Source organism: Apium graveolens, chromosome 11, assembly GCF_009905375.1.
Source record: "Apium graveolens cultivar Ventura chromosome 11, ASM990537v1, whole genome shotgun sequence".
In the NCBI taxonomy this organism is placed as follows: domain Eukaryota; kingdom Viridiplantae; phylum Streptophyta; class Magnoliopsida; order Apiales; family Apiaceae; genus Apium; species Apium graveolens.
The window spans coordinates 206,013,688-206,302,045 of NC_133657.1; the positions used below are offsets into that span (position 1 = coordinate 206,013,688).

A 288,358-nucleotide genomic window follows, 5' to 3' on the forward strand; every position below is an offset into this window, starting at 1 on the left:
CCTAGGACTCTAAAGTCCATTCTAATTATGAGACTTGTCCACCAAGTCTCCTATACCAAGTCCAATTCAAGGACTCCCAACATCTATATAAGGGGTCTCACCCCCACCAATCAGAACTACGTTTTTTGGCTTGATTCTCTAATTCACAAAGATACGTAGGCATCTCGTAAAGGCAGATTGAGTCACGAAACACGAGAGCAGCCATTAAAGGCCTTGAGCTCCCGAATCTTAGTATTAAATACAGCAAGTAATAACCTTAGTTTTTTATCCATAACACATATATACCTAAGGAAACTCCGATTCGATCTGTTTGGCTGCCGGGAATAAGTTATTTATTCGCTTATAAGCCCGTAAGTACTTATTGACGAGTGTTTGTCGACCCAACTTATAAGTCGAATTTACAACTTATAAGCTGATAAGTTGAATGTTAGCAACGACGTACTTTTTCTTAACTTATTTTTGATTTTTCGCTTTTTTATTATTTTTTGTTTTAAAATTTATGTTTTTATATGTCTTTCTAATGTAAAATTTACGAATTAAGATTATATTTAAAATTTATTTATTTTAGCTCAGTTAAGTAAAATTTTGACATTTAACCAAACACTTATTTAACTTATAAGTATTCATATACTTATCACTTATAAGTCCCTTATTCATTTTAAATCATAAATTATTTATTTTAAGATTTCCTAAACGTCACTTAACATAACTTTAAAAAGTAAAGATCTACTTATTCATGCAATAAACAAAACAAACATATGTAGTTCAGTCCATCATACCGGTGACCATATACTCAGGAGCTGCATAACCATAAGTACCCATGATCCTCGTAGATACATGACTTTTACCATCCATCGGCCCGTCTTTCGCCAACCCAAAATCAGATAGTTTTGCATTGTATTTCTGTCGATTAATAGCAATAACAAATTGATAAATTATCAAACAGCTATAATAATAAAAACACTCAGGAAAAATAATCAAACTGTTCAGCATACAGAATCTATAAGGATATTGGAGCATTTAAAATCACGATATATCACTTTTGCTTCTGGACTATGAAGATATGCAAGCCCCTTTGCTGCACCAAGAGCAACCCTCATACGTAGGTTCCAAGATAGAGGCTGAAAGTATGTACTTCCTGACACACAATTTTAAATCAGAATCCCTTCCTGATAAGTAATAGCATTTCTAAATATTTAGGTTCATCAGTTTCTAATATATATAGCAGTGAGAAACAATATTATTGTTATGCATGGGCAATATTAATACAGAGAACTCACTTCTGAATAGATGATTATCCAAGCTGCCTCTAGGCATGAACTCATATATAAGAAGCCTGTGTTCATCCTCCAAGCAGTACCCAATCAATTTTACAAGATTAGGATGACACAGCTGCCCCAAGTAATTAATTTCTGCCTAGAAGAATAGAAAAGATTGAAGAATATGAATCTATAAAAAGAACATGCTAGTGATTTCTGACATTATAAGTATCCTCTAGCTTCATACTCACCAACCACTCCTTGTGACCTTGGAAGCTTTCTTGTCCGAGTCTCTTTACTGCAATAACCAGGCCTGTACCAGCCTTAGCAGCTGCGAAAGTGTCTTCATTGATCCAACCCTTGAAAACACAACCAAAACCACCTTCTCCCAACACACTGTCCGGACGGAAATTCCTTGTGGCTAATTTAATATCATTAAATGAAAAACTCTTCAAATTTGGCGATTCCAAGATTTCTTCCTGGCTACGTGCTGTTGGTGGCACTAATACAAATTTTGATGTCGCGCCTGTACACAATATTTCAACATTTCTTTTTATCTTTCATGAATAGCAATTACAGGAAGATTAATAAAGAGTTGTCAGTTTTAACTTGCTATATATAGCAAATATATACAGTATACAAGAAGATGAACATATAAGTAAAGTTAAAAAACAGCAACAGGAAGATTAATAAAGAGTTTTCAATTTTACCAGGGGTTTCAGCTTTGATCTTGACACTTAAACAAGAACCCATTTAAATGGAAATTGAATATCTACTTGGGTATGTAATTTAGATTTTCAACAGAAAGGAAGAGAAGACAGGTGAAATCACGAGAAAACAGCCACACAAGATTAAAGCAGAGAGTTGGGTTTGGCTAATGAACAATATAGTATATAGCAAATTTCTTCGAAATCATTAGCCGACAGCCATATATATACTATGGTTTCGTTGACCTGAAGCTAATTCACGAGCAAAGGTATGTCTCTACTTTTTGTGTCACTTTTCCAACTTGTCTTGTGTACATACATATGTAGTTGTAGGATACATGAACATTGTTTCATATGTGCACCAAAATTAATTCACGGACTGGGCAACCACGCTTGTTCGTCAAAGTTTGTTCTACGTTTGGTCCATATTTTCTGAAACTGTTTGAGTTTTTAATTAAAACGTTTAAAATATGTTATACATATCATTAGAAATTAGATTTTACTCCACTATAAGAAATTATTATATTTATATATTATAAAACATGGAACTTATTTTTATTATATACTAGTTTATTGATAATTTTATAAATACAAAGTGTATATTAAAATAACTCTATAAGCATTTAATATATTTGGTTAACAATAAAAAAATTTATATTTTTTTGATAAAATAACTTTACACTTAACATTACTAAAATTAAATTAATTTATAATCATATATATTAAATATGATAAACACTTTTATAGAATAAATAATATAGAAGAAGAGTTTGGAAATGAAGTGGACTAAATATAGATTATGATCTTACTAAATATAGATTATGGTTTTTCAATCAATAAATATAGCATTTGTAGATGCTCTTACAAGTATGTATTTGCCTCAATAAAAATTAAGAGCATGTATTAAGTTTTTCTTTTAGGGGGTAGGAAAAAGTTGTTATTAATCTTATTTTACCATTATATGAAAAGACAGAATACTGAATTATATATAGTAATACTAATATTACTACCAACAAAACTTTCATCCGAACTTTAAAAAAACATATATTGCTTTAAAATAAAAAATTAAAAACAAATTAAAAATAATTAGTTATATTAAAAACTCATTAATAGATAAATTTGTAAAATAATATATTCAAAAAAAATATAATAAATACAAATAGAAGTAAATATGAATAATGGTCTCGATCTAAAACAAAATCATATATATTATTCAAAAAATTATATTATTGAAATGTCTGAAATAAAATTCAAATCAAAAAATAATACATAAATAATATAATGGCCCGGGTTAAAAAAATAATATACATTATTCATCCGGACTTAAACAAATACTACTATTGATTCAAGTTAAAATTAAAAAAAAATATAGTTAATTGGCGTTGCATCCGGCTAAAACACAATTATAAATACTAATAACGTAGTTAAAAGAATTATAGTAGTAAACCTGGCTAAAACAAAACTACTAATCCAGGCTAAAAAAAAGTAAATATAATTAATTGAATTTGCTATATGGAGATAAAACAAAATAATAAATATTAGTAACGTTAATATAACTCATTGGTCGATGTAATGTCAGCCTAAAAAAAATATACTACTTATAAATTCGGATTTAATCAAACATGGGTTAATAGAGTGATGATTTGTGTGAAAACTTTTACATACAGCTTCTTATAGAATGTCTAGTAACTAATGAGGATGTTCGGTAAAATTTATCTACTATTTATTTTTAATTTTGTAGTCTTTTGCTTTATTTAAATAAAAATAATTAGTAGATAAATTTTTAAAAATCTCAAAAAATCATCTAAAATACTATGAATTCATAATTTTTCATTTGGTTGTAATAAGATTTAAAAAAAATGTTTAGAACTCCATAAAATAAATCTATCTATTTGATATTTATTATTACTTTAGTGATCAAAATGATACCCGTTAAATTTGATGATTAAACTGATATATGACATTTTGAGTGATCACTTTGATATTTAACCTATTAATATAACATGCATCTGTTGTCGAGTAACTAATGAGGACGTGTACATGTGTTATTTCTATGCTCGTTTGCAAAGTCTATATGGGATGACATTGGACTTATAGAAATAATCCAGGTATTTCCAAATGATACAGTCTTTGATGGGTTAAAATGGTATTTGATACTTGCACGAAAGAACATATTATATTAATAGGATGGTTCTATTGAAGTATCTGGAATCGAAGGAATAAATGGGTATGTGATGGAGTCAATATGTCTTTGTTTGGTGTTAAGGTAACAGCTTTGAATTTGTTAAGTGCCGGTTTGGGAAATCTTAAAATAAGTAATTTATGACTTAAAATGATTAAGTGCGAAATAAGTGATAAATAAGTTCTAAAAGTATTTGAATAAATTTACTTATAAGTCAGAATTTTTTTTACTTAAATGAATTAAAATAAATAATTATTAAATATAATTATCTTAGTTCATGAATCTTAAATTAGAAAATATTTAAAAATTTATATTTTAAAATCAAAACTTTAGAAAAAAGTGAAAAAATAAAAATAAGTTGGAAAAAAGTACGTCACTGTCAGCTTTCAACTTATCGGCTTATAAATTGTAAATTCAGCTTATAAGTTGGGTCGACAAACACTCGTCGATAAGTTGTTAAGGGCTTATAAGCCATAAGTGGCTTATAAGTAGCGTGCCAAACAGGTCCTAAAAGTAACTTGATGAAAGCTCATCAAGAAGATCATAAGCTTAATTTAGCACTTAATCCATTGTCAAGTCGTTGGAATCGACTACCACTAGGATGGCTAAAGGTTAATGTTGATGCAGTCATGTTCTTAAATTAAATTGCATTGGTGGGTGCATAATTTGAGACGACAATGACACTTTTGTAAGACCTGGAAGCAGGAAAATGGAAGTTGTGCTACATCCAAGGGAAACCGATGCACTAAGCCTGAAGGAAGCTCTCTTATGGGCAAAAAATTTAGGGTTTAAGAAATATATTTTTGAAATATATGCAAAATTGTTGGCATTTGCATCTAATGGAGGACTAAGAAGATCATATATTTTTCACACCATTATTATGGATTTTATTGATTTTTTAAGCACTTTGATAATGTACTAGTTAAGTTTGTGAATATGTTTACAAATGGTATAGCTCATGTGTTAGCTGGAGCAATTCATTTTATGTCAGGTATACATGAGTTGGTACTACTCCAACTCCACAGCCACTTTTTATGTAGAACTCTAAAAAAATTTAAAGTTTAAAAGAAAAAGTAGTATATCACATTTATGGTAGAGATATTTCATTCATTACAATGGTCACTTTACAATGCTACAACACCATCACATATATGTAAAACTTAAAACCGATAAGTATGTACTCACCTAACTTGGATGAGATACAAACACTATAAAAAACAGAACAATAGATATCACCCTTTTAACATCGGTTGGAAAAGTCACCGATGTTAAAATATGTTTAAACATTGCATGATTTTTAAGCGATGTTAAAGATTTTGTAGACGTCGGTTCAAAATGTTATTGTTGTCTAATCTCAGTTTTTAAAAATAAAAAATATAGCTACATGGTAACTACATCGGTTTAACATGTCATTGTCTATTCCTAGTTTTTTTTAAAAAAAACTGCTACAGTAACTATCTTAAACACTTCCTCGTTTAATATAACAAAAAACTCCCTTACCAAAATTCTAATTTCCCCCGGCCAAAATTTTGTTCCCCCTTTTCCTCTTCTCCCTACCCTGCTCTCTCTCTCTCTTCACACTACAAGAAAACAGTCAAATATACATCGCCATTTTAACATCGGTTGTACTTACAACTGATGTTATAGAAATTTTTAACATCACTATTTTTAGAAGCGATGTTAAAGTAGTTTTTAGACATTGGTGGTAATCAAAACCAATGTCTAAACTACTTTTTAAAAAATTAAAAAAACGGGGGTTATACTTTTCCCACACTTTACCTCTTACTTAAAATATTTCACTTACCTTGTTAGCACAATTTTATTCCCCCGCCTCTCCATCTCTACACAAGCTCTCAGTCCATTTTTTCTTTTCCTCACAATCTTACTCTAATCATCACGATCTCACCTCTCAAGAACCCTAATTCGACCGAAATCGAAACCCCTAATCCAAACCCATGTTTCAAACCCCTATTTCAAATCCTAGATTTTAAACCCCAAACAAAATCTAGTTAGCTCAAACCCTATATTTTTTCAATCAAAACACTCGATTTTTGCAGAGGAAGTTTTACAAAATCTAATTAGCTCAAACCCTATATTTTTTCAATCAAAACACTCGATTTTTGCAGAGGAAGTTTTACAGAGATCGATATATTTCTCGAATCCTCTCAAATTACTAAGTATTTATAATTTTCGTTTTAAAATTTAAACTTTGGTCTTTGATTGAAATTTTTTTAACAAATTGGTTGATTCTTCAGTTTGGGCCATCCACGAAGTAAGTGATTCTTCAGTTTCAATGTTAAATTTGTATTCTTGTCTCTTTTCTTGTAATTTTTATTTGTAAATGTTATGTTTTGTTATATATATATATATATATATATATATGTATGCTCGTTTCTTTTTCTTATTTGTGTCCTGTTACTTTTCCATTTCAATGATATGTTATTGGTTTTAGGGCTTGTTTGTGATTTCTTGCTTAGTGTGCTTGCTTTCAGTCCCTTTGGTTGGTTATCTTCTCATTGCTTAGCCTAGTTTTTGTTCTTATAAGTCTCAAAGTTTATTAGTGTTATTGTGAATGTCACTGAATTTACATACTTTTTTATTTGATAAATGATAACTGATTAATGTGAATGTTTGTAAATTTGCATACTTGTTTAATATCTCATAATTTAGATGCAATTCAGATGGAGTTTGTTTTAAGTGACATTGTTCTATTAGTCTCTTTTTTTCTTATTTTAATGATATGTTGTTCTAATCTTATGTACACTTGATATATTCTTGAAATTAAATACTATACACAAATAAAATTTAGTATTGGTCAAAGACTACATCTTTGATGAAATTCAGTATTGATTCTTAATATGTTAATTTTAAATTTTCAAAGTGTCGTAAAAAACAAGGAGTTTTTCTGCGTCTCATCTTACTTAACAAGTATCTGGGGTAATCTCTAGTTTCCAATAAGTTACATTTATTAAAAGAAAAGGGAAAGCGCAAACGTTTCTATGTAATTTATGTTCTCATGAACTAATCTCTATGGGTTGCACAGCAATTTATGGCAAAATATTCCTAGTGATGATAAGAAATATTAATCTGCTTATATTGATTATTTGCGGTATATAATGTATCATAAACAATCCCAGAGAGAGAAGGTGTTGCGATGGATTGTGAGGGATAAAATAATTTCAAATAAATATGTTTTTTCCCATTTGTTAGTGTAAGTACTACATTGTGGTTGATTGTGTTACGTCAAAATTATGTTATTCTTAGAGACTTTTGATCATGTGTCACCTAGGTGAAGATTTATATTCAAAAATCACAACTCCTTGCATACTATTGGATTCATCGCATGGTGCAAGTCCCACGCACCTGGAACCTAATATCAGAAATTATAATATTTGATTTATCATCTCGTATCATTAATATATACTAGTTAGATATTGGTGCTTATATCTCAAATTTTAAATATTTCAGGTTTTTGTTCGACATCTATAAAGCTAAAAAGAAACCAAAATTACATTCAACCCCCCCCCCTCCTTCTGTAATTCTTTGTTAAATTGTTTGGGAATAATAATTGGTATCATAACAAGCTCTTGAAGAACAAAGAGTTTAAAAATCACAACAACTAACAAGATGAGCAGAAAAGATGTTGGAGTAAAAATTCCATTTATGGACAAAGACAATTATCACCAGTGGAAGGTGAAAATGCACATGCATCTCCTCTCTCAAGATGAAGAATATGTGGACTGTATTGAGAAAGGTCCTCATGTCCCTATGAGAGCTGCTACAGGAAATGAGCCATCTATCCCAAAGCCTAGAGTAGAATGGTTTGATCTAGATATTGAGCAAGTTCATAAGGATAAGAAGGCTATGAACATTTTGTTTAATGGTGTTGATGGTGACATGTTTGACAACATCATCTATTACAAAACTGCTAAGGATGTCTGAGATACAATTCAAGTTATATGTGATGGAACTGAGCAAGTAAGGGATAATAAAATACAACTCTTGATTCAGCAATATGAGCATTTTCATAGTGAAGAAAATGAGTCACTCACTGACATTTTTAGTAGGTTTCAAAAACTGCTAAATGTTCTAAAGCTGCATGGAAGAGTCTATCAGACAAAGGACTCAAACCTCAAGTTCCTTAGATGTTTACCAAAGGAATGGAAGCCTATGACAGTCTCACTAAGAAACTCTCAAGATTACAAGGAATTTACCTTGGACAGACTGTATGGGATTCTAAAGACCTGAGCTTGAAATAGAGTAAAATGAGAAGCTGGAGAATGGAAGGAAGAAAGGAGGATCCATTGTGTTGGTTGCTGAGCAAGAGAGAGAGAAAGAGATAAAGGTAGAAGTTGTGGAATCCGCACCAAGCCCAAGATTTTGTGAAGGCAAAGGAAAAGGGCTAGTAGCTGAACATGAAGACCATCTCAGTCAAGATAATATGGATGACATAGATGAGCATCTGGCTTTTCTATCCAGAAGGTTTGCCAAGCTCAAATTCAAGAAGAAATTTGGAGCATCCAAGTCAAACAGAAATATGGTTGACAAGTCAAAATTTAAATGTTTCAAGTGTGGCTTGAGTGGTCATTTCGCAAGTGAGTGCAGAAAGCCTGATTCTGATAAAAAAAGGTTGAGCTTGTTGATTATAAAAAGAAGTATTTTGAACTGCTCAAACAGAAGGAAAGGGCTTTTCTAACTCAAGAAAATGACTGGGCTGCTGATGGATTGGATGAAGATGGGGATATAAGCTATGTCAATCTAGCCTCGATAGCCAAATCAGATGAAGCAGAAGTTAGTTTTTCAAGTAATCAGTTAATCACCACTAATCTTAGCATATTTATCTAAAACTGAGTGTAATGATGCTATAAACGACATGTCAACTGAGTTATATCATCTGCGTGTTACCCTCAAATCACTCAATAAAGAAAACACTAAAATTAAAGTGAACAATTTATTTTTAAGTAAAAGAAACAATGTGTTAGAAACTCAATTTATTGAGTTTGAGAAACTGAAGATGGAGTGCAATATTGCTAAAGATGAACTAACTGAATCTTTAAAAAAAGAGGAGATTTTAAGAAAGCAACTTGAACGAGAACAAGAAGTAATTAAGGCATGGAAATCATCTAGAGATATCCATGCTCAAATTACTAAAGTTCAAGGTATAGAATCCTTCTGTGATGAAGCCTGGAAAAAGAGCAAGGAGAAACTAAATTCTAACTTGGAGGAAGGACTCTCAACGGATGTGGACTCAACGGATAATGAAGGCTATCCGTCGAATAATCAAATGAATTATTCGTCGAAAGACAAGGAACCACATCCATCGAGTGAAAGAAATCCAGTTAGCAAATTCCAGCTAGCTAAGTTAAATGAGAAATATGGATCAGTTTTCAAGAACTTTGTTCCAGGAGAAACAAGTTAAGTGAAAAAGTTCAAGAGAGTCAATGTAGGGCATCTGTCAATCAAGCAATTGAATGACAGATTGGAGAAAATTAAAGTTAAAGCATAGTCTAAAAGGAAAAACAATAGAAATGGAAAATTAGGAATTAACAAACATAACAACTACACACCTGATAAATATGCACCTAGAAAAACCTGTGTAAAAGTGGTAGTGTTAATCATTTGTCTGTTAATCGCAAACTTGTTATGTATACACCCATGTTTATACCTTCCTTATTTCCTAACATGCCTACAATGCATGTGAATGTTATGCCTGCACATAATTTGAATGCACAATTTGATAATATATCATTTGCACAAAATCCTTACTATGCTGTATTTAGTATGCCACAAATGCCACTTAGCATGCCTACTGGAATAACATGTTTGCACAGAATATGCCCTTCCATGTTAACCAGCATGTGCATGATAATTATGTAATGATGAATGGTTTTAAAGGTTCTACTCAAATGACTAAGGATGAATCTCAAATACCTAAGTCAAATGAGGAAAAACCTAAGAAACCTAAGAAAAAGGCTAACAAAACAGGACCCAAGGAAACTTGGGTACCAAAATCAACTTGATTTGATTTTATTGTATGCAGGGAAACAGAAAGAATCTTTGGTATTTGGATAGTGGGTGCTCAAGGCACATGACTGGAGATTCTACCCTGCTCACTAAGTTCAAGGAGAGAGTTGGCCCAAGTATCACTTTTGGAGATGAAAGCGAGGGCTATAATGTGGGATATGGCTTGATTTCTAAAGACAATGTCATCATTGAGGACGTTGCCCTAGTGGATGGACTCAAGCATAATCTATTGAGTATCAGCCAGCTTTGTGACAAGGGCAACTCAGTAACATTTAATTCTGAAGCCTGTGTTGTGAGCAACAAGAAAAATAACAAAGTGGTTCTCACTGGAGTGAGAAAATAAAATGTGTATCTAGCTGACTTCAACTCATCAAATACAGAATCTGTCACGTGTCTCTTCAGCAAAGCAAGTCAAGATGAAAGTTGGCTATGGCACAAGAAGTTGTCCCATCTTAACTTCAAGACTATGAATGAACTAGTCAGGAAAGATCTGGTAAGAGGCATTCCTCAAGTGGAATTCTCAAAGGATGGATTGTGTGATGCTTGTCAGAAAGGAAAGCAGATCAAGGCATCATTCAAAAGAATCTTGATTCAATAATTGAAGGAGCTTTACAACTACTGCACATGGATTTATTTGGACCAGTCAATGTGTTGTCTGTCTCAAAGAAAATATAATGCCTAGTAATTGTGGATAATTTCTCAAAGTTCTCTTGGACATATTTTCTCAAATCCAAAGATGAAGCTAGTGAAATCATCATCAATCATATAAGGCAAGTCAACAATCATCCTGATTTCAAAGTTAGAAGAATCAGGAGTGACAATGGAACTGAGTTCAAGAATTCTATGATGAGACTGTTTTGTGAAGAGAATGGGATCATGCATGAGTTTTCAGCAGCAAGAACCCCACAACAAAATGGAGTGGTGGAAAGGAAGAACATATCTTTATTGAAGCTGCAAGAACAATGCTAGAAGAATCAAAGTTACCAACATACTTTTGGGCAGAAGCTGTAAATCCTGCATGTTATACTCGGAATATCTCTTTGTTTAATCAAGCAAAATGCATGATACCCTACCAATTGTTCAAGAATAGGAAGCCAACATTAAATTTTCTTCATGTCTTTGGCTGTAAATGTTATATCTTAAGGAATCAAAATGATCAGAATGGAAAGTTTGATGCCAAAGCGGATGAAGGCATTTTTGTTGGATATGTAGTTGGAAAAGCATACAGATTCTACAATCTCATAACCAACATTGTTATGAAATTTGTACATGTTGTGTTTGATAATAAGAAGATTGAAGGAGTGCAAGATAGAGATTTTCATGAAAGCCTCAAATTTGACAATGTTGAGATGATTTATGATGATAGGTATTGATGAAAGTGATCAAGAAACAATATTTAAGGATAATACAGAAAAATCTACAACAAATAAGGCACGTAATTTAATATCCGTCGAAAGACCAAGTACATCATCCGTTGAGAGACAATCTTCATCAACCATCGAGAGGCAAAGATCAACATCTGTTGAACCATCAATAGGAGTTGAAAGCCAATACAGATAATAATCAGAAAGAACCCCAACTCCAAGTCAAAGATCCACAATCTCGGGGGGATTTTCTTCTAATCAAAACTCAGTCACACATCAAGACAACAATGAGGCTTCTTCATCTAGAGCTAATCTACCACAACAGAGAAAATGAACTAGAGATCACCCATTTGAATTGATTATTGGTGATGCATCTTCAAGAGTGCAAACAAGGAAAGTAACTCAATAAGAATGTCTATATAGCAGCTTCCTGTCTCAAAAAGAGCCTAAAAAGGTAGAAGAAGCTCTGTTGGATCCTGATTGGGTCTTAGCTATGCAGGAGGAGCTAAACCAATTTGAAAGGAATAAAGTTTGGAAGCTGGTACCCAAGCATAAAGGAAAGAATCCTATTGATACCGAGTGGGTATTCAGAAACAAGAAAGATGAAAATGGCATGGTAGTCAGGAACAAAGCTAGATTAGTTGTTAAAGGCTACTGTCAATAAGAAGGAATAGATTTTGATGAGACTTTTGCTCCTATTGCAAGACTTGAAACCATCAGAATCTTTCTAGCCTATGTAGCTCATGCCAATTTCAAGGTCTATCAAATGGATGTTAAAAGTGCATTTCTGAATGGAGATTTGGAGGAGGAGGTTTATATCAATCAGCCTCCTGGTTTTGAAGACCCCAACTTTCTGGAATATGTTTACTATCTTTTGAAAGCACTTTATGGACTGAAGCAAGCACATAGGGCCTGTTATGACACTTTGTCAAAGTTTCTCTTAGAAAATCATTTCACAAGAGGTACCGTTGATAAAACTTTATTCTTTAGAAATGTTAATGGTTCCAGTATACTTGTTCAAATTTATGTAGATGATATTATATTTGGCTCTACAGATGAGAAACTTTGCAAAAAGTTTGCCAAATTAATGCAAAGTAAATATGAAATGAGCATGATGGGAGAACTAACTTACTTTCTTGGTTTACAAGTTAAGCAAGTTAGTGATGGAATATTCATTAGTCAAACCAAATATATTTATGATCTTTTAAAGAAGTTTGACTTACTGGATTGCACATCTGCAAAAACTCCCATGGCCACTGCCACTAAACTTGAATTAAACACTATTGAAAAGTATGTGGATATTTCAAGCTATAGAGGCATGGTTGGCTCACTTTTATATTTAACAGCCAGTAGACCAGATATAATGTTTGCTACTTTCTTTATGCTAGATTTCAGGCTGATCCTAGAGAATCTCATTTAGTAGCTATTAAGAGAATTTTCAAATATCTCAAAGGATCACCAAAACTTGGCATTTGGTATCCTAGAGATTCTGGTTTTGATCTAACTGGTTATTCAGATGCAGATTATGCAGGTTGTAAAATTGATAGAAAAAGTACCACATGAACCTGTCAATTTCTTGGAAATAAGCTAGTATCCTGGTTCAGTAAAAAGCAAAATTCAGTCTCTACTTCTATAGTTGAGGCTGAATATATTGTTGCTGGTAGTTGTTGTGCACAGATTTTATGGATGAAAAATCAACTGTTAGACTATGGTCTACAGGTGAATAAGATTCCTATTTTTTGTGATAACACAAGTGCCATTGAAAATACTGAAAATCCAGTACATCATTCAAGGACCAAGCACATTGACATCAAGTATCATTTCATTAGAGAACATGTCATGAACGGTACTATGGAACTTCATTTTGTTCTAAGTGAGAAGCAACTTGTAGACATCTTCACCAAGACACTTGATGAATCCACCTTTACTAGGTTGGTAAGTGAGTTAGGTATGCTTAATTACTCTAAATATGTTTTGATGTCTAAGCAATTTGAAATGCAGCTAGAATAAAATTTGATGTTTCTTGTCAAAGATGAAATTTTGGCTAAGTCGGAATTTGCATCTCGATGGATGTTTATTATCCGTTGAAAATGAATATTCGTTGAATGTTATCATCCGTCGAAATATAAAAGATTATTCTGGGTACTTTTGTCTCGATGGATAATTGTTTAATCCTTATCTGTTGAATTGTTCTCAATCTTAGCCGTTAATTCTAGGCATTATCCATCGAAATTACTTACAGCCTATAAGTATATTTCGATGGATAATCATTAGAATTTCAACAGTTTATTTTATTTTAAACGGCTATTTTGGGCTAATTTCATTGGTTACTTTATTTTTTTCTTTTAAATTTTAACCGTTTATTTCTGAGAAAGTATAAAAGCCTATTTTACTTTCATTTTTACTTTTATCTTTCTCAAAAAATTTCTCTAACTCTCTTCCTCTCCAAAACGAAAAACCCCTTTCTGCAACTACTTTCAATCACGGCAATGGCACCCGTAGTCAAAATCATGTCTCAAACTGGGTATGTTTATGAAAAGAACAACTTTGTGGCTTTGGTGAACAAGGAGATTCCTGCATCTGAAGACTATCACAAAATGATGGACTTCATTCGAAGCTGCAAACTGAGTTATGCTATGCTTGAGACTCCAATCATCTATTGTGAAGTTGTTAAGGAGGTTTGGACTACTGATGTGTTCAACTCCAAGGATAAGACCATTACCTTCTCTCTCAATGGTAAGAAACACTATATTAACTGTGATACTCTTGAAGCATGCTTTAAATTGCCTAAAAATAACACTCCTCCTCCACACACAGACACTGGTGTGAGTAACATGCTTATTTGTATGGGCTATGCTCTTATTGCCACCAAGTTAGGTAAAGTTAGGAGACTAGGCTTTAGGAAAGAATGGAGCTTTCTCTGTGATGCCTTTGTTAAGGCTTTTTCTGGCAAGGTTAGTAATTTTGATGTTGTTAGCTATTATATTGTTAATATGCTCTATATGCTTCTGAGTCATAAGTATTTTAATTTCAGTACTTTTGTAATGTATGAATTAGGGAGTAAATTAGGAGACATTAAGAAGAGGTCTAAGAACATCTATTATGTTAGATTCTTTATGATGATAGCTAACTTTGTTTCTAAGGATCTCTCAATTATGAACCCAACAAACAAGTTAGATTGTTGGGTCCAAGAGAGAAGAGTTATTGTTGATCTTAACAGAGCTAATCACCATAAGGAGGTTCCCCTCATCTACATGCCAATTATGGAGCAGCCTCAGGTAACAGAGAAGGGCTGTTGTCCCAAGGGCTGATCCAAGCAATCTTCTTCCCCTTGGAGATCCTGATGATCCTACTCTGTCATTCACTGAAGAGATAATGAATGCCCATATCTCAAGGAAGTTCAAGATGCCCACTGACAAAGCTTATGATGGCACGGGAGATCCCGCTAATCATGTCAGGACATTCTCTAATGCACTGTTGCTGCAGCCCGTGAATCCACTATTAAGTGTCGGGCCTTTCCTCAAACCCTGTCGGGTATGGCTCAAAAATGGTATAGTCGTTTGCCCACGAACTCTATTGGGTCCTTCATAGAATTAAGTCAGGCTTATATTAAGAAATTCATCAGTGGGAGAATGCATGAGAAAAGTTCGGCATCCCTCATGAACATTGTGCAGGGGGAGAAGGAATCCTTAAGAGACTACCTGAATCGTTTCACGAAGGAAGCTTTAAAAGTCCCAGACCTTGGTGACAAGGTAGCCATGATAGCACTGTAACAGGGAACTAGGGATGAGTTTTTCAAGATGTCCTTGGCCAAACGCCCCCCTAAAAGCATGTTGCAGCTCCAGGATAGGGCAGGGACGTATATCAAGGTGGAAGAGAGTATGAGGAAGACAGTCGTGAGCAACGAGCCCGTAGGAGGCAAGAAGCGGAAAACTGATCTGGAATATATTGCTAAGGACAAGTATTCTAGAACTGAGGAAAATCCTGACTCAACTCCCAAGAGAGGAGGACCTGGACAAAAATTTACTGAGTATGCTAAGCTGAATGCTCCAAGGAGCCAAATTTTAATGGAAATCGAGATAGATCGAGATATTCACTGGCCTAAGCCCTTGAAGGCCGACCCTGCCAAGTTAGATAAGAGCAAGTATTGTAGATTTCACAAGGATGTTGGTCATGACACCGATGACTGTAGGCAACTGAAAGATGAAATTGAGTTCCTTATTAGAAAAGAGAGGTTGAACAAGTACACTGGAGATGGAGGGGATAGGAATAACAATGGAAGAAAGAACTTTGAAGATCGTAGGATGGACCAAGACGATCAGGGGCGGAATCCCCAGCCTAGGGGACCGGTGATAAATACAATCTTCGGAGGACCACGACCCCGAGGGCCTGTGATAAACACAATTTTTGGTGGACCAACTGCTGCTGGGTTATTCAAGAACTCCAGGAAAGCATATACTAGAGAGGTTATGTATATTATTGGAGAAGCCCCGAAGAGGGCCCAGACAGGAGTAACAATGACTTTTAATGATTCTGATCTAGAGGGTGTGAAATTTCCTCATGACGACCCGCGGGTCATAACACCAATAATAGGAAACAGCCCGGTAAAGAGGGTCCTCGTAGATAATGGTGCTTCACTGGATGTCTTGCTCCATGACCCTTTTTAAGGATGGGTTATAATGATTCACAATTAACCCCGACCGATATGTCGATATATGGATTTACTGGAGTAGAGTGCCCCGTGGAAGGGATAATTAAGTTGCCAACAACCATAGGTCAGGAACCAAGGCAAGCAACACAAATATTGGACTTTGTGGTAGTGAAGGCTAGTTCGACTTATAACGTTATCATGGGAAGAACAGGGATACATGCCTTCAAGGCAGTCCCTTATTCCTACCATTTGGTTATGAAGTTTCCCACCCAGGATGGGATTGGAGAAGAGAGAGGGGATCAAAAAATGGCTAGAAGTTGCTATGTGGCCTCACTGAGGACAGATGGAGTTGGGGGGCAGGTTCTGCCTATTGAAGATCTGGATATTCGAGAGAATGATGAGAAAAGAGGGAAGCCAGCAGAAGACTTGGTTTCGATTCCTTTAGCTCCCGAGGATCCTGAGAAGGTGACTTTCTTTGGAGCCACACTAAAGGAGCCCCTTAGAGGGAAGTTGATGAAATTTTTGCAAGAAAATAGTGATGTGTTTGCTTGGACAACAGCTGATATGCCAGGCATAGACCCGGAACTGATTACTCACAAGCTGAATGTGGATCCAAATCAGAAGACAGTGAAGCAAAAGAAAAAAAGTTTTGCTCCAGAGAGGCAAGAAGCTATAAAAGAGGAAGTAGAGAAGCTCTTAGAGGCTGGTTTTATCGAGGAGATACAATTTCCCGAATGGTTAGCAAACCCTGTAATGGTGAAGAAGGACAATGGAAAATGGGGGATGTGTGTGGACTTCACTGATCTGAACGACGCATGCCCTAAGGACTGTTTCCCGTTGCCAAGGATAGATACTTTGATAGATGCCACTGCTGGGCATGAGATTCTGAGCTTCATGGATGGATTTAGTGGATACAATCAGATCAAGATGCACAAGGATGACATCCCAAAGGTATCATTCATCACTGACTTTGGTGTTTATTGTTATCTTGTTATGGCATTTGGTCTCAAAAATGCAGGAGCCACCTATCAAAGGTTGGTAAATAAAAATTTTAAGGATCTTATTGGCAAGACCATGGAAGTTTATGTTGATGACATGTTAGTCAAGAGTCTAGTGAAGACTGACTATATAACCCATTTAAGGGAAGCTTTTGAGGTCCTGAGATATCATAAGATGATGTTAAATCCTACGAAGTGTGCTTTCGGAGTAGGGTCTGGAAAGTTTTTGGGATTGATGGTCTCCAAGAGAGGAATCGAGGCCAATCCCGATAAAATAAAGGCAATCATGGACATGGAGCCACCAAAAACTATCAAAGATATTGAAAAGCTCACTGGAAGGGTTGTTGCGTTGGGACGATTCATCTCCAAGTCTGGAGACAAGTGTTTGTCGTTCTTCAAGTCCTTAAAGAAGGTTAAGGATTTTGTATGGAGTGAGGAAAGACAGAAGGCATTCGAGGAATTAAAGAAATATATGGCCCAGGCCTCATTGTTGGCCAAGCCAGCTTTGAATGAAGTCTTGTACTTGTACTTGGCCATTTCAGAGAGTGCCTTGAGCGCTGTATTGGTTAAGGAGGAACTGAAAATCCAGAAACCCGTATACTATGTTAGCAAAATTCTGCATGGAGCAGAGTTGAATTATTCAACTATTGAGAAGTTTGCTTTAGCCTTGGTTATGGCTTCAAGAAAGTTGCGTCCTTACTTCCAGGTTCATAAGATTGAGGTGCTAACAAACCAACCCCTGAGAAGTATCATTTACAGTCCCAAGGCTAGTGGGAGGTTGATCAAGTGGGAAATAGAGCTGGGAGAATTCGACATCAAGTATAAGCCACGAACGACAATAAAAGCCCAGATATTGGCTGACTTCGTGGTGGAATATACCATACCCAACCAAGAAGTCGGGGGGCAGGAAGATAATATACCTCAAGACAAGGAGGTTGATAAGGGGGACAAAGAAAAGGATAATAATGAGAAGGAATATTGGGTCCTCTATTTTGATGTAGATAAGGGGGACAAAGAAAAGGATGATAAGGAGAAGGAATATTGGGTCCTCTATTTTGATGGAGCATCAAAAATAAATTCAAGTGGAGCAGGTTTGGTTTTACAAAGCCCTGACGGGTTCTTAATTGAGTATGCAATGAAGTTAGATTTCCTGGCCACAAACAACGAGGCAAAATATGAAGCTCTGATAGCTGGCCTCGGCCTAGCAGGGATAATGAGAGTCAAGAACTTGAAGGTCTGTGGAGACTCGAAGTTGTTCATATCCCAAGTAAAGGGAGAGTTTGAGGCAAGGGATGATACGATGGCTAAGTATGTCCGCCTAGTATGGGTTGTGATGACCCAATTCGATGAATGTCATGTTGAGCACATTCCAAGGGAGGAAAATGATAAGGCAGATGCATTATCAAAGTTTGCTTCATCTGAGATAGAGGAAAGTTCAGGAAGTGTATACTTCCGCGTTCTGAAGACACGGAACATTGATGTTAAGCTTGTAGCTCCTATAGGTCTGGGGACGTCACGGATAGATCCCATTAAGACCCATATTCAAACCGATTGGTTGCCAAATAATGCTACTAAAGCACGGAAGTTGACTGTTCGAGCACTAAGATACTCATTGATAGATGGGATTTTGTATAAAAGATCTTATGTAGTTCCTTACTTAAGATGTCTCAGGCCCGATGAGGCACGCTTGGCTCTTAAAGAAGTGCATGAAGGTATATGCGGGCAATAGTTGGGGGGCAGAGCACTAGCTCACAAGATAACCCGTTTAGGCTTCTATTGGCTAGAAATAATGGTTGATGCCAAAGAGTATGTGAAGAAGTGTGACCACTGTCAGAAGCATGCACCTGTCGTTAGACAACCCCCCGAGATGCTAACCTCCATCAACTCACCCATCCCCTTTGCTATGTGGGGAATGGATATACTTGGGTCTTTCCCCATGGTCATGGCACAAAGGAAGTTCCTGATTGTAGCCATTGATCATTTTACTAAGTGGATTGAAGCCAAGCCTTTGGCCAAAATCACAACTGAACAGGTTGCGCAATTTTTGTGGAAAAATATCATGTGCCGATATGGAATCCCACGCATCCTTGTCACGGATAATGGGAAATAATTTGATAATGCAGAGCATCAACGAAGAGCCTCCCTCTATTTTAATAAAAGGGTTAAAGAAAGGTTCTTTTACCAAGGAGGCTTGATCTTAAGAAAGATTGAGGCTTCAGGAGTTGAAGAGAAAGAAATGCTAAACTGGGAAAGACCGTATAAGGTCAAGAAAACATGAGGACGAGGATCCTACAAGTCGGAAACCCTGAGCAGTGACAAAGTGCCTCATACCTGGCGCGTTTCGAAGCTGAAGGTTTAATATGTTCAGGACATGAAAAACATGTTCCTGGTACTTAGTAGTAAATGGAGGAATAAGGTCGGCCAGTGTACGAGCATCCAATGAATAAAATTCCCGAAGGACCAAAGTACCGAAAATAAAAGACGAATATGAAATCAAACTACAAATGCAGGAGATCCTGAAGGATCAGAAATCAAGTCATGATGAACAATTAGGTTACATACTGAAGATGTTCAAGTCCATGAAGGACCGTAAATAGATAAAATCCACACACGGCAAACAAAGTAATGCAAGGCCTAAACACTGAAGGACAATCTATAGTCCAAAATCAGATGATTGGCCAATAATGACAACCTCAGAAACAACCCAAAGGCTAGAAAAGCCCCGCAAATTTACCATATCCGGGTAAGAGCTATGAACAGAGCCAATGGACATATTAACGCATCATCATGGGTATCCATCATCTTGAATAAGTCTTCCGACCGTCGATAAATGCTAAGAGAGCTCTAGAATCCCAGTCCTGAAACTTTCTCTCAAGTTTCTTCATCAATGCCTCCAAGGCCATGTGCTCACTCCTTCAATTTGCACTCCTAGTGAAAGAAGCTGCGAAGTAGGCGTTGGCCTAATAAGAAAAAGATATTAGAAAGTTAACTTCACGAAATGTATATGGTCAATTGGAGTCCACATTACAAACTCCAGCCTACCAAAGAAGGCTGATCAGCCTCAAGAGAAAGCCTTTGACCAACTGGAGATCCCTTAGAAAGGGCTCCGCCAGACTGGCCTCCAAGGGATGCCTTAAGCCAGCCAGGCTCCTCCTTTAATTTGTGAAGTACTGAAAGTTCTAAAAAGAATAGATGTACCAAATACAAGGCATGAGCCCCGCACATCCCCGCCTCAGGAAACTGTTCGCCTAATTGGAACAAACCTAACCAATGGAAAGATAAGAGGGGTTAGGCCAACTTTAACAAGGTTCCTTTGAATTATGAGGACCCATCAAGAACACGAACGTGATAGTTTATGTTCGAGGTCCATCAAGACATGTTGTCCAAGAAAGCAAAAATGTTTCCCTTTGACCAACCAGAGGAGGCCGAGTAGCCATCCACGAAGATCTTTGACCGTCTAAAGGGTCCTTGGATGAGGTCCCCACCCGGCAAGGCACTCCCTCGAATAAAAAAGAGAGAAGTCAAATCCACGAATTGATATTGAGAATATTGAAGTTCAAGAACTTCCATGAAATAGGATCCCGAAGGGCCAAGAAGCTCTAGACATTAAGGTTACGGCCGACCAGGGCCTCAAGGGCTTGGTCTCTATGGCCGACCAAGAGTTCTTGAAGCTGACTCCTCCACATGGAGGGTTAGGCCGACTAGGATGTCCTCAAAGGAACATTTACAGATGTCCGGAACTAATAGGGATGGCCCCTAAGAGAAGGTTCCAAGAAAACCATGAACTAGAGCCAAGGGATGCTCCTAATGAAGACAAGAACTTCCACGGAAACAAGTTTCATAAAGACTAGAACCCTTACGGAGGGAAATAAGTTTCACGAAGAGTAAGACGCTCACGGCTACCAAGAGTCAGTGACGCCTAGCCCTCCACAAGGAAGGATTAGGCCGACTAGAACCTTCACAGAGGAAAATAAGTTTCGTGAAAAGTAGAACGTTCACGAGAACAAGTACATAACGCTCACTAGAAAAAGGGCCAAACGTCCAAAAAGAGCAGAATTGGCCGACCAGGCCACATGAAGGCCTCATAGCCAACGGGAACCCATGTAGGGTTGATCCAGACCCTTCTAAAGGTTTTCTAGTGGAACTCCTATGAAATTCCTTGAGAATTCTTGAAAAATTAGGCGCCCGATGAAAACAAGTTTCGTAAAGACTAAAGAGTCCATGAGAACAAGTTCCGCGAAGGCTAAAGAGTCCATGAGAACAAATTTCGTGAAGACTAGGACATCCACGAAAACAAGTTTCATGAAGAATAGAACGTTTACTAGAAAACGATCGGAAAAGCCTGGCTGAGGCTAAACACAAATCGATAGTCTTAAGGGACAAAAAGCACAGTAAGTTTAAAAGCCCAAAGAAGAAAGCCCCGAAGTGGAACGTTCCAGAATACTCCAAGAAATTCTAAAGGAAATAAATGAACAGGGAAGAAAAATTCAAGAATATTCCCAAGAATTCTAGAGAATTCTAAAGGAGGTATTTAAATATATTAAAGTCCAATTATAATTAGGAAGAGGCCGGATAAAAGGCCCAAATCCAATTAGGATTTGGAAAAATAGATGCCCAAGTCCAATTAAGATTTGAAAGGATACAAGCCCAAATCAAAGCCCAAATCCAATTAGGATTTGGAAAAAGAGAAGGCCTAAATAAGGCCCATTCCAAGTTGAATAAAGAAGAAGCCCAATAAAGACTAGGATTGAGGTCGAATTTGAGGTCGTGAATTCTATTCGAATTCTTTCGAACAGACACCCGAAAATTACGGGTAAAAAAGACAAGGATTGAGGTCGAAATCCAGGCAAATAAGACCAGGATTGAGGTCGAATTCCCAAATCAAGCACGATATTTTTCGAGGAAAATGACAGAATTTTCAACCTAGATCCAGGTCGAAGGTTCGACTAGGATCCTGGTCGAAATCCAGGTCGTGAATCTTAGTCGAAACCTTACGACCAGGAATCAAAACAAGGACAAATTTTCGACTTAGATCCAGGTCAAAGGTTCGACTAGGATCCTGGTCAAAAACCAGGTCGTGAATCCTAGTCGAAACCTTACGACCAGGAATCAAAACAAGGACAAATTTTCGACCTAGATCCAGGTCGAAGGTTCGACTAGGATCCTGGTCGAAATCCAGGTCGTGGATCCTAGTCGAAATTCTTCGACCAGGATTGAGTGGTTGGCCCAAAATTCGAGTAGGATCCAGGTCAAATTTTCGACTAGGATCCTGGTCGAAAAAGGGCTGACAATTAAAAAAAAGTTTGTGAAAAATTGCAGAAAATTAAGGAAAAATCCCGGAATTAAGGGAAAATTCCTGAAAATTAAGGAAAAATTCCTGAAAATTAAGGGAAAATTCCTGAAAATTAACGAAAAATCTCAGAATTCAGGGAAAATTCCAGAAAATTAAGGGAAAATTCCTGAAAATTAAGGAAAATCCCAGAATTAAGGAAAAAATCCAGAAAATCAGGAAAAAATCCAGAAAATCAAGGAAAAATCCCAGAATTAAGGGAAAATTTCTGAAATTTAAGGAAAAATCTCTGAATTCAGGGAAAATTCCAGAAATTAAGGGAAAATTCCTGAAAAATACCAGAAAATTCCTAAAGAAAGGGAAAAAGGTAAGAAAATGATAGGGAAGTTCTAAAAAACAACTCTGAAGCCATGTACAAGGCAAATCATTGTAAATGTGTAGGTCGCTCCACACTTTACGCCAAAACGATACCCTGTAAGGGAACGAATGAACTTAACTTCTGCGAAATCTTTTACGATTTTCCAGGAGTTGGGGGGCAAATGATAGGGAATAAAATAAACCCTGATTGCGTAATTAATATCGCATTAATTGTATTGACATTGGGCTGACAATGAAGCCCAGTTAGAAAGGGCCCAAAACCCTGATTATTAATTAATTTCGTAATTAACTAATAAGGGAAAAATCAGCCAATAAGAAGAGTCCCAATAAGGACATAAATTCTAATAGATTAGCCTACAAGGGACCTAAAAGGATAAGGAATCAGTTTCCTACCACTTAGTACTCCAAAGTCCATTCTAATTCTGAGACTTGCCCACCAAGTCTCCTAACCCAAGTCCAATTCAAGGACTCCCAACATCTATATAAGGGGCCTCACCCCACCAATCAGAAGGACGTTTCAGACTTAGTCCTTGGAGGACATGAAAGTCACTACGTCCTTGGTGAGCCCTTGCCGCCATAGCCCCGAGGGCAAGTATCACCAAGAACTACGTTTTTTGACTTGATCCTTGGCAATCAGCAAGGTACGTAGACATCTTGTTAAGGCAGATTGAGTCACGAAATACAAGAGCAGTCAAATCGAGTCTCGAAACTCACGTTCCTTAGTAATAAATACAGCAATCATATACCCTAGTTTTTGATCCATAACAGATAGGATGAGATTAAAATGAATGAAAATTGATTATACAGTATCAAACTCAATTTGATACATTTAACAAGACAGCATGTATTTGATATATTTAAAATTTAAGATGTAATTTCAGATTACTGCACATAGTAATTTTTTACTGCATTTAGCACCACGTGAAACCTAACATCAGGTGAAGAAAGATAGAAAAATATGATTTTGACCTCAGTAAAAAGGGGGAGCTAAAGATAGTAAAAGAGAAGAATTCAAAGGAAACTTAACATAAAAACTCTGCTGCTGAAATTTGGAAAGGTGGTACTAGCCTAGTTTATATATATTCATTCGCACCCTTTGTCTCATGTCGCTGTTCTAGCCTTCTAGGGTTCGTGTTTAATCTCTCTCCCTGAGGTATATATTGTTTTCACCTTTTCTTTTGCTGTATGTATGATTGTATATATGTTTCACTATTTTGTTAGTTTGGACGTTACATATTAGAGAAGAATATTGTATGTATATGTGTGTGATTCTTTAAGTTATTGATTTTTATTAAACTACACCTTTGTATTTGGATTGTTATATTATGCCTTCATTTGCACATAGATATTCGAATTATTCATCTTTTGTGGATGAAATAATATTTGATGTTTTGTCGTGGGTATGCTAGCAAATTATTTATCGATTTCTCGTTTATATTAACACTCTACAAATTTACAAATTAAGTGTGCATTAAGTGTTCGATGGAAGGTCTTTCAAACTTTTTATATGTAACACCATATTTAAATTTTGTTTTTGTATGATAACTTAGTATTTTAATGCCCTCTTTAAGTTGATAGTAATTGAACCCGTTTTTATATGACAATTTAGTATTTTAATGCCCTCTTTAAGTTGATAGTAATTGAACCCCCGCTTTGTTGTTGATAGTTATTCGAATTAGTTGATAGTACATCTTGCAAGTAATTTATGATATTCAGGTCATCCACCATGTATTAGGCGGTATAACCCATGAATGTCAGGGGAACCCTTTCCTGCCTAGACATGGTAGTATATCAGTAGGACGTGAAAAATAGTCGGCATTCAGTCATTACTGTTTCTATCTGTTCTTTATGTAATGTATTTGCGCTACCCTTAAAAAATCTGATGACTGTCACATCTTATAGTTTGATTTTATGCCTAATATGATTATGAATTGTTTATAAGTGGATATGATAATAAATGCACCAATGGGGCAATGTTTATGATTCCATTGTCATTAGCTACACGGATGCATATTTATTGCAATTTCATAGCTATCGGCAACTTTTAGCTAATTGTTTTTATAGATTTCGGGCCCATACTAAGATCAAATATAAAATTGGTTCCTCTGAATTTGTAGGACTTGTTTACCTTTATTTGGAAGGATTCTGCTAGTTTAAGGATCAAGGTTCATTTTTATGGCGTGGCTTAGAGCTGGATCTAGTGTAGCAAAGCTTGCGATTAGAAGAACTCTTGTCCAGCGTGGTTCGTATGCAATAAGAACACGTGTCATTCCCACAGAAAATCGGTGTTTCCATACCTCAGTTGCTAAATCAAAGGCGCAAGATGCACCTATCCCTCGTTCTGTTCCACTCTCCCGGTTGACTGATAGCTTCTTAGACGGGACAAGCAGTGTCTATCTGGAAGAGCTCCAAAGAGCTTGGGAGGCCGACCCAAATAGTGTTGATGAGTCATGGGACAATTTCTTCAGAAATTTTGTTGGTCAGGCAGCCACGTCGCCTGGGGTTTCTGGCCAAACAATTCAAGAAAGCATGAGATTGTTGTTGCTTGTCAGAGCTTACCAAGTTAATGGCCACAGAAAAGCTAAATTGGATCCCTTGGCTTTGGAGAATAGAGTGATTCCTGCTGATTTAGACCCAGGTCTTTATGGATTCAGTAAAGCTGATTTCGACAGAGAATTTTTCCTTGGTGTATGGAAGATGTCTGGATTTTTATCGGAGAATCGTCCTGTGCAAACACTTAGATCTATACTGTCGCGGCTTGAGCAGGCATATTGTGGAAGCATTGGTTATGAGTACATGCACATTGCTGATCGTGAAAAATGTAATTGGTTGAGAGACAAGATTGAGACTCCCGCCTCAACGCAATACAACAGGCAGCGGCGTGAGGTTATTCTCGATAGGCTTATATGGAGTACTCAGTTTGAAAACTTCTTGGCGACTAAGTGGACGGCAGCCAAACGTTTTGGGCTCGAAGGGGGTGAGACCTTGATTCCTGGCATGAAGGAGATGTTTGATCGCGCTGCAGATCTTGGGGTGGAGAGCATCGTCATTGGAATGTCTCACAGGGGAAGATTGAATGTTTTGGGTAATGTTGTGCGGAAGCCACTTCGCCAAATCTTCAGTGAGTTTAGTGGTGGCACAAAGCCAGTTGATGAAGTTGGGCTGTACACTGGCACTGGTGATGTCAAGTATCACCTAGGAACCTCTTATGATCGGCCAACAAGGGGTGGTAAAAATTTACATTTATCACTGGTTGCAAATCCAAGTCATTTGGAAGCTGTGGACCCTGTCGTAGTTGGGAAAACTAGAGGGAAGCAATATTATTCCAACGATGTTGATAGGACGAAAAACATGGGTATCTTGATTCACGGAGATGGTAGCTTCGCAGGTCAGGGTGTAGTTTATGAGACCCTTCATCTGAGTGCTCTTCCAAATTACACTACCGGCGGGACTATACATATTGTGGTAAATAATCAAGTTGCTTTTACTACTGATCCAAAGTCCGGAAGATCTTCACAGTATTGTACGGATGTTGCCAAAGCCTTGGATGCCCCAATTTTTCATGTCAATGGTGATGATATAGAGGCAGTTGTGCACGTGTGTGAGCTTGCAGCAGAATGGCGGCAGACATTTCATTCAGATGTCGTAGTTGATATAGTGTGTTACCGACGATTTGGGCACAATGAGATTGATGAACCATCTTTTACCCAGCCAAAAATGTATAAGGTCTGTTTCAACTTCTGTTTAGCTTGTACTGATTGTTAGATGTACACAAGATCACTTAGGTTTTTTCGGTACAATTTTAAAATATAAATATTATGACTACCGACTATCATACTCCACTCTGATTTACTGTTCATTTAACTGCTAGTACTTGTCCTAAAACCTACTTTTTGGAGTGGATTAAACAGGTCATTCGCAGTCACCCCTCACAGCTTGAGATTTATCAAAATAAACTTTTAGAATCTGGGCATGTCACAAAAGAAGACATTGAAAGGATTCAAAACAAGGTTTACAACATTCTTAATGAAGAATTTATAGCAAGCAAAGATTATGTTCCAAAGCGAAGGGACTGGCTATCAGCTTATTGGGCTGGGTTTAAGTCTCCAGAACAAGTTTCACGCATACGAAACACTGGGTATGCCGTTTACCTGACCATTTTGACTTTATCAACAAGCTAGATGTATTGTTTATATGTTTCCTTAATCAGGGTAAATCCAGAGATATTAAAGAATATTGGCAAAGCGATAACGACTCTTCCGGAGAATTTTAAGCCTCACAGAGCAGTGAAGAAGATTTTTGCAGATCGTGCGAAGATGATAGAGACAGGGGAAGGCATTGACTGGGCAGTTGGGGAAGCACTTGCTTTTGCAACATTGCTTGTTGAGGGAAATCATGTTAGACTTAGTGGTCAAGATGTTGAGAGAGGAACCTTTAGCCATCGCCATTCTGTTCTTCATGATCAAGAAACAGGAAATAAATATTGTCCATTGGACCATGTTGTAACCAATCAGATTGAAGAGATGTTTACTGTGAGCAACAGGTATGTTGAGAAAAGTGTTGGCTTGAAGTAATTAAATTTGATTAATAACTTTTGTCCTGTTCCTGTGAGCAACAGAGTTTTCATTTGGACATTACTGCCATTTAAAATGAGTAGTCTCATGGTGAAACCATACCGTCGAAATCCGAATTGGGTGGTTCATCACTGATACTGAAGTATATTCATGTTAGAGTTTTATTTTAGTTATAGAGACTACATTTTCTTATAAATTTTTACTTCAAACCAATTCAGTCTTTTTGGAGTAATGGAAAATGATGCCTAACTGAAAGCATATTAAAACCAAATTTATGTGGGCTGTGGCTGGTGCTTTACTGGGGTCTAAAGGGGTTTAATTTTGTGGATTAAGGTGATCCAACATTAAAAAGAGTTTTGAAAATGACATGTTCAGTTATAAATTTAATGATGTCTACATTTCTTTTATGTTTCATTTGTGATAATTTAAGATTCTATAGTTCAGTGTTTCATAGAACTAGTTTTTTTCTCCAACTTAATACAAGTCTTATGGCATGAAATTTAGCTGCAGTTCGTTTTACTTTTGTCCTAAAAGTATTAAAATCCATGTCCGGCAATATGTTCTTTTCTATTTCATATCAGTTCCTATTAATTTAGTAAGTTGTATATAATAAAATTTAGGTAATCTATTGTTTCATTTATAACTTGGGAGTTGATTATTGACTTTCAAGCCCTATAAATTTACCATGTTTTTTTTTCTTTTATCTAGCTCTCTTTCTGAGTTTGGTGTACTGGGATTCGAATTGGGATACTCTATGGAAAATCCAAATTCTTTGGTATTATGGGAAGCTCAGTTTGGTGATTTTTCCAACGGTGCACAGGTGATGTTTGATCAGTTTCTGAGCAGTGGGGAAGCTAAGTGGTTGCGTCAGACTGGCTTGGTTGTCCTGCTACCTCATGGTTATGATGGTCAGGGTCCTGAACATTCTAGTGCACGCCTGGAGCGGTTCCTTCAGGTTCTTCTTGCTACATTTTATGAATTAAATAGTTATTTACACAACTGGATATAGTCGTTATGAACTTGTCTTCTCTGAGTGTGTATTGCAATTGCACTCTCTACAATGCAGACAAAATACACGCAAACATGCTTTTGAAACTGATTTTTTAGTCTATGTGTTTGGTGTATGCCAAATGCCAAGTTAAATAAAACTACGTTAGTGGAAGCCTGGAAGGGATGTCTAATGTTGGTCTTCAAAAGCTTAGACACATTTAAGAAGTCAAAATAATTATGTCATATTTCTTTACTAAAGGCCTGGTCATTGTTTCTACAGAGATATTTAGGATACTTAAATCTTCTTGCAATTCATATACATTTTACACATGATAAATATAACGCACATGTTGAATTATAAGATTTTTACAGTTTCTGGTAACACCCTCTGTTCCACTTCAATTCCTGGTTTATGCATTATTTATATTTTCACTGATGTCATTCTCACTTTTCATGATCAAATGATGACATGGTCTAGCATGAGCATCTATAGGCGTACATGCCTTTTTTTTCCAAAAGCCATCCTTCGTACCCTGTTATTAAAATTAATAGCTATTAAAATAATTCTTCGTCTCTATTATGACGTCTATGCAACAAAGAACAAAACGAAACTTAACTTGTACACGGCGTCGTTTAAAGACATAGGAAGGGCAAAGGAGTAATTACAACCTGACGGGTAGTATGGTAACTGCAGGAGGGAAAGAACAGCTTAGATTTAAGAGGGTAAAAAGTGTGGAAGGTTAGAGTTTTATTTTGTAAACCCTAGTGGTTGTGGGAGTTACCAGGCGGCTTGAAGAGCCTGGGAAAGTGTCTACTGTTACTGTTTCCTTGTAATTCAGAGTCTAATTTTGTACTGGTCCAGCTGAGATTGTACTGTTTTGTTATTGGGTGTTCTTAGCTCTAGTATTCAGCTCACAGACGAATTATTTTCTCCCAGTCTACTTGTCAACTTACTGTCAGAGTATCTTTTTTTAAAGGAGTAACACATTACTGCATTACTGTACATTTATTTTTATGTGGAATTGTGGTCATGCTTTATTGTCTTTGTGTCGAAGTCTGGGTTAACTAGATATCTATCTTTATCTGTTGAATTACTTCATATATGCATCTTGTATTCGCTGCTATTGCTCTCTGCCATTGACACACTTTTGCAGATGCAAACACATGTAGTTATATGAATTTAAAATAATTTGTTGTGTATACTAAAAGGATATTCATGTGTGAGTCAAAGATCCATTTGGTGATGAAGTATATACTTTCTGCTTATTGGTATTAATGCATCTAAATGTGTACATCTTGACTGGCATATCCTGAATGCCTTTTACTATCCCTCAGAACATATAAATCACCTGGATCTATATATATCCCGCTTGGGGTTCTTTTGTAATTTTACTGGTGGAATGTTGTTTGCAACTCCCACCAGGCTCCTTAGTGTACAAGCACTTTGAAAAGACAAAAAGTTCATCTCTAGCTTCGATTGGCTTTTGGGTCTGAGAAATTTGAAATTAACTTCATATAACTAAAACTCACTTGTTAACTCATTGTCTGTGTACTATATTGATGACAGATGAGTGATGATAACCCTTTTGCAATACCAGAGATGGATCCCACACTTCGGAAGCAAATCCAAGAATGTAATTGGCAGGTCGTGAATGTCACTACTCCTGCAAATTATTTCCACGTCTTGAGGCGTCAAGTAAGTGAAGATAAACTGTCTATAGATTTGTAAACAATAATCACATTATACAGTTTCTCACTTATGTAATGCGTCACAGATACATAGGGAATTCCGTAAGCCTCTAATTGTGATGGCTCCAAAGAACTTGCTTCGTCATAAAGAGTGCAAGTCAAATCTATCAGAGTTTGATGACGTCCAGGGTCACCCAGGTTTTGACAAACAAGGTACCCGTTTCAAGCGCCTCATAAAAGACCAAAATGACCACTCGGATCTTGAGGAGGGTATCAGACGTTTGGTTCTTTGTTCTGGAAAGGTTCGTTTTTCTCATATCCATGGTTGGCGAAATCCTTGTATTTTCTCGAGTAGATTATTTAGAGGGATATTACTTTTCCTAGTATAAAAATAGCACTTCACCACAAGTCTACTATAGATTATTTAGAGGGATATTACTTTTCCATTTGCAGGTCTACTATGAACTTGATGAAGAGAGGAAGAAATCTGATGGTAAAGACATTGCTATATGTCGAGTGGAACAGCTCTGTCCATTCCCATACGACCTTATCCAGCGTGAACTGAAACGTTATCCCAGTATGTAGTTTTAAATTGAGTTTCACCATTTAGACTTGCTTACTGAATCCAAGAATCATAATTTTATAAAAAATTTAAACCATTTAACAGACAAAATACCATTTAAAATATGTAATTGTGGTATCCAATTGTATCATCATTCATGACGAGATAGCTGGGATCTCGTTGGCATTATCATCCCATTCAATTAACACTTGTCTTGATTCTTTCAGATGCTGAAATTGTCTGGTGCCAGGAAGAGCCAATGAACATGGGTGCATACAATTACATTGTACCACGCCTTTCTACCGCCATGAAAGCACTCAGTCGAGGTACCATGGATGACATCAAATATGTTGGCCGTGCTCCATCTGCTGCCACAGCAACTGGTTTCTATTCTGTTCATGGGAAAGAGCAGACAGAACTTGTTCACAAAGCCCTGCAATCTGAAAGAATTGAAACCCACATCCACACTTAACAAACTTTAAAATAATGCTCCTCGGAAGAAATAGTAGACAGCCTAAGAAAGCTCTTGAGGTAAACTAACTGGGTTATAAATTAGTGTTCTTGTTTTTACATGAAGAGAAGAATACATCCCCTGGTACATGAAATTTTCTCTGGTACTTGTAAGAATAAAGTGACTTCACCTTACATGCTTCATACCCGCAGTGTCAGAGATGATCACTTGAGTAAACAATTTTCGTTAACCTTGGAACTCAAAGTTAAGGATATATTACTTTTCAAGCTGAGAATTATTTGTACCATGTTCTGTACATGTGAATATATATATGCTTAACAATGCATTGTATTATATCATTTAAAAAGAAGCATAAAACATAGAATAGCCATCTCTCTAGGCAAATTACGGCTTTGGTAGAAAAACACTTTTATTGTATTTACAACCCAACTTGATAAGTTATTCATGCGACGATTGACACCCCAAAGTACTGACAATGAGTTACCTAAAATCTCAACCACAAAAATTAACAAATAATACGAAATCCATTGTCATCAGGAAGCCCGCCCTGTTAGGAAATGCGTTATTTGCACTGTTTACGACTTGCGAGTAATACTCCCATCCGTCCATATGAGACGGCGAATTGGGACGTATTTTAAAACTCTCGTAAATTAAATATAGTTCTTTTAAAAAAAATCTTCTTCTAAATAAAATTATAATATTTAAATATTTATATAAAAAAAATAAAATGAAATAAGAAATTATATTTTATAATAATCTTAAATACACAAAGTATGGGGAAAAAATGAGGTAGTGTTTACTATCCTAGTGCCAAATCTGCAGTGAACAGGTGTGATTCCACAGTCCACACCTTCCGCTAGAATCCAGATCCGCACCGAGAGACATTGATTGATAATTTATCCTAGCCTACAAACCAAACTGTTGCTGAGAGACTCGGAATGATATTCGTCGGTCCATCAGACCGATCGAGTGCTCGGTCGTAATTAGAGATATCCGGATCGAATCTACTTTCGAATTATGATATATTTCGAGTTCATTATAATCGATTTGTTCGGTTTGGATTAGTCCATTAAAATCGGATAAAATTCGTATTTATTTTTTTCAATTTTTAAGACTTTAAAAATATATTTTTATTAATTCAGTATTTTTTTAAAATAATATAATATAATATAATTTTTAAAAAATATATGTTACTACCATAAACAAAAAATATTATTTTTGGTCTAGAATAACTTTTTTTTATCATAAATTGCCCGAATTAGAATATCCTGATAAGAGACTTTTTTCATTCAAGAAAGTTTATCATCAAATCGAAATGCACCCAAATTTATCATCTTGACTCCGATGACTTAGATCTAAAAAATAAATCAAAATAAACTAAATGGATAAAAATCCTTCCCCTAAGAGAAAGACCAGTAAAGGAAACAAAAACGAACAAACAAAAATAAAGGATTTGAGACCCTTCACCGAGAAAACGGTGAAAGCCCCGTTGGCTATCTTGATTATGTTGAGAGAGCTCAATACACATACTTGGATAGTGAATGTGTGTACCTGCGCAGCTGATATAATAATATAGCAAAAAAACAACTGATTCAATATTAACAATAAAAATAGAGGCAAGAATAAAATCAACACACAATTTACCCAAAAAAAAAAATCCACACATACTTGCTAGCATTACCCCAGTTCAGGCAATCAACAACATCAAATTCGAATACTTATTCAAATAAGGCAAAATCCCAGTTTAAATAATGGAAATAGAAACAGCATGTCCTAATACACAGAGGGTTTAAATGCTGATATACTTTGCAGTCTCATGATAAGCATGACTCATTATAACTTGGAACAAGCTCTTGCATTAGCCTTAGGTGCCCATCTGGCTAATATATTCTGCATGTCTGACTATAACTTGGAACAAGTTCATGCATTAACCTTAGGTGCCCATCCGGCGATGATATGTTCCTTTGTAGCCTTGGTCTTCTCAAAAGACTTTCTAGAGAAGAGCAACTGCAAAATGAAATGTACCAAGACGTTAGTAGAGGCAGCTAAGAGAAGTCTACTTTTTTGCATCTAAGGAATCAATATAATATCAACCCGGAACTAGGATAGAAGATATGCAGGCTGGCCATTTCTCTCTATAGAAAAGTCAAGATTAATACTCTCTTCTGTCTGCCTTAGTTTCATCGGTCTAATGATGTATAGTACCAAATGACATAACTGACAGCCCAGCAGGCCGGCCATACCTTTGCATGCTACAGCCTAAGGGGCAATGGTACATCTACTGTTATATGGCTTTATAGCAGGGGGCAACAAGTCATACCCTTTTCACGATTAGCTACATTTTATAAATGTTTTAAAAAAAATCCTCCGTCTTTGGCATATTCAGCCTTATTCCTCCTTCCCATAACCACATACTTCTCTATCACCAGCAACGATAATTCACCAACTTGAACTTTCATAATACAGATAATACTGCACAACGAGCAGTGTTAACAACTTCAGTTCCTACTAAAATAAACAACTTGAAACCTTGGAAAATAACTAAAATCCTCAAACCCTTGAAACCCAAAATCTATACCTACAACCAACAAATTAAATATGTATCTTTGATGATGTTAACTCTAAGAATATGTGAGGGGCCTTGATATCAGTCACGGGTGTATGTGAAAAATAAAGGGACCGAAATCAGTCAAGCATGTACAGACAAAGAAAAAGGAGTATAAAATGAATTTAATGATTATAGTGGAATTGAGCTGCCTGTTTGGGTCGGTAAATAGTAGGGATGAGAGTTCGAAACAGAGAGTGTTAAGAATATTCAGGACTTGCTCTATGGAGGTTAGTTTGAACTTTGAAAGTTTTTCTCTTCTGTTCCTTTCACATCGTGTAACATTAATATATGGAAAGCATTCTTTCAGACAAGACAGTGTGATGCAACCAAGGCAACAAGTCTGGCTATTTGCAAACATGTTTTCGCGGAAAAGAATTCTATCACATAGAACATTTCCTTCTAATATACGAATCCACCGGTGATTTTCTAGAGTTTGAAATTAAAACAAACTTGAGATATAAACATAATTATTAGATTATAGCTTTAACTCTGTACCTTCATGTAGTTGAGCAAATTAGTGAAGGTTTCAGGAGTAGTCCAGCTCTTAAAATGACCAAGAGCCACCTCCATGTGGTAAAGCTTCGGTGCCAAACTCAGATCAACAGCACAGATGTTTTCCCCGTTAACATATGGTCCCTATTTATATTTACAGATTAGTACATTTGAATTCAGAATACTTCATAGTACATACAGCTAGATTACAAACTAAAGTAGGGCAAGTCGGGATCAATAGTGTGTTCAAGATGTAAAATCACTCACATGTGCCTTAAGGTGTTCATCAAACACCTTCAATTCATCAACCAAAGCCTGCTCTGACCCATCACTGGCATCTTTACTCTTTAAGAACTTAACGAATGTAGAGAATATGTTTGACCCCCTACAATCACAAAGTAAAAAGAAGCCAAACAAACTCGGCATTATCATATTAATGCAAATAAGTCACTGTCTCATGAAGTTTGTTCAAAGGAAAAGAAAAAAGTTAAAATATTTTGCTCCAGCTAATGCCAACTGTATATACTATATGACTATACCAGTAGTTATAATACATATTTACATGTGATTAGACTTGACAAAAGAAAGAGACATTCAGATTGCAAACTACTACTAAATAATATGGAAAGAATTTATCACCACCTACCAAAGAAGACCTGGAGAGAGGGAGAGAATAAGCTATGGGGAGAGAGGGAAAGGGAGAGGGGGAGAGAGAGAGAGAGGGAGAGAGAGAGAGAGAGAGGGAGAGAGGGAGGGAGGGGGGAGAGAGAGAGAGCGAGAGAGAGAGAGAGAGTTGATGAGGTCTACATACACTTTACCCTCCCAGCTCATCAAGCCAAAGGAGGGAGGGGAGAGCAAGAGAGAGGGAGGGAGAGAGTGAGAGAGAGGGCGGGGGGAACACATTTCTAATGCTAGAACAAACACTTATTATACTGATAGACAATTCAACCAAGATCATATTCAGTTTACATTAAGAAAACTGTAAATCAAGTTTTAACAACACAACTGACCAACTGGGACTGCAATATCATATACTAGAATGCTATAACAACTTCTATCTCGAATGCTATAACTAAAACTTATTATACTGAAAGAAAATCCTTCCCAGTCTATAGTCAGTTAATCTGAAGTAAAAAAAAAACTTTGAATCCAGTTCATCTACTAGAAAGACAATACTAAACTACTCTCTACATAATATCATAAAAAAATGCACACAACACATTTACTCGAATGCTGCAACGAAAACTCATTGTACTGATACTAGTAAAATAAACTTCCAGTCCAGTTCAATAACTGAGAGGGAGAGAGGGAGAGGGAGAGGGAGAGAGAGAGAGGGAGAGGGAGAGGGAGAGAGAGAGCGAGAGAGAGAGCGAGAGAGAGAGAGAGAGGGAGAGAGAGGGAGAGAGAGGGAGAGAGAGAGAGCGAGAGCGAGAGCGAGAGAGAGAGCGAGAGCGGGAGAGAGAGAGAGAGGGAGAGCGCGAGAGAGCGCGCGAGAGAGAGAGAGAGAGAGAGCATACACGGAAGAAAACTGAGGAGGAACAGCAAGGGAAGGGACACGGTATCTTTCTTCAAGAAGGCCAACAATAACATCAGAGTCAGCTATCCATTTCCCATCTTCACCAAATTTAATCACAGGCACTTTCCCTTCTGGGTTAGCATCCAATAGCCTGAACAATTTCTCAATACTTGCATCAATATACCACTCCACCCACAAAAATAAAAGAACAATTTCAAGAAAAAGGGAAGAAAGTACTTTTACCATTGGGGTTTGTTACTAAGATCAATAAGATGCATCGTGTAAGAAACATCTTTCTCTTCCAAAGTAAGAAGTGCTCTTTGGCTAAATGGACCTAATGAATGTGGGTTACCATAAATTATTAAACCTTATCAGTCTCAAATCAAGATTCATACAATTATACAAACAAGAATTGAGTACATACAGTCTCCAAGAACATGAGGAGCACCCACGGCAGCTTTAACACAAATCTCTACAGCCATACCAACAAGATTTTAGGATTGGACAAGAGTGTTTGTAATAGTATTGATTTGTGTCAGTCACTCTGTTGTAATAATAACCTTAGTCTGTTTAATACTAATACAAAATATCAGCGCGTAAAGGCGGCGTCGTTTCAACGCTGGGACCACTGTTTTACTTCGTGTCTTTATTCATCTTGTTCTAAAAATTTTAATTTATTACAACATACTATTTCGATTACTTCTAAATATTTATTTTATTGATCTAACAAAAATAAATAATAAATTGTTAATTAAAAATGTTAATCAGTTTTTTTTTTTTTTAAAAAAAACAAGAATATAAATAATAATACATGCACAAATTTAAAGTGGTCAGGTGTTTTGAAAAGAGAAAATAGATTTATTATAAAACTGACATATTAAATTCCTTACTATTAGCCATCTTACCCGATTGATTCTTTGAAAAATTATTGACTTAAATATCAAGCCATAACTTTAAACTTTAAATTTATGAATAGGAAATGTTTATTAATCTACGATCTGCAGTTGAACACGAAATAAGCAAGCAGCCGGGATAGAGTAGTTCATGTTTCAAGCCTTCTCAGCTCGGGCCAAGGCCTTATAATCAATGTGTAATCATCATACGCGTAACGAACATACCCTTAGTTGTCCAACAAGGAACCTAATACTACTTCTGGATGTTATCTGCAGGGATTAAAAAGGCCTAAGCCATGCTTTCGGTGACCATAGGCCTAACCCTCTGTTACTTGTAGACCTCTTTATGATCGTATCGATTACCCCCACTTTAAATGTATCTTTCATCCAAGCACCCTCTCATTTTTTTCACTCTTTCTTTGCCTCCAACGTATTCCCCTAACCCTCAACAGTCAATAAATTACTGGCATTGAAGACACATGCCTACTAGTAGGAGGATAAAAGGAGAGTCAGAAAAGAATACACGGACATAATCACAAAACTAAAAAACTAGACCAATCACTATGGACCCAAAACCAAAAATCAGGATTACAGCTATCAATCATCATCATCCATCTTGTAGTTTGTTTTTTGTTGCTAAATGAAGCAGCCAATGCAGGTCCAGTTATCACATCTGCTGCCCCTTTGTCCACTACTGATTCCCACCATACTTTATCATTTTTCATGCAAGAAATTCTAGGAGGAACTTAATCCCTCAGCTCGTGCCATAACCGTTGTAATCACAAATCCAGCTATCAACGGCCAAATCCCATTTGCCAAGCCAAATGGTGCTAACTTCCCACTTAATAATGGAGTATCTGAAAACAGTCCCAACAATGGTATAATAAATAATAATAACATTCCATTCATCACTGGCCTTTCCGGAAGCAAATCAAATGTGCTCACAAACTCCCAGTTGGCTCCGCTCTTCAAAAGCTCATGTTTGGCACCATGACAGTGATTGATGATGAACTGACGGAAGGCCATGAGCTCGGGTCCAGATTGCTTGGAAAGGCACAAGGATTCTACGTATTTAGCTCTGGAGATGGTAATTGTCAAACAATGGCAATTACTACTATGTTTAAGGATGGAGGTTATTCGGACAGCCTCAGCTTTTTTGGGGTTCACAGGACTGTTGTCTCGGAATCTCAGCTAGCTATTATGGGTGGAACTGGAAAGTATGTCAATGCAAAAGGATTTGCAGCCATTCTTTGAATCTGTAAAAGACTCTGCATAGTTGTTCATATCAGAGTACAAAAATATCTTTTTCTTGTATTTCTGTAACCCCTGTACTTGATTCTACATTAACCCTGAATATAAATTAACAACCTGCTTATTATCAGTTGTAAATACACTAAAAGGATCAGTTGCACATGTTAAGCTAAGAAAGGTTAAGAACTTATCAAATAAAACGATTTTATGTTTCTTCTAAGCCTGTTCTACTTTTCATATTGAATATAGAAGAAAATTAGGAAATTTAAATCTCAAGTGCACTCAAATATTATTGCAGAGTCAGTATCAGTTGCTAGTTATTTTGTATGAAAATAATGAGCTAGCAAAATCAGATATTGAAATTATCATGGAGTCGTGCCAAAGTTGAAGACCGTGTAGCTCATTTTGAGTGCACAAGGTCATACTCTGATTATGCTTGGTCACAGTATGAACTAAAACAAGTCTCCAACGCATTTCTTGTATAGTTTCCTAGTCAGTTTTTTTCTCTAGATTTAGGGTTGAAAAAATAGTTTAGTAAAAAGAGAATGAGTGGTCAACGAAATTGGAATAACAGTATTTCTCCACAAGACATGTTAAAGAACTTGACAATAAAAGCTACAATCTCCTAAATATATTTTAAATGCAGAGATAACAGGCTGATTGACACCAAACTACAACCTTTTTATCTATGCTAAAGAAAGAGACACACTTCAGCTAATTGTGGACAAGATTTTGCAACCTTATTCTACTTTTCTTGAGCTATGTCCCAACACATGATGCTAGTGAACTCAGTTGTCGATGTGCAAGTGGATTCTTGATTTGCCAAATAATATTTTAAAAGTATATATACCTTTAACTGTCTCAGGTAACAATGTCTGCACTACCCGCAGCGGCTCTTACTGTTGGCTAGGTTTTAACAGAAAATACCTCCAGAAACTTGGGTCGAACTCGGACATCATCCACAAAATTCATAATAGAAAGGTATGTGGCAGGGAATTGGGATGCACCTTTTCGATGTACTGGTCAATTTTACACTTACAGTTGGCTATGGAGACTTGGATTCTATCACAGAAAGAACCTTCAAATAGGTGTTCTACTGCTGTTAGAACATCTGTGGTACATGGTAACTGTTAGTCTGCTCTTTCCAGGTTCAAGCATGTTTTTTATTTTTCATACAAGAGGGAAAGAGATGTAATGTTTGATGGAAGCTTTTTTAATTTTATTCAATCATAATACTCTTCTTTATATAGAGTTTATACTAGACAAACTTGCATGATTAGTGCCCCACGAATAGCCTAATCAATTACAAACATCCCTACAATCAATCAACATTGAAACATAAGGGCAGTGCTACGTACCCAAAAATGGTTCCAAAACGACACATGACGTGATTTTATTCGTAATCCAACAAAGCATCTATAAATTTGGATAGAATCTCATAATGATACATTGAGCCATAAAATTTACATGCTATACAGAAATTCATTATAATCAGTAGTACAATGTTGAAAGTGGGAGATGAAGCACACAAAAAAAGTGCAAAAGACTGATCAGTACAACCCCTGCTAAATGATCCATAAACCGTTCTGCTAATTCATCCTAGTCAGGAAGTTTTGTATGGACATGAGGAGAAAGAAATGCATTAATCCAATTATCAGCTGACTTGCAGAATTGAAATGAATTGGATCAGTGAATGCTGCCAGGCTGATCATTTCTAGGCATTTCACATGAATGTGTAGCCTTTTACATGGTTTTTACAGACCCCCTGCGTTTCCATAGCCTGACATTATAGTGTTTTGTTTCATTTTAAGAATTCACAATCATTAGATTTTGAAATCTCTGATAATCTTTTGAAATCTTTATAAAATCCACGAGATTCTGAAATATTTCTGAAAAATAAAATCCACAAACAATTAAAATCAGCAAAAATATTTTAAAATTCATGAATTATTATCGGTTCTTTAAAATCTAAATTGTATACACCCTCCTATGTCACAATCATGAAACTTATTTTAAAAAAATTATATCATTCTGCTTTATCCAAGAATGGTTGTAAGACTGTGTTGCATAAGAAAGTCAAGTCAGTTGTCCTGTTTAGGAAGAAAAGAAAATAAATTAACGAAGTAGACAGTTTAGCCTACTTTTACTGAGGTTACTGAACTGCCATCAATTATTTTTTATTCTCTAAATAATTTATTCTTTGGTTTTATGTTCTTTTCCGTCCATAATTCCGACCTCAGGAAGTGCTTCTTCATAATGAAAAAATTATGGGAAATGTAAGAGAAAAGCATTCCTTTTTATAATTGATATAATTAATAGAAAACAACGGTAACTACAGATGCTAGATCCACATACGCAACAGACAATAAATTTGAGTTTGAGAGCTCACTGGTAGATACTCCCTCCGTCCCGATATACGTTTCCTCTTTTGACTTTCGGTACTGTTCACGGTAAGCGATTGACTACTAATTTACGTCTAATCTATAATATCAAACATAGTCATGATTGATCTCGTTGGATTCGTATTTATCAGTACTTTAATACAGTGAAATTTTTATATTTAATACTAATACGAATTTAAAGATATTAACGATCAAAATTGTGCATTGACAAACGTGTCCAACACAAAGAGGGAACGTTTTTAGGGACGGAGGGAGTAATTAGAAGTAGAAACAGACATTTGATCCGGATATTGTACTCCTTATGTAATACCCAACTTTTCAGAAAATAGTTATACTTAAATATTCAGCTAAACTCCAAATTCAATCCATAATAAGAATAAGTTTCTAGTTTTTCATAAAATTCTAAAATCCGAGACAGAAATAAAATCATCTAAGCTGAAAATAAAGCAAATCATGGGAGACGCAGCTTCAATACAAACATAATCACTAAAATATTATTCCAAAGTAAGCTCAAATCAAGTCCACCTTTAAGATGTCTAAAAAGTTATGCACCTAAAAATTTGTAAGTAATGAGCTAAGGGCCCAGCAAGAAAACAATTCTACACTAGTAAATCAAGTATCATAATTTTATAAAACAAAAATCATTTTCCAAAATCCATATGTCATAAGATATAAAATTTCACAGTTCGCTAAAGCCACAAATACCTGGTGACACAGTATCAAATGTTCATAATTTCTGTCAATAATGCGCCCCTTACTAGAGTATCATAGAGTGTGCGCTCCCGAAGGCATCATAAGTAGCACTCCTTAGTAAGATATCAAAGGCTATATACGCAATTACTAACTGGTTCAAAAGTCAGAGATCACTGGAAATTCTTATTTCTAAAACAATAAATAAAATAAAGTGTGAAAAGTTAACTTACCTTAATAGCAATATCTCCCAAATTATGTTGTCAAAATGAACCTAGACATACACACATACCTACTTAATAAAATAATCATAATGTTAACTTGTGTATGCCACTAAGCTAACAAAACTTTAACTTTATAAAACTTAACCCACAATAACAATTAAATGTCACTACAAGTAATAAAATAAATTCATATTGACATATAAATACGACCATTCTCATATAATAGTTCAAAATAGTGTATCGACCAATAAAAAAAAACTCAACACTTAAATACATTATATATAATAATAATAATAAATCAAGTCTATGTAAACTATTTAAATTCAGAATAAAATAGATGTAAGTTCAATATTTACTATCTATATAATCCTTAAAATAAAATAACAAAAATAAATAAAATAGGTAACATATCATTAGGATTATGCAAGTGGACAAAACATAAATATTGGTGTATAAAATTTTCATTACCTTACGTGTGAAAATATCATTATACAAAATAAGTATAATCAATTTAATAAATGAGCATATATTCAATTGGTGCACTAATCCAAATGCATATCTAAATCAAACATATATTTAACATATAACATATGAATTATTATGCATGCACAAAACACATAATTATAAACATAAATTCATGCATTAAATATTTATAAAAAAATGGTGATTGTTAACTAAATCATTTAATAATCAACATCAAACTAAATGATTAAATTAAGTAAATTATAGTGTTATACACATAACCATGAAACTAAATAATAAAATAAACTAATAAAAAGTGAATTAGAGTAGTCATACATAAGTTCACAAAAATGTAATTTAATTATATATATATAGAAGTATGCAGTAAACATGTAAAACATATAAGTAAAAACATGGGAAATAGAACGTACCTGAAAAGAGAAGATGTTATACAGAGATAAATGATATGCTAATAGACTATTTATACACAAGTTGGTTCAACTAATACTCCTATTCAATGGGTTAGTGGGTACTCACAAATTTAAACAAACATTATCTCTTTGATAACATGTAGTGTTTGACTGAGTTTTTCAAATACACATAACACGTACTAATAAATGTACACAACATAACTACACCTATTTTAATATCTAGTCATAAAATAAATATATATTAAATTAAAATTATGCACATATAAATTAAAACAGTTTTTTTAACCTTACTTAAATATTTTAGATAACTAGAAATATTTATTTTTAATATAAAAATACGCGTCTTAATATTTTATAACTAATCTATATAATAAAATATTATTTTCTTATATAACCAAATAATTAAAAATGCGAAAAATGTATATATATTTATAATTACAAAAATCATGGTTATTACATTCTACCCTCCTTAAAAAAATTTGGTCACCAAATTTAAACATACCAAAAATATTTAATGATACCAAAAATATTTCTGCATCGAGAAAGTCAGAAAATATTTAACCAAAAAAATTAAGTAGTTTTTTTTTTTTGAAACACAAATAACTAAACTCATACCTCAACTAAAAGGGCAGTCTACAGGAAACTAACATAGGCTCTGAATACCAACTGTAATACCCCAACTTTTCAGAAAATAGTTATACTTAAATATTCAGCTAAAACTCCAAATTAAATCCATAATAAGAATAAGTTTCTAGTTTTTCATAAAATTCTAAAATCCCAGATAGAAATAAAATCATCTAAGCTGAAAATAAAGCAAATCTTGGGAGACGCAGCTCCAATACAAACATAATCACTAAAATATTGTTCGAAAGCATCCACCTAGGTGTCACAAAAGCTAAGCACCTGAAAATTTGTGAGTAATGAGCCAAGAGCCAGCAAGAAAAACAATTCAAGTATCATAATTTTATAAAACAAAAATCATTTTCCAAAATCCATTTGATAAAAGATATAAAATTCTACAGCTCGCTAAGGCCACAAATACCTGGTGACACAGTATCAAAAGTTCATAATTTTTGTCAATAATGCGCCCCTTACTAAGGTATAAAATAATTATAAAATATTATTTTCTTATATAACCAAATAATTAAAAATTCGAAAAATGTATATATATTTATAATTACAAAAATCATGATTATTACACCTTAGACCTCGAATGTGAGGTATACAGTGAAGTGTGTCACCGTTTCAACACCATCAGAAGTATGTTGATCGACCTGATGAAGAGTTTCAATAGTTGCATATCCTTTCGCATGCTGATACTTTCCTGTCCCTCCAATGACTGCAATCTCGGAAATTGGTGAACCTGTCCGATGAATCCCAAAGAAGCTAATTAATTTAGCGACGTGATCGTGATGATGATCATGATCGCCACCATGGAACATTGTTGTTAGTGCTAGTGTATGGCTGGTACCGTCCAAAGAGCTTGACAGGTAAAATCCTTGACCTTTGCCTAACACAGATGAGAGGCGAAATAGCTTTAAGAAGACAATTTCAACTGGACTCCAGGATTTCCATTTGGTTATATTCTTCCTTTCTCTGTTTGATTTCGTTTACTCACGCACACACTTATTTGATTTATATGGATTAATCGCAGATTGTATTCACAGTTGTTACCGGTGTTGTGTAAATTTGTGGAGGTTGGAGAACCATTTAGACCTGCTAGGAAGGGTACATTGTTGTTGTTGACAAGGTTATTTATGTTGTTCAATGGGACTCCGCCATTAATTGGAAACACTTGACTATTAGCTTTCGAGAATGGGAGACCGTTGTCATCTGAGTTGGCTATGATCCCCGTGACCACTCGTCCAGAAGGGTGAGTTCCACCAAGAATATCATGCATGAAGAAGGCCATTAGGCCTCAGGATGTCCTGCAGCAGTAGCTTCTGTGGCAGTCGTTGCCGCAGGCCCACTTGGTAATGTGGTGGTAGGGGTTGCTACTGGGGCAGGTGTGGCAAGTGGCGGGATGACAGGTCCAGGTATACTAGGTAACGGATTGGCAGGACCAGCTATAGGTGCCACATAAGCCACAGGTGAGATGGCAGCAGTGACTGGTATTGCCCACTTGGCAATGTCGTAGATGATCCTACCACACGTGCCACTTCAGGGTCGTCAATTTCAGGTGGATCAGATGCCCCTGCCTGATTGACCGGGACGGGAAATTGAGGATCTACTTCCTGGAGAATCCGAGCTGAGTTGGCACAACCAAGCATGAAGGCCAGCAACAAGACGTAAACAGTGGTTCTCAATATGTTTAAGCTAGGTAGCAGAAGTTTGACCTTTTTTTTTCGAATTTTGGAGAAACTGAGGATGTGTAGATGCAGCTGATAATTGAAGATCAGGAGACTTGTGTCGATGATTTTGAGAGTGTTACTTTAAGAATTTATAGCTAGAGGCACCAATTTGGAATTAGAAGTGGAGCTGATGTGATGAAGTTGTTGCATCATCTACCCACTTTTGTAATGTGTGATCTGTTGGTAAATACCTAATTCCTTCTGCTGTTTAGCTCAATCCTTTTTAATAATTACTTTCTAAATCGTTGCTTCTTAGTAGCTAAACTCGTGCTAAGCACAAGGCTTAAGTAACTATTTTTGAGGTTTGAAATCACTCTCAGTGTATTACTATTATCTGCTGACACTTGATAATAGCGCCAAGCAACTATCCAATGGGACATTTGGATGGGGTGGCAGGAATGAGAATGAGAGGTATAATAAAAGGGGGTAAATGAGAATGCGAGTGATATGAAGTCTGAGGGGATAATTGATAATTAAGAAAGTATAATTTACTCGGCTAGAGGGAATGAGGTTTTTACAACCAATTTACTAATCACGTGAAATTGAGGTTTCGATTGCCTTTAAACCGGGATCATCAATCATGAACCGAACACATCCAGTGATTCTGCAGTATGCTCATTATACGTCGTGAATTTTAGTTCTAGTACTATTTAAGGACACTTCATATTTACAATATAAGAGACGTTGTGGTTATATATATATTATTGAAATTCGTTTCTTCCGTGATTACCAAGGTTTCTAAGAGAAAACAAATTAGAATAACTTGAAACTTTCGACTACTTGCATCACTCATTACCATAAGATGTTATTTAACAACTTAAAAGCCATAAACATAATATTAGATCAATAGCTAGCCAAGGTAAACAGTAAACAAAAGGAAGTTATTTACAGCTTCAGTTTCAGTCCTCATCCCATAAGATGAGCCGCTCACATTCACTGTTATTAATGTTGCATAACCATTTGCATCCTCATACTTTCCGGTGCCACCGATCACTGCAATATGAGAGTCCAACAAGTCTCTACTATACTCTCCGAAAAATGACAGCTCATCCTCTCTATTACCAAAAGAAGCTGTCAATGCCATCATATGACCAGTTGGATTTTCCTGGCTAACTACATACATCCCTTTAACTCTTCCTATTAATTGCGTTTTAAAGTATGCAATACTTCCAAAAGTGTTTTCATCAATTGCCATGACTGTCGCAACCTCGAGTTCCTCCAGGGTAGCTCTTGCAGGAAAAGAAACGTGGAGTCCTGGGAAATCTATCGTGTTTGATGATAATGTGGGCATTGGAATAAGTATTCCTCCGTTCGGTGGTAGAAACTTTAATGGTTTTGAGAACGGAAGGTGCTGGTTTAGTTTTGGTGGTGCTGAGGGGTGTGCATCAGTTATTATGTCTGGCATGTAGAAAGAGATTGAAGGACGATGACTTTGTGGTAGTGTATGACTAAGAATTCGAGCGGAAATCAAGCCATCAATCACAGCTACGAGCAAGATGAAGTAAACTATCAAGAAATTGCCCATTGGATTGCGAAGCAAATGCACATTATCTGTTTTTGGACTAGCAACTTTTTTGATGCATAAATGGTTGAAAATAAAATGGTGAGAGTGGTTGATTTACCAAATCCATGCATTTCCATTTCAGCTGCCAATCAAGGAAATTGCTAGTAGTTGTTGTAAAACGCTTCCGCGTAATAATTTTTTTTTTAATTTATGTAATGTCACCAATTTTAGACTTAGACATCATTTTGTTAAAATTGACACTTTAATCACCCGTATAAAATTTACTTTTGATTTTTCACACTTAACGGTAATAGACGGACGTCATTGTTTTAAATAGACCCGTCAATTTTGGTACACGACATATAAATACAAATAAAATAACACGAATAATTAGTTTTGGTTGCGAAAATCTGATACACGAAAATGAAAGTACACGAACACAAAAAAATACGAATATAATTAGTGACAGATTTTGTTTTTCGAAATAAGTACACAATACAGAACGAAAGTAAACAAAATAAATAAATAATCTTCAAAAATATTTAATATATAATTTATATATATATCATCTTCAATACTACATAATAAATATGAAAATTCTATTTCTATATAACTCGTATAACAAAAATGAAGCAAGTAAGATCAAGTCATTGACGCTTGAAATTTATGTCTTTAATTTCATTTTGATATTTAAGTTGAACACTTTTTATTTGTTGGACTAAAAAAAAATTCCACTTGTTTCAAGTAATTTGCATTCGGAATTTTGTTGTATTTTGTATTCGGAATTTAGTTATATATTATCTCATTTTAAATATATAATTCGTGTATCTTTGTGTATTACATACGTAAATATAAATATATTAGTTTTGGGTTAGTATTAATATACCGATATAAATCAGGATGGGGTTCATATTTTAAAGTTTTAATATAGAACATGAAAGTACACAAAATGAACCGTCGGGTCTGGTTTTAAGAGATGGAAGTTAAGTGCAATCATTTGCTAAAATTGACAAACTTAACCGCGCCACGTTTAACTGTTTTTATAACGTTATACTACCATGCAGTCGGGTGCAAAATAAAACGTAAGTATGCGGTCTGCCTCAGCACTAGAAACAATATCTCAACAATCATTCTTCAATCAAATTCTTAAATGCACACGAACCAAAAACATCACTTCAGGCAAAATCTTGCACGCCAGAATTATAAAAACAGGTAAACTAACATGCACTTTCATTGCCAATAGCCTACTCAACTTTTACTCCAAATGCCACCACTTGTCTGAAGCTAATATAGCTTTCCAAGATATTCAAGAAAAAGACATTGTCTCTTGGAACTCTATTATCAATGGCTATTCTCAACTGGGTGGCTCTCAAAATTCAATCTTTGCTCTCAAACTGTTCAAGCAGTTGACAAGACAAGCTGGGTTGTTTCCTAATGGTCATACTTTTTCTGGTTTTTTCACTGCTGCGTCCATTTTGGTTGATGGGTTTGCTGGAAAACAAGGCCATTCCATTGTCATTAAGATTTCGGGTTGTGATGATGTGTTTGTGGGTAGTTCTTTGGTCAATATGTATTGTAAGTCTGGGTTAGTTGATGATGCTAGGAAGGTGTTTGATGAAATGCCCCACAGAAATTCTACTACGTGGGCTACCATGATTTCTGGGTATGCTATGTGTAGACTTACTGATTATGCTTTGGAACTTTTTAAAATGATGATGTGGGAAATGGAGGAAGGTGTTAATGAGTTTGTGCTTACTAGTGTTATCAGTGCTTTTACATTAAAAGAATTTATTCATATTGGTAAACAACTTCATGGACTTGCGATTAAGTTCGGGTTGTTGTCGTTTGTAACTGTTGGGAATTCTATTGTTACAATGTATTCAAAGTGTGGGGATTTGGATTATGCAGTTCAGTCTTTTGAATTGGCAGATGATAAGAATTCAATCACATGGACGGCGATGATTACTGGCTTTGCACAATCTGGGGATTGTTTGAAGGCATTGGCTCTGTTCTCAAAAATGCATTATGCTGGCATGAAGTCTAGTGAGTTTACTCTTGTCGGAGTGCTCAATGCTTGTACTGATAGTAAAGGTGTTGAAAAAGGAAAGCAAGTTCATGGATGTCTTGTAAAGTCGGGATATGAGTCACAGATTTTCATAATGACAGCTTTGGTGGACATGTATGCCAAATGTGGTTTTGTAGATGATGCTAGAAAAGGGTTTTATTGCTTACAGGAGCCCGATATTGTCTTGTGGACTTCCATGATTGGGGGTTATGTTCAAAATGGGGATAATGAGAGTGCTATCGACTTGTATTGTAAAATGCAAGAAGAGGGAATTATGCCTAACGAATTAACTATGGCCAGCGTTCTAAAAGCCTGTTCTAGTCTTGCTGCTTTTGAGCAAGGAAAACAAATACATGCTCATACCGTAAAGTTTGGGTTTGGACTTGAAGCTCCAATTGGAAGTGCTCTTTCGACTATGTATGCAAAGTGTGGAAGCCTAGAAGATGGGAACCTAGTTTTCAGAAGGATGCCTGCAAGAGATGTCATATCATGGAACTCAGTAATTTCTGGTCTGTCTCAAAACGGACATGGCGAAGAAGCACTTGAGCTTTTTGAGGAGATGCGACTAGAAGGCACAAAACCAGACCATGTCACTTTTGTCAATGTTCTTACTTCTTGTAGTCATACGGGATTTGTAGAAAGAGGTTGGGTTTATTTTAGAATGATGTCCAGTGAGTATGATATTTCTCCGAGGGTGGAGCACTTTGCATGCATGGTTGATATTCTCAGCCGAGCTGGAAAGTTGTATGAAGCAAAAGAGTTGATTGAAGCTGCAAAATGTGATCATGGTTCAAGTTTGTGGCGCATTTTGTTAAGTGCATGTCGGAATTACAATAATTATGAACTTGGGGCTTATGCAGGAGAAAAATTGATGAAATTGGGCACAGAAGAATCATCTGCTTACGTGTTGTTGTCAAGTATCTATAAAGCAATGGGCATGTGGGAAGATGTGGAACGGGTAAGAAGGTTGATGAGCATTCGAGGTGTGGGGAAGGAGCCTGGCTGTAGCTGGATTGATCTGAAGAATCATATGCATGTATTTGTAGTTGGAGATCATTCACATCCACAAATTAAAGAAATACGGGCTGATGTACTAAGCTTGAGCAAATTAATGAAGAACAAAAGTCATGAACCTGCTTGTGATTTAAGCCTAACAATTTGTGAAGCCTGAAATGGCAATGATATTACATAATTCTTCTCATAACTTGGATTTAGCTTAGTACATACATGTAGATTCATGATATCATGAAACCATTTTGCAATATAATATCAACAATATTAGTTCTACGTAAATAGCTACACTGTTGTTCTGGTCTAAAGGTAAAGTTAGTGATGTGATTCATTATGGCAAGTTCAAAGGTTCAAGTGATGGCAATCCAGGAATAAAAAGTTTAGGACTGAGCACAGGAACACTCAATATCCCCTTGAACAGATAGTAGAATATATTATCCACAGTACATGATTGTGGGGAAAAAACAGCTCCAAGCAATTCAAATGTTTTCTCAACCCAAGGCAACAAAGAATCATAAACTATACAATTAACATGGAGATCACGGAAGTTTACAAAATTTTCAACAAGTTTGGCTAGTGTTTGTGGACCAACCTGATGAAATTTAGCAAGATAGGCTTCTGGGTCTCGGCTTCAGCTCTACCTCCTTTATCGGAAATAGTTTCTAAAGAGATTGAGCTTGTGGTGGTGGGGGAGAGTTTATGAATAGTTTTGAAAATGAAGTTAATGGTTATGAGAGTTATATTTAAATGCCATTTTCCTGTAATTTGGAGATTTGGAGCATAGGATTTATGTGGCTTTGTGTTGGATATGGCAAGATCAGGCAATGAGGAGCTCTTGTACTTGGCTTATTCATGTGTTGATGATTTATCCAAAACTTCTTCAATATGAGAGATTGGGAGGGTTCTTAGAGATGATTTTCTTGGCTTTGTGAACTGCAAAATTCTAATCAAACCTAACTAAAAAAATCATGTTCTTCAATATGTTAATGCAGGAATTGTACCTAATTACTTTTAAAATTCTAATAATGTAATACAAAAATCATGAAAAGCAAACAAAGAGGCACCCATAAAGGGCATTGTCAATGCCGCTCCGAAAAAGTTAGATAACATCACCGATGATAAAAAGGACCTCAATTCTAACAAGGAACAACTATATATTTGAATTACACATGTCTGCATCATGATTTATGTCTTATAGCAAATCACTAACATTGTCTGATTAGAAACTAGTTGGATTTTCAATAATCTTCTGACAGCTAGTTAAATGAGCTAGTACTGAGAGGATCAAGACTCAGAATAACTAGATAGAGAGTTCGGAAATGCGTTTTGGATGGAACGGGAAAAAAAAAATCAAAATTCACAAATCTCACTGAGTGCGCTCAACCAACATTGTGACAAACTCGTACTAAATGTTTGTATCAGCACTTCCACCATTAACAGCTTTTCTTGCCATCTCCTTCCACTTGCATTCTTTTTTATCTTCTTCCCGCTCTCTCCATCCATAACTTCATTTGTAACCCCTAGCATTGCAGCCCTGTAGAAATAACCAGTTTAGCTTAGTAACAAAAATTTGGAGGTTCGAGCCTCGCTGTCGCTGGAGGCATAAATAAATATTTGTGTTCATGTATTGAGTAGTGACACAATCCCTAAAGCATTTGACAAGTTGCATATCCCTAAAGCATTTTGCCAAGTTTTCAAGATTGCTCAAAATCAGACATGGAAAACCATACAATGGGACAGCCATTTATGAAGCCTCATGCTGAGACAATTATATGTTCTTGAAAAAAGAAGAGCACATTGCTGAAAGTTATTTATTACTCGGAATGCATATTAGCAATAATGCATTCTATCTCAGAAGTTTTTACTTGGATACTTCTCTTTTTAGTTTTCAGCTAAACTTTATTTATTTATAAATTATATTAAAAATTTATTAAGTTACGTTAAATTAAATAAAATAACATATATTTACTTTTATTTTGAAAAACTACTAACTACAAAGTAAACTATTAACACGAATTGACTTCTATTCTCTGTAAACTTTATTTTCTATAGTATTATTTTAAAAATAATTAAGTAATAGCAAATGACTTTAGTAACATTTATTAACTTTTAAACTGAAAATTATTGATTTAACGATTGTATTTGTTATTGTCCATCACAAAGTTTATTTACTTTAAATTAAAAAACATATTTTAACAGTAACAAATTTATGGGTTGTATTTAGATTATATTAAGTAATAGTAAATTAAGTTTAATAACATGTATTTACTTTTAATTTGTAAATTAAGTTTTATCGATAATTAAGTAATATTAAATAAACTATATTGAAAAGGCTAATTATAAGATAATTATCAAATTATATTAATTAATATTAAATTATCTAAAGAACATATATTTGGTTCATTTTTATGCAAATAATAATATAATGCTATTATTTTTAATTTCGGGTCCGTGCTTCGCACGGGTTACCAACTAGTATTCTTAATGTGGAGCGATGGACCTTGATGGAGTTCCAACAGAACTTCAACACTAACACCCATTTCAACTTACAGAGAAATTCGTTGGCAGGGAAAGCTTCTCAAAAACACTCGTTTTCCAGATTTATTTAAGGTGCTAAGGCATGCTGATAACCCTGTGTCTTGGGCGGAGAGTGTTTGGAATTATATGCATTCCCGATTTTCCACTCTTGCTCAATTGAAGGTCTATGGGGTAGTTAATAATGATACTTGTTACTTCTGCATAAATAGTATCGAAACTTTACACCATCTGTTCCTGGAATGTCTATATATGCAGCATCTGGTTAGAATGGCCATCAATGGGAGGGGCTCACCCATTGCAGTCAGTTGGGCTACTGGGATGAGAGAATTGGATGGCTTTGACAAGAATGAAATTCTAGCTACCATAAGTTTACTCACTTTTCAAGTTTGTTGCTATTCTTTATGGACAGAGTGAAACAATAGATTTCACTATGGGGAGGTGTCGAGCTTACAGAGTCTGGTCTTTAATTGTAGGCATATTATTATAATTGGTTTGAGTCTTTGAGACATAAAGTGGGATTAATCCTCTACTTCTGTTTCGGTTAGGAGATACAAGGGAGATTCTGGTTTTATTTTGTCTACTGCTTTCTTTTGTAATTTGTTCAAGATAGAGGCATAATTCTTCTCGTTTGAGGTTCATCCTCCCCCTTTGTACATATAACCCTCTCACTTTAATGCACCGAAAGTTCCCAGCAACAAAAAACTTGCACAAAAAAGAAGGCAAATAGCAAGAAAATTTAAAGAACAATGCATGTACAGTGAAGCTCTGCTAAGTAGTATGAAACTATTGTAGCATTTGGTGAAACGAAAAAGGAAATGTTGAGGGATATATACTCTAAATACGAAAAGGTTGGAATTCTCAGATCACACATATACAGCAGTCAATAAGGATGAAGGGGAAAGACTAAGTGTTAGGGCAGAAGTCAAACCTATGATTGAACTGTCAATTTCAAGGCCATTAAGGATCAATATCTACCTTCTCTACATAAAATTAGACCCTATTATGAAACATGTAATACAATAGTCCGGAGTTTTATCAATTTATTTACAAATTGTCCTATTAGTTCCATCTCGGAGTGCAAGTGCAGAAGGAAAAAACAGAGCCTTAAACTAATGAAATGTATTACTTCGTTTCTCTGAAATTTTAACAACTCAAAAGGCAAACTTGGGGTAGCAAGCTATCTTTGATGCCCATCGCATATCACTTGTCAAAAGCTTTTTCCGACCATCATCTTAGCTAAACGTCTACTACAGTTTCATAGAAGTTTTAGTTGAGAGTATGTACCTGTACACGACATGGAGCAGCATGTTTAATATTCTAGTTGCCCAACAGTTTCCTGGGAGCATTTTTACCACTACAGGAACTTGAAGAAACTGCTGAGATTTCCAGACTTCCTCTCCACTCCTCACCCGGACTCAGGGTAATGGGTTTTTCCACTGCAGCAGCCTCAACGCAAACCATGTGCTTATATTCATCGACTCCGAGATCTAAAATAGCCTTCGCCCAAGGATTCCATGTAACTAAAATGTAGAGTTGAAAAAGTTGTAATAGTTTTGTCCTTCGTGTATGTAATATGAAAAGCAACTAGAGAACATGCTTTAGGAAAACTACAGAAGTCTAAGAAATCACATCTACCAAAAGATAAAATAAAGCAATTAAGAAAGATACACTAATAGAATCTGCTATATAAAGTTATATTAAAACTAGTGCAAGTGTGTAACATACTTTTATGATAACAGGAAAGAACCTGATGTATTGAAAAACATAAAGCTCTAGAAGCTAGATTCTTAATAAAAAAAAATTAGATGTTGAATGCCTTGGATGAACAAGTTAACACAAAATGTAAATCGGACACTTTCAGATCTGACTTTAATATCGCTATTCTTAGTTCTTATGCTATCAATGTTGTCCGATGAGAAGCACCTAAGGTACTAATACAATTTAGTTACTAGAAAGGGGTAGTTAACACGGAACCGCAGAAATTGCAGCTTACAACTTCACTACTTAAGACAGCATATAGTTAAGTCAAGTATGAAAAAACTTTCTAACCAGCATCAGGAAGTCCATCTTTGTGAATAACATATGTCCGCTTCTTCCCATTATCCAGAATTGAAATGTTCGATGGCGTGCTAAGATATATTCTGTCCACCTAATAAAATAGTTTCAATCAGGCCAGCATTTCAAATTCGTGCAGAAAAAGGACATTATAAAGGTCAGAGTAAAATAGGAAATGAACTATGAATCCTACTTCTGATTGAAAAGTTAATGCGTCCCCTTGTTCAGTAGTTCTCGTTTCATTCTGCATATTGTCAAGATAGTCCAGTGCCTTCAATCCTTCAACCCGAACATCACTGTATACATATTACTAGAAAATTCATATGGTGCAAGCTCTAAACTCTTTCCAACTGGGAAACTTACTAAAATAATAATAAAAACTCCTTACAACCAATTTAATACCTCCAAATCACATTTATACAGGAATTACCAAGGTTAATATGTTGTAGGGTTCAATCAAAATTAGACTACACAGGCTATAATGTCAATAGTCTTTCGTGCATTCCTAATCCACTTATAGTACCTGATATTCAAAACAGAGTAATAGGTATGATATGCAAATGTAAATGTAAATGGCCTTCCATCACTGTTGGTATTTCTGATTCGAGATGCCATCATCAAATCTCCTCCAGGTCCCAGTGTAATCCTTAGCCGAAACTCGAAACTACAGAGAAAATTTGGAAGTCAAAAACAAACTTTTAAACTAGTTTGACTCTCCAACAATGCATTCTCTATATCCAATTGCAAGAGAAGTCTAAAGTTCACCTATGGGGCCAGATCTTTAGATCATCTGCAGAAGGCTTAAGGATCAAGTCAACAAAAGCCTTATTTGCGGAGCTTGTTGGAAAAGGAGGTGGGTCAGAATCAACACTCCAGACCCTGTTTCTAGCAAAACCATGTGGGTCATGAAGAGGACCATGGTTCGAGAACTGTGTATACAGAAGAGAAAGTTTGATTATCAAAGATCAATGCAAAGAAAGCAAGCATATAGTCTCTGAGACACGTACTTGAGGGAAGCATATCGGAATACCTCCACGTATTGACTTCGGAGGCTCAAAAATCGCCTGCATAAAGGTAAATAACAAAAACATATACTTCAGAAGATGACACTAATTTAAAAAATTATAACTAATATAACTGTGGAAAGTGGTAAACATCGAATCTTCTACAAGGAAATTTTAAGGGGCAACATAAAAGATACATGCAAAGATGGGAAACAAGATAGGAACTGCCGATCCTATAGGTGTAGTCTAGAAATGATACCAACTAAATATCAGAACAATTAACAGGCTCTATCACATAAAAAGTAATTAAAAAAATGAATTTAGGTCACATAACAAATAACAATTGCTGGCACTTTGGAACGAAAAAGACCGGCACTTCTGATAAAAAGGCCAAGATGGAAATTTTTAGGCAACTTAAAGGTGCATGAAAACAATTAAATTTTTTCTGTTAATTAAAATGATAACAATTCAGTCGTGTTGAAGCGCAGAATGCCAATAATCTAACCTATAAGCAATTGAAACTAAGAACTCATCATTTATACACTCTTAGCGCCCCCCCCCCCCCCCCCCCCCCTCTCAGCCCATTCAAGGAAAGTGGAATAGTGCTCTACTTCAACAAAATATTCTACTTCCAGATTCACAACTCATCTCAACAATCCCTCTCAGCACATTCAGTCATACAGATTCATAAAAGATACATGCAAAGATGGGAAACAAGATAGGAACTGCCGATCCTATAGGTGTAGTCTAGAAATGATACCAACTAAATATCAGAACAATTAACAGGCTCTATCACATAAAAAGTAATTAAAAAAATGAATTTAGGTCACATAACAAATAACAATTGCTGGCACTTTGGAACGAAAAAGACCGGCACTTCTGATAAAAAGGCCAACATGGAAATTTTTAGGCAACTTAAAGGTGCATGAAAACAATTAATTTTTTTCTGTTAATTAAAATGATAACAATTCAGTCGTGTTGAAGCGCAGAATGCCAATAATCTAACCTATAAGCAATTGAAACTAAGAACTCATCATTTATACACTCTTAGTGCCCACCCCCCCTCCCAGCCCATTCAAGGAAAGTGGAATAGTGCTCTACTTCAACAAAATATTCTACTTCCAGATTCACAACTCATCTCAACAATCCCTCTCAGCACATTCAGTCATACAGATTCGTGGCTTTGGAATTATACTAAAAATGGGAGTTTTTCAGTTAAAAGTGGATATAATTTTGCTTTTAAGTACTAATAGGTCTAGTACATCTTCGTCTACTGAAGTGCTTTCGGCATGGTGGGGAGCTTGTTGGGCAATTAAAAAACCCACGAAAAAATCTAACTTTTGGGTTGAGGCTTTCAAGAATTTTTGCCTACTAAAATGGTTTACGCTACAGAAATGTATCTACTCATAGTAATTGCCATTATGTGGATTTGGCAAAGACTCCAGTGCACATTCATCTGATACCCTTTCGCACGAGAAGTATGGGTACTATGTGACTCCATTTCTAGTGGGCATAAAGAAGATATTTCTTTTAGAGGTGTGTTATTCTATGCTACAGATTTTAAGAAAAAGAGTTATTTGATAGAGTAGGATGTTAATATATTGCATGGGGCATATGGAAAGAAATAAGAAAACTTATGGTCCCAAAAAATATGGTTATATACATACTATATGGATATAGAGAAAATATGTGGCCAGGAAGTTGGAGTTTTTACTAAAATGAAGTTATCTCATGGGGACGAGGTGAAAGTAGAATTTCAAAATCTTGCACTTTTTGTGGATGCAGCAATTTCCACTTCCAAAGAAATGGTAGGCCTAGGAGCTGTAATCGTCGTGGAAAATAAGAAGATTCAAGCAACCATTTCGAAACCACTAGATGGTATACTATCAGTGTTTCATGCAGAGGTGTTGGCATTGTTGGTGGGTCTTCGCTAGGCACAAAATGTTGGGCTACCGATAAATATTATTTTGTTGGATTCTTTGTCTCTGGTCAATGTGTTAAATAACCCAGAGACGTACCATAATGAACTGGGTATCCTTCTTTCTGATATCAAAAAGTTACTGTTAGACTTTCAGGGGGCATCCATCTCCCATGTCTAGTAACTAATCTTGTATATATACTTGCAAGGCAATTCTGTAACGTCAATCAACCAATCGCAATTCGCAATGCAGCACTTAGTACCTTACTACTGAGAAAAAGCAACTCCTCCCCACAGTCGTTCTTCCAAGAAGTCACCTGGGCGCCGTACAGATATATCTGTAAAAAAGACAAGAAATGAACATATATTAATACACACTTGCAATCTGTGATAATCTGATAAAACACAATTTGAAATTATGGCCGTGTTTGGAAGTTAGCGTGTTGAGCAAAGATTATCTTATTGAATCAAATTTGACCAAATGAAACCAGAATATTAGTGTTTGGTAGTTATCATATTGAAATAGCAGTTTGGACCCAATAAGCTAATTTTGAAAAAAGATACTTAGAGCCTTAGAGGAGCTTTTTCAAGTAGATGATTGTCCATGTGTCTTGTGAAAATACAAATAGCAAACAGAACCATTTATTTACCAAATAGTTTCCTCCAAAACGGTTAATTCAATCCGCTAATCAAAACAGCTTACTCAATCAATGGGTTAAACAGCTAATTCTATCCGCTACCGCTAACACCTAACCGCTAATTGCCAAACATGGCGTATATCTACTCATCTAGGCTCTATGGCGCAATTAGAAACACAATTGGTCTAAAGATGCCACATTAATGAACCATTGTCAGATCCAGAACATATTTTCAGTGGAGGCACTATATATAGATAAGAAAGTTATGTCGATTCTTGTTTATCTTTTGTATTATTTATTTCTTAACTTTCAAATATAAACAAGCTAAAAATTTAGCTCTCTACCATTAATTCTCTGCTCCACGCCATATAAATACAAAAATATAGGGGCACATAGCTTTTTTAGTTGGGGCACTTGATAAATTATATGTATTTATACGATAAATTACTAATAAAAAGTGTTTAAAAAATATATATGGGGCACATGTCCCGTATTTGTAGGCCTCTACTTAAATCCACCCTTGTGAACAAGCAGTTGTACTAAGCCGGTAAGCCCACGTTTAATGTTCCTACTTTCATCCCATTTTTGGAGTAAAAGTTGGTTAAATTTGAATTCATTATCATTTGTTTTCGCTCTTTTTAATGAAGTGAAACTAATTTATTTACTCTCCACTTGTTTCCCTTCATTTTTAAAACTAGAGAGAGCTTCCAAATTATTGTGAATTTCAATTTCAAGGAAAAATCTCAAATCAGGTAGCAAAATCGCAAAGTAGAAAATAAAACACACAATACAAATGATTTAAGAGCAAACACATGCATAATGAATCCATGAAAAGAATTAACCTCAGCAGCGGAACTGCCGCGAGTTCCTCGGAGGACGACTTTGTCGAGGCCATTGATGCCTTTAACGACCTCGCCACGAACAAAGCTGAATAACATCATCATCATCGTGATGGATCGTATGAAAACAAAGGCCAAATAACATGACTGCCCCATTGTTGATCTCACTCCTGACTCTTAATTAATTATATATATATTACTAACACGATATACTCTCACCAATCATCAACACTTAGAAATTTATGGAAAATGGATCAACTGTTTGTCTCTTTCTTTTAAGTGCCACACAAGTTTCCGATTTAAGAGGCAGGCTTTGTACGGGGTGTTGGCACAAATGTCAACTATACGGGGTAAAAGGCGGCCGTACGGGTCACTAGAAAATGATTCAAATTATTATTTTTGAAAAATTGGCCCTATATATGATTTTTTAATAGAATAACGTATTTTGTTTTGATTTTTTTTCTTTAAAGTAAAACGGAATTTCGTCTGTCATTTTAGTACTTTAATTTTTATTATATATGAGAAAATGGAATTTCGTGTACCGTTTTCGCAATTTGATTTTTTATAGGGGCAAAACATTAGATAAAGCAGTATTTTGTAGCAAAATGTCACATAAAATAACGTTTTTACCTTCTTTTTTTAAAAAAAAACAAAACACTATATCTTGTAAATTATTAAATGATAAATTAATAAAAAATATTTTAAATTATTTTCTAAAACCCAAAATGGGATTGTTGAACACTAAAATATTAAAATATATTAAATTGAGTTACATCCTTAAATTTTATAATTATTTAATTTAAAATTAATATTTATGGTTCCTAGAGTTTAGGGCCTAAAGACCCTAAACACTAGATTAAATTACGGTTTAGATTCTAGGGTTTAGGATCTAAAGGCCCTACACCCTAAATCCTAAATTCTAAATCGGTGTAACATTTATTAATTTCTTTTTAAATGTTTCTAAAACCCAAAAGGTAATTGGTGAACCCTGAATGTTAAAAATTGTTAATTTTATAATTATTTAATTTAAAAGTAATATTTCCAGTTCCTAGGGTTTAGGAAGATTAAATTAGGGTTTAGGTTGCCCTAAACCCTAAATCCTAAACCCTAAATCGGTGTAATATTTATTAATTTCTTTTTAAATGTTTATAAACCACAAAAGGGAATTGTGAACCCTAAATGTTAAAAATTGTTAAATTATGGTATCATTTATAAATTCTAAAAATATTAAGTAAATATAAATATCGAAAAACGTAACATTAAATAATGTTTCCGGAACCCTAAATAATACATCAAAACAAGTTTAAAATAAGAAAACAAAACAGAAAATAAATAAAATACAAAACGTGACTTGAAGTTACAATACCAAAAAAAATTAGAGGCTAAACGGAAGACGATGTTCCATTTTGTATGTATTAAAAAACGGAACATTAGATGACGTTATGAGGTGACATTTTGGGTCTTTCTCCCATGAAGTGACAATTTGGGCATTATTAACTCAAATAGTGACAATCTGGATCTTTGTTCTAAAAAGGCCATCAAATTCACTTTACCAAAAAATGATCTCAAATATCATTCCAAAACGGAATTTTGTGTTATGTTTTTCTTTTTTAATAAAAAACGGAGTTACGTGTTCAGTTTTTTTTTTTAAAAAAAGAACAACTAAAACTCAATTTCAATTAATATTAAGGTCGGGCAAAACGCAACCTGAAAGTTAGTTTTTGAAATTAACGCAAATTGGTTTTGCGTTTTTGTTTTTTTTTTGCCAAAACATGATCTTACATAGCGTTTTTAGTTTTTGGGAAAAAAACGAAACCTCAACCGATCTTTAGCACCTCAAAACAAGATTCTAAGTTACGTTTTGTGTTTTCAACAAAAAAAGTAAAGAAATAACACAACTTCAACTTGCTTTTCTCTCTTTAAAAAATTAAAAAAATGTTAAACAGGAGATGCAATTGTGTTTTTAACATATTTTTCAAAACGGAACGCGCCTCTGTTTTGAAGTGATATTTATGACCAACAATTTAAAAAATAACATTGAGAGTCATTTAACCCCAAATAGTGACATTTGGGATCTTTTTTCGTATTTAAGCAATAGTCGCTATTATAAAAGAAAGACAAATTAGCAAGCGTCTTGCACTTGGATAATAATCAGTTATTAATTAAAACATTAATTGTATCTACACTTAAATGTTTCTAAATAAATAAGGTTGTAACAGAGAAAAAATATTAACTTAGTAAATTTGTTATTTATCGGAACTAAAAAAACATTGTGTGCATTATGTTAGAACCGGAAAAAAATATTATTTTAACGAGATTATTATTTTAATGATTATTACTTAATCGAGGTTCAACCGTATTTAAGATGTATAATTATTTTTTATTTTTTTTTCAAAATAATAGTATTTACTTAATTAAACTTCATATATTAGTTTAAGAAATATATGTAACGATCAATTATATTATAAAAGTCAAATTGGCTAAACACCTTACCGCAATTGATTTAGTGATTAATCAAGAAATTTCACTGAGTTTTAGAATCATGCTTGTTGGACCGTAAATGAACAGAATTAGTTGTGAACACAATTTGGGATCGTCTAATTTTAGTGAACTCGATTTGATTCGTTTTCTTAAAAAAAATGATCTTGAACATCAAAATAAGTTTATATGAGTAAACGAGTCTCGACTTGTTTAGCTCGGCCTCAATTTGAACTACTAGGTTGGAATAAAGGTTATTATATATTATAAATATTAAAATAAAATATACACTTTGACCCGTGACATGCGATGTGGGCTTTAATTTTGTCAAGATATAACTCTAGTTTCACATTGGGCTAAGTGCCTAAGACCGGTTCGAGAACTGGGTTCCAACTTTGAACTAGTTGGACATGCCCATGCCATGCGGCCCATGCGTTCACTGTCTAAAGTTCAGTTTGCCTCATTGCAAGTACCTTTAAAAACATACGTATGTTGCCAATACGCAAAAACAAATATGTTGCCAAATTATCACCTCACTCAATTCTTCATTTCTTCTTCCCGCTGGGAATTATTCAAGTTAGTAGAAAAAAAGGATTAAATCCCAACGGACATTTTGATATATAAGGTCTTTTTAAAATTTTGATTCCGTTTAATCATAACCTTAAAAGAAATCTGTAAAAAATATAATACATTTTGAAATCTTGGTTCCGCCGCCCAAGTACGATCATATTTAATTACCTTTGAAAAGAAATGGATGACAGGTAGCCATAAACAACATATGATACGGGAGTAGATTTGTTGGGTAAAAAGTATCGCAATTATTTTCCGGTGATGAGAATGGGGAAATTTAAAACTTAGTGAAGTTCAAGTTGAATGTGAACCAAAATCCAAAAAAGAAACACAACTCACGTAATATGTTTGTTAGTTGAAACCGCGTGTTAGGCAACCTTATCATAACAACTATACTACCACTGATGACTTTGAAACAACAGGAGGCAGGGCACCCACTAGGAAACTTCTCTCTACAAACATTGGGAGGCTGAGTGCTAATACATTATCACTTTTCATCTTAAACAACCATTGCAAATGTTTGTTGGTAAAATGGTGAGCCCTACTCCTCTCCTGCTCTTGCCCAGCTGTTTTCCTCATTCTTGATTTTGTTCTTTTTATCTAATCGATTGTACACGCATATGTAGACTGCAAAGAGTTGAACTTATAAGTCTGACATCTCACACGAAATACAAGAACTTAACTATTTCACCAACATTTTGTTGGCCATGATCTTTTGTTGCCTTGGGCAAAATCTTATCTATACTATATAATGAGAATAAGGCACCTGAAGTAGATCCCGAAAAACTTTTTGATTATATTGTGTATAATATATTTGACACATAATTATGTATGTTCCTAATTTTAATATAAGATAAAAAATGGTAAATAAATATTTTCTAATAAAAATCTAGATTTATATTTTTCCATGTGTTTTTTATGATCTTATAAAAATTATCATAAGATTAACCTCATGATCTTATTCTCGTATTATAGTACTATTAATTTACTTTTTGGTTCGTAAATAGAATCAAAATTTATAATTAACGCAGTGTGACCCGTATATGTGTTCTTGTAAGACCATTGACTGAACTTTAGTTTATTAGATTAGATCACTTCTGTTTGTGTCTTTTTCTAGGCTTGATGATTTTCTTCACATAAAAACATATCTGACAGTGTGTATCAACTATCAACTATCAAGCTTAAAGAACCACGACTCCACGAGTATTTTATAAAAGTAAAGTACCCACTTTAAATAATAGAAAGCTCTCTGGTAAGCCATTCTTTATTCACACAAAAAAAAACACATCTTCAAATTTCTTGATTTTGCTTAGCTGGGGGAATTTTGGTTGTTTATCTATACTGATTCTCGGCTGGTATTAAAGGTGACACCTTTGTTTATAGTTTGTTAATGTTCTTGATTTTCTTCTATATTAGGGTAATTGCATGGACTGATCACAAAAGCTAAATTAAGTTGTACTTAAAATTTGTATCTTGTTCTCCTAGTGTTGTTTAAGCAACTTTTATCATGGGTATGCTGCCAATATGGATATTGTTCATCATGTGTTTGATATGTTCTTCATTACAATTCAATCCTGTAGATAATTATCTTATAGACTGTGGTTCCTCTAAGAATACCTCCATAGGGACTCGAGTGTTCATGGCTGATAATTCCAGTCTTGTTACTCTCTTAACCCTGCAAACACTCTTTGTTAATACAACTTCAAAGCCTATTTCATCTACCACTGATTTAGCCTTGTATCAAACTGCTAGAGTTTTCGGTGGAATCTCCAACTACACTTTTCCAATCAAGAAACAAGGAGGGCATTTCATTCGCCTATACTTTTATCCTTTTAATCATGAATCGCGCAATCTAAGCACAGCTAGATTCTCTGTTAGTGCCCAAAGTTTTACCCTTCTTAGAGATTTTCAACCACCACGTGTCCCCGTAGTCAAGGAGTACGTATTGAACATAACTTCAGATAGTCTTGTTCTTAACTTCATTCCTTATAAGGATTCATTTGCATTCTTGAATGCTTTGGAAGTTATTTCAATCCCAGATGGGCTTATTCCTGATAGCGCCAAAACCTTTAATCCTTCTGGAGAACAAAATAATTTATGGAAGCATGCACTAGAGAAAGTTGCTAGGGTGAATATGGGAAAACTGGTAGTAAACCCTGAAAATGACTCTTTGTGGAGACACTGGGATTCTGATTTTAGCTATTTGAAACATGGCAATCTTGTCAGGTTCGTAGATAATATTACATCTGTAAATTACACAGGATTTCCAACTAAGGATATTGCTCCTGCCTCTGTCTATGGCACTGCAACAAAGTTGGACACGGATTCTGATCCAAACACTTTTACCAACATGACCTGGTCATTTGACGTTGATCCTGGTTTCAGTTATTTTGTCCGGTTTCACTTCTGTGATATAGTAAGCCTTGAGCCAAAAAACATGTTCTTTAATGTCTATATATACTCGTTATCAGTAGTTCGAGATCTTGATCTTAGTAAGCAAACATCGAACATGCTCCGCTCCCCTTACTACATTGATTTCATCTCAAGATCAAGGAATAATCGTAATCTGAGCATTAGTATTGGACCATCGGAGGCATACAATGCTTACCCAAATGGTATCCTCAATGGGATAGAGATCATGAAAATAAGTGATTCTCAGGGAAATCTTGATCTTGGTGAAACCAGAGAACAGTCCTCAACTTCAAACTCTATAATCAAGAGTTGGATGATATTAGGATCTGCTATTGTGGTGACATTCGTTGCTGTGGTTTTGGCATTAGTTTTCTTCATGATTTGGAGAAGAAGAAAACTAGCTCATTTGAATAACTCGACACAGGATAAATTTGGGAACAAGGGGCGTAAATCTACTGATGGGACTGTCACCATTTCCAGTTCAAATTTTGGTTATAGCTTTCCTTTGGCTGTAATTAAAGAGGCTACCGAGAATTTTAATGATGCTCTAATTATAGGTATTGGAGGCTTTGGTAAGGTTTATAAGGGAGTTTTAAGGGATGAGACTAAGGTTGCGGTGAAGAGAGGCGTTCCAGAATCTCAACAAGGATTTGCAGAATTCGAGACAGAAATTGAGATGTTGTCTCAATTTCGTCACCGTCATTTGGTGTCTTTGATCGGATACTGTGATGAACAAAATGAGATGATCATTATTTATGAGTACATGGATAATGGGACACTCAAGAATCATCTGTATGGCTCTGATCTTCCTAAATTGAACTGGAGACAGAGGCTTGAGATTTGCATAGGTTCTGCCAAAGGACTACACTATCTTCACACAGGTTCCACAAAAGCAATCATCCATCGTGATGTCAAGTCTGCAAATATACTACTTGATGAGAATCTCATGGCCAAAGTTGCCGATTTTGGGCTTTCGAAGAATGGTCCTGAGATGGATCATACTCATGTTAGCACTGCAGTGAAAGGAAGTTTTGGGTACCTTGATCCAGAGTATTTGATACGACAGCAACTAACCGAGAAATCAGATGTTTACTCTTTTGGAGTTGTAATGCTTGAAATTCTCTCGGGGAGGGCTGTTATTGATCCGTCACAGCCAAGAGAAACAGTGAATTTAGTTGAATGGGCAGGTAAATGGCTGTCACAAGGGAAGCTTGAAAAGCTAGTAGATCCTTATCTTGCAGAGGAAATAAAACCCGAGTCTCTGGAAAACTATGGAGAGATAGCTGAGAAATGTTTGGCTGAGCGAGGCGTTGATCGACCAACGATGGGAGAAATACTATGGAAACTGGAATGTGCATTACAACTTCAAGGTATTTCTGTAAGACCTAGGCTGAACAACCAGCCTTCAAACAGTCACTTTGAAGACAGTGTATTGTCTATGCAGTATAGTGTTGGAAGTGATATTGATGGTGTATCAATGAGTAAGGTTTTCTCTGATATGGTGAAAACTGAAATGAGGTAGCCTGGATATCAATCAAGAGGCTTGCTGTATTTTTCAATCAATTCGTTATATAGATACGAGGTTTGTAATGTTGCATAATCATTTATGTAATTTACATTATATTGGCAAATAAATATATGTTAATTAGGTATTAATTTTGTCGGTCTATCTATTTATCTATTATATTTATACATATTATAGGTGAACAAGATTTTTTACCTTTTTAGTAAATTATTTATATACCCTTTCAAGCATATTAAGTTCAAAAAAATAGAGTAAATTACAGAGTAGTGGCCGCATTTTACATCGATTGGTAAAATTTTCAAATTCTCAAAACAATGACCAATTTTTCTTTCCGGCTTTAAAAAAATAGTTGTCGTCAACTCCCGTTAAGCATTCACCGTTAAATAATAAATTTAAAACGTAAATTACAGAATGGTGACCGTTCTTCACACTTATTTTCAAAATAGTGGTTAACTTTAATAAATTGTTGAATTTTTTTTCACCCTTTAAAAGACTGGTTTTGACAAATTGCTATCCGGACTCACACTTTTATTGTCACTAAAAACATATGATATCGCTAAACAAATAAATACAAACACAACTCAAATACTCATCAGTTTTTTCACTTTTTCTAATTCAATCAAGTGCCCGACTTTCATGTTTTTTCAACCTTCAGACAAGAACACAAATAAAAAATTTAGCAGAAATATGGAGAAGAGCATCCACCTACTGAAAAAATATATAACCAAAGTGATACTGATTTGTTAATCAACGCCTAGTATTATGATCAATCTGGATGAACTCTTTAAAACTCTTCCCACAATATGTCATTATTTTGAACATTTAAAAGTATAGCCACTATTTTAAAAATAAGTGTAAAGTATGACTACTATTATGTAATTTACGCTTTAAATATTTGAGTTGACGGCGAAAATTTAATGGGAGTTGACGGCGACCATTTTTTTAAGAAACGGAAAGAAAAGTTGGCCACTATTTTGAGAATTAAAAATGTTAGTCACTATCTTGAATGTTGGTGTAAATTACGACCAGCAATATATAATTTACTCAAAAAAATATTACTTATATTTTTCAGTGGAATCGAACCCACAACCTCGTGAAAAAGGAAAGACTATGTTAAATTTTACAACCATTACAACAACACAAACTTTGATATTATTTTATAAAATTATCAACTACATCTATTTATCTATTTAACATGAGATTTTAAACATTTAATAAATTACACATTTATCGCTTTAACCCCCAAGGTATGAGATTTCATACCCTTTAACTTTTTTTACCGTTACCAGTATAAATCGGAGGGCCAAAAAAGATATTTACCCTCCGAGTTGTACCGTTATGGGTCAAAAGGTACATTTTTCATAACTTGAGAGTGAAAAAGTTGATTTCTTACATATTTATTATATCTACTAACCCATAAAGTATATTATGGTGTACTTTTTAACTCTCAAGATATACGAAATGGACTTTTAAACCATCAAGGTATAAGAAACGTAACTTTTAACCTTAAAGAATACAACTTAGAGAGAATATTTTTTTTTTACCCCTACAATTTATACCGGTATCAGTGAAAGGGGATAAAGGGTACGAAATTTTATACCTTGGGTGTTAAAAGATACGAGTTCAAATATTTGGGATTGATGGGTATAACGTAATATACTTTAAGGCTCAAAAGATCATCAAGCCGAAATTATATTCACATCTACTATAACCATCATAATAGATGTCTTCAACGAGTATACAAGATTGTCATGAAGATATTTCATTAAAACTTATAATCTCAATTCTTGCGATAAACTGGGTATAAAAAATACTTACTTTGCAAATCTTACCTGTTGTGCAAGACATGCTTGTATTATGACAACACTAAGTCATACTGACAACCCTGAGATTTAGTTGTATGATAGTCTAAATCTGTATTTTGTATTGTATTACTTGAGTTTGTAATAATGTTAAAGATCAGACTGAAGTATTTTTCTGTGAACAGTCTCGGACCTAAGAATAAACTCTGAAAGAAGATCAACAAGATCATGCCTTAGAGGAAAGGTGAAAAAGTTGGAGTTGAATAAATCTGTTTTAGAAAAAAATGTTCTAAGTTAAGGTATCTACAAGTCACGGATCAAATCGTATAGAGAAGTCATTCGAGAACTCCAAAATGACTTATCGATAAGTCCAAATTGGCTTATAGAGACATCTCAGAGATATCGACAAGTCAAATGAAGATGTGAAGATTGGAGATATCGACAAGCCAATATCTCATTAGAGTCAATCTCTCATTAGAGATCTCAGAGATATCGACAAGTCAAAATGCATATAGAGATCTCAGAGATATCGACAAATCATTTCTACATGCAGAGATTTGGAGACCTCGACAAGCCAGGTTCATTTATAGAGAACTCAGAGATCTCGACAAGTCAAAGACACTTATAGATAACTCATAGACCTCAACAAGCCAAATTCACTTATAGAGAACTCGGAAATATCGACAAGTCAAAATACTTATAGAGAACTCAGAGATCTCTATAAGCCATTATACTTATCGAGATATCAGTTCTCTATACAACAAACCGAAGGTCTCGATATTAATCTCAAGTACAGAATGAAGACAAGTTAAAGATTCAAGATTATCAATCAACAAACGATCTAATCACCTAGATTGAAAATTCTACAAAAACAGTTTGAAGAGTGCAAGATCAATGATTAAGATTAACTGACAAAGGAAGGTCGCGGACCTACAAGATTTGTAAGAATTCACTAAGCCAAAAATGAAAAAGATTAAGGATAACTTAAAGTAGGGTTTAATACATCTTATTGCATGTTGTGTAAATCCTTGTTTACTAATCTATAAAGTAAATACTGGTTCTTTAATTTTCTTGTACTCTCTTAAGACAGAAGGTGAGTTTTTTACTTACAAAAAATCCAGAAATTTGTAGCAAGACATATTTAATTTTAATATAAAGTTAAGTGAGTTTTAAAAATACTGTGTTTGTTGTACATGCTTTATTAATTATGTTAAACATAATATCTCTAAACATTTTGAAAAAAGTCTAAAAATCAAGAAAACACATTCACCTTCATATGTGTTGCACTCAATATCTAACATTACCTATAAGTAAACAACTAAACTTAATTTTACTTTTAATAAACAAATAAAAGAATGTGTGGACATTATAAGTTTTTATAAATTATACGGTGCATCTGAAATAAATAAATAGAAAATATAATTAATATTATTTTAGACGACATGTATGAACTTAAATGATGAGATGCAAACATAATCAACAACTTTTATATTATAATCGAAATGAAAATAAGCATTTTTACCTTATATTAACAATATCGATATCTTCTTGTAATATATATAAATGATAAATTACAAGAATTAGAATGCATAACACCTTGTGCTTTGCAAGAATTTTCATATTTTATTATAATCTCGTATAAAGAAAATAAAAAATGACAATCCATTTATTACAATAAAAGTCATTTAATATTTTGGAAATTCAAATGTGTAATATTTTGCTAAATTCTATTTCATACTCTGGGGTCGAAGGGAACTATCGCCAACTAATAACATTTAAATCAATCAACATGTAGAAATTATAGTGAAAAATGAATCAATTATCATAATATAAAATGTAAATGCATGAAATCAAATGTGCCACGTACTTTGCACGAGTTATTATGCTATTTTATTTTAAAAGTAAATCATATATTGAATAATTATGAATTTAATCCACATGATCAAATAAGTATTAAGAGGATATAAAGTCTCTAAAAAACTACTAGTAAAATGTTTTGGTCACGATTCATGTTCAACATGTATGTCTGCGTTGGTCAAAACTCACAAGTCAAAACTGAGGGATACTCATCAAATACCTGACTATTATGAATTTCTGAACTGGATATTGATTTCCGTACTGCATGAAGCTTCTCCATTGCATACGTTTTTTGGACCGCCTAAAGTTCCATCACTTTAAATTCAGTGGAGTGCTTACTTAAATAAATTGATTTATGGTTATCATATTTATGTAAATAAATTGAATTTTCAGACTAAGGGCTTGTTTGAGAAAGTACTTATAAATGATATATTGATTTATAATCCCGTATTACATAAAACACAATATTTATTAAAAGGAGCATATTGGGGAGAAATGAAGGGAAAAAATAGAAAATTATCCACTTACTTTTGGTGTGTTTTACTTATTTCACTTGCATTCAATTTATAGGCCATGAAAGGGGAACAAATAGGACGAGCAAATTCATGACATGGCAAACATTCCAAACATTTCTACTACTACCCCTAGCCCTGCTAGGGGTGAGCAAAATCGAAACGAAAAATTGAACCAGGTAATTTATGTTCGTTCAGTTTTTTTTTTAATTTCGGTTATTTTAGTTTTTCGTCTTCAACCGAAATAAAATCGGCTTGGTTCGATTTTCCAAAATTCCGGTTCGTTTAAAACTAAATTAAATTTACATAAAATTTTAATTTGGATTATATATATAGGGTCTTACTCCATTGAGAATATTTTTTTGGTGAGATATAAGATCTAATCTCAACCACAAAAATTTAAATATATTTTTAATCTAGACCATTCATTTTAAATTTTATCATCTTCCCCAACTATCATCTCTTACATTTTCTTCTTTCTACTTACCACCCACCATTACCTCCAACCACCGACAACCACCATTTCCGGCCACCACCACCACCGGTGACCACCACTACCTCCAGCGATCACCAGAAAATCACCACCGGCAAATATAAAACCACCACCGTCAAATCAAAGATCACCACCGGACTACAAAAAAATCACCACCGAAAATATAAATTCACCACCGCCAAACTTAAAATTACCATCAGAAAACTAAAAATCACCACAAAAAAATAAAAATAACCACCACAACCACCCCACTGCATCTCTAACCAGCCATGCTCTGACCACCAGAATAAAAAATTCACTAAATCAAACTATCACAACCACCACATCACAATCACACATGTCTTTCATATACCATTAATCATTGCAATCAACCTGAAAATCACCGAATATCAAACTGAATCACCAAGAATCCTCAGATCTGAACAGTAAATCAGCAAATCACCTTCATTTAGAGCTCGAGCAGAGTTTTAATGGCGTCTCAATCACTACAAGATTTCTGCACATCAATCTCTTTCGTCCTAAGCATCGTCAACGATTTAATTGGAGCATACCGTCTTGATTTGAAGAAAAGTGTTGATGATGGCGGAGGTGATATAGGTGTGTTGCTAGAGTTGAATGTGGTGTAATGGTGATCGATGGCAGGGGCGAAAGGAGGGAGGGGTGGAGAGAGAAGATCGTAGATCCGGTCCTTTTTCCGGCGACGGTGGTGGCCAGTAGTTGGCGGCGGAGACCGGTGAGGGCTGGTGAGGTAGGGGTGGGTGAAGAGAGTGTGTTGGATGAGGGAGATTAAAGATAAAAAATAAAGTATAAAATATAAAATCGGTGGGTGAGATTTAATGTAGGGATACAAATTATATGACTGAGATTATATCTCAATTCTCAATTTAATTGGGGTTCTCATTTGAGTAACTCCCTATATATATATATAGAGGGAGATACTATAAGTATAATAACATATTATTAGGATTATAATACTTTTTTATATGTATGTGTTATGACCTTAAGCTATCAGACACCAGTTAAATATTGGATGAATTTCACCTATGCCGCCCACCTCGGAACTAGATTCAATTGTAAGCATCAAATATTTTTCATCAGTTCATCTAGTAATTAATTAGGTATTATCGAGTCATCTTCTAAATTATTTTCTCATTCTAATTAGTAATAAATAATACATGTCTTTTGTGATTGTTTCTTTTTATTTAATCATGTAAATAGTCTAGATTTTTTTACTTATAATTTCAAAGCTGTTGTAAGATGAATACAACTTTATTCTAATTAAAATTTGTTTTTAATATATAAAAACCGAATTGAATAAACCAAAATATTTCGATTTGGTTTTCGATTTGTTTTATAAGTAAGTTCGGTTCAACTACAAAACAAAAACAACTATTCAGTTTTCGGTAAATTCAGATCGGTTCGGTTTTTGACCGAACCCATCGAATACTCTGCCCTGAGCCCTATTATTTTTTTTGACAAAAATGACAATCATTTATAACACTCCTAATATACTAAAATGAAAGCGAAAACACGACTGATTATTACTCCAATATGTTATTGTTGACCAATGATTTGGAAGCAATAGGCAATGAGGTTTTCGAGAATATACAAATTTACAAGGATATTGAACAATCTACCAAGTTCACTTAATAAGATGCAATAATTTTAAAGTTAAAGGGGATAATCAAAAGTGAGTATCAGTTTTCGTGACTACTGGCTATTAAGAATGATTTGTGAATAGTTAAAAGCATTTAGAATTAAACCCGAAAAGCTCAACTTAGTTAGAGAAAAATAAAGATCAAGTTATCAAAATAAATTATAAGAAATACGACATCCTTCAAAAAAACCTTTTTAAAGTTATATGAGCAAAAAATGAATTCACTCTTGAAAGTTGTTACAGATGTTAAAAATACGAATATATTAAAAACAATTGTCCTGAGAAAATTAAATAAAATGAAGGCAAGCGCCAAGAATAATTAGTGCATGATAATATAAATTTGTTAGTGCTATTGAGTTCATTGTTGACCAAGTTGCCAAAAATATCGATGGATGGTGAATTGTCTCGAGTTCAACCCATCATATTGTAGAAACTACGGCGAGTCTTATCGAGTTTCAAAAGATAAAAAAAAATAACAAGAAAATTTAATGGAATACAATGATTATTTGAATGTGGTATGAATTAAACTGCATTAATATTTATTACTAGTTTTATACCTATTATTATAATTTTTTTTATTTATGTGCAAACTCACTTGTAGTAATTATTTTATTAATGTTAACCTTTATTCTTTTTGTTTGATTGCATTTTTTCATGAAATTTAATGTTTTTCTAATTTATAATTATTAAATTTCATATTTCATAAATATTTTTCACTCTCCTTCTATTATATACCAAACCATGTTAATTGTTTTACATCAATTATATAATGATATAATGTCAAAAATAAATGATACAATAGGTCATTAACACTACATTAATTGAATATATTGATAGATTATTAAAGATGATGAAACCTATATTAAAACAATATTTCCTGAAAGTTGCATATAAGAACAATATTTCTGAAAGTTGCATATAAAGTTAATGCATGAGAAGTTTGTACAATCGACAATTTTTAGACGACAACACTAAAACATTTTATTTATTGTAATATATACTGCGTTATTTTAATTATTATCGTGCAAAGTGATTATGTACTTCAAACGCAAACGCAGGGAGCGCGAGTTCTGTAAACGTATAATTATAATATAATATTTGTTTATAATTGTTTTTTTGCACTTTTCTACTTGTAGTTGAGATTTTTTTTTCAACTTATTTTTGCCTTTCCTCGTATTTATTCGGCTCCGCCACTAAATCAACCAACATTTTCACATTAACACCAATTTATATGCAACACACAAATGAACAATTATAAAAATTAAATTATGGTTGGTGCTTTTCGCGTTTTTCACGTGTTATCATGCTAATTTATATTGTTTGCTACTTAGCATAAATTCTTGAGGTTTTTACTATTATAATTCATTAAGATTTTTTATATTTACAATTTATTATTTTGTTTCCATGTAAAATTCTTACATTAGCATTTAAATTATTTAGTTTGCCTTTAATTAAACATTTTTTTGGAAATTTAATAGGCCCGGATAAAGTCAAGTCCGCTCCTGTAGTCCAAAATAGGTCACTTATTTTTCATGTAAATCCGACTCATCATAATTTTTTAAAAAGGCCATATCCAATACGATTTTAAAAATTCTCAACTTTTAAAAATTTGATGGAATACAATTTGTGTACCTATCGTCCTATCCTCAAAATGTGTACCTATCCTCAAAAATCAAGATAGGGGGAGACTCGCATTATACTTAACAATTGGACTTTACTTTATTCTTATCATTTAACTAATTTACTAAGTTGTTCACGACGGTTTTTAATATATTTTTAAATAAAACAAATAAAAACATGTCTAAATTAATATTATTAATATTTTTTGGATTTTTCTTTTCGGATTTGTCATCATGAAATTCGAATAACCGCTATCTGATTAAACATTTTACTTTCGACGAGTGCTATCTCGTTGTTTTAAAATAAAATATAAAAAATAGATCAATTACTAATCATTAATTAATTTTAAAACAAAATATCCAAGCATATATATTCTTGTCGACAAATTTAATTAATAAAATAAAAATAATAAAGTAATAATTATTTAAAAGAAACGTTCATGGCACATGGATATATATTTTGTTTTTATATTAATTTGTTACAAAAACCCGCAAGGATTGACTTTGGTTAAAAAGTGGATAACTATTCTTCTACGATAAAAAAATAAATTTAAACCATTTTTGGTTTATATTCAAAAAAATTAATATTTTAGTGACAGCTGTTGATTCGATTACAAAACTTAAACTGAGTAGTAATGTTTGTGATTGTAACAAGAAATGGAAATTAGTTAGAGTTGAATGGGAAGAATTTAAGCAACGTTCGTATTCTGATTAATACTAATCCGGATGTGGAAATCAAAAAAATTTAAAAAAGGGGAAAAACAAACCAATCTAACCCAAATTTTTAGGGGATTAAATTCCCGCTCATAGCATCCCGCCTCTCTCTCCACATTATACACACACACAGAGTCCTACTATTACCACGACCTAAAATAACCTTTCTATCTTCTCCCCCAAACTCTCTCCCTAAAATAATCTCTCTCTCTCTCTCTCTGTGTCTCTCTCGCTATGGCTGGTAAGAGAAATGCGTCGAAAGCAGGTTCTTCTGATAAAGTAGATCTAAAAGCAGGAGGCAAGAGAGCTAAAGTGAAGGCAATTGAAGAGGAATATTTTGTTTTAAATGTGAGCGATGCGGAGGAGGCAGAGCAAGTTCTGGCAGAAGCTGTAGATTTGGTTGTCGCTCGGAAACCAAAGCGTAACAAGAATACTGGAGAGGATAGTGTTTTTATTGGCGATCCCATTGAAATTGATCTAGCCAAGAAGTTATGGCCTCATCGATATCTCAATCAGGTCTCTCTCTCTCTCTCTCTCTCCCTCTCTCCCCTCCTCTCCCCCCTCTCTGCCTCCCCCTCCTCTGCCTCCCCCTTCTCTCTCTCTCCCTCCCTCTCGCTCGCTCCCTCTCTATTATCAATTTAATTTGGTGCTGTGTTTTTTATTATTAATAGACTAAAGGAGCTGCTACTACTACTAAGGGTGCTACTTCTGGAAGGTACTATTTCACTTCAACTCAGGGACAGAGTTGCTGCTTAACATTTGTAATATTTAGTTTTTTTCTAAATACCGCTTTTAATTTACATTAAATCTCACTTGTATTTTAATCACCCAAGTTTTTGTTGTTCTCTTTGTTCTTATTGCAATTCAAACACATTTTTACTGCACGAAATCTTTTACCAGTAATTATAATTTTCTCGGTACACCTATAAAAGGGCAAGTTATGATTTCAATAGAAATGTACATGTTATGATTTGAATAGAAATGTATATGCCTCCCCAACCGCAGAAGGTTCAATCATCAGTATTGGTCTTTTTATTGCATAATTCTCCTATCTCAAAGTCTCCCTGCATCAATTGTACTGTACTAAAAAAGCTTTCTAACTATGCAAATTAAGATGCTCATCCCATTTCTTTTAAGTTACTAACAAAATATTAATGCTTAATTGTATTTTTCTATCGTTTTCCTGCATTTTACTTGTATATATATTCATTTGTTTCTTCAATCTTCGTACATTTTCACATTTGTTATTGCCCCACCATCTAGGCTAGTATTTGATGTATCTGTATTGTACTAAGTTATAAAGAATTCGGGTTTTGTTTGCTATACACCATTGGATTTACTTAACTATAGACTAAACTTGTTTTCATCAATTTTTTGAAACAGCATGGATGAGAAATGTCAAGCTCGTAGGCATTATAAGAAAGCAAAAGTTGACGGGCATATGGATTTTTCTCTCGGAGACGATGCTTATGTCATGGTAAACTTTACTTTTTCTTGGAATGATTAAATAGTTAATAGTTATGTTATAATTGTCTTTAAATTTGAATAAACGAATAATCTGATTTTTTTATTAACCTTCAATTTGTGTTTTATAAAGCTAATACTTTATTTTTTGGGCTTAATCTCAGGCCGCTGATGGCGAAGAGAATTATATATGTCGGATTGTTGAAATGTTTGAGGGTGAAGATGGGGTACCCTACATAACGGCTCAATGGTTTTATAAGGCAAAAGATACAGTAAGCAATTTATAAAATTGTGCTAGTCTTGTTTTCATTAATATTTGCTTAAGTTTGACAGATCTATTGTTCTGTTTTTTATTTTTATTTTAGGTCATAAAAGATTGCAATTTCCTAATTGACAGCAAACGGGTATTCTTGTCGACAATTAAAGATGACAACCATCTTGATTGTCTTCTCAAGAAGATTAAAATTGTTCAAGTACCCCTAAATGTGAGAATGTGTCCTCTATGATTTGAATTACTCTCTTGCTCTCCTTTTCTCTCTCTCACACAATTATATATCTTATATAATGAATTCTATTTTCTTTTTATTGTATTAGGCTGATGTTGAATCAAGAAATGCTATTGTTTCAAATTGTGACTACTATTATGACATGATGTACTATGTTCCTTTTTCAACATTTATGAATCCTGAACATGGTAATGTTTCCTACTAAGTACTAATTGTTGTTATAGCTTACTTAAACTTCTCCAATGTTGTCTTCTTAGAAGAATACCTATGAACTGATTTTTGAAACTTCATCGTTTCGTAGATGGCACTGAAGTTGAAAATGGATCTTATTTTAACATCTTTAGCGAGAGTAATGACATCCAGCAGGATGTAGGGAATAAGAAACTCAAAGAACTAGGTACTGATTACTGCTTAACTAACTCATCTGCTGTCGTCATTTTAGAAGAATGTTTACAAGCTGATTATCTAACCTTGTTCGTGGTTTTGCAGATGGCTCTAAAGTTGTCTTAGATGATATTCAGCTGGAGGAAGGGAGTAAGAAACCCAAAGAACAAGGTACTGCTTATGTTTCTTTATCTCCTCCATTGTCGTTGTCTTGGAAGAATATTTATGAATTGATTGTTGAACCTTGGTTTTTTGTTCTGTAATTGGCACTGAAGTTGAAAATAGATCTAAATCGACCATCTCAAGTGAAAGTGATGATATTCAACAAGATGTAGGGAGCAAAAAACCAGTAGAAATGAAGCTGCTTGACCTATTTTCTGGATGTGGTGCCATGTCCACGGGACTCTGTCTTGGTGCCACTATGTCGGGTGTCACACTTGTTACGGTAAGTCGTAATTTAATGTTATTAAGTTGTCACCAATTTAAAGAACAAAACCTGCTTCTTTATGGATTATTATTGTATTTAATTTCTAACCAAGCCATTTTATAACAGAAATGGGCTGTTGACCTAAACCAATACGCATGCCAAAGTTTAAAATACAACCATCCAGAGACCGAGGTATATTTTTAGTATCATGTCCTTTTCTTTATTTTTATTATCTAGGTCGTCAGTTTTCTGTACTTGTCTTGCTCACTGTTGTGGAATTTTCACAGGTCAGAAATGAGAAAGCTGACGAGTTTTTGGAACTTCTAAAGCATTGGAAAAGGCTTTGTGACTTGTTTTTGTTGATCGGAGATAAGAGCCATCATAAACAAATTTCACCCCCAGAGATGAAGGACAGTGTTGAAGATAATGAGGAAAAAGAAGTGGATAATGAGGAAAAAGAAGTGGATAATGAGGAAATTTTTGAAGTAGAGAAGATTTTATCTATATGCTATGGCATTCCTGACGGACAGAAGGAAGCTGGATTGTATTTCAAGGTATGAAATATTCATGCTCATTTTTGGAAACAATATAGAATGTTGTTAACTGTACTCAGTAGTGCTATTCTTTTTGGCTTTTGCCATTACCGGTTCGTCATATATTTGATTAAATAGATGAAATCCCACATGGACACAAACTGTTGGAATGTCCTGCTCTGTGAATTGCAAGTATGGCTATAATTGGAACTGGTCTTGGGCTTGAGCAGATATTAGGCAAGATCATTTAATATTGTTACCAAGATTGATTTGTGGATGGTATAATCTTTAGTGGAGAGCTGCTATTATGAGTATTGTAGGTAACTACAAAAATTAGAAAATTGTTTGTCCATCGAACTAGAACATTGTGGAATATAGTTTGTCTTTAGAACTAGAACATTATTGGATATGGATGAATACCAAAGTACTTAGAGTAATTTTATTGTACTGGTGTCATGTATAGGGATAGCAATACGAGTTAGTGAAAGATGTTTTGTCAAGCATAACCTCTGATCTAATAGTTATAGTTTGTAATGGATAGTCATGCTCTAAAATGTATCAGATAACATGAGAATAATGCACTTTTAACAAATAAAAAATCTGAACTTAATTAAATATTAACTGCTTAGATCCGTTGGAAGGGCTATGGGGAGGATGACGACACCTGGGAGCCAGAAGAAGGGTTATGGTAATACTCTCACATCCCTTTGTACTCTAGTTTTACCTGTATCTTTCTTCTCTGTTGTTCATTATTTTGTACCATTATGTACCAGTGGTGCCAAGGATAAGCTCCAGGAGTTTGTCACAGATGGTTTTAATTCCAAGATTCTTCCGTTGCCTGTAAGTTTAATAGACCACTGACTTGTAAGTTTAAAAGAGATAAAATACTATTATCTGTTTTTCTAACATTGTAGCTGTCTGCAATTTTATTGCATGGACCAGACCAACTGTCCTACTATTAGATGTATGGGTAATGCGTAATTAGCAGTAAAAAGTTTTAACATCCTAGTAACCTAATCTTCAATTTTTATACCTCTTACATTTGTAATATAATCCCTGAACTGGTATATTTCCCTTTCTTCTATTCATTATGTTGAGTAAAAGAGTATATCCTGCAACAGTTTAGTGTGCCTCCTTTGCATTTAAGGCATTTTTTATGATTCTCTGTTTTGCCTTCCTATGCGTACATACAAGAAAAAAAATCTTATAGTCTCTTCACATTACCCTTTTATATAGTAAGAGAAATGTTCAAAGAATCAGTCATGTTTAGATTAAATTTGTTTATACGTTATGATGATTAAACAGGGTGATGCTGATGTCGTATGCGGAGGTCCTCCGTGTCAAGGGATTAGTGGGTTTAATCGATTTAGGAACAGCGAAAATCCCTTAAATGATCCAAAAAATGAGCAACTTCTAGTTTACATGAATATAGTGGAGCACTTGAAGCCAAAATATGTCTTAATGGAGAACGTAGTTGATATTGTCAAATTTGCCAAAGGCTTTTTGGGAAGATATGCATTAGCTAGGCTTGTCGGGATGAACTACCAGGCCCGATTGGGTATGATGGTTGCAGGAGCGTATGGCCTTCCCCAGTTTCGTATGCGGGTGTTTTTGTGGGGTGCATATCATACAATGGTAACAATTTTTTTATGATAATGCCTACTTACTCCATCATGATTACGCAAATTTACTTACATTATGTATTTTTAATATGCAGAAGTTGCCTCGATACCCGTTACCTACTCACAATGTTGTTGTAAGAGGACATTCTCCTCTAGAATGGGAGGTTTGTTTTGTATACTCTAGTAAAATTTGTTATCGAGTAAAATTATGAAGTAAACTTAGATATCTACTTTCCCTTACTCTACCCACAAATTTATTATATTTTCAATATTAATCCACTTGTTTAATTGCTTGTAGTCAAATGCTGTTACATATGATGAAGGTTCTGCTCCTGAATTGAATGACAAATTGTACTTGGGGGATGCTATTTCTGATCTTCCAGGAGTATGTATATTATGTGTGATTACATTTTGCCATGGCGGTAAGTTTTATTTATTTTTAAATTCTTTCAATTCTCTTTCTATTTCCAACAGGTGGAAAATAATGAGTCTCGTGATGAAATGCCATATGGTATTGAGCCCGAAACTGAGTTTCAGAAGTTCATTAAATTAAGTAAAGAAGGTACACAATAATGTTCTTAAATCATGCATTTCATTCTAAACTCTGTAGTTTGTGTTCTAGTTTGGTTTTTGCATTATAAGTTTTATTAAGTCAGCTTTGCTTCATCATATATGCAGTGATGCTAGGTTCAACAATGGCAGAATCAAACTCCATTTTATATGATCATCGTCCCCTCAAATTAAATAATGACGATTACGAGCGTGTTTGTCAAATACCTGTCAGAAAGGTTAAAAGACTTGTCTATTGATACTGATTTAAATATCATGATAATGTTGTTAAACTGTTTGATTTAGTTTAACTGTTATTACTCATATGTGAAACTCAGGGTGCTAATTTTAGAGATCTAAAAGGTGTTAGAGTTCGTGCTGATAATAAAGTAGAATGGGATCCAAATGTTGAACGTCAACTTTTGAAGTCCGGAAAGCCTTTGGTATGATTTCCTTATTAGTACTATTAGTTCTAAATCCGATATTTCTATTAGGTCAACAATAATCTTATTTGATATTGCATAGGTTCCTGAATATGCCATGTCATTTATGCGAGGAACCTCAACTAAGTAAGGATTTTTTATTTCATTTATTTTCTTTATTAATTGGACATGTTTATTCTACGGTTATTTTCAATATTTTTTATTTTGAAATTTTAACAGGCCATTTGGGAGATTATGGTGGGATGAAACTGTACCTACTGTAGTTACAAGGGCGGAACCACATAATCAGGTATGTGCTGTGTAGTATATAATTTATTAGTGATCACTAATCATACAACTAAAAATCTTTTGTTTCTAACAGTATAACTCACAAATATAGTAATGGAAAAAACATATCAACCATTAAGTTTTATGTGTTGCCTATTATTTACTTTGGTCTTCGGTTTGCAAACCTATAATTCTTTCTACTAATTAATTAATTTATTTGCTAGATAATAATACATCCCACCCAACACCGAGTACTCACAATTCGTGAGAATGCCAGACTTCAGGGATTTCCGGATTATTATAAACTTTTTGGTCCTATCAAGGAAAGGTAATTAGTTTAAAATGGTTTTTACTTGTATATCATATAAATAGCCTATAATTTCTTATGTAAAAATCTTAAACAATTGTATATAATTGACACAGGTACATTCAAGTAGGTAATGCCGTTGCGGTTCCTGTAGCAAGAGTTCTTGGGTATTCATTAGGATTATCTGTCAAAGGCTGTGATTGTCGTGAAGTTGAGCATTTATTGACTTTGCCAAGCGGTTTTCCTAACATTTAGGACTGCTCCCTCCTTCCATTTCTGAAATTGTGTTCATCTCATTTCATTTATTGAACTTAAGAGACAATTTTAGTGTTTTAATTGTTTTTATTGCGAGTATGGCACATTTTTATGTGACAATGCTCTGTTGAGATTGCTAGAAATCTTTCAATAAGATTAATTAGTGAGAATTAAAGTAGAAATTGCAATTGAACGTTGTTTATTATTACCTGCTTACTACTGAACTATCTATCTTGGTATCTGATGTTTTTTTGTGCCTTTATCCTTTGTTGGGCAGAGTTTCATACTCTTCTTATGACATCGACGTGATTTCTATTTTACAACATTATCTGAGGTACAATTAAAATTACAGTGTATGCAACATATTTTGATTAATTATATTATGTGTTTTGTTCTGTTAATGATCCCATATTCTGCTCTATTTAACATCTAGCTGCTTTTGACATATTTGCTGCTCATTTTGACATATCTGCTGCTCATTTTGACATATCTGCTACTCATTTCATTTTTTAGAATAATATACTCATGTGTTGTCTTGGAACTAAAAGAGTTATGCTTGATATTTTGTTTACCCCGGGGAAAATCACATCCTTGCAACTAAATGTCAAAATGATTTGTACATGGTAAACAGGGAGCTTGTAGTCAAATTATTTATCTGAAATTGATCCGGACTATCCTGTATATCAGCTTATATCCGACTCAAAAATATGATATATGTCTTATATTTGTTTTATTAATGATCTAAATCTTGAAAAAGTAAGTTCGGATGAAATATGATATTGGATATGAACACTCATGTACCTGCTTAAACTAGGTCTCATATTATTTTCTATAAAATGATCCTACCCGAATATCCAAATATAATCAATGACTCATATTCGATTCAATCTCATATGTAAAATATATTTTCAACCTATTATATTTGTAAGTAAATAAGTATTTTCTAATTTTTTATATCTTATATAAGAATTAATTTCCTATAAAGAATGGTTTTTATGGTTTTATTTTTATAGTATTATATTTATTTTATAATAATAATTATCTGAATAATTGAAATAAAAATGATATTTTAATGTTAGTGGATCATATTTAACTCGTATTCGCTGAATCATAAATTATCCTGTTAGAAAATGAAAATACGTTATCGGCTCATTTTACAGCCCTATCTCTGTATATTAAATAGCAATAAATAATCAACAGAGTAAGTCTTGCAAATTTTATTATGAAGTCTGATTTTTTGGATCTTGTTAGTGTTTTATACATCCAAACTTTAATTTTACAAAAGCCAAGCCAATACATTTATTTCAACTCCTCTTGTTCTTACTCCCCAGTAACAAAGTGAAGTAAAACAAAATTCTAAAGAGAAAGCCCCGGCCACGGTAACAAGCAAGCAGTTCCACTTGCTCAATTCCGTAACACCTCGCTGCTTCAATATATCAGGTCCAGTTGTGAAGCACGTACTTCCATTAATCGGCCGTTGCAGAGTGTTGCTCATGCTCTCTAGCAGCTTCATTTTCAACGCATTTGGCAAACCAACAAGCGGCGAGTTATCAAATATCTCTACTCCTCGAACAAAACACTTGTTACGATTATCAAACTCATTCTGTAATACTGCTTCAAACGAATACTTGATCAGAGAAATGTAGTGTAGCCATATCCAGTACTCAGGAATTCTTTCCCGAGTCATGTAGAATCCACCAAACAATGTGAAGTATGCTAAAATTGCAACCACGACAATGTAACCGAGAATCACACTGGGCACAATTCCTGATACAAGTGTCACGAAAGAGCTTCCCGCCCAGAAGGATGCCAACGTCATGAGAAAGTAGTAAAGAAAGCCTGATAGTCCACCGTCGAGTCCCACCCCCCAAAACGTAAGACTAGCAAACAATGCCGCCAAAAGAACAAGACTCGGTAATACACCAATAGCGTGAGCTACAACATATGAAGATCGTCGATAAGCATTGTAAGCAGTTTCTCTCATAAATATGTAACGCTCATGTAGAAACACAGGCAAATCATCTACACAACTGTTGAAAGTGATGTACATTGCGAATGCAAAGAATCCAAGTCTTTCCTGGATGGATTTAGGCGTGTGATCCAGATTCCAGAAAAGTGATGCAAAGATAAATGCAGTAGTCATTAAAGCACCAACACGAACACCAAACACCTTAGGCATTCTGCGCGAATTAGTAACTGAGCGTTTAGCTAAAACCGCGACTTCTTTCCATATTGGATTGGCAAATTTAGGAACTAATACTGATGCTCTACTGATGTCACTACTTGTGGCACCAGACACTAATTTTCCTCGTAAAATGCTGGCACTTATTGCTTCTCTGAGAGATAATCCATGTAACGTACTTGAACTATTCAGATAGATGTTTGCTTCGCGGTCACTAATTTTCGTACCCTGCCATGTTCTGTTGAATTCAACCAAGCTTCTAGTACCTCCTGGAGTGGCCTCCAATTCACGGATCCGATCCAGAGCGAACTCGGTCATGTCCTCATTTTGAGGCATTGGCAATCCAAAATCCGCAAAATATAGAGGTAAATTCTTTGGAGAACCACTGTAAACAGTTTGACCTCGAGACAAAAACAATAACTGGTCGAGTAATCCAAGTATTCTGTAACTCGGTTGATGTACAGACATTATCACAATGCTTCCGCTTTTCGCAATTCTTTGTAACACCTTGACAACCATGTACGCATTGGTTGAGTCGAGGCCTGAGGTCGGTTCATCAAGAAACAGTAAGATTGGATCATGAATTATATCGATTCCGATTGATACTCGTCGCCGTTCCCCGCCAGAGACGCCACGGTGTCCTTCATCTCCTATGACTGTATTAGCGGCATTGCGGAGACCTAATTGATCGATTAAAGTTTGAACTCTGAGCATTTTTTTTGATTTTGTCAGAGTTCGAGGAAGGCGAAACTCAGCTGCAAACATTAAAGTTTCTTCAACAGTGAGCATTGGAAATAATAAATCGTCTTGCATTACGTATGCTGATATGACTTTGAGTAATCGCGATTCAAGTTGTTCATTGTTCAGTGTAATTGCTCCTTTTAAGCTTCCTTTAGCGATTCTATTCGCCAATGCGTCCATCAATGTTGATTTTCCGCATCCTGAGGCGCCAGTATGGCGAGTATCTCGCCGTCTCGCGCCTCTCCTGAAATGTTATCGAGAACAGTTTTTGTTCTCGAAAACATACTCCCTGGCTCCAGAGTTCCGATGCTTTTACTTCCACACAAATTTGATATCGCAATATTCCGGGAAACATTGACGCAGTAGGTGAGATTACTAAATGACAAAACGAACGGCACTGACGGAGGCTCGGTGATGAGCACATCACTAACATCGACAGTCTGATGAAGTAGAGTTTCGTCTTCACTGACTTGTTTTAGTACTTGTCCAAGAGTAGGCAACACTGCAACGGCAGAGCTGGACAGCACAATTTCTTCTTCTCTGCGGTCGTAAACTTGTTGATCAGCTCTTGCCTCATCAACCACGCCAGACATTATAATTTTGCCGATAGAGAGATGAGTTTGGATTATAATTGTAACGGATACAATTATCGCGGAAAGATATATAAATAACAAAGTATGGATAGTGGCACTGGAGTATGGTGGTTCTAATGGGAAAGTTTATAAATAGGTATGGAGGGGGGAGGGGGGAGGGGGGAGGGGGGGGGGTGAAGAAGCTACACTGAACTTGTTCCATAATGCAGACATGAATAATTTGTGGTTGAGGAGCACAAGTTAGTTGAACTGAGTAGACATTACATGCGTGCTATGTATCTGAACCAAGGAACATTTAATACAACCCCCCCCCCCCCCGAATGGAGTATGCTTAAAAAGCAACCACACAAAATATAGTTGTTATTAGAGCCGGGCAAGAGAGCGTGCCAGGCACACGGTTCCGGTTCCGGTTTAACATATTCCAGTTCGTATTCGGCTCGTCTGGATACACGGTTTGTGCCGAATTCTGAACCGGCACGTGACGAACTGAGTTACACGAATTTTATGCAAGCCGAATTCCGATCGGGCCGAGCCAAACCGTTCGTTTGGCCGGCTCTAGTTGTTATTGTTTGTAGTTATCTAATCAGTGACATCTTTAGCTAACGCATTCAGTTTACAACAACTAATGTGGCTTAACGCTCCTTCGTTTATAAACTCATTAGTCTCATTAGTTTATAAAGGGGTTGGAAAAACCCAAAAATACTAACATTGTAACATATCACACCTCACTAGGGAGAAAAGATCACATAGAGGGCAGAAAGAGCCGAATACAAAGATTTCTAAGCAATTCAATTCAATGTACTGGAGCGTTACAAAGCCTAGAAATAAATTGAAACTTTAAATTTAACATGAAAGCAAGAATCCTTATATTTCTCGTTAATGCAGCAACTTGTCATGAAGGTGTTTAATGCAGCAACTTGTCATGAAGGTATTTTATCGGATAAATAATTTTGAGCTCATTTGACTAGATTTAAAAATTTTACTTATGAATAAATGTTCTTTAAAGTGAAAAGTGAAAACTAAAAAGTCAAATTCTTTTGTACACTTTATTCTTTTAATTTATACTGCCTTCCTCACATATATTTATTTATACTTTTATTTCTCAATTCTTTATATTTTAAAAATAATACTCCCTCCGTTTCGTAAAATGTAGTATTTCATGAAATTTAAAATCAGAGTAACTCAACTTTAACTTATAATTAATAATTATTATTACATTTAAAAGTTTTGAAAAAAATATTGTAAAAAAGTATTCTAGATTAGCTAGTATATAAAATTTTTGAACTCTTGTAAATACAACTTATTAATGAATAACTAATGATCAACCTAAACATGTTTGACTTTTAAAATTTATTAGCGGCCACTTATTGTGGAATGGAGGGAATAAATTTTTATAATATAATAATTTAACTATATCAACTATTTTCCTCCATTATACTCCCTTCTTTTTTTGCTAACTAAAATCCGCAATACTCTCTTGAACTATTAATTATTAATGGTTCACATCCTTTACTCATTTTTCAAATGATTTACACTTTTCTTAAACTTGCGTGACCCAATGAAAAACAGAGGGAGTATAAATATTAAACAAAAATAATTTCTATAAGATGTACATCTTGCCAATTTATAACTTTAAACTGTAAATTCAAGTTATGACTTGTTAAACAAACATAAATTTTCCAATATAAAGTCAAAAACTTATTTTACACGAGTCAAAAATCACTTTATGCCTGGACTAAAACCCCAACCAAACACCCTCTCCGTCCCATATTTATATTTCACCTACTAGGCTAATTGCTTCACTTTGTTATAAACGTGACTGCAATGAATGGTTTCACCGGTTTTATTACTAGCTACTACGAATGTAATCATATTTTAAAATGTAACTTTCTATCATATTCTTGTTACTAATCCTATATTCGATACCGCAGACAGTATTGCTTAACTCATGGAATGTGAAAAAATAAGTCAGCCACGTTAATTAACATGAAATACCAATTCCGGAGTGCATGTTTCTTAGTAATTCTATGTAAAAAAGAGAGTATAGCCTCCCTACCTAAATAGTTAAAACATATTATATTATTAAATATGAAAAACAAAAACTAATGCAAATGCAAACACAACTTAATGAGATGGTGTCATTTGTCTAACTCTTAACCACATGCCATGTATATCTATGTAGTACTATTATCTCCATTTATCCAATAATCAACACTGAATAAAAAAACAAAATCCAATCTCCCGACAAACTTAAATCTTAAACACTCTATTGAAGACTAAAAACCAGCACGCACTCGATATGAAGGAACAGATCAACAAGAAAAAGTTACACATCTCCTCATCCTATCTTCCCTCCCATTAGACTTGCCACTGCCTTCTATCAAAAGTATAAATGATCACAACATTAAATTTCGGGGAGACCAGCCAACTGTACTATTCAGAACGTTTGGATGCAAAACTCATCTTCTATTTTAAATGTCAATTCAATCTTTAATCCTTACATCAGTGAACATGTGAGCCTTCCCAACAGTATGCTTACACCAAGCAGTAGCGGCTGCTTCCATTTCTATCTTGGCTTGGGGAAGTGGAAACAGTACATTCTGATTTCACGTGCTATGGGTGTATCATCTTTAGCATCTCCTGGATTTCTTGATATGTATATATAATCAATTTGATTATGAGGGAACCCGAGTCAAAAAATCATTAACAGCTAGAGTCGCATCTCCATGAGCAACAGCATCTTCTGGTTCGGGCATGAAGAGACTAGATGTTGAAGCCTACACGTAATAGAACAAACAGAAACATTAATGGGATCACTCTGCGCATGTTAAAGTTATGCCCTCTGCAGAACATATCAGAATAGAATAAACAAGCTTTGAATAAAGTCTGTATGTTGCAAGTGAAAAGAAAAAAATCGACACGTGAAGCAACTTAACTGCATTAGGATTAACTAAAGGGCATATCAAGTTGCTCTTTTTAGGCATTTCAGGATGCAGTAAGTTATAACATACCTTCGAGTCAAGTAACACCTCGTCAGGATTATCTGTAATAAGACATGCACCATGAGCCTTCAACCATTCCATACACTCCTCTACCCCATCAACATCCTTATCATCACTTGGTTCAGCTATGGGCGAGACACTACTGAAGCCTAGAACCTGAGCAATGTATGCGACAGGAAGTGTGGGGCGATATGAACGAGACATGCATTTCACTGCTGCATAACGCATTTTTTCTACATACAGATCTGCAAAGAGAAAATTACAGATTAACAAAATGACTTCTCAGAAAGAATAATATATTCACTATCAAGACTAACCCATGAGGCAAGTGCTCAAATTAGGAGCCTCTTTGTACAGCCTAAAGAACAAGACATAATTCCCCGAAGTTACTGCTGCACGCACTGCAAGAGCATGTTTGACAGCCTCATCTTTCCTGGCATCGACCGGCAATCTGAAAATGTACAATGAATTCAAAAGTAAACTTACTAAATAAAAAGCATGCAACAAATCAGTAAAACGTATCAACCAGTCGATAGATGCGTAATTGCATTAAGAACACAGATACAGGATAGAACTGTAGTACTGACAATTTGGGCCGAAGACAGTAGCACATGCTCATACTTCAGTGACATGTCTTCACTATATGTGTCTAATATCTTAAGACTGAAAGTGAGTTTATAACGCATATCACCAATGTTATCACACTAACAGCAACAAGGACTTACCACATAACCAACAAAGCAAAACCAAAAAGCTTTACAGAGGGAGGATGCTAAGCCAATAATCAATTTTCAGCGGCAAACGGATCCTTCCTTCTTTTTCTATGCACCTCCGTTATATGTTTACTCCCTCTGTTTCTTTTTAATAGTCTTTTGGCTTTTTTGCACTCATTTCTAAGTGCTTTGACTGAATAGTTAAAATTATAATTTTTAAAATTTTCTTTTTTTGAATAAAAATATATAACTTAAATTTTTATTTACAAAAAGAAAATTTTTAAAATGATAATTTTTACTATGCAGTCAATGCATCTTGAGATGTGTGCAGAAAAGTCAAGCGACATATAAAATGAAACAGAGGGAGTATTTGGAAGGTATTGTCTCAATCAATTATTCTCAAGTAATCCTTTTATTGGAATCGTCACGAACAAATTCTGGCTGCATTCAGTCCTTTACAGAAATTCCTGTTTATTAATTTTTTTATATAATTTCATATCCTAATTAGTTGCGTAACTAACTATTCTCATCAATGATGGAATTTATGCCTACTTTCTCTCAGCTCACAAATATTAAGAAGGAAATTATAACTTTTACACTTCGCTCCATTAATGACAAACATTTCTTCAATTAGCAGAGTGCAATGTAGTCGAAGAAGAAGTAAGTGAAAAATGAAAAAGTAAATGAGTACCATTAAATTACTCACAATCGATCATTAAAAATACTAATTAAAATAAACGAATTCTCAGTCAAAAAGATCTTTCCCCATTTAAAATATCACCAGCAGTAAGTTGTTCAAAAACTTCATGGAGGCCAATATATCTTTGGATAAATCAAGTCATCCAACCATAGATGAAAGCTTTAGAATGTTATTTGTATAAGTTTCCACAACACACCAGATATGCAGAGTAGTAATTATGTAATATGTTATTTGGTGCATTTTACTTACCTTGACATTGCCGACAAGAGATCCCTGTTATTATTAGAGTGCAGAATAACACAAAGAAGATTGTAAGCCGAAAATTCCATAACGCATCCCTTGTTCCCTTCTGCATAGAGTACTTGCAATTGAGATTGGCACTGCAGAAGAGATTAAGGGTTAACAACAATATCAAATAGCTGTTCCGAAAACAAAACTTATACATCTACAATTCAATTTGATACAGTAAAGTACTGATCCTTTCTGCAACATTTTGTTTTTTCACGCGAAAGAATCCATTGTTGATTTAAATATGCAAGGTCAAGATTTCATAATTCCTACCAAAATATTATACTTTCACAATGAAAACTTAAACAAAGCATCAAATAATAGAGGGGCTTGACAAACAACTCAAGCCAACTTCCTAAAACTGACGATGAGTTACTACATCAGATATTATTTGCAATTTAAAACGAGTTGGAAGCAGAATTAATGGAAGAATACAAATATGTGAGAAGCAATGCAGAGCAAACAAAAAATTGCTACATGCTTAATACAGCACGAGATCGAGTAATCCATGCTTTCTTATCCCAATAGTTTAAGTAATCCAAGAAACTAAAGAAAGCGAAATTCAAGCCACAAATATATGAAGGGGCGCTGATACTTTTGTTATGAGATGAGCAATTGTTTCACTAAAATATGTATTCGATGGGAGACTATCGGAGCCTGAGAATTAGTGTCAACTTCTATAAAATTGATATAACAAGAATTTAAATGATGAAATGCCTAATCATTGAATATATTACAACATATTAACCTGATTGTACTCTGATAAGTCACCAACTTCAATTGCTAACCGAGCATGAGTTTCATAGACCTGAAACAAGATAACAGACACCAAGAATAAAGAAAGCAGTGTACATTCAGCTCCAAAGAATTGGTTTTCCAAAGATTAAAGAAGAATACAGCCAATTCCGATGGTTCACAACATTTAGTTCATCCTTAAAGACCATTATTAGAGCACTTTCAGAAAAGTACCTTAACTGTGAGTTCATTCCGTATGCGCTGTACGGTAAGATCTTGGCGGATAGATTTTAACTGATCACATTTGTGAAGGTAGTTCTTTTGCGAACCCTGAACCATGAGAAGAGCTTTTTCTAACACTTCTTCAGGCCTCACCTAAGGTAAACAAATAATTCTATTTAGTAAATGTGCACAATAAATTAAACATAACTGAACTTTCTATTAGAAAGTTCCTTATTTCACAAATTCAGAAAAAAGAAAGAAACGTTTGCATAAAATTACAGTGGCAGGATCAGGTGCAGAAGTAAGGCGTAGATAACGCTTTTCAACTTCCTGGCAGGTACCCTTGACAGTAAGAGAATCCCAGTCAATATCTTCAACAGCTCTGCTATTTCCTTCTTCAAAATCTTTTTTAAGCACCAATGCATTAGTTCTTTTGGTATACAATCCAGCTCCAACAGTTTTGGGTCTAGAATAACTGTTCGCAGATCGATTCCCGCGTGCTTTTTCAAAACGTTTTGAACGACTCTCTCTTCTCTTCTTCTCTTCTGGTGTATCTGCAAGTGCTACAGCACCTGCATAATAAGCCGTCAAACTTTGCTCGTCACTATCACTGGATGCACCACCATTATCACCTCGACTCGGACCATCACCAAGGCACTGCCTCTTAGCAGGCCTCTGGGCAACTTTATTGGTAACTTTGTGATCTGACGAGGTAAACTTTAAATGTCCCCAGTTATTTTCTTTGACTACCCTTCCAGCAGAAAACTGCACACATTTTGCTCGTATAAATTTCACTTTGAACTTAAAGGTAATATAATAATCAGTTTTAGTTTTCATATCATTGGAAACTGATAACAAAGTACACTATCTTAGAAAAGATCATATCATTTTATTAAGGATGACATCAAATGTAGAAGAACATGGACAATCTGAAAAGCAGATGGGGGTAGAACTGTAGAACTAGCACACCACTACATGCAACGCATATTAAAAGTTTACATTTTTTATTTACATATCCAAACATAATAAAAATATTTAACGAGATATTTTGGTTTATAAAGGGTGCTCTCATTTCTTCCCTTCAGAAACGACATCTTTATGTCATAGATAAACATAGATATGCACATGCCTATGTATAGAAGTAGATACGTGTACACAAACATGCACACATATAAACACAATAAACATACACATGTATACACCTATGGGTACAAGTACACACTGTACACTATACACATATATATTGAGAAGGCTGCTATCTACTTGGATTAAAGACTGTATTATTAAATATTGTAAATTAGTTAGACACATATCCAAAAAATATATAATGTAACTTAAGAATACATTGTGTTCTGCACAAGACTAAAGTATTTAATAAACACATAAATAATTAAAATTAGGTAAGTGACAATAAATGGTATAATTGAAATACATAACAATAATTGAAATACATAACAATAAAACACCGGGTTATGCGTTGCCACAGAGTCATTCATTCTTAAAAAGGTGCCATTGATAAAATACATATCTAAGATATAATATTGATTTTAAGTCTAAATTTTGACCTTAGTTCTAATTTGATCCTGGCACCTAAGATGACAAATATTAAGTGAGAAACCATAAACAGGATACATTTGAAACCATACGTTAAGTTAGGGATAAAGTTTGACGATTGATATGATTACTAAAAAATTGCTTCAAATTTGTGTAAAATTGATACAGAGGAAATGATCGGATATTACATATTTAGATGCGATTGTGTGAATGTGAAGTAAAAAAAAATCAGAAAAGTAATTAAAATATAAGCGAGATTTAGATGCAATTGTGTAAATGTAAAGTAAAAGAATCAGAAAAGTACAAAAATATCAGTGAGGATATAACCCAGACTAAAATTCGATGGTAGATACCAGCATACCACTTAAAAAATAAAGAAGGGCAAAAGAATAAATTGGGTATCGAAGAGTGTTGTCAAGTCATGTAAAAAGTCTCTGCACTGAATATATACAAATTGAAAGAGGTAGAGATATATAGATAAGAAACTTCATTAATGATCTTGAATTTGTCAAACATCCCTGATGAAGACAAACAAAGAGGATGACAGAGAAGAAAAAGGTTACCTTTCCCCCTTCACTGGGATTAAGCCAACCACTATATTTCGAATCAGGAGTATGAGGGGACTGTTTATCTACCGACTTATCCGCCGATAAAGGCTCCCACCTGCTTTTAGATCGCCTGCTTGGACTACGTCTGTTGTTTGTCAACAAGGAAACAGGAGTTGAAGATTGTATAGCTCTGTAACACAAATAAAGTATGTCAGATGTCTTCAACATCAGCTGGTTCAGACGTCAGCAAAAAATTAACCTTATTATATGTATTTCTTTACAAACGTAAGTTCCTTTTTAAATTTCTTTACAACTAGTTTACCTTTTCCCATCATCATTATTAACGTATATACGATTTACAACATATAATCCTTTATACAAAAATGTTTCATTTTCTAACTAGTAGCTCACTCTCTCTCATTTATTTTTTCAAAAGGTGAAATATTTTTATTTTAATTCACTGGAAGGAAAGTGAATGATTTTTTATTGTCTTGAATATAATCTTACTAAGTGGCATTTTGGATTAGGGACATATAATAAGGAAAGGAGAAAGTGTCAAACATATCACAAATAATTCACTTATTCTTGATTTAACTAAATACAATTATGAGTAATGGCCTGGAAAACAACATCTCTCAGAATGAACAAGGTGAAGTCATAATCGACCTAAACAACTAAAAAGGTGCCAACACTTTGAATGCATTTTAAAAAAGTGTTTATCACTAATGTGTTCGTTCTAGTATGTTTACATGTCATTTCACCCAACAGAACTTCTGCTAATCTCGATGGGGTTCTTAACAGAATGAAACTTTTTTTAAGTACATTCAAGTAACTGATCCCATTTATTAATTCGGCAATTTGAGAGTCAGTTCACTGCAACTCAGTCAGCAAGTTAAATTAACCCCAAACTATATATCTGCTCTCAATACATCAACAACTAAATAGATACATGCGTTAACCTTGTGATATTTTCTACTAGTGACAATATACTACTAATCATTTATTTATAATATAAAAATATATTTTACCATCTCCGATGTAAATCCCTAATCAAGATTTATGCAGATAGATAGATGTCATTAGCCACAACCGCAATGCACTGAAGTTCCCATTACTAAGTTAGAAGGCAGGCAAACTAATACTAGATCCGCACATATGTAAATAAAAACTAAATACAAACAGACCTATTGGTAGGCAGGTTTCATTGTATCACTTAAAAAAAATAAAAGATAACAGTTGAGGGTCCAACCAGTTCTACTAGGCTGCCTGCACTATTAATGGATAAGACACAATAAACTTGATCCCAAAAAGTTGTACATCAATATAACTATTTATGGATGAGATACAATCATACAATAAACTTGACCCCAAAAAAGTTGTACATCATTAACAGAATCAGGTATATGTATATCAAGAGTATCCCCACAACTTAATAAACTACGACAACAGAAAAACGAGAGCATTGACGTGTTGTTTTCCATGATCGCGGATGAAAAGATTACAATAAATAATGTATTCCAGAAGTCAATAAGCAGCACTAGTTTTATATATCGTAAATCTAACTATTTTATGGATAAGAAACTATAAACTTGACCCCAAAAAGTTGTACATCATTAACAGAATCAGGTATATGTATATCAAAAAGTATCCCCGCAACTTAATAAACTACGACAACAGAAAAACGAGAGCATTGACGTGTTGTTTTCCATGATCGCGGTTGAAAAAATTACAATAAATAATGTATTCCAGAAGTCAATAAGCAGCACTAGTTTTATATATCGTAAATCTAACTATCTTATAACTACAAGCCGTACGCATGGTTCAGCATAGAGGTAACCTCAAAAGACGTGCTACAAATGCTAGATGGAGGTAACAAAAACCAATGATTATTGGAAAATCAGAACAGCAAAAACATTTTTTACTTGAACACTAGAAGTCTAAGGTTTTAACAGAAGGTAAAGATTAATTTATTACATCGAAATCTAAACCCTAAACCCTATCAGGCTTGTGGCAATATATCAGGCTTGAGGCAATCATAAATTGTATGTGTCTACGAATCTGTGCATGTCAAAGAATGCTGACACTGACACTTTGTGGTATGCTCATAGGTCAGGTAGGTATCCTCAATTACTGGCGTTCAAAAGGCGGATTCTTCACATAGCCCACACATTTCGCACCTGAGGTATAGGTATTTGCACCAGGTGAGAACAGGGTGGGCCATGTGTCATGTAGAGTAAGAGTAGCACAAAAGGTAAATAAGTTGAACTTCAAAAACAATTGTCATATATTTTTATATTGGCTTGGGGGTGTTATGGTAAGTTTTTGTTTAATTTCTTTGTTTTTACTCAACAATCATGCTGTCATTATTTGTAAATAATTAGTTTGGTTTTTCAGAATGTCAGATACTTCTATCGGCCATTTTATAAGACAAATTTTAATTTTGTGAGTGCATGTTCCAAATATACAATAACCCATTTTCATATGTTCATATAAACAGTATAAATAATAGCATTACAACCACGACCATGTAAGACATACAAACATAATCATAAATGAAAGTTGGCATACTCATTATTCACCCCGTCAGCACAGGGTAGCGGGAAAAGAGGCTCCATATCCCAGTTTCGAGTGTAAAGCGTACTATCAGCTGTTGCCTTAGTAATGACCTAAAAACAATAAGTATCCCAAATAATTAGTACCGACTATTAAGAAAAAGAAACTGCTGAAGGATAATGCTTGCTAGATTTAAAACATAGAGTTTAACATCTTAGACTACTGACAGAAAATGCAGAGAATAATATAAAGCTAGTACTGTCAACAGGCAGTCCAGGTAATACTACAGTGCAAGTTTGCAACAACAAAAGCCCTGATAGAAGGTAACTGACAAGATTTGCAGAGATGTACCGGATGATAGGCACACCTCAAACTACAACAGTAATAAGAGTCTAAAACCTAGAAATTATTTCCATTATTTTTGAATTACTGCAAGGGGGTTGGGGTGCAGAACTGATGAAGAGGAGGGGTGGGGGAGGGATGAAGCAAAATCGAGTTGCCAACTTACACTGAAGTGAAAGTAGTTGCCTACTGTACTGACCCGTATTTCCTTAGTCACAAGTGATCAAGTTATTTATAGCAAAAAATAATTCACACAACCGCCAAATGTCTAAGAGTTTTAGCATACCTCCTTCATGACTTCTTGGCAAGCTGCCATTTGTTTATCATCCTTGCAACGAGATAAAGCCCTTTCCACGTATCCACGCAGTGACTTGGGGAACATGCCGGGCTATAATACGCAAGAAGCAAACACAAGAATATTAATCGTATAATCAGCACCCACGTGACAATTTGAGTGTCTAGGTTAACATGGCAATATATTTTACAAGATAAGGTATCACAGATGCAAACATTTATTTATAAATTTAAGTATCAAGTGCCGGCTTTAATAATGCAAAAGGTAGGTATTGCCCGCAAAGCTTAATAGTTACCAGATAAAGAGTTTTATGCAAGATTATGAAGTAACATGACATCTAATGCTAAATCCAATAGGGATATTAGACTGAGGTTGATGTGAACCCAAAAGAATTTATAGTTCCAATTATGGCAAAACTCATTACTAACAAGTAATGTCCATCAGATATTATAATGTGAGCGCTAGACGCTGGAACATATACTCGTAAATACGGCAAAATGCAAGTAACCAAAGAGTAGCTCACTTTCAACTTTCTCAAGTACAGCACCAAATGCATAATTTTCAACAAAATAAGCTTATCATTTTAATACAGTATCCCTGTGACAAAATCCCTTTTTACAAATGAAATGTTATCCAAACATTTGACTGAAGTTGCAGGTAACAAGTTTACCTGCTGCACACTACTACATGCAATCAGAAGAACCAAAAGTTTGTGAAGACAGATCGATGAGGTTCTAAATTCAATATTTGTATGATAATCTGTCAGATATAATAATATTCTCCATAGATTTGTCACAGCACAATCATGAATTTGTTTCTTACAAACACAAGTAATAAGGCGAGTAACGGCCATTAGAGTATTTAGGTTGCTGTACTGCCCGAAAGAATAATTTTTTCTAATGAATTACAACAATTTTTTTTAATCTTAATGTTCCTTTTAATTACTTCAATTCAAAACAATTCTTCAAGGCAGGCCATACATGTTACAGCCAATACGAATTATATCTCTCCTTTATCCCTACGCTTCTCAGATAGCAGTAAAACGGTGAATGCCAGACAGCATAGCCGATGTCATTCGAAGCACTTCGGCATATAAAACTAAAAAAGTATGAATAGTAACCGAATGGACACCATAGCAAGAGATACATGACCTAATGTGTTTGTGTGTGTGTGTGTGTGAGAGAGAGAGAGCTTGCGCGGGGTGGGGGGAATTATTTTAAATTAAACTATGAATTGCACAAGCACTAGACACTTTGGGGTCCTTCGGAACCCAGCTAGCCATATGCTCAACCAGCTAACCAAATCTAGACTTCCGTGATCTGATGCTCTAATCAGCATACTTTTACATACTGTACATGGCAAGTATATGATAAAAACTTCAATCCAGGTCTCACCTTAAGTATTGAGTCAGCACCAACATGAGAAGTCGCTTCACTATTTGCCTTCGGTGGAGCGACACTAACATAAAGTGGCTTTGCAGCAGCGCTGCTTACAGAGTTGTCCTTGTCGATTTTTGGCAGCCCCAAAACCAGATTAGTAGCAATTCTAGGATTTGTAGGAATCTGCATTTTGCTTACCCGTGAATCAAAGGGTATATTTTGTGAAGCTGTTTGCTGAATACTTTGTGGAATCGTTTGTTGAACAGTCTGTGATACTGTTTGCAAGGATGTATAATAATTATACGGAAATTGATGAGTGGCTGGATATTGTGAACCTGATACTTGAGGATGTACCGGCTTATGCTGTTCCTGATAACCTGTATAAGTATGATTCGAATCCAAAGGTGGTCTTACATTTGACTGAATGTGGCCTACGTTCTGAGTTTGGAGTGTTGGAGTCCCATGTTTCCAGTAGCCATCCTGTACATTGCTAATTGCTGCACCATGCTGACAATATATAAAAAGAAATTAAAAATAAAAATTGAGTCTCACTTGTCAAATGGAAGATTCATGAGCCACTGCATCTCATACCACCAACAAAAACTGAAGGCAAAACCCTCAAAGCAGATTGATTTTTCATAAAAGGTTAGTAAAGTGAGTGAAACATAATGGAATTCGCACGAACTGCCAATTTTATATATTTATGGCACCAAAACTTGTGAACTGCACAGGCGCTACAAGGAAACTTTTTCCGAACAAAGACATGATATGATTAGATAAATAAACCAACCACATTTACAACTTATCAAAAAAAAAATCCTACAACGCAGATTTATTGCATCCCTTTATAACTTTTAAATGCTATGTAAAATATTATAACACATTAAACCATCTTCACAATAGAATTTTCATACAATTGACACATCTTCACTGCATTTGGTGCGGCATTTAGATTTTGGAGGCAGGGTGAGGTATTAGAGTTTATAATAATTTCAAAGAACGTTTCTCGCAAGACATAATCAAGAGAACAACAATATGAAAGTCACAGCAATAATTTAATAAAATTAAAGTTAAAAATCCAATTTAAGATAAACCTGCATTACTTCACTTATCCAAAAAAAAAAGATTCTGTAAAATAAACCTATAAAGATAAGTAGATATTATTTTCTGCATTTGGAGATATTTAAACTCTTAATTCGAACTCTTAATTTGTTCCCAAATTGTCTCACTCTAATTCTGTCCTGCAAGAATTATCCACCGCTATAAACAACTCGACTTATACGATAAATTGCAATTTTAGAAACTTGAGGAGCTGTTTTACGCATTCCAAAAAAGTCAGGGCTGCAATTTTTAAATTGTTCATATGCTGCAATTTTCAAAAAGTTCAAGGGCAATTTTGGAAATCTCAGAAAACTCGGTCAATAGCCCATAATTTCTAGAAGTCCAAGGTCTGTTTGCAGATATTAAAGACTCTGAAGTACTAAAATGAAATTTGCCAAACAATTGATATTTCTACAAGAGCAATACCGTAATACTGCAAGATAAAAATCAAATACTCTATAATTAGGATATACCCTCCTCGCATCTCACAAACAAAAGGCATCGTTTGTCGCGGAAAAGTAACAGGTTCTACCAACGGCGTTTGTGACTGCGACACAAGCTTCAGGTGTTCCAGGTACGTTACTCTCCAATCTTCTTTTGATTTCTTCTGATTCATTTGGTCTGTATTTTTCCTTTTTTACATTTCTTTCTTTCTACAATTTGCACCATGATTTCCTTTCGGTCTAATTTCTTCTCATTTCGCCTGATTTGATCGGCGGGTTTATACCGGGCTTGTTAAAGATGTCTCTCAGATCCGATCAGGAATTACAGTTTTTTCTAATTCGAGATTTGGGGCTTTATGGATATTTAAATGATTAAAAAGGTTAGAGGAGGAAGGCGTTAATTCTGGGCACAACGTAATTGCAGGGGTCTACCTCGAAATTCTAATTGACGGGGAAGGGGCTAGAGAATTAAGGTTGTGCAAGAGAAAGTCAAGAACAACGAAATATAATTCTCAATATAATACTCTGATAATTGCATATTATTGTTACTATAGACAATAAACTTAAATAATTTTCCAAATCCTAATCAACTTTTGAAGGATAAAGATAAACAGATATTGTTTCCTAATTTAAAAGAAAACAGATAAAATTCTAATTAGTCTTCTTTGATCTAAACCAGTATCTATGTATATCCTACATCACATCTGCATTAATATTTAACGAGCCTTGGATTTAATGGTGCATCATTTGTGAAGTTTCACACATTAAAATTTAATTCCGTTATTCACTTTATCGGTAAAAAGTAAGATTGCTACTGAAATAATATCCCAAAGGAAAAGAGAAGAAAGAATTTTAAAAAAATACTTTAGAGTTGATTAAAAGTAATTCTGAGTTGTTCTCACGTTGTCTATATTGTTAGCTAGTTGCTAGGTAGAAGTAGTTCAAAAAATTTGGATAACATGTTAGTTTTCTTGATATCCAATCTTTCAATTTTCACCGTTAACATACATAAAGGCATGTTACTAGCATTATATAACGGGGAATGAAAATGAGGTCTTATAATTTAATTATAGAAGCGTTTACTTATATATAGTAGAAGAGTTATTGTATTTACTTATATACTTTAGATGTGGGGTTAAGAGTTGAGTATGTAGGCTATTAACAATAAGCCCAATTCGTTGGGCCCTAGTCCATTAGGCTATGTTTAAGGATTTATATTGCCTGTATAAGTCATGTAGCCCCCATATATTACTTTGGAGTTTGGACTTGAATATTGAGATTTTAAATTGCTCAATCGAGTCTGATTTTATTTAAAGTTAAGATCCATAACTTTTCTCCCTTCCGCAGTTGGGAACTGCCTAGCCCAGGTAATTATTCCGCGGTGAGTCACCCAAGTTATCATTTCATTTTTTTCTTTTGGTTTTTCGTCGTTGTCCTACATCTTTATTATATATGAATTGGATATACAGGTTTGATATCTATATTAGCACCATTGTCTCTCATTCTTTTCATCCAAAAGAAAAAATCAAAAAATTTGAAAACCTTGGCAACCAATCCTAACAAAATCTTTAAAGTTCTGAAAGTTGAAGGTGAGAAATTGTAGCGGAGGGGATGTGTAGGCCACTTAAAACTCAAGGGATTTTTTCTTAATGGAACTGTTAACTATGAAATAATGTATAAGGAATAATTTTCTATCACCCTCCAATCTGTACTCTCTTGTATTTAACTACATATGCATGTGCAATTGTATCAAGCATAACAAGAATAAATCGCATACACCTCTAAACATTAGGTGGATGCAAACCAATGCAGTGATCTTTAGACAACCAAGTCTGGTGAGAGAGTCTGGATGTAAAAGCTGTATAACCTATTTCCTAAATAGCATCCACATCCACCGTTCAGTAATCAACAAAACATAGGTACAAAAATTATTCCTAACATTATGGTCCAGTGGCCCTTAGTAACAAGAGGTCGAGGGTTCAGGTCTCGCTTAGACATGGGTCCATGCATATTTAGATTTCCCAAAAACAAGACCAAATTCCTCGATACTTGCAGTCAGGATGGATTTAATCAAAAAGGAATGATGCATCATTCAATCATCAGCTCGGTATATTCTAAAAATATTCTCCATGAATAATCATGGAAAAAAATAAATATGTTGCAATTGTAGTAATGAAAGGGCGGTAAACAACACAGTTTTTTATTAATATATTGATTATATAAAGTAGGGTGTTGAACCCAGGTAGAAGTTAAAACCACCGATAAGCTGTATACACAGGGATAACTAAATACTTAAAACCACATGTGCTCTAATAAAGATTGAAATAATGCTTGTATTCTAATCTCTATATAAAATTCACAAAATAGATCCGTAAATCAATACGCTAGATTCTAGAACGCAAAAGAAAGTTTTTTAATAAAAAACAAAACTTCAAACACCATATCAGTGTATGAATTACGAACAAGTTTACACTTCAACAGTTCAACACTGATTTGGCTTGCCCAAGTATGGAGACCAAAACCAGGTGCAAGATTTTTTCTTCAATTTTTTGCATCTTGTCATACGCTTTTTGATTCATTTTAGATCATGTATTAACTACAATCAGAAAATTGCACAATTTATATTATCCTTTGCACATGTAATGTAGTACTCATCAAAATTTTATGTATAAGTTCTTCAATATACATCAAATCCATATAGTACAATTTCAAATAATTGCACCAGTCAACATTTCAGAAGCAATAGAAGATCCTTAGGTACATCCTTCTTGTGATTCTTTTGATTGTTTTCTTTTAGCATCTAGCAAGTTACACTATCCGCATATTTGTGTGCGGTTGAATACGGCTTAATTGACCCATTCTATAATTTTATTTCCCGTAAATTGTTATACAGAAATCTCAAACCTTGGGTGACTAATAACACAAAAGGTAATCTAAAGGAAACACGAGAACTCTGAAGATACGGCGTTAAAATTAACTCAAGTGCCTAACTTGCAAGTCTGATTTCTAACTAAGCCTAAAACCTGCCTAGGCTTCACCCAACTGCTTCTGTTTACTCTTACCCTTCTTGCCTTAACCAAATTATTTCTAACCTTGTCATCTTGAATATGATTCAAGCGTCGTACATAATTACGTTGTGCATAATTACTCGTATATCACTGCAAATTGTGTTTCCTTTGAATAGTTTTTTAGGATATTTAATGTGCAGCATGTTATATAATCAATATGAACATTTATTATTATATATTATTCTAGATTCAAGATACCTAAAAGAAAAAAAAGGAGAGGAAAAAAAGAATTAAATTAGATGCATAGCTATCATCCAACACAAGACATTTGCAATCATAAAACTTAAAAAACACTATTGTCATAAGAAAATCCGAACCTGAACAGAAGTTACATCAGATGAGCTAGACTCGGGTCTCCAAGGTGCAGCAATAGTTGCAGGTTGCTGCGTATTTGAAGCAGCATAACCACCAGGCACGCCAGGAACAGAATGAACAGCATTAGTTGTCCCCGTGGAAACCACATTTTCTGTTCCAGGAGCACAACTAACCTCCGTCTGACTATAATAATCCGCCCACTGATTATAACTTTGCTGATACTGCTGCGTAGGAGCAGCCGCCGTAGCTTCGGGAGCATAACTAGCATATTGATTATTCCCATAGCTGACATAGCTCCCTTGCTGCCAATTCTGAGCAACATAAGTGCCAGCTGCGTTATTGTATCCTGCTCCGGTTCCGCCAGGTGTCTGATAATCAGCAGGATTGTAATAAGTAGTAGTATAATTTGTAGGTCCAGCATAAGGCACTGTATTGGTAAAATCGGAAATATTCGAACCACCTGTAGTTTGATATCCTCCTCCTACTTGTTGCTGTTGTTGCGTATACGCTTGATTAGTTTGCGGTTGTTGATAACCACTATAATAACCTGCATATCCTGTGTTTCCATATCCATAGGTATCAGTACTAGTTCCATAACCTGTATAACTATAATTTTGAACTGCTGCTTCAGAATTCGATTCTTTCGGAATCGTTGCGGCAATCGCAGCGCTCAAATTATCAGGAACCGCTGTTTTCGAAGCTGCTTCCGTAATTTGATCGGTGCGATAAGTGGTGGAGGAGTACATTCCATTCTCCATCGAGGACTTATGTAATTATATTAATCATATATCGATATATAAGCGGTGATTATTGTTGAAAATCGTTCAATTTCGATGGAATTAGGGTTTGTAATAGCTTTGGATCCGAACAAATTAACTAGAAAAAATGGATATAAGAAGTATATATGTATGTATGTATAGATTATAGATGAAAAAAAAACAAAAATAAGACTCACACACAAGACCGGGGGTTTACAAATCTCGCCGAGAAATGAACGTTGTCTCTCTCACTCTTTCTCTCTCTCTGTGTCGGATCAAATTTAGGGTTACGAGCAAAGCTGTTGATAAGACGAACAACAACGCGCCATCGGTTGGTCAATTAAACTTTTGGACCGGAGACTCGGGTCAGCCCATTCCTGGGAGTTTTGGTTTTTTTTGATAGGATGGAAATTTTGGTTTGCAAAAAAATAAGATTTATTTATTCGCCAAAATTATATTACGCTTAAGTACTTCTCAAATATAATTAAAAAGTCAAAAATCTAATATCTGAAAAATAGACATAAAAATAATGTTTATCAAATGTTAAGGAATAATGTATAGTACTATTTTTACAAGTAACTGTGCATGCTTGGCTTTTTATTTATTTTTTAAAAAAATAATTCAATAATAAAAGTCATACAGTATCTATATGTATAAGCTGTTGAATCCTTTTTTCTTATCATAAAACAATTTTTTGAAAAGATATACACATTTTGTATCCTTCAATTATCGTTATTTTAAGTAATCGATCATGAATTAATCATCATAAAAACCATTGTCACTGATCCTATAGCATACTACAAGCATGAAAATTAACAATGTCAATAACATAAATACTATTTTATTTGTGCAAAGATTTTAATTTGCTAATTTTACTTTTAATTCACTTTTGTTTTTTCTGGTCACGAAAACAGTGTGCTTTAATTTTATAATTAATTTAAAGTTATTAGGATATTTAAAATCAATTTATAACTATTTCTTAATTACTTAGACAACGTGAGAAATGTGAGTAAGGTTCAGATGGCAGAGCTCGTAAAACAGAGCAAACAATTTTTTAATTGCAAAAATACCTGAATATCTAATCAAAACAGACGATTGCTATTGAGTGCTTAAATTCAAACAAGAATGTTTTGATAATTCAAACAAAAGAGTTTTGACAGAAACTCCAAAGATGCACCAAATACCCTCAGAATCAACCTGAATCGCTGTTCCTTGGGGAAACGCGGTTATCATCCACCGGACTCATATCCTCCCGCGGGCTCAGACTAGGCTTGTGGCCATTTTCTTCTTCAGGACTCCTACGCCTGTGGCTCTGTCTCTCAGCATCATCAATAGGACTCCAGCTCCTTGCCTTGCTCCGCCTACGGTGATCTGACCCATTTCCCTGCTTGCTATTACCGGGGGAAGGAGTGGCTCTACCTCGTGGGCTTCGCTCATCAGGTGATGGACTGTGCTTCCTCCCTTTAGTTGGTGGCGGTGAAGATCTGCGTCGCCTAGGACTCCTTGATCTTCTCTCTGCACGTTCAACGCTACGCTCCTTTGGAGGTGATCTTGAACGGCTGGAGCCATAATAACAATGTCAGGACGATACAGAAGGAAGTTCAGTTGCGAGTAAAAAGTACCAACTACTATATTAATACATATTATGATTAATAAACCTGTAGCTGCGATCCCTGCTGTAACTACGGCTACGACTTCTGCCATGGCCAGGAGAAGGTGTCCGAGAGTAACTTCGTGCCCGTCTAGTACAAAGAGTATTCGCTTAGATTAAGTGCTCGGCACTCAAAAATAAAGTAAATAAAAAAAATATTTGAAGACCATACTTGAGTTTTTTGGGACTGTTCTGACAATTCTTTTCTATATGACCACGGTCCCCACAGCGATAACATTTGTTCTTCCAGTCTCCGGCCTTGCAATCACGAGCCCAGTGACCATCAATTCCGCAATTAAAGCATCGCCCTGACCCAGGAGCAGGCCCTTTCCCAAGGAATTCCCGAGATCCACCTGGCCCACGTGGCGCCTACATTGCATATTAAATACGTTTAGCAAATATTACTGTGTGAATATAATTGCACCATTAAAGAAATGATAATTTGGTAACATCCACAATGAGAATACTTTTATTACACACAAAATAAAGATTCAATAAGATGATGACAAAGGAGAAGTTTTACATACATACAAACAGCACAAATACAACAAAAGCAAACCAAAATTATCACAAAAAAGGAGTGAGAACTGAAGAGCATAGTAAATCTCATACATTGCCAAGTTTCTTCAACAAAAAGGATTATAACAAAGAAAAACATATAAAAAGACAACTACAGAGGCAAAAGGCAATATAATCAATTTTCCTGCCTAGTGGACATCAACACCGAAAGCCTAAAATAGACAAGCCTCATCCAAAATCTTACATAAGATCCAAAATCTAGCACTTAAAAAACAAAAGTGCTATACATTTGCCTACATAGTCTGTTCATTTTCCAATACTGTAAATAAGTCAAGATGATAAATAATAAAGTAAATATTAGTAATAAACAAGCAAGCATAGCTAGATACTGTAATAATGCAGAGACACCAATCACAACAAGAGACTAAAAAGTCAGTGATTATGATCAGTTATCAATTTTCAGAGAACAAACAATATACACTTGTATAAAAAAATATCGGAAAACAAACAAAATACAGTTGTACAAAAAAAACAGCTCACTAGACTAAATTAACCGTAATAACACAACACAATAGAACTAAAGCATATCACGATGAGCTTACCCCCTTTGCAAATTCTACTACAATACGACTCCCATCAACATCTCGACCATTTAAGCTGTATCTTGCATCATCAGCATCTCGAGAATCACTAAATTCCTACAACCATTATGGGAAATAGAAAATTCATCATACTTTCCCTATTAACTGAAAGAAGCTTCCGCCTAGACAGGAAAGAAGAATACATAAAAAAAAGGAAAATAAAAAAGAACAACGATAGGAAATCGCGTACCACAAAGGCGAAGTCACGCTTCATATCCACATCACGTACTCTGCGAATGGTGCCAGAAACAACAAGACCATCATCATAAAAGAACTAAAGAGTTGGTACCTTGCCCCACAAAGATGTACTAAACTCCACTTTGAAATTGTTGCCATTTCCATCAAAAAAATAAGCAATAATATTATAGAAAGAATCTCCAAAGTTCCCTACACACTCATCAAGAATTGCGACCAATTCCACCAGGGGCAACCTCTCACCACAAACCTCCAGGTGAAGCCCGGAAACCTTCATGAAGATCATTCAAGTTAAGTAACTTAGATGAGAGGCGAAACTTTTTGAAAATTTGTTTTCGTAAAAAATTGAGTGTCAATGTCAGGTTTGGATATGTATTGGCAAAGACTTCGTCTTTGAGACTTTGACTACTTCCCCCATAGTAAAACAACCCCGGAATGTGACCACTGGCCACTTTGGGGAAGAATTAATAAATTATTTTAAACCCAAAATATCAGTCAATCGACACGTGTTATAATTAACTTAGTAACCCCAAAAAGTAATTGGCAAACTCATACCGAAAATTCAAGATATCATTCACAATCTTATTTCCAATATAAATTAAAACACTGGAAGAATTATATGTAATATAATACATGGATGCAAACAACAGGAATTTTGTATACATAGTCATTACCACCTTTGTGCATCAGCTCAATTAAAATTTTACCTTCCATATCTGCTAAAAACATCCTCCAAGTCCCGGGATCTTGTCCGTGAAGACAAGTGGCCGACATAGAGACGTGTAGTTCCATGGCGATCATCGTAGCGAGGCATTGTCCCTAAAACAAACATAATACTGATTTAATGCATAACCACAAAAAAAATATACAAATAACCACATTCATAACCTTATAGTTTTCCAGACCAATATAGTTTGCTGGCATTGTTCTTCTAACTACCTCATACATAATTAATATTTATAGGGCATTCCTTTCCATTTAACTAGCATCAGAATAATACTACATTTTTAACAAAAACCGGTTGCTGATAAAGAACAAGCATCTTCAGTGAAACTAATACAGTTATAGTTGACATGCTTTATGAAAAATAAATATCGAAATCTAAATTATACTAAATGACTGCATAACTTATGTTTCATATACACAAGTTCAAGTAAATACTATACAGTAATTAGAGTATAATAAGTCATGAAACTACTTACTTAATCAGGACAAAGTCATAATTTTACGACAGTAATAGCTTGCTAATTAACTAACCAACAGATTTATAGTTGAAATGCTTTCGGAGATACAGATATCGAAAGTTAACTATACTAAATCACTCCGTAACTCAGTTACTATACAAGATAGACACAGGTTGATATAATCATTATACAAACACTCAGCTACGTGGTAAGCTAGAGACGTCAACAATCTAACCTATATTTGAACTGGAGTTAACAGCCAAAAAAAGAGTAAAGTAGCACAGATCAGTGTAATTAATCAAAGTATACAGAGAGTAAGAGTATCAAAAATCACAGATCTAACAGGCTCTTAATTAACAGTATCAAAGCTTTAAAAGGAGATAAACTTGTAAAATAAACATATAGATGGATTTTAACATTAATAAGTGAATAGAAATAGATCCAGTGCGTAAGAACAAGGAATTTACCTGGGAGAGAGAGAGAGAGAGAGAGAGAGAGAGAGAGATGGCCGGGGGAGAAAAACAAAGACTGGATTGGGTTAAAACTCTTCTTACCCGGCGCTGTGTTTATTAGAGAGACCCCGATAATAATCAACGGCCTGGATTAAAGGGAATAAACTAGTTGGGCTTTGGATTTAAAGCTGCTTGGGCTTTAGTATGTGCGATTTGTTTACTTGTTTTTGTTGTTTGTGCTACGCAGTCTCGAAGTTTTTTTTTTTTTTTTTTTTACTAATTTGACTTATAAGTCTCGAAGTTTTTTTATAAGATAATAATGACATCTTATGCTATCGTGTTAATAAATAATTAAAAATATTAGACTCATTTTAGATGAGTGTAAACAATATTGACTGACGAAATATATAACTTAAGCAGGTAAAGCTAAATCACAAAATTAAAATCCAAGCTAAATCATAAAATTGAAACTCATAAATTTTTGACTAATTAAATTGCAGGAAAATTGGTGCCTGAAAAAATGCAGCAAACGCGTAGAGAATAAAAACTACAAATTGCAAAGTTCAAACTGAATAATAGTTTTATTGAATAAAAGTAAAGAACATCAGAGGCACGCCATTTGCAAACAATCTCATATATTATTTTCCTTGTAAAAATATAGTATGACTTATGAAAAAGTCAAGTGATCTGCATGCACCAAGTAAGATAACAACGTCAAATAAAAAATAATTTTTGTTATGTAAATGTAATCATACTATAATTGTTTTTATTTTCTTTGTTGTTGATTTTTCCGTAATTGATATGTACTCAATATCAGCCAAATTAATCACACTTGCCTGCAAATTCAATGAACGGAATTTATTATCAAGAAATGGCTAATAATGACTCAAACCCAGTGGCGAAGCCAGCACCGAAAGCGAGGAGGGGCCAAAAAATTTTCTTCAACAAATTTTAATTTTTATAAAAAATTGATTTCAAGTTTTAAAATAAAGTTGTCATGCAACAAATAATCACATTTTTTTATAGTTGTTCAAGAATATGAATAGTAAGTTATCTAATTGTCACGTTCAGATTGAAAAATGCAAATGTCATATAACCGCTACCGCATAGCAATTATAGAGTCAAAATCAAGGTCAAATAAATTTTAATTTTTATAAAAAATTGATTTCAAGTTTTAAAATAAAGTTGTCATGCAACAAATAATCACATTTTTTTATAGTTGTTCAAGAATATGAATAGTAAGTTATCTAATTGTCACGTTCAAATTGAAAAATGCAAATGTCATATAACCGCTACCGCATAGCAATTATAGAGTCAAAATCAAGGTCAAATAAATTTTAATTTTTATAAAAAATTGATTTCAAGTTTTAAAATAAAGTTGTCATGCAACAAATAATCACATTTTTTTATAGTTGTTCAAGAATATGAATAGTAAGTTATCTAATTGTCACGTTCAAATTGAAAAATGCAAATGTCATATAACCGCTACCGCATAGCAATTATAGAGTCAAAATCAAGGTCAAATAAATTTTAATTTTTATAAAAAATTGATTTCAAGTTTTAAAATAAAGTTGTCATGCAACAAATAATCATATTTTTTTATAGTTGTTCAAGAATATGAATAGTAAGTTATCTAATTGTCACGTTCAAATTGAAAAATGCAAATGTCATATAACCGCTACCGCATAGCAATTATAGAGTCAAAATCAAGGTCAGATAAATTTTGAAATACGGGAACGTACTTAGTTAAACCGACTCTGTTAAAAAAATGAATCATTACACTGAAGATGTAAAAGTACTTATTTATACTATCTATAATAACCGGAATGGGAGTATAATTTGGTTCAACGGTTATTGCCTAATTTTGGTTATTAAAAAAATATATAAATAGTGTTATATATCCGATAAACTATTAATTTATTAAACTACTACACACATAGTCTACTTATCCTACTAAATTACAATAACAATTTATCCTATTATTTAAAAAAATAAAAAATAGTATTATATATCCGCTAAACTACTAAATTGATAAAGTACTAAATATAGTATAATTATCTTACTAAACTACGATCACATGTTATCCCATTATTTTATTATAAATTTATAATTATTATATATTTATATAAAAATTTTAAAATTATAATATGACGGGATAAATAAAAAATTTAAATATTAATTGGAACCCGTGGATCGCCCAAAATTTAAGCTAGTATTATATAGTACTTTAAACAACGTTGAATTATTAATTCTTGTAAAAACATGAGCGTTAATATTTTCCCTACTCTTAATTTTTTTTGCTTTGTACTTCTGAATGAAGCTGGCAATTCGTTCGTTTCGTGTACTTTCGTGCCGTGTACTTTCGTGTTTCGTGTCATGAGTGTCTAACCCAAACCCGAACCGTTAAGGATTCGTTTCGTTTCGTGTTCGTGTACCTTCATTTCGTGTCGTGTTTCGTGTAATTTAAAATTAATAATAAAAATAAAGATAAATAAAATATATATTTAATATTAAGTTTTTACTAGTCGAGTCTTAAGTCAATAAGTCATAAAGACTCAAGTGCAATCTAGTTTTATGAAATTTAAATTTGAATATATTTTGTATCTATACTTTGTAAATATTATATGTAAAATATTATTGTAAGATATATGTATTCATAAAATTTTGATAAATTTATTTAAATATTTATTTATTTCGTGTACTTTCGTTTCGTGTCGTGTACCAGGTGTAAACCCAAAACCGACACTAAATTCATCCGTGTACTTTCGTGTTCGTGTACCAAAAATGTCAAACCAAACCCGTTAATTTCGTGTAGTTTTCGTGTCGTGTTATCGTGTCTTGTACGAACGTTAATTTCGTGTAGTTTTCGTGTCGTGTTATCATGTTTTGTACGAAATTGCCGGCTCTACTTCTGACAATAAGTATTATGGGCTTCTCGTGAATTTCTTTGTATCTAGCATCAGCCATAACAGCCAGATTCCCAGATTGCAACTCCAGGAGAATTCCTACAATATTTAAAATGTGATAAACGAGACATACATAATATACATTTTGAATGACAACTTTAACATATTTCATCATATATGGTTATTAATTTCTTGCAAATTCAACAATGAAATATGTTAGGACACCTTTCATCAGTGATCTGGAATTTCACAATCACTCGGTTTCCATACATTGTTTTGATAGACGATAATTTTTCATAGTTCTCGACAACTTCAATGACATTTAATAACCATACAAAAATAGTTTCAAAGCAGATAATCAATAACAGTTTTTAATATTTTTTAATATTATAATCATACTTAAAAATTGTAACATAACATGTTAAAACTCAGGAAACTCTGGATTAGCTTAAGAATTTGCCAGAGTGAATAGATGTCCCAAATCAACAAACTCCAATTTGTGTATTGAAATCATGGAATCATCTTCTTTCAACTTCTCAACATATGTTGCGTGTGAAAAATTTATCAGAATAGTTGACGAGACAGATCTCAAAGAACCGGGTGCATTTTTCATATAAAAGTTGGAAATTATATCAATTCCTCCCTCAAACACTTTAACTTTCTTCGATAGAGTATTTCAATTTTTCCGCATATATGAAAGTTTGATTCCTCCCTCAAACACTTTAACTGTCTTCGATAGATTATTTCAATTTTTCCGCATAAATGAAAGTTTGAACGTGAGTATCATGTCATTGAAATTACATAAAAATGTGTGTAAATAAAATAGCAAATTAACACAACAGTTTTATGGGAATTAAATGTGTACCGGATGCTAATATTATATTACGATGGGTGATTGTGATATACTATTAGAAAAGAGAAGAAAATTAAGGATTGTAATTAACTTATTTTCTCGTCGAGAAGGATAAGATTGTATCATTTCATTACATCAGTTTCATTGTTATTTGATATACAAAAGTCCAGCACAAAGAGTTGAACATATGGAGTCATAACAGTATTTGCTTTGCTCCCCAATCCCATAAAACCTCTTATTCATATTCTAAATCGACAATTCTAATTTCTGAGAGCACCTCTATCCCTCTACTACAATCTTAACAAGAAGTCCAGTTTGTTTGGCTGCAGTAAGTGAGCCCCCAATCATTTCCTCGTGAACTAGAATCCACTCACATAGTTCAAGTATTCAACATCAAACTCAAGCAATATCACGCTTCACCCGCATCACTTTTTAGCCTGCCTGCACATCAACACAATACAGTTCTTGATCTTTCGTATAGATCCACATACGTAATACGAAACATTGTATAAGAGAGACTGCAACAAAAAATTGACTTTACCGGTAAATGTCCAAAAAATTTTAATGTCATTTTTTTGTTCTTTTCCTAATTACATTCCTAAATGTCTAAACCAGAGCTCAAATTTCATAGAAATTTTGCACACATCCTTTTTCTCTTTGCATCCTACCTTTGTTTTCAACATTCCATTCTTCGTCACCAAACACAACATTTGAGGTTTGAGGTTGAACCATACAAATATATATTTAGATATTTTAAATGAAATACAATACACATCTCCCCTACCAATACTCGCAACTTCGAAGACCTACTGTTCTACATACAAAATAACAAAAATTAAAATAAGTGTATGGAGGGGGGCACCCCTGGGGACCGCTATCCATACCCATATTAGAGAAAAGCAGATGCATACACAGATACTTTATCTTATTCTGTGAACTACAACAGATCCTATTCTTTACTCAAAGTTTTGTTGCTTCTCTTACCATCTGTTATAAGGTATCACAGTAGTTCTTCAGCCATGCACCAGCAGATTTAAGAACCCGCAGCTCACCATTAAGAAGATCTTGAGCTAGTTTCCTTCTTAGGGAGACTTTGTTAGACATACGCAGAGAACTGCGAATTGCAAGTGCCTGTTTGTAGCATATTATGCCATGAAAAAGGTAAATTAGTAACCAGTAGAAACAATTAAAAAGTAACAACTCCATGCAAAAACGTTTTTAGTAGTTGGGAAACTCAATAGAGGAAGGACTTGGTAGTGCAACTACACAGAATCTTATCATTATTTTATCAGTTATTTGGTCTTAAAGCAGAGCAGAAGAAAGAATACTATCAGGGCCGGGGCAAATAAATGGGAGGCCCCTGTGCGAAATTTAAAAAATGAACAATAATTTATATTTCAATATAAATGTAAAATGAGAAAAATTTCGAGAAAAATGAACTATCAAAATATATTGTGTATAAAAAATATATTCCAAAAAAATCACTTAAAAGAAGAGGAAAAAATCGGGCCCCTGTGTGAAATTTTAAAAGTGGGCCTTGATTTAAATTTCAATAAAAATGTAAAATGAGATAATTCCGACAAAAAAATGAACTATCAATATACATTGTAAATAAGAAATATATTCCAAAAAATTCATTTAAAAAAAGATACTCTCCTCGCATATTTTGTAAGAATGTCGTCTAAAACACTTTCAATGTTCATTTCATTCGAAAATTTACTTTCAATTGCCATCGAAACAAATCCATTTAGCCTTTTTTCCACATAGTCGTACGTAAATACGTATACAACGTTAAAATTTAGGGGCCCTATATATTTTCGGGGGCCCTGTGCGGTGGCTCACCCCGCACTTCCAGCGCCCTATATTAAGGTTGGAAATGTTTGAAAATTTGGCATCAAGCTATAATATATAGTCACAAGTTGCAAGATGAGACATGTAACTAGATATAAGTGGAAAAACCAGCACCGCTGATCCAGTTGATATATGCACAACACATATAATATTGCCCCATTTTTCGGGTTTTGTAAAGAATAATAACACTTTAAAATTTAGGTATTTATGCAAGGTTTTATATATATATATATATATATATTGAATGAAGTTTATATGTATATTCTCTGACGTTATTTATGAAGGAACTTTCTACTTGAGAGATCCAGACCTGAAGATTCTACCTTCATTGCAGCATCATATCTTTCAATTAACTGATTAAGTCTTGAAAGCAAGAACTGATGAGCTTGTAATTCTACTTTCTTGTTTTGTAAGGGTTGACGAGCCAGCCGACCGTCTATTTTAGCAGCTTCCATGGCCAAATCACCCAGTTCTGAATAGCAGAACTAATCAACTAACGATTTGAATAACAGCTATAACATATGCATTCAGCAAAACAATGTATTAAGACTACGGACAGTAAATAAAATTTTAGACCTTGTGAAGAAGTAGAACATATAACACGAGCAAATGCACGAAGTGACTGAGGGATCCCTCTCCCTTTCCTGCTACCGGACTTTACATGTCTGCATCATCAGTTCAGACTTCAGACATTACCCGGATTAATCAACCAACATGCTGCTTAATAAGGCATTGACGCGGGGGGGGGGGACCAGAGCAATAATAGGAACTAATAAATTACTTAGGGATCAGCCTTATTAAATATAAAGCATTATACTCTGACATATAAAACAAAAAAAAAACACATTAAATGGACTTGGATCCCTACACCTCATCTAAATTAATCTATAAGTTAGCGGTTTATATAATTCTCCAATTATTTTTCCTCGATGACAGTAATTAAAGGATGTTGCTTTTGCATATGATGTTTATGCAAACTAATTTCATCTAACACCAGAAGAAGGAAGAGTGACCCATATTGCTTTGCTCCATTTATTCAAGACATCTCCGTATAGATAAGCAAGCATTATATTTCTGGTTCCCTATATCAGTCAATGTTTAGGTGAGTGGACCTATCTCATCTTAAGATAGAATGCAATATTAGATCTCATGCAAAAAAAATATTAAATTGAAGAGATCAATTTGTTAAAGAGGCACCAACTTGATTACAAATGAATTCCCACAAGAGCTGAAGGCATTATCATCTTCAAGGACTGGCGTACAATGTCGGCACAGTAAATCCATCTTCATTGTACGTAGGGGGTCATGATGAGGAATATCTAACTCGATCTGAACCTGGAAGAAGCTAGTGTCATTTGCATCGAATGAATACATAAAATTGGTGAATAAGGCGACAAGGTAGCCATGAAGTGTTCAATGAGTAAAAGGTGTTTGGCTTGTGTTGGAGGTTTAAGTACACATTTATATTTTCGAATTTCAAATGCACCATGCAAAAGAAGCTTATTTTGATCTTAAATGCTGGAAACTTAGCATCCAAACACACCACTTAAGATACTGAATTAAACATATAAACATGTAATATGAAGTCCAATAAATAATCTAAAGTGAGTAATTTAATAGCGCCTAACATGAAATATATTGAGAATTACAGAAAATTAAGTCACTGAGAGTCTACTTTCCAGAGAGGACTGCAGGAACACTGATTTCTACTAAAACTAAACTTCTTTTGGTTATTTCGCTCAGTCAGAATCATAAGTTAGTCGCCTATTTGGTATCTGCTGTCTGTTGATGTTTCCATGTTTCTGCCAGTTATTGTTTTCATATGTTCGTGCTAGTGTAAACATAAACTACAGAAGATAACTTAAGAATACTGTGAGGTACCGTACAATCAATACATTTTGATAAAAATGTAACGATCCTTGGAACACATCCGTATTAGTATATCCGATGCTACAAAAATCGGAGATTATAGCATCTAAATCTCCTCGCACTTCCAATCATAAAGTGGAGGTTTCTTACTTCTCTTCAAACAGAAATAGTTACAAATTAACACTGCTGACCGAATAATAATGAAGTAGGATCCTAAACCAATATTCGGAACCCGCTCACCGAAGAAAACCTTTCCTACAGTAAATATTAGATTTATTTATTCTTTGGCCAAGGAGGTTACTTCAGAAACAGTGATACTAACACTGGATAACTAAGACTACTAATGTTAGACTTTCCATACGTCATGTAAGAAGCAAAGTGAATCGTGAATTATAAAAGTTTAGTTAATCTATATAGATTGGCAGTTTTAAGTAGGCTATACCGAGGTCAACTATCATAGCGACTAGTGAGCATAGTGACTGACCTCTAAAAATACCACCAAATTATTATCATTAAAGAAACAATGTCTAACAGATAACACCTATAGGCCATTTCAATAATAACATGAATAAATTGGAAGAAAAATTCAGATTTGGGAAGAAAAGAAGACGAATACAAAAGCTCGTATCTTCTCAAGCATGGGATTCCAGAGTGAGGATGAATGTCAAATTAAGGAAGAAGGGAAAAATATAAGAAAATCACCAAGGAATTATTGAGCTTCTGCCCTTGACCATAAGAGGTATGAGAGCACAAGACACCAATTTATCTCTTAAATTAGCAGTGTTTACTGGTTAGCGTCTCGACAGCCGTGCAAGTTTTGCAGTAAATAATTTTCACGATTATTATTTCGTTTCTCAAGGGCTCTTTTCACAATGGCTTCACGTAAATTTGCATAGGCATCTTTCATAATGTGAAGTTATTCAGTTCACATGCAGCTATATGCTGTACCTTTCTCTGTAAAATGAAGCCACGTCGCAACTCTAAATGTTAAGCACACTTGTTATGAAATGTAATTTGGTGGTCTGTTTTTGGTAAATGTAGATTCAACATACGAAGAGTTTTTCAAAGGTCGGGTTATTATTGAATTTTACTGCACTGATTTGTATTTCGCATTTATTTAGTGAATATACCTAGTTTCCTTACCCACACCTTTCAAAATCTAAGGCGTTTGGACCACAGTGAATCAAAGATGTCACGATTTCACACATTCTGCTTAGGGACTCGGGGGAATGATGTAAACCAATTTTTTAAATAGTTAGTAGTTTGGGATATTTGAGGTCAAAGAATCCTAAATCCTAATTATAAGTGATCAAGCATGCTTATTGTATATATCCCTAGCTTGTAGTCTAGCGGATTCCCCTCTACTCTTGGCAACAAGAGGTCAAGAGTATTTAAAATGGTCCATGATAAAATGCGCCAGGGTTCAATTTCTGTAATTATTATAAAAGAATGTTTATAGGTCTTCTACCACATAACTGTCCTTTACTAATTTTTAGTATTATTAACGAATTGGACGGTTGATAATTAATAAGAGTAGAACTGTCTCGTCAAAGTTTGGAAGTACCCATGGAGTACAAAGATTGTAAACTAGAAACTGCATCAGTTGAAACAAAATTTAAACAAGATTATTTATACACTGAATATTTGAAGGCACCTAATTCATCATCGTATGCCTTCAGAGACTTAACCAGAAAGCGGTCACTGACCTGGTCATACACATTGGTAGCAAGTGTGAAACCAAAATCTAACAGGAGGGTTTGGTTGGAATATTTTCCGTATCTGATCATAACCTGTGCAAAAGCTATGTGTGAGTTTTGAAACTTGTGTATTGGTCCAGTATAAATAATTTCATAACATTCATACAGGATGTTCAAGACGAGAAAATATAACATCAGAAGCAACTATGCACATATTTCCTGATAGCTAAATAGTTTATTCAGATGTGCTCGTTTACTTATTCCGTCCAGATAGTCTTGAAGGACTAAACTTTTACACGGATGCTGTGTGCAACAGCAGGTGACACTGAAACCTCTTGAACACTTTTAGACACAGATCTCAGTTCTGATTTTCACTAAGAATGGCAAGTAAAAAGTATTACATAAATTAATGCATCTGGAACTTCTTTAACAATCTCTAAGATTTGTCATTTGTTCAAGAAAGCCTGTAATATAAGTTAACTTTTAATTGCAGAAGTGTAAGCCTCCGCCAAAGAAACAATACTTAACTCACACATAAAGTGGTAAAAAAGAAAAGGGGAAGAAGATTTCTATATATACACCGGAAAATATATTAAAAACCAAAGTAGTAAGCTAGTAGCATACAATTAATAGCCGTGGGTGTCATTTGTTTACAAGGGAACCAATCAGAATATGCACGCTTAATGATTTATGCATTAAGATTGGTCTGAATTTATAGGCTGAATGAAACAACTACCATAATTAAGTCCAAATCACCTAAATGGTTCACCAAATTTTTTTGGCTGAATTGGTCCAAAAGTCTTGCTTATTTTAATTAACATCATTCAGATTTAACAAATGACTTAAATTCTATTCACAAACAAATGACGTACAAGTTAGACGTAGAAACCAATTTAGCCTTGCAGATTAGGTAAAACGTTTGGTTTGTAGGGGAGCACCACGATATGGTAATCTTTAGAAGAGAAAAGAGAACAGACAAAACTCTTGGCAGAGCATGCAAATGCATCTGTTGAAGCTGTCAATTGTAAAAGAAGGAACTAGGTTATCGTACAGGAGGAAACTTAAGTGGTCATATGGCTAGCGGACGTTCAATGTGACCTCGAACTTCCTAAAATCGTTACAACTCCTAATAATAGTTCTGTACTATATTCTTTAATTCATATCCTGACAAATTTCGACACTTTACCTGATCACCAGGAGCATAGTTACGATCTGCAATGACCTGCAATAATGATAGGATATCAGTACTACAGCAATAAGGAAAGAACCAGAAAAAGTTACAAAACATAAAATCAGAGATGAAAAATTTACTATTGATAATTCCCAACCAAAGGGATGGCTCATAAACATAGCCTCATATAATACAGGTTGAGAGACATCTCAATAAGCTTAACAGTGCAACAGGGAGTCAGAGAGACGGAGAATGAGACCTCAGAGAGTTGTTTGGCTTCATCACATAATACATCCGCCTCAGAAATGCCATCATGATTTAAAAAATCTGCAAACGGAATCTGCATAAAAAAACTATTGTAAGATCCATGTAAAGAAGGGAAATATTAAGCCACTGTATACGTTACATATTCAATGCAACCACTAATAAACTTATAATTATATACCATGGATACACCCTTCGTACTGGTCCATGCTCGAGAAGAAACTGAAATTTTGACAATAAAACAGTAATATTAGTTAAAATCTCTACATTGGTTTACTACCAAGAAAACCAAAATATATTAAAGTTCAACTTAATCACAATCTATCCTTGTCTCTGAACCAGTCTCTGAAACGTGTACCCCCATTAAATAAATTAAATTGTCAGTTTCCATCCCTGGCATATATCCATACAACTATACGAAGTGAATACAATACTTTGATTTTTTGTTGGGTGAACTGGAGTACTATTTTAGCCAGGAAGCAAGATGCTGGTGTACAGTTTCTTCCCAGGATGATGTTAGTTTTACAATCAGGAAACAAATTATTATTAACAATACATAATACCCCAGCTCCATCAACAATATTACATATAACCCAAAAAGTAATCCAAAACCTGCATCTTGATTTTTGACCCTTTAATCTCAATTTAAGATACAATCATGGTCAAGATTATAAAAAGGCACCAAACACTAAATTTAAGAGAAACTTTGGATGAGTCAACAGATAATTATAAGGCAAGTTTTAACAATAAATCCCGAAATTAAAGTATAATTCTAATCACATCTAAACAAATGGTAATTGGTCTGCTTAGCACTTTCTGTAAACTCAGGGGAAAAAATGATGAAGTTTACACATGTTAGGATAAGAGGATCAGTTAAAAACAGGCTTAAAACATAACAACAAAACAAGACCTGTGAAATAACTGTGCAGTTCAAATTTGGACTTAAATTCAGGTTAGCATTCCAAAAAGAAGACAAAATTCGTAAATAGCTTTGTAATAAAAATTATACCTAAACCGTATGCATGCTTGAACTCCTTTAGCGTGACTTCTTGAACAAGCGAAGGAAAGTGCTGAAGAGCCTGGAATCAAGAAGCTCCAAGAATTGTAACTGACCACACAACATAAATTAATAAATAATAGCTTATAAAGCATCATACATTTTTTTTGCTTTTGATATCAAACTTTAAGGTTAAAAACTGGCTAGAAGTTTAAACTGTCACAAAGGTATCCAAATCCGACAAATTATCATGTTAACACTTCCGATTATCCGCATTATAGAAAATGCGGGCAGAAAATGCATACCAAAAATATCCCGAAAGAGGTGGCAGAAACCAGAAAACCTAATTGGCCATAGAAAAAAAAATTACTCACAGGTTTTATCGCCAAAAAGTCTTCTTCAATCTGAGTTTTTTGTTTGATTGTTTCTTGATATAAAGAGCTTTCCTCAATCATCTCTAGGTCATCATTACTCCAAAATATCTGTAGATTTCCAGAGATACACATGTAAGCATCCGTGGATCCTTGGGTCCAACAACAACAAAAAATAACAAAGTTATAAGTTAATCAATATAAATTGAAGAGTCGTAGATCTCCTACAATAACTCCAGGAATACATCTTCAACAGTATAATGATAAAACTGCATGGAAGAATTGTAAAAACAAGTTTGATGACATTGGAAGAACTACCTACATGTTATAACTACTCAACAGATAGGTGCATGATCCATATCTATCTAGAAAATAATAATGTATAATCCGTGTCTCCGTCTCCGTCCATACAAAATGAACTGGTTAGTTAGTATGCACAACTAGATGTGCAAAGAAATATCTCATACATGATTTTTTTAATGACTCATTTTTAGAGAAAATAATGAATTTCAAATATTTATTCAAACAAAACAACGAAGTTCAAATACCTTTTTTGCATGCTTCGTTTAGTGCACCCGCCAATTATTTTGGGTCGGAGAGAGTAAATAGGATTAACTGAAACTACAATGATTTCCTTAAAAAGATAAAATAAAATAAGACTTAAATATTTCTACAAACTACAACATCATTAAGTTATTTTATCAGCTATTAGAATGGTAACCAAAATTTCAAAAATGAACACAGCACAGTAAAACCTTTACCGTGCTATTCAAATTCCCCAACCGCGGAAGACGGCTAATATAAGGGGCCCATTCAGAGTCCTGCATCAAAAAATGTATATCACAAAACGAAATGACTTTTTAGTTTGAGTACCATCACAACATCAGTAACATGAAAGTTTAATTACACAAAGCGCGTGCAGAGTAAGCACCTGGCCCAATTTCTGCTCAACAAGAATGACAATAGCAAGCTTTGCATTATCGCTAACTTCGTTTCCTAACACTAATTTGATCTGTGGTGGTAGATTATCAGGTGACAGTTGCTGCATGATTCAACAATTTTGTATACACGGTTTTATTAAAAATTTAGCTATGACACTGCCCTTTAAAAATTGAATATAGAAGGGGTTATTACAAACCACACTGCAAGGAACTTTGAGTATGGAATCCCCCGTGTATATGCACTTGGAAGCAAACAAATACCTGTATTTAAATCAACATACATATGAAGGCACTTTATTATTTCGTACATGATAATATAATAAATCTGCATTAGTTCAACACCAGAAAGCATAACCCATTAGCTGTTCCAAAATCGAAATGAGTACAAAACATCAGTAGACTCCAAAAGAACCACTTGACTGATAAGCATAACGTGATTGGTGAAGGAAGGAGACAGGATAAAGTATAAGTCCTTATCCAGTCAAAAGGATTAACGATACAAAGTAAAAAAGTTACGGAAACTAAGTTTAAACTACTACATGAATTATAAGATATATTCACTGTGTTACGCACCCTTTCTCCATAGTAAGTAGTAGTACGTAGTACAGCATAAGTTAACAAATAAAACTCAAAAACAAGGCAAGCTAAGTTGCTAACAAACGCGAGATTAATAATAATAAATATGATGATAAATCTAGTTTTCCGCCATTCAACAAAGCATAAATCAACATTTTTCAGTTATATCCATATTGGCAAACTGGAATGAATTCTCAGTCTTACTCGAAACTATACCTTGTAATTAATTATAGATAGATATACAAAAATCTTATGAACCTCATATTTGTTGTACACTACCAAAGTTTTAAAATGAAAGCTAAAATGTATGTGGCAAGTAGAAACTAGCAAGAATGTTTGGATTTGACCTTCCGTAAGTAGACGAGTTTCCAATGGACAGAAAAGACGAAATGTGAGCTCCAGATTTTCGTCTGAGCCAAGGTAAGAAATCGAGACAATCCTCATCATATACACAAACAGTTTTCTACATACAACAAAAATTAAAACACTGTAAATGTCTTATTCTAATCTACAGCAGCACGATGTTACAAAAAAACAAGTACAATTAAAACTCAATAATGAGATTCGGAAAATTGTATTCATTCATCGAAATCAAAAATACACCAAGAAAGTTCAATTAGAGAGGGTTGTACTAAAAATGAAATGTGCAAAAACAGAAAATGAATACGGAGAAAAGATAACCTTGACCGAACAAGTAGAGAATTTAAGGTTGGTGGCGCAGAACAACCTGGCGCGGTTGTAATTTGAACACCGACTTATCATTGATTGCCTCACTACCTTCTCCTCCTTCAGGCTTCAATTGCATTATCATGGAATTATCATAAATAATTTGTTAGATGTATTTATCAAATATTATTCCTATTGTCGTTATTATTATTATTATTATTGACAAATATTACTAATTTTTTAATCAACTAAAATATTCTAAATTATATGTAAGATTTGATGATAACAAGTATTTACATTTAAAAAATATTTTATTTTATTACCGGTTAATGGATTTAAGTCTCTTCAAAAGATTTACTGATGTATGAACTTTTATTTTAGGTCAAAACTCTCGAATCATAATTCGAATTTTGTGTTTATGTATTTCAAAATTTATAAAATTTGAAATGTTCATGTCATCGATTTCACTACTATACTCATCAATAACATTAATTTTTTCCAAAAAATAAAACATCAATGTTCATAAATAACATTATTTTTTTAAAAAAAAAATTACATGACGAGAAGGATGACGACCTTAAATGTCCATGAAATAAATGGCACAAATTGCCCATATCCATAAATAAATACCTTAAATACCAATCATACACGCATACACATTTTAAAAATGCGCATCAGCAGATACACAAGTAAAACATGTTGTCTTTCCCTTAATTTACGAGAAAAGGCAGAAATAAATAAATAAATATTAGGGATACACATCTTTAGAATGCATATTCTTTGTTAATTTTGAAAAAAATAACACTATATACACATTTTTGAAATATGTATCATGGGATACGTATTTACAAATGCGTGTCTTTTGTAAATTCGGACACTCCTTATCTAAATGCGTATCTCGTCGGTATTTTAGGTTGTGTACTATAGATCTGGGTATTTTGAGCCATTCATGGTGAAATGTAGCTATTTTTGACATTTTTACTTGTGTAAACACCTTCCTATTGTATTCATAGTTGTTTATTTATATTCTCAATTTTTTATAATATATAACAAGTTTAAGAAATTTAAATCTAACGAGATTTGTTAATTTCAAATTTAACAATTATAATCGAAAAAAATAATAAAAATCAAGCATAAACCGGTTTATGAGTTATTATAGCTTTTTTTAATTATGGGCCAATACCACTAATACTAGTATAGATTTTGGGAATCATGGGCCAAGAGCCCAATACTTAAAAAGTAGGAGCTATAATTTGATTCGAGAAATTAATAGGAGAACACTATGATAACGGTCGTTGCCTGGGATCACTCAAAATGATTGCTAGTAGTAACCAACCTAGCCGATGAACCAGAACAACGCTCGCATCGCTGCGCCGTCTACGCGGTTCCCCAAAAATTCAAAATAATTTATTCCTCTGACCAAATTACCCCCGCTTATTTTACTCGCACTTTACTATACTGCTAGTACTGTACTATAGCGGCCATTTGTCGTCTTCTCTCTCCTCATCTTTCTCTTGTCTCTCTCCCCTCTCTTAATTCCTCATTCCTTCTGCCGATTTTCAACCGCCTGCTTGGTAACTCTCTCTCTCTCTCCCCCTCCCTCTCTCCCTCTCTCTCCCTCTCTCTCTCCCTCCTCTCTCCCTCTCTCCCTCTCTCTCTCTCTCTCTCTCTCTCTCTCTCTCTCCCCCTCTCTCGCGCTCTCTCTATTCTGCTTAATCCTGTTTGAATTTTAAGCTCTCTGATTTTAATTAATTAAAACCTGCATTTATAGATTATACTTTTTAACGGATTGGATTATTTCGAAAATTTTCTTTGCCTTTGGTAATATACACAACGGTCATTTCATTGATATTGAATTCATTATGCATCCTGAATTGTCAATAATTCAATAACAAAAACTCAATCAGGTTTTCCTTATTGCAGAGTTTCGAGTTTCAGTCACGGTATACCTCTCTCTTGTTTATTATATTTAATCGAGATTTTAGCATTTTTTCGGTTTTTGTTTTCTTTCTACTTGAATTTTTAATATTAGATCATGTATCAAAGTTGTTAAATAAAGATTAGGTGTAGGAATCGTATAACCAAGCTGTCTGATAACTCTTGTACCTTCCTTTTATATTAACTTTTCGCGTTATTAGCGTGTAAGAAGGTTAGAAAGTAGTGATGGAAGTTCTCTCATGAATTCTTGTTACATTTGCTTTAACTAGTTTTTTGATGTTTGTGTTTCTGCATCATGTGATTTCTTTGTTTGTTATGGTTACGTTCCGAACTACCAATATATGTTAGATGCTCGCGTTGGAACTTAGACATCCACGTGCTGGAACTTAGACATCCACGCCTGTAAATGCGTTCCTTAATAAGTTTGATCGTGTGTGTTGAAACTAATTGTTGTATCTCTAGACAGTTGTAACTTAAGCTTGATCTTGTCTAGGTTTGCGATATTGTGAAAGATGTTTCACCAGAAACATGCCTCTTATTGTTTTTTGTTGTATTGTTGTGCACACTATATTAAATACGTGCGTTATCTTTTCTCAATTTATTTCATCTGAGATGATTACAGTTGTATATATTTTTCTTCTTTAACAATCTTAACAGTTCTAGTGATCTTTGTTACAACAGGTGTAGAGATTGCTTCCACTTTTGATGTTTGACATTAAAGATTCAAGTTGAAGGAACAATGATGAAGAAGTTCTTTTTCGGATCCTCTGGGTCTACCAAAGCAAATAGCAAATCAAGTTCACAACTGTCAAATGATAATCAAGTTCCTGAAAACCAGAGGTCTACTAGTACTCCAACTTTGAAAAAGAGCCGAACATATTCATCTGGAACGATTCATGAGAGTGGAATAGGGCAAAGGAAGTTTTCTTTCTTCGACAATAGGAGTGGGTCTCCTTCCAGGAGCGAAGCTTCACAGAATCTTTCTGAGAACCGGTCTACACGGTGTGGCTTTGCTTATTTCCATTTTGTTATTTTTATTTTGAATTTGAATACTGAAATAGATACATGTATATTTCCTTGAACCTTTTTCTACAGTAAAACGTTCTTTATCTTGAATTGGTTTTGTTTTACTATTTTATGTCAGTTGTCGTACTCCTACTCCTGAGAGGATTCCTCGGGCAAGTTGGCTTGAAGATGGTAATGTTCAAAGTTCTCACGGACTGGAAAAGCGCGAGTATGTTAGTAATGCTGTTCTTAGCTTTGATTCATCAGAAAGCTCTTCACATTGCTCTAGTAATGCCTCAATTAAAATGGTGGACCGCTACATTGACGGGGAACAGGTGCAGGCATGCAATGCATTAGAGAGCCATCCTTCCCAGAAAAGTCAGGTTGTAAGTGGAAATGGTGGTGGAACACGTCCTCCAAGGGTTCAGTACACAAAATCAATGTTAGCTGATGGTGTGAAACAGAAGCCAAAGTCCCATTCTTTTAGAGAGCCCAAGGGATCTGAACAGTATTTTTCAACTAAAGATTGGGTAGAGAATGGCTTTGAGCACGAGTCACCCCGAAAACTTGCAAAACATGTGATCGAAAGACTTTCTCAGTCCAATGTTCTGCCTAGAGTAAGATCCAAATCATGTGTTTCCGATGTTCCCATTACAATTGAAGACATATATGGTGAGCCGTTAAGTGAATCTCTCAATATCGATTCAAGTGGAAGTCACCAAAGGAAAGTTACAAGCTGTCTTACAGAAAATACCGAGAATGCAGAAGATATTGATGTGGATCTAATTAATAGATATGAAAATGCTGAGGCACTGGCTAGGATTCTATCAGAAGAGTTTCACGAACAGAAATTTCTTCAAGGTGGTGGGTTCACTGTTCCAGGGTTGATTCAGATAATCAACAGCTTAGCAGAAGATAGACTTAAAATGGCTTCTGAGGTTTCATCTGTCTTACATGACCTAGTTGTTGAGAGGGCTTCAGCCAGAGAAGAGCTTCGACTAGCAAGAACAGAATTGGACTTGACAACTCGAAGATTGGAGAAAGAGAAGAGTGATTTGCAGTTGACATTGGAGAAGGAGTTAGATAGAAGATCAAGTGAGTGGTCATTCAAACTTGAGAAGTTTCAGGTAGAAGAGCATAGGCTTCGTGACAGGGTTAGGGAGCTGGCTGAGCAAAATGTTTCCCTACAAAGAGAGGTCTCTGCATTTCGTGAGAAGGATATGGATAGTAAAGACCGCATTACATCATCAGAACAGCAGCTACATGACCAAACAACAAGAATGGAAGAATTGGGAGATGAAAATCAAAATCTCCAGCAGCACATTATGGAAATACAAGAAAAGTATAAGGCAGCTCAAGAGGACTATGATTGCATTCATAGGAATTATATGGAGAAGGATAAAGAGTGCAAGGATCTGCACAAGTCTATTACTAGGATGCTGAGAACCTGCTCTGAACAAGAAAAAACAATTATTGGGTTACGCGAAGGACTAAGAGAGGAAATCAAAAAGAAGACTTTTTCAGATAACTTTGACAGTCAATTAGGTAAGCTGCAAACTGAACTAATGAGATTGACAGGAACTGAACAAACTTTGAGAAATGAGGTGGAGTCTTTTAGGCGCGAGGCTGATTCATTGCGGCATGAAAATATAAGCTTATTAAATCGACTTAAGGGCTCAGGGAAGGAGGATGTCCCTAGCTTCAGGCTAGATCAGGAACTTTTGAGTCGTGTTTTCTGTTTACAGAAACAAGGGCCAAAGTTACTTAATGAGTGTCTGCAACTTTGCATGACCTTACTAGAGCATTTAAAAGAGAAAGTTGGCCAATCTTCTGATGTTAACCTGGATTGTGGAACATACAAACATGGTTTAGATGGACAGTTTCTTATTGAATCTGATATGAAATTACATGGTTTCAAGCGTGGTGCTGAAAATCTTAAACGTAGTTTGCAAAATGCATCTTCTTTGTTGCAAGAGAAAGTGTGCATTGTTACTGCAGAACCTCAATCGCATAGCTTGACAGATCGGCCAGGCCAGACAAATGATCAGATCTCAAAGGTACTTTGTGCTTTTCTCAGGAGGTTACATGCAATAAAAAACTTATCCAGTAATGATAGGAGGTTATATGCAATAAAAAACTTATCCAGAAAGCACAAGTGATCTCAGTGAAAAGAAGAGTATAAATATATTGCAGCGAGTGATATTCTACTAGATTTGCTAGAAAAATTGCGTATGACTCAGTTATTATTGGGTTTGGAGTTTGAACTGAAACCTGTTATAGGAACTAGCTTTACGCATCAACTCCTGGTTTATTAATCTGTTTCTTCAGTTTACTCGAATGACACTTTGCACCCTAGCATGATTCCTATCTTACTAGCAGTCCGAGTATATTTTTAAGTACTTTAAGAGGTAAAATGCTTCTCTTCTTCACCAACTATTAAATGAAAATGCGAGCTAAATATATACTTTCTATTCGTGAATGCTCAAGTATCTGATGCTGGTTCTGATCTTGAATCAACATATTAACAAGCAATCAAATTGTATTAAAATCCCACCTTCGACATTTTTTTTTAATTTCATCCTAGCAAGCCTATGATTTTCTTTTAGTGGGCGTTTGGAAACTCGCATTTCATTTCAAATGAGGGATTTCAAATGACAGGATTTGAGTTGTCATTTCAAATTTTCATGTTTATACTAATATTTTAATGTCATGGATTTCAAATGAAATTCAAATTCCCAAACAGCTTGTTTGATCAAATCCAGAATTTCAAATGAAATCCAGTTTCCTAAACAGGCCATTAGGTTTTTTGTTTGTTTAAAGGTTTTTTTTTGGTTTATTTACCCAGGATGAGTTGAGATCGGAGCTCAAGGCAGAACTTTTGCTAACAAGCTTATTGCGAGACAAATTGCACTCGCAGGAGCTGGATATTGAGCAACTTCAAGCTGAGCTAGCAACTGCTGTTAGAGGTAATGATATCCTCAGATGTGAAGTACAACATGCAGTGGATAACCTGTCCAGCATGAACCACAAGTTGAAAGACCTTGAACTTCAGGTAAGCTTTTTTTAGCTTCTTGCTACAAATTTTTTATATATGTTTAAGTGGATTTGGTTTTTTATATTCCAAGAACTTCAGACTACTAGCATCACAATCAACATGAACTTCGTTTTTGTTTGCTTTCAAAAGTATTACTATATATGTACATAGTAAATTTGCGTTGGATATACCAAACATTTTTTAGGAACTAGAAAGCAATCTGATGGGGAAAAAAAGCTACTCGAAAACAATACTGCAAATTATTTAACTCCTAAGTCCAATACTTGACCCCACTATTACGCTGCAGATACACTTATATGCTTCTTGTGATCAACTTAATTGATTTAAGTATTGTGTTGCTATGTTGTCTAGATGATGAAGAAGGATGAGAGCATTACTCGTCTTAAAAGTGATCTGCAAGAATGTACGAAAGAACTGACAATTATGAAGGGGATACTACCTAAAGTTTCTGAAGAGAGAGATGCATTGTGGGATGAGGTGAAAAGATACAGTGAGAAGAACATGTTGTTGAATCAAGAAGTTACTGTACTAAAGAAAAAAGTAGAGACTCTCGATGAAGATATACTGCTTAAAGAAGGCCAGATCACAATTCTGAAAGACAATATGGGTAGGCATTTTAATCTTCTTGGTAGTCCAAATTTGAATCAAGAATTTCTACTCGAATAATTGATGGTTTTGGACATCCCCTCGCCCCCTCCCTTTTGGGAATTTCTAATTGTCAATCAGGTTTTCACTTTTTTGGTGAGATCTATACCGTAGAGTGAAATATATACTACCATGATACTGTAATTAATATCATTCTTGGCAACGATGTTTGGTTTAAGTTTGTGGATGTAAAGAAGTTTTGATATTCGATGCACTTGTGTTATGTAATCATATATTCTCTACCCCTTGTTCATGAAGAGGTAAACTAAGGGCAGTTCTCATATACATATAAAGATTATTCATATGGGTTATCATGATTGAAAATTAAACTAATCAGTGGTCCTCAAATTGATTTTACACGGGTAGAATGACATATATCAAGACTGAGAATATGGAACCGCTTCATTAGTTTTTTTTACCTTGTACCTTAATTGCGGAGACGAGAGCTTCCTTGGAAGCTCGGCATTGCCTCTCCCAACAATTTAGCAAACTCGATTAATGAGGTAGTTTCAAAATTATATTACTGCATAACAATTCGTCGTTAATGCAGCTACATATCTGCTATATATATATACTTCCAGTTTATCGATGAGGCATAGCACGCTACCAAGGACACATTGAATTTCATATGTAGAATTGTAGAATTTTAAATAGGCGAAATTACATTTGAATTTCAAATGAAGTGAGAGAATGCCATGAATTACAGATTAAAAGATCAGGCCATCCTCTCTAGCTGACATCAATGAGTTTTAATTAGTAAAGGCATGTACAAAATCACTCGATTGTCTTCATCCTGTCTCTCGTTACACAATTGCCACACAGCTCTACTTAAAATTGAAGGATCTCCATTATTACTATATCCAAATACAACTTTACTACAGAACTAAATAAAAAAATTTAAATTGTACATGAATAATACTCTCAGGCCTCTGTCGACCAGTACCTGTGAAATAATAATATTAACGTAAAACTAGAGCATTTGTTGCGACTCATACTGTATAATCTGCAGCATCCCAATCCTAAATACATGAACTCAAGTTTTGGTGAGCATTACGGACGAAATTTGATAAAAAAAAGTTGGGAGCTGGCGGCTTCCATACACCTGCACTATCGCCTTAAGAATGGACAGTTGTATCTGACAGCAAATATTCATCCTGTGATCCGATCAATATAGGCATTACATGCAGGATCAGCTAACCACAATTTGGACAAATTTTGATGAGAAGTTGTGAGTCGGTGAACTTCTTCGATGCACCAGATGCTGATTTCAGCTTTAGAAGGATGGACAATGGTATCCAAAGGCTGACGCTCATCCTCTGATCCCATTCGCAATTGATCCCACTTTTTCAAGCATATATTAGTGAGGTAGTGTAGGGGTTGCCCATATAACTGCTTAATGGATTTGGCTAATCCTTGCCACGTTGTACATGGAATAACTGATGGACGATTATTAGGAATTGGAAGTTGCTTCATATATTCTTGATACATTTCGGCCCTTCTGATGATTGTACCTGTATCATACAATATAATTAATCAAGAAATGGCAAATAACTTTTATATTTTTACATACGAATAAGTTCTGATACTGTTGGGCATCCATTAAAACCTATAGTCTGTTGGGCATCCATTAGAAGATCCCGTTCATTACTCTTTTAAAGTCAAACTACACCAAACTGAGGTCCACGGTGGTGAGGTACTGAGGTGAATTTGCAGATTTCTGATTGTAAGAATTATAGAGACAGTATAGTTTGCAGAAAGCACTAAAAAGTACAAACCAGAATACTTTTTACGTCCAAGACTTCAGAGAATCATATCATGTTATAGTATAAAAAGGAGTCAGCACTGAATTAAATTAAAAAGACAACGGGGCTGCTTTTCTTTTCTTTTCTTTTTTTTTTCCCAGAAAGAGGGGCACCAAAGATGCCAACCACTTTAGAGTTAAGTAGTTGCAAATTGCAAATGGCATACAAAGGGTAGAAAAGCTAGACCCCCTGGACTAAGGCATCACTATCTTTTAAAAGCTCTTCAAAACTGTCCCCGTAACTGTAATTGGCTTGTTCAAAATATAGGATGAACTGTCTTCAGGCATTATTATTGTAACATGAGAATGCTAGGTTCTATACAAATTGAAATAATTGTAGTTGGATCCAATGATCAACTACCACAAAATACATGTCCGAAAAGCTGAAAAACTGCCGTTAATTCCAGATATATTCAAAATTCCTCCGCTGTAATAACAGGAATATATGAGAACATCTCATCACCAACTTTAACAAATTTGTGAAGAAAACCACAACAAAACACTTGGACACCCCGCGCCCCCCCCCCCCCCCCCCATACACACATAAACTAATGAGCTAAATCACAAGTATCTAAGATTACGGTTTATAAGTATTAGTCATGATAGGACATTAAATCCTCGTCATAGCTGAAAACTAAGGGAAAAAAATTCATATATAGGCACAAGGCCTAAGACCTTATTCTAAAATAAAATTCTGGAAAGAATAATAATATAGTGTTATATCGTAGTCTGGTGGACGAGATAGGCACAAAACTTCAATTAGTCCAATTGAAAATCAGTCAGGATACAAGGATACTCAACCAAACAAGTCCTTCTCTAAAGAATTAGAAGATATAATACAAAAATACCTTCAAATGTTATTTCTCTGAAAGGCTTATCAATTGCACCATTGTGTCTCGGCCTTTTGTTACTATGATCTCCATCATCATCAGCAGCAGAACAAGAATCATCAGATGATATATCAACTGCCATTGGCGAATCCCTTGTCATGGTGTATCAAATGCAAAACTAAAGAGAAAAACAATCAAAAATAAACAACTCTGATGGACAAATCTTCCTAAATTAGGGATAAAAAGATATTGAATCATCCAATCATAAAAGTCTGCTTCTCTTTTTTTTGACAAATGAAGAGCACTTTTCATTAACTTAACATAATACAGCCGGGATAAACCCCCAACTGCCGATACAATCAGGTTGGAAAAAAAATTACATACTAAAAACAATTAGATGATTTGTTTCCTGATCGTTTAACACAGAGAATTTAAAAATTCTTAAAGTTCAAAACGAAATCAAAGAGATTCCAAGCGATCCAAACTGCATCAAAATCCCCGAAAATAGCAACATCACAATTGACCATATCACATTAAAACCTTTGTTAGTCCAGTGTTCGGAAACACCAATCGCATAAATTGAGATTGGAGAAGTGGCACCCCAACTATCTACATGTCGGATATCAGCTATAGACATACCGAATGCACCATAGCTATCTACATGCCGGATACCAGCTATAGACATGCCGAAAATGTAAAACCTCGAAGGATGAACAATCTTAGGTTGCAAAAGGTGAGCTCTTACAATAATTACCACCGCCCCAGATTCCATGCATGCCTTCCAGATCACCAAAGATTCGGTGCATGCCTTCCAGATCACCAAAAACATCAATAAAATCGTTCATGACAGATCCAGCACCAAATAAACGCAACCATAACTAAGCACAAACATGACAAACACCCCAAAAGGTGAGACAAAACACACTCCAAAAGGGGAGACACACAAACACCCAAAAAATTGGGTTCTATTGAAAGGAAATTAACGAGAACAAAAGAAAATGAAGGGGTTGAGGCTTTCCACCGGAGAAAACCAGTGGAAGCCCTTGAGAAAGAATAAACCCTAGAAGAGGGAGAAAAGGGAGGCGGCTACTTATTTGGTGTCTACATTTCCGCTCTTTGCTTGTTCTAATTTCAATGGAACACACACATATATAATGGACCCACATGAAAATATCAGGTTTAGCATTTGTATCATCACAATAAATAAGGCCACAAAACCTAATCGATGATGATTTGTGAAAAGGAGTTGTACAATTAAAACAATAAGAGATAGAGCTAGGCTGATTTAACCGCACAAAAAACACATACCCTAGGATTTCTCAACCACATTATAAGTAAACTATATATAAAAATAAACCATTAACTCAATAAAAGGGTGTAGTAAGCGCGGATAGACAACTGAGCCCTAGCGGCCGCATTCACAAAAAAACTTTAGCATTAAACTTATCCGCACAAAATTATAGCAGATAGATGGTAACAAAAATTTCATGCCAAGACCCGGACCCATAATAGAAATGCTATAGTTCCCAAATACTCCCAAAACTATTCCTAAATCTAAATGTTTAGTTTTTGTGATCTAATTGGATGTGTATCCTAGAAATGAAGAGGACCCCATATACACATATGCGCTCCACAAACTAAAATGTGACAATTGGCATTCGAGAACAATTTTCGGATCCCTAGCACCGGTAAAAATAGAATGCTCCAATTATCTGATTGTCCAGGAATAATAACTTCCATCATGAAATTACAATTAAGTAATCTGTATTGATGGGAATAAGAAAACTAAAAATATACACTAAAATGACTGCGATCTTATTTAAGTTCGAATAAAAGCAGCTCTGTCAAGTAATCAAGCTCAACTACAACATGAAAAATGCTTAAGAATCTCACTAGTTGATGCTATTAGATTGTATCCACTTGGAGGCGATGGAATGGAATTATAAACTACAAACAAATTTTAGGGAAAAAGAAAAGTTGCATGGGAGAATATTGAATGAACACGGGGTAGGAATTTTTTATGATGAAGATAGTAGGGAAAACGAGGAAGAAAGAGAAGGGAATAATCCTTCCGAAATTGTTGGAATAGAGTTTTAGTTTAAATTTTTAAAAAATTATGAAAATCGTAAACATTCTTCCCAAATAAGAGTTAAATTCTCAATCCATTCTTTTCCAATTTAACTTTCATTCCATCCTAGTGAATACAACCTTAGAAGCTAGAACATACAGTAAAATTCCAAGAAAAAAATAATCTTTCATGTTATGTTTGGTTAAGATGAATAATTGACCTATAAAATGGGTATATGTCCAAAAATTTTATTCCCTCCTCCATTCTACTCCTAACAAAGTAAACTATAACTTAAACTCCGCAATTTGAGAAGGAATGTCCCCACCACACTCGATTCTTCACAATTCTTATCATTACAAATTTGCACTCCCTCAATTTATTTTAATTTCAAATTTTCTCTCTAACCCCTATTGTTTCCCTTTAATTCCATTCTATTCTTCCCAACCAAACACAACATTAGTTCTTTACACTGCTTCACATCACATAACAAATTTAATAACAATCAAATTCTTGCTATCATTAGAGAAATCTTGGCAATAACTCTTTCCGATAAATAAAGAAATTCAGTACTCCATAGACTTGAACACTATAATTTAAAAAGATGAAAATGTCCTATCCAACTTGAGGCCTAAGATTCATGTTGATGAGAAAAGTTACACACGCATGGTTGCTAGAGCTCCCAAATTGAATGTCAAATTTGATCGTAGCATATTCTAAGAGTTCGTATCACATTTAAAATAGATTGAAATGTCATATCTAGATTGATGCCTAAGAGGAGATAGATAATTGGGAAAATACTAGTTATGCATATATATTTTGTGAATACACCATTACATTTTGAATTGTTAAAAAATTAACGGTGAAAAAAGTAAAATTTTGTATTAGAGGATAAGTGTCCAAAGAGAAAACATTTTTTTTCTTCTGTACCCCTCCGTCCGTAGTAGTGCTAGAGGTCCCAAATTGGAAGTAACACATTCTAATTAGTCATATCACGACTATATAAGATAAGATAAACCCCCAACTAATAATATGCACCGTAATCATGTTATCGATGCTACATTAATCCAAAACTATTTTGGATAACAAATACAATGAATAAAGAGGGAGATGGATATAGAGATATTACAGTAAGGCAGCAAGCAGACGTGGTCTGTGAATCGGCGGAAGAGAGAGTCTGTCCGTGTGTGATGGACTGAATCAATTTGTTCATCTACTTGAAATCACCTTTATTTTGCTTTTTGTTCTCCTCTCTCTCTTTCCATTAATATATATCAAATGTTTGAAACTAACTAAAAGTAACTCTCTCTTTTTTTCTTTCAAAAAATAACAGAATTTATTTTTTCTTACATTTGATATTGCACGTTGTATTCGGTTCAAAGTCATTTTTTTAAATAAATGTTTAGAATTTGTAATTTTTCAAATTAAGAAAACGCATTTTTTTGGTAATAAATAAAATCATATTTTCAGGAAATTTCTATCCGTCAACGTTCTAAAATTGAGTGATTAGTCTATAATCACTGGACAATAACTAATCGACTCGATGATGTAAATGTTGGATAAAAAAAATCGATTTCATCGATCAAAAAGGTTTTATTAGTAAAAATGAGTTAAGTATGTAAAAATAATTATAAATTTAAAAAATTAGAAACCTAATAAGAAATAAGAAAAAATATTATTCTTTTCTATGCTATCTATCTATATTATACTATTATAAATAGAACACTCTCTATTTGGTAGTCGGTTGTTCGGTACAGTTATTTGGTACGACAAATAACAACCGTCAGATCTAAAGTCAAATAGATGAGAACCGTTTGATACAATAATATAATATTATTATATTAATATTAAACTGCTCTCATGGATTCAGGATTCGAACACCATCAACAGCTTATTATATTTAAGCTTTTATATTCATTATTTTAATAATTTCTTCAGGTCCGGGGCTCGAGTCCCGTGAACAACATATTATATTATATTATTTATTTACAGTCAAGTCTCAAATTATCACAAAACATCCTCTATTTGGGAGTCGGTTGTTCAGTACAGTCGTTTGATACGATAAATAACAACCGTCAGATCTAAAGTCAGATAGATGAGAACCGTTTGATGCAATAATAAAATAATATTATATTAATATTTAAACTGCTCTCATGAATCCAGAGTCTGAACCCCGTCTAACATCTTATTATATTTAAACATTTATATTCATTATTTTAACAATTTACATAGGTTGAGGGCTTGAGTCCGGTGAACAACATGTTATATTATATTATATTTTTCAGTCAAGTCTCAAATTATCACACAACATTTATTATTATAACTTATTATGTTCTTCGATTTATTTTTCAATTATTTAAAATATATATCAAAATATAATAATTTTAAGATATAATTATATTATTAAAAATCATTCAAGTGTTAAAAGCAATCGGTGCATCGCACGGGTAATAGAGTAGTATATATAATTAGTATTTAACCATGTAATTATTATTTTAGATGGCTAGATCTCAAATTCTTTTTTTATATCGTATGTAACTCGGAGCCGCTACCCTTTGAGTGGGTAAACCTACGGGTTCCCGCAATAGTTTTTCTTTAATTTTTCTTACCCACACTATCTTGAAATTTTTATTTATTCATTCATATAATTTTTAAATATATATATAAATATATGATAAATTATGTTTGTATAGTTAAATAAAAAAATAATTATATATAAAAAGTACATATATATTAGTATAATTAAATTATTTTTAATTAAAGTTTGATTATTTATTTTAATTAATCTCTAATTATTCGATTAATATTTGGAAGGTCCCTCCACCAATTAAGTTTGTTTCTTACTTTATATAATACTATCTTAAAACCCGTGTGATACACGGATCACACAATTTTTTTAATATTATATATTTTTTTATAAAAAAATTGATTTTATTTCTTAATTTTGTTCGTTTAAAATTTTAAATAATATGATTTCATGATAATTATGTTAGTAAACATATATATTCATAATTTTTTTGAACATTTAAATTTATTTAAAGTGATAGCATTGGTAAGGGGGGGAAATATTATTATAGCCAAATTATTATTTTATTGAGGGTAAAAATATAATGTCTCGATTATGTTGGGAACTTGAAAAAAATTATTTTAGCATGGTGATTATTTAATCGATTAATTATAATTTTATAAAAGATATTTGAAAAAAAATAATACTACTAATTGAATGATATAGTTTTATTGATGATTTTATGTATATTTTTTAGAAAAAAATATTTATGCTTTAATTGAAATTTGATTTTTTAGTTCATATCAATCGGATACAAATTATATTTAGTCTAATATTAATTTTATTTATCTCAGATCAGTGATTTACATTATTTTATTTTAGCGTGAACTGATGCCCAATACACCGACCAAATCAAACTAATTATTTTTAGTTTAATTTAAATTTTTTTAAAGTTTGAATCAGTAAGATAATTTTATTTTAGACTGAATAATCAATATATATGATTTTGTTTATGTTGGCCTAATTGTATTTTTATTTTAGTTTATGTTAGTCTGAATCAATTGTATAATTATTTTAGTCCATTAGTATAATTTTTTAGCAGGATTGATAGCATTATTATTTTATCTTAGCACGAGTCACATTATTTCAACTAAATCTTAATAATTATATTTAGTTTGCTTAAATTTAATTTAGTTTGAAGTAACAAATTTAAATAATATAGAACTCGATATGAAAAAAAAAATTAAATTGGTAGAAGAAGTTGAATTTAATATAAATTATAATGATATAGAGTTTAATATAAAATAGAATTGAAATTGATAAGTAATGGAGTAATTTGATTTCAATATCAATTAGAATTAGAATTGATCGACCCAATAATTAGAATTAAAATAATTAAGTAAGGGTAATTAAGTAATATCAATAAGTACCGACCGATCGATTACCAAAATTTTAATGTTTCATCTATTATAATATAGTATAGATAGATTGTAATCTATATGTATTTAAATTTAATAAATAAATTTGGTTGCATTTAAGTGTCTTTAGGTATTAATCATTCGGTTTTTCTGTAGTGTGCCATGTGATAATCCCGATTCACCCCGGGGTCTTCTCCTTGCTGGGCCCGGATTCACCCTCCGTTTGGACATGAATAACTGCGGCGAACGGTGTAGTTGTAGGGTGGTAACCTACAAAACAGAACCGGAGAGGGGTGGCTTCCCCGCGGCACCTCCGGCGTGAGAATGAGAAAGTGTTTTGGAGGAGAAAGGGGCAAGATGAGAATTATACGAGTTTATTGTGGTGTGTGTATATGTGAGTATATGTGTGTATATAGGAGAGAGTGTAACCTGTAAACTTCCTTTTGTCCTGCCTTTTATAGGCCTCCCACTAGGATTTAGGGGTTTGTACATTTTGATCTGGATCGTAGGTGTATTTTTTGGACTGTAGGACGTGTTGACGCCTGTGATGAGCAGATGTACTACCGAATCCGGACCGTAGGAATATTCTGGATCCGGGGTACCTGGACGGTGGTGATATTGTCACGCGTCCTGGACTCTCCGGGGCTTCCTGGGCTCTCCTTATTGGGCCCTGCTAATAGAGGCTATCACCATGTGCATACAATAAGCACAAACTTCTATAATTTTTGGCCTGACCAACACTTCTTAATATTTGAGGACCCGTGTATTCACGACAACTACACCAATAAAAAAACTCCACACTTATAAGTTTTAGTACTTAACTAACTCTATAGCCCGTGCAATGTACGGACATGCTCTATATTGCGTTAATTCAATTTTATTTTATAATTGTAATTGTTAACAGTATATTTATGTTATTTTCCGATGGATAAATGATATATTTAGTTGTGTATGTGAGCATGAATATTTGTGGTATGATTACAATATTGTTGCAATTATTTGTTTTAATTACAATTATTGACAGTATATGCATGTCGTTGCCCGATGGATTGAGTACGTATTTGTTTGAATATATATGAGTTATTTATTGGATGTGGTGATATTTGGGTTGAACGTATTCTTGAAAATTTGGTTGAAACAATATAGATTAGAAGTGGTATTTCTTATTGTCCACTGCTAATGGCGATCCATGTGGGTTGTTTTAAAAATAGTTGTGGTATTTCTTGTTGTCCAGTGCTAAAGGTGATCCATGGGGGTTGCTGTAAAAGTGTTTGTGCTTATTTGAGAATACTGCAAAATATGGTAATTTGTACTTTTATAATTTTATTTTTGATTGTTATTTGAATATTTATTCTTGACCTCAATAACTTTTCACATCTCTCATTCAATATTAATAATTACATAGTTCTGAACATGTTAGGCTTCTTCTGGTTTCATTTGATACAAAAACATTACTAAGATTATCTGCTTCAGTCGCTGTCATTCTTTCAAGTTGTGACGTACATGGTCGCAACTAAACATCAATATAAACAAACACGATCATATGTTTAATGAAGGCTATAAGCCAAAAATATATGTGTGTATGTATTCATTTTCTACCATACATATTAGGAATGTATGTGCATTAGTTTGATGATATGTTTAACAAAATACTTAAGTAGAAATTTAGTGTCTGTAGCCTCAACGGATAAGACCACTTTGGCTATCTGTTGATGGTGTAGCTTTACTTAGAAATAAGTCTAGTGTTGTAGCATATTTCAGTCTCTGTATTTAAAATGTAATTCTTGGAAGTTGAGAGAAACTATGAGTCATGTTGACTACTAGATGATATGCAGATAGGAAGGCCAATTGTAAATACTTCATGCCTTGTAATTTTGTATAAGTGAAGTGGTATCAACGGATGACTTAAAGACCTTCAACGGATGAGAAGCTAAGCTTCAACGGATGTCTCTAAAGCTTCAACGGATAAAGTCATCAACGGATAACATCCTTCAACGGATGAGTGCATCAACGGATGAAAGCTTCAACGGATAACATCCTTCAACGGATGAGTGCATCAACGGATGAAAGCTTCAACGGATGTTCTGATGATTAGCCGTTGATAAGGGGTAGTTGTACCTACAAACAGAGGCACATGGGTTGATAGAGACAACTGAGATGTGGTAGCCGAATTTCAGGAACAACAGAAAAAGCAGCCGTTCTTCTCTAGTACAAAGATGCAATAGTCAACAAAGTACTGGAGTGAACAGGAAAAGAAGCAAGTGAAGATCTTATTTTATTACTGTATTTTATATTGTTCTTCACTTGTACACTTGGTAATATATAAACCAAGTAGAAGCTAGTAATTGGATGTGAGATTTTCCAGAGCTGTTTAGAAAAATATTGAGAGAAAATTCATCTAGTTTGTACTAGGATGCAGCTGTGATCAACATTGTTTAATCACAGATTTTCTAAAATACCATCTCTGGTGGAACAACAAATCCACCAGAAAAGTTTTTAAGGTCTGTTGTGTTCTTTACATTTGTGCTTGAATATATATCTGTCTGTATTAGCTTAAAACAATTCACACACTTGTTCTTCTTGAACACACAACTTTCATAAACTGCTCAAAACTTGAAAAAGTTTTGAGATTTACATTCAACCCCCCTTCTGTAAATCTCATTGTTAGTCCACTAGGAATAACAATTGGTATCAGAGCAGGCTCTTGACATACAAAGAGTTTAAAGATCTTGGAATCTAACAAAGATGAGTAAGAAGGATATTGGAGTAAAGATCCCAGTTCTTGATAAAGACAGTTATCACCATTGGAAGGTGAAAATGCACCTTCATCTACTCTCCCAAGATGAAGGTTATGTAAACTGCATTGAGAATGGTCCTCACATTCCCCACAAAGTAGCAACAGTTGCTACAGCCACAGTTGCTGTTGGTCAATCCATTCCAAAACCTAGAGCAGAATGGACAATGGAAGACACAGAAGAAGTCCACAAGGATAAGAAGGCTATGAACATTTTGTTTAATGGTCTTAACATGGATATGTTTGATAATGTGATAAATTGCACAACTGCCAAAGAGGTTTGGGACACAGTTCAACTACTGTGTGAAGGTACAGAACAAGTGAAAGAAAACAAAATGCAGCTTCTCATTCAACAGTATGAATACTTTCATTTTGAAGAAAATGAATCTTTAAATGAAACATTCAATAGGTTCCAAAAGCTGTTGAATGGACTGAAGCTGTATGGAAGAGTGTACCAGGTGAAGGATTCAAATCTTAAATTTTTAAGATCCTTGCCAAAGGAATGGAAACCCATGACTGTCTCCTTAAGAAACTCTCAAGATTATAAGGACTTCACTCTTGAAAGATTGTATGGAATCTTGAAGACTTATGAACTAGAGCTGGAACAGGATGAGGTATTGGAGAAGGGGAGAAAGAAAGGAAGTTCAGTTGCATTGGTAGCTGAAGATGAGAGGAAATGCAGACAAGAAACTGCGAGATCTACATCAAACTCCAAAGATGGTATAAGAAATCAGGAATCAAGCAAGGGGAAAGAGCAAGTTGCTGAAAATGAAGACAACTCCAGCCAAGATGACTCAGATGGTATTGATGAGCATCTTGCATTTCTGTCCAGAAGATTTGCAAAGATGAAATTCAAGAAAAACACTAGAGCCACTAAACCTCACAAAAACACTGTGGACAAATCCAAGTTCAAGTGTTTCAATTGTGGTATAAGTGGACACTTTGCAGGTGAGTGCAGAAAGCCAACTTCTGAAAAGAAGAAATTTGAACAAGTAGATTACAAAAAGAAATATTTTGATCTACTCAAGCAAAAGGAGAGGGCTTTCATTACTCAAGAAAGGGACTGGGCAGCTAATGGAGATGAAGAGGATGAAGATGTGGAGTATGTCAACCTTGCTCTCATGGCTGATTCTGAAGAAAATGAAGTTAGTTCATCAAGCAATCAGGTAATCACTACTGACTTAACACAGCTTACTAAAGAAGAGTGCAATGATGCTTTTAATGACATGTCTACCGAATTGTATCATTTGCGTGTGTCTCTTAAATCTCTTGCTAAAGAAAATAGTAGGATTAGAGAGAACAATCTATTTTTAAGTAATAGAAATGCTTTGTTAGAAGATAAGATGATTGACCTAGAGAAAACAAAGTTGCATTGTATATCTGTTGAAAATGAACTAGCTGAATCTGTTAAGAAAGTAGAAATACTTTCCAATCAATTAGAGAAAGAGCAAGAGGTGATTAAAGCCTGGAAGACATCTAGGGATGTAAGTGCTCAAATTGCTAAGGTCCAAGGAATTGAATCATTCTGTGAAACTGCCTGGGATAAAAATAAAAAGAAACTGGAATTAATTGATGGGCTGTCAACGGATGTGGAATCAACGGATGATGAAAGTTATCCGTTGAAGGAAGAAAAGGAGCATCCGTTGAAGGTTCCTCAATCAAAACAGGCAGATGTTTCTAAAAGAGAGAATCTAAAGAAACTCAACAAAAAGTTTGATTCAACTTCAAAGAACTTTGTCAAAGAAGAAGCAAGCACATCCAAAGATGTCAGTAAGGTGAATGTAGGGCACATGACCTTAGAACAGTTAAATAATAGGCTCAAGATGGTTGAGGATAAAAAGGAATCTAAAAGAAAATCCAACAGAAATGGGAAGGTAGGAGTTAATAAACACAACAATTACACACCTGATAGGTATGCTCCTAGAAAAAGCTGTGTGCATTGTAGTAGTGTTAATCATCTATCTGCTAGTTGTAAATCCATTAAGAAGACTCCCATAAATGTACCCTCTTCTATGCCTAATATGTCTGCATCACCTCTGCATGCTATGCCTGTTATGTCTCAACAAAATCCTTATGCACATTTTGTAAACATGCCATATTTTAACAATCCTTATCTTGCTGCATTTAGTATGCCTCAAATGCCATACAATATGCCCATATGGAATAACATGTTTGCACAATCAATGCCTAATAATTTTACAAATGTGCTAAATGATTCTGTGACTAACCCTACACCTCAACCAACTACATCTAAGACCAAGGTTGACTCAAACTTACCTAAGTCTAAAGATGCAGGAGGAATGAAGTCTAGGAGAAAGGCTAACAAGAATGGACCCAAGGAAACTTGGGTACCAAAATCAAATTGATTGATTTTATGGTGTGCAGGGAAATGGAAGAAATCTATGGTACTTGGACAGTGGTTGTTCAAGACACATGACAGGAGATTTCTCCCTGCTCACAGAGTTCAAGGAGAGAGCTGGCCCTAGCATAACCTTTGGAGATGACAGCAAAGGGTTTACTATGGGATATGGCTTGATTTCAACAAGGAATGTCATCATTAATGAAGTTGCATTAGTTGATGGTCTCAAGCACAATTTACTGAGCATCAGTCAACTATGTGATAGAGGGAATACAGTTTCCTTCAATTCTGAAGCCTGTGTTGTCACTAGTAAGAAAGACAACAAAGTGGTTCTAACTGGAGTTAGAAAAGGAAATGTGTACATAGCTGACTTCAACTCTACAGATGCAGAATCCATTACTTGTCTCTTCAGCAAAGCAAGCACAGTTGAAAGTTGGCTATGGCACAAGAAGCTATCTCACTTGAATTTCAAGACAATGAATGATCTAGTCAAAAAGGACTTAGTTAGAGGAATCCCTCTAGTTGAATTCTCAAGGGATGGTTTGTGTGATGCTTGTCAGAAAGGCAAACAAAGGAAAGCATCATTCAAAAAGAAGCTTGAAACAACAATTGATGAACCATTACAGCTGCTACATATGGATTTGTTTGGACCAGTCAATGTATTGTCTATTGCAAGAAAAAGATATTGCTTAGTGATTGTAGATGATTTCTCAAAGTTCTCATGGGTCTATTTTCTTGGATCAAAGGATGAAGCAAGTGAAATCATTATCAATCACATCAGGCAAGTCAACAATCATCCTGACTTGAAGGTTAGAAATATCAGGAGTGACAATGGAACTGAATTCAAGAATTTGACATTAAGGCTGTTCTGTGAAGAAAATGGAATCATGCATGAGTTCTCAGCTCCAAGAACACCTCAGCAAAATGGGGTTGTTGAAAGAAAGAACAGATCTTTAATTGAAGCTGCCAGAACAATGCTTGAAGAATCAAAGTTACCAACATATTTCTGGGCTGAAGCTGTTAATTGTGCCTGCTTCACTCAGAATATTTCTTTGATCAATCAAGCTAAAGGCATGACTCCTTATCAGTTGTTCAAGAGAAGAAAACCAACTCTAAACTTTCTTCATGTCTTTGGATGTAAATGCTTTATACTGAGGAATCAATCTGACCATAAAGGGAAGTTTGATGCAAAGGCTGATGAAGGGATATTTGTTGGTTACTCAGCTGGAAAATCTTATAGGGTCTACAATCTAAGAACCAACATTGTTATGGAATCTGTGCATGTTGTGTTTGATGATAAAAAGATTGATGGACTTACAGATGAGGGACATAATGAGAGACTCAAATTTGACAACATTGAGATATATTGTGATGATAGTGAAGAGGAGACTGATGGAGATGACACTTCAAAAGGGATTCAAAACATGCCCTTGGATAATGCACAAAATACTGCATCCGTTGATAGAGGCAATGCAGTATCCGTTGAAAGACATAGTGCATCATCCGTTGAAGTACAAAATGAAACATCCGTTGATCATAGTTCATCAACGGATAATCGATTTACATCATCAGTTGATAGAACTCCAAGTTCCCTGCAAAGGACCAACAACTCAGGGGGAGTTTCAACTAGTCAACACTCTGTCTCACATCATGACAATACTGAGGCCACCTCATCTAGAGCACATCTTCCACCACAAAGGAAATGGACCAAGAATCATCCCTTTGAACTGATCATTGGTGATGCATCATCTAAAGTGCAAACAAGAAAAGCCACTCAAGATGAATGTCTGTATAGTAGTTTTCTGTCTCAGGAGGAACCTAAGAAAGTGGAAGAAGCTCTATTGGATCCAGATTGGATATTAGCTATGCAGGAAGAGCTGAACCAATTTGAGAGAAACCAAGTATGGAAGCTGGTACCCAAACCAAAGAACAAGAGTCCTATTGACACAAAGTGGGTATTCAGAAACAAGATGGATGAAAATGGCATTATCATAAGGAATAAAGCCAGACTGGTTGCTAAAGGCTATTCTCAGCAAGAGGGAATAGATTTTGATGAAACATATGCTCCTGTTGCAAGACTTGAAGCCATCATAATATTTCTAGCCCATGCAGCCCATGCCAATTTCAAAGTCTATCAAATGGATGTCAAGAGTGCATTTCTAAATGGGAAATTAGAGGAAGAAGTCTATGTAAGTCAACCTCCAGGATTTGAAGATCCAAATTTTCCAGACTATGTGTATTATCTGTTGAAAGCACTCTATGGACTGAAGCAAGCACCTAGAGCCTGGTATGAAACCTTATCAAAATTTCTTTTGGAGAATCACTTCACTAGAGGTACTGTTGATAAAACTCTCTTCTTTAGGGATGTTAATGGCTCTAGTATACTTGTTCAAATTTATGTAGATGACATAATATTTGGCTCTATAGATGATAAACTTTGCAAAAAGTTTGCTAAGCTAATGCAAAGTAATTATGAAATGAGCCTAATGGGAGAACTAACCTATTTTCTTGGTTTACAAGTTAAACAAGTTAGTGATGGAATTTTCATTAGTCAAACTAAATATATTTATGATCTTTTAAAGAAGTTTGACTTAATGGAATGTTCATCTGCAAAAACTCCCATGGCCACTGCCACCAAACTTGAATTAAATAAGACTGAAAGGTCTGTGGATATTACAAGTTATAGAGGCATGGTTGGTTCACTTTTATATTTAACTGCTAGCAGACCAGATATAATGTTTGCTACATGTCTATGTGCTAGATTCCAAGCTGATCCTAGGGAGTCTCACTTAATTGCTATCAAAAGGATTTTCAGATATCTCAAGGGTACACCAAATTTAGGTATTTGGTATCCTAGAGAATCTGGCTTTGATCTAATTGGTTATTCAGATGCAGACTATGCAGGTTGCAAAATAGATAGGAAAAGTACAACAGGCTCCTGCCAATTCCTGGGAAACAAGCTTGTATCATGGTTTAGCAAAAAGCAAAATTCAGTCTCTACTTCTACAGCTGAGGCTGAATACATTGCTGCTGGAAGTTGCTGTTCTCAAGTGTTATGGATGAGGAACCAACTCCTTGACTATGGACTTCATGTTGATAGAATTCCTATCTTTTGTGACAACACAAGTGCCATAGCCATAACAGAGAATCCTGTGCAGCACTCAAGGACCAAGCACATTGATATCAAGTACCACTTCATTAGGGAGCATGTCATGAATGGTACAGTGGAACTACATTTTGTTCCAAGTGAACAACAAATTGCTGACATATTTACCAAGCCACTTGATGAATCAACATTCACAAGATTGGTAAGTGAGCTAGGTATGCTTAATTACTCTTAAAATTCATGTCTTTATTGCAATTTGAATTGAAGCCTGAAATATATTAGTTGCTAAGAACAAATTTGACTTTTAACATAGTTTATTCCATCAACGGATGTTCCCTATCCGTTGAAAGTCAAAATTGCTCTATCAACGGATAATCATTATCCGTTGAAAGACAAATACATTTCTGGAATTTTTATCCGTCAACGGATAAAACTGAAGTACCTTTCAACGGATGACAATTTGCCTTATCCGTTGAAATGTCACATCAATCGATTCAGGTGTTTAACAGCCGTTGATTCTATTCTCTTAACCGTTGATACTCATACATACATCTGTATGTATTGGTTTTAAAGGTAGTTTTTAGAATACTTACAGTTTATTCTTAAAACGGCTGAAATTCACTAACGCATATTTATTGATAAATCTTTATTTTATATTTTTATTTATTAATTTGAGAAAGCATATAAGTCCTTCTGATTGTTCATTTTTACTTTACGCTTTCTTAAAATTTCAAGCATTTACCATTTTCTCTCTGCAAAAACTTCAAGTTATTCTCTGCAATTTCTACTCACAACAATGGCACCAGTCGTGAAGATTATGTCTCAATCTGGGTTCATCTATGAAAAGAACAATTTCATAGCTTTGGTAGAAAAGAATGAAGCCCACTCAGACTATCACAAAATGATGGACTTCATCAAAAACTGTAAACTTAGCTATGCAATGCTGGAAGCCCCAACAATTTTCTGTGAAGTAGTTGAGGAGATTTGGACAACTGCTGAGTTCAACTCCATGGATATGACTATCTCCTTCACTCTCAAAGGTAAAACTCACTGTATTAACTGTGATGATTTACAAGCATGTTTTAAATTGCCAGAGAACAATGCCATGACACCACACACTGATAGTGATGTATCCAGCATGTTAGATTCCATAGGTTATTCTCTTAACTCTGCTAATTTAGGGAGTATTAGAAGAAAAGGCCTTAGGAAAGAATGGAGTTTCCTTGGGGATGCCTTTATAAAGGTTTTCTCTGGGAAAATTAGTAATTTTGATGCCATAACTTCATCTCTGGTTAATATGCTCTATATGCTTGTTTCTGATAGGTATTTTAACTTTAGCAACTATGTGATGCTAGAATTAGGTACTAGATTAGGTAACAAAGCTAATAGACCTAATAACATCTATTATGCTAGATTCTTTATGTTATTGGCTAACCATGTTGCTGAAGGTTTAGTCATAATCAATGAGAATAATAAACTCAAGTGCTGGGCACAAGAGAAAAGAGTTCTTGCAGACTTGATGAGAATGGATCTTAACAGCAGTGTGTCATTGGTATATTTACCAATCATGAATGCACCTCAGGTAGGTGAGGTAATTGCTTCTACAACTCCTACTTCTTCCAACCCCTCTATTTCTTTATCTTCTAGTGTGGCCATGAAATCTGTGATGCCCCAACAGATTTCTACCAAGGTCACCAAAACTAAACTTTCAAAATCAAAGACAAAGAAATCCACCTCTGTTGTTTCTCAAAAGACAACAGTTGTAACACCAACTATTAACCCTGAGGTGAGTGAACAGGGTGTGAGTGGTGAGGGGAGGGGTGAACATCAAAGAAACCCCCAGGATAAGGAAGGAAAGTTGAGTGCTTCCCAAGCTAGCCAAGCCACAGTTTCTCAAAAAGTTGTGGTGGTTGAAAAGGTATCTAGCACATCCCTAGTAGCATCCTCCCAAAAGGATGTTACTATTGAAAATAGTTCCAAACCAGGAACACAGAACAAACGAGGGAGGGACACTAAAGCCAAACACTCACCAACAAAAGCCTTTATTAGAAGAAAGAAGGCTAGAACCCAATCTTCTACACAGGGTGCACACACTGCACAGATACATCCATCTGTATCTATGCCTTCTCAAACTCAGTTTGATGTGACTCCAATAAATGTGGAGTCACAGCCCCATTCTCTCACAATAATCACACATCAATCACCAAACACTTCATCACCATCTCTGGATGTGGATATGTTATTCCCATCAATTCCTGATTCTCCCTCTTTACAACTCAGGGAGAAGCCCCACTCAAATACAGGTGATCATCATCTCTTGGATGATTTGTTGGATCACCCGCAAATTCTTTCAGATATAATTGAAGGATCTGTGTCACCACATCTCAAATCAATCTACACAGATTCAACAGTTATATCACTTTCAATTTCAACTTCTTTTCCTTCTTCAACGGATATCACTCATCCGTTGACAAGTGGTTGTTCTTCAACGGATAAGCTTAACAGCAGTTATCCGTTGATAACATCAGTTTCACCTTCAACGGATATTCCACATCCGTTGACAGTCTCTACACAAATAACTGAATTAATCCCAAGTGTAGAAGACATGAATACTGTGCAATCACTCTTAGGATTGAGGGAAGGGAGTGACAATTTGAGTGAGAGGCTGGGTTGCTCCCAGGCAAAAGGAGAGATTGAGAGCTCAAAAATGCATGCTATTTCTTCCAGCATGGCAAAAGTAAGTGAGTGGAGTACCACCTTAGTAGGTGAAGGTGAGGGAGTGAGTTGTGTGAGCCAGGGGGAGCCCCTGATGCAAGAACATAGAGAAAAAGAGAGAAAAGCAGGTACAGTAGATACAAGGGTGGAACCAGCCATTGCTAATGAGTCAATGATTGTGGATGATGCTGAAAAGGAAAGACAATTTCAGCAACATTACAAAGCTGTAATTGATAACATTTCCTTGGATGCTGACACTTTTACTCATCCTGTGACAGCCTATCAACTGTTGGCTGCTCAGGGCAATGAGAAAGCAGAAAGGTCACTACATCTAGTGCACACAACAGAATCTCTTCAAAGGGATAAAGCTGCCATTAACAAAATGCCTTCTACAGCTGGTGAGCCATCTGAGGAATTTGGAGCAAATTCTGATGATGATGACTCTATTTCTTTTGATGGAAGTATGAACTTAGGGGGAGATGAAGGCCCTAGTTCAATTCCAAATCTACCTGAATGGGCCTTGACTAAGGAGTACAGATCAGGGGAATTCAATGTCTCTTTAGTCAAACAAATCAACACTATTCAACAGGCCATTCAGAATACTTCACATGCAAGTATCAAGGCTATCCTTCAAGCTCACCTGGACTCACTGCATCTCATGAAGCTGCAGCAAGTGAAGCAGAATCTGAGTATGGATGATCTCAGGAAGGATATTGCTGACTTGAAAACCTATACTTCAGAAAAATTGGATTCAGTCATGCCCTATGGTACATTGCAGGACTTGGTTTTGAGATTGAAGAAAGAATCTGTTACTGAAAAACGGTTGGCCAAGTTAGAAGACAGAGTTCAAGTTATTGAAAATTCTGTGGCCACCATTCTTCACAATCAACAATCTCAAACCAGTCTCCTAATGCAGCTGGCAAAAGCACAAGGCTTGACCCCTCTCCTTGATGATAACAAAAAGGGGGAGAGTAAAAGGGAAGGGGAAGGAGAGCCATCTACAAAAGTCAACATATCTAAAGTGCTAGTTCCTGCCATCACTACTTCTCCAATCATTCAAATCAAGGGCAAGCCTGATGGAATTGATTTGATTCAGCTAGCAGCAGCTGAAATTCAAGTGAAAGAGCAAAGGAGGAGAATTGATGAAAGGTTGCAACTGTTGTTTGGTTCTACACAAGACAAATCAACATCTGTGAAATACAGCACAAAAATTGAACCAATCAACATGGAGCTCATGCCAGTAGGGAGTCATAAGGATGGAGAAGCTTCTTCCAAAGAACTACAAGCTATAATTCTCAAGCCCAATGAAAGATCCAATAAGGACTCAACAAAGAATCCTTTAAAAGAAGTGGACTTTCCTCCTCCAAAAGCTGATGAGAACAAGATTTTAGGCAGAAGTATTGCTTATCTCAAAAAGACCATGGATGAGGCTGTAAGGAGAAATAGAGCTATTATCATTAGAGAGGGAAAGAGCATATGTGTGATGCAAGGACATCCCAAATTCTCAATAGCCAAGAAGGAAGAAGACAAGCAATTAAAGGCTGACAAAAGAGCACAAGCAAAGCTTGAACAACAACTAAAGTCAAGTCTAGTTGAAAAAGAAAAAGGGATTGAAGTCAGGGGTGAAGACAAGAATACAAACCTAGATGAGGTTTTAGGGAGTATATTTGGTGAGAGTGTGGAAGAAAGAGAGGAATGGCAGAAGGGAAACAGAAGAAAGGCCAAGGCACATAGAAGGAGTGGAGATAACACTGAAGTAACCAAATCTATATCTAAACCACTACCTTCCATACCTGAACCCCTTGTTGCTGATCCCACAATAAACATCCATGGTGAACCAATCATTCCAAAAGAGGAACCTATTGATTGGGACACTATCAAATTGCCTACCTTTCTAACCACTCTTCCACTACCAAAGAAACAGAAAAGAAAACCAAAATCTACACCTCCCATAACCTCTAAGAAATTCACTCAAAAATAAAAACCTAAGCCTAAGTCACCCATTTCTAAAGATGATTATGTTCACATCTGTGACATAAAAGAAATTTCAGACATTGAACTCTATCTGGATGAGCTGGAGGATGTAAGGGGAATAGCTGCCTACAGACAGTTACCAGAGAGATTAGTGTTCAGATATAAAGGAGCTGGGGAAAGAACATGGCCTCTCCACATGATTCTGGTTGAAGGCTACTCTACCTTGATTAGAGTCTATTCAGCTATACAAAAGGATTCTGGCTTTACCAGAACTGCCAAGACTGAAATTCTCAACAAGATAGCCAATATAAGGAAAACTTGGAGGGAGCCCAATGCTTTACCCAGGACTTTACTCATTCAAGAAAGGGAAATGAAAATTCTCAAATCACCTCATTGGTTGATGGAATTTAGAGATGATAAAGGAGTCAGAAGATTTTTCAGACTTGAAGACCAACTCAAGATTGCCAGCAATGAAACTCTCAAAGAAATGCAATCTAAGTTGGATGTCAGTGTTGAAGATGAAGCTGAATTCTTCAGACAACTCCAACTCCAAATTGAGGAAAATGACAAAAGGCTAGGAAAGAAAACCAGGGAACAAAGAAGAAAAAGATGATTTGCTCAGACTAAAGGAGTGTCCTTGGAAACACTGTAAATCTTCAATTATCTCCTAGTACATACACTTTTGCAGCATTTTTAAATTTCTACTTAGTTTCAATTCATATATCTGTTAAGTGTTTTGTTATCATCAAGTTAACCCTGAATTTATGCCTACAATTCTTATAGACATAAATAGGGGGAGATTGTTAGGAATGTATGTGCATTAGTTTGATGATATATTTAACAAAATACTTAAGTAGAAATTTAGTGTCTGTAGCCTCAACGGATAAGACCACTTTGGCTATCCGTTGATGGTGTAGCTTTACTTAGAAATAAGTCTAGTGTTGTAGCATATTTCAGTCTCTGTATTTAAAATGTAATTCTTGGAAGTTGAGAGAAACTATGAGTCATGTTGACTACTAGATGATATGCAGATAGGAAGGCCAATTGTAAATACTTCATGCCTTGTAATTTTGTATAAGTGAAGTGGTATCAACGGATGACTTAAAGACCTTCAACGGATGAGAAGCTAAGCTTCAACGGATGTCTCTAAAGCTTCAACGGATAAAGTCATCAACGGATAACATCCTTCAACGGATGAGTGCATCAACGGATGAAAGCTTCAACGGATAACATCCTTCAACGGATGAGTGCATCAACGGATGAAAGCTTCAACGGATGTTCTGATGATTAGCCGTTGATAAGGGGTAGTTGTACCTACAAACAGAGGCACATGGGTTGATAGAGACAACTGAGATGTGGTAGCCGAATTTCAGGAACAACAGAAAAAGCAGCCGTTCTTCTCTAGTACAAAGATGCAATAGTCAACAAAGTACTGGAGTGAACAGGAAAAGAAGCAAGTGAAGATCTTATTTTATTACTGTATTTTATATTGTTCTTCACTTGTACACTTGGTAATATATAAACCAAGTAGAAGCTAGTAATTAGATGTGAGATTTTCCAGAGCTGTTTAGAAAAATATTGAGAGAAAATTCATCTAGTTTGTACTAGGATGCAGCTGTGATCAACATTGTTTAATCACAGATTTTCTAAAATACCATCTCTGGTGGAACAACAAATCCACCAGAAAAGTTTTTAAGGTCTGTTGTGTTCTTTACATTTGTGCTTGAATATATATCTGTCTGTATTAGCTTAAAGCAATTCACACACTTGTTCTTCTTGAACACACAACTTTCATAAACTGCTCAAAACTTGAAAAAGTTTTGAGATTTACATTCAACCCCCCTTCTGTAAATCTCATTGTTAGTCCACTAGGAATAACAATACATTTCAAAGAAAATAATACATGAGAAATATAATCGTATATAACTCACTTTGGACGATTAAAGAAAATAATAGCAAGATATTTTGGAGTTCGATTACTTATTCATAACACAATATTTAGCCAGTGTGATGCACATGCATTCTCTAAATATGTATAAAATATTGATTTGTTCATAATTATTCAATTTATTTGTATGTTAAAAATGTGATTAAAAATATTTTATGTATTTGGTGTGTTAAAAATGTGATTAATTAGTGATACAACACTTAGTGTCAATACAAGTTTGAATTATACTTATATATATACATATATATATATATATATATATATATATGAAGTTCCTTAATTTTTGTCTACATTCGAATTTATTTGTACCATAAAAATATAATAATTAAAGTGACAATGGTATATATAATTTATCTAATTAGATTCATAAATAGTTCAATACACATATGTATGCTCGATACGTAGTTTTTTCGGTTGACATATAACTCATATGTTATTAATTATCAAATTTATAATATGAATATGTGAATTATAAATGTTAATATTTAGAATTTTAAATTTCACTGAAATATCAAAAAGTACTTAATTTGAATTAGGTTTATGTTTGATATGTTTCTCCCGTATAAGTATTGGATGATATATTATTATGAATAATATTATTGACAAAATATATTTATATATATAAAGTACACAATGGTGAAGCATATTAATGATGCGTCAATTAATATATATTAATTATGAGTAACAAATATTATATAAGTATCAATAGTTAACTAATAAATATTAATTGTGATAATAAATGTAAAATGAATATTAAGTAGGGACATAAAAATCATATAAATTAATTTACTCAACAAACTCGCTTGTTGTTGTAATATATATATATATATATATTTATATATATAGTAGTTAATAGATTAATTAGCTATTAAGTATGTTTTAACAAAAATTAGTTATTAATGCGTAGAGAATTAAATATCTTTTATAATAATGAAGGTATTAAATACGAAATTAATAGGATGTGGTTAAAATGTCTTTTTACATCTTAGGGGGTATAACAGTAATTTTACTTATTAAATTGTCTCATTGAAACCCGCACTTGCTCTATTATATATATAATAGATTCACACTAGAGTATATATTGTAATCTATATGTATTTGAATTTAATAGTTAAATTTGGCTGCATTTAAGTGTGGGTATTAATCCTTATAATATTGTATGAATATCACCACAACCTGCAATGATACTAAAGTCATTCTCGTTTCTGCAGACCTCCTTCACTCTGTTTCTTTGAATAACAACCCCGAGTGGATTGGATCAGACTTGAAATTCGATTGTTCTGAGACATGGTCTAGGCTCCGGGGTTCTTGTGATGGTTTAGTTCTAGCTGTGAAAACAATCTGCGATTAATACAAATAATCAAACAAGTATGTGCGTGAGTAAACGAAATCAAACGGAGGAATAAAAGATATAAACAGAAGAGAGATCCTCGAGTCCAGTTGAAACTGTCTCCTTAAAGCTATTTCGCCTCTCACCGTATGTGCGAGTCGATAGCCTCCCAGGATAAAACGAGGTAGCGGCGGCGTTACGGATAACAAGCACCTTCAGCGAGCTTGAACGGGCACGAAACTATCACCGAGAGAGAGAGAGAGATTTGTGTTTAGAGGCGAATATGTTTTTGGTGTGTCTAACCCTAACGCCTTAGAGGTGTTTATATAGGTGTAGATAGACTTGTGCGCTACTCTTTTCCATAATTAAATATCATTAATTATGGAATCGGTGTAATACTTGCAAACTACTCTATTCCATAAATAATCTGAAACAGAATCAGATTAAATATATCAAGACATACACCATATCAATTAATCTGAAATAAAATCAAATTAATTTATGCCATAATATTTGAGCCAAATTCTAATGGAAAATAATATTTCCATTATTAAGAGAATATCATCATATCTCACACATCTTTTAGTCATAATGCTCAAAAATATGACTTACCAATATGGGACTTATACCCATATTTTCCAACAATCCCCCACATGGGTGAGATTGGTGATCTTAGTAGCACACACCAGACAGACAGACAGACACGGAGTTTGACTTGGTGATAGTTTCTTCGATCAGATATAGCATACGATAGGTAGAGAATGCTCCTTGAACCTTCGCTCGAGTAAGCATACCGACTTTACTGGTAGACAGTAGACGTGCTTGTCCTTGAACTGTTCGACCGTTTATGTAAACGATGATATACTTATCACTATATCGTTTCTGACTCGTTCAGCTCTCATGAGTATGTCCATTTTGGCCATGGAACATCGTCCTGGTTCTGCAGAAGTTTCTAAAGAATTGTGCCTCACAATTCTCCTTTGAAGCGGCCCCACTTCTCTCCCACATAGGTGATCTTTATCTTATAGAGTAACCCGCGTTTACTCAACTGAATTCCATGCGTTCACTCCTGAGCTCCATGTATTCATCAAAGATCATTAAAGGCTCAAAGCTTAACCTCGTACCTTACGGGTCTCACTGTTTCCTCATCATAGGAACAGGCCAGGGGTTACCCCCACAGTGATTTGGTCATCATGATTTAGTTGTCCCATTGAACCAAGTTCTTGGGATCTCCAGTCAGCAATGGTTGGGTGTCCACCATGATGCCGTTAAGCAATAGGCTTAAGGCCCATCCCTCTCGATGATTTCTCAACCACTTCTCTTGATAACCCTTTGGTTAGTGGATCCGCGATATTATCCTTTGACGGTATATAGTCAATAGTGATAATTCCGGTTGAGATCAATTGTCTAATGGAACTGTGTCGTCGTCGTATATGACGATACTTTCCATTATACATCGTGCTCTGTGCTCTGCCAATAGCGGATTGACTATCACAGTGAATCCCTATTGCAGTTACAGGCTTTGGCCATCTTGGAATATCCTCCAGAAACTGACGTAGATATTCAGCCTCTTCGGCGCATTTATCTAGTGCCACAAACTCAGCTTCCATCGTGGAATGAGTTATCACCGTTTGTTTTGAGGATTTCCATGATATTGCCACTCCAGCTAATGTAAACACATAGCCACTCGTAGACTTAAGTGCTTTCTTGCTAGATATCCAATTTGCGTCAGTATATCCTTCTAATACTGCTGGGTATCTGCCATAGTGCAGTCCATAGTCTCGAGTTCCCCTCAAGTACCTTAGTACCCTTATAATCGCTTTCCAGTGATCAGCTCCCGGATTACTCATAAACCTACTCAACTTGCTAATTGAGTATGCAATGTCTGGTCTTGTACAACTCATGAGGTACATCAGACTACCAATTATCCTCGAGTATTCCAATTGGGAAACAGCTACACCTTTGTTCTTGGATAGGTGCAAAGTCATATCCACAGGTGTCCTAGCTTTCTCAAAGTCATCCTTAAGAAACTTCTCAAGGATCTTGTCAACATAATGTGGTTGACTTAATGCGAGACCCTCTGATATTCTAGAAATTTGAATTCCCAGAATTACATTTGCTAGTCCCATATCTTTCATGTCGAACCTTGATTTCAACATGTCCTTTGTAGATTTGATAACTTTATCATTGCTTCCAGCAATAAGTAGATCATCTACATATAGTGTCATCATGACATAGCCATTGTCATTCTCCTTGACATAGCTGTTCTCGTTATCCTTGTAATAGGCACAGCTATCACATTCATTGATTTTGAAACCATTGGCCAACACGACCTCATCAAATTTTTCATGCCATTTCATAGGCGCTTGTTTCAAACCATACAATGATTTCACCAATCTACACACTTTCCTTTCTTGTCCTGGGACAACAAACCTTTCAGGTTGTTCCATATAGATTTCTTCATCTATGTCTCCATTTAGGAAAGCTGTTTTCACATCCATTTGATGTACAGTTAGATTACGCATTGCAGCAATAGCAAACATCATCCTTATGGACGTTGTTAGGTCACACTTTCACTGTAGAGGGGGTGAATACAGTGTTTATTACAATCAAATCAAACTTCAAGAACTTATGTAACAGAAAACAAACTTTATTTAAACAATAAACTCTGTTACAATCTGGAACTGTTATCTCTCAGTGATGAACAAAATATCACAAGAGCTTCTAGAGTTATAATAAATAATATTCTCGATAATGATAACACCTCTAGTGTAAACTCTATTTCTGTGTTTATATACTACATAGTTACAAGATATTCGCTAATTGATATAGAATATAACTCTGCTTCCTAAAATATATCAATCAGATATCTTCTATTCCAAGTATTCCATTCTTCACGGAATTCCTTCTTCATGCATATCTCTTCTTATGTTTATCTTGATCTTCTTAACTTTAATCAGCTACTGTCCTTATCTGATCGTCCTTCAGCACTTAAGTTCTGATATCTATCTCCTGATAACATAAGTACTGATATCCCTTAAGTTCTGACTTCCAGTACCTTAAGTTCTGACTTCCAGTATAAGTACTGATCAGTTAAGTACTGATTTGTTCTGTTCAAATAAGATCTGAAATCTAAACATAAAACATATTAGCCATGACATTATCAAATATATCTAACAATCTCCCCCAACTTGTAAATTAACAAAATATACAAGTTTAACAGATATTTGATGATGTCAAAAACATTAAGTACAAATGCATGAGAAATAGACAAGATAACTACAACTTACAGTCCTTAAAGTTTTTACCAATTCAACTTCTGATAACAACTTCAACCTGTATAAATATCAGAATTTAAGCAGTTGTAGATCTTCGACTTGGCTTCATCATTTTCCGATCTCTCTGATGTCAGAAGTTGTTCTGAGATAATTCTTCAACAAACATTTCTCAGCATATCTGAGTTCATCAATCATTCTCCGTTTGACATCTTTAAGCTCTGCAGTATCTTCACCAGTTTGAAATATTGCAGCTCTGAGATCATTAATCTTTGCTTTTCTCAACTCCCGATCTAGTCTTATGACATAAGCTTTGTTAGACTCTAGATTGAATTCAAGCCCCTTAATACCAAGATATGTTCTGATCTGTGCAGTATTAGGCTTCATATCAACAATATCACCATTGTGATTTCTGTACTTTGGAACATATCTGCTGTCAGACTTAACAGAATAAAGTCTTTTCTGTCTCTGAATCTGTTCCTTTAAGTAGTTTGCAGCAGTCTTTGTTATTCTGTCATCCACTTGAAGTAAGAATAATACATGCTCCAATTCTTCAAAATACTTCAATGGAATGGCATTTTGTCTTATATGATAAACCCTACCATCTGTCATGAAATACAACATGATGTATTCTTTCAAGTAGGTATGGTAAACCATCTGTACAGATTCTAGTTGATTCAATCTCTCAGGAGTTGCTCCAATACCTGGTTCACTCAAGGAAGTTGGATCATCAGTAGTGTTGTGTACTCTTCTTTCATCAGCACTTCCCAATCCAGTTTTATCTCTAGCTTCCTTTCCAGTAACTACTCTTGCTTCAAAACCACTTAAAGTAGTCTTCAAAGATTGAGTCTGTTTTGCTTTAGTGAATCCTGGTAGGAGTGTTTTAGATTTATCTTCTGATATCAAGTTAACTTGAGCACTGTCAGAGGTTACTTGCTTCTTCTGAATATCAGAACTTACAATTTCTTGACTCTGAACAACTTGAGCCATGTCAGAGGTTGTTTTAAGAATTTTTCTTGAAGTCAGAGCAAGATTATGTTTTCCATCAGTAATTTCTTCTTCCTCAGGAGGTACATAAGGCTTGATAGGTTCACCAACCTTTTCTTTACCCTTGGATCTTGGATCTATCTGTGGTTGTGATCTAGCCAAAGTTTCTTCAGTATATATCCTCTCTTTGATCACAATGCCTTTAGGTTTTGGAAGTAACTTTTTACCAGAAGCTTCAGATTTAGATGTGACTTTCTCTGATTTAAGTCTGGCTTCTTCTTCCTTTAAACTTTCCAAGTCCATCCCTGGATTTTCTTGAAGAAATAACTGTCTTGACATTTCCTCATCAAGATCTAGAAGTTCATCAGAACTTATCCTTTTACCAGCAGCAGAACTTATTCTTTTCCCAGTATCAGAACTTGTTCTGTGACTAGCTTGTCTTGATGTAAATCTTCTACCTTGACTATGACCACTACCCATTCCAGAGTTTCCTTGGTCATCTTTTCCATCATCCTGTCCTTGCAGTGACTTGTTGGTTTTGCATTTGGACTTAATTACCTTCTCCCCCTTTTTGGCATCAGCAGGTAATAAAAGAGAGATAAGTAGTTCCACTGAGGTCTGGATTTCAGTAAGTTGCGATTGCTGAGAAGCTTGATTTGTCAGAATTTGATCAATCTGAGCTTGTTGCTTCTCTTGAGTTTTCTCAATATAAGCAACCCTGTCAATGGTAGGTTGGAAGAACTTTTTCTTATCAAGTTTCCAAACTTGTTCCTATTTAATAAAGTTCTCCTGAATCTTGTGTAGCTCTGCATGAGTGTTGGAATGAAGACCTTGTAGATGTTTAGTACTCAATGCAGTGACTCTAAGCTGGGTTTTAAAATCATCAGAATTTAACATTTCATCAGCTTTAGTCAAGTGCTCAGCAAGATGTAAAGCATTTGGAACACATGAAACTGAGTTCCATTCCTTAGTCCACTCCTGTCCTGCAGGAGTTTCACTCCAAGGTACTGGTACATCCCTGATAACAAACTCCTTTAGCAGTTCAGACTTAGGAAGAGTCAGTGGAGGAGTATGTCCTGAAGGACCTGCTGCATCAGCATCTACAGTTGTAGCAGCTTCACCAGTATCTCCAACATTTGCAGCATCAGAACTTAAAGAATCAGTATCTTCTGATAAGACAACTGTATGAGTAGCAATGGAGGCTTCAACACCCTCTAATTGCTGATCTGATACTAAATTCTGATCAACAGCCATATCCTGATGCTCACCTAAAATCTGATCATCATCTTGATGCAGAGAAGGTGTTAGTGATAACTCAGGAGTTTGAACAGCATCAGTAACAGGTGTTGTGGAAGGATTATTTGCTGTTGGAGCTTCTAAGAAAAGTATTTCAGGCACAACCAAGTTCTGAATATCAATTTCAGCACTTGTGCCTGGATCAACAAGAGATAAAGAAGGTAAATTAGCCTTGTCAGATACAGGTTCCTGAAATGGAGTTGATGGAGAAGAAATGACTGGAGCAAATTCCTTGTCTTGTGAGATCAGAGATTCCTGATCCCCTTCCTTAGCTGCTTCCTCCTCATCATCTGAAACTGGCCTCTGTGCCCTCTGTTTCTTGTACTTCCTTGTTGATTTGGATTCCTTGGGAGTTGCAGGAACAGTCATACGTCTAAGCCTCTTGAGAAGCCTAGAACCCCCAATTGCAGAATCCTTCTGAGAAGTTGCCTTCTCAGCTTCATAAATCATAGGTTCTGAAGAAGGAACCTGATCTTCAGAATCCGATGTGCTGACTCAGAATTGGGATAGCATCATAATTAGAACATTTGTTCCCAAAAGCCTTGGTGATGCAATCGAAGAAGAAACTCCATTCTCTTCTGATATGAGCCCGTTTCAACTGTCCAAGTTTCGTCAGACTCTGTTCATATCCCAAATCAGTCATTAACCCCCGAAGTTCTGATTCCTCTGGTATAGAGAAGGTACAATCTTCTGGAAGATGTAATGCTCTTCGTACTGTACCAGGAGTGACTACATAGGAAGAATCACCCACTTGGAAGATAATACTGGGAGTTCCTCGTTTACCACCATCATCAAAAATTCCAGTCCTCCAGAACCGCAGAACTTGTTGACTTGAAAATAATTCAGGCTGAGTTAAGGCGTACCCAACCTCACTATGTGCAAGAAGATCTTGCACAAAATGCAATTCAGATGGAGCGTCAGCATGATCAAGAATTGCAGCATAGTTGTTTGGAACAAACTTTGCTCCATCAATGATTAAATCCTTTGGTGCCATGTGAAAAATATTGAAATTCAAGTATGCCTGTTAGGTGTTTGAGATAATATCTGTATGAAAACAACGGAAATAGTAAAGTGAAGGAGAGTAAAAGTAAGAAGAGAGATAGAAGATGAAGAAATTAAAAAGATTAAAGAAATCTTCTCTCTGCTGTACTTATACAAAAGAAATATTACCGTTGGACACCTGTCAGACATGCAGTAATAACGGATAGTTACTGGGCTCGAGAAAATAGTAATCAATACTTACCCATTTGCCGAGTTTCAAGGAAAAACTGTTCCATTTATCAATGGAAACAATTCAAATTTTAACCCGTTATCACTGATTGGTTATTTTGCACTGCAACATTAATATTCTGAAAATGAATCATGTTAAAAATGACCGAGATAATTTCGATGAATAAGTGCTGACAAAGAATCAGAACTTAAATCAGAACTTAAGACAAAATTTAAATGGTCATCAGAATATCAAGCAGGATTTAACAACACAAGATAAAATAACTCAGAGACAAAATCTTGAAGTAAAAACAATTTTCATTAATATATCAAGTCAATACATAAATGAAATAGAAATTACATCAATACAAGATTTTCCCTAAGCTTCTAATCCTAACGTCAACAGCTTTAGTCCTAGCTAAGAAGCCTGACAAAGCTGAGGATGAAGAAGAACAGGAAGAAGACGAGATTAAGTCATCTTCCTCTTCCTATCTTCGACAAACAAGATGGCGAGTCGAATGATTCGCTCTTGCTGACGGATAGCTTCCCGCCGTTCCGCCTCCAATCGATCAAGATGAAGCTGGTAGTCCATCTCGAAGAACAGAAGTTGGTTCAGCACCGCCTGTGGGACAGAGCCCCATATCTCTTCAGGAATGGTAGTTACATGCCACTCCTGCTGCCAGTCGGCGCAGCTTAGCTCCATATGAAAATTTTGGTAATTCAAAAACATGTTGTATCGAACCATGATGGTTTTGAAAAAGAATATGAAGTTAAGATTGTGAGAAAAATTGATGAAAGGGCTAAAGTGAAGTGGCTGATGATATAGGCAAGAGAATGCCAGGAGACGTGAAGATATTGAATGCAGACAGGTAGAATTAAATCTACCTCGTCTCCCTAGACTTTGAAAAAGAATAACAGTCATTGGAAAAGGAATGTGCACATGGAACAAGAGTGAACTGTTCAAGAACGAGTGCCATTATGTTTTAACCATAGACTATTAATCTTCCACTTCAACATTTCGAAATTAATCTGAGACTGTTACCAAATTTTATTTACAGATAAGTCAAGTAAAGGGTTAGACTGAAAAATCAGAACTTAGACCTATATCAGAACTTAACAGTCATCAGAACATAATGTCTTAACTCGAACAAGGAATATCTATCTTAGTAAATACTCATACAAGTTCTTAGTTATGAACGTCAGAAATTAATCATCAGAACGTGTAACTAGAACTTGTCCTCAGAATTTGTGCAGAAGTGACACAATGACTGTTTATCTAAAATAACATAGACCACCACAGAAATTTCATCATTCATATGGAGTGATGTGTGTGTGCATTAAGCTAAATAACAGACAAAGAGTAAAGTCTGATCTACTTCAGTACATCTTAGAAATAAGTCATAATTAAAATTTTGCTAAAGATCTGTCATTATCCTGAAACCTACTGATAAATGAGTTCATGCATGAGTTCACCTCTACTGTTTTTGTGCTAATTTTATGCATCTTTTGAAATTCTATTTTACAGAGGCTTCTCAGTGTAAGTGAGTCACGACTGTTTATTAGAATTTATGCTATTATCAGAGTATTTCTCCAGTAATCATAGAGTGTGAAAAGTCACCAAGAAAATATTTTGCTTTTCTAATGCATATTTACTTAATACCAGCAATGCACTTGGGTCGTCCCTTTCACATTTTTACTCTAGATCTCAAAGGAGTACCTGATATTATTCTTTGATTTTTTTTTTCTTCTTTTGATAAGTGAGGTTTATCAGCACTTAGTACATTCAGCAGTTTTACTAGAATCAGAACTTAAACAGATGAGTAGCATTATTCTAATTTGTGACTTAGTAATAAGATATACAAAGTAAACTTAACTAAGCTCAGTTATCAGAATTTGCTTGTGTCATAAGATTTCCACAGAAATAACTACTTCTTTCATGGGATCATTTGTTTATTGAAGACTAGTAGGTCAGTATCTAGCACAGTTATCCTCATAGGATAGAATAGTTACTGAAACAGACATATCACTTATCAGAGTTTAGACACATATATCAGACAACAGTCAGTACTTGAAGACATTTATCAATTAATGCACAGAATATACAAAGAGATTAATTCTGTAAATACTGATCATAAAGTCTGATAACATAGAACAAGTTTAAGCAGATTTAGAGAAAGAACCTGAAATCATTCCAAGTTCATTTACCAATTTTGAAAAGGTAGCTTCACACAGTGGTTTTGTGAAGATATCTGCTACTTGTTGATCTGTGGGAACAAAATGCAATTCCACTGTACCTTCATCCACATGTTCCCTGATGAAATGGTACCTGATGCTGATGTGCTTTGTCATAGAGTGTTGAACTGGATTACCTGTCATAGCAATAGCACTTTGATTATCACAGTAAATAGGGATTTTGAAATATGTTAACCCATAATCCAGTAACTGATTCTTCATCCAGAGAATCTGTGCACAGCAGCTTCCTGCAGCAATATACTCTGCTTCTGCAGTTGATGTGGAAATTGACTTTTGTTTCTTGCTATACCAAGAAACCAATCTGCCTCCAAGAAATTGGCAGCTTCCACTTGTGCTTTTCCTGTCAATTTTGCAACCTGCAAAATCTGCATCTGAGTAACCTATTAATTTAAAATCTGATTCTCTAGGATACCATAATCCTAGATCAGCTGTTCCTTTAAGATACTTAAAGATTCTTTTTACAGCTGTTAAGTGAGGTTCTCTTGGATCTGCTTGAAATCTTGCACAAAGACAGGTAGCAAACATGATATCTGGTCTACTAGCAGTTAGATAGAGAAGTGAGCCAATCATACCTCTGTAATCAGTAATATCTACTGAATTACCAGTATCCTTATCCAGTTTTGTTGCAGTGGCCATGGGAGTGGATGCACTTGAACAGTCTTGCATTCCAAATTTTTTCAGCAAGTTTCTGGTGTACTTAGATTGACAAATAAAAGTTCCTTCTTCACTCTGCTTGACTTGAAGGCCCAGAAAATAACTAAGTTCTCCCATCATACTCATCTGATATCTTGACTGCATTAGATTGGCAAACTTTTTGCAAAGTTTGTCATTTGGAGACCCAAAAATGATATCATCAACATAAATCTGGATCAAAAGTAAGTCCTTGCCATGGTTGAGATAGAACAATGTTTTGTCAATAGTTCCTCTGTTGAATCCACTTTCCAGAAGAAACTGAGCTAAAGTCTCATACCATGCTCTAGGAGCTTGCTTAAGTCCATAAAGTGCTTTATCAAGCCTGTAGACATAATCTGGATGTTTGGAATCTACAAAGCCTGGAGGTTGTTCAACATATACTTCCTCTTCCAATTCTCCATTGAGAAAAGCACTTTTCACATCCATTTGAAAGACAGTAAACTTTTTGTGAGCAGCATAAGCCATGAATATCCTTATGGCTTCTAACCTAGCAACTGGAGCAAATGTTTCATCATAGTCAATTCCCTCCTGTTGAGAATATCCTTTTGCAACCAGCCTTGCCTTGTTCCTTACAATTATGCCATCACTGTCAGTTTTGTTTCTGAATACCCACTTTGTACCAACAACCGATCTATTCTTGGGTCTTGGCACTAAGGTCCAGACTTTGTTTCTTTCAAATTCATTCAACTCTTCCTGCATTGCTTGCACCCAATCAGCATCTTGAAGAGCTTCTTCCACTTTCTTTGGCTCAGTCTGAGAGAGAAAAGAATTGTAAAGACATTCATTCGAAGTACCTGTTCTAGTTCTGACACCTGCCTCAGGATTTCCAATTATTAAATCAGGTGTATGTGATTTTGTCCACTTCCTTGCAGATGGAAGATTTTCTCTAGAACTGGATGCTCCCCCATAATTCATGCTGTCTTCGATTTCATTTTCTGATGCTCCCCCTGAAACTATGCTCTCTGAGTTGGATCCTTCAGTATTTAGATTTTCAGCACTGTCAGTACTTGGCTTATCAGAACTTGACGAATCAGAATTTGACGAGCCAGATGTATGTTCTGATGCTTCTTGAGATGTGATAAAATCTTGAGTATGCTCCCCCTGCAGTGGTGCATCTTCCTTTGACGTAGTCACCACAGTTTCAATAACATCAGAGTTTAATCCATCAGAATTTACAGTATCAGGACTTAGACTGTCAGGACTTGAGGTATCAGAATATGAATCTTCATTTTCAAATCTCAGCTTATTATGATCAATGCAATCTTCAAGTCCAGTGATCTTCTTGTCATCAAAAGAGACATTGATAGATTCCATGACCACTTTTGTTCTCAAATTATAGACTCTGAAGGCTTTTGTAGAAAGTGGATATCCTACAAAGATTCCCTCATCAGCTTTTAGATCAAACTTGGATAGCTGTTCAGGATGAGTCTTGAGAACAAAACACTTACATCCAAATACATGAAAGTATTTGAGATTTGGCTTCTTGTTCTTCACCATCTCATATGGTGTTTTTCCATGCTTGTTAATGAGTGTTGCATTTTGAGTAAAACAAGCAGTCTGCACAGCTTCAGCCCAGAAATAGGTTGGAAGCTTTGCTTCTTCAAGCATTGTTCGTGCAGCTTCAATTAGAGTTCTATTCTTCCTTTCAACAACTCCATTTTGCTGTGGAGTTCCAGGAGCAGAAAATTCCTGCTTTATTCCATGATTTTTGCAGAACTCTTCCATTATCAAATTCTTGAATTCAGTGCCACTATCACTCCTCAAAATTTTCACAGAATCTTTGATCAATTTATCCAGATGTTTGACATGATCAATCAGGATAGATGCAGTTTCACTTTTTGTGTGCAAGAAATACACCCATGTGTATCTGGTGAACTCATCTACTATGACCAACGCATATTTCTTCTTTGCAATAGACATGACATTCACTGGACCAAATAGATCAACATGAAGTAGATAGTAAGGCTCAAGAATTGATGATTCAGTCTTGCTCTTGAACGAAGATTTTCTTTGTTTAGCCTTCTGACATGAGTCACAAAGACCATCAGGAACAAACACTGATTTTGGCAGTCCTCTCACAAGATCTTTCTTGATCAGTTCATTTATCTTGTTGAAGTTTAAATGAGAGAGTTTCTTGTGCCAATTCCAGCTTTCTTCAGTTGAGGCTCTACTCACTAAGCAGATTGCAGAACCATCAGAACTTGTTGAAAGCTTAGCTTCATAAATGTTACCACGCCTGAATCCCTTCAGAACAATTTTTCCTTTAGATTTACTAACTATTTCACAATGTTCTGCAAAGAAATCAACATGATAACCTCTGTCACAGATTTGACTTATACTCAGTAAGTTGTGTTTAAGTCCTGAGACCAGAGCTACATCTTTAATAATGACATTCCCAAGATTGATATTGCCATATCCCAAAGTTTTTCCAATGTTGCCATCTCCATAAGAAACACTTGGGCCAGCTTTCTCCACAAAGTCTGATAGCAGGGCCTTATTTCCAGTCATATGTCCTGAACATCCACTGTCCAGAACTAGAATATTTTTCCTGTTGCCCTGCAATCAAAACGACCACTAATTATTAGTTTTAAGGACCCAGACTTGCTTGGATCCTTTGGCCTTTTTAGGTTTGTTAACATTTGCAGCGGATTTAACATCAGATTTTATGTTAACAGTTTTCTTATCAGACCTTATACTAGAAGGAACAACAGAAACTTTCTTTAAAGAAGGTTTTATTTGATAATAATCATAGTTGTTAGGAATATATGTGCATTAGTTTGATGATATGTTTAACAAAACACTTAAGTAGAAATTTAGTGTCAGTAGCCTCAACGGATAAGACCACTTTGGCTATCCGTTGATGGTGTAGCTTTACTTAGAAATAAGTCTAGTATTGTAGCATATTTCAGTCTCTGTATTTAAAATGTAATTCTTAGAAGTTGAGAGAAACTATAAGTCATGTTGACTACTAGATGATATGCAGATAGGAAGGCCAATTGTAAATATTTCATGCCTTGTAATTTTGTATAAATGAAGTGGTATCAACGGATGACTTAAAGACCTTCAACGGATGAGAAGCTAAGCTTCAACGGATGTCTCTAAAGCTTCAACGGATAACATCCTTCAACGGATGAGAGCATCAACGGATAAATGCATCAACGGATGAAAGCTTCAACGGATAACATCCTTCAACGGATGAAGTCATCAACGGATGAAAGCTTCAACGGATGTTCTGCTAATTAGCCGTTGATAAGTGGTAGTTGTACCTACAGACAGAGGCACATGGGTTGACAGAGAAAACTGAGATGTGGTAGCCGAATTTCAGGATCAACAGAAAAAGCAGCCGTTCTTCTTTAGTACAAAGATGCAATAGTCAACAAAGTACTGGAGTGAACAGGAAAAGAAGCAAGTGAAGAACTTATTTTACTATTGTAATTTTATATTGTTTTTCACTTGTACACTTGGTAATATATAAACCAAGAAGAAGCTAGTAATTAGAGAGAGATTTTTCCAGAGCTGTTAAGAAATATCTTGAGAGAAAATTCATCTAGTTTGTACTAGGATGCAGCTGTGATCAACATTGTTGAACACAGATTTTCTAATATACCATCTCTGGTGGAACAACAAATCCACCAGAAAAGTTTTTAAAGTTTGTTGTGTTCTTTACATTTTGTGTTTGAATATATATCTGTCTGCATTAGCTCAAAGCAATTCATACACTTGTTCATCTAGAACACACTGCTTTAATAAACTTCTCAAAACCTGAAAAAGTTTTGAGATTTACATTCAACCCCCCTTCTGTAAATCTCATTGTTAGTCCTCTAGGAATAACAATTGGTATCAGAGCAAGCTCTTGACACACAAAGAGTTTAAAGATCTTGGAATCTAACAAAGATGAGTAAGAAGGATATTGGAGTAAAGATCCCAGTTCTTGACAAAGACAGTTATCACCACTGGAAGGTGAAAATGCACCTTCATCTACTCTCCCAAGATGAAGGTTATGTAAACTGCATTGAGAATGGTCCTCACATTCCCCACAAAGTAGCCACAGTTGCTACGGCCACAATTGCTGTTGGTCAATCCATTCCAAAACCTAGAGCAGAATGGACAATGGAAGACACAGAAGAAGTCCACAAGGATAAGAAGGCTATGAACATTTTGTTTAATGGTCTTGACAAGGATATGTTTGATAATGTGATAAATTGTTCAACTGCCAAAGAGGTTTGGGACACAGTTCAGTTGCTGTGTGAAGGTACAGAACAAGTAAAAGAGAACAAAATGCAGCTTCTCATTCAACAGTATGAGTACTTTCATTTTGAAGAGAATGAATCTTTAAATGACACATTTAATAGATTCCAAAAGCTGTTGAATGGACTGAAGCTGTATGGTAGAGTGTACCAGGTGAAGGATTCAAATCTTAAATTTTTGAGATCCTTACCAAAGGAATGGAAACCCATGACTGTTTCCTTAAGAAACTCTCAGGATTATAAGGACTTTACTCTTGAAAGATTATATGGAATCTTGAAGACTTATGAACTAGAGTTGGAACAGGATGAGGTATTGGAGAGGGGGAGAAAGAAAGGAGGTTCAGTTGCATTGGTAGCTGAAAATGAGAAAGAATGCAGAAAAGAAACTGTGAGATCTACATCAAGCTCCAAAGATGGTGTAAGAAATCCAGAATCAGACAAGGGTAAAGAGCAAGTTGCTGAAAATAAAGACAACTCCAGTCAAGATGACTCTGATGGTATTGATGAGCATCTTGCATTTCTGTCCAGGAGATTTGCAAAGATGAAGTTCAGGAAAAACACTAGAGCCACTAAACCCTATAAGAACATGGTGGACAAATCCAAGTTCAAGTGTTTTAATTGTGGTATAAGTGGACACTTTGCAAGTGAGTGCAGAAAGCCAACCTCTGAAAAGAAGAAATTTGAACAAGTAGATTACAAAAAGAAATATTTTGATCTACTCAAACAGAAGGAAAGGGCTTTCATTACTCAAGAAAAGGACTGGGCAGCTGATGGAGATGAAGAGGATGAAGATGTGGATTATGTCAACCTTGCTCTCATGGCTGATTCTGAAGAAAACGAAGTTAGTTCATCAAGCAATCAGGTAATCACTACTGATTTAACACAGCTTACTAAAGAAGAGTGCAATGATGCTTTCAATGACATGTCTACTGAATTGTATCATTTGCGTGTGTCTCTTAAATCTCTTGCTAAAGAAAATAGTAGGATCAAAGAGAATAATCTGTTTTTAAGTAATAGAAATACTGTGTTAGAAAATAAGTTGATTGACCTAGAGAAAACCAAATTGCATTGTATATCTGTTGAAAATGAACTAGCTGAATCTGTTAAGAAAGTAGAAATACTTTCCAATCAATTAGAGAAAGAGCAAGAGGTGATTAAAGCCTGGAAAACATCTAGGGATGTAAGTGCTCAAATTGCCAAAGTCCAAGGAATTGAATCATTCTGTGAAACTGCCTGGGATAAAAATAAAAAGAAACTGGAATTAATTGATGGACTGTCAACGGATGTGGAATCAACGGATGATGAAAGTTATCCGTTGAAGGAAGAAAAGGAACATCCGTTGAAGGTTCCTCAATTAAAACAGGCAGATGTTTCTAAAAGAGAAAATCTAAAGAAACTCAACAAAAAGTTTGGTTCAACTTCAAAGAACTTTGTCAAAGAAGGAGCAAGCACATCCAAAGATGTCAGAAAGGTGAATGTAGGGCACATGACCTTAGAACAGTTAAACAATAGGCTCAAGATGGTTGAGGATAAAAAGGAATCCAAAAGGAAATCCAACAGAAATGGGAAGGTAGGAGTTAACAAACATAACAATTACACACCTGACAAGTATGCTCCTAGAAAAAGCTGTGTGCATTGTAGTAGTGTTAATCATCTATCTGCTAATTGTAAATCTATTAAGAAATCTCCCATAACTGTACCCTCTTCCATGCCTAACATGTCTGTATCACCTCTACATGCTATGCCTGTTATGTCTCAACAAAATCCTTATGCACATTTTGCAAACATGCCATATTTTAACAATCCTTATCTTGCTGCATTCAGTATGCCTCAAATGCCATACAATATGCCAATGTGGAATAACATGTATGCACAATCCATGCCTAATAATTCTATAAATGTGCTGGATAATGTTGTGACTAACCCTACACCTCAACCAACCACATCTAAGACCAAGGTTGACTCAAACTCACCTAAGTCTAAAGATGCAGGAGGAATGAAGTCTAGGAGAAAGGCTAACAAGAATGGACCCAAGGAAACTTGGGTACCAAAATCAAATTGATTGATTTTGTGGTGTGCAGGAAAATAGAAGAAATCTATGGTACTTGGACAGTGGCTGTTCAAGACACATGACTGGAGATTTCTCCCTGCTCACAGAGTTTAAAGAGAGAGCTGGCCCCAGCATAACCTTTGGAGATGACAGCAAAGGGTTTACTATGGGATATGGCTTGATTTCAACAAGGAATGTCATCATTGAAGAAGTTGCATTAGTTGATGGTCTCAAGCACAACTTACTGAGTATCAGTCAACTATGTGATAGAGGGAATACAGTTTCCTTCAATTCTGAAGCCTGTGTTGTCACTAGTAAGGAAGACAACAAAGTGGTTCTAACTGGAGTTAGAAAAGGAAATGTGTACTTAGCTGACTTCAACTCTACAGATGCAGAATCTATTACTTGTCTCTTCAGCAAAGCAAGTTCAGTTGAGAGTTGGCTATGGCACAAGAAGCTATCCCATTTGAATTTCAAAACAATGAATGATCTAGTCAAAAAGGACTTAGTAAGAGGAATTCCTCTTGTTGAATTCTCAAGGGATGGTCTGTGTGATGCTTGTCAGAAAGGCAAACAAAGGAAAGCATCATTTCAGAAGAAGCTTGAAACAACAATTGATGAACCATTACAGCTGCTACATATGGATTTGTTTGGACCAGTCAATGTATTGTCAATAGCAAGAAAAAGATATTGCTTAGTGATTGTAGATGATTTCTCTAAGTTCTCATGGGTCTGTTTTCTTGGATCAAAGGATGAAGCAAGTGAAATCATTATCAATCACATCAGGCAAGTCAACAATCATCCTGACTTGAAGGTTAGAAATATCAGGAGTGACAATGGAACTGAGTTCAAGAATTTGACATTAAGGCTGTTCTGTGAAGAAAATGGAATCATGCATGAGTTCTCAGCTCCAAGAACACCTCAGCAAAATGGGGTTGTTGAAAGAAAGAACAGATCTTTAATTGAAGCTGCCAGAACAATGCTTGAAGAATCAAAGTTACCAACATATTTCTGGGCTGAAGCTGTTAATTGTGCCTGCTTCACTCAGAATATTTCTTTGATCAATCAAGCTAAAGGCATGACTCCTTATCAGTTGTTCAAGAGAAGAAAACCAACTCTAAACTTTCTTCATGTCTTTGGATGTAAATGCTTTATACTGAGGAATCAATCTGACCATAAAGGGAAGTTTGATGCAAAGGCTAATGAAGGAATATTTGTTGGTTATTCAGCTGGAAAATCTTATAGGGTCTACAATCTAAGAACCAACATTGTTATGGAATCTGTGCATGTTGTGTTTGATGATAAAAAGATTGATGGACTAACAGATGAGGGACATAATGAGAGACTCAAATTTGACAACATTGAGATATATTGTGATGATAGTGAAGAGGAGACTGATGGAGATGACACTTCAAAAGGGATTCAAAACATGCCCCTGGATAATGCACAAAATACTGCATCTATTGATAGAAGCAATGCAGTATCCGTTGAAAGACATAGTGCATCATCCGTTGAAGTACAAAATGAAGCATCCGTTGATCATAGTTCATCAACGGATAATCGATTTACATCATCAGTTGATAGAACTCCAAGTTCCCTGCAAAGGACCAACAACTCAGGGGGAGTTTCAACTAGTCAACACTCTGTCTCACATCATGACAATACTGAGGCCACCTCATCTAGAGCACATCTTCCACCACAAAGGAAATGGACCAAGAATCATCCCTTTGAACTGATCATTGGTGATGCATCATCTAAAGTGCAAACAAGAAGAGCTACTCAAGATGAATGTCTGTACAGTAGTTTTCTATCTCAGGAGGAACCTAAGAAAGTGGAAGAAGCTCTATTGGATCCAAATTGGATATTAGCTATGCAGGAAGAGCTAAACCAATTTGAGAGAAACCAAGTTTGGAAGCTGGTACCCAAACCAAAGAACAAGAGTCCTATTGACACAAAGTGGGTATTCAGAAACAAGATGGATGAAAATGGCATTATCATAAAGAATAAAGCCAGACTGGTTGCTAAAGGCTATTCTCAGCAAGAGGGAATAGATTTTGATGAAACATATGCTCCTGTTGCAAGACTTGAAGCCATCAGAATATTTCTAGCCCATGCAGCCCATGCCAATTTCAAAGTCTATCAAATGGACGTCAAGAGTGCATTTCTAAATGGGAAATTAGAGGAAGAAGTCTATGTAAGTCAACCTCCAGGATTTGAAGATCCAAATTTTCCAGACTATGTGTATTATCTGTTGAAAGCACTCTATGGACTGAAGCAAGCACCTAGAGCCTGGTATGAAACCTTATCAAAATTTCTTTTGGAGAATCACTTCACTAGAGGTACTGTTGATAAAACTCTCTTCTTTAGGGATGTTAATGGCTCTAGTATACTTGTTCAAATTTATGTAGATGACATAATATTTGGCTCTATAGATGATAAACTTTGCAAAAAGTTTGCTAAGCTAATGCAAAGTAAATATGAAATGAGCCTAATGGGAGAACTAACCTATTTTCTTGGTTTACAAGTTAAACAAGTTAGTGATGGAATTTTCATTAGTCAAACTAAATATATTTATGATCTTTTAAAGAAGTTTGACTTAATGGAATGCTCATCTGCAAAAACTCCCATGGCCACTGCCACCAAACTTGAATTAAATAAGACTGAAAGGTCTGTGGACATTACAAGTTATAGAGGCATGGTTGGTTCACTTTTATATTTAACTGCTAGCAGACCAGATATAATGTTTGCTACATGTCTGTGTGCTAGATTTCAAGCTGATCCTAGGGAGTCTCACTTAATTGCTATCAAGAGAATTTTCAGATATCTCAAGGGTACACCAAATTTAGGAATTTGGTATCCTAGAGAATCTGGCTTTGATCTAATTGGTTATTCAGATGCAGACTATGCAGGTTGCAAAATAGACAGGAAAAGTACAACAGGCTCCTGCCAATTCCTGGGAAACAAGCTTGTATCATGGTTTAGCAAAAAGCAAAATTCAGTCTCTACTTCTACAGCTGAGGCTGAATACATTGCTGCTGGAAGTTGCTGTTCTCAAATGTTATGGATGAGGAATCAACTCCTTGATTATGGACTTCATGTTGATAGAATACCTATCTTTTGTGACAACACAAGTGCCATAGCCATAACAGAGAATCCTGTACAGCACTCAAGGACCAAGCACATTGATATCAAGTACCACTTCATTAGGGAGCATGTCATGAATGGTACAGTGGAACTACATTTTGTTCCAAGTGAACAACAAATTGCTGACATATTTACCAAGCCACTTGATGAATCAACATTCACAAGATTGGTAAGTGAGCTAGGTATGCTTAATTACTCTTAAAATTCATGTCTTCTTTGCAATTTGATGAGAAGCCTGAAATATATTAGTTGCTAGAACAAATTTGACTTTTAACAAAGTTTATTCCATCAACGGATGTTCCCTATCCGTTGAAAGTCAAAATTGCTCTATCAACGGATATTCATTATCCGTTGAAAGACAAGTATATCTCTGGAACTTTTATCCGTCAACGGATAAAGCTGAAGTACCTTTCAACGGATGACAATTTACATTATCCGTTGAAATGTCACATCAGACGTTTGAGGTGTTTCACAGCCGTTGATTCTATTTTCTTAACCGTTGATACCATACATACATCTGTATGTATTGGTTTTTAAGGTAGTTATTAGAATACTTACAGTTTATTCTTAAACGGCTGAAATTCACTAACACCTATTTATTGATTAATCCTTTAATTATTTCTTTTTCTTTGAAAGCATATAAGCCCTTCTGATTGTTCATTATTACTTTACGCTTTCTTAGAATTTCAAGCATTTACCATTTTCTCTCTGCAAAACCTTCAAGTTATTCTCTGCAATTTCTACTCACAACAATGGCACCAGTCGTGAAGATTATGTCTCAATCTGGGTTCATCTACGAGAAGAACAATTTCATAGCTCTGGTAGAAAAGAATGAAGCCCACTCAGATTATCACAAAATGATGGACTTCATCAAAAACTGTAAACTTAGCTATGCAATGCTGGAAGCCCCAACGATTTTCTGTGAAGTAGTTGAGGAGATTTGGACAACTGCTGAGTTCAACTCCATGGATATGACTATCTCCTTCACTCTCAAAGGTAAAAATCACTGTATTAACTGTGATGACTTACAAGCATGTTTTAAATTACCTGAGAACAATGCCATGACACCACACACTGATAGTGATGTATCCAGCATGTTAGATTCCATAGGTTACTCTCTTAACTCTGCTAATTTAGGGGGTATTAGACGAAAAGGCCTTAGGAAAGAATGGAGTTTTCTTGGGGATGCCTTCATAAAGGTTTTCTCTGGGAAAATTAGTAATTTTGATGCCATAACTTCATCTCTTGTTAATATGTTCTATATGCTTGTTTCTGATAGGTACTTTAACTTTAGCAACTATGTGATGCTAGAATTAGGTACTAGATTAGGTAACAAAGCTAATAGACCTAATAACATCTATTATGCTAGATTCTTTATGTTATTGGCTAACCATGTTGCTGAAGGTTTAGTCATAATCAATGAGAATAATAAACTCAAGTGCTGGGCACAAGAGAAAAGAGTTCTTGCAGACTTGAAGAGAATGGATCTAAACAGCAGTGTGCAATTGGTATATTTACCAATCATGAATGCACCCCAGGTAGGTGAGGTAATTGCTTCTACAACTCCTACTTCTTCCAACCCCTCTATTTCTTTATCTTCTAGTGTGGCCATGAAATCTGTGTCAATGCCCCAACAGATTTCTACCAAGGTCACCAAATCTAAACTTTCAAAATCCAAGACAAAGAAAACCACCTCTGTTGTTTCTCAAAAGACAACAGTTGTAACAACAACCATTAACCCTGAGGGAAGTGAACAGGGTGTGAGTGGTGAGGGGAGGGGTGAACATCAAAGAAACCCCCAGGATAAGGAAGGAGAGTTGAGTGCTTCCCAAGCTAGCCAAGCCCCAGTTTCTCAAAAAGCTGTGGTGGTTGAAAAGGTTTCTAGCACATCCCTAGTAGCATCCTCCCAAAAGGATGTTACTATTGAAAAGAGTTCCCAACCAGGAACACAGAACAAAAGAGGGAGGGACACTAAAGCCAAACACTCACCTACAAAAGCTTTTATTAGAAGAAAGAAGGCTAGAACCCAATCTTCTACACAGGGTGCACACACTGCACAGATACATCCATCTGTCTCTGTGCCTTCTCAAACTCAGTTTGATGTGACTCCAATAAATGTGGAGTCACAGCCCCATTCTCTCACAATAACTACACATCAATCACCAAATACTTCTTCACCATCTCTGGATGTGGATATGTTATTCCCATCAATTCCTGATTCTCCCTCTTTACAACTCAGGGAGGAGCCCCACTCAAATACAGGTGATCATCATCTTTTAGATGATTTGTTGGATCACCCGCAAATTCTTTCAGATATAATTGCAGGATCTGTATCAACACATATCAAATCAATCTATACAGATTCAACAATTATATCACTTTCAATTTCATCTTCTTTTCCTTCTTCAACGGATATCACTCATCCGTTGACAAGTGGTTGCTCTTCAACGGATAAGCTTAACAGCAGTTATCCGTTGCTAACAACAGTTTCAACTTCAACGGATATTCCACATCCGTTGATAGTCTCTACACAAATAACTGAAATGATTCCAAGTGTAGAAGACATGAATACTGTGCAATCACTTTTAGGATTGAGGGCAGGGAGTGAAAATTTGAGTGAGAGGCTGGGTTGCTCCCAGGCAAAAGGAGAGATTGAGAGCACAAAAATGCATGCTATTTCTTCCAGCATGGCAAAAGTCAGTGAGTGGAGTACCACCTTAGAAGGTGAAGGTGAGGGAGTGAGATGTGTGAGCCAGGGGGAGCCCCTGATGCAAGAACATAGAGAAAAAGAGAGAAAAGCAGGTACAGTTGATACAAGGGTGGAACCAGCCATTGCTCATGAGTCAATGATTGTGGATGATGCTGAAAAGGAAAGACAATTTCAGCAACATTACAAAGCTGTAATTGATAACATTTCCTTGGATGCTGACACTTTTACTCATCCTGTGACAGCCTATCAACTGTTGGCTGCTCAGGGCAATGAGGAGGCAGAGAGGACACTACATCTAGTGCACTCAACAGAATCTCTTCAAAGGGATAAAGCTGCTATTAACAGGATGCCTTCTACAGCTGGTGAGCCATCTGAGGAATTTGGAGTAAATTCTGATGATGATGACTCTATTTCTTCTGATGGAAGCATGAACATAGGGGGAGATGGAGACCCTAGTTCCATTCCTAATCTACCTGAATGGGCCCTGACTAAGGAGCATAGAACAGGTGAATTCAATGTCCACTTGGTCAAACAAATCATCACTATTCAACAGGCCATTCAGAACACTTCAAATGCAAATATCAAGGCTATCCTCCAAGCTCACCTGGACTCACTGCATCTCATGAAGTTGCAGAAAGTAAAGCAAGATATGAGTCTAGATGATCTCAGGAAAGATATTGCTGACTTGAAATCCTTCACTTCAGAAAAATTGGATTCAGTCATGCCCTATGGTACTTTGCAGGACTTGGTTTCGAGATTGAAAAAGGAATCAGTTACTGAACAAAGGCTGGCCAAGTTGGAAGACAGAGTTCAAGGAATTGAAGATTCTGTGGCCACCCTTCTTCTCAACCAACAATCTCAAACCAATCTCCTAATGCAGCTGGCAAAAGCACAAGGCTTGACCCCTCTCCTTGATGATAACAAAAAGGGGGAGAATAAAAGGGAAGGGGAAGGAGAGCCCTCTACAAAGATTCAGATATCTAAAGTGCTAGTTCCTGCCATCACTACCTCTCCAATCATTCAAATCAAGGGAAAACCTGATGGAATTGATTTGATTCAGCTAGCAGCAGCTGAAATACAAATGAAAGAACAATGGAGGAGAATTGATGAAAGGTTGCAATTGGTGTTTGGTTCTACACAAAATAAATCAACATCTGTGAAATTTAGCACAAAGATTGAACCAATCAACATGGAGCTCAAGCCAGTAGGGAGAAATAAGGTTGGAGAGACTTCTTTCAAGAATTTAAAACCTATGGTTCTAAAGCCTAACACTAGATCCAGTATGGACTCCACAAAGAATCCCCTAGACTTTGCTCAGATGCAGGAAGTAGACTTTCCTCTTCCAAAACCTGATGGAGACAAAGTTCTAAGTGCAAGCATCATAAAGAAGAAGGAGACCAAGGACAAGGGTGAGAGAATGGACATGGCCTTTATCTATAGAGAGGGAAAGAGTATCTGTGTGATGCAAGGACATCCCAAATTTCTAAAGGCCAAAAGGGAAGAAACCAGAAGGTTGAAGAAAGAAGCTGTAAAACTCAAGGCTGACAAAAGAGCACAAGCAAAGCTTGAAAAACAGCTAAAGTCAAGCCAAGTTGAAGAAATGAAAGGAATTGAAGTCAGGGGTGAAGAAAAGATTGCTAACTTAGATGAGGTTCTTGGGAGCATATTTGGTGAAAATATGGAAGAAAGAGAGGAATGGCAGAAGGGAAACAGAAGAAAGGCCAAGGCACACAGAAGGAGTGAAGATAACCCTGAAGATACCAAATCTATATCTAAACCACTACCTTCCATACCTAAACCTTTTGTTGCTGATCCCTCTATAAATATCCATGGTGAACCAATCATTCCAAAAGAGGAACCTATTGATTGGGACAACATCACACTGCCTACCTTTTTAACCACTCTACCACTACCAAAGAAACAGAAAAGAAAATCTAAATCTACACCTCCCCTAACCTCTAAGAAATTCACTCAAAAACAAAAACCTAACCCTAAGCCACCCATTTCTAAAGATGATTATGTTCACATCTGTGACATAAAAGAAGCTTCAGACATTAATCTCTATCTGGATGAGCTGGAGGAAGTAAGGGGAATAGCTGCCTACAGACAGCTACCAGAGAGATTGGTTTTCAGATATAAGGGAGCTGGGGAAAGAACATGGCCTCTCTACAGGATTCTAAATGAAGGCTACTCTACCTTGATCAGAGTCTTTTCAGCCATCAAAAAGGATTCTGGCTTTACCAGAACAGCCAAGACTGAAATTCTCAACAAGATTGCCAACATAAGGAAGACTTGGAGGGAACCAAATGCTTTGCCCAGAACCTTACTCATACAAGAAAGGGGAACTAAAATTCACAAATCACCTCATTGGTTGATGGAATTTAGAGATGACAAAGGAGTCAGAAGATTTTTCAGACTTGAAGACCAACTCAAGATTGCCAGCAATGAAACTCTCAAAGAAATGCAATCTAAGTTGGATATCAGTGATGAAGATGAAGCTGAATTCTTCAGACAACTCCAACTCCAATTTGAGGAAAATGACAAAGGGCTAGGAAAGAAAACCAGGGAACAAAGAAGAAAATAATGATTTGCTCAGGCTAGAGGAGCACCCTTGGAAATACTGTAAATCTTCAATTACCTCCTAGTACATACACTTTTGCAGCACTTTTATATTTCTACTTAGTTTCAATTCAAATATTTATTAAGTGTTTTGTTATCATCAAGTTAACCCTGAATTTATGCCTACAATTCTTATAGACATAAATAGGGGGAGATTGTTAGGAATATATGTGCATTAGTTTGATGATATGTTTAACAAAACACTTAAGTAGAAATTTAGTGTCAGTAGCCTCAACGGATAAGACCACTTTGGCTATCCGTTGATGGTGTAGCTTTACTTAGAAATAAGTCTAGTATTGTAGCATATTTCAGTCTCTGTATTTAAAATGTAATTCTTAGAAGTTGAGAGAAACTATAAGTCATGTTGACTACTAGATGATATGCAGATAGGAAGGCCAATTGTAAATATTTCATGCCTTGTAATTTTGTATAAATGAAGTGGTATCAACGGATGACTTAAAGACCTTCAACGGATGAGAAGCTAAGCTTCAACGGATGTCTCTAAAGCTTCAACGGATAACATCCTTCAACGGATGAGAGCATCAATGGATAAATGCATCAACGGATGAAAGCTTCAACGGATAACATCCTTCAACGGATGAAGTCATCAACGGATGAAAGCTTCAACGGATGTTCTGCTAATTAGCCGTTGATAAGTGGTAGTTGTACCTACAGACAGAGGCACATGGGTTGACAGAGAAAACTGAGATGTGGTAGCCGAATTTCAGGATCAACAGAAAAAGCAGCCGTTCTTCTTTAGTACAAAGATGCAATAGTCAACAAAGTACTGGAGTGAACAGGAAAAGAAGCAAGTGAAGAACTTATTTTACTATTGTAATTTTATATTGTTTTTCACTTGTACACTTGGTAATATATAAACCAAGAAGAAGCTAGTAATTAGAGAGAGATTTTTCCAGAGCTGTTAAGAAATATCTTGAGAGAAAATTCATCTAGTTTGTACTAGGATGCAGCTGTGATCAACATTGTTGAACACAGATTTTCTAATATACCATCTCTGGTGGAACAACAAATCCACCAGAAAAGTTTTTAAAGTTTGTTGTGTTCTTTACATTTTGTGTTTGAATATATATCTGTCTGCATTAGCTCAAAGCAATTCATACACTTGTTCATCTAGAACACACTGCTTTAATAAACTTCTCAAAACCTGAAAAAGTTTTGAGATTTACATTCAACCCCCCTTCTGTAAATCTCATTGTTAGTCCTCTAGGAATAACAATAGTACAAACTATGATATTCCTTACAAGTATAAATGGAATGCCATAAACTACCACAATGAAAACAAGGATTTTGTGGTTTGTATCTAACAGACTGACTCTTAACTCCTGACTTTGTAGATAAGGAGTTAATATTCTTATTCTTCCTGTAAAAAGAAGCCAGATGGTTAGAACTTCCACAGTTATGACATGCTTTCCTAGGAGCATCAGGAACAGATTTATAGTTATTGCTTTTATTCACACCTTCCTTTCCATTCCTGTTTTTCCTAGGTGATTTTACCTTGTTTGCATCCTTAACATCTTTCAGCTTATGCTTAAGCTGCTTCTTCGTCATTAAGCCTATGTTAACTTCAGCTGTCTTTTCCTGTTTTAGTTTGTCAGAAGCTAATTCCTTTTTAACTTCTGATTTCTCATTTTCGGATTTTTCAGTTACAAACTTAACAGGTTTTAACTTCGGCTTTTGCTTATCAACAGGCTTAATTTCTACAGTTCCTTTTTCATTTACTCCATAGCCTAAACCCTCTTTCCAGTTTCCACTGCTTAGCAAATTTTGAGTTATTTTGCCAGAGTTAGTCCAAGTTCTGATAATCTCTCTCTCCTTTTCTAACTCAATTTTTAGAGATTCATTCATTTTTAGCACTTCATCCCTAATATAAAAAGCATTATCTCTATCCTGCTGAGTTTGATGAAACATGACTAACTCTTTTTCTAAGAAATCATTTCTTTTCTTAAAAGCAAGATTTTCAGAAGTTAATCTTTCACATGTTAAAGTTTGATCTCTATAACTAACAAACATGGTTTTAAGATATCTTCTCAACTCATCAATATCATCAGTATGAAAAGCATAAGTAGTCTGAGGTACCTTTGTTTCAGCAGCTTCAGAACTGCTCTCAGAACTTGATTTATCAGCATTTGCCATCAATGCATAGTTCTCCTCACTTTCAGAGTCTGAGGTGTCTGTCCAGCTTTTCTGCTTTGTGACAAGAGCTTTGTCTTTGTCATTCTTGGTCTTCTTGCAATCAGGAGATATGTGGCCTTTCTCACCACAATTATAACATTTAACATTAGCGTAATCTCCTCTGTCAGACTTTCCTCCTTTTCCTTCAGATCTTCTGAAATTCTTCTTATCAGAACTTATGTCTTTCCTGGAAAACATCTTTCCCTTCCTGAACTTCCTGTATGCAATCTTTGTGATTCCTTTCACCATAAGAGCACACAGCTTCATCATCTCCTCATCAGCATCAGTTTCAGGCAAGCTTTCAGAATCTGAGTCATCATCACTCTCAGAACTTGATGACTCAGTATCAGATTTTATGATAAGAGCTTTACCCTTATCTTTCTTTGAGGAAGGTGGTTTGGGGGATTCCTCTTCAACCTTGAGAGCAACTGTCCTTGACTTTCCTCCTTTTCTCTTGCTTCTTTGTTCCATCTCAAGTTCATGGGTCTTGAGCATTCCATAGATTTCATCAAGAGTTGTTTCATCAAGATTGTAGTTGTCTCTTATTGTTGTTGCCTTCAAATCCCAACATTCAGGAAGAGCTAACAGGAATTTGAGGTTTGTATCTTCAAGATCATACTCCTTATTTACTAATGACAAGTCATTCAAGAGTTTGACAAATCTATCATATACATCAGTCAATGACTCATTAGTCCTAGAGTCAAAGTGTTCATACTCTTGAGTGAGTATTGTCTTCCTGTTCTTCTTAACTGTTTCAGTTCCTTGACACCTTGTCTCCAGTGCATCCCATATCTCCTTAGCAGTCTTGCAGTTGATTACCCTGTTTGACATTACATTATCAATGGCACTATGCAATAAGTGACGTACCTTGGCATCCTTAGCAATAGATGTTATATCTTCAGCAGTGTAATCAGTCTTTTCCTTTGGTACGGTCATTGCTGCTTCACCTGCAACTACAACAGCGAGCTTGGTAGGTTTGTGAGGCCCTTCCCTGATTCTATCAAGGTATTCTGGATCTGTTGCTTCCAGAAACATGGTCATCCTTACCTTCCATATGGGATATTCAGATGGTCTCAATATGGGAACTCTGATAGTCTCATATCGACTCTGAGTTGATATCTTTGATGATTCCTCAGTTTTGGTAGGCTTAGTTGGAGTTTCTGTGTCAGACATGATTGTGTTTGGATCTTTAACTGTATGTGTGTTAACAGATAGCTCTGATACCACTTGTTAGGTCACACTTTCACTGTAGAGGGGGTGAATACAGTGTTTATTACAATCAAATCAAACTTCAAGAACTTATGTAACAGAAAACAAACTTTATTTAAACAATAAACTCTGTTACAATCTGGAACTGTTATCTCTCAGTGATGAACAAAATATCACAAGAGCTTCTAGAGTTATAATAAATAATATTCTCGATAATGATAACACCTCTAGTGTAAACTCTATTTCTGTGTTTATATACTACACAGTTACAAGATATTCGCTAATTGATATAGAATATAACTCTGCTTCCTAAAATATATCAATCAGATATCTTCTATTCCAAGTATTCCATTCTTCACGGAATTCCTTCTTCATGCATATCTCTTCTTATGTTTATCTTGATCTTCTTAACTTTAATCAGCTACTGTCCTTATCTGATCGTCCTTCAGCACTTAAGTTCTGATATCTATCTCCTGATAACATAAGTACTGATATCCCTTAAGTTCTGACTTCCAGTACCTTAAGTTCTGACTTCCAGTATAAGTACTGATCAGTTAAGTACTGATTTGTTCTGTTCAAATAAGATCTGAAATCTAAACATAAAACATATTAGCCATGACATTATCAAATATATCTAACAGACGTTATTCTCGTTACAGGAGAATATGTATCAAAGTAATCAAGGCCTTTTTGTTGCTTGTATCCTTTAATTACAAGTCTGGCCTTATACTTATCAATAGTGCCATCAGTTTTCAACTTCTTCTTGAAAACCCACTTGCTACCTAATGGTTTGCAACCAGTTGGCAAGTCCACTAATTCCTAAGTATGATTTTGCATAATTGAATCAACTTCATTCTTGATGGCCTCTTTCCACATAGGCCCATCAGGTGAGGTAACCGCCTCCTTATAAGTTTTTGGGTCACCTTCTTCGAGCAAATAGGTCATAAAATCAGACCCATAGGATTTCTCCGTTCGTTGTCTTTTGCTCCTTCTCACTACCCCCACATTTTCGTCTTCACTTTCGTCACTCTCATTATCATCATCTACAGACTCATGAGATCGTTTAGACGTCGTAGGTTGTTGGTTTCCTGGATTACAGGGAAATATCGTCTCAAAAAATGAGGCATTCCTTGATTCCATAATGGTATTCTTTTGAATATCAGGAATCTTGGATTCATGAACAAGAAACCGATATGCAGTGCTGTGTGGAGGATATCCGATGAAGACACAATCCACAGTCTTAGGACCTATCTTCACCTTCTTCGGTGTAGGGATCAGTACCTTTGCAAGGCACCCCCACACTTTCAGGTGTTGGTAACTTGGTTTCTTTTTCTTCCACATTTCATAAGGACTTACATCCTTATTCTTGCGCATCGTAATATTTAAAATATTATTTGCGCTTAAGATGGCTTCTCCCCACATCGATTGTGGGAGCCCAGAGCTTAACAACATCGCATTCATCATCTCTTTCAGAGTGCGATTCTTCCTTTCAGCCACACCATTTGACTGAGGGGAGTATGGTGCAGTGACCTCATGGATTATACCATGTTGTGAACAGAATTCCCCAAACGGTTCAACATATTCACCTCCACGATCACTTCGTATCGTTTTGATTTTCTCAGTTTGTTGTGTCTCAACTTCTTCCTTATAGATTTTAAATTTATCTATAGCTTCGTCTTTGCTTTTCAACAAATATACATAGCAGTATTTTGTACAATCATCAATGAATGTAATAAAATACTTGTTTCCTCCTCTTGTTGGAGCGAATTTTAAATCACATATGTCGCTATGTATTAGGTCTAGCACTTTGGTGTTCCTTTCCACACGTTTAAATGATGATCTCGTTAATTTTGCCTCAACACAAGTCTCACACTTATGTTTTGGATCGATAGTAAGTTTAGGTATGTATTCTTTTGCACTTAAACGTCGTAAAGTGTCATAATTTACATGTCCTAATCTAGCATGCCATAAATTAGGAGACTCAAGCAAGTAAGCAGAAGAATTCTTCATTTCATTATCGTCCTTAACGGACATTACATTGAGCTTAAAAAGCCCATCAGTTAAATAACCCTTGCCTACAAACATACCACTCTTAGACAAAATAACTTTATCTGACTCTATTACAATGCGAAAGCCATGCTTATTCAACAGAGAACCAGACACAAGGTTCTTGCGAATATCAGGCACATAAAGTACATTCTTCAAAGTCAGATTCTTCCCAGAGGTCATCTTCAGGATCACCGTGCCTTCACCCTCAATGGTAGAAGTTGCTGAATTCCCCATGTAGAGCTTCTCACCAGCATCGGAAGCTTTGAGGCTAGAGAAAACCGCCTTGTCTGAGCAAACATGCCTAGTAGCACCAGTATCAATCCACCATTCACGTGGATTAGAACCGACCAGGTTCACTTCAGAGACCGTAGCACAGAGGTCTATGTCACCCATCTCCTTGGAGATATTCTCTACCATGTTTGCTTCTTTCTTCTTGTTGGGCTTCTTGGGCTTCTTGCAGTCAGAAGACCTATGACCAACTTTATCACAGTTGTAGCACTTCCCTTGAAATTTCGACTTCGAAATCCCTCCCTTGGGTGCCAGCTTTGCCCCTTTACCAGAATTAGCCTTCTGGGGCTTGGAGCTTTGAGCATGCTCCACCATGTTTGCCTTCTCAGTGGCAACGTTAACTTTCTTCTCGGACCCTCTGTTGTCTTCTTCAATACGAAGTCTAACAATAAGATCCTCCATAGACATCTCCTTTCGCTTGTGCTTAAGGTAGTTCTTGAAATCTTTTCATCCAGGTGGAAGCTTTTCAATAACAGCAGCAACTTGGAAAGACTCACTTATGACCATTCCCTCAGCATGAATGTCATGAATGATCACCTGCAGTTCCTGCACCTGACTGACCACAGTCTTAGAGTCTGCCATCTTATAATCAAGAAAGCGGCCAACAATCCACTTCTTTGCCCCGGCGTCCTCGGTTTTATACTTATGGTCAAGTGACTCCCATAAGACCTTAGCTGTTGGCTTCGCGCTATATACGTTATACAACGAGTCAGACAAACAATTTAACACATAGTTCCGACAGATGTAGTCGGAGTGCTTCCAAGCATCAGCAGCATACACAGTCTGCATGTTACTCTCAGCAGTGAGCAACGGTGGTTCTTCCTTAAGGAAGCGATCCATATGCAACGTGGTCAGATAAAAGTGCATCTTTTGTTGCCAACGTTTGAAGTTCGTTCCGTTGAACTTCTCAGGTTTTTCAGCATGTGCAGCAGACACAGTTGGCATAACAGGTGCAGCAGGCACCACGGGTGGAACAGATGGTACGTGCGTCTGTACTACAGGTGTATGCACACCAGTAGGCACCGCAGGTATGATCGGAGGAGTGAATCCTGCCGATATCTGTCCAAGAGGAACACTAAACTGTCCAATGACAGTGTGTCCCACAGGCACATGTCCCGAAGGCACATGTCCAACAGGCGTTTGACCCCCATCAGATCGTACGATCCGTGCGTTAGGGTTAATCGGCTGCTGGTGAACCCCATCAGATCCAGTGATCTGTGCGTTGGGATCAGCCGTCATGTTCATCGAATCGTTCACAGTTTGGTTCTCCATCGATCTGTTACTCAACAAAACAAGCAGATACAGATGTATATAAAATAAATAGCTTTAAGATTGTGAAAACAATCTGCGATTAATACAAATAATCAAACAAGTGTGTACGTGAGTAAACGAAATCAAACGGAGGAAGAAAAGATATAAACAGAAGAGAGATCCTCGAGTCCAGTTGAAACTGTCTCCTTAAAGCTATTTCGCCTCTCACCGTATGTGCGAGTCGATAGCCTCCCAGGATAAAACGAGGTAGCGGCGGCGTTACGGATAACAAGCACCTTCAGCGAGTTTGAACGGGCACGAAACTATCACCGAGAGAGAGAGATTTGTGTTTAGAGGCGAATATGTTTTTGGTGTGTCTAACCCTAACGCCTTAGAGGTGTTTATATAGGTGTAGATAGACTTGTGCGCTACTCTTTTCCATAATTAAATATCATTAATTATGGAATCGGTGTAATATATGCAAACTACTCTATTCCATAAATAATCTGAAACAGAATCAGATTAAATATATCAAGACATACACCATATCAATTAATCTGAAACAAAATCAAATTAATTTATGCCATAATATTTGAGCCAAATTCTAATGGAAAATAATAATTTCCATTATTAAGAGAATATCATCATATCTCACACATCTTTTAGTCATAATGCTCAAAAATATGACTTACCAATATGGGACTTATACCCATATTTTCCAACATGTACAAGTATGTACTTGCTCAATCCTACAACTTTGGAGTCCAAACAGTTACCTGTTTTGCCCAGTTTACGTACTAAGGATGAAAATAATGCGTGCATGTTTGGTTTTGGGTATGATTGCACTGATGATTATGCTGTTGTGGCAATCTCTTATCGGCCAAAAAGTTCATCAACAAAAGAAGTGGCACGTGTTTATGTTTACATGCTTCAAAAAAATTACTGGGACAAGGTTGGATTGTCCCCCTATGATCATAGGTTTTGTGCTGACGGTGCTGTTGGAATGTTTGTGGGAGGATGTCTTCACTGCTTAGTGAAAAGTGATGATGATTCCTCGTGGCTTACCTAGGCATTTGCTCTATCTGATAAGAAATTTTCACAAGTGCCGTTCCCAAATGATCTTGTTTCATCAAGGTTTAGGCCTGCCAGGCTTGGTGTACTTAAGGGGTGCCTTTGTCTTACCAATGCTGCAAAAAACACGCTGATAAGGGAGTTGTGGGTGATGAAGGAATACGGTGTGGTAGAATCATGGATCAAAATTTAGGTTGAAATATCTAAATCTAATCATCACTTGCCATCACATTCCCAGGAAAATAACTTGGTTGAGATGGACAATGGTCAGACTGTCATGCTTGGTACTAATGAACAAGAGGCTAAACCAAATGATCAAGAAGCTAAACCGTACAAGTGTAATAGAGTTATTGTTTCTCAAAGTAAATATGAAGCTGGGAGGACTTACGTTGAGAGCCTCGTCTCATGTAATAACAAGGATGCACATCAGAAGGAGAAGAGAGGAAGCAGAAGGGAGACAATCAAATGAAATCCCGGGATGATTTTGTATTAATGCAAGTGATTAGCTCTATGCAGGTTGAATCTTATTATTACTTTGCATTATTGGATGTTACTAGTTTGAATTTGTTTTTGATTTGAGGTACTGGCTGCAGAGGATGTTCTATAGACTTGTACTGTATTAAAGGATTCTCTGATTAGCTATCTTTGATTAATGTTATGTACTATGCACTGGATTGTACCAATTACAACGTTATTTGTTTTTATTATTTTTATATTTTTCTCCGGTTACATGATTTGAACCGTTAACATCTCGTAAAGGAGGAGATGTTTTACGAGATGTTAAAGGGAGTGATGAACATACTGCTACATTTGTTGTGAACGTTATTCGTTTTATGTCATTAATAATCATTCGTTTTATGTCATTAATAATCATTCTAAATCCGATTTTGTAATGTTTTTTTTTGACAAATATGATTTATAACCTTATAAATGAGTATATGTTCTCATAAATTCTCGGGGTGAGCGAGGTTCAATTAAGCTATCCAACCGTGCTCATTTTGTAATGTTAATTCTAATAAAAATCAAAAGATTTTTTTTACTATCGTTGTATAAGTTATCCTGTAACCTGTGTATATAGGGAAAGATACCTACCACACATATAAATGGACCTTTGAATTGACTATAGAGAATATATATAGAAAGACCACTAGCAGCACATTTGACAAAATCAAACTAAGGCCAAGTAAAACTTTTAGTTCCGCAAATAATAATGGAGATTCAAAGCTTATTCTCAGCGACACTTCTTCTGATCATCTTCTCTACTACCACACACACAGTACTATGTGTAGAAACATGCAACCCTACTTCATGCAGTCCCACCGGACCAATAGTCCGGTTCCCTTTCCGGCTTAGCCATCAACCGAGACAGTGTGGTTATCCGGGTTTCGATCTTTCATGCAACAACCGAACTCAACTCGTCATAAATCTAAACTCTGCAGGAGATTTCATCGTAACTGAAATTGATTATTTGTCACAAACTATATATATTAAACCACAGTTTTGTCCCCCCATCAGACTCGATACTTTTAATTCATCAGAGTCTCCGTTCGATGTTGGTTTATGGGACAGATACGTGTTTTTCAATTGTTCATCATCTGCCTGGTATTTTCCGGGTGCAGAGATGGTGAATTGTGTATCTGGGGTGAATGGTACGGTGGTTGCAGTTCCCAGGAGATTTTCTAATAGGTTTACAAATCGGGGTTTGACGGAATCTTGCGAGTTTATTAATTTGACAGGTGATGTTCTGGTAGGGTTTGGATGGGTCGTGCCGTTTTGTCAGAGGTGTGAGATTGAAAATGGAACTTGTGGCTATCAGAATGTTGAAACTATGAAAACTGGTTGCTCTTTACCTTCTACTACTGGTAAGTTATTATGTAAGCCCGTGTTGTTACAATTCATAATCGTTTTTCTACACGAGTTGGTCGATTTTGATCCTCATTTCTCCGTACCATCAACATGCATCTTGTTGACTTGTTAGTGGTCGTTATTAAAGTGAAAATGATAAAATATGTTGTATTAATTATATATGAAATTACTGAGATTAACCTCCTATCCCAAGTAATAATGAGTTGTTAATATATTATTAGTGATAGCTCATTCATATAGGTGAACTCTATTTTACTGAAGTAACAGCCATTGACTTGTAGTATTACTTGAAGTCTCTTGCAAGTTGGGAGTTTGAAAGGATCAAGTTCCGTATGTCAACCACTAACTAGTTGTGCTGTAGAGTATTTGTTTATTTTGGTAATATAACAGGAAATTGCTATTTAAAGAGGCAAAAGTGTGATAGGTTGTTGTAATGTAATAATATAGCATAAGATTTTTCTATAATATTTTAATATTTTGAAATGAGTTGGGTTATTCAGCAATATTCTCACAGTTTCATGAGAGATATTATAAGTTCGACTTTCTCTAATCTGACATTTCCAATATTCTCACAATTTCATAATTGGTATCACAAGTTCAACTCTCTCACCCTCTTAGTTTATAAATGAGTTAATTACTAAATAATTAAAAGAACTATAATACTTATTTCTTAATATTGTACGTATTAGTTTATCCACTGTCTTGTATACACACCGCATAATTTCTTAATATTACTGGCGTTAGATTATCCAAAATCTCGTGTACACACCACACACACACCGGGAAATACCTACTACACAAGTTAATGTACCTCTGTGGTGACGACAAAGTATAAAAAACACTGGCAAACATAATCAAACCTGGCCTAGACAAAATTAAAATGGAGATTCAAAGTTTATTTTCAGCTGTGACACTTTTTCTCATCATGTCCATCACACACACAGACACAGTATTGTGTGCAGACACATGCAACCCTACTTCATGCAGCCCAACCGGACCAATAGTCTGGTTCCCGTTCCGGCTTAGCCATCAACCCAGACAGTATGGTTTTCTGGGTTTCGATCTTTCATGCAACAACCAAACTCAACTCCTCATATATCTTAATTTCGCTGGAGATTTTGTTGTAACTGATATCGATTACATTTCCCAGACTAAATATCTTAAACCAGATTTCTGTCCACCCACGGTCGGTGATTTTATTCCATTGGGATCACCGTTTATTGCTGTTTTATTGGAAGAATATTTTATTGTCAATTGTTCCTCAAGTTTCATTCCTGATTTTGTACCGTTTGAGATGGCGAAATGTATCAGTACTGGTGTAAACGCTACCGCGATTGCAATCCCTAGTAGTTATAACAATGGGTTTATAAATCGGGGTTTGCCGGACTCTTGCCAGAATATTATTGCTGTGACTACTATTCCGGTGGGATTTGCGTGGGGTTTACCGTCTTGTGGGAGGTGTGAGCGTCGTAATGGGACTTGTGGGTACAAGAATGTCCAAACCATGGAAATTGGTTGCTCTGTACCTTCTAAGAACAGTAAGTTATATATACGGGAATCATGACAGATAATTTTTGCAACATAGTTATCGTGAATAATAAGAGCGGTGTATGTATGCTGCAACAATAATCTGTCAAGTTAAGGATTTATATATAAGCACAGAAATTTTGAAAATAGATGTTCAAGATTAATATAATTCAATTTTTTTATTAGTTTTAATAAAAGGGCCAAGGGAGATGACTGGTATGCATATTAATTTCATGTTTCTTACTTTTGGAGGTGGGCTAGTTTTTAAGATATATGCACAGACTAAAGCCTGTTTTGGAACTGTTAATTTGGTTGAGGATTCTTAGCATGTCTGGATCTCCATTTACAGGTCTTTCAACAGCCGCCAAGTATGGAATAGTAGTTGGAGCAGGCCTGCCTGGGATTTTGCTTCTCATTTGTCTCGCAAGTTTTGCAAAGAAAAAAATGAATGATCGTAATCACATCCAGCTGCGTCAACATGTACAAAATCTCCCAACAACAACAATATCATTAGAACCTCCTAGGTTGGTAACAGGACTTGACAAACTCACAATCGACTCGTATCCAATGACAGTGTTGGGTGAAAGCAAACGTCTGCCTAATCCAAGCGACTCAACATGTGCAATATGTTTGTCCGAATACCAGCCAAATGACACACTGAGGACTGTACCGGAATGTAATCACTATTTTCATTCACATTGTATTGATGAGTGGCTCAAGCTCAATGCCACTTGCCCTGTATGTAGGAACTTTCCGGAGGGATCATCTGGTAGAGCTGCAACTGATCCTCTGTCGTCGTCGTCCTCGCCTACTTCTTTATTTTCTAATTAGGTAACAATTTACTGATATTTTGGGGAAAAGTTTGATAGATGTATTGAACATAGTGTGATGAATATACAAAAATGGTTTGTCTAGTGTGCCCCCGTAGGCACGTGCTAAGAAAGTGTGATTGATGAGTTGTAAAAATTTTATTGGCGGAGATTTTTGTGCATGCAGAGGGTCCATCATTATTAATGAACTCTCCGCCAATATTTTGTGGACACCTCACCAAGCAGAGCACCAACTCTTAGCATATGTCCATGGACACACACTTGAAAAATCGATACACGATCAGGATACAAACAATTGAATTCAGTGGTGCCAGTGACATACTACAGACCAAGTCTCAACTTTCGAAACTTTGAATAATTCTATTGTCAGTTTTATGCACCAAATGTCAGTTTTCATGACAAAGACTTCTTTGTTATATCTGGAGTTCATATCTGCTTATTTTGACAATGTCCTGGCATTACAATAACCCAATTTCTAAGCATGAATCTTACTGTAATTAGTCTGTTATGCCATTTACACATCGATACAGTATCAAATTTACGGAATCTTGGTTCCAATTCCAGCTAATTTATCAAATTATATATTTAACATTATCACACAAAATTGTGCACATACACATATTGTGAAACACCTCACAATTTGGTGGACCTATGAATAGACTGCAAAGTAGTATATTCACTTCAAAGTTCAAACACACATAAAACCAAAAGATAAGCTTAAGACTGGTTCAAATTTCACATAAAAAATAATGGAGATTTTTAGTATATTCTCACTCACCCTTTTAACCATCTTCTCCATTGCGCACACAGTAGTGTGTTCAGATATATGCGAGCCTACCTCGTGCAGTCCTATAGGGCCTTCGGTTCGATTTCCTTTCCGGCTTGGCAGACAATCACAAGAGTGTGGTTACCCTGATTTCGATCTTTCATGCAATAACAAGAGTCAAGCTATGCTAAGCCTACCGATTGCAGGAGATTTTGTAGTAACGGATATTAGTTACAAATCACAAACTGTATTTTTCGAACCCAAGTTTTGTCCGCCCCCTAGACTGGAAACTTTTAGTCCGTTTGGCTCTCCGTTTGATGTTGGTTTATTGGAAGAATATACTCTTTTTAACTGTTCATCTACCTGGATTTTTCCGGGTGCTGTGTCATTTGAGGTAGTGGATTGTGTTGATAACGTTAACGGTACTGTTGTTGCGGTTCCTAGCAGATTTTATAATGCATTTGGAGACCGGGGCCTGCCCGAATCTTGCACGAGCATTCTTTTGACGATGGATGTTCCAGCAGGGGTACGATGGAGTGTGCCGTTTTGTAGAAGCTGTGAGCGTGAAAATGGGACTTGTGGATACAAGAAAGTAGAGACGCTAGAAATTGGTTGCTCTGTATCTTCTAAAACTGGTAAGTTTGAATTTGTTACCTGAACTTCTTATTAGTATGTGATGAAGTATATACTCTGTTTTTAACGTCAAATTTTAATCTGTATTGGCTGGACTGGTTAAAAAAGCATAAAAACAGAGTTGTTAGCTAACAGCCCAACGAGCCGCCCGACTTGAACTCGTTTAAGTGGGCTCGAATTAAACGAGCCGAGTTCGGACAGAAGTTCCGGTTCATTTAATTACCCGAGCCGGCTCCGCTCATGAAATTAAACGAGCCGAGTTCGGATAGAGGTTTAGACTCGATTAAATGTAAAATTTAACGAGCCGGCTTACCCGACTCGTTAAAACTGACTCGTTTAGCGGCTCAACTCGTGAAATTAAACGAGTCGAGTTTGGGCACAGGTTTAGGCTCGATTATTTAAACGAGCCGCATCGGCTCGACACGATTAAACTCGGCTCGAGTTACGCCCGGCTCGAAACTCGGCTTCCTCGGCCAGCCTTAGTTGTTATGCTAGAGTATATATATCATGAGTTCTGAGTAGGTATGATCTTCCTTTTTAGGTCTTTCAACAGCTGCCAAATATGGAATAACAATCGGTGCAGGATTGCCTGGACTTTTTCTTCTTGTTTGTCTCGCAATTTATGCAAGAAAAAAGATCAATAACCGTGCTCTCATCCAGCAGCAACTTCGTGTACAAAATCTCCCAACAACAACAATGGCACCACAGCCTCCTAGGTTTGCAATTGGACTAGACAAGCTCACTATCGACTCGTATCCAATGACAGTGTTAGGCGAGAGCAAACGATTGCCTAAGCCAAGCGATTCAACATGTTCAATATGTTTGTCCGAATACAAGCCAAACGAGACACTGAGGACTGTACCAGAATGTAATCACTATTTTCATTGTAATTGTATAGATGAATGGCTTAAGCTCAATGCCACTTGTCCGATATGTAGGAACTTGCCGGAGGGATCTGTTGGTAGCGCTGCACCACCTCTGTCTTCATCTTTGTAATCTAATCCATTTTTTTCTAATTAGGCAATAATTTGTTAATCATTTTTCGCGGAAGCCCTTGATATATGTACATTGTGTGATGGAAATGCAGGATAAAATACTTTTTACTTCACGAAACTTGTAACAATAGATAGAGACTTACCCCTTACTCCCGAGTTTTAAAAATAAAGGAAAACAAGTATAAGGTAAGTGAAATACTTTCACTTTCACTCGTAGTCGTGCTTCTGAGTTTTAAAAAGAAACGAAAACAAGTGATAATGAATGCAAATTTAACACACTTTCACTCCAAAAATGAGATAGAAAGTATTTTACCTCCTAATCACTTCCTTCCTCGTTAAAAACTCGGGAACAAGGCCTTAAACACTTGATCCCTACGAACAAAACTAGAAAAGTCGAGCAACATAATAGTCAATGGAATCGTTGGAAATAAATATTGGAGTGGATTTAGAAAAATACCAATATGTTAAACATTCTACTAAAAAAAGACTTTGAATAATGGACAAAAGAATTGCCTTCACTGATTCTCATTCCAGAAGCACAAGTTGAAGAATAAAATCCTCCTGGATCCCAAAGTCACTGGCCACCACATTGGCTAGAGCCCAAATACCAAACCTCTTGCTTTCTTTTTTTAATAGGTAAACGTAACCGCGAGGGAGATACCGCTATAACAAGATCACGCGTTGGGATCAAACCAGCTCTTGTTTGTGTGAGTTTAACTTTGTCAACTTGAACAATCTCCTGGAAATTAATATACCAACCAACTCAGACTTTCCAAGCATGAATATTACCGCAACACAAACAGAAAACTTGACTTTGATTACCTTGTTAATTAATTCATGTGTGTACATAAACAAATACATTGGAAATTAATTACCTAACAAACACGCTAATAGACCTTTGAATAAACCTAATGTATAAAAACCAGTAGCTAGTACACACGATGACATAAACTAATTAAGCTGCTTGTTTTCAACTTCCTACACCAAAATGATGGAGATTCTCAGTTTATTCTCTGTCACACTTTTCTTCATCTTCTCCGTTACACAGACAGTAGTATGTGTGGAGACATGCGAGCCTACCTCATGTGGTACCGGACCAGTAGTCCGGTTTCCTTTTCGGCTTGATCGACAACTTGAAAGGTGTGGTTATCCGGGTTTTGATCTTTCATGCAACAACCAGAGCCAAGTTGTGATAAACCTACCTTCTGTTGGAAATATTGTAGTGTATGATATTGATTATCAGTTACAAACTATATATTTAAAACCTGATTTTTGCTTACTCAACAGAACCCAATATTTTGATACCTCGAACACGCCATTTAGTTTTAGTTCGTTTACCGAATATTCATTTTTTAATTGTTCATCGCTTCCCTTTTTTGGGGTAGTTGAACCATTTGAGGTTTTGGATTGTTTTAGTAGTGTAAATTACACGGTGGTTGCAGTTCCCACCAGTTTTTTTAACGGGTTTAGTTTCCAGGGTTCTCCGGAATCCTGTCAGACCGGAACTTCGCCGATTCCGGTGGGATTCGCATGGGGTCCACCGTTTTGTGGGAGGTGTGAACGAGAAAATGGAATTTGTGGGTACAAGAATGATAAAACAATGGAAGTTGGTTGCTCTGTATCTTCAAGAGGTTAGTCCAAAATTTATTAGTTTAATCTGTGTGTTTTTTGGATAACATCACATGTGTATGATTTTGACAACAAATTTATTACTAGTACCCACGCTATTTAGCTCATTTGATCGAGTCCGGGATTTTAGAAGTTTGTCATCCCAAATTCCAAAATCCTTGATTCGATTTCTAAAATACGCTCGGATCTAAGTAGGGGATCATGTTAAACTAGGGAAGGGGATCATGATATAAAAAACAAAATTATTGTTAGTTGCTAATGGAAATTGACAAATATATGCGAAATTGAACAAACAATGAGAAGAAATAATGTTTTGAGGTTGCTAATTAGTAGATATTTAGATAGAGATTGGTACTTAGTTGATTAGGAAAGCTACATGTTTAACAGATGGTTTAAACTTTGAGGCAGCTTTCTTGTTAAGAGTAATACTTGTTATGTATCAAATTTATGTGTTAGTATGAAGTCAACCTATAAGCTTGTTATGCCACACGTTTAGCTCAGGTGGTTGAATCCGAGACTTTAGAAGTTTACCATCCTAAGAGGTTAAATTCGAGTTTAAGATGACACTCGGACTCAAGCAGGGGTCGTGATATTAAAAAACAAAATTATTGTTAGTTGCTAATGGAAATTGACAATTAAAATGCTTGAAAAATATATGCGGAATTGAACAAACCACAAGAAGAAATAATGTTTGGAGGTTGCTAATTGGTAGATATTTAGATAGAGATTGGTAGTTGATTAGGAAAGCTACATGTATAGTTTAAACTTTGAGGCAGCTTTCTTGTAAAGAGAAATAATTATTATGTATCATATTTATGTGTTAATATGAAGTCAACCTATGAACTTGTTATGTTATGCCTGATATATCAGAGTTCATAATACATCTGAATCTTGATTTTGAAGGTCTTTCAGCAACTGCAAAGTATGGAATAATAGTCGGGGCAGGATTGCCAGGACTTTTTCTTCTCGCATGTCTTGCAATTTTCGCAAGAAAAAAACTCAACGACCGTGCTCAAACGGAGCATCAGCATCAAGTACATAATCTCCCAACAAGAACAATAACACCAGAGCCTCCGAGGTTCGTGTTAGGCCTCGACAAGCTCACCATCGACTCGTATCCGATGACAGTTCTAGGCGAAAGCAAACGACTGCCTAAGCCCAGCGATTCAACATGTGCAATATGTTTGTCGGAATACAAGCCTAATGACACACTGAGGACTGTACCGGAATGCAATCACTATTTTCATTCGAACTGTATAGATGAATGGCTGAAGCTGAATGCTACTTGTCCTGTATGTAGGAACTTGCCAGAGGGATCATTTCACAGGGTTGCGACTCCTATGTCTTCGTCTTCGTCTTCTGCTTCCTTATTTTCCAACTAGGGTTCCTATATATGGATCAATTTTTGTGGTTAATTTGGTCTGTATACATAGCTGCATAGTTAAGTACAGCATTATGGTTACTTCATCAAACTCAGTAGCAGAACAAATAAAAATGATGTAATAACATATGTTTTTAAATATAGGCGTGTTGATTAATGTTTCTGCTGGGGTGAACTTTGATGCGTGGTTAGTACTGCCCGAATACTGTATTTTAGAAAAAAATTATTTCATATTTTATGCTACTATTAAAGTTTTTCCCGTGTTATCTCAATATTATATAAATATATGCGGATTCGAAAATAAAAATTTAGAGTGTTCTTTTATTAGTTGAATCTAACAATACTGATCATTTATTTAAAAACATCTTACCTGTTTTAATTACTCCCCTATTTTTTATATGACGATAATTCTAAATATTATGATTATATCGTTAGAATAATAATTTTTATTTTTTTTAAATAAAAGTATATAATCAAATCGTTAATTTACAGAAATATAAATAAGAAATAGGGAGCTGAAGAATAACTAAACCAATCAAATTACAGATGCACTGAATTATCCCCATTTTGATTATATAGTTTAGTAAAGATAGATACAATATTACATATTACAAGTCATGAATACGCTATAATACTGTACAATATTACAAGAAATAGTCTGTGCTAGATTAATTTATTTTCCGCTATTTAATTTTTTTCAAATAAAAAATATATAAGCATTCAACTTCTAACTAATTAAAATATCAAAAAAATTATGTAATTTTAATTTTTCATATGAACATAATTTGTTATATGCTAAAAGTAAAGACTGCATATATGATAGAAAAACATTTTGAGTTAATAATTTGTATATACTCCCTCCATCCCAAATTACGTATTTTAAGAACATATGCTTTTTTTAATTATTTTTAAAATTATTTTTTTGTGAATAAAAATTTAAAAAGTTTGACAAATGATTAACGAATGTAAATCGGGACAGAGGGAGTATCCATTGTCTAAAATAACTAGAAATATAATAATGATAATCAAATTTCCTATTGAACTAGGAACCTCTGCTGTAAACAAAGTTATATAAGGCCGGCCTGTATATACGAAACCTAACAGGCTAACACTATCTATATGCATGTCTCGTGCGTTCAAAATTATACTTTAATATATCCGAGTTCTAAACTATTTAGAATTGTTGTTCAAAATTATAAAGTGCTAAGCTAAAGAAACCAACATCTCGAACCCTTTACCGATTTTAGAGAAATCAAGAACTAGTTTCTTGTTTTATTCTATATACTGACGTTCAAATTTTACAGAACTCGTTGGTGTTATTTATAATGGGATGCATGAGAAGCACACAGCAGGGAGAGATTCAATATCAAGAAGATCTCGAAAAAGAAAGGGGCTCAATGCTCACTTGTGATATATGTACTGAGCTTGTTTCCTTACCAAACAGAATGTTCAAGAACCAGAACAAATGTGCTCATCCAATATGTGTTGATTGCATGATCAAATACATTGATGCAAAACTCGATTCCGGGATGTGTCGAATCAAATGTCCATCTTTGGACTGTGGACATCACCTGGACCCTCTTTCTTGCAGACCTATTGTTCCCAGACTAGTTTTCGATAGATGGTGCGACTTGCTGTGTGAAGCTGCTGTTCTGAAGATCGATAGATGTTACTGTCCCTATAGCGAATGCTCGGTCTTGATTTTGAATGAGTGCGGTGGAAGTAGAAAGGAATGTAAATGTCCCATGTGTAAGAAGTCGTTTTGTTTTTCTTGTAGAGTTGCTTGGCATCAAGAGTATAGCTGCATAGAAGTTGAAAAACGGAGTGATTGGCATGATGTTGGTTCTAGAGTTCTTGCTCAGAATAAGAATTGGAAGAGATGTCCAGCTTGTTATCATTGTGTTGAACTTGCTTCCGGTTGCAGCATTGTTAAGTGCAGGTACGTATACATTCCCCCTTTTGTCCAATTATACTTTACATGCTTAATAATCGTGATATAGTATGCTGCGACAATCACCAAGTACGTGTATATAAGCTGAGTATTTATGTTTGCCATGATTTGTATGCAGGTGTGGTACTTATTTTTGCTACAAATGCGAGAGAATAGCGAGCAAAGGATACTGCTGCGGCGGCATGGCACATCGGTTATTATATACTATCACTGTCCTTTTGGTCCTTGTCATAAGCCTCGTGATCACAATCATCTACAAGAAATATAGTAGTAAAAAGTAAATGTTGATTCTCTATGCTTGAAATATATATAGACAGGTTCTGTGACATACTGTAGGTGAGTTCTGTACCATCCTTAATCCTTTCTATGTGGCATACACGTGTCGTGGCGACTTATCAGTTGTCATGCTAGAGTATGGTATATCAAAGATTCAAAGTTCATAATATGAATCTGCATTAGCAGGTCTTTCAACTACTGCCAAGTGTAGAGGATAATAATAGTTGGGAAAAATGTTGCCCGGACATTTTCATCTCATTACTCTAACACATACAGCATAAATATCATGTGCAAAATCTCCTTACAAGAACTATAGCACCACAGCCTTTGTAGATTTGTACTGGCCCTTGTCGCCTTGACAAACAGACAGTGTTAGACAAAAGCATGCAAGCATTTTGCCTCGGATAGAATTAAGAAGCTGCTAACTTTTTCCCCTTCCTGTCTGGAAAAACATTTGCATGTACTAATAAGAACTATATCACCACAGCCTCAGAGATTTGTACTGGGCCTTGTTGCCTTTGACAAACTCAGAAAGGACTCGTATCCGATGGAAGTGTTACACAGAGAACTTTATCTCGCTTTTCCCTGCTCTCCTTCCAGTATCCTAATATTTTCACTCCTCTGCAGTACCTTATCGGTATATCTTTTATAGTTTAAGTTCTTAATCAAAAGCGTCTTTCAAAGAAATGGGAGAGGGACGCAAGTTAGCTTTGTTGGCAAAGTGGAGGAGTGAAACAAAGTTATCTTTAATGTCTCTGCAAACGTAAACAATTTTCAATGGCGGCAATGCATAGATAACGCCGATCTGCCATTTATCCTCCATTTGTAGGTCACATAATACTCCTTTTAACTCCATTTTAGTACCGTATTATTCATACAATACCAAGTTAATCGAGTAATTATAAGATCGCATTGCTGGTCTACTATGCTTCAGTACTATTAGTGTATGTTGTTTCAGTGTTTCAAATAAAATATCGATTCAGAACAATTTAAACCAAGCACTCTTTATTATCAAATGAAAATTACACAAGAGTCGCAAACAAGACTGGCACGGTTGTAGTAATGGACAACTAGAAAGATGGAAATTTAATCAATATTGCAGATACATGCTGACTCAATTTACTTCAGAGAGATAAATTGTAATCACGAAATTTTTCTTGGGTAATTTGATCCAACCTTGAAACCATATCTGCACTTAGATAATTTTTTGCATCTCCAACGACACCATTACGGAAAAATGATTTACTGGTAACAGGCACCCCCGGTTCTTGGATGTTATTGACCTTTAATTTGCTGAGATTGTCAAAACTACACAGACTTAAGATTTGATCAATCAAACCTGAATTCTGTTCCTCCGGAGAGAAGGGATTCCCTAGAAATCGGGCAAGACGAGTGAGCTGAATACGAGGCTCGATTTTCATGTCCTCGTACTTCATGAACAGAACCTTGTGTGGGCTTTCTAAGCTCTCTTTCCAATACCCTAAGATTTGATCCCAGACCGGTCCAATTACAAACTTCCCGTTGCAGTACAATTCAAACGCGTCTTCCAGAGAAATGGGAGAATGGAGATAGTTATTATTATTGATAAAGTGAAAAAATGAAACAAAGTTGTCTTTGATTCCCCTGCAAAGGTAAACAATTTTGCAGTTTGAAGAGGTGGAGCTGTTGTCGGTTATGGATTTGGGGAGCGTAGCTAGTGGCATATGAGTTGAAAAGATCCTAGTGTTGTTGCTGTCTAAAGAGTTGCAAGCAGCTGAGTCGTATTCAGAGGGATGGACCATTTCCAGTAATGGCAGGAGACCGCTGGGAGTTTTGTGAAGCAAAGGATGGTGAGGAGACTGAGGCGGGTGAGTTTTACGGTTCATCAACGCGAAGAGGAGAGCTCTGAACCATGTGGTGCCAGATTTAGGGGCAGTAACAAGGAAGATATCATTTTCTCGGGGTTGAAATTGTTGCTGACAATTGATAATACCCTGCACAAAGTGAGGAGGATACCAGAATCCTTGGTATTGGTATAGTAAGTAAGATTCTTGCACTCTCACACTTGGCAGGGACGAAAGCAAGTCCACTTGCTCATCAGGAGGTTGTGATTTTGTTTCTGCAGGTTCCATATCTGTGTTACAGAGACTTGCCTTGGTCTGGCCTGGCCTTCTTGGCGTGATGTGTTGGTGATATTTATATCGATCCTGGGAACGGTTTTTCTAGTGTGTGTGCAAGTTTTTGTGTGTGCCCATGAAGACAAGTACGGAATCTGAGAAGTTTAGTTCATTTTGAATGAAAGAACTTTTAAACATGCAGGGTCCACTATTATTAATACATATTAGAAAAAATAGTACAAGTAATTATAAGTAGGTTGAAATTAAATGAGTTTCATAGCCCCACTCCCCCTCTTAAACAGAAATCAATTGCCTTTCCATATTTTCAACTAATTCTATTAATTGTGATGAGACATTTTTATGAAATTTATGTTAATTATGGACATGGTTTTTTAGCTATTTCTTTTGGTAGGGATCAGGGGAAGTCCTCAAATTCTTGAAGGTTGTTTCAAAATTTATACTATACTACAAATTCATTTCATAAAAATTTTATAAAAAAAAAAAGAGTCAGCGTGCACTGCACGTAGATGTTGAAGCGGGAATCCAGTTCGATCCGAAGGCTAATAGAACGGATAAGAATCACTTAAAAAGAAATCCAATTCGAAAAAAAATCTGACTCGATAACGTTCTGATCCGATAAGTAACGGATATAGATTTAGGTCGATCAGATCCGTTAATGATCCGATCCGACTATATATATAAATTATATTTATAAAGTATTATATATATAATAAATTATGAATAAAATTTTAAATAAGTATATTAAAATTTTCATTTTTACCCATGTTTGTCAAGTGTCCAGTCAAATACCGAAACAAATAATATGCTGCTGCTTGATATTATATGCTGCTTGGTTTTAGTTATGCAAGTGTCCTGTGGGTTTTTTAGTTTAAATTGTCACTGGTATACTGTTACGTGTAAACATTATGCTATGAAGACCCCTGAAGCGCTGTTTAATAAATAAATTGTGTTTATATTTTAGTTTTTTAAAAAAAAAATAAAAACGGATCGGAGTTTCGATCCGAAAATCCGTGATCCTAATGGATTCGGATATGGATCAAGATATAAAAAACCAAATAAAATCCAATCCGAATCCGAATCTGAATCCTACTGCTTGCTGAATTTAAAAAATTAAATAGATAAAATATGGGTGAATGACAAATTTAGCCTATTTTTATATAAAATTAACAAAAATGACCGAGTTCTAAAAAGTTGGTCAACTTTAACCGATTGGATACCTAACGGTCAGTGGAGTAATCACTTTGTATGAGATACTCAACTGCCAGTGGAGTATCCCGTATATGAATTACCCAACTATCAGCACTTTTTTCAGAATGACCATTTTTGTTAATTTTTTTAAAAAACCGGTTATTTTGGTCATTTTTTCTAAAATATCGAGTTCAAATAAAAGATTTCATTTTAAAACCTTGGTTGGGTACACAGTGCACTTTTTTTGGGCCTTGGGCCTGTTTTTTTTGGTGCGTCTTGGGCATGTTAGGTTGTTTAAAACACCGAACAAAATAGAGCATGAACTATGCACACTTTTTCATTCGTCTTAAAATGACCGAGTCAAACCGATTAGTGACCGAGTCAGACTGAGTTAGGGTGAGTGCACTACAACGTAAAAAAAAATCTTCCTTTCTCCTTCGCATCACGACGGCTCTGCGCTCGCTCAAACCACTGTAAGCTCTCCTACTTCATTTCCCATTTATTTGCAATCTCTCTCTCTCTCTCTCTCTCTCTATTTGCTTGATTACTAACTTGTGATTTTCTCATTAATTTTACAATCTCTCTCTCTCTCCCTCCCTCCCTCCCTCTCCTCTCTCTCTCTCTTTGATTACTAACTTGTGATTTGATACTAAATTATCAGAAGCCAATTCACATGGCTTTTCGACGCAGTCTGAGCATACGAGCTAAAATATTCAATCACAACCGCTACGCACCTTCATTTACATATCTACATAATCACCACAACGACACTGAGGACTCCAACAAACCCCTAAATGACCAATTAAAACCACCCGGGTTTTTCCAAAATCGTAACTTTTCGAGTGCTCGAGGGTTTAGTCCTATTTTTCGGGATCCCGGGGTTTCCAATTTGGGGTTGAATGGATCATTTTTGGTGAGACATATGTCGTCCGCAATTGGGGATGGAACAGGGAAGATGGAGTATATTAGTGATGTTGCTGGTGTTTTGGGTGATGCTAGTGTGGAAGTAGTGACTCAACAAGCTCCTGTTTTGAGTGAGGTCGCTGTGGCGGCTGCGGATTCGTATTTTCCGGTGGCTGCTTTGCAATATGTCATTGATGGGTTTCATAGTTATACTGGATTGCCGTGGTACGTATCCCGTTGGATATTTTTTCCTAGCTACTTACTCTTTCGTGCAAAAAGATTCGATTTTTATTCGGGATGGTAATAAAGTTTGAACCTTGATGGAAGTAAGTATTAGTTTTATTTATGCAATGCAAGTGCGTGTTGGTACTGGAATCAGCTTTAGAGTTGAACAACTGTACTAATAGTAAAGTCAAGTGCCGACCATCTATTATGTGTCATTCTGCCTGATGTAGTAGCAATTGTATAAACTATTCTAGCTATTAAAGTTGCTTTTGTAACTATAGGTATTTATGGCTAGGGAATTTGAGTTTATAGAAATGTGAAAGCTAATAGTATTCCAAACTGAAGGCATAGTATGGTTGTGCTGTATATATTCTCGGAATTTTGCTGAGGAAATGAAAGGTTTAAATAGTTAAACTTTGTGCTTGTTTAGTTGCATACAGGAATTAACTTCTTAAGGGGAGTACTAGTTCCTTGTTAGTTAAAATTCCTAGTAAGTGAGAAAAGTTGTTTGGTTGTTAATATAGGTACATTAAATTTATAGGAACTTCAAGTAAACAAGGTTGGGTTATTAAGTAACTTCCCACGTATAATGGATATTATTATTCACACTTTGAAGGAAGTTGTACTTCCATTGTTTTGTGCAACCAAACAACTTAAGTAATTGGTACTTTTCAGAACGTTGAAAGACCTGCTTATTGAGAAGGTAACCAAATCAATAATTCATTTCCATGTCACCCTTATATATGTAATCATATAAAGCGATGTATTGCTGATTCCATCCCGGTAGGTTTTCTTTTCCCGTTTCTTTAAGATTCAAAGTATTAAACTTCTTATTTAACTACTAAAATTCATTATCTGTTGCAAAACATGTATCCAGACTGTTTTAACTGTATATTATTGTAACTATATATTGCAATTCAGGTGGGGAAGCATAGTTGCAACAACTCTTCTGATTCGAGGGCTAGCAGTTCCAATAATGATTAATCAGCTCAAAGCTACGTCAAAGCTAACGGTAATTTCTGTTATATTTATTATTATTCTCCGGTTGTATATCAAGTTACTTCTCTAGTTTGTGCCAACAACATGATATAGTCAGTAGTCACAATCACGTACAAGAATGATTGTGACATCATAAATTGATTCGTGATTTTGCATTGAAATACAAAGCCTGGCCATCTGATTCTCTCCGAAAGAAACCCTGCTCTTCTTTTCTCCATAGGAGCAAAACCACACATTATTTAGCCAGAAGAGAAAAAGCAATGTGCACTATTGATTTAATTGTTGTTCTTAAACCTTCAGCTCAAAGTAGATAGAGTTGCATTTGCCCAAATTGCGATACCATGTAAAAGGGAAAAGAACAAATATTGAGAACAGAACAAACTGCAGTTAGGCACAAAGCAATATGAACTAAAATTTACTTAATGGGTTAATACTTTGACCAGTACCATGATGATGCAAAAGCTAACATCTGAACTAAAATTACCAGCTGGGAAAAAAATGTACTAGAAAAATTAGCTTAGTGCTGAATTTTCTTATTGCTTTACTAATATCCTTGGACACATCCCCGTCCCAGTTAGATGCCATTTAGTTTTTGTTCCAATCTGATGTGAATCCTGAGTTGGCGAGCAATCTTACCTTCTATTTAGAAGATTATGAGTTAAGCATGAATTAAATTAGTAAGTTTAGGTTTCATATATTCTTCGGTAATTATCCCTTGATAATTCCGTAACTCATATGTTAGTGTTACTCTCTGGATTTATACTCCACTTTGTCCGACATAAAATTATTAATTTCTTACTTTCATCCTTGATTCACTTGGTTCAGATAAGTGCTCTCTTTGTCCTAAGATACCAACTATAAAGTGATGGATAATGATTGAGGAGATGGGTTTAGATTTCCCCTGGAACATTTTAATGTTTACATAGCTTTTCATTTAATCTATTGTACATAAGTCATAAAACATGATTTTAGTCTTACTAAGCTGCCTGCCCTTTGACCAATATGACATAGTCTTTTCCCTTCATATTTTTATGACAATTCCAAGGTATTGGTAAGGGTGAACTAAGCTTAATTTCATCTCAGATTGATTCTTTATTTGAAAAATCTTGCACTTGATTTTCCTTATTTGTTTATTAAGCTTTATCTTTTAATGGTTTATATATATATCGTTTTCAAATTTAGTACTTCTCATCGGTAAAACTAGCAGTTATTTAGTTTGTTTTTTTATGCTTTGCAGCTTATGAGGCCAAAATTGGAGGAAATTAAGCAACAGATGCAAGACAGAGTATGGACTTCCATATTTTTATTTTATTAGAAGTGAATATACTTATTGTTCAACCAGAGGCAATGTAGAACTTTCTACCTAATGGGTTGTCAAGCGCCAGTTTATAAAATCAATCTTTCCATTTTCAATTCCTACAATAAAAAATTGAGGATTTTATGCAGTATGCACAAGTTATATGTATGTAACTGAAACAGATCTCCATCATATTCTTGTTACCTGTCGACAGATGCTTCTGGATTTCAAAATGAATCATATTTGAGCAGCATACTAATCTCTAGTTTCTTTCTGTCTATCTCATGTTATCTCCAACTGACTTCTGTTCTTATATTTATTTTGTGCAGGGTATGAGTCCTACGGCAGTAACAGAAGGTCAACAAAAAATGGCTGAGATTTTTAAAGAGTATGCAACTTTCCAATGTTTATACTTTGCACCCATCATGCATAATAAATTTTCATGTTTATACAAATTTGTTAGCAAACTTGTTAGTTATTAGCTTTATTTACCTTTATAAGTTGTCTGTGTGGACAGTCTTTAAGGTTACATCTTTGTAATAGTATATGTCCATGTTTGAATTATATTTGTCATATTTCGCTCCAAGGACTAATTTAAGTTTTAACTGTCAGTATTATATGATGTTGACCAAAACATTATTTAAAGCTCGTGACCTTATTTACTGAATATCAAGTTGTAATAATACACACATTTTCTGGATCCTCCAAGATAATTTTGTCCATAAATTTCACATTTTCCTCCAGTTTTTCCCCTCTTTTCTAGTCTTACATATTTATGATTCTTTGTATTTAATCACTGGTCAGAATATTCATTATAAACATGAAAATATATTTTAGCATAGGAGTTGAGCGTATCCTTTTGTATATGACCGATTTTTCCTTTACCACGTCTTATATCTACCACATAAAGTATGTACCTATGTGACATTCACTAGTTGATTTGATCTCTATTTTAGGTAACATTTTTTCAAGTCTTATATGCACCTATGGTTCATGTACTCGAGTTCAAGCTTTGATAATGATATGTTATCTAGAGCTTACATTTGTCTAGCTTTTTGAATCATTTCCTTTACCTTAAGTTTCCTTCTGCATCTACTCATGCCTTACTATATTCATCTAGGACTAGCTCAAAATCTTCTGGCGTACAGATTTCAAAGTAATGATAAAAACTGCAAATGGCCAAACATACGTGTGTCAATATGTCAGCAAGTATAAATGCATATTAGGTACTATGAAGAGCATGGTTTTTATTGTCCACATTTAGGTTTTATAGATGTTTCATATATTCAATAAATAGGATGAACTGTACAACAATCGTGTAACTAGATAGTAAAAGCACTGGAATAGCAAATAATGCTGAATGGATTCAGCCACCGGACTTTGTTTTCAATAGCAACCATTCGAGTTCCATGGTGTAGTAACAGTAATTATTATGTCAATTTTTGGAAGAATTGAAGTAGACCTATATTTGGAATAAAGACAACTTGGCTGTGTGATGTTTATGAAGTTTGCAATCTGAACATAATATTGTAACTTTATAAGTGTAAATTAGAAAGTATAATCATAAAACTTGCATGTGGTGTTTATTAAGATTTGCACTTCAGACATGATATTTTAACTTCATAAGTCCATAATTAGAAATTTTATGCCTAAATAATAAATTGTATGATGTGCATGCCTGATTAGATCTGCCGTCAGTATTAAAATTATTAGAATAGAGAAGAATGTCCAGCGGTAATTTGAAACCAGAGAGTGAAGATGAACGCAGATTTTTTTGAAGGAACGAATGCATAAATTAATTATCACATGAAGATCAAGATATGCCTATCATGACACTTGTTTGATGAGAATTGAATTTGAATTGTTCGACTTAGTAACAGTAATTCCCTCGAAATTCGGATCGGGATTGATTTGTACTAGTTTAGTTGGATATTTTGATGCTGACATTAAATTTAATGAATCAAATAATGGTGGCACTGCAGGTATGGTGTGACACCATGGACTCCTTTGAAAGGACTCCTGATACAGGGTCCTGTATTTGTCAGTTTTTTCCTCGGAGTAAGATATTAAACTTTTCCTTGTAACATTTTACCTGTAATACCTCACATATACTTGTTTCTCTTCTTTTCAGCATCTCCGCTTACCATGTTATCTAATGCATACTGTGTTCTTTGTAGATTCAAAACATGGTGGAAAAGGTACCGTCTTTTAAAGAAGGTGGAGCATTCTGGTTCGTCGATCTGACAATTCCTGATAGTTTCTACATCTTTCCAGTTCTGACAGCACTAACATTCTGGATAACAGTGGAGGTAACACATTTATCAATTTTTTCTCTTTTCAACTATACAATGATGAATCTTTGATTCTTCATATACGAACCTAATTAGATAGATATGTTGAATATTGTTGCTCTTCTGAATCATAAACAACTTTCATAGTTTTGGTTAAGTTTTTTAGGGTCCAAACATCAGAAAGATGGCGGAACCACTTGTCGGTATTCCAACTTCTGGATATTTGTGTAAATAATTCAAATAAGCATAAATCATGTCCCAAACCAAACTGGATGTATCCTGCATAAGCATCAAACCAGATTTTGTTCTTGTACTCTTGACTTTCTTTGCAGCAACCTTTTACATTCGTTTTTCATAATGTAGAAAGTGGATAGTGATCTATTCTACAATTTATAGAAGTGTTGATATTCTTTAAACCCAAATTAGTGTTCTATGCTTAAATTAACGTTGTATATTGCACAGTGTTGTCACATAATTGTAAAGTTGTCACCTCTTTAATCACTTTTGTTAGAATGTATTATCTAATTGTACAATTTAATGGTGGTTCTGAAACATTTCGGTAATTTTTATGACTGTATCCTATCTGCTTAGATGCCTTGGTACTGTATTTCCATGTTTCTAAAAGTTCCTGATATTGCATCCTAATTTTGTTGACTGGGTCAACTAATTGCCTTTCCTCAGTGCAATGCACAAGATGGTCTGGAAGGGAATCCTGCTGGCGGAACAATGAAAAAGGTCATGAGGGTTTTTGCCCTCGTCACAGTTCCTCTTACCATGTCTTTCCCGCAGGTACATCCATGCATAAGTAATTGGAATTTATAGATATATTATATACTCCTTTTTGGTAGTACTGGTACACAGTGTGCATGTTAAGAGCACAAATCATCGATGAAGGAAGTACATGTTTTCTATTTAGATTTTAAATAAAATGAAGAAAATAGGCTGAAATAATGGGAGGAGCCTTTGGTCGAAAACCCCAGTTACATGTATAGTTTTAATTAATATAATCTGCTAAATTTGTAACAGTGTCATTTGTTAAAAAGATAAATATACATGCATAAAAATAGCTTTATGCTTATACATATATGATATATTGTTAATATCAATCTTCGTTCTTACCTATTTTTGTTATAAATGAGAAGGTTCCACAGAAATATAATCTCAAAATAATTGAAATGCTTTGTGTTAATATAATTTCCAGTTATGTGGCATGTACTATAATTTGTAAGTTCCTTAATAAAAGAAAGAGCTATGGTGGTAGTTAGTGGCTTCAGCATGCCATTTTTCCAATATCTTTCTGTGATGCTCGTGACATACTACCATTCAGTAACCGTGTTACTGTCTATGTGAGCCATCTGTATTAAGAGTCGGTGCTAGTACGTAATCTTACATGAATTAAGTTTTTGTGCAGGCTATATTCTGTTATTGGATCACGTCAAACCTGTTTTCACTGTGTTATGGATTAGGTAAGTTCTTGTAGTTTCTTACTCATCAGGAAATGCTTAATATGTCTATTATTACAGTATTGAACATCGAAATATGTCTATTCTTGTGTACTGTGTACATAAGCAATGCAATTGGCAGCAAGTGAAAGATAAATGATAACAAAAGCTAAAACATGCTCAATTTGAAAATTATATCCACATTTAAGCTCAACAAAAGCTTTCCACGTGCTCCAGCAATCATTTCTTCGGATCTTACACGGCTCTAGTAATTTTTTTCGGAGCGTTATGGTCATGTGTGCCATTATGATTTATTTCCACTTTTGATTTGTTTGCCTCATTTTCTTCAGTAATAAGGAGACCGGTGGTGAAAAAATTCCTAGGTGTCCCTATTATACCTGTGGCACCAGCTACAACGGCACAACAACCTGCCTTCTCGTTTACGGAAGCACTTAAAAAGTATGTGCAAGCACAACGGAAATCTCTACCACCTGCGAGTCCATCAAATGCTACTTCTTTGCCTACAGAAACAGCAAAGCCAACAAATATAACCAAAACTGCTACGTCTTCAATTCTCAGTCAAAGAATTAGAAGTTTAGAAAATCAAGTCAAAGGAAGAAAGAAGGGCAAGAAGAGGTGAAAATTTACTGAAAGCTTTACCATCTACTTATACAAATACATTCCTCATATATTTTCAACGAAAATAAATGTAACCCTCAATAATTTATGATCATTATTTTTTTGTATGGTGGTGTCGAACTGCCAATATTTTTGAATGATTGAATCGAGAGGAGCGGAAGCTAGGAAGTATGTGTTTTTGTTATATTATTAGGAGTTTTGCAACTTAGAAATGAGGAGTTGAAAATTCTCATGTCTGTAACCTTTTGGTTTGTTATTACAATATATAGGAGTAAAAGACATCTGCTAAGGTTTTGTTGAAAAGCATAAGAAACTGCTCTTTCGATAATCTTGGAACACCAGCATTTTCTTAAGTTATTTCAAGACATGTAAAGAATATCTTGAGATCTTTATTCATTTGTTAGATAGATATTAAGTGACTAAGCACTGCAGTCCACTGTACCACTGCTTATGAGATGAGTTTTACCATTTGTTTTTTGTACTAAAACAGCACAATATTTTTTACATTCTGGGGATTTAAATCTCGAACTGTAAGAGTTATTTTTTGTAGTCCCAGATTTTGAAAGTTATTTTTTGTTGTCTTAGATTTTGAATTCGACTTTCACTCACCCCGACGGAAACTCACTTATTAGATTCTCGTACAGTCTCATCCAATTGTTATCGTTTCTGAGAGAGTGTCCGACACGGATTTTAAGATGAAATAAAGTAAAGTTCTGTAACTTTTCTTAAAAAATTTCTTTTTCTGAATAAAAATAGGATGTTTAAACTTTTATTCAGAAAAAGAATTTTTTTTTAAAAAAAAAATTATAGAACTACACTTTCTATTTATCTTAAAATGCATGTCGGACACTCTCTTAAAAACGATAACATTCGGGAGGGACGGAGGGAGTATTGTTTAGGAGCCGATTCAAAAAAAACATGTCGACAACCTGTGCGTGGTGTATTTACAATTTTGCAGTACCCCTGAATTATGAGTCTGTCATCTGTGATATTGTCGGAGACAACATGTCAGTAAGACGTTGGGCATACTGTTATTCAATTTGATCTGATAATTAAAAAAATAACAATCTCTTTGATTTTTGAAATGAGAACCCAAAAAAGAATTGGGTAGAGGTAGTAGTAGTCAGGGACAATGCAGTTGAATTGCCTCTTTAAATACGTCAATGACAATTACGTTTTCAAAATGTTATTAACGTGGAGGATTCGTTAGTAATTGCTCTCTGGGTAGGAGTTAATTGCTGCAAGACACACTTCCATTTGTAAGCACGGAGCATCCAACCATAACCATATTTGGCAATAGGGCAGTAAACAAATCGAAAGCGTTAGATCAACTCGGTCAATAGCTTATCGAATGCGAGTCCGAACAATTTTTCCAACATACAATGTTAATATGTTCGTTCGAATTCGGTTATTTGATTTTCGACTTGAATATTACTGAACTTGATTTTGGACCCAAAAAAAGTTATTTAATAATTTACCAAAAGTATTGCCTAGTTCGTTAAAAATGTTTAAATACTTGTTTTCAACTTCACATTTAACACTCCCCTTTCTGACCTTGTTTTAAATGTGATTTATTTATTACACTGCCTCCTTGATGTTTGAACCACAGATCCGCATCCCTTCAACTGTTACACTAATACTAGCTCCGTTGTTGGCGAATCCAACTTCGAATATAAAGAGGATCGGAAAAAAAATTACCGTACTAGTACAAGCATTCATCGTGTTTTGTTTGAGTTCGGCTCAAAATAGACTCGAGCTCGGCTAAAAAAAATAAAAAAAAATGATTTTATGTATTAAATTATTAAGAATATTTTTTACTAAAAATTATCTCTTAATTGTTACATTTGCAATCGTTTGAATTATCGACAATTTTTCCAACATATAAACCCAATGATATTCAATATTTTTTGTGTTTTTTTAACCATATTTTGAACGAGATCAGGAATTTCTTTCAAACTTTGAAAATCAAGAATGTTTTTTATAGGGGTGCGTACCCTTTTATAGGGGTTCAAGCCACATACAGTTTTTGGAGTACAAATTACCCATATGAGCTTGGATTTGGTCCAGTCCATCAAGGCCCAAGTTTTTTGGTCGTGGGACCATCCGTAAAAAGCCCATATTTGTCCATGTCTCAAGCCCAATTAGGTTGTAATAGACTGTCATGGAGTTAGACAAATATATCTCGTTGGTGAGGCACGAAAACACCCGTAGGTCTCACATGAGACCCCTTAGAGTCTGGTAATGCTATGGCCTTATGGAGAGCATGGCCTTGCATGCGATCCATTATAGTCCGGTCATGCGATGTGGTCGTATAGAGAGTACATGCGATCACAGGAGACGCATAGCGATCCTTCCTCTCATGCGACCCCTTTAGGCCTGGTCATGGATGTTCAAGTCAAATAAAGAATATTTATATAAGTTGATAATGAAACATATCATTTTAGGTCTAGCCTTGTATGTCTTCAATCTTTGTATTGTAATAGAGATTATTTTCTTGTGATGTGATCTCAGAACTATGTAGTGAATGCTGACCACGAAGAGGTCCTTCCAAGTGTGATATAGTGTTGCAAAATTTCTATGACGTGTCCCGTAAAATCATGTAGTCCTAAGTTGTTGTAATTATATTTTCTAGTTAAGCTTGCACGTGAGTTTGTACTCCAACTTGTCTCTTCAACTCCCTTTATTATATGAGGAGAAGACTCCTCTCTTGTTGAAAGGTGGATATAACTCCCTTCTGATAATATGGGGACAGGAGGCCCCTCATGGTGACATGGTGGTAGGTCACCCCTCCTAGTAATATGAGGACATGTGTGATATGAGGAGATGACTCCCCTATTAGTAGTATGAGGACAGGATTCCACTCTTCTTGAGTGGTCGTCATTACTCATGTCTCGTTGAGAGGTGGACATGACTCCCTTTCCGATGGAGAGTTGGATAGCACTCCAGTCTTGTTGAGAGTTGGACAAGACTCCCTTTCCAATGGAGAGCTGGACAAGACTCCATTCCTGTTGAGAGGTGGAGAGGACCCCCTTCTTGCGGGAAAGACGGACATGACTCACATCCCGGTAAGAGGGGGGCAGGACTCACCTCCTAGTAAGATGAGGGAATGATTCACCTCATAGTAAGAGGTAGACAAATTTAACCTCCTAATTAGAGCTGGACATGTGTCATCTCCTAGTAAGAGATGAACATTACTATCCTCCTTTACATATTTTTACGTGTCATCCAGTGAAATCTTGGTCAACATGCGATACACGGTCATGGTCCATATATAAATTGCGAGAGCTCCTCCATATTCTTGGACTTGTTTATTAAACCCGGTATTATTAATAATTCTGGTAATTGGCCTGTTTAGAGCCCATGTCCATATTTGGGCATAACAACTACCCCGATTTCATGTTGTCATTATGAATGCAACGTGGAATCAAAAAATAATTATTCCTCCTTGAATTGACGTATGGGAAAGGTCTAATTACTACGTTAAACAAACATTTAAACAAGAAGTCTCTCCAAGTGATCCCTAGGGGGCAAAGAAGTGGACATTTGTTGGAGGATCACTGCCAAATGAATGCTCAAACCGATTATCGAAGTAGGGTAAGGACTATAACCTTCCTTCATCTTCTTCCAATATAGTAGCTCAGACCTAAGCCAATTTAAGGCTATTATGCGTAATTGACGTGAATTCTTGGTTTACATTTGATATTGTGGAGAATAACGTTGTGATCATAGAGCTAAACTTTGGGTGAATCTCTTTCACATAAGCTTCACGCCATAAAAAGATTCTATATTGGTTGCTTCTAACTCCGGACTAGAGAATGAGGTTTACATCAAATACTTGAAGAGGGATCTCTGCAAGACAACCAAAAAGTTGAATAATTTGGAGAGGTCTTGTGTAGTTTAGGAACATAATTTTGTCCTCTTTCATACCGGACTCGTACAACAAGATGTTGGCTATAAACTCACTTCATATACGATGGTTGGTTGGCCTCGTATCGTTGAAGTTTGGCTATTAGAGAATAAAACTTTATATCTTCACCTTCTTGTAAAATATATATCGCAAATATGATCCTTACAAAATTTATTTTATAGCTCCTATCGACTTCAGATAGTGGACGATGTCCCTAGTTTCATGACGCATAACGTTAGTAGAAAGGCCCTGCATCATATGTGTTAAGCTCGAGAAACTCGCGTCGCTTTATGCAGATCATTTTTTTTTAATTTTACCAAGTTCTTTAAGATAATTAATTGAGTTTTCAAATAATTCTCCTAGATGACAAATTGACTTTAGCACATGTATTAGATTGATTCATAATATATAGATTTACGGGCTGACCCATCATTGATCGCCAGCGGGTCAAGAAGCCTCACATTGTAAGAGATGTCAAATTTGCAGTCTCGTGTCACTAGATGTTGGCCTTACCCTACAATTTTTAATATCATGCTAGAGGAGGTGTTTCCGTAGTACCACTACCCCGATTCCTTGTTATCATTAGAGATGCGACGAGGAATCAATATATTATAGTGTTTTTTTGTGCTATTTGAATTAACACCGGATGTCCAACAGAGATGCGACGAGGAATCAATAAATTATAGTGTTTTTTTGTGCTATTTGAATTAACACCGTATGTCCAACATTATCACGTCTCGATGGATTTTTTCAATGCTACAATAACGTAAAGTACCTAAACAATTAAGATAACTACGTAATTATAGTGTATACCAAAAAATATATATCGTATCAAAATTTTTAATTTTTCGTCTTTTATATAATAGTAATAGATTTAAGTTTAGAGAGACAATTTTATAAAAAGTTAAATTTGATTATATGAAGTGTACAACGTGATTTGTAATTTATTTTGAAAAAAGAAGAGTTTATCAACATTTTTCTAATACGATGAAATTCGAAATTATGATGGCATGAAATGAGTACCGATCGTCTACGTAATTTAACCAAAATTTATTATATTTTCGTCAACCGGACTCAACCTAAATTCACTTTTTAAAAAAGTAATATATGCTCTAAAAATAAACATCTTGCCATACCACTGCATAAAATCCAATTTCTGCACGATTCATTTATTAAAAAATGTATCTCGAGTAAAATGCAACTAGTGTTAAAGATTTCAGAAATCAAAATTATTTGGTTGAGATATCGATTTACGATTTATCGGTTTTTTTAAAAAATCAGATAATTTATGAGTAATTTATCGAAAATTGATGAAATTGGACAACTAATTTTAACAAAAAATTTTTAAACAACCTATCAGTAATTTTTGAAAATCGGCCGATTTCTGTAACAGACGACGCAATACAGCAACACAAGAAAAGAAATAAATCCAAAAACATCAAGACAAACACGGAGAATGGCACCCGCAAAAAAAGAAAGAGGGTCATAAATAAATCCAAATCTGTCACTATATCCGTCAAATATAAATATACATCACTCCCTTCAATTACACCCCCCCCCCTGTATTTTTACCATTTTTGTTTTGTTACTCAAGCCAGTACTCAAGTTGCGATCCGATGGCGAATAACAACAGCTACATAGTTGAAGTTGAGCCGGCGAAGCCATCGGAAAATGGTAAGCCTGCGATGGGACCGGTTTACAGAAGCACCTTCGGCGTCGAACCTCATATTCCTGGAATGGATAGCTGTTGGGACATTTTTCGGTAATCTCTCTCTCTCTCTCTCTCCCTCCCTCTTGTACATCTCTCTCTCCCCTCTCTCCCTTACTCTTGTACATCTCTCTCTCTCTCTTGTACATCTCTCTCTCCCCCTCCCTCTTGTGCATCTCTCTCTCTCTCTCTCTCTCCCTCTTGTGCATCTCTCTCTCTCTACCTCTCTCTCTCCGTCTCTTGGTAGATCTCTCTTATATTTAAAGCTTGAAACTCGATTTTAAGTTTATTTTAGTTTGTATTAACTGACTGTGATCTCGGGAGAATTGTTTATTAGTACTTAAGTGTATTTTGTAGCAGCATTACTGATGATGTATGGTGTGTGTGTTTATAGTTTAGTTTTTTTATTCCTAGTTGAACTCGAATCGGAGTTTGTTTTTACTTCATTTAAACTGATTATAGTCTCCGTATAATAGTTGTGTTTAGTATGATAAGTTCACGTTGCAGCGATCGAGTTATGTTGTTTTCATTTGTGTGTGTGACTGTGTGTGTAGTTATAACTGAAAATTAAATTAGTTAAGTATAATATTGTGTTCTCTGTTGTTGAACTAGATTCGAAGTTTATTAATGTACTTGATGTTTCGGAAAATTCTGAATCAGTATGATAAGTTTTCATTGTAGTGTTTGACACCTTAAGGTTTTACTCCGACTGATTAGTTAACATGGTATCGGAGCTCGGTTTGGGTTCGAAGATACTCGGGCGCGGTCGTTGCTAGTCGTTGCGAAGGTTTTTCTGAGAGTCTCGAAGCCCGACTCGGGGTCTTTATAACCATGATTGTGGTGTACCATGGCCTGCTCAAACCAATGACCCAACCAACCAAATGAATGTACAAAAAAAGGAGGTGGAGATGAAAATGATATTAGGATGGATGTTTTTACGTGATATTCATCATACGTTTATATATATATATATATCAAACTTTTTTTTTTGGAAAAATATATATATCAAACCTAGTAAGTGTATTATAATGAACACTTTGTCAACTTCTCACAATGACTTGTCGATTCATCTTCTCGAAGGTACTCGGACGCCGAGGCTTGACTTGGCGCCATGATAACCATGTGCTAGTTGTTGAACTCTATTAAGATTTGTTGAGCTCTAGATTAGCTGATTATGATCTTCAGCGAATTGTTTGCTGCTATGATATATTTTGTTTTACATAGTATTTGTTACTGCAGATGAAAGATGATGCGTTTTAGACTAATTTATTCTTTGTGGCTTCATTTTATTACGTAGAGCATTATGTTTTTACTTTTCTGAGTGAAGTCTGATATAATATTGATATATTTCGAATTTATATATGTTCAGCATGTCGGTGGAGAAGTATCCCAATAATCCAATGCTTGGTCACCGTGAGATTGTAGATGGGAAGGTATATTTGTGTTTTAAGCTAAATGTTGTTTAATAAGTTAGTTTTCATAAATTTTTTATTATAAATTTTAGTAAAAACTGAGGTTATGCTTGTTGTTTGCCCAAAGCATGGTGATTATGTATGGCTTACATACAAACAAGTGTATGATATGGTGATAAAAGTTGGAAATGCCATTCGCAGTTGTGGTGTTGAACAAGTAAGTATTTTCAAACTAGTAAATATGTGTGTACCTTTTCATAATTCATTGCACAATAAGTTAGCTTGCTTCACCTTCAGAGAGCTGTTTTTTTGTGTTATATATTTTATACTTACAAGTGGATTAATTTCAAGTGTGGGCACTAAACTCAGCATTAGGTTTTTAATAGTCGTCACTATCGTCTTCATCATATATTTTTCAGTTTTTCTTATTTTTGGACGATTTCTTTTGGATCCACCTCTTTGTATTTGTCTCAATTGTTCCAAATGTACTGCCAAATTATTAATTCTGGATTTATTTCATAAATTGTATGCTTTTGCTGATTTCAGGGAGGAAGATGCGGTATATATGGTGCCAATTCCGAGGGGTGGATTATTAGCATGGAGGTATTTCTTCTGTCAGATTGATTTTGTCAAAGAACACTGTAACGATATTATTGTTGCTCTCTCTTTCTCATATGTTAACATGAGTGATTGTTGTGGGAGTTATTATTTCTGATAAACAAATATTTGCAGGCTTGTAATGCTCATGGGCTATACTGTGTTCCTTTATATGACACCTTAGGTATGTACTTATCCGCAATGATCAGTTGTATTATATTTACATGAGCAAGAAAATAAACAGACCTCTCATTACTATCCATTAATATTCCATGAAGTCCACTCTCTTGGAATTTGCATTGACTTCATAGTTTAGCAATAAAAAACCACTGTTAAGTACTGCCAAGTGCTATATGGTTAAAGTTCAGAAAAAGGATAAACTTCTGAGCGAATAAGGTTATTTTTTCCTCAAAATATATTTAATATATCCTTTTCTTCGAAGTTGTGAATATTGCTCTTCGGAAAAAATTACCAATTTTAGCTTTATTCTACATGCAGCTAACCCCGCTTTAAAATTTAAATCAGAGCAATTGTGGTGTTAGTGTATTACCAAACCGAGAGTTAGGTTCTTACTACGATGCTTTTTGCTAAGCTTAAATTTGATGTAGTTTGACAATGTGTTGCCATGATCTAGGTGCTAGTGCTGTGGAATTTGTCATTTGCCACGCTGAGGTTTCAATTGTTTTTGCCGAAGAAAAAAAGATTCCGGAGGTAAACATTTCCTTTCAAGGTTTTTTATTAAAACATGATGGACCTTGTAATATCCTTTTAAGATACCATTTTCTTACTGTTTTCATGTGGTACACACTGTAAGATCACATATGACAAACTTATTTCCTGAATCTTATTGTGACAATACATGGGTTATGATAAACGATTCTATCGCTAGCAATGATATATTAAACACTTCTACACATTTTGGGATTTACATCGACTCCACTGACTTGTCTTTTCAGGTGTTTAAAACATTTCCTAGGACAGCAGAGTACATAAAAAGTAAGTTGCAGATAACGTAAGATTTCCTCCCTTTTTTGCATTCGGAGTCATAATTTTATCATCTGACTCTTCCGTTGCAGCCATTGTAAGTTTTGGAAAAATTACTTCTGAACAAAGGGAAGAAGCTACAAAGCTGGGGTTGTCAATATATTCTTGGGATGAATTCCTGGTGTTGGTAAGTTACACCTATCACAATAGGTATTAAACAAATTAGTCGAGTTCAAGTTGCAAGAATTTTTCAGAAGCTGTATTAAAGTCGTGTTACTAGGCCTCCATATGTAAAATTCTTGTAAATTCTAATGCACCTGGCTTGCTATAAGAGTAAAAAATTGGCTTAATAGCAAGTTTTCAAAATTTGTCGTCAAGGAGCTGATTTCTTTCTGTTCAGTTTTATACAATTTTTTTCATCTGGTGCAATAAACAAAACACCGGAAATTTGTAAGATTGTCTTAGCCACACGATTAAAAATACTTATACAAGCCTATACCACGGAGGAATTGCATTTACTTAATTGCTATCTTTGTGAGGTTGATTCAAATTTATAATATGAATCTATGATATCAGGTATCTAATAAGTAATAACTATCGTTATATATGCACATAATTTTTTTAATGCACTAGCCTTCGCCTTTATGTGCAGGGAGATGATAAACACTTTGAGCTTCCAGTGAAAAAGAAAAGCGACATTTGTACAATAATGTACACCAGTGGAACTACAGGTGATCCAAAGGGTGTCTTGATTTCCAACACCAGCATTGTTACTATTGTAGCTGCGGTAAATCGCTTCCTACAGGGTGTTAATGAACCCGTAAGTATCTTGTAACTTTATTCCTGCACCATCTACTTTGTTAGAATGCGCACATTCTTTTCATTCTATGATAACATTTTAACGTTCAGTTCTGTTGACTTTTTTAAGTATAAATGTGATACAGAAAGAAAATAACGTGAACAACTTTATTTATTCATTCTGCATAATAATTTGATTAAATTGAAATACATTAATAGCTTTATACAGGCAATATATATAAACTACTTGGCTAAAATTTAGCAAACACAAACTCTATCATAGTACCAAGTTGTAAGTTACATCCACTATAATAGAAGTCATAGTAATATATATATTTAAGTATCTAAAATAATTTAACCTTTTATAATCAACTTTGAATTAAAAATTTCTTAAAATATTTTAGAAGCACTTCTCTTCATTCATCTGATGCCCTTCTCATCACCTTCAAGGCTTCAACATGTGACACACCTCTCATCACCTCTTCAACATGTGATGCACCACTTAACCTTCAGTATTTGTTTGTTGATGAACTTCTCACCAACATCTACTCTTTGATTTATTTATTTTTATTGTGGATCACTTCTCTCTATGGTGCGCTTCTGACCCATAATTCTAAAACAACAATGCCTTCGTGGCCACCTGTGCCACGATTTCCTTCCGCACAGTTGCCTTGTGCATATGTTTTCCACTATTCGTGAATATCTTTGTGTCCTTTCCCACGAGCTTCATCACCTAGAGACTTTCCAATAGCATAACCACCAGAATCAGCTTTATTTCTTGTTTCTTCATCCATGGAAACTGATTAGTAGTGCGCAGATTTTAGAACTAACCTAGCTCGGATACCATGTTGATGTTTTTATGTATAAAATGTGATACAGAAAGAAAACAACTTGAACAACTTTTCTATTCATTATGCATAATAAATTGAAATACACTAATAGCTTGTATAGACATATAAACTACTTGGCTAAAATTTAGCAAATGCAGCTCTATTCTAGTACTGGGTGATAAATTACATCCACTATAATATAGCTCTCTTATCCTTAAAAACTAATGAAGTAGTTTCGATAATTTAAAAACATTTATTTGCTTATCTAAAATAATTTAACCTTTTTTTAATGAACTTTGAATTGATTTTCGACAAGTTCAACTTTTGGTTTCCTTTTTTAAATTTGTATGTTACTTTTTAAAAAACAAATCTGACAGTTCTTCGCTTGTCCATCTCTGATAATTGAGCAGTTAACAGTGAATGATGTATATCTTTCATATCTTCCACTGGCTCATATATTCGACCGCATAATAGAAGAGTGCTTTATCAGTCATGGAGCTCAAATTGGATTCTGGCGCGGGGTAAGATGGTTACCTGTTATATATTCCACAAGTATGATTGTTGACATTCTAGTAAAACTGATTTTCACGACTTCAGGATGTCAAATTGTTGGTCGAAGATATCGGAGTGCTAAAGCCAACTGTCTTGTGTGCTGTTCCTCGAGTTTTGGATAGAATCTATTCTGGTATGATACTATTATCTTAAATGTCATTCCTTTGAGTTTTGGGTGATTTATTTTTGGATCGTGAGGATGAATAGTTGTGTACCAAATAGTAGAAGCACACTCACTGTAGTTTCCTCTTGTTCATTGCGTGCTGGGAATGGATTCCCTCCGCTTGATTCACATCCACAACCAACTTAAGTGCATTTAAATGAAAGTAAATTTCAAATTTCAAATTTCAAATTCTGCAACAGGCAGGGGCGTAGCCAGGAAACTTATTTAGGGGGGTCAAAAAGAAATTGTACGACAATTTTTCATGTTCGGAAAATCTTACATAATTGCTTCATCAACAATACCTTCAAATATAGTTTTTTCAATATATATTCAACAAGATTATCATTAACGGTTTATCTTCCCTCAGGTATATTTAACCTTTTTTGTCAAACATAAAAGATCAATTTATGTACCCTTTACAAGTTATATAATTAAGTGGGGTCAAAATTATTACTTTTTTGGGACAAATATAAAAAATTTAAATTTTATATAATGTAAATAAAAAGACACTTAAAAGTTGAGGGGGTGTGCAAGTGACCCCTTGTGCTTCACCTAGCTACGCCCCTGGCAACAGGTGTCCATTTTCTGGTTATCGCTCAGAGAATATGTGAACATTATATGCTGAATTATTAAATTCTAACTTGTGGTGGTTAACTTCAGTGTGTCCAGAATCTTCCTAATTTTATCTCGTTTTGTGCAAGTGTTGTAGTTATAGTTTTGGTAACAGTGAGTCACTCCTATGTACAATTGTAGGTTTGACACAGAAGATATCTTCAGGCGGTTTCTTGAAGAATATCCTGTTTAATGTTGCGTACTCATAGTAAGTTCAACTCCATGTATGTAATATATTTAGGTTATCTGAATAACTGATGATATCATCGAGTCCTCAAGAGACCCCCTTCATTTTTCAGTCAGAATGTAGACCTTGTTGTAATTGATTTTTAATCTTACACCATGTACTGATGCACACTTTTGTATAAGTTTTTAATGTACTTGCATTTAATTATCAAAAATTCTGCAGCAAATTACTTGGCATGAATAATGGGCATAAACATGAAGAAGCAGCTCCCCTTTTTGATAGATTTGTATTTGATAAGGTAGATAAACTTCCATATCTCTTGTTTTAATTATCAAACTAGGATATGACCCCCCAATTTCTCCTTTCTTAGGTTAAGCAAGGCTTAGGAGGGAAAGTAAGGCTCATTTTATCCGGGGCAGCACCTCTTGCAAGTCATGTCGAATCTTATCTTAAAGTGGTGACATGCTCTCATGTTCTTCAAGGATATGGTATATGATATTCCACAATTTTTTTCATTCTTGTGTCTTCTTTTTAGCGTTTTTTAAGTCTGATTTATTTCTTTCAAGAAGCTTTGTTATGTATTTTTCGTTATTGTATTCAGATACTAAGAAATTATATATAGGGCTAAGTTCCCGTGGAGAAACGTTTTGTTAGTAACCAAGTGCGGCATGCTAAGGAATTAAGGATTTTTTTTTACTGATTAGCGAGTTAAAATTTATGAAATTTGAGTATAAGTATAGATATTTCTGAAAGAGGCCTGCCAATCATTGCATGGTCAAACCATTTAAGCAGTAGAATTTCAGAAGAGTTAGAATTATATTTTGCTTGTGAATGATATCGTTATTGATTTGCAAGTATATCTCTTTAAATGATTCTCAGTCTTGTGTTTTTTCAAATGAATCCCTTCTCTATTTTCTTTAAAGGTCAGAAGACATGTCATAACCTGTGTAAGACATAGTATATTTGCTAAAGTTTGCCTTATTAGTTGTTACAGAGGTGAGAAAATGATTTTAAGCATTCTAGTACTTTCGTATGATGTCCTAATCCTCGCAAAATGGCGGGGATGATTCTTCTTAAAGTTGTGGTTGGTATTTGTATATGGTGTCTACCGCCTGGCACGCGCCTGCTGTTGAAATAAATCAGAAAAGTGAAGAGTTTTTTATTTGTAATCAGTATGATTTCATTAAATTATTTAGCTTTGTTATTCTGTTAGCTTGTCTGTCTTAGCTTACAAGTGTATCACCTCCTTCATAGGTCAAAAATTTAAAAACCTAACTTGGTCATACAAAACTATTTTCATAAATGTTCTGCTTCCTAATTTTCCATGTACTTTGGTGTTTATTTATTTTCCACTTCTACGGAGTAGGGTGTTGGCCTGGGTATTTACCTATCCCCTGGTGAATAAACTGAACTTCTCAAAAAAAATAAAAAATGGGTGATTCACAAGAAATTTGAAGTCGTATTAATGATACAAATGATTTTGGAAGGAATTCTTTTTTATGCTTATTTTTTCTTGTATTTACAAGTGTTTTTCCTGTGCTATATTAAAAAGGAAGAGAAGGGATGTGTATCCTGGTTACTAATTTGTGATTAACTCCTGCTCCTCTCTAACTGTTCTGCAGGCCTCACAGAAACGTGTGCGGGATCATTTGTGTCGATACCAAATGAGCAAACTATGCTGGGTACGGTGGGCCCTCCAGTACCTAATGTGGATGCACGGCTAGAATCTGTGCCTGAAATGGGTTATGATGCCCTTTCAACCACTCCACGAGGAGAGATATGCATACGAGGGGAGACCTTGTTTTCGGGATATCACAAACGTGAAGATCTCACAAACGAGGTCTTGGTTGATGGCTGGTTCCATACAGGTGTGGTATATTCTGTTTAAACTTAATATTGGGATCTGTAGAGGAACGCGTTCATATTGAACCTGACAATTTTCTGATACAGGGGATATTGGTGAGTGGCAACCAAATGGAGCTATGAAAATAGTTGACCGCAAGAAAAACATATTCAAGCTTGCACAAGGGGAATATGTGGCAGTAGAAAATTTAGAGAACATATATGGTCTTGTTGCTGCCATTGATTCGGTATGCCCTTTATAACTCTAGTAATCTCTTTTTATTTAATAACAAGAGGCGCATAGTTAAGTGTGACAAACTCTAAGTAATGTTCACTGAACTGTTTTTTTCCGTAATATGCTGTGTAGATATGTAAAGCATACTTTTAGAGTAAGGGTAATTTAGGAAATATCCTTATTTGTTGTGCCATCACAAATATAAATATCCTGACTGGAAAATGAGATAATATCTGTAGAAGGGAGATGCTCACAGACATAATTGATAGTTGGCGACTTTGCATGCCTTCTAGTCTTAATATATGTTGAACTGAAAGAAAATTAATGAGTCTTTCCTTTGTTTCCTATTTGCGAGTAGTATGGCTGTAAAACAAAGTGATTGGCTCACTTTATATATCAAACTGTGCTTGACATTGAGATTATAACTCTCATCTTGATTCAGATATGGGTATATGGGAATAGTTTCGAGTCTTTCCTTGTTGCTGTGGTGAACCCGAATATGCAAGCAATTGAGCGTTGGTCTAATGAAAATGGTCTGTCTGGCGATTTTCATTCCCTGTGTCAAAATGAGAAAGTGAAAGAATATATACTTGGAGAACTTTCAAAGATCGGGAAAGAAAAAAAGGTTTGCCATTTATTATTTCTCAAGTACTTCATCAGTTAATGTTATTTGTACCATCCAATAGTTTTTTTTTGTTGTTTAGTTTGTTAAAAACTCAGAGGAACTTAGATATTCATCATTTCTCTCTCTTTATTCTCTTGGCAGTTAAAAGGATTTGAGATCATTAGGGCTGTTCACCTTGACCCAGTCCCATTTGACATGGATCGCGACCTGATCACTCCTACATTTAAGAAGAAAAGGCCACAGATGCTTAAATACTACCAGGTAGCCTTATTTTCATTACATTAACTTTTTGAACATATGCTCGTTTAATACAATAAGTAATAATGAAGAAATACCGATATCCACGGTTTTTATTCATTATACAGTTGGTGAAGAACATATGTCAATTGCTACTGGGCCAGTGGCACTTTCTTAAAAATGCTTGTTTAACTCTTGAAAAAATTAATTATTTACTGCTTTCATCGTTTCTTCCTACAGTGGTATAATAAGCCAAGGCCATCTCACATATACTTTCTGTAGAATGTTATAAACCATACCCTGTCCTACTTTGACATACTTCCGGCAGATAATCCCTGTAGGCAGAAGCCATGATAAAAACATGAGACATCGCGGGGATCGTTTTTTATATCTGATAACCCTAAAGAGGGAAGGCACACAGATATATAATAAACAATTATATACATGATTATATCCAAAAATCAGCATATTTCATTTAAATGTCTACAACCTCATAACAATACTCATATTGTGATCTGTTCCATAAACATTCTACTAATATCATAATTTAGCAATCATAAATTCAGAATAATACCTTATAAGTATCCTAGATCACCTATGGCTGTCAACCTGTCTTGGCTCTCCTTCCCTCCTCGCTTCCTTGCTTTGGGATATAGTCTGACCTTGGGATCGCCTGGGATATCCTCTAAAATACTTAATAAAATATTATATCTGTCTTAACAATTACTAAACATAGACATAGTATAATATTTACTTCGATCTCACAATATTTTCTTGTATAGAGATTGTAGAGAGAAAGGTTTAGCTACTCATAGAAAATTTATAAACAACTATTTCCATTGATGAAAATTTTTGATATCTCTTAATGATTTACAAGATGGCTTTTATAGAGTTTTTCAATCTCTGTTGATTCTACTAATTTCTATTTCTAAGATTCCCTTTTAATTTCCTCCGTTCTTTTTCTTTCCTCTTTTTCAAAAGCTGAATCCACTTTCTGTAATTTGTCTGCCATTCCACCTTCTTTTTGACTTTAGAGATAAAATTTCTGGTAAATGTCCTTGTCTTTTCTGCTGCTGTCTTTTTCTTCTAGTAACCTTTCTTCTTTGTTGCTGCTGTCTTTTTCTTTTTCCTGAAAATTATTATTATTATTATTATTATTTTTTTTTTTTTATTTTTTTTTTTACAGTCACCAATATAATTTGGGCCGTAGCGTCATTTGTAATATGTTTTCAGTCACCAATTCTTATTGGGCCGAAATATCATTTGTAATATCCATAGGTCACCAATTCTCATTGGGCCTATCAATTCATCGTTATTATTACATTGTTAGGTCACCAAATTCTATTGGGCCCAACTTTCATCAAATAGTATTACATTGTATTATATGGTTAGGTCACCCTTTCAGGGCCTAACAAATATTTATGCAAAGGGATCAGAACATCCTTCTTCTTTTGTTGCTATATTCTTTAGAGTTGCCACTGGTCTCCGTCTTTGGCCTGATAATAAATTCTGATAAATTTCCTTTGTCTTCTGAGCATGATTGTGCTTTAAATCTGATAATCTTGCATGCATTTCGTTCAAAGCTGTAGTATCCCTGCTAATTATATCATTATTATAATAAATGGTTAGTATTTCTTCTGCTAATCCACCTTTACTTGTGCCAATGACACATGTCTTTCCTCCTCGTATCATATCTTCAAGTTTAGACTTCAATGTTGCTATGCCGATTGCTCTTTTGTTACACAACCAGTCGCCAAATTGCTCTATTGTACATGCCATGTCCGTCTTTAGGCTAGTATTTTCACCTTCTATAGTAGTATTCCTGCCATACTTAAATATTTGACAGAGTAATATAGGTTTTCCTGTTAAGTCAGTACAGGCATCAAAAACCTGTATACCATAAATTCCTCCTGGTCCGTATGAATTCATGTAAGATTGAAGGCTTTGTGTTATAGTTGATGGTAGTTGTGCTATACTTGATAAGGTTTCATCTACCATTATTTTGTCAATAAATCCTAAGAGTAATAGGTTTTTTACTACAGTTGAATCTGCGTTTTCCCTACAGATATACCTTGGGTATTTTCCAAATTTCCCATTTCTCAGGATTGTAGTATTGGTTTTATAATCATAGTACTTTTGTATTTTTTCAAAGGACTCGGTATATTCTTTGGTAAAGGTTACACGATCTTTTAGTGTAATGGTGTTGATAGTATTTTCTGGTATGGTTATTGTTTTGATAGTAGGAGTATTGGCTAATCTTGATACAAAGGTTTCTGGGGTTTTTTGTAGGTTGTTTAATATTCTGAGTTTTCCTTCTAAAGTAGTAGTGAGTTGGCTGATTTCCTCGTTAATAAAGTTTATCTGGTCATTCTTTTCCTTTATCTTCTGAATTACTTCTCCCACCTGTATCATAATACTGCTAATACTTTCCATTTTCCCTGCTAAGATAGTCTGCAAGAATATTTTTAGTACCTGATATGTTTTTTACAATAAAATCATAATAACTAAAAAATGCTTGCCAATTTCTTCTTTTATTTAATTCTGGTAAAGGGTCAATTTTATTGAATATAAATGATCTTACTTGAGTATTATCTGTTCTAACAACAAATTTTACAGGTAGTAAATGATAATGAAATCTTTTAATCCCTAATTTTACAGCTAATAGTTCCTTTTCATTAATATGATAATTCTTTTCATTGGGTTTCCATGTTCCAGCTGCATATCCACATATTAAAGGGTTTTCTTTATCAATATCATCTTTTTCAAAAGCTACTAATACTGCTCCCCATCCTATATCACTAGCATCTGTAAATAGTTCTAACTGATCACTATCTTTGGGTAATCGTAGTTTAGGTAAATTTTCTACCTTTGTTTTTAATGCTCTTATTGCATTTGTATGATCTTTCTTCCACTCAAAAGTTTTATTTTTCTTTATTAAATCTTGTAGTGGTTTTCTTAATTTTGGTAAATCTTTTATATAATCTGAAGCGTAATTTACTATTCCTAAGAATTGTTGTACTTCTTTTTTATTTTCTAAAATTTCTTTAAAATTCTTTATTTTTGTTGATATATGTTCTTGTAATTGAATTCCTTCAGAGTCTATAATATATCCTAAATATTCTATTTTGTGTTTAAATATTTCTGATTTCTTTTCTGATAATAATATTCCATGTTTTCTAATAGTCTGAATAAATATATCTAGATGTTTTGAATGATCTGTTAAATTATCACTAAATATTAATATATCATCTATATATACTAGAATAAAATCATTCATTTCTCTAAATATTTTATCCATTCTTCTTTGGAATATTTGTGGAGCTGTTCTTAATCCAAATGGTAGTACTATCCATTCATAATGTCCTTGTGGAACGCTAAATGCTGTTAAACATCTAGATTCCTTAGTTAATTTTATTTGCCAGTATCCACTTTTACAATCAAATTTACTAAACCATTTTTTATTACTTGTTTGGTTGATTAAATTTCTTTTATATGGTAAAAAAATATCCATCAAATATAGTCTTTTTATTTAGTTCCCGATAGTCTATTACCATTCTAGCTTTTCCTCTTTTTACTTCATTATGATTTCTTACTAAAAACGCTGGGCTACTATGCGGACTTTTACTTTCTTGTATTAGTCCTAAGTCTAATAATTCTTTTATTTGAACTCCTAACTCCTTTTGATCTGTTGGACTATATCTTATTGGTCTGTTTCTAATTATATCATTAGGGTTTATTAGTTTTATTTCAGCATATATTTTTTCTTTTTCCCATAACTTCATTGGATGTTCTCCAAAATTAATTTTTAAGGCCTTTAAATATTTTTGTTTTAATAGTTCTAAATTTATTTTTCTTTCTGCTTTAATATTACTTATTTCTATTGATTTTACAGGTATTATTCTTTTTAATACTATCCATTTTTCGCAAGGTGTTAACAAACTTATCCTATCTTGTTTTATTATTTGAGTTTTAAAAGAATCTAAAAAGTTATTTCCTAGTAACATTTGTTGTTTCATATTATTTTCTTGGTATATTATAGGTAACCTAAATCTTATTTTTCCTAATATAAATCTTACATTTTCTGCTATTATATCTATCTCTTTTTTATGGTTATTGAATCCTGTTACTATTATTCTATTTTTTGTATGCTTCCATTTGTGTTGAGTAAATACTTCTTCTTTAGCTAAACAAATATCTGCTCCACTATCTATAAATATCTTTTGTTTTATATATTTCGTAGGTTTATATTCAACCTGTGCTTCAATATATATAGCTACCATTTTATTCTATTCAGTAGTTAAACTTTCATTATTACTATCATTTTCATTTATATAATTTATTTCTTCTGGTTCTGTTTCACTTATATAGAATACTTCTTCATCATACCAGTTATTATTATCTTCTCTTATGTATTCTAGTTTCATTATTAATTCGGTGGTATCTATGTATTTTACTCCTTTTTGCTGTAATTTAGGACACTTATTTGCATAATGTCCCTTTTCATTACAATTCCAACATTTACAATCTGCTATTTTTGTTTTATTTCTTTTTCTAAACTTTCTCTTATATCTAAATCTCTTTCTATTTTCAGGAGTATTTCTATATTTTTTAAATTTTCTTCTTTTAAATCTTCGATTAAATGGTTTATAAGGTCTATAGGTTTTATTTTGTTTTCTATAATATTCATTTTGATTATTATAATCTAGTTTCCTATATTTCCTATACTTCTTTCTAGTTTTATAATCTTGATTATCACATCCAAATATTAATTTTTTCTCCGTAAAATTACAGATTTCTCTTAATCCTTGTTTTTTATCCTTTTTAATTTTCTGTTGAATTCTATATTCTTCACATTTTCGAGTTAAATATGCTCTTAATAATCTAATTCTTTCTCCTAATGTATTTTCTTTAGGTTCTAGATTATTATATTCTTTAGTTATTTCGGTATTATAAGGTGAAGGTAGATGATCATAATACAGTTGTTGATATACTAAGCTTTCATTAGGTAAAAACTTAGCTTCATAAAAGAATTTAGTAAAACTTATAGTATATTCTGGTAATTTACTAATCCTACAACATTTCATATTATTTAGATACATTGTTATTTCTAATTTTCTTTCTACTGTTATATTTTCTTGAGCTACAAACCATCTTTCTCCTAGAAATTCTCTTTTTAATAATATATCAAATGCGTTTAATGTATCTTTCCAGCTTCTAGCATACATTCTTACTTGTCCCTTTAATTCATAAATAATATTTTCTAACCAAAATGCTGCTTTTCCTATAATTGTTTTTGATATTAGTTCAAAAACATAATCCAGATCTTCTATATTTTTTGAATTCATTAAGGCTATATACATCCCTAAATTCCAGTCTTTTATTCTTCTACTTATTTCTTGATCGTCGTAGACATTATCTAAATCTAGAAAATATCCATTTATATTTATTCCTTGGTGTATTGATCCTATGAAATCTTGTACTTCATTTTGTTGTCCTATAGGTATATTTCCTGGCATTTTAATATTATTTTTAGTTATTATATGATCTTCTATTTCTTCTTCTGGGTATGCATCGTTATCCATTATATTATCTGATTCGGTTTCATAATTTGTTTGTTTATATGAAGTTTCTCTTTCTTCTATATCACTTTCATCGCTTTTCTCTTCATTTGTTATTATTGCATTTACGGTTTTTCCGAGGGCTTCTAATATTTCTTTATTTTCTTTTATTACTATTTCCTTTTCCTCATTATCTGATTCCTCTAAGTAATTTAATCCTTCTTTTCCTAGATTACTATCTGATGTACTTGTATTACTGCTCTCATCTTGTTCTTTGTTTGTTTCTGGATTACTATCGTCAGACTTAATAATTTCCTTTTCTTTTAATTCTATTTTTAATTGATTAATCTCATTTTTTAAATTATCTATTTCTTTTAATACACTTATTACTTCTAACTTTGTTTCTTTTAATTCTTTCTTTTGGGTTTTATATTTTTTTTTATAAAATTTATATTTATTTAACCATTCTATATTAGTTTTAGTTTTTAATTTAGCATTTTCTTTTCTTAATTCTTTTAGTTCATCTTCTCTTATTTCTTGTTTTATAGGTTCATATTTTTGTCTTTCTTTTTCCAGTAACTCTTTTCCATGTTTTTTAAGAAATGTTATAGCACTATGTTCTGTTATAGACATTTTCCTAAAATTTTCCTGATTTATGAAGTTCTGCTAAACCATTTATTGTTCTTTTAACGCCTATAGTTATTTTCGGTTTTGCTTTGCTTATATCCATTAATATAGGTTCTTTAGTTCTTTCTATTACTGTTATAGGTACTAGTTCTGGTTCTTCTGTTTCATCTTTAATTACTTTCTTTTCTTTATTTTGTTCTAAACTATTTTGTATAATGGTTAATTTATCTAATATTTGTTTAAAGATTGGGATTTCTGATATATTCCATAACGCTGTTATTTCTTCCTTAATTATCTTTCTACTAATTTCTTGATTTTCTTCCATCTTTTTTAATATAGCGTTTAAACTTTCCTTTATAAATATTTCGTTCCAAATATCTTTTATTTGGTTTTCAGTATTATTCATATTTATAGACTCGTTTTCTCCATTCTCCTTTAATTATCCATATTTTTCTTTTCTTACCTTTTATTTTCTCTAATTCTTTTACTTCTTCCTCTAGTTTTTCTTTTTCTTTTAAGTATTGTAATTCTTTTTCCTGAGACATAACTAATGTTTCTTTTATTATCCTATTAATAGTTTCTATTTCATCTTTCTTTTCATTTATTTCCTTTTCAGGGTTCATATTCTGTCTATAAATCTTAATTTATTCTGATCATTTATTTCTAATATATCATTATATAATTTTGGTACTATTATTCCTAATTCCGTTTGTTTCTTTACATGATGGTTTCCAGTCATAGCATATACTATTTTAGTTTCTATACTAATTACCTTACTTCCCTTTTGCATTTTTATTCCATCTAATTTATAATATAATGTTAAAGATCTTTCTTTATTTTCATCTCTTAATGATATGCTGAAATCAGGTTGTATTATAAATTTTAATTTCTGATATATTAAGTTTCCTTTTACTACTGCTATTAATGAATCTTGTATATTTCCTATTATTCTATCGTCTAGTACATATATTTGTATGGGAGTATCAATATTTTTCTGAAAATATGCTTTTATTGTAAATTCTATTGCTCCAAAATAAATATTTTTTAGTTTATTTGCTTCTTTTTGTTTTAATTTAGATAGTTCTTTTTTTTATCAAACCATCTGTTATTAAATTTATTTTTGCTTTTCCATTTATTGTATCTATGTCTATTATATTTTCATGTTTTTGAGCTATATATCTAACTTCTTTATTTCTTTCAAAATATGATGTTTTGAATATCTTTTTTATTGTTAGTTCTTCTGTTTCACCTTGGATTTGATTATATATATCTGGTTTAAAACTTAGAGTTTGTGATGTTCCTTCTTCGTATTCATCCATTTGATAATATACATCTTGTGTTTCACTTGATTTCTCTAATGACATTTTTTCAAACTGTATTATTATCCAGTTATATTACTCGATAAAATTATTCTTTTAAGTCCTTGAATTCTTAGTTTATTATTTCTAAATGTTATTATCATATTTCCAAGTTGTTGATAACATCTTATTATTTCATCCGTATTTTCTCTTGTTCATTCAATTTCATTTTTTCTTTCTTGCAATTTATCTAGTTCTATTTCTAGTTTTTCTTGATTTTTTATTAATTCTTTTATTTTTCTATTATTTCTAGTTATTGCATTTGGATCTATCCAATTCATTTTTTAAATTTTTTGCCTTAAATCATCTATTAATTTATATTGTTCAGTTAATACTTCTTTTAATTCTTTTATTTGAATTTCTAAATTAGTTTCTTTAATAAATTTTTCTCGTTTTATTAAAAGTTTTTCTTCTTCCAGTCTTCTAATTTTTTCATCTCTCTCTTTCAACATTGTTCGTAACCTAGCTATAATATCTAATTTTTCATTTATTATTTGCATACTTATTTTACAACTTTCAATATGTTGATTTATATCTTTATTAAAAGTAAAGTTTTTATCTGCTATTAGTTTAATACTTTCTAACTTATAGTCTTCCATATAATATTTATTTTATTTATATAAATATATTAATTGTCTATATAGATTTTTCTTACACATTTGTTTTGTTTCTTTATTCTCTACTATAAAATAAATTAATAGATTTGCTATTATTTTAGATTTATAACTTTTATTCTTATTTTTTAGTAATTTTGCTGGAGGTCTCATTTAATTTTTAATTTTTACTATTCATAATTACTATTCATTTTTTACTATTCATCGGTTACTATTCATTCCGAAATTTTGCTACAGTAATTTACTGTTCAAATTTTGGCACCGTTGCAGAATATATAATGCTAGAATTTTGCTCTCAATGATTCTTATCAAATTTTTTTCCGCCACTAATACCGAGATGGGTTCTATCGTTGCAGAACATTGTTGACAGCATGTACAAGAAGAAGTAATGGGCACAATGTTAACATCCCTTTATCACAGGCAGATTGTACAGATCATTTGCTTGTAAATCAAAGATAGTATGATTCAGTGTTGTATAACATGTGGTCAGTTGACAGATTTTTCATTTGGAATAATTTAGTCAGATTTCAAGCATTTTCATTTGGAACTCTTCCATTGTTACATGAAAAGAACTTTTAGAAATTCAAAGACCGCATGTCAATCATCTGTTTCATTGAAAGTAATTGTTACAATTACAGGTGTTTACAGGCATTTTAACAAGTAATAATATGATGATTAAGAAATAAAAATTCTATTTATATAAAATTAAAAACGCATTTCCCAGGTAATAATATGATAATTAAAAAGTAAAAAAATCTATTTATATAAAATTAAAACATTATTTCATGATGGAGAAGCGAGGAATCGAACCTCGAACCAATGCTAAGCGTTAGACATTGCTCTACCATTAGAGTTACTTCCCCGATAATTGATATACTCTTGAGTTTTATTTTTTTTATAAATTGTTTACATTTAACATAATAAGTATATAGTATATTAGCAAAAGTAATAATATGATGATTAAGAAATAAAAGATTCTATTTATATAAAACTAAAAACACATATGATGATTGAAAAAAATTAAAAAATTCTATTTTTATAAAATTAAAAAATTATGTAGTGATGGAGAAGCGAGGAATCGAATCTCGAACCATGTTAAGCGTAAGACATTGCTCTACCATTGGAGCTACTTCCCCAAGATTTGATATAATATTGAGTTTAAATATTTTATAAATATTTACATTTGACATAATAAGTATATAGTACATAAGCAATTTCAATTGAATATGCATTGGTTTATCGTAAAAGATACCATATATGTAAAACATATTATATTGGATTCCAATTTAGTAATCCTATTAATCCTTCCGATTGCTTGAGATGATCCGATTAAAGGTGGTACCTATGATCACTCCATTTATTAGCAACTATAGTTAAATCTCCATAAATAAATATTTTTGGAATTGAAACATTTTATTTATTAATAAAGATTATTTATTTATCAAGATATAAAGTAAATTGTCTCTATTGTGTTGAAACCGAAAAAAATATTTATTTAATGAGATTATACGTTTATCGAATATTCAAGTATAGAGGTTATAAGGTACAAAACAATGTCTTCCAAGAAATATATTCATTCATATTGCAAATGCTTGAACGTTGTAAAGGTTACAACAGCAAGATATTAAGAGGGGAAACAGAACAACAAAAGTAACCATTACATGAAAACAAACCTTGGCACTCTGTTGTATTTAGTTCTCAACTAAGACTCCTTCAGATAAAAATAAATATACATGTCATTGGATGAGAAAGAGGATGAGCACTCACTGTTTGATCCTCTCTTCACTCCTTCCTCCGTCCAATCTTCACTCTTTTGTCCATCCTAAATCTACCCGAGTTGCGCGAAAAAAAAGGAAATGATCTTCCTGGACTGCATCATGTATGCTCAAATGATTGCACAGTTCTTATGTGAACTCGTAAAAATGGGAAATGATCTTCCTGGACTTAGATGTATCTTGTGATTTCCGCTTTTAGGCCAATGTGTAGCTTGAAACAGAGATAGATGCTGGAGAGGCAGAATGGATGTACACAAACTCAATGCTTTTACCAGGAGCCAAGGACTTGATCCATGCAGGAAACACATAAAAATTCCCATACTTTGCAAGACCCCATAAAGGACCGTAGAGCTTTGATACAGAAATCCGGAGATTTCTTAGCGTCTTGACAGATTTGTTTGTTACTACTGTGGAGTATCTGTAGTATGTTTTACCTCCAGAAACCCATGAAGCTGTCATCTTTTGCACAACACCAATTTGCTTCATAGAAGAGACTGCAAGATTGCCAAATCCTTAGCCATGTTTCCAGGATTCAACTAGTTAAAACAACTGAAATATGAGAAGAAGCGTAGAATTACCTGGGGCTGGGGATACTCTGGGCTTTGGAGTTGGCTTAGGTCTGACAGAAATAGGTTTAGGAGATGGAAGATTTACTGCAGAAAGAAATTTTACTGAACTAAGAGTTCCGGGAGGGAAGGGCTCCTGCCAAAGAAAGAATTGAATGAAGAGAACAGAATTTTATACCTGGAAGCAACTGGTTATATCCACTATGTCCTGCATGTAGCCTAGCCAATAGTCCAAGAAGAGGAGCATTGTTGTATGTAGCTGGCTCAGTTTGCTCATAGTTGTCTCGTTCATCCGCAAAATTGTCATAGGCATCAGGTCCTCCAACAATGGCACCAACAAGAAGATTAGGATCGCTTCCCTTCCTACTGAACCATGTGGCATAGCCTCCTCGGCAAGTGACAAATGAAGGGTTAACCTTGATTGAGACTATTGAGGAACCACGATGATGAACTTGTTGCGGATAATTGTTTCCATAACCCACCATGTAACTTGTGGCTCTTGGATTGTCTCCAAGAATATAATCCACCTAATATACAAAATTTTTTGACTGCATCACAAAAATGCATAGCCAGAAATGAGACTTGTTTTATTAGTTTTTGCATTCAAGGTTACCTGAGACTTGGCGAATGAAAGCATTTCAGATGGTTGCACATTTCCAGATGGACACCTAAGGGTTTTCCTAGCAGAAGTCAGGTAATCGGAGTAGACTGTCATGAGGAAGGAAGCACTTGTAACAAATTGTAAGTTGTTCCATCTCTGTCGGAAAATTAGGCCTCCTGGAGTTTTCTGAACATTGCGGCTACCTTTTCCAAGACATGAACACATGAAAAACTCTGCCTTCTCTTGATACTTGCCAAAAACTGATGCATGATGTCCAGCTTTTCCTCCCATCAAAAACTGCATATAAGAAATTAATCACGTAATCTAACAATGAAGAACAGCAATAGTAATTAAAAAGTATCTGAATCACTTTGGATCCCTACTACTTAGCTCTGTCTCTTATCACACTTTAGAAAATCTTAAATTATAACAACAATTTGAACTTCAAATTAGCAAAAAAAACAACTATAATTTCAATGGCATCTCCTCTGATTCAGTTTTAAACATTTACATATAATTCTGGTCAAAAAGAAAGCTTGCAGTTATTTTCTGGGATTTTTCTAACAAGTCTTTCAAAATGCTGTTTAAGTTCTCAGGTAGTGATCCTAAAATCAATCTTGCAACATGACATTCTTACTTCGGTACCTAATCTTCATCGAGGAAATATCAGTGGCATAATGTAAGCGAGGTTAATAACAGAACCCTTAGCCCATACACGAAGCAGTTAAGGAACTATAAGTCTAATAGAACAAGTGCAGGCAGGCAGGCTAACATACACGAAAAAATGCAGATAGATAGATCATTAGTACCTTGGCAACAAGAGTCTGGACTCCAGCATATTTAACATCCCATCCGAATTCAGTCATGGCCCAACCAGTCCCACCAAGGGCACCACCATTGTTCCCAAGGTAGTTCAGATAGTATTGATTGTTTGTTGCCTTGTACAACCATGCAGCTCCCCACAATAATTCATCCTAACAAAACAATTTTTTCACCAATTTTAAAAATAAAACGTCTAACAGATTGACAGGCATTTTCTCGTGTAAATTTCTCAAAGTTTTCATAATATCAGGTACTATCCTAAAACTTACAGCATATCCGCTGACAGAACGGTAGTACTTCTGAGCCACTGTAATACTACTATCATATTTGCCCCTGTATTTGTCTGCAAAGTCAAACAGCTGCAGACGAAACAAAATTATCATCAGAAGTCGCAAACTTTCTTAAGCAAAGAACATTTTTACTAAGATTAACGTATCCGTTCATCTAAAATTTTACTCTTTTTTTGCAAGTTAAACACACTCACTCACGCGTAACTTCAAACTTGGCATACATTTGAACTAACTGTTGATTTGAATCACTGAATGTGGAGTGGCATGTGACAACCGACACTAAACAGTGTCACACAACAACACAACAACCCCATAGTTTATGGACCCATCAAACTTGATGGTTGAGATTTGATTTAATCTAGTCTAGATCTGTAAGGCCCATTATAAACGATTCTACTTGGTCCCCTAAACATCAAATATCACATTATTACATATAACATATTGCATATGGCTCTTGATGATCTTGATGATGCATCTTTGTCAATTTAGTGTTAGATTTATTGCATCATAATATGAAATATCTCATTCTTTATTATCACCCTTTTCTAACACAATACGCGCCATACCATTAATTTGCTAGACATGCAAACATCACAGAATTAGCGCTTGTTTTTTCTAAACTGTTGATGCACCGGTGAAATCAAATGTGGCATTTTAATTTTGTGTTCCTGTACTCAATTTTTTCTCGAATGTTTTAGAAAAATATGGAAAAAGAAGTTGAAGGAGCAACCTGATATGCATGAGAAAGGAGTGTCTTGGAATAAGAAGGGTTGAAACGGCGGAAAACCATAGAGGCAGCAGCCATGGCAGCTGCAGTCTCTCCTGCAAGATCTGAACCGGGATTACTCGGGTCAATCCTGTAAGCTTGCCGAGATGTTGTCATGTCTTCTGGCCTTTGCCAGCAGTAGTGATCAGTGTTACCATCTCCCACCTGTTTACGTTATTTGCAAAGCGGGTTAATTATCAAGTTGACCACTATATAATTAGCAGAGTTTCAAATTTACCACCGACAATTTCAAGGTCTCAAATTTGTCATTTTCAAGTAGGTGGATCTCAAATTGGCCACTTTTCAAGTCGGTCATAAGCTAACGACATCTCAAATTTATCGGTGGTCAATTTAAGATCCACCTACTTGGAAATGTCATCTCAAATTGGCCACTTCTTCATGACATTTCAAAATTCAACTCGAATTTATAGTCACAACTCACAAATTTGAGACAAGATTAGAAATAGTTCTATGTGATTAGAAATGATTTGTTCCTTCAAAAATTTAATCTTTCAATTTTGCACACATTGTGTTTTTATTGACATGTTTACGAACACGAAAACATTCAGAAATGTGAAGAAAGATAGTAGTACCTCTCCATAGAAAACAAGAGGTTCAGGATGAGCTTTGATGAGATAGTCAGTTCCCCACTTAATAGCATCAAGAGCATGATTAAGCTCACCGCTAGAAGCTAATTGTTTGCCATACTCCAATACACTCCATGACATCATTGTCACTGTAAATGCCATTGGCAATCCAAACTTCACATTGTCCCCTGCATCATAATACCCGCCCACCAAATTCACCTGCATTATAACCTTGTCAACTTTAAATTTTTATTTCACCCTATGTCACCGCATATGTTTGGTTTGATTTGACGTATTCAGTCAGAATTAAATATACACCGTCAAAATTATGTTGAGACCGAAAACAATTGTTCATAAATCCGAAATGCATTTATCGAGATTCTACATTATACTCCCTCCGTCGCATATTACGTTTCCCGTTTTGACTTGTCACACTGTTCATGGGAAGCGATTGACTACTAATTTACGTCTAATCTATAAGATCAAATATAGTCATGAGCGATTTTGTTAGATTCGTATTTATGAGTAATTTAATACAATGAAGTTTTTATATTTAATACTAATACGAAATTAAAAATATTAACAATCAAAAGTGTGTGTATTAACAAACGTGTCCAACAAACGTTTTTAGGGATGGATGGAGTATTACCGTAAAAGTGGGAAAATAAGACATGACTTTGTTTCAAAATATTTGTCCACTTTGACTTTCCGCATTGATAATATTGAAACGGAGGGAGTAATAGGAAGTGTATTAAGGGTAAAGAAAGCAGAAGAACTTACACCAACAGTTTTGCCATCATTAAGACCAGAATGACCTCTCCATTTAATCCTTTGAGTACTAGGTAAGTAGCCAGATCTTTGAGCTTCAAAGAACAGAATGCTCTTACTCAAAGCATCTCCATAGTTATGTCCTGCCATTGCTAAAGGAACAAGACTCAAAACTAATAAGAATGAGCCCATGAAGCACATTCTCAAAAACCTCTCCATTTTCTTTGTTTAAAAATCAAGAAACACTGATCTCTCCACTTGTATGTGTTCTGCAACTGCAACTTGGCAATGTTGGTCTGGTTTATCAGCTAAAACTTGTAATAAACCAGCCCAGAACAGAGTGAACACTTTAAATGTGTGTGTGTAGATGGTGTTAAACTATATATATACACAGAGACTGATGGAAGAGAGAAGGGAGGTTGGGAAAATAAGAGGAAGTTAAGGCGCTATATATGGAGGAGAGCAAGTAGGAAAGTGGCTAATTGTTGAGAAAAGTTGGCAGTGCTTAATTAATGCAATTTTTCAAATTATTATTGTCTTATTCGATTTTTATAGTATGCGGCCACGGGTTCATTCTATGCGCGGAATCATGAGTTTAGCTCATTTTAATCGGTGAAATTTTTGTGTAAATAAGGGGTTCATTATTATTAATAGATATGAACCAATTAGAAGTAAAATTAATTATGAAATTTCGCGCTTAACGTGTGCTCACTAGAAAATTCGTTGTTTATTTCCTGTTTCTGAATTTTTTTCAATTTTTTTCAAAATAAATTACCTAAATAATACAAATTGTGGAAGGTGATGGTAATTAAAAAAATGGTATTTTTCCAGAGACAGAGAGTTAGAGTGCAGTCTCATGTGGTGTAGTTTGGGCATTTGAGTCTTATTGTACTCTGTTTATTTAAATCATATTTTATTTTTAAATTCATAGAGAGGCCTAGTTCAAAAAAGTTTTGAATTTGGCTTGATTTGTACTCAATTAATTTGATTCAATATGTCCCTGTCAAAAAAAAATTGATTCAGTATGTCATCAAAAATAATAATTAAAAACAAAAGATCAAAAATAATAATTAAAAACAATCTGTGGAGGAACCATTTGTAAAATGCTTAATGCGTTACCGCAATCAACGGTACGAAAAAAATTAATGTCTCTTCGTAGTGATGAAAATAAGTATTCGTTGTTGACAAAAAGTATAGATATTCGTTGAGAGGAAAAATGAAAATCCAAGGTGTCGTTTGTTTCGCTAATTTTTACGATTACATAGGAACTTAAATTTTCCGATAATTAAGTTGAGCATCTCCAACCAGGTGAAACTTTTAGCTAAAAATCATTAATACATACTATAAATAAAAAATATAGAGATTATTAAAAAAAATTCATCTCCAATAGTACATTCTACTTGTCTATAAATATAGTCAACCTCTTGATGTTGACTATATTTGTTGAACCACTACAAACCTGTAAGTAATCTGTAAAAAAAAATCTAATCATTTATTACCATATTGAAGATATATATATTCTATTTATAATAACATAAAATTTTAATAACATACTATTTTTAAAATATAGCTAACCAATATAGTTAATATCATCGAAGTACAATGTCTTACAGATTCAACAAATTTTACATATTGTCTTACAGGTCCGGTTTACCCAACCAATTATAGCCAACACTATTGGAGATGCTCTTACAGTTACAACTTACAAATTTCAAGATAATTAAACTATAGGTCTTTGGTTTATTGATACGTAACTAGAGGTTACATAGTTAATTTTGGTAAATAATTAATATTTTTATATTTAATAGCTACGTAACTTATGGTAACCAGGGTTAAGGTTGGTAACTAACTTCCGCTATATTATATTAATTACAAAAATCATGAAATTTGAAGTTCCCTTATCCAATTTAAAATACATCAAACCAAACTGTAACTCATTTCGAATCCAAGTTTACGTATAGAAGGGGAGAAATGTACCTCAAACTGGCGTCCAAATCCTGTGGTGTGCAGTGGTTAAAGTCTTTAATTTATTCAAATGAGTAGAGAGTTCGACTCTTGGATGGTTTGGTTTAGGGGTATAATATGGACCAAGCGAGTTGTGTTTGTAGTCGATATTAGTTGAGTCGAGTTGAGCTAAATGAGCCGATCTTAATGAACCGGATGAGCCAAATGTTTAATTTTACCCATAATCAAGCTCAAAACTCTATCCAAACTCGGTTAATTTAATTTCACGAGTCGAGTCTGTTAAAAAGTATGAAATAATATTCGGGTATTCATCTATCATCTTAAAATTTTAGAACAACTTATTTCTTAACATGGTATCAGAGTTCGGTTTCGGGAGGGACTCGGCCGAGTCCTCCCGCCTCATTTATTTAATTTAAATATTTGTTTTGGTATTAGTATTGATATTGGTTGTATTTGTGGTTATCAATTATAACGAAACGTATTTTACGATTGGGGGAATGTTAAAAATAATAAGATCATGTTTGAGTGTTGTTCCGTTACCACCTTAAGGTTTAGTGTGACCGGTTATTTTACAAAGTGGAGTCGACTCATTTATTTAAACAAGTTAAAATTTTCGTCCAAACTAAACGAGTCGAATCGGGTTTAGTTAAACGAGTTCAAGCCCGCGGCTCGAATTAGAGTGGGGTCCGAGCTTAATTATAAAATTTAAAAATGGAGGACCTTCTTCGATGGGAAATCACTATCGTACTAAACGAATAACATTTCATTTCAATTTTCTTTTTCGAGTGGGTTTAGCCTTTTCTCTCTTTTTGAAATTTCAGGCGTTTATACTGCACTTTTTAGAAAAAACAACAATAAACAAAGTGTATAGAGAATGCAGTATACTTAAATAGTACATACTTATGTCGGAGAGTGAGCGCGATAAAATAATTCAAGTGATTAAAGATTTATCTTTTGTTGTACCAGATTTTGGGTTCGATTCTCGCTCACCCCAAGATTTGCTAGGACAGTCTCGCTCCATATGTTGGTACTTGTTGTAATTTAAAACGTGAAATGGTGAAATTTAATTTATGTTGGGGCAGTTTGAAATATAACTTCACCGACAACGATTTGTACGACTGTTCCAAAATCGTATAGGATACCTCATTCATTTTTATCAAAATATATCAACCGTAGATTACAAATGGGGGTAACACGTTGTGCCGAACTTTCTTTATCTCGTTCAATTCTATATATATTTTTATATACCTTCTTTTTTTAATATCCCTCAATATAAGTTTCAAAAATAGTAAATTTTAATCCAGTTACATCCACTATTTGTATCCGGATAATATTAATTGGTTTCATAATTTTTATCAATTTTTTTAATTTTCCCACTATATTATATTTTTATTAACCTTTGTGCTAACAACTCCAATGTACATAAATCACAATTCTATCCTAACTACATTTTTGGGGATAATTAGGTTTCATTTTCGGCATACCTCGACAAATTATGAAGAAAACTGACATAACATATACTTAGTATATATATGTTAATGACTTATAAGCTCATAATAACTTATTGACGAGTGTTTGTCGATCCAATTTATAAGTTGAATTTACAACTTATAAGCTGATAAGTTAAATGTTAGCAATAACGAACTTTTTCTCAACTTATTTTTTTTCGTTTCTTTTTAATTTTAGTTTCAAAAAATATATTTTAAATGTTAATCTAACTTAAAATATAAGAATTAAGATAATTATATTTAAACATGATTTATTTTAATCCATTTAAGTAAAAATAATTTTAAATTATAAATAAAATTATCCAAACACTTATATAACTTATAAACATTTATCAAATTATCACTTATCAAATTATCACTTATAAGTCACTTATTCGGTTTAAGTTATAAGTTACTTATTTTAAAATATTTCGAGCAGAGTTTACAATTTCTGTCCGTACCCTTGTTACAGCCGACAAATGTATGTTGCATGTACATTATAATTTCATACTATTCAAGTAGATCTTTATCTTGGATCATGCATACATTATTTGGGTGTGTGTGAAACATGCTGTGTTCTTCAATTTCATGTAAACGCCGACACAGAGTTTCACCACTGAGTTTTCGTAGTGTTCCAAATTATTATTTTACTTGTCATATACTCCCTTTAGACCTATGGTATTTATCTAATTATATATTCCATGAGTAAGACGAGTCAGGACGGCATTTAGAATTGCGTACAAAATTTATTATATACCACTTGGAAAAACCAATTCTAAGAGGGTATCATTGAGAATTTTCCTATAATTTATAATCAAAAAAAATTATAAAAATTATATCATTAGAAAGTATATGTTATCTACTTTAATACTCCCTCAGTCTCTTCCGATTGTTATCATCGTTTCGGGGATAGTGTCCGGCACGTATTTTAGAATGAATAGAAAGTATAGTTTTATAATTATTTTTTATTAAAAAAAATTCTTAATAAAAATAGAATATTTAAACTTTTATTCAGAAAAATAATTTTTTTTAAAATGTTATAGAACTATACTTTTTCTTTATCTTAACATGTATGCCGGACACTCTCTAAGAAACGATAACAATTGGAAGTGACGAAAGGAATATGTATTTTTTAGTTTTTTTAAAATTATGAAAACCTGAAATTTAATTTACGATCAAAATTAGATCAATTTAATTATCATAAATCAAATATGACGGATAAATTGAGACGAAGAAAATATATATCTAGCGTTAATCAAGGTGGATGGAGTTGGGTTGAATTGCATAATTTGCATGAGGTCCAGGGTGGACCAGGCTCCTCATTGTGAGAGCCAATTACGGTGGGCATGTGGTGCAGCCTCGCCGCACCTTCTACTTCTTTTTATCGGACCCTGGACCAGCCTGTAACCATTATCTTCCTCCCTCTTCCCCACTCGATCAATTATTTTTTGTTCTGTAAATTATTCATTTTACTTGGTGTTTCCGCATCCTGTTTGCTTGGATTCTTTGTAAATTGCACGTATGACAAACACAAACCCCATCATTATTATGTGAACGCTTGTTTGGAATTTTTTTTCTCCGTCATAATTTGAAGTAATTATGGTAAGAAGCTCATGCTTGTACGTTTATTTTTTACTAATGTATTATATAGTCTTATAATTAATTATTTGTTTCTAAGATGTTTGAGATAAGATAAAATCTAATCTTGGAATGATATCAAATCAGGTATGTATTTCGTTCATTTTAATCTCTTATCATGTTTGGTTCACAATTTTATTTTACTAAACTCATTCCTTAAATCTAGGGCTGTAAACGAACCGAGCTGTTCGTTAAGCTCGCTCGAGTTTGCTCGAGTTCGAGTTCGATAAGCTCGGTTCGACAGTATAACGAACTCGAGTTCGAACAGGTATTCTTGTCTGTTAAGCTTAACGAACGAACATGTGTTCGACTCGTAGTTCGACTTGAGTTCACTCGAGTTCGACTCGAGTTCGTTAAGCTCGAGTTCGTTCGAGAAAAGGTTAAAAAAATCATAATTCAGAAATTATAGATTAACTTAACAATTTAAACCTAAGTACTGAAACTGGAACAAGTACATGATAAATTAAAATTATCTGTTAACATGAGTACAACTCGGGTTCGGGTTCGGTTCGGTATGTTCGCGAACAACTGGTGTTCGGTTCGAGATTAACCGAACTCGAGTTCGGACAGAGAATTGTGTCCAAAAATCTTAACGAACATTGTTCGGTTCGTAATATTTTTGTTCGTATTCGTAAAATGTTCGTCCGAGTTCGGTTCGTTTACGGCCCTACTTAAATCTTTAAGGTATGAATTTTTTATATATAATTGGGGAGATGTGTATGAAAGAGCGGGGAGGGGATATGAAGAATATATTTTATTTCTATAGTTTATCTGTATTTTCAGTTGTAACTGTTTTATATAAAAATAAATTAATGAACTAAATATATATTAAATTAATAATTAAACTTATTTTTTAAATAATAAAAAGTAATAATTTAAGAAATATTTTAAATGAAACATACTCATTTCAGCACGGAATCAAACACATGATATCAGAAATAATAAATTAACGCAATTTTACTTTAACATTTATTTAAAGTTTAATCACTTAATAAGTTTAGTCATATTATATCTCTAGAATGCATTGTCATCATGGCTATTATCAATACTATTTTCTTACATAGTCATTATCACATTCTCTATAAGAAATCTCGACTATGATTTAGTTTTTATATAAATTTTTTATTATAATTCTAACTATGCAGTCCAAATATTTAAAAATGTTTGTAAAAAAAAATCAAGCGATAACTAAAATAAAATAGATGGAGTATACAACAACCAAACAAAATCTGAATTTAGTTTGCGTAAGCCATTTTCGCCATTACCCGTCCAAGTCTTAATTAATTATCACTTTTTTGTCCGGTTAACTAATAATTATCATTTTTAAGCCAAAAATTATGAAGAAAAAATCACGCCGGAACACAACTTGCAATATAGAATATAACATTCCATGTAGGCAAATTAGAATATAGACGTTAGCACAATGATCTCACTTTTAAGTTTACGGTTCCACTAATGTTTATTTTAAAAAAAACATTTAATTAGTGAGTAAACACTAATAAAGTTCCCTTTAATAATATAAAATTGGCGGTGAACCTGAACTATGTTGCTCTATAATTATCTATTATGCGAGTCTAGTGTGGTAGACGCATGCATGCACCACTTTAAATAAAGTATAACAATTTTAAAAATTACCTTTAATTAGTTAGGTTATAGGACTTTGAACTAGGGTAAGAATAAAGTAGAAACATAGGGTAATTTGTGAATACGTTCCTTGTATTCACATCAGTTTTTAATATATTAATTTTATTTACAGAAATTTTTAAAAACAGATGGTTCGATGATAGGAGCGTCCACAATACTTCAGTCTCATTTTACGACGCTAAAGTGATCTATGTGATGCCACCTAATATAAAACTGGAAAAGACGGAGAATTGGACAAACACATATAACGCTAAGTCCCGGTTGCGAAAAATACAGGACCCAACATATCTATTATATTATATGTATGCAGTGCAATAATCTCCGTTCTGTATCGATTTCTGGCAAAATTATAATATAAAAATAAAAAGTAAAGTAAGAGGGACTGTCCGGCAAAATGGGACTGGCCATTTTATGATAATTTCATACAACGCAAATATTTGCACCAAATGCGATCCAGGGACATTTCCCGAATCCCCATGCACCGAATGAACATGCATTGTGATGCTCCAAAGACCCGACCCTTTTGAGAATTAGGTCGGAGATGATCTTTTATGAACTCAATTTTCATACGAAAATGCCATCGAAATGAGCATGCAGTGTGGATGCTCCAAGAACCCGACCCTTTTGAGAATTAGGTCGGAGGTGATCTTTTATGAACCCAATTAACTTGCGACAATGCCATCGAAGCTGAGAATACCACAAGTGTGCAAAGTTTGTTGAAACAGAACCCCAGTGTCTTCAATTTGCTCATGTGGGTGAGCACGTGCCTAATTAATCCAATAAGTGATTTCCAAACGACCATGTATCAGCTTACCACCGGAAGAACACGAAGCAGTTGCCACCTACGTATGTTTGTTAGCCAATTATTATGAAACACATGCACGCGCACAGCCATGCATTGGCTGTTTCTGACCAGTTATTCTTCTCTATACTTAATCCCGGATTTTCATAGGGGTTTATATTAAATTGTCCACCGAACTCGTTAAAATGTATGAAGTAACTACTCAATCTCCACGGCGACTCATTTAAACCACTAAAATACTAGTATATATCACTCCGTTAGATTTTTTAAAATTTTTTAACGAAAACGTTAATTTTAAAAATTTGTAGTCGTATATTTTTGGTAAACTGCCAGACACATGAAATTGAAATAAACAACGAGAGTCCTAATTGAAAGGACAAATTCTTTTCATCTCTCTGTTGAATTTTACTCAAATTAATATTGCAATTGCAGAACACCCAGCTTTTATTTTACTCGTGAAGATAACGATTATTTTAGGACCAACTAAACAGATATAGAGATGAAGATATACCGATGAGAGAGAGACACTCAAGTTTGCTGATAAACCATAATAATCAAAGATATACACGGCAAATACAACACTTCTGTTAAAAAAAATTAAAAAATCTAACGGAGTGATATATACTAGTATTTTAGTGATTTAAATGAGTGGTATCTACTAGTATTTTAGTGGTTTAAATGAGTCGCCGTGGAGATTAAGTAGCTACATGATACATTTTAAGGAGTTCAGTGGAGAATTTGATATAAAACCCATTTTCATAGTCATACCACAGGTCAAGGAAGATTCTGAGAAGACATGGCCACAATACTTTATATGGATACATTCAGATTAATTAATCATTATATTCATTAATCGAGATTACTTATGTTAAATGATCGCCATAAAATATTTCAAGTTGTTACGGGTTTATCTCTTGCCGTCCCAGATTCGGGTTCGATTCTCGCCCACCGTCAAAATTTATTATAACATATATAATCAATTGTAAAGAAAATCAACATTAAATATTTACTGTTTAACCGGAAAAATATTAATATTTACTTGTTAAACATCTATTTATCGAGGTTGTGGACTTGTGGTGTAGCTTTTCAAAACAGGCCCAATTCTTTATTGTATTAAAAGTGAAAGAGGCCCAATTTTTAAAGTTGGCAGTTTTAAGATTGTCTCCTGCAAACTAAGCCCACATACACCAAACACAATTCTATGCCTTCTTGGTTTTACTTTTTAGAAGGTAAAAGAATGCAATACATACATACAGCCTACAGGGGTCAAGAACCATATCAGATCAAATTAACTGACTCTTCTAACACACAGTTTATTACGATTTATAATCAAATTCAACTTTCTTTTGTGTTTTTCTTTATCAACTTCTGGGCATTTCTTTAACTCTTTTACTCTACAACAACACTAATATAATCGGGACATCCAGAAGAATGCAACCAAGCACGAAATACAAAATCCAAGAGCCCGGGCTAGTTTCATCTTTCTACTTTAACTAGGCAAAAAAACAGCTAAGAAGTATCTATATACGAAACAATGGAAAAAAGAAAACCTCTTACCTTGTCTTCTGCTAAAATAGATTTACTTTTTCCTTTGATTTTCAAATTTTAATCTTTCCACCCGTCCTTGTTAATGCGCCTCGACGAAACACCCTGGGAAGAGAAGCTAGGAGTGATGGGCATTGATGGCGTCTTAGGTGTCCTGGGTGCCTCTTCATCATCCCAACTATCACCCCAACTGTCGTCCCACCCAGCATGCAACTCTGTATCCATTTTTACCCCATTAGAAACTGGCAGCTCCATGTCTAATTTCTGGTATTTAGAGCTATTGCTTGGATAATGCCTCCGCAGAAAACTTATACATGTCCAAACCGATACCAGCAGTAACAGTGCAGTCAATATTATGAATACCACAGCAGTTGTCCAATACTTCCAATTTAAGTATGTAGAACGATTCAACTGTGAGGTGTGAACAGTTTCTTTCCTTAAATTTTGTGTAATAAAATCCTTGAAACTCAGAGTGCAATTACCATTTCCTGCTGTAAGAATTATCAAGTTGTCAGTTCCCCCATTCTTCACAGTGACTTTGACCTGCAAACAGATATTTCTAATCATATTCAGTTCTCCAAAGGATTTATAACAAAGTACATAGCTATTACACTGCAATTTTTTAGCCGATTTCTCAAGTATTAAGTCCTTGCCTTCAAATATGATGACTATTATTTAGCTAAAAAAAAATATTATGACTATCAATTTATTAATCTTTAGCAAAATTTATCTCTAAAAGTCAGCGCATCACCTAACTACCATTTAGTTCTTGAAAATTCCCAAAAAGGGTCAGACACACAAACACACAGGCAGTAGACGCACCCAGCAGTGCACACACAGGGGGAGAGAGAATCTATTCACAGTTTAATTGACTAGAGTCCAAGGTATGGCTCAATGAATAAGGTTCTGTTACACAAAATTATACTAGTACTTTAATAAGAAGTCAATTAAACTATTTAGCTAATATTACTGGTGTGTTAAAATACCCGTTCGTGTTTGTTCTCCACAAGATGTATTTGTTGTTTCTCTAGCAAAACAAAACTAGGAGCAATGATCTTCACATCAAGAGGTCCTTTTCCTTTGTTCTGAATTAGAAGTGCGAGCTCTGGAGATTCTGAAACACGGGAAGGAGACGGCAAATATTGAACAAAATGCAAGAAAGGGATTACACAGTAATAAATCGCAAATACAGAAAATACAAACACCAATTTCGAGAGCATGAACAAGAAAACAGTCGCTAAAGGCCCACAAATAAAACTGATCCATCCCTCTGCTAAGCAACCAGTGGAACTGGATGAAATTAATTTTGCCGAGCCAGGCCTATTAAATCATTTTATACTGGCAAAGATGCCATATATGACTGCAGGGTAATGGCAGTATCTAGGTCAAATTTTATCTAGAAGATTAGAAAAAAATTGGTAAATACAAAAATAAATAGAGAGCTTCTGTAAAACAAAACAAAAATCAAGACACAGGAAAATTAGGACATGTATAGGGTAGGAGAGATCTTAAAAAGTCTGTGGAAGGAGGATTTAAGTTGGGGGAGGAGGTTAAAGAATCATATATTGCGACCTCACAGTTTTAGATTGTCTTTTACTAATCCATAAGCATAGTCTCTACTTGCTAAATACGTTGTTTTAGTGCCAAGGCCAATTACAATAAATTTTGACACTAGTCTACTGAGATTTACACCCTCAGACCTCATCTTACCAAGGGGTGACAGACCAAGGCATGAAGGTTCTTCACTTACTAAATACTTATTAGCAACAAGGTTTTATAAAAAAATTCAGTTAACTACTTTGACTAATAAGTAATAACTATGACTAATAAGTAATAACTATGACTAATAAGTAATAACTATGACTAATAAGTAATAACTATGACTAATAAGTAATAACTAACAAACATCTACAACAGGCAACTAGTCACAATTAAAACAACGGGTTACTGGCCTCAACTTAAGGTACCTTTAGAGAGAATTAAATAATACATTACCTCCTCCAACCAAGTATTAGAATGGATTATAATCCTATCCCTTACTCCAACAAAACAAACATGAGATTAATATTTTAATGGACTATAATCCTTGATTTAATCTCAAGTAACTTTTTACAAAACAAACATGGGATTAAAAAAAATTTAAATGGTTATAATTCTATCTGCTACTTAATCCTATCCTGTGAAACAAAGATGGTTATAGAGTATGAAAAATATTCAATGGAAGCCTAGTTTTCCTATATCATCTTTGACAAGTAAATATAACTATGCCAGCACATAACTAAAATATTTAAGAACCAAAACACCCCTTCCCCTACCGGCTCCCCAAGTACATCCTACACTCTCCAATCTCCATCGTTAATGACCGGGAAGCGAGAGCCCTCTCCCCTAACTTTTTCCTTGTAACGGAACAAGCCAGCCTACCATCATTTGCACCAGGCACAAACAGACACATCAGTTGTCTCGTGATGCAATTCAATATGGCTACTGCCTTGGCCTTGGTAAAGTACTAAACCCTTAGTCTAGATCGTTGTACCATAAAGCTACTTCTTGCTAACAACTAGTCTACGCATAGGAAAAAAAAAGAGAAGCAATTTCAGACATCCAACTTCAAACAAACACATATACTCATACACAAACGAGAAAGGATACAGGGCAAGCAAACATTAAAAAACAGATATAAATCATAGCAAAAAAATCATAATATAAAATAAAACGCCTACCGTTTCCCGGAACTCTTAAACACGCAACCAATGCCTCATTCTCAGCCGTGCACCTATCCGGTAAACCGCATTCCTCATTTTCCTTCCTCGCAACAGGAACAACCTCCTTGCTCCTTCCTTCATCTCCCGACTCCTCAACTCCTCCATCTTTCTTCTCAACCTTTTTTTCTGTGTTCTCCAAACTCTTTCCCCCCACATTACTCGCCTCCTCCACATTATGACCTTCCAACTGCTTACTCAAATCCGGCTTCTTCTCTAAACCCGACTCCTCAACACCTTCACCACTTACTTCTCCTTTACCCTTACTTAACAAATCAACATTCTCATTATCCAAATTCGACACAATTCCACCGACTTTCCTATCGGAATCTTTAGGTTGAACCAAAACCTCACTTGTATTATTACTAGATCCTCCTTTGACCTATATCATCATCACATTCTACAATTATACTCCACTACAAGTAATTAAATACATAATTGCAGCAACAAATTAAAACAAATTCAAATATAAAACTAGTTTTCGATTTTTTTGTACCTTTAATTGAGCATCATTAGTGGCAAAAGTAAGTAAAACGAATAAAGTGAGCAGCAGAGTAAATTTAATCAGCATCTGTAGATATGAATTAACAGAAACAAAATAGGAATTAAATTGAAAATAAACAAAATAAAAAAAAAAGTGAAAATTACAGAACATAAAGTAAAAAAATAGACTGACCTTGAGGTGAAGAGAGATGGAAGATATTAGGGTTTTAGACACTGTGAGTGTGTGTAAATATAAAAAATAAAAAAAAATATTTAAATAAACATAAGTTAGTTATGGTTTGGTTTAGATTTTATATAGGTGCTGAGTGTGAAGAGTGAAATGGAGGGAGGGAGAAGAGTGGAGTCAATGCGATGGAATTGAATTGAATTGAAGCTGATGAAAGAAATCTAGGCATACTTGCAAGGTTACTGTTTTAAAGACTATTCAGCCCTTTGCTTTTACCGGTCTGAATTAAGCTAGAATTACTGCGACAGTCATAGTAGACCGGAGCGGAGTTCTGTCCGAACCGAATTTAGCCCGGATTAATTTTTTTGAAATTTATTAAAAATATATGTGTTCTAAACTTATTTTCAAAAATACGGTCAATATTGTATATGAAGGTGCATATGAGGTTGTTCGAAATTGCATACAATATTACAAATGTGAGAGGAGGTTACTCGAAATTAAATAAGAGATGGCAAATGTTACGAGTCGTATTTTTTAAAATACAATCCACAACATGGACATTTTTGAAAAAACCCCTTTTGAAAATAGTATGAGTCGAGCCGAGTTAATAACCGCTTTTTTTTAAAATAATTTGAGTTAATCCGAGTTTAATAACCTCGCTGAAAATGATGTTGAAACTCGACTTGTTTATAAATGAGTCGAGCCTAAATCAGGCACGGGTTTGTTCATAAACAACTGAGCTGAGTTGAACTTTCGTAGAGTAGATCTGTCCGACAATAGTTTATATATTTTTTTTCCTATGCAGTGGGTAAACCCAATTCTTTATTGTATTAAAAGTAAAATGTAGTTTATATATATTTTTTAATCAACCAACCTTAGAATATAATTTATAATTTTACAAGTGTATGGTCTTATCTTATAGTTATATATGCACACTCGCACTCTACACTTATTTTTTAATCTATAACATTTTACTTTTCAAGCAAGTTTTTAAAAATATATCCAATTTTATTTTAAAATATTGAAACATTTGTAACTTTAGAAATCATACATTACTTTTTAAGCTGTCGATGTTGACATTTACACTCACACGCCAGAGGTCGAACTCCTGACCTCCCGCAAAGGGTACAAGAGCTCAAATATTACACCAATACGTTATCGGCAATTATGTTTTGATGATGTTTATGTAAATTACAAGTTAATTAATGGTGTTTATGAAAGTGCGCAGAACTGGAGATGAATATATCATAACAAAAATGTTTGATAGCTTTCTTACAAAATATTTAAGTGTTCAATTTAGAAAAATAAACAAAAATTCTAAAATAATTAAGTTATTAATAAATGATAAATAAAATTTACTAATAAGAATATTTAAGTGATTAGAAATATTTTATTATTTGCATTATATATAAATTTAATACGAGCCGAGTTGAGTTATCGAATTCGAGTCGAATCCGAGCTAAACGAGCCGATTCTGAGTCGAAGAGTCAAAAAATCCGGCTCGACATGTTCAAGACCGAAAAACAAACAAGCCGAATTCACTTAAACGAGGCGATCCTGAATTTTATTCAGGAACAGCTTTGTTGATTTGGGGTCTTAGCTAAAATCTCATTTAATTGTAACCGATAATCTCGAAAAATTATTAATAAAATCTAAAACCGAGTGCCTCCAATTTTTTTAACCTTAATATGTTTTTTCCCCAGTTTTTATGAGTAACATTAAAAATTTGTTATGTTCAAATATTTCACATTATCATTGATTCATGATTATGTAGATAGAGTCCCGTTCCTTTCCTATATTTGGAGCTTTTAATGAAGAGAGCAAGAATCCTTTTCTGCGGGGCTAGGAGCAATTCCAACTATTTTCTTAAACATGTTATTAAATTTAAATATAAAAAATATGACATATAACTGGACTCCAAAGTGTTTTAGTAGTTACTTATATCACTAATACACATTTCTCATGTCTTATCTTTAAAGAAACCACAAGTCTATCCCTTAATTCATTTTTATCAATAAAAAATGATTTATCTCTTTTCTTTTTAGTTCTTTTCTCTCTCTTCCTTTCAGATCTCATTCAAATTTATTATTATTATTATTATTATTATTATTATTATTATTATAAGGAATGAAAATAAGAATTATTGTTTAAATTCAAATTAAAATCATGTATTAAATCACTAAAAATTAATATTTTATAATATTTATAATCAACCTATAAGACATTATTGTTGGACTTGCCTCCGACTTAGTTATACACCAAAAATCTTTTAATTTTTTTTGTTGCTAACAACTTCTTGAGTCTTGACATCACATTTCCCACTTATGACTTCTCAAGGACCTTCTTCTTAGAAGTTATATTGTTGTCATCTTTTTTTTTAATCGTAGATAACCCGCAGCCGCTACCTTTTGGGTGCACACTGGGTAAACCCTGCGGGTTTACGTAATAGCCTACAAACCACGTGAACCAAGGTAAACCGCATTTAAGCGACAGACTCTGGCTGAGGAGGCATAATCATAAATTCTCCTCCCGCGGGATTTGAACCGGTGACCAACATGTTAGTTTTCCTCTGACAATCAAAATTGCCATTATATTTTCTAAAACTAAAAAGAAAGTTATATGTGTTCAATAGAGAAGTTTGTAATTTTTCCATTTTGTAAGGGTGTCAAAAATTGATTATTTTAAATCAAAAAAGTGTTATTGCCATATCAAGTACATAACTTTTCCAGCACTTATTCCTGAATTATATTTGCACCCTTTCTTTTAATTCTTTGAGTAAAACTTAAGAAACTATATCACATTATCTTTTTCTTTCCTAAAAGCCTTCTTGTATGGTGTCTCTTTTGCTCCTTTGCTTGTATGCAAAGGTCTGGTAATTGTACTTACTTTGCACAGATTATTGAAATCGAAATTAAGTGTCCGTTTGAAAAATTTTAAAATAAGTAATTTACGATTTAATATGAATAAGTCAATTATAAGTAAAAAGTATAAAAATACTTGTAAGTTAAATAAGTGTTTGGATAATTTTACTTATAAGCCAGATTTTTTTTCTTAAATTAACTAAAATAAATAATTATTAAATATAATTATCTTAATTCTTGAGTTTTAAGTTAGATTAATATTTAAAAATATATATTTTAAAACCGAGGTTAATAAAAAAGTGAAAAAATCAAAATAAGTGGAGAAAAAGTATGTCGTTACTATGAGTTGACAAACATTCGTTAATAAGCACTTACGGACTTCTAAGCAAATAAGTTAATTTTTACGCAGAAGCCAAACAGGCCCTAAATAAATGTTTATTTATCTACTTATAAAAGAGAAGTCATATATTTCATTCACCCTACCCCAATCAACAAGCTCAAAAAACTAGAAAAAAGAAGAAGAAAATGTTGCATCACATTTGCCACAAACATTCACTGATCCTGCAAGAGAATTACCATGCTAAAGAGGGTGATGTGTGCAGAGGTTGCAACGAAAAAATGGTCTCATGTAAGTTCTCTGTTTACAGTTGCAGCAAGTTCTCCAGCATTACAGCTACCAGCACTAGTGATGTAGATGATGATTGTGGTAAATTCCTGCTCCACAAAAGTTGTGTTGAATTACCTCTAAGGATCGAGTATCCAGGGTTCCAGAAAGGGTTCCTTTTCCTCGATTCCCGCCCCTTAATGCAGGAAGGGCGCCACCCTCTTACTTGTAATATCTGCAACATGCGATGGTATTGGTTCATCTATTGCAGTCCCGGTCAGAAATTTAATGTTTGTATCAAATGTGCATTGTTACAACATCAGTCCTTGGAGGACCGCAAATTCGACCATCCTGCTCACAGTCAACACCAGTTAACCTTACAACCGCATTTGGCCTCGTTCGGATGTGATGCTTGCAAAGTGTATGAAAATATCAAAGACTTGTTTTACGTATGCACCAAATGTCCATTTTGGATGCACAAGAATTGTGCTGATGCTCCGGCCTCTTTCCAATTTAAATTTCACCCTCAACACCCTCTTATCCTCTCATACTCTCTTCCGCAGCTCTATCAAAAATTTGATCAATATTGTAGACTCTGCAATAAAATGCTGAATCAGTTACATTGGCTCTACTTTTGTCCCAAATGCAGATTTTTTGCGCATTTTGATTGTGCTAGATCAAATCCGACGCCAAGGTACTACTTCGTTGAAACATCAATATTTATAGTCCATCTATCGATCTACTACCTAGGCATATACTTTTTTTTTGTTTTCATTCTGTCATGCATATTTGTTCTAGCCATAGATTAATTCCTGCCAAAACTAATTAATCCTATTTTTTATGGTAATTTTGATCTCCAGGGATAATAAAATGTTTGATCCCAGTTCAGTGAACCTTCCAGCAGCGGATGAATCATCCATGAATCTATTGCTTGAGCAATTTGTGAAGGCACTGAGAACTCCGAACCACAATGACAATATCGTGTATAGCGCAAAAAAAGGTATTAAACATTGGACTCATGATGAACATGATTTACTACTCCTTTCTGTTAATGATCAGTCAAATAATCGGAAAGATGATGATGGAACATCCTTGCTTTGTGATGGCTGTGTCAAACCCATCCGAACTGATGGAAATCTATTCTTTGGTTGTGTTCCTTGTCAATACTTTCTGCACAAGATGTGTGTAGAGTCTCCCAAAGAGATTAAGCACCACCTTTTTCCAGATTTTACTCTTCTTGCAGGTAAAGACAATGAACCATACAAGTCTTTCTACTGTGAAGCTTGTGGAAGTTTCTGTAATGGTATATTCTTCTGCGGTTTTCAGGATAAAAAAATTGATTTAGGATGCATAGTTCTACCACCAATAGTCAAACATGAAGCTCACCGTCACAGACTATATCAAGTTAAGACAGACCGTGAATGCAAGGCATGTGGATCGGATTTTACTGGATATCTGCAGTACTGGTGCAGAAACTGTAGTGATTTCTATATTTGTGTAAACTGTATCATGAGGCCAAAAACATATAAACACGTGTGGGATCGTCATCCGCTTAGTTTGATATATGATCCTGGTATGGTCCCGGAGCATGAACACGACTTCAATTGTGAGTATTGCTCCGGAGATATAGACACAAACTTATGGTTCTATCATTGCAGTGATTGTGATCTTTCATTCCATATCGGATCATGTTTTGAGTTCTCGAGTTCTCTTAGGTACTCAAAAATCAAGTTTGGAGCTACTAATATTACTATAGACAAACTTCATCCTCATAGCCTCACATTTGCTAGGAACAGAAAAGTCTGTACCTGTAAAAGTTGTGACCAAAAAGTATTACTGGGTTGTCCAGTCCTTGAATGTGCACCATGTAAGACCGTATTCTGTTATGGCTCACAACATGAACAATATTTGGAAAATAAAAAGTCTGAGGAGTACTTTGAAACTGATATTGGAGCATTAGAAAAGAAAAAAATTATCTTTTTAAAAGGAAGCACCTATACCTTCAATCTGGATGATTTATATGGTGCGTCGGCTGAATTTCTTGGCGAGGGAAGCTACGGAACAACCTATAAAGCTGTTTTGGATGAAGGAACCACTGTGGTGGTGAAACGTTTAAAAGAAGTTGGTGTATCAAAGAGAGGGTTTAAACAGCATATGGAGATTCTGGGGAAGATTAGCCAGCATCCTAATATTGTGCCACTATGTGCCTATTATTATTCCCAAAATGAGAAGCTTCTATTTTATGAATATATGTCAGCTAGCAGCTTGTCGGTGTGCCTTCATGGTACGAATTCTTCCTCTCAACCTCTCGCATATTTTTGTCCATATAATTGGTTTTGTTTGAATTAGCATATGAGACCCGTGTTAATTTATGTGGAATATAAGTCGGTTGGTTAAGATACCGATGTCTTACAACACCTTTAACATCGGTTTTGAAGCGACCGATGTTAAAGGGGTGATGTCGTAGACACTGTTTCTAGTAGTGAATTTTCAGTTTGGATATGTACATATATATCTTCTGTCTTGGGATGACGGCAATTGTTGAGTAATATACAATTTCCGGCATTTGGTAATACAGAAAGAGGAAGGACTTCACTTGATAGGGATTCCCGACTAAAGATTGCGCTGGGAGCTGCTAGAGGAATTGCTCACATGCATGCAGAGGGCACTGTCAAATTTGTTCATGGCAACATTAAGTCATCCAATGTTCTTGTCAACAGAGATCATGATGGTTGTGTATCTGATGCTGGACTAGCTTCTTTGATGAATTATAAATTTTATAATCATCTGGATCAAGGCTATCGAGCTCCGGAGGATACTGAACCTGGGAAAGCCACTCAGAAATCAGATGTGTACAGTTTTGGTATACTCCTACTTGAATTGTTCACGGGAAAATCTCCTATACAAATCCGAGGGGATGGTCGCCATGAAGTACTTGATTTACCTAGATGGGTCGAATCTGTTGTTTGCGAAGAAGGGATTCCTCAAGTTTTTGATGTTCAGCTGCTCATGAAGTACCAAAACATGGATGTAGAGTTAGTGCAGATGCTTCAAATTGCAGTAGCATGCGTAGCAGAAGTGCCACATATGCGACTAAGCATGGATCAAGTAGTGAAAATGATTGAGAAAATTTGATTATGTGATTCGTAGAATCGTAAGAATTCTAGCGTGCAGACCCCAACCTATGTTGGTGCGGATTGTCCGACACGACCCATATCCAGTTGTATTAATACTTATTTTCAGGACGTTCAAATAAGGAAAGTACTTGTCGGAATACGAAATCGGGATCACAAGAAAATAATTTTATTATAAAATTCAAATTAATATCAATAACGGGTCCAAATTTTTTAATTTTTCATATTGTTCGAGATGAAAATCAGACCAGATGAAAATAGCCAAATGGAAACCCCATTGCCCATCCTTATTAATCTTTAATGAGCAATGTTACATAACCCGAATTGGATGCTAAATTCGTTTCCAAATAACAAATGACGGTTTATTATTCGTGCGCATCATATATATGCATAATATATAGCTCCATTTCATATATAAATTATTGATCAATAATAAAATTACACCTCATCATTCGGAAATTGGTTACTTGTTGAGGCTTAGTTATAGTAACACCAAAAGTCTTCACCTTTCTTCTGTGGTCGGTTTAATCTGCATCTTCTGTCAGCTTATCTGTCACCGTCGGTGACCTGCACCGGCACCACCCAGTTTTTGCCAACGACTTCATGACATCACATTTCCCACTTTTGACGTACGTCTAGTCCTTCTCAAGGACCTTTTTCTTAGAAGATACTCCCTCCGTCCCAATATACGTTTCCTCTTTTGACTTTCGGTACTGTTCACGGTAAATGATTGACTACTAATTTACGTCTAATTTATAATATCAAACATAGTCATGAGTGATCTCGTTGAATTCGTATTTATCAGTATTTTAATACAGTGAAATTTTTATATTTAATACTAATACGAATTTAAAGATATTAACGATCAAAATTATGCATTGGCAAACGTGTCCAACACAAAGATAAAACGTTTTTAGGGCCGGAGGGAGTATATTAATGTTCTTCAGCCCTAAATATTTAACATAAATTTCATGTCCTTTTAGCTAAAAGCCTCCGCGGATTATTGATTGACAGTTAAACAAATACACACCCCGAAGTCTAATTCTTGATGTTCATTAGAAAAATCAAAGACACCGCTATACAAATTCTTTGTTGACAGAAATTTAATTCAACTGATGATATATCATCGTAAACAATATTTTTCTGCAATATGCATACTTTTGATATATATAAGTCAAATTTCAATAAAATTGCAACATGATGACATCAGATTTATGACTTCTCTATGATAGACACTTCAATGACTACATAACTTTCCCAACCATCCCCTCCCCATGATTCCACAAAATGCATCATGCAATAAATGGCCTACGATAACCGGAAACGTGACTTGCCTTCAGAATCCGTAAGCCCTAGTATCCACGGGCTACGAACACCTAGAAGTTATAATCGAAGGTTCCATTTTCTTAGGCATCTGGCCACACACTAAATATTATACATGTCATTCATTGTGATACACTGTCACCCCTTCCCCTCTGCATGCATGTCACATGTCAAATAACCTATAACAGTCACCTTTACTTATTTAGGGGATAGATGGCTGACACTAGGAATATAAAAAGGAAAAACCAAAGAGAAAAAGGGACGAACACAATAAAATAACTAAAAAATAGACATTTCCTACGGATAATACCCACAAATCATAAACAAACTATCAAAAATTTGAGAAAACCTCAATTTGTAAGAGCATTTTCAATAAAATGCCCGTCAAAATATCAAGACATGTCAAATCATCACAATTATTAATATTTTTTTTATTGTTCTTCTCTTGTACGGTTGACATCTTTTTTGTCAAAAATTGCTTCAACAATTGACAACCAAAATTGTCAAAATATCCATGCATTATATTTTTAAAAAACTAGAAAGGAAGTTTAATGTGTTTGGTGAAAATGTTTATATTTTTTCTATTTTAAAAAGTTGTCAAAAATTGCTAATTTTAATTAACATCCTTTAATCTAAAATAAAATAATCAATAAGAAAATTATATTATATCACATGATATTTTTGTTAAATAACCAATCACACTAAAATCTTAAAATGGTGGTGGAATCATATACTCTTCAACACTCCCTTCAATGATGAATCGAGTTTTAATACCATATTAAGTAATCAATCACACTAAAATCTTAAGGCGATAAAGGAAAAACACAACATAATCTTATATTTTTCGACAATTTCATGTAATCGTGAATAAGTTTACGTGATATTTAATGCACTAATTTGGCAACAAAACATACGTACACGTATGTTACGAGGCTGCCCCAGCCCGTATTCCATGGAACCTGAAACTGATACAATGTGATCGTGTCTAGCTCAAGAAAGGGACCGCGAATAGTCGGCGTCCGCCGGGAGACCAAGTCCGACTACTTCCAAAACATAAAAAAAAAATAAAAACTTTTTTAGCACAAATTTATAATCCACTTCTTGGCCTTACTGTTCCACCTATATTACTCACTTCATTTCTCCCACTATTCCACCAAGTCAGTTTTACTTTCGTGAGGGGCCATTTTGACCCTCTTTTTCTTTGAGAGTGTCTCACATGCTGCATGTGTAAGTAGGGTTAGGGTTCAACAAGGCGTAAATAAGTCAAATTATTAGTGAATCATTCACACTCTCCAACAGTTTCTTAGTTCAATCCTTAAATTTAATATAAAATATTAGATTTTAGTAATTTTAAACATCAATAGTTATTCCCAACTCCAGCAACATTCCCTATATTCATTCCTTATACAATATTTAATCATTAAAAAGTAACATTATTATATAAAGAGAAGAAAGAGAAAGTATTTGTTTCAAATATATATATTATAAAATAAAAGTTAGAAGAATAGAGATGTTAGCTAAAGATGAGGAAGGGAAGAAATCTGAGTGATTGAAGAAGTCACTAGGCTACTGTTGGAGTAATTTTTTCTCCATATTCATTATATTAGACTTTAAGACTCCAAATTAAGCTGTTGGAGTTGCTCTTAGAGGGTGTATTCAATCAAGATTTTTAAGGATTTTCAAAGTACATGAATATTTAATTTAGATTTTCAGAAATCTTTTTTAAAATCTGGAGATATTCAATTTGAATTGTAAAAATAACATTAAAATTTGAGTATATTCAATTTAGATTTAAAAAAATCTATCAATATCTTAGGGTATTCAATTTAGATTTTAAAAATTCTACTAAAATAGGATGGTATTCAAAAGTTCATGAATTATATTTTTAATCTTTTGAAATCTCACCAAAATACATGAAATTTTGGAGGATTTCTAAAAAAATTCACAAAATCATAAAGACTCTGCAAGATTTGTTTATCAACTCCGTCAAAATCCGCGAACTTTTAAAATCATCGAAAATCTTGTAAAATCCATGTATTATTATCGATCTTTCAAAATCTCTTGAATACACCCCTTTTAGTTCATATCTTCCTAAAATAGTTAAACAATTCAATTAAAATAGTTTTGAAACTCACTCAGCTCTGCTATCGTAATCAGGGTTGACCCTCGTTATAAGCGAACAAGACATACGCCTAGATCTCTTACACTTAAGGACTGCAATAATTTCAACTCCTTTAAATAAATATATATAAATTTGCATAATATACGTCTATTATTTGGGCGGGGCCGATTTGATTTCGATTAGGGCCTATGAAGAAATCTGGCCCGGCCCTGATCGAAATTATAACAAATTTTGAACTTAAGTCACAACTAAGGTCTGCTATTGAAATCATATCAAATTTTAAGCTTGAGTTAGAACTGAGCTCTACCGGAACTCGATGAAACATGTCAAGTTCTCATAATATTCCCAATCCCTTGATAATACAAAATTGTCAAATGATACAGGGTGATAATTATGGGGAAAAGGTCAAACAAATAAGTGGAAGAAAATCAAGCAAGGATATGCCAGAGTGTATACAGAAACAAAGATAGTTACAATATATAATTGATTTTGACTTTGCTAACAAAAAGATGAAAAGTAGGTTTAACTTCACATGCCATGACCCCATTGCTAGCTTTTGAAGTATGAAGATGAAGAAGACAGTTGTTATGGTGTCATGTGTTGGGTCCATCACGAGCTCTGTCTAGAAAGAACCATTGCCTTTATAAAAATCAACTTTATGAATTCAATGCCTTCACCATACTTGCTTGATTGTGACCTTCACCTTTTCAGTTTCATAGCAGAGAAGAATTGGTCTTCTAACTTCACTCAACCACATACTTGCTGCTTCTACTTGATCCGTTAAGATGTTATAGAGTTGTAATTCGTGGCCTTGGATAAGAGATATGCTTCATAACTGCAGTGGTAAATTTTGTCAATCGGTAAAGATGATTATTTAACATGGTATCAGAGCATTTACTATGAAAAAGTGCTATGAAAAAGTGTAAAGTTCGAATCTTAGTTCACCAGGGGAGCCGGTGTTCGAGATGTTTGACATAAAATTCGGTTAGAGCAACTCCAATGATGGGTGCCAAGAGGGGTGTCAATGACATGTGGCACGACGTGGCTTGACATCCTTGTTAACACTAACAACACTCTATTATAGCTGTTGGGATGCCATGAGATACCAAGTGAGATGTCATGACGTGCCAACTTGGGGTGTCAAAAATTTACATAGCTAACTTTGTTCTAATTGTGTACTTAAATTTCTTGTAACAAAACTTACACTTCAACAATAATTCCATAAAGCTGGCTTTTGTTTACTTACCAGTTACCATCTCCTCAAGTGTGTATTTCAACTTTTTCTGAAAGTACATATCACTAGGAGACTGAGAGTGATAAGTTAACAAACCTTGTTTTTCTAAAACCACACATTCCAGATATTACTGAGCTTCATTCAGACAAAACTTAACATCAACAATTCTCTCATTGTCAATTTCCTGTATATTTCCACAATTCCAGCTACAAGTCAATAAATGGTTTACAGTTGCCAATAATTAACATGGATGAAATGGCAGCAGTATTGTGTATAGTTTTGGTCTCCAGTTCACATTGCAAATATACTAATCACATTTATTTACATCTATACTGTATTGTTATAAGCAGAACATGATTTATTTGGTTGATTGACTGTCGGACTAACATTCCGCTAAAAAAAATATTAATAGCTTTTACATTGCGCTACATAATGCTATGTTATTACGGAGTGTCGGACACAACACATATCCGAGAATTGGACTTTAGAAGCCTAATTGAGAACACGGAAAAATTGTCTTGTATTTGGACACGGGCAAGGGGGACAACTTTTTACCAACAAACAACAAGTATGTTAAGTTGGATATCTCATGATAAAGTCACAACATAACTTAGATTGAAGTTAATTTTCTAAAGAATTTTACGAATTTGACATCTTCCCTACTTTTATCTCATTCTCGCTTCTTTCATTCTTCTTAAATATTTATTTTGAATATTAAGTGGACTAATATTTGCTAAATAAATTGGTCAAAGTGTCCATCTTTCGGTTAAAGGATCCCACACAAAATAATTGTCGTGTCCAAGTGTCCAAATGTCCGACGCAGATACGATAACCTAAACAGAAGAGTCGGAGTAACGCAGGGAACTAGGCATAATACATTATAATAATGTAGAGGAAGCTGAATGAATTGAGGATTTAGACACAGAGACCTTAACTACTAATATGATTTCTTAATCCTTAATCTTAACATACTTAAAGATTAAAAAATCTGCACTTTTCAATGTGAAAAGGAACTACTGTTTTCTGAAGCTAGAACTACTGGTTTTACTCGATCAACCAAAGAAAAAAAAGGTACTTTTCGAACAGGTGGGAGTTAAAGAGTTAATAGCCAAGGAAAGTCTTACACTGCAGCTATAAATACACATCAAGAGGATACCAAACTCAAACACATCAAAGATCTTTAAGAGACTCATTCTTTTTATCTAACAGCTTTTTCTTCTCTGAGTTCACATTTCTCTGTTTTCCTTTTTTCTTCTAAACAGAGAAAAGTTTTAACAAACCTTCATCTTTGAACCAACTGATCTCCTTTGGTTTCACTGCAAAAACCTCAGTTTCAGAGGACCAGGGACAGTTTTTAAGTACCCTGATTCCTCTACTATCATCGCGAAATTTACGAGAAAATGAACAGAATGCAGGAAACCAGCATTCCTCTTACACAGTTTGGAAATAATAGTATTGGAACCTCACTGTCTAATATTATTTTAGCAAGTAACACAAACACCTTGGACTCAATCTTCTCTCATTGTTCATCATCTACGAGCCCAGTTATCGATCAATTAGGCTCTTCCGTGTATCACTCACAAAGAGATTTGCTCCAAAAGTTCTGTGAAAGTAACACTTTAAAGAATCAAATTGCAGTACCAGATATTTCCAGCTCACTTCAAGGTTCTTTATACAGAACCAGCTACTTGGTTCCTCCAAAGAAAAAGCTCTACAGAGGAGTGAGACAGAGGCATTGGGGAAAATGGGTAGCTGAGATTAGACTCCCACAGAACAGGATGAGAGTTTGGTTGGGAACTTATGAGACACCTGAAGCTGCAGCCTATGCTTATGATCGTGCTGCATTCAAGCTTCGTGGCGATTATGCACGGTTAAACTTCCCGAATCTTAGTGATCCAAGCAAATTGGGATTCGGAGATAGTTCAAGAGTAAATGCTTTGAAGAATGCTGTGGATAACAAAATTTCAACAATTTGCCAGAAGGTCAGAAGAGAGAAAGCAAAAAAGAAGGCTAAGAAAAGTACTGAGACCTCTGGTAATCCTAATGCTAATGAAGTCAATGAAAGTGATAAACTACCAAAGGTTGATTCAAATTCTTCGTTTTCATTGGTTGGAAATGATAGTACTCTGAGTAATGACATTGTTTCTTCAAGTGTTTCTGAAGATGGATTATGGATGGATGTGAATTCTCCATATTCTGTTCTTGGAGCATTTCACGCGGTACCTCAGGAACTAGAGTTTGAAGGTTGCTCTCTTGCACGTATGCCTTCGTTTGATCCCGAGTTGATCTGGCAAGTTCTTGCTATTTAGGAAGTAACTTCTGTGCTTCCTGCTTATCTTGAACTTGAAAAACTTCAATAGCAGCATATGTATACTTAAGTTTCTAGTATCTAAGTACAATTACTTACTCAAGTAACTTTGTTACTTGTCGAAGTCAGTTTAGCTGAGAAACATTAGTATAGTATCAATAGCTTTAATCTATGATAAATATAAAGTATTAAAGATTAAGTGACTGTGATTTGTTATTACATTACCTGTTGATGATCCCAGAAGCTGTTATACAGAAGGTTTAGTCCTAACATATGAGAAATCTCTGACAGGCTGCAACTCTTTAAGACTTAGCTTGCCTGTCTTGGAATAACAGCTCATTCGTTGTGTCATCGACCTAGAAAAATTAATATAGACTGTGATTTAAAATACTTCTGAACTTAATGAATCATTTTATCCCCAGAGCATGTTCCTGTAACTTTTTTCTTCGTTAAGTATGTTTCTGTAACTTATAAGTAACTTATAAGTTAAAAATATGTATTTTTGACTTAAAAGTTCTCCCCAAACGGTGATCTACTTCCGACGATCTTTGCACTTGCAGGAATTTCGATATAGGCATGTTAGCTGTTTTCTCTACACCACAAGAGTGGTGCTGCTAAAGCATGTGAAACAATTATCTATATAATTTCAAGGGCCGCCTGGTCTCTTGGGGGAAAATAGAGTGCAAATGATCTTGTTCATCGAATCCAGAAGTGCAGGCTCCATATAAAGGACCATCACAGACCGTACTGCTTAGGACTAGTGTCTCCAGTAATCGAGTATGAACTTAACCACCTGTGAAGCTTGTAGCCAGCAGCACATCTAAAACTCTTGAATAATGTAAGGAAATGGAAAGTAGTGCTTTGAGAAATAATAGCTCGAAATTGCTTCTACAACATCCTGGCACTAACTTGAGATATTCCTAAGCTCCAGCAGAAACGAGTAAAACTCTTAAGACTTTAGTTTGTCTCTGGAGAGCATACGACTAATCTTTAGTGATCACGGTAACATCTAAATTAAGCACGTCTAAAAATGCAATGGCGGTTTAAATGCAACGGCCATGCTCAGAACTGAGTAGCAGCCATGTAAAGTCCACCGTTAGTTTAAACTAGCCAAATTGTTCTTTGATTAAATCTCTTTGACAATACTTTGATCCTCCAAGCTAAATACACCTGTGTCACCTCCAGTCTGGTTGCAAAGTAAACCGTCGGTTGTCAATCCAACTTGCCCATGAAAACTGCACCCATAGAGAATACACCAAATATTAATTTCTTGTACATGTTACTTGAAGGAAAAACAACGATGAGAACTCGATCCACTTGTTGTTTCAGGATGATTACTATCCTGCATTAGCAATCTGACATCATTATACGTTTGGAAAATGACTCCAAATTTGCCTTCCAAGTCCCCCCAAACGAAACACAACTCTAAGACCTCAGGCATTGATATAAAAGGCTCTACCTCCACATTCTAAAACTACGTTTTCTGACTGCTTGATTCTCGACATAACTGAGATACGTAGACATCTTGTGAGGACAGACTTGTTATGCGTGATGCAAGTACACAATTAACCAAAATAGCTTACTCCGTCCAATGTTATTGCATACAAATGATGCATGTTCCTTGGATATCATCATCATCATCATCATCTGCATTCTTTATAAAGGTACCTGTTTGTGGATTAGCAACGTAACTTTAGTAACTGAAGCGCTTTAGATCTTCCTGTACAGGTACCATGACCAGGATTCAAGATGAAACAACTTACTACTATGATTTTAGTTGAGCATGATCACGATTGGACCACATTGTTCTTTAATTTTCTTTGGAAATAGTAATGTGCTTCATTTGTCCAATTCATTATTCACAAGAGTAATTCAAACATTTCTGGGATTTCTTTTGATTGCTTATACTGGCATTGCTGATATTTTGTGATAATAAGTTTAAACTAGCTATCAAAATAATTTCTGCGAAAGCAAGCTAACTTATATAGAGTCATGCACTTTACGAGTAATGTTGACTGATTCACTGGCAGGCTCTTCCCGGCCATTGAACTCTGCACTACCATCAAGCCTGTGAAAGTTTCCAGTATCGATAAATGGATATAATCATCAGTTGGTCAGTAAAATATTCTCCGTCTGGTCCTTCCTTGTCATGTTGCTTGGTGAATGATTTCAGAGTATAAAGATATCTCTTTCGCTTTATTTAGGAAAAGTGGGGGAATCTATGGCCTGAAATTTGAGTGGAGAACAATTAGAAAGCTTTCGGAAGAGAGTGGAGTTCTCTTTAGCTTTTACTCTTTTAGTTATCGAAGTTCTTATCCCTCCCAAAGCTCGTATGACAGAACATTAACCAGTTCAATTTGCTTCCAGTAAACTTGAGACGACAACTTGGTATTCATGGAAAGGCTTTACGAACAATCTTGGTTTAAAAAACTCGAACTTAAGATAGTGGAGCTTGATTCAAGAAGAACATAGAGTCAAAAAAAAAATTCTAATTTTTTTTGAAAATTGATGGAGGCGACAAAGTGTAGTGCAAGTTCATGGACAGCACCGAGGCTCATATGCATCTACATGAATACCATGTTCTGCACAATTTTCATATCATTAACATTTTTTTTGTTAGCATAAAAAACAAATAGTTTGCCACGTCATCTTTGTTAAGTAACCAATCCCTCATCATTGTTAAGTAACCAATTACTCTAAAACCTTAAGGTGGTAGAGCAAGGCCTAATAAATGGGGGTAGAAGGACTCGAAACCGAGTCCCTCCCTAAACCGAGCTCTGATATCATGTTAAGTAACCAATCGCTCTAAAACCTTAAGGTGGTAGAGGAAGACCCGAACATATTTTATACTCATTAACAATTTTCATATTTTGCCATCTTCTTGGCTTTGCCTCTTCGATTATTTATTTAATTCAAACAAAATACACTCCCACTAGGCCACTACACACACTTATGTTTTGGTTTCTTTCTTTCAAGCTCTGCTGAAGACGACATTCATTTGTGGACAAGCCTCTACTTTGCAACTTCTGCTACCCTCTCTGTTCCTAAGCTCAGGTTCTCTCTCTCTCTCTCTCTCTCTCTCTCTCTCTCTCTCTCTCTCTCTCTCTCTCTCTCTCTCTCTCTCTCTCTCTCTCTCCCCCTCCCTCTCTCTCTACATCCACATCTATGAATCACATTAAAAAAACAAAATGTATATATAACGTACTTCTGCATGTTCTTAGAATCATTATGCATTCGAGGCAGTACTTTGTTATGTTAGAAGCTCATCCAAAGCCTCGAAGAAAGAACTTGAGCTCTGATACCACGTTAATTTACTAACTATCCCTTAACCTTAAGGGTTTAATTAGTAAAAATGTTTAACTTGGTAGAATTTTTTTGTGTGTTACTTCCTAATGAATTCTCAACAACAGGCAAAGTTGTTACACATTGCTGAGACATATTGGCAAATTACACAATGCACAGATTTTCGAGCATTTTCCTGTGGCTTGCGGTCATGTTATCACTACTTAACTACTTGGTTGATGCTGAAATGGTAACATGCTCGAATATGGTACCAATGAGGTACCGGAAAGATAAGATATCAATTACGGACTTTGGAGGCGTTGGGGATGGTCGGACATTGAACACGAAAGCTTTCCGGGAGGCAATATACAGAATTGAGCATTTGAAGAGGAGAGGAGGTACATTTCTTTATGTGCCTAGAGGAGTTTATTTAACAGGGAGCTTCAATCTCACTAGTCATATGACTCTGTTCTTGGCTAAGGGGGCTGTTATTAAAGCTACAAAGGTATAAACTTCTTTCTATCTTTTGTTGCAAGTAAGAAAATTACATGCAAATTGTTTTCACCATGTTGTGTTGGAGTTGGTATTTACATTTTGATTACTTTCATTATCACTGAACTGTTTTCAAAAACATAAAGGTTAAATCCTGGGTGTAATCGAGCCGAGCCGAGCCGAGCCGAATTCTGTCAGGCTCGGCTCGAGCTCGATTAAGATAGTTAGGGCTCGAGCTAGCCGAGCTCGATTAAGATAGTTGGGGCTCGAGCTCGAGCTCGATCGAGCCTTTAATTTCAAGTTCGAAAATCAGCTCGTAAAAGGTTCGTTAGGCTCGAGTTCGGCCTGAAAGCTCGAACTAATTCACTAAATATTAACAAAAATTCGAAATATGATCGATTCGACTTGAGTTCGGTTCGAGTTCGACTCGATATAAAATGAATAATATATAAAAAATATTAAATATTTACATAAAAATATATTTATAATAAAAAAATTAAAAATAATAGAGGCTCGATAAGGCTCGCGAACCTTACGAGTTGAAAAATTCGAAAAGCTCGAGCTCGGCTCGGTTAAAAATTCGAAAAGCTCGAGCTCGAGCTCGGCTCGATTATTTTCGAGCCGAAATTGAATTTTATTCGAGCCGAATTCGAATTCGAGCCGAAATCGAATTTTTTACAAGCCGAGTTCGAGTAGCTCACGAACAGTTAGGTTCGTTTACACCCCTCAACACGTACTGATGGGCTAGTTTTGTGAACCGGGTACAACGCGGAGGTCTTAAATGAAGTGGGTGTATGGTAGCCACATAGCAGTTACCCAGATCATAGTAAATGAGCTATAACGTTTAGAAGTGGTACAGAGGACAGGGACACTACACTGAAGAAAAGATAAAAGAAAATTCGAGAAAAAAGTGTAGAATTTAATTTAAATCATAGGAATGTAAGGTGGTGGTGCTCCCATGCACTTTTGGTTCATTGAATTGAAAGTGGGGTCTAATTGCATGTGTATGAAATTTGGCATAATGCTAACATTGTCTCTGGACAGCAAATGGTAGCACTAATCTGGTTTGCCTCATCCTGGATACTAAGAGTACAACAAAAAATAATAAGGTTTTTTAATAAAAGCTGTATAAGTTATATTTTAAGATGATAAGATTAAGAAATTGATTGGGGGCCTGGGGAGGGGGTGATATTAGAGCAACTAATTTGTAGGGACTAGGGGTCTAATCGAGTCAAGCCGAGTCGAATAGTATCAGGCCCGGCTCGAACTCGATTAAAATAGTTCGGACTCGAGCTCGATTAAAATAGTTCGGGCTCGAGCTCGACTGAGACTTTAATTTCAAGTTCGAAACTCGGTTCGGTAGGCTCGAGTTCGGCTCGAAATCTCGAATTAATTTACTAAATATTAACAAAAAATCGAAATATGATCGGTTCGGTTCGACTCGAGTTTGGCTCGAGTTCGACTCGATAGTAAATAAATAATATATAAAAAATATTAAATATTTATAATAAAAAAATTAAAAATAATAGAGGCTCGATAAGGCTCGTGAACCTTACGAGCCGAATAATTTGAAGCTCGAGCTCCACTCGGCTCGATTATTTTCGAGTCGAATTTGATTTTTTTACGAGCCGAACTCGAGTAACTTACGAACAGTTTGACTCGTTTACACACGTAGCAGGACTCTAATTTTCAACCTCTACAAAAGAGAAGTGCAGCATCTAATGTACTAATTAAAGTCTCAAATCCGCTCAAATCCTGTAACACTGGATCAACCTCTTGTTACCGCGAGAATAGCAGTAGTCGCTGGACAATGAGCTTACAATCTTGGAGGCCTCATAGTTTCATTTGAGGTGATCCGTGTATTCGAGGACATAGAGCCTTACATATGTGCTAGCTGCCTGATACAGATTGTTATGGTTCTGAAGAAATGCTTTAAACTTCAAATAAATTATACATATGAGAAGTGTTAACAAAAAGTTTAAAATGGAAGCAAGGATTCAATTTCTTAAGTCACTACACAATGCAAACCCTGTATTGTCATATCATCTATCAGAAGTTCAGAACTACTTTATTATTCTTGACTGATGAATACTTGCTCTTCTGGTTGATTCTCCAGGATGTTAGACATTGGCCTCTAATCCCTCCGTTGCCTTCTTATGGAAGAGGTAGGGAGCGCCCCGGTGCAAGATATATGAGTCTCATTCATGGAAATGGACTTACCGATGTGATTATCACCGGTTAGTCTCACTACTTGATACATTATGGTGAAAATTCTTAGTTCTTATTCACTATTAAGAGTGACAGCTTTTTTTTTCTTAGGTGAAAAGGGGATAATCGATGGCCAAGGCGATGTTTGGTGGAATATGTGGCGACATAGAACACTTCAGTTCACGCGACCAAATCTGATTGAGCTCATGAATTCAAATGACATTATCATTTCAAACGTGATCTTCAAGAACTCGCCCTTTTGGAACATTCACCCTGTATATTGCAGGTACTAGACACTATCTTTATTCATGGATATCTCTGAAATTTTGGTTTTATGATATAGTCTAAGACATGAAAAACAATGAAACTTTCAACTGTCTACACTAGTGTATCAAATTGAGATTTTCTTCTTTGTTTTACGAAGACCAACTCTATTAGTTTGCGTCACTGCTATACTGATTGTTCTTAACATGGTTAAACAACTGTGGTCTATATGCTTATAACAACACGTGCCTGCTTGGACAGCCTAATCATCTCGCGATTTGGCAGCATTGCACCCTGCCTGAATGGCTGAATTTTTCTCGTCAGCTTCTTACTTCAGAAGTTATATCTTAATGCAACAATCTAACCATGTATATACTTTTCTCTTTCTCCAGCAATGTTGTAATTCGATATGTTACCATCTTGGCTCCTGCAGACTCCCCTAACACTGACGGAATTGATCCAGGTACATGCTACGCTAGAATTCTCTGTATTTTCCACCATTGTTCCATGTTTTTATATTTCGAATGACTTTTAGCTGTCTACTATGTTGTTTTAGTTTACAGAAGCATCTTTTCTAAGAAAATCGTGTTAAAACTTTCTTTAGATTCAAGCTCCCATGTCTGCATCGAGGATTCATACATTTCTACAGGCGATGATCTTGTGGCTATAAAGAGTGGTTGGGATGAGTATGGTATCGCGTATGGTCGTCCTAGCAATTTCATCACCATCAGGAGGGTAACAGGATCATCCCCTTTTGCTGGCATAGCAATTGGAAGTGAAACATCAGGCGGTGTAGCCAACGTCTTGGCTGAGCACATAAGCCTGTTTAACATGGGAGTTGGCATCCATTTGAAGACAAACATCGGAAGGGGAGGAGTCATAAGAAATATTACAGTCTCCAGTGTCTATATGGAGAATGTGCGAAAAGGTATAAAAATTGCAGGCGACGTAGGAGATCATCCTGATGAAAAATACAACCGAAGAGCTCTACCTGTTGTCACCAACGTTGTAATTAAAAATGTCTGGGGCCAAAAGGTTCAGCAAGCAGGTTCAATACAAGGTCTCAAAAATTCTCCTTTTACTGGAATCTGTCTTTCCAATATTCACCTTAATGGCGTCACTGGAACCAAAAAATCTCCTTGGAAGTGCTCAGATATAAGCGGTGCTGCTGTTCAAGTTAGACCATGGCCATGTTCAGAACTGAGTAGCAGCCATGAAACTGGTGCATGTTCAGCACCTTACTAGAATATTGTAACTTTTTATCTCCAATCTTACAAATTACAGTATTAAAAGAAGATTGCATGATTGTAACAATTTGTGTTAACTCTTAACATCTTCCATTGGTTGGCATATATGAAATGAAACAATTTCTTAAAATTTTTGCTTGTCAAGAAAGTATAGATGCATATAGTTCAGTATCTAGTGCAAAGATCATAATCTCACTGGATCGAGAAAATTGTTAGTAGTGCTGAAATGCAAATTTCGGGTCCTGGAGTGTTAGAATATGCCTTGAATCCGTAAATTCCCGAATTCTTTCGATCAAAATTTGAACTCGGGAAATCAGGCCTTAACTAATACTATAACAGTTGAGAACATATAAAAGGAAATGTCACAAGTAAAATGGGATGGAGGAAATGTGACATGTAAAATCGAATGATTAGCTTATGTGTGACGAAACTAGCTGCAGATCAGCCACCGCACAAAGCAACTCTCCAGGCTATAAACCCGAGACTCCAAGTAGCCTCTCCAGAATTAGTCGATGTGCGCATAAACTGGTCCGATGATACCTTGTTCTTGTTTGTCCGGACTTAGCGTACCACACAGGATTAACTGTAAATTTGTGTTCATTTTCGTAAATAATTTATTCCATTAATTAGTTAAACGAATAATTGTGATTCAAGACGAAGACTGTCATTATTTTTTTTGCTAATTGATAACACACGCACACGCCGGTGGTCGACTCTTGACCTCCCGCAAAGAATATACGAGCTCAACCGGTATAGCATTATAGAGAAACACGTAGGGAATAGAACCCTAACCTCAACTAGTGATTGTTGTGATTATTGATATTGATATTTGGTCTTGAGAATCTGTGACCACACGTGAGTGAAAGTTTATAGGATGAGCAGAAGACCATAAGACCAAGGAGTCGAAATGTCAGTAGATAAGATATCAAGGAGACTGGGCCGGCCCAGGACCACTTATCCTTTTCGTACTTGAAATCCATAGATTCATGTGACTTTGCCATGTGTACTCTTTGCCTTTGTTCTTGCTATACAGCCCCCACCTCCTCTATCTTTTGACATGGACACCGCATTTCTATGTTTCAATTCCTCTCCATCTACTTTTTGATATAAATCGCTCATGGCCCGTTTATGAAACGGAATTTCATTTGAAATTTTGGATTTGATTAAATAAGCTGTTTGAAAATTTGGATTTGGATTTCATTTGAAATTCAAGATATTCAAATATTAGTATAAATAAGAAAATTTGAAAAGACAACTCAAATCCTTTCATTTGAAATAACTTCTTTGCAATGAAATGTAAGTTTTCAAACGTTCTCTCATTTTATTTACGGAAAATATTCACCCCGCAATTTTTTTTTAATTTTCATAGCAAATATAGAGTGAAAATAACAAACTACCCTCTTGGTCACAGGTTCGAATCCCTCGGGAGAAGAATTTATTATTATGCCTCCTGAATCAGAGCATGTCGCTTAAATACGGTTTATCTTGGTTCATGTGGTTTGCAGGCTATTGCGTGAGCCCGTAGGGTTTACCCAGTGCGCACCCGAAGGGTAGCGGCTGCGGGTTAGCTACGATAAAAAAAAAAGAAAAGAAAATAACAAACCGTCCTCCTACATTTACGATAAACAACTTTTGAAAAGATAAAACTCTATTGCATCGAAAAAAAATTGTTTTGAAAATAACATTTTCCTACCAAACCCACATGTTAAGTGTGACCAAGTTATACAAATTTCGAATAGGTGTTGAACTCATGATCAAAATAATTTCATATTGGACATTCAACTATATGGTCTATGGATACTTAAGAAGTTGTTACGAGTATATTAAGCCGTGTTCTTGAAGTCATTAATCGGACGAGAATACTAGATTGAACATTCAAAAATTAAATGTTAGGGGATTCAGATGGAAGCGAATATCCAAATACATGAAATAAGTACTCTGAAAATCAGCCAAAGTAAGAGAAATTGTAACGTGAGTATAACTGATTTTTAAGTTCTGTAACCTTGATTAGATTAATTGTAACAAGCATAACTATTATGGTCAATGACAATTTGATTATGAAAGCTTCTAAGTCTTTTTATATGAAGATGACTGTAGTTTAACCAGTATAAAATGGGTCTGACTTGTGACCAGAAACAAAGAAGGATAGAAAATCAATCACTTCACTACCTAATATATATTCACCTTTGACTGTGAACTGGAACACGACTGCGTCAGCATCTCCGATCACTTCACTTGTTGGGGAATCATAATTTTATGGATCAATAATTAATATTGATTACATCATCCTGGACAACCCATTTTAATATTAGGGGCATGTTTGGCCACTCCCGTTTAAGTGACTTAGTGGCTTATAGTTATAAGTCAGTAATTACTTATCGACGAGTGTTTGTCGACTCAGCTTATAAGCTGTACTCAGCTTATAAGTTACATAAGTTGAATGCTCGCAATGACGTACTTTTTCTCAACTTATTTTTGATTTTTCGCTTTATTTTTGATTTTTGTTTTAAAATTTATGTTTTTATATGTCTTTCTAATTTAAAATTCACGAATTAAGATAATTATATTTGAAATTTATTTATTTTAGCTCAGTTAAGTAAAAAATATTCTGACAATTAACCAAACACTTATTTAACTTATAAGTATTTATCTATTTATCACTAATAAGTCCCTTATTCATTTTAAATCATAAATTACTTATTTTAAAATTTCTCAAACGGACACTAGATTGACTTAATTACTTATATAATAATCCCTCGCTCTTTTCCGTGTTATGTCTTGACTGGTCTTTAAATTGTTTAAATTTTGATGATAAATTATACTTAATATATAATTAAATAAATTTCAAAACTTGTATTATTAGAAAATATATATAATTCCTTTTAAAATATATTTTTTAATTTATAAAAATAGTACATAAGTTTATCTTAATTATCAGTCAAAATTTGGTCAACTAGATCATATAGAAATTAAAAGAGGATACATAATATGATATGAATAGAGTAATAATCCGTAACCACTGTGAATCACCTGTTTAGATTAAAATATTAATATTAAATATTATTAAGTAATAATAATCCATAATAAGTAAATAATAATTACCGATATTTAATCATATTAAATCCAAGTTAAATCATAGAAATTATATATAAATAAATCTTGTATAATTATGTAATTGTACGAAAAGAATCATGTTGAAATCAAATAAGTTTAATTATAGAAATATTTATATAACCACGTATTTGTGGAGAATCGAATCTGATGAAATTAATTAAGTTAAAAATTTGATATTTTTTATATTTTGATACTATTGTGTTTCATTAAAATTGTATTTTTCTTTTTGATAAAGAATTGATTAATCTCTAATAAAAAATAAGTAGCTTCAACATTATTCACACTATGTGCAATTAAATTAAGAAATTAAGGAATATTTAGAGATAACATGGGATCATGTGGATAACCCATACTGTAGCAGCCCATTGGCATGTTAGGTTAATAGGTGACCTTGACTTTATTAATTTTTTATTTTAATTAGTACTAACCCCTTCGTGCAATGCATCTAAATTAATCTTTAATTATTTGGGTCAATGCTTATTAATCTTTCCCTAAACATCAATATATATATATATATACCAAATCAGCTGGATCGTTTCTTAATTAATAATTACAGTATGTGATTTAGGATGCCATGGGATAAAATGAATCGAATTCGATTTTTTTCATTAAAATCGGTTGTTTTTAATATATACACGACCGAAATTAAATTGATAATATAAAAGACGAAAGTCGTAAATACCATTGTTTCAATAAATGATATATTAATAATTTAGTATAAAATTAGTATTTTAAATATAATTTTTTGGTCCGAATATAATAATAACAATGTATATGTATATAATTTCGATAATTTAATGATTTCGATAAATTAATAAAAGAATTTTTAAAAAATACCCAAGTCAAAAATATTTTTGCAAAAATATCGTAATTATTTTGTAACTGAAATCAACTGAATACAACATTCGACGAGTTTCTGCAACTACATACAATCTCAAATGCAACTAAAAAAACTCAATTCAACTAGTTGCATATCTGCTTGATTTTTGTTAATTTCATATTTTTGCAGAAAAAATAGAAATATAATAAAATGACAAAAAAAACTTAAAAAACTTAATATTTTTGGTAATTACTCTTAATAAAATCTACTGACCAGGTTGAGAAGGATTTTATGTAATAAGAGTAGAGCAGGTAATCGGTTTGTGTCGTGTATTTTCGTGTCGTGTAATTTCGTGTTTTGCGTACGTAAAATTGCCCACTCTAAATAAGAGTATATTAGAAAGGAAAATGCAGCGGCAGTCGAAGTGTGAAATGTGAATGCATAACAAGATAACAGGGGCTTTTACTAATTTATAAATAAATCATATTTATAAGCTGGCCAAAGTGTTGACTTTGTGCGACACAACAAGCGTGTGAATTGTATTATTCGAAAATCTTGTATTAAATTACAACGTTCGCCTTTCGGTTTATGCTAATCATCATGTTGCTTCCTAATTACTTTACTTATGTTTAATCGTCTAGGGTTTCAACCGGCCAACTAAATTTCAAACTTATGATTAGGAACTAGGTTTATATATCTATCTATATATAGTAATATTTTTATAATTAGCTTGTCAAATTATAATTTTAACCGAGTAGGCTTTCATTACCTCCACTAACAGTAGGTGTTTATATTTTTAATACATTAAAATATATTTGTAAGATTTTCCCTTGTGTAAGGCTGATCACAGGGTGACACCAGTATTTTATAAAAACAGAGTTACAGACAAACATAAATTAAATAATCAATATTTACAAGAGCAATACTGCGTAACAAAAAAAATCTCAAAAACGTTCTCAAAATGATACATATATATTTTCTTTTAATTCATAAAATTTATATTAAGACACGAGGGACCTATTTCTTTTATAAGTAAATATTCAGTAATATATTGACAATTTACCATTCAAAACGTTTTTGAAAACCGTTTTTGAGACTCTAACATTTCTCTATTTATAATGTTTAAATGCGTCGGCATGGGTATAATATTGTCTGATAAAGTCGTGTAAGTTTGTGGATTCGATCGTTGCTCAAACAAAAATTAATTCATCATTTGATTGTAAGGAGTAAGCTTAATTTTTTAAACAAAGTATCGGCATCTTGATTTATCCAACTCATTTGATCTTAAACACTATCGTCTTCTCCTTTATTAAGTATATTGATTTATTTGCGTGACTTTCTTTGTTTCGTTATATTTATTTTAAATCACGCTGAAAAATGAACTATTGCACATACAATTATTAGCTTGCAAATGTCAACGAATAGGTCATTCTAAAATTTCAAGGTTTTAGAGTAAGACCGTTTACACGATCTAATACTAGTATTCTAAAAATTTATCCTGCTGTGAAAAATATTTCTTAAATTTCCCTTTTAATTTAAGTTTTTTTGGCTAATTTGCTAAAATTAGTTTCATGAATGAAATTTAAATTAATTTATTATTCGGAAGGAAACTTAAAAATGGTAGGAAATTAGGTGTATAAATAAATAGGCATCACATGCATGGCAGGTAAAATATGAAGACAATCACTGTATATATAAAACCCCCAAGTCCCCACAACCGAAAGCAGCTACCAATTTTAAGTACCAATAATATCACAGAGATCGCCAACAAGCTTTACAAACATCTCTGCCAAGATAAACTTGTAATGGAAAGTACCAATGCTACTGAGTTATACTTTGTTTTCATGAACTATGATCCTCAGTATGAGCGTCTTCGATCTTATAGGTCACTTCTCCATCCTTCTGCAGTCAACAAATATCTGTCGTAAATGGCATGTTTTGTTGTAGCGTTTGCTTATTTCATCGTCTTCTTGGTATTGATTTTATATTCTGCACAATGTGAATGAATGAATGTTTGTGTGCAGGACGAAGAAAGGTGGGAATGAGCTTGATTTGTACCTGAGCAAGAAGCATGATGAGTTGCTGGAGAATTATCTCGAGGCAGGCACCTATAACAAAACTTTGTCGTTGGTTATCGTTGATGGCTTTGCTGTCGAAATCACCGAGGACCAGGTAAACATGTCTGTTAAGTTACCAGTTCTCCTAAAACCCCAAGGTGTTAGGAATAGGGCTTATTAGGTTCATATCTCATATCTCATCATTTTCTCGAAAATGTAGGCCAATGTGCTTAGATCTGCGAAGAGTGTGAGGGTTGTGGAGAAGAATCAAGAGCTCGATTGCTAGGCGGGCAGCGAACCAGCTAAAACCTCAAATTTTCATCATCGGAATTCAGATAGAGGAGATAGCTACGGTGTTTAGCGGTGTTATCTGACATTTATGTGCGTGTATATTATTATTATATATGTTGCCTCTATCTCTCTCAATCTTCCACTTGTTTATGAGTTACTATACTGTGGATTCTGCAACCGTGTTAATACATTAATGCAGCATTAAGGTCAAAATTAAGTGGATTAATTAAAAACCCGCTTGATTAAGTTAAGTAATCATCCCTTTACGACTAGTTCTCAGAGATGACGTTGGAATATTTTAAAGAGATTCTAGGTAAGTCAAGAAGCTACTGGGTACATTCTGAGGTTAGTTGGTTAATTTATATCTGAACTTAAGTTCCGATTCTTCTTCTATAGTTCTCGTTCGAGCAAAACTCGGCTTATTATGCATGACAAAAGTTATTAGAAAAATTCGAATTTTGTCCATCCCGGGCAACTCAGCTTATTAATTTCAGGATTGTAGAGGTTTACCACCCATCGTCTGAGGTTCGGTTTGAGCGGAGCTCATAGAGGGTCATACGGTGGGTGCTATGCTGATTCTTTCCGGGATTAGTCGAGACGAACACCCGATTAAAAATAATCAAAATTTTAACATTTATTTCAAACTCATTAACCTATGGTTATAAAGATTATCAGGTGGTCCTATTCTAGCCTAGCTACTAACACTCTCTATAGTACATAATTGGCTACTTGAATCTCTAGCATGCATATGAAAATAAGAAGATAAAAAATATCTAAATTTGAACTGAGAAGCAAATGTACAAATTTCAATGCACAAACTGCAATCAAACACATTCCATAACTTGTGCTGCAAAAATAAAAGTTGAGGGTAGGTAACATTAGTAATTCCCATGTAGATACAAACAAAATATGACAGGGATGATTCCTCCTGGTACTCCCTTTATAATTAACACTGTACATGTCATTTAACAGTGAACTGCATAGGTAAAAATATATGTACACAACAGGCAGCACAGCAATAGCAACATTCAGTCCTGACTCCTGAGTGCCTGAGAGGATGACGCGCCTCGGGCCGAATCACGGCCTAATCTCGACTGAACTTCAAAATTTAGTAAAAAAATGTAAAACTCAGTGAATTATAAGGTATTTTGCACCCTGACTGTTTACAAAGCTTTTTTTTTTGTGATAACAAGCTGTCCGTACCAGTTTACGCGCATCTTGACTGATCCTGAAAAAGACGGTTTACGAAACTTGGTTTATATATATGTAAAATATATCTACTCCAGAGACAGTAATGTAGTACTGGGGACCTGAGGAGGAGGGTGATGTGATACATTTCATTGGCCTTCTCATGGGGCAGTAAAGACCAATGACAGCTTTTTGTAGTTAAGATTAAAAATGGGAGTCACAGACTATACATCACATAGTTCTATTTTTCAACTAAAGTTATCCCACTGCTTATTTGCCAGCTGCTGCTCTAACTTTGTTGTGGGGCTCCTCCTTACTGTCATCACATGCATCCCCCTCTCTTTGCTTATTACTATAACCTAAAGTTTTCTTGTTTTTTAAACTTTGATTTTCATTTACTTGACAGGAAAAAAAAAACAAATTTCATTTCAATAAGTCTGCCCTATTTGATTAGTGTGGAGTACTTAACCCTAAACCTTAAAGCCAAGAAAATGATATTCACCAGGGTAAGCCAATGGATCTGTAACTGATTATAACTCCATGTAAAACATTTCTTTTTGAAACAAATATACAGACATAAATACATCAGAATTAAAATACTTACAGTTACATTATCACCTGCACAAATGCTGCAGCTGGGGAGTTATTCCCAAGTAGATCAAGACCTCAAGTTGGATTTACAGATAGAATGTGTGTGACTTTCTAGCAACTTCTTTTTTTTTTTTGATAAGTGAATTTTTAGCTCCCCAATACCATATAATTATCTGATTTCTGCATGTATTGCATATATGTCAAAGGTACCATTGGTCCACTTATGTTTATATATGTGTACAAACTTCGTGTTTTATGTAGAACATATTTTAACGTGATACTATTCAAAATAGTTGTTTTGCAACACCACTTTCGCCAGAGTGCAGAAAAATTGTTCTCACGTCAGAATGTGTGTCTGATCGGCATAATCACTATAACTACAAATGTATATTCCCATATGAGTATATGAAAACAAATAATGCATGTGACAAGCTTTGCATAACTCTCAAGTCTTTAATCATGGCAAAACATTATTCACTCGCCCTCAAGTGCTTCCGGCAAAATGATCCTGTAAAACAGATCGAATACGGACTCGGAAGCCTTTGAGGGAGAGTGAGCAATGACATATAGCCATTGTTCTTGAAACCTTCATCAACTACCTGACTTGTTCTGCAGAATTGCAGCAGATATGCATTGAGCAAGGCAAGGGCTGCTGACTCCCCCTCAAAGTGCTTCTAGCTTAGCCAGCCTTTTTTAATTGAAATTTCAACTATAAAAATATTAAACATGGCCCAATCCAGAAGCCCTTGAGGGAGAGTAATCAACCAATGCCTTGAAGAGTAAGAATATATATGTAGCTAGATTTTTATTTCATTTCTGAATTTTCTCATTGGTGTTTGAGAACATGGTTGATAAATATGATTGAACAACAACCTTAAGGTTTATATAAGCTAAAATAAAGTATGAAAAACAAAATATAAAGTGGGAGATGAAAATGACATTGACAAATGGTGGGGACTCCATATCTTGGTGATTACTTTGTAGATAATTAGTGGCACCACCATCTGATCTTATTTTGACAATCTCAACCTTAGCCAATAGCTAAAGGACAATCTTAGTTTAAGCACTAATTAGCAGTCTGATTTCATTTCTTGACAAAAGTTTACATTAGTTTATGGAATAATTTTCCGGTAAATGTTTTACACTAATATATGTGTGTATACGAGTACGGTTAGATAACTCAAGTTTATCCTCTTATCAGTAATCACGTATCTTTACATTGAAGAATTATAACACCCAACTGTCCACAACCGAATGCGTACCGGACCCAACAACCCATCACATGTCAGTCCAAAAAAGCTAGTAATTTGGTACATATTAGTTATTGACTTGTATTTATAAAGGCCTCAAATATTCTTATTCTTATCGATGTGAAATGTTACAAACACCCCTTCTTATAGGATCAACGTCATCGTCGATCTCACAAACACATAAATGGAATCCGGACAGTGCCTCTGCACTTCCGGACGGGCAGATCTCCCAAGTCCACAACCGAATAAGTACCATACCCAACAACCCAGCACATGTCTGTCCGAAAAAGTTAGCAATTTTGTGCACATTAGTTGTTGACTTGTATCGATAAAATTCCCAAATACTTTTATTCTTATCGACGTGAGATAAGAACTCAACTTATTATCGAGATAATCAATAGACCTGCTTAGATTTATAGTGTACATTTCGTTGTCTAAAATTGATATTTGTAAAATAAAGAATTACAAAATATACTCATTTGACATTCGGCTCTTGATAATTGATAATGAAGGCATATATCAATTGACATTCTCTCCACAACCTTTTGTGAATAAGAATATATATCTTACCTATCGAATATATGTGATCTTCTTCTTGATAACATGAAAGAAAGCATCATATCTGTATCAAATATACAGATATGAATCATGTTTCCTACGCGTGCACGAAACTCTCGCATCGTATCGTCCTCTCAATCTGATTTTAAGTTTCATTACAACACCACTGAGGCAAACTTCATGTGTAAGTTAAGATTGTACTAATTTAATTAGATAACATTAATCTTCTTTTAGTTGTAAAGGTAGTGGATAAAACTTTTAAAATATAATAAAATTATTAGTGGAAACAAATGGATCTTTTTCGTATGAATTTTTCTAATGTGTTCATGTACACATGCTATAAATTAAAAATTATAAAATTAGCTATTTTTGATTGATGGACACTTTGTATACCTGATCCATCGTTATTATCAAATGTAGTTAAATATATAAAATTTAGTGATTAATGTGTGCCACGTACAAACTGTTTTTGTTTTAGTGATGTTAAATATATAAAACATGGAGTGAATCAAAAGATGGGAGTTTATGCAAACGTGGTTAGGCCCGAGTCCATGAGAAAAACATAAAATAAGATAGTGGATCAATCATCCACTTGGGCCCAAAAGATTGCATAATTTTTTTGAGAATTTTTCAAACGTGTTGGGGAGAAACTATGTGCGAGCTCCACAATAACAACTAAAAAAACAAAAAATCCTATTAAGTTATTGAGAAAAATGCCCCTAATTACGTATTTAGGGGCATAGTATATTTTTAATGATATAATTATAATTTTTTAAATAATTTTTGCAATTACAAAAATACCCCTCGTGCATTCACATTAAAAAATTATATGTACTCGGCTAAATTATGTGAGTACATTGTTAGGGAATTATGGCCCCTTATTCTCACAATTTAGGAAGAGAAGAACCAAAATCTCACAAGTATTAAGATATGACCTTTTTTATCACTCAAAAACGTTAATAAAAATTGTGTTTACAATTTTGTACAGATGATACTACTAGCTCAGTTGTTTTGCGGTGTATTTTAGAGTTATGCGTGTTGAGTGGCCGGGGTTCGAGGGCTCCCGGACTTTTTTGGCACGTTTCAACAGAAAATTCACTTTTTTGGCACAGTTATTCAAAATTTTCACCAGAGACCCAGAAGAAATGGCATTCTAGGGTTTTTAATTTTTTTTGTTTTTTCCATTTCCTGCCCGGATTGACTTGCAGTTGTGTTGAAAGCTGCTTGAACCCCATGCAGCATTTCTCATTGAAATTCTTAGGGAATAAATTTCCACAGAGAATGTAACCCACTCTGGACAAATCCGCAAGTTGCAGCGTGAACATGAGGAGTCAACGAGGGAATTGCAGAGAATGAAGGCGTTTGATAGGGGTAAATAAATTATGATTGTATAATTAAATACTGCATTAATTGTACAAACTGTGGGCTGCTAGGCCCAATAAAAGATATATGATATTCAGACCAGAAAGGTTAAGCCTGATGGACCAGATCAGGCCTGGTGGAATAAAAAAGGCCCAAAAGCCCTGATTATTAATTAATTTCGTAATTAATTAATAAGGGAGAAATCAGATGTTGAAAAGAGTCCCGATAGGGATATAAATCCTTAGAGATTAGCCCCAAGGGGACCTAAAAGGATAAGGAATCAGCTTCCTACTTCCTAGGACTCCTAAGTCTATCCTAATTCAGAGGCTTGTCCATCAAGTCTCCTATACCAAGTCCAATTCAAGGACTCCCACATCTATATAAGGGGTCTCGCCCCACAAATCAGAACTACGTTTTTTGACTTGATCCTTGGCAATCAGCAAGGTACGTAGGCATCTTGTTAAGGCAGATTGAGTCACGAAACACAAGAGCAGTCAAATCGAGCCTCGAAGCTTACGTTCCTTAGTATTAAATACAGCAATTATATATATTAGTTTTTAATCCATAACATTTGGCGCCGTCTGTGGGAATGTCGGAACAACAACCATGGCGAGAACACGGAGAACAACCAGCACTCTGGAGGAGGGAACACCATCAGGGACAACCCAGGTGATTTCATCAACCGTGGAGGTTCCTCCCCATTCAACTTATGCATCTACTCAGGGGGAAGCCCAGACAGGGGCAACTCAACCTCAGCCACAAGGGACAACTCCCCCGACTATTCAAGGTACGAATCCTCAAGTTCAACAAATACATATACCTGTGAATTCTCGACCCGTCGGGTATGAATATTCAACTATTGTTACTACTAACCCCCCTTATGGGATGCCCCTTCACCCTGAGGTTGGAGGAAGTGGATATGCTGGGCGAAGCGAAGCACGAGGGCGATCGCCCCCCTATATACGAGGTTTGGATCCTATCCCTGAGGATCGGGAATTTTCTGGTCCATACACTGAGAGAGATTCCGAATCTTCGGATGATGAAGTGGCCCCGAGAAGGAGGCGTCCTGGAAAAGAGCCAATGGCCGATGGAAGGCAACGCCCCCAAAGCACCCCAGGGGCGAATCCCCAAGAAGTGCAGGAAAAGATCAGGGCTCATGAGGCTGAAATCCAAAGGCTGAGGCGTGACTTGGAGGCTCACCAAGCCACCAGAACCCACATACCACCTAGGGGGAGAAATCCTCCTCCTATCATAGACCTGGACGGTCCGGTAAGAAGAAGGGCTGCTGTCCCAAGAACTGATCCAAGCAATCTCCTTCCCCTTGGAGATCCTGATGATCCAACTCCACCCTTCACAGAAGAGATAATGAATGCCCATATCTCAAGGAAATTCAAGATGCCCGCTATCAAAGCCTATGATGGCACGGGAGACCCCGCTAATCATGTTAGGACATTCTCTAATGCACTGCTGCTGCAACCCGTGAACGATGCTATAAAATGTCGGGCCTTTCCTCAAACTCTGTCGGGTATGGCTCAAAGATGGTACAGTCGCCTACCCCCAAATTCTATTGGATCATTCAGAGAATTAAGTCAGGCTTTTATTAAGCAATTCATCAGTGGAAGAGTCCATGAGAAAAGTTCAGCATCTCTTATGAGTCTTGTGCAGGGAGCTAAGGAATCCTTAAGAGATTACCTGAATCGTTTTACAAAGGAGGCTTTAAAAGTCCCAGACCTTGATGATAAGGTAGCCATGATAGCACTGCAACAAGGAACTAGGGATGAGTTTTTCAAGATGTCTTTGGCCAAACGACCCCCTGAGAGCATGTTGCAGCTCCAAGAGAGGGCAGGGAAGTATATCAAGGTTGAAGAAAGTATGAGGAAGACCGTAGTAAGTAATGAGCCCACTGGAGGCAAGAAACGAAAAACTGATTTGGAGTATATCGCTAAGGATAAATATCCTAGAACTGAACAAAACCCTGATTCAACCCCCAAGAAGGGAGGACCTGGGCAAAAGTTCACTGAATATGCTAAACTGAATGCTCCCAGAAGTCAGATTTTGATGGAGATTGAGAAAGACAGAGATATTCGCTGGCCTAAGCCCTTGAAGGCTGATCCCGCCAAGCTAGATAAGGGCAAGTATTGCAGGTTTCACAAAGATGTTGGCCATGACACCGATGAGTGTAGACAGTTGAAAGATGAAATTGAGTTTTTGATTCGAAAAGGAAGATTAAACAAGTATACTGGAGATGGGGGAGACAGAAATAATAATGGAAGGAAGAACTTTGAAGATCGTAGGAGGGACCAAGATGATCAAGGGCGGAATCCCCAACCTAGAGGACCAGTTATAAACACCATTTATGGAGGGCCGAGACCTCGAGGGCCTGTGATAAACACGATCTTTGGAGGTCCAACTGCTGCTGGATTGTCCAAAAATTCCAGAAAGGCATATACTAGAGAGGTTATGCATATTGTTGGAGAAGCCCCGAAGAGGGCCAGGACAGAAGTAACATTGGCTTTCGATGATTCCGACCTAGAGGGTGTGAAGTTTCCCCATGACGACCCGCTGGTCATAACACCGATAATAGGAAATAGCCCGGTTAAGAGGGTCCTAGTGGATAATGGTGCTTCTGTGGATATCTTGCTCCACGACACCTTTCTAAGGATGGGGTATAACGACTCCCAGTTGACACCAACCGACATGCCGATATATGGATTTGCTGGAGTAGAATGTCTTGTGGAAGGGATAGTTAAATTGCCAACCACCATAGGTACGGAGCCAAGGCAAGCAACGCAGATGCTGGATTTTGTGGTGGTAAAGGCTAGTTCAACTTATAATGCTATCATGGGGAGAACAAGGATACATGCCTTCAAGGCGGTCCCCTCTTCCTACCATTCAGTCATGAAGTTTCCCACCCGAAACGGGATTGGAGAAGAGAGAGGAGATCAAAAAATGGCTAGAAGCTGTTATGTGGCCTCTTTGAGGGCAGATGGAGTCGGGGGGCAGGTTCTTCCTATTGAAGATATGGATGTTCAAGAAAATGATGAGAATAGAGGAAGGCCAGCAGAAGAATTGGTTTCGGTTCCTTTAGATCCCAAGAATCCTGAGAGGATGACTTTCATTGGAGCTACATTAGAGGAGCCCCTTAGAGGGAAGTTAGTGAAATTTTTGCAAGAAAATAGTGATGTGTTTGCATGGTCAGCAGCTGATATGCCAGGCATAGACCCGGAGTTAATTACCCACAAGTTAAACGTGGATCCAAGCCGGAAGACAGTGAAACAAAAGAAAAGAAATTTTGCCCCGGAAAGACAAGAGGCTATAAAGCAGGAAGTGGAAAAGCTCTTAGAGGCTGGTTTCATTGAGGAGATTCAATTTCCGGAGTGGTTAGCAAACCCTGTAATGGTGAAGAAGGCTAATGGAAAGTGGAGGATGTGTATAGACTTCACCGATCTGAATGATGCATGCCCCAAAGACTGTTTTCCGCTGCCTAGAATTGATACTTTGATTGATGCCACCGCTGGACATGAGATGCTGATTTCATGGATGGGTTTAGCGGATACAACCAGATCAAAATGCATAAGGATGACATTCCAAAGGTATCATTTATCACTGACTTTGGCGTTTATTGTTATCTTGTTATGGTGTTTGGTCTCAAGAATGCAGGAGCCACCTATCAAAGGTTGGTGAATAAAATTTTTAAGGATCTTATTGGGAAGACTATGGAAGTCTATGTTGATGACATGCTAGTCAAGAGTCTAGTAAAGACTGATCATATAACCCATTTAAGGGAAGCTTTTGAGGTCCTGAGGTACCACAAGATGATGTTGAATCCCACGAAGTGTGCTTTCGGAGTAGGATCTGGAAAATTCTTGGGATTGATGGTCTCAAAGAGGGGAATTGAGGCTAACCCCGATAAAATAAAGGCAATCCTGGACATGGAACCCCCAAAAACTGTCAAGGATGTTCAGAAACTCACAGGAAGGGTTGCTGCACTAGGACGATTCATCTCCAAGTCAGGAGACAAGTGCTTGTCATTCTTCAAGTCATTAAAGAACATTAAAGACTTTGTATGGAGTGAGGAAAATCAGAAGGCATTTGAAGAGTTAAAGAAGTATATGGGCCAGGCCCCGTTGTTGGCCAAGCCAGTTCTGGGTGAAGTTTTATTCTTGTACTTGGCTGTTTCAGAAAGCGCCTTGAGCGCGGTGTTGGTTAAGGAGGAACTGAAAGTCCAGAAACCCGTATACTATGTCAGCAAAATTTTGCATGGTGCTGAGTTGAATTATTCAGCCATTGAGAAATTCGCTTTAGCCTTGGTAATGGCTTCAAGAAAGCTGCGTCCTTATTTTCAAGCTCACCAAATTGAAGTGCTAACAAATCAGCCACTGAGAAATATCATTCACAGTCCCAAGGCAAGTGGGAGACTGATTAAGTGGGCAATAGAATTGGGAGAGTTCGATCTCAAGTATAAGCCACGTATGGCCATAAAAGCCCAGGCACTAGCTGACTTCGTGGTGGAATGTACCATACCCAACCAAGAAGTCGGGGGGCAGGAAGATACCACACCTCAAGACAAGGGAGTCGACAATGGGGACAAGGAGAAAGAATATTGGATTCTCTATTTTGATGGAGCATCAAAAACAAATTCCAGTGGAGCAGGGTTGGTTTTGCAAAGCCCTGATGGATTCTTAATTGAGTATGCCATGAAGCTAGACTTCCCAACCACAAACAATGAGGCAGAGTATGAAGCCCTGATTGCTGGCCTTGGTCTAGCTGGGACACTTAGAGTCAAAAACTTAAAGGTCCGTGGAGACTCGAAGTTGATCATATCCCAGGTAAAGGGAGAATTTGAAGCAAGGGATGATACGATGGCAAAGTATGTTCGCCTAGTAAGGGCTGTGATGACCCAATTTAATGAATGCCATGTTGAACACATTCCAAGGGAAGAAAATGCTAAAGCAGATGCGCTATCAAAGTTTGCTTCATCTGAGATTGAAGAAAGTTCAGGAAGTGTGTACTTCCGTGTTTTGAAGACACGAAGCATAGATGTTAAGCTTGTGGCTCCCGTAGGCTTGGGGACGTCATGGATTGATCCCATCAAGGCTCACATTCAGACCGGTTGGTTGCCAAGCGATACAATTGAGGCACGGAAGTTAACTGTTCGAGCACTAAGGTACTCTTTGATAGATGAGATTCTATATAAAAGATCTTTCGTGGTTCCTTACTTGAGGTGTCTCAGGCCCGATGAGGCACGCTTAGCTCTTGAGGAAGTGCACGGAGGTATTTGTGGGCAACACTTGGGGGGCAGGGCCTTGGCTCATAAGATAACTCGTTTAGGCTTCTATTGGCCAGAAATGATGGATGATGCCAAAGAATATGTAAAGAAGTGTGACCGCTGTCAGAAGCATGCACCAATTGTTAGACAACCCCCTGAGATGCTGACCTCTATCAACTCGCCTATTCCCTTTGCCATGTGGGGGATGGATATTCTAGGGCCTTTTCCTATAGCCACGGCACAAAGGAAATTTCTGATTGTAGCCATTGATTATTTCACCAAGTGGATTGAAGCCAAACCCTTGGCCAAAATCACTACTAAGCAGGTTGCACAATTCCTGTGGGAAAACATTATGTGCCGATATGGAATTCCCCGTATCCTTGTCACTGACAATGGAACACAATTCAACAATGAGGAATTCAAGAAGTATTGTGAAGAAAATGAAATTGAGTTACGGTTCACCTCTGTGGCTCACCCACAAGCTAATGGGCAAGCAGAAGTTGCAAATCGAATAATCCTGGATGGATTAAAGAAGAGGATCAAGAAGTCGAGAAATAATTGGGTGGATGAGATACTTCCCATATTATGGGCCTATAGGACTACCTGTAGAGTCACGACAGGTGCAACCCCTTTCATGTTGACATATGGGGCAGAAGCAGTAGTTCCCGTGGAGATATCACATTCCTCTCCAAGGATTCAGGCTTTCAACGCAGAAGAAAATGAGGAAGGGCAGAGGTTAGCCCTGGATTTAATCGATGAAGTGCGAGATAAAGCACATGCAAAGATAGTAGAATATCAGAAAAAAGCTTCATTCTACTACAACCTAAGGGTTAAAGAGAGGTTTTTCAAACAAGGTGACCTAGTCTTGAGAAAAATAGAGGCTTCTGGTGTCGGACAGAAAGGAAAGCTTGCCCCAAATTGGGAAGGGCCGTATAGAGTCAAGAGCGTTCAGGGTAGAGGAACCTACAAGCTGGAGACTATGGATGGTTTTGAAGTCCCGAGAACCTGGCACGCACAAAACCTGAAGGTTTACTACGTGTAAGATGGTCGAAGTACGATTCTCACTTGTCATTGTGACAAGTAGGTTTAAAAGCACCTTGAAGCTTTGTTTGCATAGGATTTTTATTTTCTAGCTATTATAGATCAGGGTCGAACCCATATTATGTAAGGTTTTGGAAAATCAGACTTGAAATTGAAGAGTTCGAAATTATTTCAACCTATGGATGTTTGAGTTGTGATAATACTTGTGTGGCCCATTAAGCCAAGTTTGAATATTAAAGTATCGAAAAAATGAAGGAGAGAATGCAAATAAGGAAAGTAGCATATAAAATAACCCCGGAGGATAATAAGTTCTGATACAAGCAAAAGTCCAGACATAAATTAAAGATAAAATTACAGAATAGAAAAACTACTCCTCCATGCGGGAGCCTTCATTCTCTTTCTCCTTATCAGCGCCTTCAGCGTCCTTCGCAGGAGAAGCGGGAGGAGAAGCAGTG

At 35.0% G+C, this 288,358-nt stretch overlaps 26 protein-coding genes and 3 pseudogenes across 33 annotated transcripts; 16 read left to right on the forward strand and 13 right to left on the reverse strand.

Annotated features, from left to right (window-relative positions):
• The window catches only part of LOC141695189 (receptor-like cytoplasmic kinase 176), a 15,021-nt pseudogene extending 12,884 nt beyond the window's left edge, over window positions 1-2,137 (reverse strand).
• Window positions 2,138-23,873: 21,736 nt separating this feature from the next.
• On the forward strand, window positions 23,874-31,433 carry LOC141698419 (uncharacterized). The gene is made up of 9 exons (XM_074503111.1): window positions 23,874-24,006; window positions 24,971-26,579; window positions 26,765-26,991; window positions 27,064-27,396; window positions 28,136-28,382; window positions 29,985-30,113; window positions 30,193-30,408; window positions 30,560-30,683; window positions 30,896-31,433. Exons 2-9 carry the CDS (start codon window positions 25,029-25,031, stop codon window positions 31,138-31,140), a joined length of 3,072 nt encoding a protein of 1,023 aa, XP_074359212.1. The 5' UTR covers window positions 23,874-24,006; window positions 24,971-25,028; the 3' UTR covers window positions 31,141-31,433.
• A 1,397-nt stretch (window positions 31,434-32,830) lies between these two features.
• Window positions 32,831-36,336, reverse strand: LOC141697072 (glutathione S-transferase DHAR2-like). The gene is made up of 6 exons (XM_074501273.1): window positions 36,181-36,336; window positions 36,000-36,090; window positions 35,758-35,907; window positions 34,508-34,625; window positions 34,244-34,384; window positions 32,831-33,147 (listed from the first exon to the last, which is right to left on the reverse strand). The coding sequence occupies exons 1-6, from the start codon at window positions 36,236-36,238 to the stop codon at window positions 33,061-33,063; spliced, it is 645 nt and encodes a 214-aa protein (XP_074357374.1). The 5' UTR covers window positions 36,239-36,336; the 3' UTR covers window positions 32,831-33,060.
• A 609-nt stretch (window positions 36,337-36,945) lies between these two features.
• On the forward strand, window positions 36,946-38,119 carry LOC141696606 (dirigent protein 25-like; annotated as a pseudogene).
• Window positions 38,120-43,311: 5,192 nt separating this feature from the next.
• On the reverse strand, window positions 43,312-44,028 carry LOC141696607 (dirigent protein 9-like). Its single transcript, XM_074500729.1, has 2 exons — window positions 43,724-44,028; window positions 43,312-43,664 (listed from the first exon to the last, which is right to left on the reverse strand). Exons 1-2 carry the CDS (start codon window positions 44,019-44,021, stop codon window positions 43,312-43,314), a joined length of 651 nt encoding a protein of 216 aa, XP_074356830.1. The 5' UTR covers window positions 44,022-44,028.
• A 1,282-nt stretch (window positions 44,029-45,310) lies between these two features.
• LOC141696608 (dirigent protein 18-like) lies at window positions 45,311-45,985 on the reverse strand. The gene has a single exon (XM_074500730.1). The coding sequence runs from the start codon at window positions 45,983-45,985 to the stop codon at window positions 45,311-45,313; it is 675 nt and encodes a 224-aa protein (XP_074356831.1).
• A 1,005-nt stretch (window positions 45,986-46,990) lies between these two features.
• Window positions 46,991-49,748, forward strand: LOC141696719 (pentatricopeptide repeat-containing protein At2g33680). The gene has a single exon (XM_074500837.1). The coding sequence runs from the start codon at window positions 47,053-47,055 to the stop codon at window positions 49,198-49,200; it is 2,148 nt and encodes a 715-aa protein (XP_074356938.1). The 5' UTR covers window positions 46,991-47,052; the 3' UTR covers window positions 49,201-49,748.
• Window positions 49,749-50,156: 408 nt separating this feature from the next.
• LOC141695042 (putative glucose-6-phosphate 1-epimerase) lies at window positions 50,157-58,379 on the reverse strand. The gene is made up of 9 exons (XM_074499277.1): window positions 58,036-58,379; window positions 56,819-56,893; window positions 54,641-54,697; window positions 54,399-54,562; window positions 54,157-54,297; window positions 53,827-53,929; window positions 53,628-53,727; window positions 52,863-53,098; window positions 50,157-50,574 (listed from the first exon to the last, which is right to left on the reverse strand). Exons 1-8 carry the CDS (start codon window positions 58,186-58,188, stop codon window positions 52,896-52,898), a joined length of 996 nt encoding a protein of 331 aa, XP_074355378.1. The 5' UTR covers window positions 58,189-58,379; the 3' UTR covers window positions 50,157-50,574; window positions 52,863-52,895.
• A 3,822-nt stretch (window positions 58,380-62,201) lies between these two features.
• LOC141697101 (putative receptor-like protein kinase At5g59700) lies at window positions 62,202-65,161 on the forward strand. Its single transcript, XM_074501318.1, has one exon. The coding sequence runs from the start codon at window positions 62,588-62,590 to the stop codon at window positions 65,012-65,014; it is 2,427 nt and encodes an 808-aa protein (XP_074357419.1). The 5' UTR covers window positions 62,202-62,587; the 3' UTR covers window positions 65,015-65,161.
• An 8,620-nt stretch (window positions 65,162-73,781) lies between these two features.
• LOC141697657 (DNA (cytosine-5)-methyltransferase CMT3-like) lies at window positions 73,782-80,672 on the forward strand. The gene is made up of 23 exons (XM_074502149.1): window positions 73,782-74,187; window positions 74,343-74,386; window positions 75,055-75,148; window positions 75,300-75,407; window positions 75,501-75,620; window positions 75,730-75,829; window positions 75,943-76,038; window positions 76,131-76,196; window positions 76,301-76,470; window positions 76,579-76,644; window positions 76,740-77,006; window positions 77,615-77,673; window positions 77,759-77,825; window positions 78,291-78,620; window positions 78,703-78,771; window positions 78,906-78,992; window positions 79,082-79,169; window positions 79,286-79,395; window positions 79,495-79,599; window positions 79,682-79,725; window positions 79,819-79,888; window positions 80,091-80,194; window positions 80,290-80,672. The coding sequence occupies exons 1-23, from the start codon at window positions 73,906-73,908 to the stop codon at window positions 80,426-80,428; spliced, it is 2,685 nt and encodes an 894-aa protein (XP_074358250.1). The 5' UTR covers window positions 73,782-73,905; the 3' UTR covers window positions 80,429-80,672.
• Window positions 80,673-81,643: 971 nt separating this feature from the next.
• On the reverse strand, window positions 81,644-84,064 carry LOC141696746 (ABC transporter G family member 6-like; annotated as a pseudogene).
• A 1,941-nt stretch (window positions 84,065-86,005) lies between these two features.
• Window positions 86,006-102,336, reverse strand: LOC141697001 (SAC3 family protein A). The gene is made up of 12 exons (XM_074501178.1): window positions 101,205-102,336; window positions 96,291-96,782; window positions 94,888-94,989; window positions 94,275-94,372; window positions 91,722-91,896; window positions 89,884-90,369; window positions 89,617-89,757; window positions 89,396-89,455; window positions 88,609-88,739; window positions 87,264-87,397; window positions 86,956-87,191; window positions 86,006-86,721 (listed from the first exon to the last, which is right to left on the reverse strand). Exons 1-12 carry the CDS (start codon window positions 101,958-101,960, stop codon window positions 86,620-86,622), a joined length of 2,913 nt encoding a protein of 970 aa, XP_074357279.1. The 5' UTR covers window positions 101,961-102,336; the 3' UTR covers window positions 86,006-86,619.
• A 657-nt stretch (window positions 102,337-102,993) lies between these two features.
• On the reverse strand, window positions 102,994-106,742 carry LOC141697793 (uncharacterized). Of its 2 annotated transcripts, XM_074502339.1 has the most exons (8): window positions 106,618-106,646; window positions 105,674-105,785; window positions 105,163-105,237; window positions 104,962-105,001; window positions 104,733-104,828; window positions 103,784-103,980; window positions 103,619-103,702; window positions 102,994-103,519 (listed from the first exon to the last, which is right to left on the reverse strand). In XM_074502339.1, exons 2-8 carry the CDS (start codon window positions 105,778-105,780, stop codon window positions 103,153-103,155), a joined length of 966 nt encoding a protein of 321 aa, XP_074358440.1. In that variant the 5' UTR covers window positions 105,781-105,785; window positions 106,618-106,646; the 3' UTR covers window positions 102,994-103,152. The 2 variants fall into 2 exon arrangements, with proteins under 2 accessions (XP_074358440.1, XP_074358439.1); XM_074502338.1 differs by lacking the exon at window positions 105,163-105,237 and having other exon boundaries at window positions 106,618-106,742.
• Window positions 106,743-110,423: 3,681 nt separating this feature from the next.
• Window positions 110,424-120,908, reverse strand: LOC141697825 (fructose-bisphosphate aldolase-lysine N-methyltransferase, chloroplastic). Of its 5 annotated transcripts, none has more exons than XR_012564856.1 (16): window positions 120,780-120,908; window positions 120,446-120,561; window positions 119,720-119,783; window positions 119,513-119,623; window positions 119,343-119,402; window positions 118,585-118,692; window positions 118,223-118,292; window positions 117,395-117,435; window positions 117,209-117,289; window positions 116,965-117,000; window positions 115,788-115,871; window positions 113,414-113,547; window positions 112,789-112,877; window positions 112,523-112,684; window positions 111,346-111,492; window positions 110,424-110,802 (listed from the first exon to the last, which is right to left on the reverse strand). XR_012564856.1 is itself a non-coding variant. In XM_074502374.1 (16 exons), the coding sequence occupies exons 1-15, from the start codon at window positions 120,858-120,860 to the stop codon at window positions 111,352-111,354; spliced, it is 1,359 nt and encodes a 452-aa protein (XP_074358475.1). In that variant the 5' UTR covers window positions 120,861-120,908; the 3' UTR covers window positions 110,424-110,802; window positions 111,346-111,351. The 5 variants fall into 5 exon arrangements, 4 of the variants coding, with proteins under 4 accessions (XP_074358475.1, XP_074358474.1, XP_074358478.1 ...); XM_074502374.1 differs by having other exon boundaries at window positions 112,536-112,684; window positions 113,414-113,541; XM_074502373.1 differs by having other exon boundaries at window positions 112,536-112,684.
• Window positions 120,909-122,055: 1,147 nt separating this feature from the next.
• Window positions 122,056-127,649, forward strand: LOC141698257 (uncharacterized). Of its 2 annotated transcripts, none has more exons than XM_074502926.1 (5): window positions 122,056-122,338; window positions 123,384-123,704; window positions 123,847-125,764; window positions 126,553-126,759; window positions 127,114-127,649. In XM_074502926.1, the coding sequence occupies exons 2-5, from the start codon at window positions 123,442-123,444 to the stop codon at window positions 127,426-127,428; spliced, it is 2,703 nt and encodes a 900-aa protein (XP_074359027.1). In that variant the 5' UTR covers window positions 122,056-122,338; window positions 123,384-123,441; the 3' UTR covers window positions 127,429-127,649. The 2 variants fall into 2 exon arrangements, with proteins under 2 accessions (XP_074359027.1, XP_074359028.1); XM_074502927.1 differs by lacking the exon at window positions 122,056-122,338 and adding an exon at window positions 122,387-122,707.
• A 492-nt stretch (window positions 127,650-128,141) lies between these two features.
• LOC141698693 (protein RDM1-like) lies at window positions 128,142-133,391 on the reverse strand. The gene is made up of 3 exons (XM_074503466.1): window positions 133,233-133,391; window positions 130,057-130,216; window positions 128,142-128,918 (listed from the first exon to the last, which is right to left on the reverse strand). The coding sequence occupies exons 2-3, from the start codon at window positions 130,196-130,198 to the stop codon at window positions 128,557-128,559; spliced, it is 504 nt and encodes a 167-aa protein (XP_074359567.1). The 5' UTR covers window positions 130,199-130,216; window positions 133,233-133,391; the 3' UTR covers window positions 128,142-128,556.
• Window positions 133,392-185,945: 52,554 nt separating this feature from the next.
• On the forward strand, window positions 185,946-190,369 carry LOC141697755 (putative RING-H2 finger protein ATL21A). Of its 2 annotated transcripts, XM_074502290.1 has the most exons (3): window positions 185,946-186,659; window positions 188,540-189,021; window positions 190,234-190,369. In XM_074502290.1, the coding sequence occupies exons 1-2, from the start codon at window positions 186,008-186,010 to the stop codon at window positions 189,019-189,021; spliced, it is 1,134 nt and encodes a 377-aa protein (XP_074358391.1). In that variant the 5' UTR covers window positions 185,946-186,007; the 3' UTR covers window positions 190,234-190,369. The 2 variants fall into 2 exon arrangements, with proteins under 2 accessions (XP_074358391.1, XP_074358390.1); XM_074502289.1 differs by lacking the exon at window positions 190,234-190,369 and having other exon boundaries at window positions 188,540-189,104.
• LOC141697756 (RING-H2 finger protein ATL20-like) lies at window positions 189,359-191,508 on the forward strand. The gene is made up of 2 exons (XM_074502292.1): window positions 189,359-190,421; window positions 190,961-191,508. Exons 1-2 carry the CDS (start codon window positions 189,770-189,772, stop codon window positions 191,413-191,415), a joined length of 1,107 nt encoding a protein of 368 aa, XP_074358393.1. The 5' UTR covers window positions 189,359-189,769; the 3' UTR covers window positions 191,416-191,508.
• Window positions 191,509-192,338: 830 nt separating this feature from the next.
• LOC141696731 (RING-H2 finger protein ATL20-like) lies at window positions 192,339-194,585 on the forward strand. Its single transcript, XM_074500851.1, has 2 exons — window positions 192,339-193,045; window positions 193,947-194,585. The coding sequence occupies exons 1-2, from the start codon at window positions 192,403-192,405 to the stop codon at window positions 194,423-194,425; spliced, it is 1,122 nt and encodes a 373-aa protein (XP_074356952.1). The 5' UTR covers window positions 192,339-192,402; the 3' UTR covers window positions 194,426-194,585.
• Window positions 194,586-195,749: 1,164 nt separating this feature from the next.
• Window positions 195,750-196,656, forward strand: LOC141696609 (E3 ubiquitin-protein ligase RSL1-like). Its single transcript, XM_074500731.1, has 2 exons — window positions 195,750-196,363; window positions 196,494-196,656. The coding sequence occupies exons 1-2, from the start codon at window positions 195,750-195,752 to the stop codon at window positions 196,654-196,656; spliced, it is 777 nt and encodes a 258-aa protein (XP_074356832.1).
• Window positions 196,657-197,629: 973 nt separating this feature from the next.
• Window positions 197,630-198,877, reverse strand: LOC141696872 (cytosolic sulfotransferase 6-like). The gene has a single exon (XM_074501003.1). The coding sequence runs from the start codon at window positions 198,760-198,762 to the stop codon at window positions 197,776-197,778; it is 987 nt and encodes a 328-aa protein (XP_074357104.1). The 5' UTR covers window positions 198,763-198,877; the 3' UTR covers window positions 197,630-197,775.
• A 1,405-nt stretch (window positions 198,878-200,282) lies between these two features.
• LOC141696871 (mitochondrial inner membrane protein OXA1-like) lies at window positions 200,283-208,321 on the forward strand. The gene is made up of 10 exons (XM_074501002.1): window positions 200,283-200,429; window positions 200,618-201,084; window positions 202,006-202,096; window positions 203,321-203,368; window positions 203,710-203,768; window positions 205,363-205,438; window positions 205,558-205,689; window positions 206,353-206,460; window positions 207,083-207,137; window positions 207,464-208,321. Exons 2-10 carry the CDS (start codon window positions 200,630-200,632, stop codon window positions 207,751-207,753), a joined length of 1,314 nt encoding a protein of 437 aa, XP_074357103.1. The 5' UTR covers window positions 200,283-200,429; window positions 200,618-200,629; the 3' UTR covers window positions 207,754-208,321.
• Window positions 208,322-213,190: 4,869 nt separating this feature from the next.
• LOC141697546 (long chain acyl-CoA synthetase 4) lies at window positions 213,191-231,230 on the forward strand. The gene is made up of 19 exons (XM_074501968.1): window positions 213,191-213,421; window positions 214,737-214,800; window positions 214,907-214,996; window positions 215,326-215,382; window positions 215,512-215,560; window positions 216,011-216,087; window positions 216,333-216,372; window positions 216,453-216,547; window positions 217,013-217,180; window positions 218,399-218,509; window positions 218,586-218,673; window positions 219,457-219,523; window positions 219,725-219,800; window positions 219,873-219,990; window positions 221,125-221,370; window positions 221,453-221,592; window positions 222,022-222,204; window positions 222,346-222,465; window positions 230,955-231,230. The coding sequence occupies exons 1-19, from the start codon at window positions 213,276-213,278 to the stop codon at window positions 230,985-230,987; spliced, it is 1,968 nt and encodes a 655-aa protein (XP_074358069.1). The 5' UTR covers window positions 213,191-213,275; the 3' UTR covers window positions 230,988-231,230.
• Window positions 231,231-232,156: 926 nt separating this feature from the next.
• Window positions 232,157-237,200, reverse strand: LOC141697646 (endoglucanase 6). The gene is made up of 9 exons (XM_074502137.1): window positions 236,786-237,200; window positions 236,012-236,224; window positions 235,383-235,583; window positions 234,632-234,721; window positions 234,350-234,514; window positions 233,553-233,837; window positions 233,118-233,466; window positions 232,952-233,026; window positions 232,157-232,867 (listed from the first exon to the last, which is right to left on the reverse strand). The coding sequence occupies exons 1-9, from the start codon at window positions 236,990-236,992 to the stop codon at window positions 232,569-232,571; spliced, it is 1,884 nt and encodes a 627-aa protein (XP_074358238.1). The 5' UTR covers window positions 236,993-237,200; the 3' UTR covers window positions 232,157-232,568.
• A 7,747-nt stretch (window positions 237,201-244,947) lies between these two features.
• On the reverse strand, window positions 244,948-249,384 carry LOC141698238 (uncharacterized). Its single transcript, XM_074502907.1, has 5 exons — window positions 249,290-249,384; window positions 249,110-249,184; window positions 248,575-248,995; window positions 246,841-246,968; window positions 244,948-246,397 (listed from the first exon to the last, which is right to left on the reverse strand). Exons 2-5 carry the CDS (start codon window positions 249,182-249,184, stop codon window positions 245,915-245,917), a joined length of 1,107 nt encoding a protein of 368 aa, XP_074359008.1. The 5' UTR covers window positions 249,290-249,384; the 3' UTR covers window positions 244,948-245,914.
• Window positions 249,385-252,641: 3,257 nt separating this feature from the next.
• LOC141696819 (uncharacterized) lies at window positions 252,642-256,027 on the forward strand. Its single transcript, XM_074500942.1, has 3 exons — window positions 252,642-253,442; window positions 253,609-255,032; window positions 255,327-256,027. Exons 1-3 carry the CDS (start codon window positions 252,670-252,672, stop codon window positions 255,881-255,883), a joined length of 2,754 nt encoding a protein of 917 aa, XP_074357043.1. The 5' UTR covers window positions 252,642-252,669; the 3' UTR covers window positions 255,884-256,027.
• A 5,711-nt stretch (window positions 256,028-261,738) lies between these two features.
• On the forward strand, window positions 261,739-263,088 carry LOC141697339 (ethylene-responsive transcription factor ERF061). Its single transcript, XM_074501645.1, has one exon. It carries the CDS (start codon window positions 261,962-261,964, stop codon window positions 262,868-262,870), a length of 909 nt encoding a protein of 302 aa, XP_074357746.1. The 5' UTR covers window positions 261,739-261,961; the 3' UTR covers window positions 262,871-263,088.
• Window positions 263,089-265,767: 2,679 nt separating this feature from the next.
• Window positions 265,768-270,492, forward strand: LOC141697338 (putative polygalacturonase). Its single transcript, XM_074501644.1, has 6 exons — window positions 265,768-265,923; window positions 266,280-266,656; window positions 268,760-268,880; window positions 268,963-269,137; window positions 269,508-269,578; window positions 269,720-270,492. The coding sequence occupies exons 2-6, from the start codon at window positions 266,324-266,326 to the stop codon at window positions 270,358-270,360; spliced, it is 1,341 nt and encodes a 446-aa protein (XP_074357745.1). The 5' UTR covers window positions 265,768-265,923; window positions 266,280-266,323; the 3' UTR covers window positions 270,361-270,492.
• Window positions 270,493-275,994: 5,502 nt separating this feature from the next.
• LOC141696830 (subtilisin-like protease SBT2.5) lies at window positions 275,995-276,779 on the forward strand. The gene is made up of 3 exons (XM_074500952.1): window positions 275,995-276,181; window positions 276,321-276,468; window positions 276,574-276,779. Exons 1-3 carry the CDS (start codon window positions 276,102-276,104, stop codon window positions 276,637-276,639), a joined length of 294 nt encoding a protein of 97 aa, XP_074357053.1. The 5' UTR covers window positions 275,995-276,101; the 3' UTR covers window positions 276,640-276,779.
• The last annotated feature ends 11,579 nt before the right edge of the window (window positions 276,780-288,358 follow it).

Coding starts and splice junctions, on each gene's coding strand:
- LOC141697101 (XM_074501318.1), top strand. CDS start 62,588: ATGGGTATGCTGCCAATATGGATATTGTTCATCATGTGTTTGATATGT.
- LOC141697756 (XM_074502292.1), top strand. CDS start 189,770: ATGGAGATTTTTAGTATATTCTCACTCACCCTTTTAACCATCTTCTCC. Junction 190,422..190,960: donor CTCTGTATCTTCTAAAACTG/GTAAGTTTGAAT, acceptor CTTCCTTTTTAG/GTCTTTCAACAGCTGCCAAA.
- LOC141697755 (XM_074502290.1), top strand. CDS start 186,008: ATGGAGATTCAAAGCTTATTCTCAGCGACACTTCTTCTGATCATCTTC. Junction 186,660..188,539: donor CTCTTTACCTTCTACTACTG/GTAAGTTATTAT, acceptor CTCCATTTACAG/GTCTTTCAACAGCCGCCAAG.
- LOC141698257 (XM_074502926.1), top strand. CDS start 123,442: ATGATGAAGAAGTTCTTTTTCGGATCCTCTGGGTCTACCAAAGCAAAT. Junction 123,705..123,846: donor TCTGAGAACCGGTCTACACG/GTGTGGCTTTGC, acceptor ATTTTATGTCAG/TTGTCGTACTCCTACTCCTG. Junction 126,760..127,113: donor TGAAAGACCTTGAACTTCAG/GTAAGCTTTTTT, acceptor TATGTTGTCTAG/ATGATGAAGAAGGATGAGAG.
- LOC141697001 (XM_074501178.1), bottom strand. CDS start 101,960: ATGGAGAATGGAATGTACTCCTCCACCACTTATCGCACCGATCAAATT. Junction 94,373..94,887: donor GCCAAGAAGTCATGAAGGAG/GTATGCTAAAAC, acceptor TATTGTTTTTAG/GTCATTACTAAGGCAACAGC. Junction 91,897..94,274: donor GCTGACGGGGTGAATAATGA/GTATGCCAACTT, acceptor TTTGTGTTACAG/AGCTATACAATCTTCAACTC.
- LOC141696872 (XM_074501003.1), bottom strand. CDS start 198,762: ATGGAACCTGCAGAAACAAAATCACAACCTCCTGATGAGCAAGTGGAC.
- LOC141696819 (XM_074500942.1), top strand. CDS start 252,670: ATGTTGCATCACATTTGCCACAAACATTCACTGATCCTGCAAGAGAAT. Junction 253,443..253,608: donor AGATCAAATCCGACGCCAAG/GTACTACTTCGT, acceptor TTTGATCTCCAG/GGATAATAAAATGTTTGATC. Junction 255,033..255,326: donor CTTGTCGGTGTGCCTTCATG/GTACGAATTCTT, acceptor TTGGTAATACAG/AAAGAGGAAGGACTTCACTT.
- LOC141697339 (XM_074501645.1), top strand. CDS start 261,962: ATGAACAGAATGCAGGAAACCAGCATTCCTCTTACACAGTTTGGAAAT.
- LOC141697338 (XM_074501644.1), top strand. CDS start 266,324: ATGCACAGATTTTCGAGCATTTTCCTGTGGCTTGCGGTCATGTTATCA. Junction 266,657..268,759: donor CTGTTATTAAAGCTACAAAG/GTATAAACTTCT, acceptor TTGATTCTCCAG/GATGTTAGACATTGGCCTCT. Junction 269,579..269,719: donor CACTGACGGAATTGATCCAG/GTACATGCTACG, acceptor AACTTTCTTTAG/ATTCAAGCTCCCATGTCTGC.
- LOC141697793 (XM_074502339.1), bottom strand. CDS start 105,780: ATGCCTCGCTACGATGATCGCCATGGAACTACACGTCTCTATGTCGGC. Junction 105,002..105,162: donor TCGCAATTCTTGATGAGTGT/GTAGGGAACTTT, acceptor CACCATTCGCAG/AGTACGTGATGTGGATATGA. Junction 103,520..103,618: donor AGCAGGGATCGCAGCTACAG/GTTTATTAATCA, acceptor TTATGGCTCCAG/CCGTTCAAGATCACCTCCAA.
- LOC141696609 (XM_074500731.1), top strand. CDS start 195,750: ATGGGATGCATGAGAAGCACACAGCAGGGAGAGATTCAATATCAAGAA. Junction 196,364..196,493: donor TGCAGCATTGTTAAGTGCAG/GTACGTATACAT, acceptor ATTTGTATGCAG/GTGTGGTACTTATTTTTGCT.
- LOC141698693 (XM_074503466.1), bottom strand. CDS start 130,198: ATGACAAGGGATTCGCCAATGGCAGTTGATATATCATCTGATGATTCT. Junction 128,919..130,056: donor CAGAGAAATAACATTTGAAG/GTATTTTTGTAT, acceptor TGTATGATACAG/GTACAATCATCAGAAGGGCC.
- LOC141695042 (XM_074499277.1), bottom strand. CDS start 58,188: ATGGGGCAGTCATGTTATTTGGCCTTTGTTTTCATACGATCCATCACG. Junction 54,698..56,818: donor TGCTTTTTCTCAGTAGTAAG/GTACTAAGTGCT, acceptor ACCTTTATGCAG/GCGATTTTTGAGCCTCCGAA. Junction 53,930..54,156: donor TACTCTGTTTTGAATATCAG/GTACTATAAGTG, acceptor ATATGTATACAG/TGATGTTCGGGTTGAAGGAT.
- LOC141696719 (XM_074500837.1), top strand. CDS start 47,053: ATGCGGTCTGCCTCAGCACTAGAAACAATATCTCAACAATCATTCTTC.
- LOC141698419 (XM_074503111.1), top strand. CDS start 25,029: ATGGCGTGGCTTAGAGCTGGATCTAGTGTAGCAAAGCTTGCGATTAGA. Junction 26,992..27,063: donor TCACGCATACGAAACACTGG/GTATGCCGTTTA, acceptor TTCCTTAATCAG/GGTAAATCCAGAGATATTAA. Junction 30,409..30,559: donor TGGTTCTTTGTTCTGGAAAG/GTTCGTTTTTCT, acceptor TTCCATTTGCAG/GTCTACTATGAACTTGATGA.
- LOC141696608 (XM_074500730.1), bottom strand. CDS start 45,985: ATGGGCAATTTCTTGATAGTTTACTTCATCTTGCTCGTAGCTGTGATT.
- LOC141697072 (XM_074501273.1), bottom strand. CDS start 36,238: ATGGCTGTAGAGATTTGTGTTAAAGCTGCCGTGGGTGCTCCTCATGTT. Junction 36,091..36,180: donor TCCTCATGTTCTTGGAGACT/GTATGTACTCAA, acceptor CACATTCATTAG/GTCCATTTAGCCAAAGAGCA. Junction 34,626..35,757: donor CCTCCTCAGTTTTCTTCCGT/GTATGCTCTCTC, acceptor TTGTGATTGTAG/GGGGTCAAACATATTCTCTA.
- LOC141697546 (XM_074501968.1), top strand. CDS start 213,276: ATGGCGAATAACAACAGCTACATAGTTGAAGTTGAGCCGGCGAAGCCA. Junction 216,088..216,332: donor AAGAAAAAAAGATTCCGGAG/GTAAACATTTCC, acceptor TTGTCTTTTCAG/GTGTTTAAAACATTTCCTAG. Junction 219,801..219,872: donor ATAGATTTGTATTTGATAAG/GTAGATAAACTT, acceptor CTCCTTTCTTAG/GTTAAGCAAGGCTTAGGAGG.
- LOC141698238 (XM_074502907.1), bottom strand. CDS start 249,184: ATGCTGATTAAATTTACTCTGCTGCTCACTTTATTCGTTTTACTTACT. Junction 246,969..248,574: donor TTTAAGAGTTCCGGGAAACG/GTAGGCGTTTTA, acceptor CCCGTGTTTCAG/AATCTCCAGAGCTCGCACTT. Junction 246,398..246,840: donor TGGAGAACAAACACGAACGG/GTATTTTAACAC, acceptor ATCTGTTTGCAG/GTCAAAGTCACTGTGAAGAA.
- LOC141696731 (XM_074500851.1), top strand. CDS start 192,403: ATGATGGAGATTCTCAGTTTATTCTCTGTCACACTTTTCTTCATCTTC. Junction 193,046..193,946: donor TTGCTCTGTATCTTCAAGAG/GTTAGTCCAAAA, acceptor TTGATTTTGAAG/GTCTTTCAGCAACTGCAAAG.
- LOC141696830 (XM_074500952.1), top strand. CDS start 276,102: ATGGAAAGTACCAATGCTACTGAGTTATACTTTGTTTTCATGAACTAT. Junction 276,182..276,320: donor GAGCGTCTTCGATCTTATAG/GTCACTTCTCCA, acceptor GTTTGTGTGCAG/GACGAAGAAAGGTGGGAATG. Junction 276,469..276,573: donor TCGAAATCACCGAGGACCAG/GTAAACATGTCT, acceptor TCGAAAATGTAG/GCCAATGTGCTTAGATCTGC.
- LOC141697657 (XM_074502149.1), top strand. CDS start 73,906: ATGGCTGGTAAGAGAAATGCGTCGAAAGCAGGTTCTTCTGATAAAGTA. Junction 75,408..75,500: donor TTTATAAGGCAAAAGATACA/GTAAGCAATTTA, acceptor TTTTTATTTTAG/GTCATAAAAGATTGCAATTT. Junction 75,830..75,942: donor ATTTATGAATCCTGAACATG/GTAATGTTTCCT, acceptor ATCGTTTCGTAG/ATGGCACTGAAGTTGAAAAT.
- LOC141696607 (XM_074500729.1), bottom strand. CDS start 44,021: ATGGCCTTCTTCATGCATGATATTCTTGGTGGAACTCACCCTTCTGGA. Junction 43,665..43,723: donor TCAAATAAGTGTGTGCGTGA/GTAAACGAAATC, acceptor CCTGGAGTCCAG/TTGAAATTGTCTTCTTAAAG.
- LOC141697646 (XM_074502137.1), bottom strand. CDS start 236,992: ATGGAGAGGTTTTTGAGAATGTGCTTCATGGGCTCATTCTTATTAGTT. Junction 235,584..236,011: donor CTCTTGTTTTCTATGGAGAG/GTACTACTATCT, acceptor TAACGTAAACAG/GTGGGAGATGGTAACACTGA. Junction 232,868..232,951: donor CAGAGTATCCCCAGCCCCAG/GTAATTCTACGC, acceptor GCAATCTTGCAG/TCTCTTCTATGAAGCAAATT.
- LOC141696871 (XM_074501002.1), top strand. CDS start 200,630: ATGGCTTTTCGACGCAGTCTGAGCATACGAGCTAAAATATTCAATCAC. Junction 201,085..202,005: donor AGTTATACTGGATTGCCGTG/GTACGTATCCCG, acceptor ATTGCAATTCAG/GTGGGGAAGCATAGTTGCAA. Junction 207,138..207,463: donor TTCACTGTGTTATGGATTAG/GTAAGTTCTTGT, acceptor CATTTTCTTCAG/TAATAAGGAGACCGGTGGTG.
- LOC141697825 (XM_074502373.1), bottom strand. CDS start 120,860: ATGATAAGTCGGTGTTCAAATTACAACCGCGCCAGGTTGTTCTGCGCC. Junction 119,784..120,445: donor AACTCGTCTACTTACGGAAG/GTCAAATCCAAA, acceptor ATTTAAATACAG/GTATTTGTTTGCTTCCAAGT. Junction 119,403..119,512: donor TTGAGCAGAAATTGGGCCAG/GTGCTTACTCTG, acceptor TTTTTGATGCAG/GACTCTGAATGGGCCCCTTA.